The sequence below is a fragment of the Nyctereutes procyonoides genome, unplaced genomic scaffold, assembly GCF_905146905.1.
Source record: "Nyctereutes procyonoides isolate TBG_1078 unplaced genomic scaffold, NYPRO_anot_genome, whole genome shotgun sequence".
NCBI classification, from domain to species: domain Eukaryota; kingdom Metazoa; phylum Chordata; class Mammalia; order Carnivora; family Canidae; genus Nyctereutes; species Nyctereutes procyonoides.
The window spans coordinates 20,629,703-20,918,060 of NW_026575142.1; the positions used below are offsets into that span (position 1 = coordinate 20,629,703).

The 288,358-nt window shown below is 35.9% G+C and overlaps 2 protein-coding genes across 3 annotated transcripts in view; one reads left to right on the forward strand and one right to left on the reverse strand.

Annotated features, from left to right (window-relative positions):
* Window positions 1-3,256: 3,256 nt before the first annotated feature.
* SCN2A (sodium voltage-gated channel alpha subunit 2) lies at window positions 3,257-138,320 on the reverse strand. The gene is made up of 27 exons (XM_055308147.1): window positions 138,258-138,320; window positions 86,916-87,233; window positions 85,925-86,043; window positions 75,413-75,502; window positions 74,191-74,319; window positions 73,711-73,802; window positions 72,367-72,639; window positions 69,760-69,823; window positions 68,273-68,414; window positions 67,925-68,131; window positions 65,854-66,141; window positions 60,356-60,703; window positions 57,207-57,339; window positions 52,658-52,896; window positions 47,800-47,973; window positions 45,182-45,538; window positions 39,756-40,235; window positions 29,845-29,965; window positions 25,060-25,214; window positions 23,334-23,507; window positions 19,415-19,537; window positions 16,751-17,032; window positions 15,422-15,475; window positions 12,660-12,797; window positions 12,176-12,280; window positions 8,411-8,681; window positions 3,257-6,898 (listed from the first exon to the last, which is right to left on the reverse strand). Exons 2-27 carry the CDS (start codon window positions 87,180-87,182, stop codon window positions 5,703-5,705), a joined length of 6,021 nt encoding a protein of 2,006 aa, XP_055164122.1. The 5' UTR covers window positions 87,183-87,233; window positions 138,258-138,320; the 3' UTR covers window positions 3,257-5,702.
* Window positions 138,321-199,126: 60,806 nt separating this feature from the next.
* LOC129498651 (sodium channel protein type 3 subunit alpha) overlaps window positions 199,127-288,358 on the forward strand; it is a 104,596-nt gene continuing 15,364 nt past the window's right edge. Inside the window, exons 1-21 of one of the 2 annotated variants that reach the window (XM_055308149.1) lie at window positions 199,127-199,299; window positions 216,205-216,395; window positions 226,513-226,823; window positions 232,056-232,174; window positions 235,155-235,244; window positions 239,654-239,782; window positions 240,486-240,577; window positions 241,419-241,691; window positions 241,899-241,962; window positions 246,779-246,920; window positions 248,031-248,237; window positions 255,258-255,548; window positions 261,392-261,739; window positions 262,770-262,902; window positions 264,052-264,290; window positions 271,303-271,476; window positions 272,701-273,057; window positions 274,560-275,030; window positions 285,820-285,940; window positions 287,344-287,498; window positions 288,265-288,358. The exon at window positions 288,265-288,358 is cut by the window's right edge and continues 80 nt beyond it. In XM_055308149.1, the coding sequence (XP_055164124.1) occupies window positions 226,563-226,823; window positions 232,056-232,174; window positions 235,155-235,244; window positions 239,654-239,782; window positions 240,486-240,577; window positions 241,419-241,691; window positions 241,899-241,962; window positions 246,779-246,920; window positions 248,031-248,237; window positions 255,258-255,548; window positions 261,392-261,739; window positions 262,770-262,902; window positions 264,052-264,290; window positions 271,303-271,476; window positions 272,701-273,057; window positions 274,560-275,030; window positions 285,820-285,940; window positions 287,344-287,498; window positions 288,265-288,358 (3,760 nt within the window). In that variant the 5' untranslated portion in view covers window positions 199,127-199,299; window positions 216,205-216,395; window positions 226,513-226,562. Of the gene's footprint in view, window positions 199,300-216,204; window positions 216,396-226,512; window positions 226,824-232,055; window positions 232,175-235,154; window positions 235,245-239,653; window positions 239,783-240,303; window positions 240,396-240,485; window positions 240,578-241,418; window positions 241,692-241,898; window positions 241,963-246,778; window positions 246,921-248,030; window positions 248,238-255,257; window positions 255,549-261,391; window positions 261,740-262,769; window positions 262,903-264,051; window positions 264,291-271,302; window positions 271,477-272,700; window positions 273,058-274,559; window positions 275,031-285,819; window positions 285,941-287,343; window positions 287,499-288,264 lie in introns of those variants that run through there. The other variant, XM_055308148.1, reaches the window with a different exon arrangement.

Genomic DNA, 288,358 nt, shown 5'->3' on the forward strand with positions numbered 1-288,358 from the left:
ATTAAAATTTAATTTTAATTAAAGTAAAGAAAGAAACAGTAAAACACATGAGAGAAAGATTCAGAAATTTCAACACATAACCCTCAGGAATTCTAGATGGAGAAAATAGAAGAATATAGGATGAGGAAATACTTGTTTGCTGAAAGCTGAGAGCTTTCTTGAAATTTTCTTAATTACAGATATTAATAAATATGTCAATCCTCCAATTACATTAGCATACATTCTGAGGCTGATTAATAAAAGCAATTTCATAACTAGTCTCAAAAAAATTGAAAAACACCAGAATAATTATAATCTAAAGTATTCCGTTAAAAATACAGCTGCAGCCACCTGGATGGTTCGGTAAATTAACGTCAGACTCAGATTTTGGCTCAGATCATGGTCTCAGGGTCATGATCATCAGGCTCTGCACTCAGTGGGGAATCTGCTTGGGATTCTCTCCCTCTGCCCCTCCCCCCACACTGTCTCTCTTTTTCACTCTCTAAAATAAATAAATCTTTTTTAAAAATATGGTTGAAATAAAGCCATCTTCAGAAAGAGAGGAGTAGAGTCAGTTTGCTACCCACAGACTCTCCTAATAGAATTCCTCATATATTTCAAGAAGGAAATAAGGGAGCCCTTGGGTGCTGCAGTCCGTTAAGCGACCTACTCTTGGTTTCAGCTCAGTTCTGATCTCAGGGTCGTGAGACTAAGCCCCACATTGGCCTCTGCACTCAGGCTGGGGTCTGCTTTCAACTCTCTCTCTCTTCCTGTGCCCCACCCCCTCTTAAATAAATAAATCTTTTTTAAAAAGAAAAGGAAATAGAACACAAAATGAAGAAGTAGACAGAAGAAACATATTTTAGATTAATTAACACGTGAGTAGGTCTAAGCACTGACTATACAAATGCACAAGAATACTATTTTTAAATTCTACTCTGTTTGACATCCAATGAATTAAGTAATATTAGACAAAAATCACATAAAAGTTGGCAGTAATATGTGTCAAATCTAGGAACTTCATTGTTCCAGATAAGAGTACAACTGCTGATTTTATTTCACTAATTAAGAATGTATGTTAAAATTTAAAAGCAATCACTTATTGAAAAAAAGAGAAAAGGAAGGGAAGAAGGGAGGAAGATGTGTAGCTTCTGTACCAGTACAGATGTGGAAGAGTGGAAAAAACATGACAAAATTAATTTGAAAGAGGACACAAAAGGGAAGGAAGAAAAGAGAAAAACTTGACAAATAAAAAGCACAGAATAGATAATAAAAATAAAATCAAATATATCTCTGTATAAAATAAATACAAGTAGATTAGCATAGGCTATTAACAGAAATTTTAGATTGGTCTTTTCATCTATGTATATTCTTTTTAAAAATATATACCAAAAGATAAGAACACAGACATCTTTAGAATAAAGAGATGGGGAAACAAGGTCTCTGTGAAATACCAGCAAAAAAAAAAAAAAAATATATATATATATATATATATATATATATATATATATATGTCAGTGTAGTCCTCTTACTATTAAATTAAATAGGGACAGATGTATCTAAGTTCACTGCCATTCTACTGCTTAGGAGCAATCAATCATTCCTCATTGCCAACAGAATAAATCTCAGGCTGTTTAGCATGACATACAAGGTTCTTCACCTCTGGCTATAACCTTCTTTTGGACAGCTAATTTCATCTTTGATGTCTCAGAGCCTATCACAAAGTTAATGTGTAGTAGACACTTAAATATTTATTTAGTTCAGATGACACAAAAAATAAAACCATTATCGATGCAATCATTGTAACATTTACTTGCATGATGTCCTCTTCACCTTTCTCATAGGTATTTTTTCTTAAAAAGAAAAGAAGAGAGGAGAAACATATCTAACATATTGACAACTAAGCAAAATTTCTTTTCTTATGCCTTTTCCTTCCCCCTCCCTTCACTCTTGCTGTAGATATTAACAGCAAGACCTTTTTTCAGAGGATGGTTTATAAAACATTCCATTTTTATACTCCCCTCCCTTCCTCTGCTTCCTCCAGTTGTTCTTCCCTCTCTTTCCTTCCCCCTTTGCCTTTTCATCCCCCCATCATAATCTCTCCCCACTGCTCTGTGTAAATTGATCTGTATTACACAGAACTCGGGAGAACGTGATTATGAGAGGTGCCCCAGAACAGAGAAGTAGAGAATGGAAGCCTCTCTGGTTTAGATTTGTGACTTGATAATGACAACTTGAATGTGTGTTTTATGTGGAACATCTCCCATTGGTCCAGATTAATGGTTTTGACCCAACAGGACATGTAGGATTCAACTGAGTTATTTTATGAATCCATACTGTGTCCTAAATCACCTACATCTTCATCTCACCCAGTATGTACTAGGAGTAATCAGGGTGCCATGTTGTGTGGGTTTATAACTTGAAAAAGTTCTCAAAAACAATACTGATAGAATTCTCTTTCACCAACTGCAGTCTTAAAACCCGTTATATAAACAAATCAATCTCATTTCCTTTCACTACAAGATAAACACCTCAAAAGCCATCATATTGGAAGCCTTACTTTATATGCAATGCATTATATAATGAAACTCTGAAATGGGAAAGGGGTATTCTCTCGTCTCTGTAGGCTATTTTTTCCCATTGGGTGAAGAGACCCTAATGCAATGACTTTCAACCCTTAGTATGAATCAGCATCAACGGTAAGCCTTTAAAAAGAAATTATATGCTTAAGTCTCATCCCCAGAGTGATGAGTTCAATTGGTCTGGTCTTGGTCCATGCACTGGCATTTTTAATAAAGCTTCTCAGGTAATTCTAAAATGCAATCAGAATTGAGAAACATTTCACAAACTACTCATAATTAAGTAGAAAAACCAGATCTTTCTCATTTGGGAATTTTGGTAATATGGTACGAAGAGTTGAAATCTAAGCTCACTTAGAATTTTTGCCAAGGAAATTGTAGGAATGAATATAGTGATACTCTATGGATTTTTTTATAGTGATAGCAAATTATTAGGGGTTTAAGTGCACAGAGCCATTGTCTACAGAACGTAATTAACAAGAGATTGGGTGAACAGAAAAGAAACAAGAAAATTATCTTGAATGAAAAGCAAGAGCCCAAGGAAGGAATGGAAAAGTATATAGAAAAGTAGATCAAAGATACATAGGGAAGAAACTGAAGCGAAAAGAAGAACAAAACAGTAGGTAGACGAGAAGGAGAAAGGATGCACAACTTAAAATGTTAGTCAATTTTTTTATTAATTTTTGTAACTTTCCAGTACTCTACCCAATACCATATCTAGATTTTTGGCCAATATTAAAACTAGATATCCAATACACTCTTCTTGATTGATTTCCATTCCATGAAAAAATTTAAAGATGAATTATTATATTTAATGTGTATTCTTTACATTTATATTTGTTCTGATAGATCATTTTTACATGATAGAAATTTACCTCTAAGTGGCAATTCAAAGATAGAAACAAAGACAGAACAATTAAATACAAAACAAAAGCAAAACCTTTATTCTTTTGGCTTGATTGTAATGTGGCTTACCGTTCTTTATGGTAATAGCATTTTCCTGCATGCATTTCACCAACACACTACAAGTCAATAGCTTTAGTATAAAGAATCTACATTTAATGTTGCTTGTGAAAGAAAAACAAAATGTTTTGCTGTAACTGGTAATATAATTTCACTACCTGGCTTTGTGATAGAGAAAAAAAAAACACAACAACTTGGGTCCCCTAACATAACTGATACAGTTCTAATGCCGTATGGGTCAGTAAGAGTAAGATCTATCTGGGTAAACAAACACTGGAAAAGACTGACGATTTACTGAATCAAAAGACTAGGTGGAAACATCTGATCCAAGCAATGCCAAGAATATCAACTGATCTTTCCTTAAGCCTCTCTCGATGATAAGGCATTACTATTTGAAAGCAAATAACGCTGGACTCAGTCTGAGATTTGTTTTCACATTGAGATGTGTGCAAAGGTTACAGTACTAATAAAAAAGCAGAAACCTACACTGCATCTTAGTCTTTGTTTCTTATTTTGTGAAGTGCTGTAATTTAAAAGTGCTAGGAACAGAAACTAACAATAGTGACTGTGACATCAACCTGAAGATACTTTTTAATTTCTCATTTTATGTACAAAAGGCTGAAAAATAAAATAAAATGAACTTTTTACAGTATTTATATTTTCTTAGAAAACTCTAACCATATAGTTTCAACAGATTTAAGCAGCTTGCAACATGTTCGTACAGTCGGGCTTTTTACCACAGAGCGTTCAGTTAAGATTGGAAGAATAAAAAGCAAGAAGCTCTTCATTGTTTGCTGCAACCTATTGCTTAATGACACGAAGAATGAGGTCTTGGTCGAACAATTTGCTTCACTTTACCACTGACATATGGCTTCCCATGTTCGACTTCTGAACAGTGGAAGGAATAAGATACAGCAGCATAGGCAAGATAAACATGCAGCAGTGACAGCTTCAAACTATAATGGAACCAATTACATCATATTACCTGTTGAAAGCTTGCAAACTATACTTACTGTGGTACATATTTGATGCAATAAATACTGTGCTTAAGTCATCATTTTTGTTTGCTCAAACATGCACCACTGGGTAAAATTACTATTTACAAAGCAGACTTTTATTGTTTAAATTGACATATACTATGTCAACCTTACCAAGAGCAGAAGATGGCTAAACAATACTGCAGGAAAAAAGCAGAATCAACTTTATAAAGTGGTGGGGGGTGCTTTTTGGTCAATTCAGGTTCTTAAAAGGATCGATAGGATATTTTTAGTTTATGCCAAAGGACACTTATCAAAAATGGTATAGTCATGCTGCCAGGACTCGAGTGACTATGTGATGGCGTGTGTGTGTCTCTCTCTGTGTGTATACATATATATGTATATACACGCACATATACATATATACATATGTACATGTACATATAATGGATCATGTAAAAATAAAACAAGTCTTCAACGCTTGTGAATTCCATGGAACATTTACAGGCACATTAAAATTTTTCTGGATGAGATACCTTAAAAACATGAATAGCTATTTAAGCACCTCAAAAATCTAAAAACATCCTGAAACAAGAAGTAAACTTTCCTTTTGTGATGTGATTTTTTTTCACGTGTGAATGAGAAGTGCAGCATGCCTTCATTTAAAATATATCCAGTTATACAATAGAGAAATGTAGAATTCCCTACCTTTAATCCCTCTCCCCAAACATAAACCCATTTACAAAAATAGTCACATATAATAGTAAACAACCTGTGAATTAAAAAAAAAGGTGATAAATTCACAGCATACGTTTTGTAAAAATGTGGCAGGTGTGGCAGTTAAATCATAAACAGTGGTGACAATTACTATCCTCAAGTGTCACGTGTTGAATTTACATAAAAATTTAACTTCCCTCCCCCCTTTAAAGTGGTTCCTATAGTCTGAGTAGCCATTACATCTCTGCTCTTCAGCAGTGTCAGCTGGTTGTGAACACAGAAACCTCCTGTCAATGCTGTTTTTCTGGTTTATTGGGTCCCAGTTGGCTGACCAGAGGTCTCTGTCTTGTTATAGGCACTGACCTTAAGTATACATTTGTAAAAGCAGTTTGGCATAGACCTCCTGTGGGAGTCCTGTTGACACCAATCCATCACCATCACAGGCTGTAAACAATTGATCACAAAATGGAATATTCTTTGTTCCTTTTTACTTTTTACTTTCCCTGATATCTTTCCCTTTGTCTTCCTTTTCTGATTTGTCTTTTTCAAATTTTTCTTTTTCTGGTTTGGTCACACTATCATACGAAGGTGGAGAAGTGGTGGAAGGTGTCACATCGGTTTTCTCTGGCGTCGAATTCTCATTCAGTTTGTCAATGAGGATATCTTCTTTGATAGGTGTTCCATCCCCTTCTTTGCCTTTGTCTTTCTTATAGATACATGAAACCTTTTTAACTTTCTGCTTCAAGAGGTAGCGTCTATAAGCCCTCTGGATAACAATAGCAGACACCTCCTCTTGTTTGCGTTTCAGAGTGGTTGTGATGGGTTCATAGGAGACTTTGGAGGGGTTCGATGCCATGAATCGCTCCTCCATCTGTATTCTAAGGGCATCCATCTCTCCACTCTCACCCAAAACACGCTTTGTAAAGGCAAATAAAATGTCGAGGCAGTGGATCCGGTCCCCACTGACCATGGGCAGGTCCATGGCAATGAGCTGGACTTTGTTTGGTTTTGCTATGAGAAGAGGAGGATCCAGGGCAGCTGCAAAATCAGAGAGCTTGGAGAACTCTATAAACTGGGTGGCATCAGGATCGAACTTCTCCCAGACTTCATAGAACATCTCAAAGTCATCCTCGCTCAGGGGCTCTGCACTCTCCTCAGTAGCAACACTGAAGTTCTCCAGGATGACAGCGATGTACATGTTCACCACAACCAGAAAGGAGATGATGATGTAACTGACAAAAAAGAAAATCCCCACAGATGGGTTCCCACAGTCTCCCTTAACTGAGCTTCCAGGGTGATCTTTTTCAGGATCACAGTCTGGAGGTCCACTATTAAGAATAGGTGCTAGCAATCCGTCCCAGCCAGCCGAGGTGGTAATTTGGAACAAGCAGATCATGCTGTTGCCAAAGGTCTCAAAGTTGAACATGTCATCAATTCCAACTTCCCTCTTGACATAGGCAAAGTTGGACATTCCAAAGATGGCGTAGATGAACATGACCAGGAAGAGCAGGAGGCCGATGTTAAACAAGGCAGGGAGGGACATCATCAGAGCAAAGAGCAGTGTGCGGATCCCCTTCGCCCCTTTGATCAGACGCAAGATTCGACCGATCCTGGCGAGCCGGATCACTCGGAACAGGGTCGGGGACACAAAGTATTTTTCTATCAGCTCAGCCAGAAACATGCCTATGGAAAACCAAGAAACAAAAACAAAAATAGTGTTATATGTAATAGCAGTGAATGAAAATTTACATGGATTAGATGGTAATTAGTTTTACAAAATATGTACATAAGAATTAAGTACACACACACACACACACACACAGTCTGCAGTATTCGTTTAGTAAAATGAAACTGGTATGTTTGGTGTTATAACATTAACCTTGCTACACTAACTGAAGATTTTAATGGTCATTTCTCCTAGTTCAAGACAACCATCCATTGAAAGAAAGAGTCAACCACTGAAGGCTTAAAGATGTCACACAGTATATGGCAGCCAAGCAAAGGAGTGGATTTGTAGTTCCAAAATACTAGATCTAGTATTGGCATAAGAACAAATGGACAAGGTTTGTGATGTTGGATCAGAATATAAGAATTCTTATCCTGAGATGGTTGTGATCCATTTTATTTGGAAGGTGGCATGGCAAGACTGATGGACAGGAGAGAATCCAGGCTTTGGAGACAGACATAGTTGGGACTGAATCCTCTCTCTTTTTTTCACATCCCTAAATGGTGATAGTAACTACGTTTGTCGTCGTTTTTGTTAAACTTAGCACTTACTAAGCCTTTTCTTTGTTGTAGGCATGCTGCTAACTGCACCTACGTACATAATCTCATTTAATTCTTGCAGTAACACTTTACAGAAATATTCCCTGGAAAGCTAGGGATGGGAGAGGTAACTTGGCATAGGTCACAGAACTGGTAAGTAGTGAAAATAGGAAATTTCTGTGTGACTCCCGAGTCTCACCTCTTAATCAGTTTATGGCCACCTCATAGCACTGTTGTGAGGCTCAGACAGAAAGGCTTATGGTCTTAGTGTTCTAGTCCACCAGAGAACGCAGTATAAATAATGGAATACTATTTTTCCTTCTGTGTATGTTCTCTTTTCTCAAATAGGCAGAACTTTGTCTTAAATCTCTTATATTTATTGCCAGCACCTACATCTAACCACTTAATATGTATTAATGATAACAGGTCTATTTTAGTTCTTTGAACAAAATGTCTACTCTTGGAAAAAGAACATTACAAGCCATCTGAATCCAAAGGTAAGATGAAGCTTACATGTGTGTGAATATATGTAAACACACATACAAACTATTCCAACTATCAGTAGCTTACTTATAGACTATTTGATTACTTCTAATATTTTTTATGTGTATGTGTGCGTGAATTATTGATTCAAAGCAGTACTTGTCTACACCACAGGAGTGTGAGTGTAAGAGTATTATGCCAAACTGCAGTTACTGTCTTCTGAAATGAGACAAGATGATAAATGAATGCTGAAAAGTATAAATTCTTTTTTACACAGCATTTCTCGCACAGCATGCAACAAGAAAAATGACAAACTGAAGACTGGACTATTAGACTTTTATCTGAAAATTTGGAATGAAAGAAAAAGATTAGTAAGAAACACTGGCAAAGTTTTAAACAAAGTTTTACTACTATCTTCCTTAACTGAGTAAAAGCACCTCTTCTTACCTACGATAGAGAGAATGACCACCACAAAATCAAAAATATTCCATCCAATGGTGAAATAGTAATAACGAAGGGAGATTAATTTCAGCACACATTCTCCAGTGAACAGAACAATAAACACCAGATTAATCCAGTATAGAATGTTTGTCATCTCCTGACTCTGGTCATCAGTTTCCACCATCATGGTGACCATGTTGAGGCAGATGAGGATCATGATACTGATATCAAAGACTTGTTTGGTTACAAAATCAAAGACCATTCCTTGGAATTTATTCTGGAACAAAGAATATGTAAAATTTACTTAGAAACATTAAAAAAATAAAATTTGACTTATCTGGTTATAACATAGCAATATGAAAATGTAGCTTTTATAAACACACATGTTTATTTTAATACTTGGAAGAACATTTTGTATACTGGCATATGCAACTTTTTAAAAATGAATTTGTATAAACCGTTCACGATATCAGATTTTATAACCTGGCTTTAGGAACCACTTATTGTGTTCCCAGTGCCAATAATATCAGCATATGTATGATGGACAGTCAGCCAATATTTGCCACTATCACAAATCTTTGTTATCCCATGAATTGGAGGTGGGTATCAAAGTAAACTTCGAAGAACTAATAAATACTTCTCCAGCTTTTTCTCTCATGTTTATTTTTTTCCAGTTTCTGCTTTTATAGTCTTTCCCCAAAGGCAGAGCACCTTAAGTTTCATCTGGGAAGATGTTTTAAAAAAAAATGTAGTTCAAGAAAAAGGACATATGTGGAACACCTGATGAAATCCAATTTGGCCCTGTATTTTATTTAAATGCTCTTGTACCAAAGGTTAATTTCCTAGCTTTGATTACTGATCTATGGTGATGCCAGATTTTGAAATAAGGAAGAACTGGGTGAAATTATATGGGTAACTCTTCTCTAAGAATATGATAATCTTTAAAAAAAGTTACAGTCCACAATCAGACTTTCAACCTTTGCCCTATTCAGTTTGGACCTTATTTCCAAGCATTAATAGGCTTAATGCATCATTTATGAAATTAAGTCCTCACCTTACTAGTTCTGCTCATTTGGACCCTGTTTTATATCGTTTTGCTTATACCTGCTTGGTATTTCAGGCTTTCTAGGGCTCAAGGCTTGACTTAACTTCCACTAGAAGTTCTCTACTGTCTTACTATGATCTGTTACCAGTACACTTTATAGCCTGCTTTCCCAGATCCTGACATGTTTATCCATCTGGATTCTCTGTACTAATGTTCTGATCTCTGCCTGTTGAGAGACATCCGTTACTTCCTATGGGAAATCCTTGGACATCAAACACCACTTGTTTATTTTATTTTTCTCTTTTCTCCGAGTAGGTATCTGGCTTGCTGACCTGGACTTCTATTGCTTCAGCTGAGTCTGTCCTTTCAGAGCCCTCTTCAACTTGATAAATGTGTCTAATTCCAGTTCCAAACCCTTCTTTCTTTGTTCTTATTTACTGTGGCTTACCTTTCCAAGTTTGGTTATATTTCTTCTTTTCCCACCCTTCTGATATTTCCTATCCCTCTTAATAAAATTTGCAGATTCTACTATATCATTTTATCTTGTTTCCTTGTACTAAAACAGTGTGTTTAGTCACTCCTTCTCTGGTGACTTTGAATTCAATTTTAAGTTTTAAGCACTCTGTGTCCTCAGAAAACTTTATGCTTATATTTGTCATAAAATTGATGACACCGTATTGCAAATGGTTTGCTCTTATTTATTTGATTTTAGTTTTTTTCTCCTAGTCATTTGGAGGCTCTTCAAGGACAGAGAAGTGTCATTTTTTCCCATAGATATAGCACCTAGAGTGTAGTAGTTTCAAAATTGCTTAAAATTAGACGCTTTTTAAAAAAATATATTATTTGTTTATTCATGAGAGACACAGAGAGAGAGGCAGAGACATAGGCAGAGGGAGAAGTAGGCTCCCTGTGGGGAGCCTGATGTAGGTAGGACTCCATCCCAGGACCCTGAGACCATGACCTGAGCCGAAGGCAGATGCTCAACCACTGAGCAACCCAAGCGCCCCTAAAATCAGAAGCTTTTATCAATAAAAAGCTCTTTAGATTTTCTGCCCATGTAGTTTTCCAATGGGTCACTTTGATGTGTAACTCCAATCCCCAGTCACTAATTGCTATCCAATTTAAATCCCAGGATGTAGTATATGCTGGAGGAAGCTATAAAACCCTAGCAGCCTTGTTCACCAAAGATATTTATGTTCTCTCATTTAATCTTGGCCCTTGATGATGAGGAGGAATCCTTTATCCCACCCTTGCTCCAGGATAGTTCCAAACTTCTCAGCTATATTATATCCTTTTCTCTCTATTCTCTTTTGAGAGCATCAAAATCAGTGTAAAGAAACTCTTCTTCCTTTTGCATTTCATATTATCTTGACTTTTCATACATATCCTTTTATATATTACTCCATCTTCATTAGAGGATTCAGTCCCTCTTACTTCTAAATCTAACCTAGACCATTCTATTCTTGAGCCACATCCTATGTGACTTTATTCTATATTCCTTCTCTTCACATTCTTCTCCAGAACTCCAGCTTTGCTTGACACCTGACCTCTCTTAATCTTAAGAAACTTAATTTTGCTACTTCTAAATATTCATTCTTCCCCTCCTTTTGATTGTCAGATTCTGCAAGCTAGCATCTCCAATTTTTTTCTCCATGCATGTCCCTTCTTCATATCCTGCATGACACTAGTCATCCAGTGTGTGTATGGCAGAAACTCCTAAGTTCTCTTTGTTGGTTCCCATATTCAATTAAGAGACAAACTTTAACCTCACTCCAGTAACAGCTCACAAACCCATATACTTTAATTCATCTCCACGCCACTCTGGTTCAGACTACCTCTCATCTCTGAAATAGCTCCAACACCAGTCTACAAAGCATACACATCACCCCTATCAATACTGGTTGAGTGATTTTTACAAAACTGAAAATGACCAAGTCCCCTTCAGTGGTTTCCCATTGCTCTAAGAATAAAGACAACTTTTGAACATGGTCTACAAAGCTGAGAAAAACCTGGCCCATCCTAACGTCTTCATTCTCAACACATCCCAATGAGTCCCCACTCTCTGTACTCCAGCCTCACTGGCCTTTCTACCTCAGGGCCTTCACATGTGCACTGCCCTTCTCTTAAAGGGTTCTACTCTTCCTGCCAACAATTCCCTGCAGCAACCAAGCAGCTATTGTCAAATATACAACTGAAATAGCCATAAAAATTCATGAAGAGAATGAGGTTATCAGATTTAGAAGCAAAATGCTAGGGGATAATAGGAAATATTTTTAAACCAGAAAAAAAAAAAAAAACCTGTGACTTGTTTCATTAATGATTCCACTTAGTCAGCAGAGCTGGATAGAAAATGGGGCATATCTGAGATGTACCGATTATTCCAACTGGTTCCCACTGCACTCTGTGAACATTCAATATTTCTATACAGTGTATGTATGGGTATGTTTTCTTCTCTACATTATTAGAAGTTCCTCAATGACATCAATCCTATGTAATACTATTGACATATAAGTCTGAAATTTTTTATTTACATATATTTTATATGTTTATATATAATACCTTTAATACATATTTTGTGCATATTATATATATGTGACACATATACTTAGGCTAAGATAAAAATTCTGTTTTGTAGATTCATAAAAATACTAGTATCTGGCCATTTGGACTGTGCAAATGATAAATAACATAGATCTTTCTGGGAATTGAAAGCAGGTTATTCTTACAGCAGGTCGAGGTATGGGTTTTTGTGGTTTCTTTGAACCCAGTTTTTTCATTGCATTGTAGTATTTCTTCTGCTCTTCTGTCATAAAAATGTCTTGACCTCCAAAGTAAAAAAATAAAAGCAAAACTTGTTAAAATTATGTTCTTTTCTAACTAAAAAATCCACCTCAGTATTTGTGTGGAAATTGGCTTCCACGTGCTATTCTAATATTGTCAATATATGTACTTACAGAAATAGATGGATATATTCAATCCATAAATTATTCTTTATTAATAAATCATATTTCTATACTATACTATCCATACATGTTATCTGAATTAGCAATTGCTTAAAAACGTATAATAGATTAAATAAATCAGAATTCTTAAAATAATTCAGAATTTTATATTCCCTTTTTTTGCTGATTACATTTTGGAAACAAAAAGAACCAGTGTGAGATGCTTAGTTCACATTTTAGAATAAAGATAAAGTTTTAGTATACTTATCTTCTTTTTCTGTTGGTTGAAGTTATCGATGATGACACCAATGAAAAGATTCAGGGTAAAGAATGAACCAAAAATAATAAAGATGACAAAATAAAGGTACATGTACAGATTGTCTTCATACTTGGGTTGTAATTCTACCTATAAAATATTAAAGAATGATAACTATTAGAACTACTACTTGTTTTATAAAGAGGACATCAGATAATTTTCAATTCGCAAAGCATGTCTCAATTGCTGGGAATGAAAAAAAGATCAAGCATTAGACAGAGTTTATGAGACATCAAATCTAACATGCTCATTTTAGAGTACTGCAAGACAGTTCACTGACTAAGTGAAACAACTCATAGAAAAGTCTAGATAACGAATTAATTTCACCCAATAAGTCTCCAGATTATGAATGCACTTTCCCTTATAGGCAGTCTCCCAATCTGGCATGAAAGTGAAGATTTCCCCTTCTTGCCAAAGAGATGTTTGAGTTACACTATTTTGTGTTAAAATCTTTAAGATGTATTCTCTCTGATTCAGTTTTTTCATCTGTAAAATGGAAATAAGAGAACCTTAACCTCATAGGGTTGTTGAAAAGGTTAAATATATTGATATAAGAGAAGTGCTTAAAGAAACAATGCCTGACCCATCATAATTGAGTATAAATGTTTGATTTCTATTATACATTTTTTCATAGGCTAGAATTATCATTGTAGGTGTGGATATGGGTACATCTGTAGGATCATGCCTTTCTGAAAACGAATCCACGGATTCATCTTACTCTGGAGGCTTTAGGCACAGTTTCTACAACAATGATGCCCTGTCCTCTCCAGCACACTCTAGGTCAAAAAAAAAAAAAAAAAAAGAGTGATGGTGTGAGCTTTGGCCGTTATGTATAGCTTAGGTCTCACAGGATATTGTTCTAACCAACTCAGTTAACCAGTCACAGGAGATAATGGATACAGGTAATGACCCATTGTGTCATAAAATCGATTTAGAGAGTAATTGCCAACATGATATTTTTTTCTAATGAAACAGCAAAATGGAAAATATTACAAATATTGTAAAAGTACCTACTCTTTGATGAGATTTTTATTTCATTTATGTGTGTGTATAGTGAACAGTGATATAAAATGATATTTTTAAACATTTTAAATTAAATACAATACATACAGAAAAGTGCATAATATATAAGTGTAAAATGTATTCAACTGAAACATTCAATTATTTGTCCATTTCTACAACTTTTAGTTGTTTCCAGTATTTTACTAGTTCAAAAAGTTACGTTCATTCTTGTACATTAGATTCTGCTATGCATGTGCACAAGTTTTTATAGGATATATTGTTAAAAATGAAATTGTAGGGTAAAAGAATATCATGAATTTTATTGAATAATGTGATAATGCCCAACTTTTTAAAAGAAATATTTATTCATATTTTCCTGTCAGCATTGCATAAGTGTTCTTATTGCTTTTTATCCTTGACAATACTTAGTATTGTCACGCTTTTTAATATTGCCAAAGAGACAAATGTATAGTTAATATCACATTTTGGTTTAAATTTGCACTTCTCTGATAATTACTGAGAGTAAGAGCAAGCATTACTTTTTGTAATTTTTAGTGTCTACTTGTATTTCATCATTTGTAAAGTGCTTGAACACTGGGGAGTCACATAACAGACTACTGTCCACTAAGTTACTAAGGAGGACACTGAAAGAAAGTTGCATATCAGGTTGTTGCTAAGGAAAGTAGGAAGAATTCTAAATGAATTCATCAAAACAGGTAGGAAACTATTACAGAAGAAAGTGGTTATGAGCCCATTGCTTGTGATGAGTTCAAAAATGGGTACTACCACTTAACACATTGATCCTCTTTGCTTCAGTAGTGAAATGCAGTTAATATCAACTACACAATAACACTGTTATTTAAGGTTAAGTGGGATATAATAAGAAAGCCCTTTGCAGAGTGAGTAGTAATATGTAGAAAGTTATTATTATTGCTCAAAAAAGCATATAACTGGGATTCCTGATAGTACTCATAAGAGATACAGTGCAGGGCTTTTAGTTTTCATGCTCTCTCTTTATTTAACAAAGTAAAAACAAACAACAACAACTCAGGAATTTTTTCTCAGTTACCACCCAGTTATTGGTGCTAGGAAAACAATAATTTAAATTTAATTACTATGCTCTGGCAAATTACCAGAAGCCAATCTCTTTTTTACCAAAATGTGATTTCCTCCCCCATTGTTAAATATTAGTGAAAATTGTACAAAATTTTCAAAAGTGCTGAGGTGTGTAAGGCAGACTGTGAAGGCCCCCTCCTTCTATCACAAAATCTCACTCTCAGAGAGAAACACTGTAAAGTTTTTGTTTGTTTTCTGTTTGTTTTTCTGTCATTAGTCAGATTCTTACTATTAAAGGGAAGATAAAAAGATGGAAGAAATCTGTGACAGATGAAGAAAGTGCATGTTGAGGGCTTGTAACACACAAATGGCCAAAACTATCAGAGCCAAAAATAAAATGCTTCATTTTGCAAAATCAACAATTTTTTAAGTGGCAGGTGCCATGCTAGATACCAGAAAAGTTGTGTTAGAAGATTTACAGTGAGTAGAGAAAAATACTCAAATCAAATTTTGGAAGAAATAATGCAAGGTAGAGTATTTTATTTTGGTAATATGGATGTTTTCTATAAATTGGCCCATTGTTTTATTTATTAGTAAATTACAACACTGTGGAAATAGTCATTGGATCAAATCAATCTTCCCTCTAAACAACTTACATTTCGTGAATCAACAGCTGCATACATGATGTCCATCCATCCCTTAAATGTGGCCTGTAAAAAAGGCATACCATTTAATTTTTCCCCCACAAATTATAATCTTAGAAAAGACATTAAGTATCAGATGACCAATTCAATCATTCAAAAACACGTATATAAAAGTTTGGAGTTAGTATTTAAAGTCTGGGCAAAGTTTTAAGATGCATGGAAAATAGTTCAATTTTATATTCTTCTATAAATCTATAATTAAATTATGATAGATTATAACAATATGCTATGATAAAAACAGTTATCAACAATTTTTGACTGATATACCCATAGGAATATAACATGAAATTTGATAAAATAGCTCCATGTATATAGTACTAGCATCAGCCAAATTGAAAAATATGCTGCATTGTTTGATTTTAATGCTTTCCATTCTACTTATTCTTTTTAAATGGTATTATCACCAATCACTAATCATGATGATTTGTTCTTGAAAAATCTCCATATTGTTGATTATACTATTTTGAGGCAACTATTCCATAAGATGAAGTAGTTGCATAATCTGAAAACAAACATATTCAACTGCAACTTACTCTTAAATATTTGTGGTTTTTATGCAGACACAGCACACCTAAAAACAAGTTTTACACATTTGTTTTCAGTTCCTTAGGGCCACAGGATCTTTCCCCCCTATATTCATACAGAATTGGGTATCATGTAGGTGGATCATCTCAGGGAGTGGTTAGTTGAGAAGTTGAATCGATTTTTATGAATTTTTAACAGACATAATAGACTTGATAGAAGATTTTTATTTCCAGGAGAGCAATCTCCCTATCTGAAGGGGTCAAGCAGTTGGCAGGAATGGCGGGAATCAGAATAAGTGTCTGTGCAACAGATGTAAAGGTGGAGAGTTTGGTTATGGTGGTGGTGAAAGTTGGGTGGATGAAGATTTGATGAGGGTTCGATGCTCTCTGGTAGCTGAGGAGTGCAGAAATTGACTCCTCCTCCTCCTACCCACACACTTCTCCAACCCCACCCTAGCGTCAGTGCCTCTATGTTGTTCAGAATAGGGATGGGGTAAGAGAGTGGGAATCTATACAGGAATCTCGGTAACAAAGGACTGGTGCTGGGGTAGCTAATGCATAGTGTGAAGAACCATGAACTTTGGAGACCTGTCCAGTTACCGGCATGATGCAGAAAAGGCAGTCCAGCAATGATGAGAAAGAGAGAAAGAGTCTAGGCAGGTGGACTTGAGGAAGTATGTACTTGAAAATACTAAGAGAGAAGATTTCAGATTCATGTTAATAATACATCACAGAGAATAATTAAGTGGTTACTTACTACTTGAAGCAGAGAAAGATATCCGAGTCCTACATTATCAAAGTTTACTTTCACATTTTTCCACCTGGCAGTTTGATTGCTCTCTATGAGGGCTTTACATTCGCTGTAGTTGTTGACCACACTTACGTCAAACATTTCTCCAGTGGTGTAGTTAATACAATGGTAAAACTTGCCAGCGAAAAGATTTACTCCCATGATGCTGAATATTAGCCAAAAGATAAGACAAACCAGGAGCACATTCATTATGGATGGAATGGCTCCTAGAAGAGCATTGACAACAACCTGGCATAGAAGTGAGAAGGGAAAATAAGGGAAAAAGAACAACAGTCAAACAATAGAAATATATCAGTCCCTAAAGTTAAATAGTGGGCAGAAGCTAGTATCTGGTAGCTCCAATAAAAAAATTTTACAGTTACAAGTTCAGAATGGTATAAAATATATTTTATATTGTAGAACACTTTCTCAAGAAGTAAGAACATACACAGCACATTTTCATCAAAGAATGGAACTAATTATAAATGCACGTCGTGACATGGCAATAGAAGCAGTGTCAGCATGTGAATATCACAGTTTCTAAGAATTTGCAAACCATTAAAATTTATTATTCAAAACCTGAAGGTAAAAGAGAACAATACTTCAGGGTCAATTTCCAGGGCAAAAGAGAACACTATTAATAATTATTCTGAGAAAGCAAGTATCAGCCAGGACCATCCTAAGCAGTGTGGTCTAGGGTCACCTTATGCATGATAAGTCGGGAGCAGAGAGATCGGAGCATGGAATTTGAACATGTAACAAGGAGAGAATGGCTTGGAAGTCAGGAACTCCATGTTCCAGTTTCCATCACAAATTAGCTGTGCGCCTTTGGGCAAGTTATTTCATTCTTCCGATCCTCCTTTGGGGAATCCCTTTCAGAAGAAAATTTTCATAAAGCATTGCAATTTGAGCCCAAAGTTTTGACTTAATGGATTTGTTACTTGCAGCTTTCTCAATTGACTAGGGCTTTCAGAAAACATTTTTCAGCACTTTTTAAAATTACCCCTCAGAGAAATACTTAGTTAAAAATCTTGTTCTGTGCAAGTGCACCTAACCTACAATCAGAGATAAACTATCAATGAACAGGCATGTAAAATATAAGAAATACATGCATCAATCTTCCTCAAATTCTTTATGGGATAAAAAGTACATACAAACACATACGTACATACACACATATAAACATATGAGTAACGATATCTTACAACAACAATACCAAAGGGTACTAGGCAAAAGGCACAACTCATTTACAAATTGGCACCTGGAAGATAATATTTTGAAGTATTTTTAAGTGAAAGTAACTTTTAAAGAACTTATTACACTGTTACTATGAGAACTTCAACTCTGATAATTCAGAGGTACTTGTAGACTTGACAGTTTATTTTTAAGTTCCCTACAAAGAATGCTCTGCCAATGAGAGGAGATTCTGGTTAACAGAGTTAAAAAAAAAAACAAACTGGATAGCAAAGAATAAAACATGTGTTTTCTAAGATTGCGAGATGTATGGAAGGAATTCTAGGAATTTAGGTTCCTAGTCCTTATCTATGCAAATTTGATACAGAAAATATGAGAATTATTCTAGTGTGAAAGTTTCATTGCCCTTTTAAAATTAAAACTACTACCGCAAAAACAGCGATTTAAATTGGCAAAGTGAAAAGAATTTAACCGCTAATGATCCCTTTCTATGTAGCCATGAGCACACACACCTACACACATCATTGATTTCTGGTTTCTGTTTGCACCATTCAGAGAAGGTCCCCAAGTAACTATTTTCCAATTATCAGAAAAAGCATAATTTTCTAAAAGTTTCTTTTAGAATAGCTAAATCTACAGAGACAGGATGTCATCATTTTGTCTGTGCTGAGGGTGTGTGGTTTTGTGCCCCAGGGGATGACAAACAGCAGCACAAATTCCTCCTGGTTCCTTTGCACCACCTTCTAAGTGAGTATTAGATTTCCACAGCTGACCTACTTTTTAGCCACCTCAGCCTGTGTTTGAAAGCTAAAGGGCCAGATTCCGGTTTAAAAGTCTCAAACAGGGGCAGCTCCTGTGGCACAGCGGTTCGGCGCCGCCTGCGGCCTGGGGTGTGATCCTGGAGACCCTGGATCGAGTCCCACATCGGGCTCCCTGTATGGAGCCTGCTTCTCCCTCTTCCTGTGTCTCTGCCTCTCTCTGTGTGTCTATGAATAAATAAATAAAATCTTTGAAAAAAATAAAATAAAATAAAAGTCTCAAACACATCATATGGAGCAATGAAGAAATGATGAGGAGTTCTTCAGGGTTTTAAATTACAGTGGGTGGAATTTCCCGCACATTTACAAATGGAATGAACATAACTAATTTTGACTCACATCGGAAGTCTATGCAACATGATAGAGATTTCCCACAGAGTGAAAAATCTACTTAGAAGCAATCTAATTGTTTCTAATTAGAAGCAATCACTTAGGCACTCTATTCTGAGTGTCTCCAACGGTGTGTCACCTTTATGGATGTCTGACAAATATTGATTGATCGGTTAGGTCAGTATGAATGTATAAGATATAAATTCTCCATGGATTTCGAATTTCTGAGGTACAAAATGTCAATCTGTTCTATTCTAATTCCAGTAAATTCTAAGGCATGCAGTCTTACCCTCATTCCTTCAAAACGGGATAGGGCTCTCAATGGCCTCAGAGCTCTGAGTGTCCTGAGGGATTTGATGGCGCCAAGTTCTGAGTAACCCAAGGCGTTTGCAGTCAAGCTAACCAATGAGACCTATACAGGGAAAGCAACACAATTTTCTCATTTACAGACAAAAATGCTTACCCTGTTCAACCTCGCTCTGTGCAATAAACCAGTAGTTCTCAACCTTTAGTGAGTATCAAAATCACCTGGGGGGTTTGTTGAAAACCCAGATTACTGGCAGAGTCTGGTTCAGATTTGGAGCAGGGCCTGAGAATCTGCATTTTGTCAAGTTCCCAGGTAAGGCTAAAGGTACTGGTCTGTGAACCAATTTGAGAACCACTACCATAAACTTAGGAGCTATACATGTTTTCCTTTCAAGATTCTTGACAAGAACAGGTTTGTTTGTTTGTTGTTGTTGTTTTTATAAATTAAATGTAAAACAAGAAAAGGAATGCCATTGGAATGTAATCTTCATCTACAGATCTGTAAACCTTTATCATCTCTCATATTATTTAGCAGACCTGAAAGGGAGATGATTAAAACTTAGTGCACAGGTGAACTAAGCAAACCACTGGCAAATCTGAACACAAGCACATCTAGAAAGATCTAGGCCTCTGACTAGTGGCTTTGTCTTTCTGTCAACTTTAGTATGAGGGCATCAAACCATGAACTAGGTCAAATTAAAAAAACCCCCCACTCCCCCCAAAAAAAGAAAAATTGTGATTTTAGTATGACTAATTAGAAATTGCCAGAACAATGTTTTCAGTCATTTCTACAGAGGACTAATATAGTTAATAGAAGCTCTAAAACTTCAACTGTAAAGGAAAAGAACTGTCATAGGTAGCACAGTAATGTCTGATTTCCTCTGAAAATACATAGAAAACTCTTTAAAACTACATAATCTAAGAAAAAGTATTTTGTCCTTGAGGACATTTGAATTTCAAAAGCAATAAATAGAAGTAGATGTTTAACATAGCTTTTATGAGAATGGTGTTAATGGATATTGAAAAATATTTTTAAGAAAAATAAAGCACAGAAAATTTTTACAACAAAACTTACTCAAACTAATCTTGCACATGTAATGTGAAATAGAAAAAAAAACCCTAAATTTGGCAAAAAAAAAAAATGAGCTACAAAAATTTATCTTAAGTGGTTTATATATTTTTCCTAAAATCTAAACTTTTAATTTTAGGCCTTGTGAGCTCTCTCTTCAATGACAATTGAAAAATAAAGTTCCTGGATTATCATTTGTTGTGAAGATTTTCTGTATATAAGATATGAGGACCTGGGCCCTTTATATTCCCTGAAGACAGAATCAAAAAGAAATAGGCATACATTAAAGGATGAAGGATACAAGTAGGACATAAGAAAAAAAATTCTGAACAGGGCAGTATTTATTGGCTAACTAAAAGAAGTAGCAAAACACCCAATTTTATGTGACTTGAGTAGCTAAATGTGAGAAGGAGATACATTTATGCTTCCTCTTTTTCCTGCAGCCATCACCTAATTGGTCTTTGGTCTCTAAAAAAATCCCCTTTCTATTCCATCATTTACAACTGCACCAAATTTCTCTCCCTAAAAGAGTGAGCTTTTCTTGTCACTTTCCATAGATAATGCTTCAGTGGCTTCTTTAACTAGAATAGAGGCTTACCTCTTTTTGGATGGCATCATGGGTTCTTTAAACTCTTCTCCAACTCATCTTTCTTAGCTTGTCATCCAATCAGAAAACACTTTCACTCGCCCTGTGGCTCTGTTCTTACCTTCTAGGATTATTTGTTTCTTGAACAGGCCCTGCTTGGCATGCATTGGTGTATTCATGCTTTGGTGTCCCTCCCCTGATGTGTACTTACTGACATTCTCATCTCTCAAACTCCAGCTCACTCAGTGCTTCCTCACAGAGCCTTGCCTCCTTCCTTACCGAAGTGAATGGCACTTCTAATACAGATGTCATCTCCTTGTATACATATCTATCCTCACTAGTCTACTGTAAGCTCCCACAAGCCAGGAAAATGACATTCATATTTGTATCTTCCACAACAAAATAGATGATCAAGAATATGTTTGATATAAAGCAAAGTATTGATGAGTTTAATACTGTCATAATAATTTTCTTAAGCCTAAGAAAGTAAATATCAGGAGAGGCTCAGTAATATGAGCATCAGCTACAGGGCAACTAGATTTCTCCTAAGAATTTCTTTATATTCAGGTCATATTGATTTACTAGCCTTTAATTTTACACAGATACATTATACATCAGATATTTTTATTATAAATTTACCACTGTATTATAACCACATATAGAAAGTAAAGAAAATTATCATCCGTAATCCAATTATACAAATAAAAGAATGGGGGCAGCCTCGGTGGCTCAGTGGTTCAGCACCACCTTTGGCCCAGGGTGTGATCCTGGAGTCCCGAGATCGAGTCACACATCGGGCTCCCTGCATGGAGCCTGCTTCCTCCTCTGCCTGTGCCTCTGTCTCTCTCTCTGTGTCTCTCAAGAGTAAATAAATAAATATTTTAAAAAATTATAAAAAAATAAAAGAATGGTTATAGTCTTGGTATATATTTCCATTGTGTAATATCCAATCACGTGCAGTCTTAAGTACTTATTTATTTATTTATTGTCTTCTTTTATTGCCAGAAAACTTTTAATGTAATTCTGCATTGTAGCCTTTATATATTATATTTAATAGTATATTTGCTATAGGCAGATTAGGAAAAAATATAACAAAGATATTATTCTCTCTTAAATTCAGAGAACTCCCTTTTCCTCATAATTTGTTTCTTCGGTTTGGTGATCAGAAAGTTCATATTGGATTAAAAGTTGATATTTTTTCATTTGAAACTGTAAAAAGTAACTTTCTACATGAAAGAGTCCATTTTTTAAAATTTTGCTAGCATGATATGCAAAGTTTACATATCAAAATATTTCAAGTTAAAAGTATGCAATTTCCAAGGAATTACAATCAACAGAATATTATCTTAAAATGCACTACTTAGCACATTGTGCTTTCTTGCAGACTCCAGCATCTTCCCCCTCCTTTGTTGGCTGTGAACATCATCCTGTCACCTGCCCCATGTGCCTGTCCCCTGTACCCACTGGCTTACCTAGTCTTTTCTAGACACATCTTTAAGTTTCTTTTTATTCCATGTCAATGGACTACTAATTTAAAAGGTATTTAAGAAGAAAATCTCCAGAACTAAATGAAGTGATTTTTAATTTTTTTGTTAAGATTTTATATTTGTGAATAAAAGGTGAGATCTTTCTCAAAATTGTCCATCAGAAATCAGAGAGAAATCTTGTATTCCATTTTTTAAAGATTTGCATTCGGGTACTCTATCTTACTTTCTTTTCACCACCAGTACAGTTTAATAAAACCTTTAAATAACTGGCCCAGGACAATCTATTTCAGTCATAGAACCATCATACAATTAAGAAGTGTGTCTCCTGCTTTTTTGACTTTCAAGTTTCTTTTTAATTAGTAACCCATCTGTGGGACAAACACTTCTTAATAGGCTCTGGTGATGACAAAAATACTAATGTCAAAGATAACCGTAACGAATTTAAATATAGTTATTGTGTCAAAGGTAAGGATGAAAACAGTAAAACTTCTACATTAATATATTATTCTATATAATTTGGTATTTAAATATTAATTTGAAATGAAATCAGTAAGTACAGTAAGGCAGCATTTGGTTATTTCACCTATTAAAGTATATGAATTTAAATCAGTAAAAACATTTTGGAGTATCTTGGGAAAATGGGAATCATCATTTATATTTACATGAAGCATTTACTGAGTGCCTACTATGTGCCAGGCACCATTGCTAGAACTATCATCACATGCCAATGGAAGGAAACACAAAAGTGCAGAACACTCACGTCAACAATCAGGAAATCCAGCCAGCACCAGGCATTGGTGAAATACATTTGAAAACCATATGCGACCCACTTGAGAAGCATTTCCAGAATGAATATGTAAGTGAAAACTTTGTCGGCATATTCTAACATGGTCTTAATGGTTTTTCGCTGCTCAATATATATATCTTCAAAGGCCTGTAAGGGAGAAAATTCCATGGAATTTCATTGTTATAAACTATCTCTCACTGATGTCTTAATAGAGGAAACTCGCTGCAAGCCTCTCCTCAGGTGCCTGTGTCTGGAAGGCTTCGTGTTCCCCATGGTGGCATCGTGTTTGTGGTTACCTGCATGCACACTTCAGTCAACCAACACATTCAAATAATGTTTAAATTAGGGTGTCAGGTTATCCCAAAGAGCTTAAAAATCTTGAGAGACTGTCAGGTGCTTCTCTCTACAGCAGGAGGCAGAAAGTCTTGCATGAGTACATCTGCTTTGTTCATTATACTAGAATGTTTTCTCTCAGTAATATAGATGTAAGGCAAAGAGACAACACCCCACCCCCACTTCCCTAGTCTGAGAGGAAAGAGGAACAGAGGATTATCACTTTCTCCTCTTTATTTCTCCCACTCAACCTGGGCACGTGTGTGGTGCATGTCTGGAAGCTCCCTCTGCATCATTTTGCAGAGTTCTTGGGACAGTTTGGGGAATTCATTTTCAGGAGCCTCTGGGTGTTCTGGAATGAAAAGATCATTTCTCTAATTCAGTCCTCTTACAGACAAAAAGTATTAGGATAACTTGGTGGTCTGGATTAAGAACAAAAGAAAAATTTCTTTTTTGGAGAAAAGGAGGATCTGGGCTTGTGATCATGGCACAAGGGCCTCAAGTTTTTTTAGCTTAATTTATAGCTGAAGCTGAAGCTCCTCAGAAGCCAGGCACTGCACCAGCATGTTGATGCACTTTGGTGAGCTTTCACTGGGTAAAACTGAGAAGCAAGAGCTAAGACAACAAAGGCATTAGTTACTGGTGGGACTGCAGAGTTCCCTCTCTGTTGGCATTAAAAACAAAGGGCTGCCTTCTTTGTTCAAGTGTATGGCAAGATGCAGGATTCTTAGTCAAATCAGAGACAGGTTTAGAGGCGTTCAGATGCAAGGCTAGAATCCAAATGAAATCAAGTCACCAAACCCTGTAGTGACTAATTGAAAAACACAAAAGAAATACAGCCATATTTGTATCACCAAACGGGAAAATGGGTCACACTATTTTCATATGTTAATTCATATTTTGACCAAACTGACCCTTCCATTGAATGAAATCGGACATAAGTTTTAATGCTTTCACTTTGCTACTAGTCAGTAATTAAGTCAGTCTACTATTTGCCACTCACTGTGATTGGCATTAGTGAATCAGCATGAACAAGACAAGTGAATTCCCTGCAAAATGAAGCTTATGTTAAGCAGTTTGATATTTAGCTGATAATCTCATGTCTGCATAATGACTCTTAATAAGAACTCCTCTGATGACTCAAAGTCAGAAATATCTTTCTTTCAATATTACAAGAAACCACACTTACCGGAGTTGATTCACCTACTCCATAGCAACAAAAATTGCTATTTACTGAGGCTCACACTGTGCTAAGAATATCACATGTCTCTTACTTCACAAGCACCATATTAAAGAAACATTTAATGAGAGGTTAATTGAGGCAGAAGATAAAGAGTTTCACTAAAGAAGATCATACATCACCTACCAGTGCCCCACTGCTGAGAAGAATCATGAAGACAATGAAAGTTTCAAACCAGTTGTGCTCCACTATCTTATAGCAAGTTTTTCTCAAGTTCCACCAGAGCTTCCCTTTGCCTTCTTCTATGCTTATCTGACAACACTTGAACTTCCGTACACAGTCTACAATAAGTCAAAGTAAATGAAGAAAAAATAATTACTCTTTGATTATATACAGTTGTATTGGTAGGGGACTCATCTACTTATCTGATATATTGCAAATAACTTTTTAAAGATGGCTTCCACTTACGCAAATAGAAATCATCTGTAAGTTTTTTAAATCATTCATTCAACAAATATTTTTTATGTATATGTGATTATTGTAATGGATTATATTACATCAGAAAAACACACAGAAAAACAAAAAGAAAAATAAAATCTCCACAGGTTGATATTTTTATCTTATCCTTGTCCTATGATTCCATTTATATATGGACATTTGAATCTAAATAGTTCACTTAATAGTATAATATATACATTTCCCTTTTACTGTAAGTAAATTGAACTGTGAAAAGTTGCACAATATTTTCTAAATAAGATTACCAGGCTTAACCAGAATTTATATAATTATTCCACTATTATTGAATATGTTGCTTTAATTCTGGCTTTTTTCAACAACAATATCATAAACACCTTTGTGTAATTTGTAGGATTACTAGCCCAAAGGCATATCAACAAATATCTATTGAATATCTGTTGCATTCAAGGAATTGTACTGGACAAATAATAATATTAGAATGAGTAAACATAGTCTTTCTATTAAAAAGTGTGCATTTTAGGGGTGTTTGGCGGGGGGTTCCTGGGTGATTCAGTTGGTTAAGCAGATCTGTCTTTGGTTCAGGTCGTGATCCCAAGGTTCTGGGATCAAGCCCTATGTTGGGCTCCCTCCTCAGCAGGGAGTCTGCTTCTCCCTCTGCCCTTCCCCCTGCTGGTACTCTCTTTCTCTCTCAAATAAATAAATAAAATATTTTTAAAAAGAGGGGGGCGCCTGGGTGGCTCAGTCCGTCAAGCATCTGCCTTCAGCTTAGGTCATGATCCCAGGGCCCTAGGATGAGCCCCCCTGTCAGGTTCCCTGCTCAGTGGGAGTTTGCTTCTCTCTCATTCTCTCTCTGCCTCTTCCTCCTCCCCTTTTGCTCTCTGTAAATAAAATCTTTAAAAAAGGAGTGTGCATTTTAAGTAGGAGAATTTTGCTCACAAATTCTATAGTTATAGAAAGCAAAAAAAAATCATAAATTAAACAGGGTGCTTGAAGAGTTGATTGGTATAGATTAATTTCTGATATTGAGCTTTATAGAAGAAATGAATTTAAGGTTAGGCAGTGAGGGATACGTAAGAACAGGTCTGGAGCTGGAAAGGAATGGAGAAATAATGACATCAGTAAAACTTAATGATAGGTCTAGAAGTTGCATGAGGAGAGAATTAGCGGTCAAGATTAGAAAAAAACAGAGCCAATCTGAAAAAAGGACCTGAGTGAGTCAACTGGAAAATTTAGATTTTATATGCTGTCCAATGAGTAAAACACTGAAGGATTTATTTGAGAGTTGTGGAGATTTACCTGATAAGAACACTGATTTAGAATGATTCCTGCCTATACAAGGCACTGGATGGATAGAAAAAAAAGAAGTAGAAAAGTAAGTTAAGAGTCCATGAGACTCAATCAATTGAACACTAAGAAAGTAAAAACAAGGGTAATAGAGGTGACAGTGGTCAGGAATCAGAAGATACTATAGAGCTGATAGGACCTGGCAGCACACAGAATACGGGGAGGCTGGGGGGTGGGAAAGAGATGAGTCATGAGATAGGGTTTTGATCATGAAGAGGGCTCTGTTCAATGAATGGAAAAATAGAAACCTCATCTTGAAAAGAGTATAGTATTTTACTGTATAAATATTTATCAGGACAGCCCGGGTGGCTCAGTGGTTTGGCGCCGCCTTCAGCCCAGGGCCTGATCCTGGAGACCCGGGATCAAGTCCCACGTCGAGCTCCCTGCATGGAGCCTGCTTCTCCCTCTGCCTGTGTCTCTGCCTCTCTCTCTCTGTGTGTCCCTCATGAGTAAATAAATGAAATCTTTTATAAAAAAAATATTTATCAGATGCTACTTTATAATGCCACTCAGCCAGATCATATCCTTTGTTTCATGAAAATTAATGATGTGTTATAAAATGTTATTAGCTTCTCAACTAATAAATAAATAGCATTGTATTTGTTGTTTCTTTGAGGGCAAGATATTTTTTCATATTCCCAAGAGATCAAGACTTACATGCCCTGAAAATATTCATTGTATTAAATTAAATGGAATAATTTTTTTTTCTCTAAAGAGGATATGAGATGAAAAGAACAGTTTAACAGGAAAAGATCAATTTTAGCAGGAATGATGAATGCCAAATTTGAGGCACTGGTTTATTTCTGAGAAGAAAGGAAGAAAATGAGATAAGGAAGGGGAACAAAATGGGCCTAATCTGTATTTGTTTTATTCTTAAATAAAAAATCTGAAGCAAATACGACAAAAGTATTCAAAGTGTTAAAGTTGGTTGGCAGACATCTATGTATTATTCATTATTATTTTTTACAGTGTTAAATTATTCTATATCCTATATAGAATATATTCTATAGTATTTCATACTTAATTTTTTTAAACTTTACAAATGACAAATGTTGATAATACCATAATTATTATTACATAATTACTTATTATTTCCTTATTATTATAGTATATATGCATATATTATCACCCTAAAAATGAGCTGGTAAAAAATTGTCTGGTAAAAAGTAAAAGATAATACCACAAAAATTATTTTTGTGATATACCATTAGAATGTTTCGTGAAGTCATTTATTCTTTTTTTTAATTTTTATTTATTATTATTATTTTTTTTATTTATGATAGTCACACACACACACACACACAGAGAAGCAGAGACATAGGCAGAGGGAGAAGCAGGCTCCATGCACCGGGAGCCCGACGTGGGATTTGATCCCGGGTCTCCAGAATCACGCCCTGGGCCAAAGGCAGGTGCTAAACCACAGCGCCACCCAGGGATCCCCATTTATTCTCCCATAATCAAGTAACTGCATTGAAATGTATACAGACTTTTTGAAGAAAATAGTAGAGTGACTTCCCTCATTAATTAAGCTGAACAAATAGCTCTCCCTCTGAAATAATTTAAAAATTGACAATTAATATTTAGGTATTTATTTGCATTAAATGTATTAAAGTCCAAAATCAATAGTATATGCAGCATCACCTTCTGTAACAACCTTGAAAGAATCCATTGACATCAACTGTGATCTCTAACATCTGTGCAATTATATATTCTAAAATTTGTTTAAAGTTTAAATTAAAACAGCTTTAGTGTTCTTAATGTAAACATGCATAACCCAAGTGAAACATTTCTAGAATTAGTTGTATTAAAATTGCATTCCTAGTAACAATTTGAGGTGGTCACTATTTTTATTTATTTATTTTAAGATTTATTTATTCATTTTAGAGGTGGGGAGGGGCAGAGGGAGACAGAGAATTCCAAGCAGACTCCATATTGAGTGCGGAGCCTGAAGCAGGGCTTGATCTCACAACCCTGAGATCACGACCTGAACCAAAATCAAGAGTTGGACACTTAACTGACTGAGCCACCCAGGCGTCCCTGAAGCAGTCATTATTTGTAAAATAAACTTGTACTTAAGCAACTGCTATATGGTATTGATTTGAGTCTAAGACATGAAATGCATTATTAAATAGCTGTTAACTAAAAAATGAATTAAATGTGAAGTGATATCCAGAGTTTTAGAGAAATGCTTCTATACCTACAACAGGGATTTATATAAGAAATGAAAAGAATTGCATATCTTGTGCTATTGTACTGAATTTTTCTGCCTCTTCAATCATTAATGGTACATTCCCACACAGTGTGGATTGGCCAAGTGACTTTGCTTTGGTGAACAGGACAGAAGCAACACTGACATAAGAAGAGACTTGGTGGTTAGGTTTCTTCTCTCGCTACTGTGCCTTCACCCCCAAGAACATGCCTGGCCACCGTGATAAGGTGGAGGATAAGAGTGGAGTGGAGCTGAGTCAGCCCAACAGTCCATCCCCAACCTCAGGCTCGGAATAGAGCCTATCCAAGATCAGCAAAACCATCTAACTGGCCATGGACTTGTGAGCAAAAATACATGTTTTTTTTTGCTATATGCTAAGAAGTTTTGGGTTGTTGGATATACAGCATTATTGTTCAAGAGATAACTGATCCATACGTCAAATTACACACTTTTAGCTTTCTTTAGAAAATCCTCGATATTATTGCCCCAATGGCATGGTGTCCCATATTATAAAACAATATCATGTTCTGGCATTTCATTATCTATTATCTACTATCATTCAGAACTAGTAAAAATGTTAATCCTGACAGATACAAGTAACCATTACTCACGGACAGTTTTAAATGTACACTTAACCAATTACTCCCCATTGTAAACTGACAACACAGAAAACAACATATTACTTCTTTAACCTTAAATTTTTTTCTTTTTTTTTTAAGGCTAAAGATAAGTTTGAGTCAGCATTCTCTGATTAGATATTCTAGAAGGCCACCAAAACCCCCATTTAGTTAGCGGCATTTCTTAATTGAACAGGATGCACAAAAATAGGAATGTCTGATTATATAACTTAAATCCTATATTTTACAAGATAATAGATATAGATGATTAGAGGGTGAGGAAAGAGGTAAGAGAGGTCCAGTGAGCTCGATGCATCCACTTACCTTCCGTGAAACAGGCTTCAGGTTCAAGAGATTCCTCGGGTTCTACCTCAGGTTGCTCTCCCTCAGCGGGAGCTCCTATATCAACTGTGCTGCCTTCAGACGAACTAGTTGCATTTAGCTTCTGAAAATCAATTCCACAGAAAAGCTTTTAAAATATTTTCTTTAATCGATAATATAAAAATTCAAAAGGTGTGCCCTCAAGTCTTCCGTACGCATTTCCTTGATCTGTAATTCAAGAATATCTTAAACATAATGCCAGTCCGCTTTAGTAGAGGTGGGGGTCACAAGATTAGATGTAGTGCCACAGCATATATCTTTTTTTCTTTAAAAATATGGTACTAACAACTTAAATAATTTTTGGTTAAGCCCATGTATGGAGATTCTAAATAAAATCCTGAGGAGAGCTTATGTAAGCTGCCAGAGTCACATAGTCATCTGTAATCTTGCTTTTGTAAATAAGCTTACAAACGGTATGGTTTGTTTTATTCTAAAATTGTGACCCAACCAACGAAAGCTGCACAAGTGTATTTTCATGTCAAATGCAGAAAAGATTGATCCAATGCACATAAACAGCAACGATCTAAATTTATCCACTTTTCATTGACATGAAAACATATACCACTAGTTGTTATTAAATGTATTCTATAGTTTTCTAATTCAAAAAAGAGCAGCACATTGTTAGCTTTATAGCAAGAGCTGGTATTTTGCATTCTCTTTGGCCAATGCACTCCTGTGCTTCATTGTGCATTTGGAAACTACTTGTTACTCTGGCACTCTTACCTGTCCTGTTGATACAGGGAGAAATGAATCTTTGGCAGTCGTTTTGGTTTCCTTTAGGCTACACCATATACCACCAAAAGAAAAATGTAATAGAAAGAAGTTGTTTTAAATCTTGACATGCAACAAACTTTAGCCAGGTCAGGGTGTTAAAGGGATCAGCTACTGATAAAGGGGTAACCAGTCTTTAGCCTGGTCTTATAATGCTGCAGGAATGACACAGGGCCAGGTATGAGTGCCACATGGAATCAGAGTAGTTTGGGCCACAGCATTCTCAGACCTGTTACAATGTTATTACCATTAATGCATAACATCAGGAAATGGCTGAGCTGATAAGAGCTACGTTATAAAGGGGGATGAGGTAAGCACATGATAAAATGCACACTGAAGTATGTTGAACTACTACAAGATGGATATTGTAGTCAGTACTAGAGACACTCTACTCATATTTGAGCTAAGAATTATGTGGATCTGCTCCAGGAAGATAGTTCCCTTATTTTATGAAAATCATTTTACTATATACATATGATAAATATGAGCTTGAAGATGCTTTTGTCTTGTGTAATTTAATGTTATTGGTGATAGAAGACTAAATATTAGATATGTCTATCTTCTTAGAACTAGTTTCAGGGCTATTTTTTAATTTTACTGAAAAACAGTTAAATCAAGGATCATACATTATAAAATGCTTGAGGTTTGTTGAATTCTTTTTCTGCTCATCAGGTGTATCACAATAATAGACAGATAATCATGATATCTTTGTCCTTAAAATTTGCATAAATTTTGTTTTAAGATGAAATGTCAAAGTAGGAATATTTATTACCTATGTTTTAATTTTTTACACTTTTAATTTCCTATCCTTTGTCTTTTGGTTAGATCCTTTGATAATATAGCTGTGTTCACGTACATGTAATTGATAAAGAAATGACCAAATTATCCTCAGTCCAATTCATCTGAAACACATAAAATTGTTACATATTAGGGACCTGAAGATACTGATCTTATCTGCAGAATGTTGAAACATGGTAATCGGAATAATTGAAGCTTAGTCATACCTAATCTAACTGCAAACAGTCCACAATAAGAAGTGAAAACATTCCTTTTAGGAAAAAGGATAGCACTGTAAATACAGATTGGGAGAAGACCTGGGTGTGAACCAAGGAAAAAATGATGCTCCATATTCAGAGTACTCCATATGCTCAGGCTGGCATTAGTGAATGACTGTATTACAGCTCATATCAGTGCTGGGCATGTCACAGTTACTCAATAAATATTATTTTAAAGATGAATAAATGAATAGACTTTTCCATAACAAAATGAAGGTTAGCTCTTTACAGTAATTGGAAGGTTATCAGATAACAAATTTCAGTGAATGTTGGTTTGAAATGTTCCAGGAGGATCCCTGTAACGTCAACTATCATACCTTTCATTTAGTACAGTTTCACACTACTAATATAGAAATAATGTCTTTTTATTGAAGTCAAATATTTGTCTATTTAAAGGTCAGGTTACCAGAAACTATTTTGTCTCCAGAAGTCTTAACACCAGACTTAATTTTCTGAAGCAAAGATACTACTTTTGCCATTTCTGTGTGCCTAATACCTATCACCAATGTTTGTGTTTAATAGATGTTTGCTGAGTAAATGAATAAATGACCAGTGCATGGACTCTTTTTTTTTTCCTGCCAGTAACTACCTCTGACACCTCCTATTGGATACTTTCACATTCAAGAGAATACAAATATTTCCACTTAGGTGCAGAGTAACATAAATCCTTTAAGATTCTGAATTGTGGGGATCCCTGGGTGGCGCAGCGATTTAGCGCCTGCCTTTGGCCCAGGGCGCGATCCTGGAGACCCGGGATCGAGTCCCACGTCGGGCTCCCGGTGCATGGAGCCTGCTTCTCCCTCTGCCTGTGTCTCTGCCTCTCTCTCTCACTGTGTGCCTATCATAAATAAATAAAAAAAAAAATTTAAAAAAAAAAAAAAAAAAAGATTCTGAATTGTGTAAATAATGGCCAGTAACTTTTAGAATTAGGAGTGCTGTCTCAATATCAGGCTCTCTCTCTCTCTCTCTTTTCCCCCAACATCAGGCTCTCAATTATTCAGACCTAAAATGAGTCTACAAAGAAAACTGCACTTTAACTCCGGAGTTAATAAACTCTGAATCACTCTGAATATGTGAATATATATACATATATATATATATATATATATATATATATATATATATATAGAATCATTCTGACAAGGTTTTCTTTCTTTTAACTCTTTAAAGGTGAATTTGTAGTCCCCTTGTTGAATGGAATCTTTTTAAGGAGAGGCAGTCTTCTCCATCTTCCCTCTGATATGGAACAGCAACCAATCCAGCCTCTATTTAGAGAAGGAAATGTGGCTTTAATTATCTAGTCATAAGTTATAGTGAGTCAGTAGCTGGACTCTAGATTTTCTGTACCCAATTTAGCAGAATTTCCTAGAGAATTTTTTGATGATTCATAAGTAAAACCAACCTTTATCAATATAAAATATTTAGTAGACGTGATACGTAGTTAAATTCTGTAGGTTCAAGATAGTTCTTGTGATATTATTGGTTCCCATGTTTTGTGACCATGAACTTAGTATTAGTTAATTTATATTCATATTCTTATATGTATTAATGTAAAGTAGAACTAAATATTCATTGGAATAGTAAATGAACAAAGAGTTAACTTTAAACAATACTGAGATGTAGGTAAGAAGCTGACTTATAAAATCTTTCTTGAAAACATCAATTCAGTGGCTTTCTTAAAATTACATAAGAGGCAAATATTATGATATAAAATATGTAGGCTAAAAGTTACAACGTGTAAAGAATCCATAAAAACCAAAGGAATCAAATTAAAACTTTAAAACTCCAGTTTCAGATATGGTCATAATTACAATAAATTATAACTATGGTACAAATTCATCAAATAGAACTGCCAAATATACATCATTATGTGGAACTAGTAAAACTCATGTACTTGAAGAATTTTCAAGTAACAGTTGCTTGCAAATGCTCCAAACCAGGCATCATCCACTGCAAAATGCCACATGAGTAGGAGACCAAAATATGAATTGGCTAGAAATAAAACCAGTTCTATACTTTCATGTTTTACACTTGGCAAGTTTTATATTTCCCTTTGGTAAAATTTAGATGTTTAGTTCTCTTTTTATTTTTTTGTGCTTATTTATCAGGAAATAAATGAGCTAAATGATATTTTTAGAATACCCTTGCCTCGTTAAATTTTAACAAAATATGATGTATTCTAATATTAGGATAGTAAATCAAACAGGAATACTCAATTGTTTCTTGGTATGAATAGCATTGGCAATAATTTACTTTCAAGTGGAAGTATTTACATGAACATTTGTTCATGTTCATTTGAAAACTGCATATTACAGTGCTCTTCCAATGAAAATCTGCTGGATTCCTATAGGAATTAAGCCAGACAGAATAATATTTTGCTAAATGATCTAATAAATAAATATCAAGGCACATAATATTTCATTTTGTATTTTTAAACATTCTATCTCTTTTACTTTCCATATCATTGATATATTACTATTAAACATCGACATGCCAAACTAATAGTCTTTCAAAAAGTAAAAGAATTTTTTAAAATAATTAATCACAGCCGAAAAAGGGAGAGAAAACATCATTTGCTATTTTTTCATAAGCACACTTGTTTCTCATTATAAAATTGAGATATTTTTAAGGAAATATAATTAGTAAAGATTTTATATAATTTAGAAAAAAAGAGGTATATTCTACTCTGATTCAATAAAAGGAATTGGGATTTTAAAGAACGAAATAGCTTCAAATATAGATTAGATCAAATATTTGTATCTAAAGATTCTGACCCCCAAGAATGGCAATCCTTTGTTTCACATGGATTCTAATTCAAATTTATATTTAAGGAGTTCTGGGTTATTTTCTATGAAAAATCTTATCACTAGAACAATGAAAGTTATAATCTTGCTTGCTTTGGGATAAGCTTAAGGCCAAAGTGACACATTAATTGCAGAAAGGGATTGTTGGTGTTGCCATCTTAACAAGGAAGATGGCAAAATCAAAAGTATCATTAGTATTATGCTATATTAACCAGAAATCATTTTTCTCTTATAATGGGTATATTACACAATTTTCTAAGCCATAAATTGGATTCAAAGTATCTTGGTGTGGCAAAAGTAACAGTTATACCATATTGGCCCATCCCGCAGCAGATAGTGCCCCAAAGACACACGTGTTCAGCCCACTTAGTTCTTACATGAAGGGTAGTAAGAGCCTTTTTCTCCCTTGATCACTAACCTACTGGAAAAATTTCCCTTGAGGACAAACATTCTCTGGGATAAAATCATAAGTGCATTCTTATTGAATCCATCCCACTAAACCTTTCCTCACATCTTTTTCCCTCTTCCTACCCTTCCTACCCCTTGTATTGCAATTTAGTATACTCTTTTAGGGACCAGACAATGTTTCCTAAGCAACATATTCAAGGAAATTGAAAACTGTAATAATATGAGAGTTAAGAATAAATGAAGTCAATTTAAACCAGTTTCTGCTTAGTTTGTGTTTCATCACATGTACTCCAGGTAAATCTCCTAAATAAACTGGTAGATAAAATATTTGATTATCACTTTCCTTGTATACCTCTTTATACCAGAACTTGGAAAATGGGATACTCAGAAAATAAGGAAACTAGTCTTCCCTTTGTCAAGGAACCTGGGAAAAACAAGCCGTTATCCTAAGGAGTCAAATCCCAAACTTTAAAAAAAAAAATCCCAAACTTTACTGAAGAATTAATATATTATAGCAAACAAATTCTTTCTAGTCCCTGTGTATATGCATATCTGTGTTTCGTTGTGAACAATTATATATCTAGGGTCCCACTTTATGTCATTCTTGAAAAATATAAAGCATTATCTTTCATGAATCTAGAGTGCCAGAGACTGAATATTTTGTTCCAAAGTATAAAAAAATGCTATGAGAATGACACAATCATTGCTCCTTTCCAGAGAGACCAATATGCTTATGTTAGGGTTGTTTTATAGTTTTAATGGCAAGAAGAAAAGGAAACTGCATCTAAGTGACAAAGTATTTAATTAACATTCCTTAAGAAAATAATTAAATTGCATTGACCAATTTGATTAACATATTTGAGTACAAAACTATGACTTCAACATTAGGAAATGCAAAAGTCCACCAAATGGATCCCAAAGAGGGTTACACTCATTGCCATGGTCACATGACAAGAGAAGTCCTTTCATTTAAAAACACTAAAGGCGCTCACAATGATTCTCTTCCTCCATAGGAGTTTGTAGTGCATGAAATATTTAAATAATATTTTTCAGGAGAAAGTTTCCCAGTGGGTCTGGATGAAACGAGGAAAAACAAAATCACAAAGGACAGAGGAGCAACAGAGTAAAGAAGGTAGATTCCAGATCTATTTTCAGAATGAACATACCATCTAAAAGACCATTCTCTCATTTTTTGGGGGTACAAAAGGCATTTTTCCTTGCAGTTAGAGGTTTTAGGGGTAAATACCAACAGAATTCCCCAGGGAATCATGTTCTAAGTGTAAAATATTTTGGTCAATTGCTAAATGAAGCAATTCCATTTTCTCTATAATGAAGCAGATAAAAATTGTACCCATGCTGCTAGCAGCCAAAACTTAAACATTCCAATTCATTTACATTATTATCACACTAAAATACTCTTTAGGCAGTTTGAACATGAATAAGGAATTGCTTTGTTTTGCAGATTACCCTTCAGAAAAACTTAATATGACACTGAACAAAAAAATTACCAACAAAGTACACCCACTGGAGCTATATTAAAAAAACAAAACAGGGAAGTGAAAGCTTTTCTGCAAGTTTTTCAAAGAGCACCATTTCTCCTTTAAGCCCTTAGCATGTTCAAAATTCTGTAGCATTAAATGGAAATTAAATAATCCATAAAGGCATGCACTTTTATTTTTCAGTGAATATAATTTCTATTAAAATCTATATAAGAAGATTAGCAACTAAATCATTTTTTAAAAAAAGTTAGGGTTGCCAGACTTGCCTGACCATGCTTTATATGACTCAGCATAAGAGCAGCTGTGCATATTTTTATTTTACTGCCAATGGATGGGCAAGGAATGTAGCTGAGTAACATGCAGGCCAGTCAAAATTCATTTAGAAACTGATTATATTTATATATGTACAACTTGCTTGGGTAACCTGGGTAAAAGTGGTGGCACGAGCCTCTGGCTGGTTAAAAAACACCAGAGCGGCACTCTTGATGGCTCCAGCTTGATTTTACCCCTGTGAGAAGTAAGAATGGTAAGCAGTGAAGGTCACCATATTGCACTAGTAAATCTCACTTTGAAAAATAATCATTCAAGCATGGTTTCAACATTATTAAAACTCTAAAAGAGAAATTAATCATTCAAAATTGCAAACTATGAAAGGAATTACATTATATATGTCAAATAACGTTGAGTTAAAGCATACATGATTATAATATGTATACTCTAGAGAATCTACAGAAACACTCAACTTTATCAAAGACAACGAGGATTTAGTTCAAACACCCAAACAACCTCTGAGTCCACTGGGTTAGTCTGTCCTTTTATAAAGGGATTATTTAAAAAATTCCAAAGTTTTCCAAAGTGTCTCATTTTTTCCCTTTAATTAAAAAAATTATTTAGGTTGGAATATCAATAACCTTCATAGCATTTCTTACTACTCTACATGTGATATTTAATGGCACGACCCCATCCCATCAATTTAAAAAAATTAACAAAGTAACTAGAACAAAATAACAAAACTAACTAGAAGACAGAACACTATACAGATGTTTCAGGTAGGAATATTTGTAGGAATATTTGGAATTCTTGGATAATTCTCTCAAATCTCTTTGGTTTTCTAGTATAGAGCTATGAGGTAAAATATCAAAAGATTAAAACCTGCACATTTCTCTTAGACTATTTCTCCAATCTTTTATTAGTTTATGAGTATATATTTAGGGAGTCTGACATTAAGACATAACTTAAACTTTCTCTAAATTGTAAATTTTAACAACCGTAACAATCTATATGGGGGAAAGGAATAAAAAGGAATCTACAGCTAAAGAAATAAGATAATTCTATTTCCAACTGGCAGATCAGTTCTCTGGCTCCAATTCCAAAGTACTGAGTTCACATCTATTATTTTAGAGTACTTAATTCAAATAGAAAACAAATGAAAAAGCTTAATAGTAATTGGAAAAAGAGTTGGATTTTCCTGTCCACTTGACTGGACATTCCTCCTGTGTCAAACACAATGGTTTGAGGTGAGGCAAAAATACGTGTAGTTTTGGAGAAGTCTGTCTGAGGCTTTAAGATTTCTGAAAATTAGGACTGGATGTCAAGTTGACTACACCTCAAAAGATCCTCGAACTCAGCCAAAAGTTTAAATTGACTGATGGCTGTAACATTTAATTCTTCATAATTTATTCTTTGTTTATATAAGACATTCTAAAATTAAACATACATAAAAAGAAAAATTGACTTCCCTTACAGTAAGGGAAACATTTACTATTTGGAATAATGTCAGGATAACAAGAGGGGAATATATAATAACATTTAATGACCCAGTTCTATTTTGTAAATGCTTGCTTCAATTCCTATGCGCAATATGAGCAATAGGCCCTACCCTTTCCTCGGCATAGCTCATCCAACTCTGCTTATCCAAAATTTTATTGACCATATATTAAGATATTATTAAATCTTAAAATAATGGCTTTATTAGCAAACATTTTGAGTTCAACTAGTTACAGCTATTTGTTGCCTCAGGCTATAAAGTTTCATAATTTTCTCCTTGAATCATATCACTTATTTTGTGAAACTAATAGCTATGACCTTGTCACTTACATGTTAATTCTAGTACTTCTATTTGAACTTTCTCTGGATTTCATGTTTAACAAATTAGCAATATCTATCTTAAGACAAGAAAGAATTAAATACAGCATACTCAGTAATTTTACATAATACAGGAATACTGACTGAAATAGCTAGGGTTTCCTTCATAGAAATATATTTTTGTTCAATATTTTATTAACTAATGTCCAGTTTTTGTGACTCTTAGATTACTTAAATTGTATCCTTTAGTGCCTCAAGCTCCCCAGTCATCCATCTTTCTTAGAATGAAAATAGTATTGGAGATCTTTCTCTTCTCTGTCAATCAATTCAAATGACAAGAAAGGATGAATCTTTGTTTTGGCTGTTATTATTTGTTTATGCAAGCTTTAATCACTGAGAATTCTGTTTTCATTTTTTTGTATGGCTAAACAATTAAACACTAAGGGTTTTAAATTCTTTATTCTCTTATACCCAACTCTGTACTTATTTACCTAGAACAAACCGAAAGCATACTCTGGTACTCATACTTTTCTGGTAAATCAAAAAATACTTTAAACTGTCAAGACTCGTACTATAGTTGATAAACTCAGAATTTCACACTCTCTAACATAATATGGATTGTTGTTTGTGTAGACAAACACATGCACGCACTTGGCTCAGTAGGGATAAATATTTTCAGCTTGATTCATCACTACTTTCATTTCCTTAAATTATTTACCTCAGAAACATGAAACTATATGTAAATATCAAGCCAAGATCCCAATCAGATTTTCCATGAATAAAAATGCCTGTGCAAACTAAATAAGATCCCATTTTATGAAATATTTCATAAAAGCCAAGTGAGACTTGGAACTGCCCTCTCACCATGTATTTTTCTAGTACATACGCAAAAAAACCCCACCACTGCAGGAGAATTACAGGGAAGAAATTGCAAGGAATGAACTGAGGCATTTTCACAAATGTCAAGTTATTTTTAAATAATGAGAGAAATTCATATCAATCTGAAGATTAATATTATCAAGAACTCAAAATGGTGAATATTTGAAAAAATGAGTCAGCTTATAATTTGGCTACATTTTAATCTGTCATCAATTTATCTATCACCAATTTTGCCACAGAAAGTGTGTCAACAGATACTTCCTATTTTCTTAATGAGATAAAACATAACTTTAACATAGACTCATAGCTTAAAGTATATATTACGTCAAAATATCTTATTTTAAAATTCCTACCTCTTTGCTTTCCTCCATATCTGACTCGCTGCTAAATTCTTCAGTATTTAAATTTTCAAAGTCAGATTCCCCGACAGCAATTGGTACAGTCACAGTGAGGCTGGGATTGTTTATGAATGACATGTAATCACTTTCATCCACAACATATTTTTCCACACTGCTGCCTATGCCACTCGTAGTTCCATTTCCATCTTTAAGATAATTGAGATCTTTTCCTATTTCTATAGTGGTATGGTTGGAAATACAGCTGTCTTTTTTGTTATTTAGATCTTCAAGAGGTTTAATTTCATCTAAGGCTTTCTGCTTTCTAACAAAGGCTTTCTGAATAAATTCACGTAGTTTTCTTTTAACATAATCGATTCCTTTCTGCATCCTTCCCACAGCAATCTGGAGATTGTTCATTTCATTATCATCGTCAGTGGCTGCAAGGTTGTCAGAACTGAATGAACTCAAGAGCAAGGCCAGAAAGAGATTCAGAACCTAAACACAATAGGAAAAAAGGTGATCAAAACATCGTGTTGTTTCATTGCTCTTAACTATAAATTTTTCAAAACTGTTCTTATATTTAATTTTTTACTAATAGGTATTCCTTTTAGTTTATGATAAACTATCCTGAAAAAAAGTGAATGAAATAAATACCTGGCCAATATTAAGTAATACTATTAACACTATTTCCTTTTTAGTAATTGCAAAATTACTGAAACTACTATTAGTTGCCATTTCTAAGTTAAGTTCAATTCCAAAAGATAAAACTTAGTTATCTAGTAACCATACAATGAATAAAGAAAAAAAAAGTTTTATTTGGGATGCTAAGGATTTTCTCCATATAACCTGGATTTTCCAGGACACTGATAATTTATTATGATTTTATTCCTAAAACCAAGATAATTCTAATGCATTTAAATATCATTTTATTGTTATGTATTGTACCAATTTTTACACCAGATAACTTACCAAATTAGAAAAAAAATACCTATTGCTAGATCAAAAGTCACAGTTTTTGTTTGAGAAAATCATGGTCACGAGATCTATACAGTGCCTGGAAATACTATAAAAAATGGTTATTATACAATAATAATGATGTTAATATTGAGTTAAAGATTGTGGAATCAAGACATTGCCATGGGCAAACATCTACTAATTAGCCTGTATCTTGAGTCTCCAAAAAAATAGGCCCCACAGATATGAGTGAGTGAAAATATTAGTGACTATAAACTCACTGTATATACTCAAAAAATGTAATTTACTAATGAATTGGGTACTCAGATGGGCACAAGACCAAGCTGTATATTTTTTTTCAGGATTTGATTGATAATGTTTATGAGTCTCCAATTATTCAAGCATATAGAATAAGAGAAGGATATAGTAGTAAAGGGAGCCAAAGACAAAATGTAAATAATAAAGAAGAAGAATCCTCAGAAAGACTTAAAGTAGAACTCCAATGAAAAGGATGCTAAAATCTTGCTACATTCCTATCTTTTCAGTAAGTTAATAAGGCCTATAGCTCCTTTATTTAACCAATTACAAAATAGTATAACCAATGGTAATAAGAAATGTAAAAATGTATAAGATTAAGGACTTCACATAATCTGTGAGTCTATACTGACATTTCTCAACCGCTATACCATGGTTGCTGGGATTCATACTAAGGCCTGCTCCTTTACCAATAAATTCATATTTTATTATGATTTGCCTTTAAATTCATTGTTTGGATGAAAAAATAGATGAAAGAAAAAATTAAAAGTTACATTTTGGGTTTATCCATAATGCAACTGAGTTTTGGTGCCATAATGGTTTTCTAGATTTGATTTCTGAAGGTTTATTAATGAACTGTCTTTTTTTCTATCAGGAAATTTTTCTTCATATGTACCAATCGACCCTCCCAGAGTGAGAGCCAACTTCCATTTCCTCCTCAAAGCACTGAGGCAAGTACTCTATTTGTAAGTGTGTCGTATACTGTTAGAGCTGTATGGCTTGCTCCCTTTTCTTGTTAGATTTAAGCATGGGGCAGTTTGTGGCCCCACCTCTGTCCTGCCTATGGACCGCTCGTGGCAGTGATTACTGACACTTCTTGTGTGGGGCACGATAAGAAGTTTACGTGAGTTCAAAGGAGGTTATGCCAGCTTGCCTTTGGAGGACCTTTCTCTCTTCGGTGAGGATGAAAAAGAAGAATTATAGGAGGCAGCGCATCAAGTTCATTCTGCCTTGTTTAAGCAAATGTAATATGAACACATTTCCTTACTGGTGGTAAATGTGATAGACCTTAGCCACTCCAGAAACATATCTGGGTTATAACAAAAGGGGGGACTGTTCTTTATTTCTTTTTTAAAAATTTTATTTAAGTTAAATTTGACAACATATAGTATAACACCCAGTGCTCATTCCATCAAATGCCCCCCTTAGTGGGAACTTTTCAACCTGATAGTCAAAAAGAAAGGAGAGCCTTTATTTTTTTTCCTTAAAGGTGTGGAATTTAAATGTATGCATGTGGGACGCCTGGGTGGCTCAGTGGTTGAGCATCTGTCTTCCACTCAGGGTGTGATCCCAGTTTAGGGATCGAGTCCCACATCAGGATCCTTGTGAGGAGCCTGCTTCTCCCTCTGCCTGTGTCTCTGCCTCTCTATGTCTCTCATGAATAAATAAATCATTTAAAAAAATAAAATAAAGGTATGCATGTAGATGGAAATGATTATTTTACAGACTATATCTCTCTTTTTTTAAGATTTTATTTATTTATTCATGAGAGACACAGAGAGGCAGAGACACAGGCAGAGGGAGAAGCAGGCTCCATGCAGGGAGCCCGACGCAGGAACCATCCCGGGACTCCAGGATCACACCCTGGGGCAAAAGCAAGTGCCAAACAGCTGAGCTACCCAGGGTGCCCACAGACTATATCTCTTTGTTCATATATAGTAATCCAAATTTTTTAAAAGATTTTATTTTATTTATTTATTTGAGGGAAAGAAAAAGAGCACTAGCAGGGAGAGGGGCGGAAATGGAAGGAGAAGCAGCCTCCCCACTGAGCAGGTAGCCTGATGTGGGGCTCAAGCCAGGACACTCGCATCATGACCTGAGCCAAAGACAGACACTTAACTGACTGAGCCACCCAGACGCCCCTATGGTAATTCAAATTTATATTAAATGTCATCCATAGATATAGAGGCTTCTGAAATTCCATTTTCAATTTGAATCTTCTGTACAATTACATATTAGATTTGTCTCATTTCTGTAAATTAGTAGATAATATGGGATACATTGAATTTCTTTCTCTTTAAATCCACTCTGCATTTTCCTGCTACATAAATTGTACCAAAATACCACTTGCTCATTGTTAGTTTCCTAATAAAAAGCCATCTGTAGCTCTGAATTGCCTACAAAAAAAGTCCAATTTTGTTATGCACAATTGGCCTTTTCAGAAATTAAAACTCTACACAGTCTAGCTCTACACTTACTTTCTACCACTCCTACTATGGATTTCCTGCTGCAGTCTGATCTGTTCATTCAGTGTTGCCATAAAGGATTCTGTTCTTTGCCTTTTCTTCTAATATATGCCAAATATATATATGAAATCACACCAAATCTATGATACAAGCCCATGACCTTTTGTTTCTGTTCTATGTAACCCCAGGACTATCTCTCCCTGTTCTATGCAATCCTGTACTTCTCTGGAAGTGAGCAAATTGTATTGGGAATTGCAGTGGTTATAAAATATATCTACAAATTTGCTACTCTTCCATTCAAAAGTTAAAGCCTAATTCCTTCTTAAGCGTGTTTTTCTTAGTGACTAGCTCTGATGAATACAACATTGCAGAAGGGACAGTATAGGATCTCAAGATCAGAATACAAAGAAAGCCTTCTCCTTGCCTTCTCTCTCATGTCACTTGCTCTGGAGAAACCAGCTGCATGTCCTAGAGATAGTCAACGATTCTATCTATGGAGAGATCCATGTGGAGAAGGACTGAGGCCTTGTGCCAACAGCCAACAGGTAACTGGGGCTTCCTGTCAAAAGCTACAATAGTCTGGCTTCTTGGAAGCTGATCTTCCAGCTTCAGTCAAGATAACTGGAGCTCTAGCCAACATCTTGACAACAACCTTATGACAGACCCTGAGCCGGAACTACCCAGTTAAGCTGCTCCTTAATTTATGAGCCACATAAACTAGAGATAATAAATATTTGTTGTTTTAAGTCACCATTCATATTTCTAGATTGCACAGTGTTCATGTTTCTCGTTACTACAAGAATTGGTCTGAATTATCTAAGCTAATATTGAGGAGGCCGAAATCTGAAAATGAACAGTAATAAATGATAACCTTTTGCCTTTTTCTCCTTCCTTTGGGGAATTGGAGGTAACTTTTATGTGAAAGGAAAATAAGTCTATACATTACATACTTTAAAATATGGTTATGTCAGTCCTTGTTCTAGTCCACTGGATTGGAACTCAATCAAGCAACTCAGAATTATTACTTAATGTTTAAAGTATAAGAACCTGATGCCTCTCACTGAGTCTATTGTCTTCTCCTCCCCATCCATTGAGTCCACTCTTGCTTGGTTTGTGACAGTCTACTTTTCTTTCTACCAAGCTAAATCATATATCTTAATTAAAGATAATTCAGGTTCAAACTTCTTGATAAAGCCTGCCTTCATTAACACTGCCATTCTAAAGCAATGTTTCCACTTGTGAACTTGACATTCGGCACTCTGTTTTTACATTTTAGACATGCATTAGCTACTTCTATCTTTATTCCTGTTTGAGTAGGTCATTTCGTAGTGTCATATCGATATCTTCTTATCACCTTTTTTATGCCTCCAGGACTTAGTAATGTTGTATTGGGAATGGTTCATGATATGATATGACATGAAGATAAGTGATTCTTGAGTCAATGTTACTTGCTGATACTCTGGTTTCTAGGTCCTATAACTCATGTGCTTTTAATGGTTTGAGATGATCACTATTTTTTTTTAGCTCCAATTTGCAGGAATTCCAAATCTGAAACATCTTCAAGTGATACTATTGTTGATACTTAAAAATAAAATGAGTGACTATTCTTAGTGACACATCTATGCTTTAATACAAGAAGTCAAAGATAAAAGCCAGAAATAGCCCTCTGTATGGAATAGTAAGAAATATAGTGATGAAGAACAACTTTGGTTCCAGAGGCATTCTTAAGAGTTTTTCTACGCTATACATTATATTATATGTCAATTATGTGAAACTGGAAAAAATGACAATAAATAATAAACAAATATTTAAAATTGAGTTGATGTAGGTCTCAATAGACTAAACTATACCTGGCTCCTGCAATAATGAATAATTTAGCATTGATTTTAAAAAGCCAAAAACATATAAAACATTTCTCAATTGAAGATACTTTTGTTATGGTTACATTTCTTTTACTGAAAATAAGGAAATGTTTTTACTACATACCACTAGGTTTCCAATCACCATGACCATCATGAAGACAGTAAGGCACATGGTTTGGCCAGCGACCTCCATACAGTCCCACATGGTTTCTATCCACTCTCCACACAGCACGCGGAATACAATCAGGAAGGAGTGGAAGAAGTCGTGCATGTGCCACCGTGGGAGCTCACAATCATTGGAGATCTTGCAGACACATTCTTTGTAGCTCTTACCAAAGAGCTGCATGCCGACCACGGCAAAAATGAAGACGATGATGGCCAACACCAAGGTGAGGTTGCCCAGAGCCCCCACTGAGTTGCCGATGATCTTTATCAGCATATTCAGGGTGGGCCAGGATTTTGCCAATTTGAAAACTCGGAGCTGGAAAAAAGAGTATGAAGGTCATTACTGCCCTGACTTCTAAAGAATCTGTACATTTATTTACAGGGAAAAATCCCTAGCACAACTTTTATTAAGAGTATATTGTTGTAATTGTTCTATTTTATTATTGCTTGTTACTGTTAATCTCTTTCTGTGCTTAATTTATAAATTAAATTTTATCACAGGTGCGTATGTATATGGAAAAACAGTATATATAGGGTTTGGTACTATCCAGTTTCAGGCATTCACCGGGAGTCTTGAAACATATCCCTGCAGATAAGGGGACACTACTAGGACTACTGTATTCAAATAGGAAATACTTGGACTTAATATTGTCAATGCTTATGTCTTCAGTGACTTAATCAATCAATTCATTATAGTGTGTAAATGGCTTGTCATCACTGTACTTGATATGTTGGTTGCATTAGCTCATGGAGTCCTCTGAGGTGCCATTTACAGTTCAACTACAGCAGCATTTTATTTCTGATGCTTCAGTAAATGTCAGGCCAACAGTAGTGCATTATTTAATGGCATCTGAGAGACCCAAAGGAATGAATACAAGCACCAAAATGTTTAATTTCTTCCCAGAGAATAATTAATGCAAAGGAGCCCACACACTAAGCAAAACACTAATGATAATTTGTTTCCTATTTCCCCAAACTGCATCATATCATCATAAAGATTTACTAAACTTTTTTTTTTTACAGATTTTATTTATTTGTGTGTGAGAGAGAGTAGGAGCAGAGGGGAGATAGAGAAGTAGGCTCCCCACTGAGCAGGGAGCCTCATGTGGGGATAAATCCCAGGACTTGGGAATCATGACCTGAGCTGAAGGCAGATGCTTAACCGACTGAGTCACCCAGGCACCCCTACTAAACACTTTTTTTAAGTAGTTGCCCATATTATTTGTTATATAATCATTTCTAATTTTTCTCTATTTTTTTTTTTTGCATCTTCCTACCTTCAAATTAGATCCATAGCCATCCATGACAACTAGGGAAGGAAACTACAGCTCCAAGGATCTCACCTCATTCATCTTTGGTGGTGGTAAGGAAAATTCTAAATAAACTTCATAGCAAAGTATTGAATCTAATCACCATTAATATGTTCCCGATAAGAAACTGTCTTTAGTAACTATATGCAACCTCTGTTTTTGAAAATAATTCACAAAAAGAGCAAACTCAAGGTAACAGCATGATAAAATATATCACACTTTAGATGAAAATGTTTCAAGGGATATTCTGTCTCTTAATTTTAAAAGATGCATGAGCTGATGAATATAAAGATCAAATAAAAGACTTTAAAATTGGCAAAACGTAATTTAGACAACTCTTCTCAGAATTTGGGTCTGGTGACCTCCTGGCTGGCTAAAGGGGCAAATGTGTGGGGAGCTCCATCTTTTCCCCTTGTATACTCTACACAGTCTCAAGTCTTGACTTCTATGGGAGCAAAGTGGGCAACTCCATAATTCCTGAGCCTCTGAGAGAAAGGTGAGCGCATCCTAAGTCTCAACCAAGCTTCATGCACAGTTAAACAAACTTCATGTAACTGAAAGATGAATATTGTGTCAATTGTGATTTGGATTTATATATGAATCTTTTTTTCTCCCTATTAGCCATGCCATTCACTTAGTATAGACAGAACTATTGGTTGTTCATCTGAATAAACCTCATCTATCTTTTAAAATTATAATGAAGAGGGGATCCCTGGGTGGTGCAGCGGTTTAGCGCCTGCCTTTGGCCCAGGCGCGATCCTGGAGACCCGGGATCGGAATCCCACTTCGGGCTCCCGGTGCATGGAGCCTGCTTCTCCCTCTCCCTCTGCCTGTGTCTCTGCCTCTCTCTCTCTATGTGTGACTTTCATAAATAAATAAATAAAATTAAAAAAATAAAATTATAATGAAGAATAAATTACCATTTGTTTGTAGAGGAATCTGATTTGTTTTTAAATGTACTAAAAAATATTGTAACTATAGGAAACCTTATAATTCTTCCTAGGTAAGAGTTATAAATTATAAATTATAAATTAAATTAAATTATAAATTATGTAGAGGGGCAGCCCGGGTGACTCAGTGGTTCAGCGTCACCTTCGGCCCAGGGGTGATCCTGCAGTCCTGAGATCAAGTCCCACGTCAGGCTCCCTGCATGGAGCCTGCTTCTCCCTCTGCCTGTGTCTCTGCCTCTCTCTCTCTCTGTGTCTCTCATGAATAAATAAAATCTTAAAGAAAAAAAAAACATTATGGGTACTCTCAGTTAATTTACCAGTCGAAATGATCGGAGAACTGACAATCCTTCCACGTTTGCCAAACCAAGTTCCATTAAACTAAGGCTTACGATTAAACCATCAAAAATATTCCAGCCTTCTTGAAAGTAATAATATGGATCCATGGCTATTATCTTGAGGAACATTTCTGCTGTGAAGATCCCAGTGAAGACCTAAAAGAGAAACGTTATTACATATGTGAATACTCTTGAAAACATAACAATTATTGAACAATTTAATTTACTCCCAACAAATCACAATTAAATTTCAAATTTTAAGAATTGGTTTAGGTCCAGAAAATCAGTAATCTCAAATGGTTTGTACTCAAACTAATATTTAATTGTTTACTATATTTAAGGTTTATTAAGTGATAGGAATATGTGAATTAAGATCATAAAATTAATATTGCAATTTTTATTTTCTTATATTAAATGTTCAGTTAGATCTTTGTGGTCTACTGCTTGGCGGTCTCTAATCTCTCTAGACCTCCAAAACTGACCAAACGATTACATAATAGTTGGTCCCCTCCCATGGCCCTACAGGCAAGGTTGGTGCTAAAAACACTTTATATTAGCTGTAATAAACATAGTCACCACCAGGCCTACAGATGGTAAGAATGCTAAAAATAAAAATCATTTTCCTGGCCAAAAAGAAGCAGTATTCTCCATTCTCCATTTTGTTACTCTGCAACTATTTCAAACTTTCTCTCTCCTTCATATATCTAACCACTTTTCCTTACCTTTCACTCTCAGTACTTCTGTGTCTCAGAGGGAAAAGAAGTCAGTCAACCTGAACTTTCTCAGTGTTCTACCAACCTAACTACTTCCATCCAAACCCACACTTTGCTTTTTTTTCCTTCATGTTAAAAATGAAAAAAAGTGTCCCTGCTTTGCTCTCATTTCTCTACCTGTGTCGCGTGTCCTTTGGCCTTTTCAAAGAATTCACTTTGTCAATTAACCTGTAGTTTCAACCTCTACCTGCTACTGACTGCTTCCAATTTTATAGGGAGCAAGGGACATTCAGTCCTCCTCTACCTTAAAACCACCTTGAAACCACCAGCATCATCAAAGAAACTCTCCTTACATTCCACTTCCCATGTTAGCTACCCCTATCTATTGTCTCTTCACAGCCCAACTTCTTTAAGAGATTGGGTATTTGTCTCTACTCACTAGTTCCTTTTCTTCAACTCACTTTGCAACCTATCAGTCAACACAAACAGCTTTAATCAATTTCATCAACATAGCCAATATCACCATTGCTAAACTCAATTGGAATTTTTGTAGTTCTCTTGCTTACCTCTTTGGGAGTTTTTTCACATTGTTTTTTGTTCCTTGTTCCTGAAAATATTTTGTTTCTGGCTTCAGTGATCCACACCTCCCTGGATACTTCTCAGTTGCTTTCCTTCATCTAACAAATTATTCGGTATTGGATTTCTTCAGAGGTCTCTCTGTCCTGGAACTTCTTACTCTAATTTTCCTTTTACAATAAGTTTACACTTTGAGATTTATTTTTCCATTCAAGCACATCTCTTGAGCTCCAGAACTACACACCTACCTGCCTATTCAACACTTCCATTGGATGGCTATCTCATAGGAATCTCAAATTCAACAAGTCCAAAATTCACCTAAACACTTTCTCTGCACAACCTTTCTTCTCTTTTTGATACTCACTAATTCAGTAAATGAAATCATTTTCAAACATGGTGGCCATCTCAGAAACCTGAGACTCTTACTGACTTTTCCAAATACCTCTTGAATACTCTAGGTTAAAATTCACTAGGTATTACTAGTTTAATCTCCCTTTATTGTTGAGTAGAAATCCATTGTTTGAGTATTATACAGATATTCAGATATTATATAACACTGTTTATTTCCTTTCCAACAAATCTTTGCCACCCGAATCACATGTGCTGATCTTTTAATATATTTTATGCTTACATATGCTATAAACTCTTGTTTTAAACAATCAGTTGTCTTTTAAAGAAATTAAGATAAGGAAAAAAGACAGTCTTCTATTTACCCACATTTATTAATTTTGAATGACTGTCAATCATTCCCAGCTTCACATATCATGCAATTTTTTATGTGATGTGATGTGTTGTAGAGAATTTTGATTCAGTTATTTTCTTCTGAAGAACACTAATTTTTGTTCTAGCAGGCAATTAGGTTATAGGTTGGCCACCTGGAACTTATGGTGGCTATGTTTTACACTTAATTAAGATAGAGCTATTTTGGTTTGTTCTTTGTTTTAGTTGAATTCTGGTTCTTTGACATACTCTTTACTCCCAAATTGTAGCCCATTTGCAGTTTTAAAGAAAAGCTCAAGGTGTTGGTCCAATTTTTCTATCTTGGTTGGCTTCGAATTTTTAACCCTTTTGGGAAGTATCCCTTTCTAATCTATATTTTGGAACTTTTTGTAAAGGATTGGTGTTAATTCTTTAACTATTTGATAAAATTCACCAGTGAAACAATATGGGCAGAGGCTCTCCTTTGTGAGAATATTTTTTGATTACCAATCCAATTTTTACTAGTTTTTTTTTTATTTTCTATTAGTTCTTGACTCAGTGTATTTCAGTGGTTTGTTACTTCTAGGAATTTTTCCATTTCATCTAGCTTATCTAATTTGTTGGTGTACAATTATTGATAGCATTACTTATACTCCTTCTATTTATGTATGATCTATAGTGATGTCCCTTTTTCATTCCTGATTTTCATAATTTGAGTTGTCTCTATTTTTTTAATGGTAAGTCTAGCTAAAGATTTGTCATTTCTGTTTATCCTTTTAAAGAATCATCTTTTGGGTTGATTTTCTCTAACGTTTTCCTGTTCTCTATTTCATTTATTTCCACACAATGTTTTGTTATGTCCTTTCTTCTGCTAGCTAGGTGTTTAGCTTCCCCTTCTTTTTCTAGTTTCTTAAGGGAGAAGGTACTTGAGTTTTTTTGAAACTATAGGCATTTACAACATAAATTTAGCTCTAAGCACTTTGTAGCTGCTGCACTTCATAAGTGTCAATTTAGTGAGTTTTCATTTTCATTGATTTCAAAGTATTTTCTAATCTTCCTTGTAATTTTTTCTTTAATCCATTGTTATTTAGGAGTTTTTAAATTTTCACATATTTGTAAGCTTTCCAAGTTTATTTGTTATTGATTTCTAATTTCATTTCATTTCTGTCCATAAAGTACTTTGTATGATTTCAATCTTTTTAAGTTTATTGAGGTTTGTTTTAATAACCTGACATATAGCTTATCCTTGGAATATTTCATATGCACTTGAGAAGAATGTGCATCCTGTCTGTATATTTTCTACTATTCCATGATTCACTTCAAATGCAAATCTTGTCTTCCTTAACACATTAGACAGGTCTCACTTTCAATTACCTATTTGTTGTTTTTTTTTTTATTTCCAGCATCTATTCTCTCTTCTAGAAATGACAGACCTGATTTTTTTTTCTTTATAATTCCATTTATTTACTCTGTCTCCAGTGATATGAAATGGTTCTGGTTTAGCCAAATAGAGCATTCTAACTTTAGAACCAGAGTAACTGACTGCCTTAGAAATGGTCCTGTAACTCCCACCAGGCCAATAATCTTCAATTCTTAGACCTTTGTTAAAGTAACTAGTTAGGAAGCATAATCCTTTGGCTCAGGGAACTTACATTGGTAAGATAAAAGTTGGTGGAATGTTGCCATCAATAGAATACCCAGCAAGAGACAAAGGAAAAATATTGGGAAGAAGTAGGGTCAGAAAAATGACTCCCAGTGACAGCGCTTGAGAACCGAAATCTAGACAGGTTAAAACCTGGAGCTATGTCCAAATGGATGTTAACTACTTGAGGTAATGAATTCTCTTTACTTTTGCTTAGCCCATTTGAGTTGCTTCTTAATACCAACCTCCATAAAGTTCTCTTTCCCCCCTACTAACTTTTTTAGAGATAATGATGAAGAGGTTCCTATATAGGTGAAAATTTGGAATAGGTGATATTATTCTTTGCTACCCTACAGTTCTATGATTTCTGATCATAGTTTATAATGTCTCTGCAATAGTTTCAGAGTCTCTAATATAGTGTTCAGACTTTCCATTCTTCTGTCAATTTCTTATGGGCAGTTTCCCCAATTGTAAAATACAATCATAGTATCTACTTTAGGACTGAATTTATGGCAACCTAGAGAGAGGGAACTCACATAAATTCCATTTCTCAAGTTGGGAGGTACATGAGAACTTAAGCCTCTTACATTGGTACCAATATATTTTTGTTGCCTGAATTTATTCATTTTGTTTCTCTGTATAAGATCACTTTCCTTTCTATCACTCTATCATATAACCAGTGAATGTCAATATAAATTTTTAAGTGAAAATGTATGCAAAAATTCATTATAAATTACTAAATTTACAGGAGAAATTGAAACAGAAATGATAATCTCAATGTGATGTTTCCTCCCCCAAAGAATCCATCTTCAGTGTTTATAAATGATATTTCAAAATGATCAAAACTGGCAAATTTGATAAAATTGGGATATTTTATAATTTGACAAATGTAGTCATGTCATTAATAATCTATTCTAAACACCTGAGAAATACATCAGAATCTTGGTACCTTAGACTAATATCCTCTATAATTCATAATAATCTTTCTAATCAAATTTAATTCTAAATCAAATTATACATAAAATCTTTCACTCTTTTGCACTGCTTAACTGCAGCGATATATTTTTGTTATTAAAAAAAGGGATGCTAAACTTTTGCTGTCCAGGTACACATGACCAATTAACTCATATTTAACTTGAAGGTGATATAAAATTCATTAAGACAATAGGAACTCTATCAAGGGGGAAGAGGAATCCGCAGTGTGTCTTACCAGGTTCCCAACTGATAGCACACTGCTGAACTGCTCTGTCATAGGATAGTGCTCCATCGCCATAAACAGTGTATTTAAGACAATGCAGATGGTGATGGCCAGGTCAACAAATGGGTCCATTACAACCAGGTTGACGAGATGTTTCACCTTTAACCATGGTTTACAGCAGTCCCAAATCAAACACATGTTAGCAAATTTATACCAACAGGGTGGGCATTTCTGTCTGGATTCTTCAAGTTCTGGAAGAAAAAGGTTAGAATATTCATGAAAACTGCTTACTTTCTATTAAGTAGCATTTGGTTTAAATTGAAAGTGATATTTTTTTTAGAAATCTAAAGTTGTCAAAAGGCATTATTGGGTTAATCTGATGGTAGAACAGGAAAACACCTATTATGGGTTAGCTTTCATGGGAAACATGGACACAGAAAGGCTAGTAAATTTCCCAAACCTATTTTGGCTAAATATAGTTTCCAAGATTCTAACTGCAATATTAAACTGTCTGAAAATTATCTTCAAGAATATCTGAAGCTAATGGGTAGAACTTGGGTTAAGCTCATCTGTGTTCCAGATAGACCAGATGCAAATAAATCATCAAAGAACCCCTTCCCAGGAGATGTCCTTAAACTTTTATCAGTCATGCTGAATCTGTTCTTTGATTAGATATGTGCTTTGAGTCTTTTAACAAGATAGCTGGTCAGTGTCACCAGTTTTAGTCAAAAAGTTTCCAATTAAGGTTTTTTAAATATAGGCTTGTATATTAAACTCAACAAGATTCCTTTCCTCTAAATTTCTTTATTTAGCTAGAGGGCAAAAAAGAAGAGGAAAATATGCACCTTAAGAAACCAGGATACTCACTGTTAGCATAAATCTATGTTTCAATTGAGACTTATGTACTACTGGTAAAATATAAGGGATTTTAGGTGGAGCATATGTAGAATTCATAAATTTTCATGGTAAGAATTTATTTTAATGCATTAAAATGTACATCTATAATACTGAAACTTTGATATAAAATTTCATATCATAATACATTTATTTAAGAAATAAATACAATGATTTCAAGAAGCATTTTAACTAAATAATAGGAGAGAGAAGACATTTGCATAGCTATTTAAGGTGATACTCAAAATCCTGAAACTTGGCAAATACTAGCAAAAATTTTTTAAAAATTAGGAAGTGGGAAATTACTATCGTCTTTGGTAAGATGGTCTTTTAATCAACTCTTGAGTGGGAAAAGAATGCAGAATTGTTTTCTGCCTATATCATTGTTTCACACCTGATTACCTGCCCTGCCAAGTATGAGAACATCACTTCTTAGCACTAGGATAAACAGAAAGATTCTTTTCTTATTCATAGTATATTGGACTCTAGTCAGTTACCTTATTATTACTAATGTAGCAACTGGAATATCTCTCCAAATCTGGTACAGTTCCCTAGAAGCTCAACTTTGTGGGAGAGAAAACAGCATATGGAATGGATAAGCACAAGAAGAGCTAATGATTTTGTGTTTTGCTGGTAAACATTCACTATTAACTAATGCTGTGCGTTCACCACTTCCCTGAAAGAAATCCATTAGAGATAGATTCTTCAATTGTCTCTTTAGATATTAAAATCCTTCAAGTGCACAGTTTCTTTTTCTTTTTTCTTTTTTAATCTCTTTTTCTTTTTTTTAATCTCTTTTTCTTATTATGTAATTTTGTAAATAATAAAGAATAGTTGAAGAGTAAATCAGATGAAAAATATAATATCAATAGTTTTACAGCTCCTAAATTATGTCATGTTTATACTGAAGATAAAAAGATATCACTCACAGTAAAAAATGAAAGAGAAATGAAATAATAACTCTTGGTCTGTGTCCAGTCAGAATGAGTATTTTTAAAAATATGACCTGTCACTCAGCAGATAAAGAGAAGCAAACAGGAATTTAATAGAAAAAAAAAGGAAAGAAAAAACAAACAAAAGTTCAAAAGGGAAAATTCAGCCAGTGTTGCTCATCTTGACACCAGGAAAAAGTGGAGCAAAGTTGTTTTAGTTCTAAAATAAAATCATTCAATTATTCATGCCAGAGAGAGAGAGGAAGAAGAGTCTTACATTTTTAAAACAAAACAAAGCACTCAGGAAAGAACGACAGCCATCTCTCCATTATTCCTGTGTGGATTATCTGCACTGAGATTCACTTACATCGTAGTTTAGACATTTTGCTGGGTCTCCTCAATTCCTCAGGTGTTTGTAACTTACCCTCCCACTATCCTTCCCAAGGATGTGACCAGGAAACATTTCTATATGGTTTTGCATTTAAAACTGGAAAAGCAAACAATTCATTTTTGCTCATCTCCTATAGTTTCATTAAGTAGGAGGTTATTCATTATCCTGGACAATGGAGACTTGACTGTAGTTCAAAAGAAGGAAAACAAAAGATGCCAGCCAGCTGGATCAACAAGCCTGGTTCAAAAAGAAAAAGGGAAGGTAAACTAAACCATGATTAGACTTAGAAGAAAGGATCCTCAAATAAACAAATTATGTCAACCTAAAATCTTTCCACTGTTAGCAGGAACAAAAAAGGGAAGGATTATATTAAAGACAGCTCTAATATGCAAGTGCATGTGAATGAAATATTGCTAACAACCAACCCAGAGGCCACATTCAAAAATTTTATATATAATTGAACAAAGAAAAGTAAGGTTTACATTTCATACAACCAATAAAAAACAGGATGAAAATGTTGCCATTGTCCCTCACAAAAGTATAAAGTCAAAAAGCTCTTCAGGTTTTAAATCAAACACTCAGTCTCCTGCTTCCTAAGTCATACATATTTCTAGGACTCCCTTGAGACACATTTCAATGGAGAGCCAGGTGGGTACACTCATTCTGAACTCCATATCTTAATTAGTGGACAAGTCCAATCTCGTGGTGGATTGATGTTTTACAAGTAATTTCTCATGTTAGCTCAAACTTAATGGTATCATAAGTGCAAAGTAGGACTGTTGATTTAGACTTACCCTGTCTCCTTCTCTACTTCTTGCTTTAGGGAGCAGACATGCTGCTGACATCGGTAGCAGAACCACTGGCAGCTTCCTCTCAGTGGTTTTGCTATGGCAAGGAGCAGAAGACCAGAGAATCTTCAAAAGATTTACCTGGAGGGACAGGGAGGAGCAAGCTACTGGCAGCTGGGGGAGAAGAGGGAGTGCAAGCTAACGCAGGCGAGGTTGGGGAAGAACGTACTGAGTTTAATATTCCATAGAAATCAGGGAAAAGATTTCTGATACTGCATTAGGATATTATGAAAATTGGGTCTTATAATATTGACATGGCTGCAATAAATATTCAGCCATCTCCACTGTGGGTTTTTTCTGGATGTGACTTTTAGGCTTTTGGTACTAGTATTAGTATCAAAGAATCTTTGCATTCAGACGGGAAAAGAATTGTTCCAAGAATCCATCCAATGCTAAGAGAAACTATAACAATAAGAAAGGCATGTGCCCAATGCCTTCTCTTTCATTTGCCATCTTTCTTTTTCCTTTGACACATCTACACACACACACACACACACACACACAACATACACACACACACAACCTGGGAGGGGGCAGAAAGAGGGGGGTTATAAAAGAGAAAAGGAGAGAAGGGAGAAGGAGGGCAAGGGGGGGAGGATAGAATATATTTTATATGAAAGTATTTTCCAAGTAGTTGAAGTTGATAGTTTACATTTATATTCACTTACAGTGTGGAAAGACACAAATGTGAATTAACAAAAACAAAGTAAAATGATAATAATGATAATATTTACTGACTGCCTTCTATGTTCCAGATTCATAAGATGTTTTATATATGATGTCTCAATTCTTACAACAACCTGATGCCTAGACCTCATTAGCATGAAAAAAACCTGAAGTTTAGAGTCATAAATTAACACATTTAACATGTAGCAGAACCAAGAATTAATCACAGATCAAGCTGTCTCCAAAGTCTTTATTTTGGCATTATAAGATCCAGACTGCTAACCAATATGTTAACTACTCAGATATACAATCTGCAACTAAAGAAAAAGCTGATATACTGTAAAACTCTGGTCAAAGAGAGGCAAGAATAGTTCGACAAAATTTTGAGAAATTTGCTTCAAAGAGGTTAATATCAAACCCTAATCCACATTTCCATTTATATTTCTGGTTAAATCAAAGGACTTTATAACTTATGTCTCAGGTAGTTAATACAATTCAAATGGGTTAGCATCATCATGAAAATAAACATTTACATTACACTCCTTTCATTGTCATGCACACAACAAGCTTCAATAGTTTAGAATTTAATCTGTAAAAGCAGTATTCCAAGTATATCTTGAATTTGCAGTAGCTTCCTGGAGCCTAATATAAAAATCTGAATGAGACAGTAGAATCTATGTTTTGTACGTGGATTTTACCTTTATCTGGTAAAAGACATAGTGCTGATGTGATATAAAGTCAGGAAGGATTTTTTTGGAATTTATGAAAGTATTCTTTTCATCATTACCAAAGCACCACCAAGTAGCTCTGCTGTAAGACTTTTGACGTACCTTCCATGGTGTTGGTCAAAATACTGGCTAGACTCATTGCTCTTTGCCTTGTGGTAGGATCTTCCAGCAAATCCATGGAAACATGGTAAGAACTGGACCGTCTCTTTCTTAGTTCTGTTTCAGTAGTCGTGCCCTGAAAATAAAATTTCAGATAAAATAACTATCATTCTTAAGGGTAGCCAAAACCCAAAGTGTTCCTATAACAGGTACTACTTAACTAAATGTCCACCAGATGAGAATAGCTCATTAAGATATTGCTGGAATCAGCATGGAAGTGTTTGAAAGCCCATCAGATTCTCAGCCTTCACTGATGCCTGGGTTTGCAATTAGGATGGACTTCAATTCCTCTATGGTGGAGCTTTTGGCTGGAGGGATCACGTCTACCATTGCATGGATACTCTTTTAGCATTTCAACCAATCCTACCTAGGACCTCAGATTGAAACCCATCATTCCTTGATTTTCTCTCAGGTTGAGTTATTAGATCGTTATAGACACCTATTCATGGTTTCATGTATGGAAAGAATTCTTAAGTTTCCCTAATATGCATTAGTAACAGTTCTCCTAAAATGTGAATTCAACTTGTAAAACGCTTTTGTTCATTACATATAGGTCACATTTCCTAAAATCCTTAATAATAAAAGCAAATATTAGTACTAATTTAAACTGTCTTACATTTACAAACTGACTCCACAAAACATCGACAAAACAAAACATCCTTGGTGCTGAAACTCTAATTTAAGGCAATAATACCGATTTGGGGAACTTTGATTTTTAACCATGATAAAGTGATTTGATAGTTTTCTATTCCAAAATAAACTCACCAAGATTTCAACATGGGCAGAAATTTACTCCTACTTTAGGAGATCAAACAAAGAAATTAATTATCACAGGAAGAAAGGGCAAAACTCAAGCATTTCAAATGCAGATCTGAGTGCTAATAACAAATAGGAAATCACTTTTAGTTCTATGAGGATCCTCCCTATTTCAAAAAGCAATATGAGTCCTGTTCATCTACACAGGACTCATACTACACAGGACACATACTACACAGGACACATTGCCATTAATGGAATATGAAGCACTATGAGTCCTGTTCACCTACACAGGACACATACTACACAGGACACATTGCCATTAATGGAATTAATGGCATTAATGGAATGTGTCATTGACAACCTGCATACTTCTAATGCAGACATATTCAAAAGCAAAGTTTCCACTCAGTTGATATGATTGCCATTAATGGCTAAGTTTCATCACGGGAGGAATTTCCCTGACTTTGTTCTCTTCAGTCTTTTGGTCTAAGTAAGTCTTGCTTGTACTAGAAACCTCATTTTTTAAAACCATTTTATTGAGGAATGACTGACATGTAAAAAGCTGTATATACTTAATGTACACAATTAGTGAGTATACACTCATGAACTATCACCACTATTAAGGCCACAAACATCTCTATCACCTTCCAAAGTTTCCTCCCATCCCCTTTATTTTTGTTGCTGTTATGATTTGTGATGAGAACATTTAACATAAAATCTACCATCTTAGCAAATTTTAAGTATATAATGCAGTATTGTCAGCTATAGGCACTATGCTATACAAATCTCCAGAACCTATTTATCTTGCTTAACAGAAACTTTGTACTCTTTGGCCATCAAACTCACAGAAGCAGAGAGCAGAATGGTGGTCACTAAGGGTTGGGGAGAGGGAAAATTTTTTAAGAAGCATCTCAGGGAATTCTGATGTAAGTAGTCTGAGGGTGAAGTATACTTTGAGAAACACTGGGTTAAAATGAAAATGTTTGCTTCCTTATCCATTTCTTACTCTCCATTTAAGAAAGTTAAAAAAATTCAATGGAAGGCAATATTGCAGTATGCATAGAATGTAGGTTTAATACCCAGCATACTTGTGGTCAAATCTTAGTTCCACCATGCATGGGCCTCAGTTTCTTCCTCTGTAAAATGGGGATAATATCAGTAACTATGATAAAGGGTTGTAGTAAGACTTAATGAACTAACACATGTAAAGTGTTCTGGGCAGGGTCTGGTACGTAGTTAGCTATGGTTATAACAGAGAAGTTGACATTCCCTCACTACAAAGTTATACTTTTTTCACTATTTTATCTGACTCCAGGTACTTGGACATTTCTTTGGGAAAGTGGTGAAGAGAGGCCATGGGAAAAAAGTGATTAATGGTTATTTTTGTAACCTAGGAAAGAGGTAAGAAGCTCCTCTATTAGGTGAGAAAAAGCTGACTCTGTATGATTTTAATGTGGCTGAAAGAGCTTATCCAACTATAATAAATGGGATTGTATTTAAAAAATCATACAAAGAAGATTTCAATATGATTCGGCAGACTATAAAATACAACCAAATGGCACTGCTAGAATGTTTTTATGTTGGCCAATAAAATCTTATTTAATACCAAAGTTTAAAAGAACCTTATGTTTTACAAAGGAAAATATATACCCCTGTAAGTATCTGCTATTTAGTTGAAACTCTTTCTTATATGCTTGATTTAGAGCCTGTTTACAAAAAGAAATCATGACTGTAATATGAAAACTGAAATCTGCTCTAAAAATTGCAATACATGACCCTACCAGGCACTTTGAGTGACTTCTTTACCACACAAACATATGATGGATGGGGTCGTTTGAGTGGGTGCTAAACATGTCACAACACTCTGACCGACAAAGAAAAAGAATGTGGCATTGAAGGATTTAGATGTCTTTAGTAATAGTATGTAACTTCAAGAGGAAGTATCAAATCCTCCTTTTAAAGAAACAGTGGTGATAAGATCCTTAACTTGTGTATTTATATTTCTTGCATTTCATTTGGTTATCTTAATTAAACATTATGTTTGATAAATTGTTGCCGTGCTTTTGGACAGGTTTCATACCCTGAGGCCTTTAAGGATATTTTTTTCTTCTTCCCGTATAATGATTCTAATTAGATTCTATGAGAGCCAACCTAAATTTTTAAATAATTTGTAGAAACATCTAAATAGAACAATTTGACAACGTAAGCTCCTGGACTGAGCCAACCCCAGCAAAAGATTTAACCAAATTCCTGGATATGGAAATCAAAAAAACACCGCCTTCTGTGCCAGCCACAGGTCCCTTCCCAACAGTGACAGTTTTCAATGGCCTCACCTCCGGAAGGAGCTGTCCAGCTGGAGACGTGAGGGCAGAAGGGCCCCCAACCAGCGAGACGACCCCGTTGCAATCCACTGCACTGTGCATCTTTCCATTCACCGGCAGGATGGGGATCACCCTGGAGGCCCGGCTGGCCTGGCTGACATTGCTATGACGCCGCTCTCCATGTCTGTGTGGCACAAACAGAGAGTCTCTCCGGCTGTCATTGTCTTCAAAGGTGCTGTGCTCATCATCAGCAAAGTCATTCTCAGAGCCAATATCCTTTGTTCGGCCTCTGAAACTGAAAAGGCTCGCCCTACTGTTGCGTCTTGGAGAGAAAAGGGAGCCACGGATGCTCAATAAAGACTGAATAATAAGAAAGCAAACAAAACACAGATTAACAGAATTAAGAGCAGTTATCTTGAAAAATATGAGACTTGACTCATTGTTTCAAATTTGTTGACTTACCTAAAGATAAGTCATGGGTCAAGTTGGAACCATGGGTTCTTGGGGCAACTGCTGGCGGTATTCAGGCACTCTCTACCAGCTTCCCCTTTTCTGTTCTGCTTTCCTTTTTTCTCCCTTCCTTCATTTTTTTTTTTTGTAATTTTCTGTCCTTTTCTTACATTTTACACATGCTAGATAGTCACAAGCACCCTTCAACATTATTTTGTCCCAATGTTGGCACCTAGAACAGAATTTTTTGCTAGACACTATTCTAGAAGCTAATCTCATTTAATGTGCCAATGGAAAGCATCTAAACACACACCTACATTTAGATCCTTTGAAGCCAAAAATATACCCAGTAAGAGCTCACTGGTGACCACACCCTAATGCAAATCTTAACACAGAGGACAATAAAATCAATCTTGCTAGTAGGCCTGTTTAATTATAGTACAAGGAGCAGCTTCTCCCCCTTCCCTTTGCATATTTTATAATGTCTTCATGAATAAATTAAATAAATCAAGCTGAGAGAACTGTATGATTCATTCCCTGATTTTCACTTTTTCAGATTTCTTTCAAGAAATCTGAAAAGCACCATATTCACAAAAGTCTGGTTTTCACTAAGTATTTGGTCACAATCATGACACAGATTTCTAAATGGCCACATTGTCACTGCCACCATGTAGTTTTCCTTGAATCTTAAGCACAGCAGCATTGAACACAGTGAATCACTTCCTGTTTATACTGGTTTACTTTTCTATCTTCACTGTAGTAAACACTTTCTTGCTTGTCTGATACCCATTTTTCTTTCATCTTTCAACAGTAACCTGACTATCCTTTACAAATGATCCTCAGTCAAGACTATGACCCAGGCCTAGCCAGTGAGTGCATTCCATACCCTAGGCCATAGAGAATCGTTTAAAGGTGGGAGGGGACCCTGCCTGGTCCATTGGCAGCCACCATTGTCTTTTACAATTGTTGAGAAAGAGGTGCATTTTTAATTGGCATTGCTGAGAATATTGAATATAACTTTGAAGTTGCAGTGGCACCTTGCCACTCCATTGGAGGAACCTGGGCTTGAAATATGGAGAAATACTTGGCCATAATAACATGTTTTGAGCCTTTAAATCCAACCATACCTAAAGCTACTCACAGAGGTTATTTATCTGACCTAATCAGTTCTCTCTCTCTCTTTTTTTTTTTTTTTACATAAGTTGGCTGGAGTTGGATTTCTATGATTATTAATAGAAAGAACAGTAATTTTATCATTTAAATGTTATTAGTTTGATCTTTTTCTTGCCAAAGGATTTAAAGCTAACTAAAATTATTTTGTACTTACATATGTTTTATATTTACTGAACAACAAGTATGCTTTCAATTTTCTTTTCGGCTAAAGAATATTTTTCCTCAATAATTTATATAAACATCTATAAAACATTTGTAAGCTTTAAACATTATCTTATGTTATGGGATCTTATTCATTATTTAAAGAAAGAGGGACATTTAAAGAGACTGATCTGCTCTCCTAAGAGAAGTTCCTTCTTTTCCTGTTCCCATTTTTTTTATCTTATTACCAACTTCACTATTAAGATTCCTTCTTTTCTTTTATTGTTTTCCATATAAGTAATTATTTTTATGTCTCTCTTAGACTACCCAATTTCTTTCATCTCATTGTTCTTCACATGGGACTTTGAATAAGCTATAAAACATAAGAGTTACAAGATTTGTGACTTACTGACTATCATTAGCTCAAAAAGGCAGGCAATAAATGCTTGGTAATAAGAAATAAGGTAAGAAACTATATGTATGCACTACATATAGTGGATACATATAGTTAACTACAAGTACTCCACTTAATTAGAGCCAGTAGAAGGCTTGGAGGGAAATAAATTATAAAACTGCACACAAGGTTTCTCTAGTTCAAAGGTGAATTATACCATACAAGAGCACAGTTTACATGAGACAGCTGATTGTAAAATGATTGTGCCCCATCTGTTAACATCAACTTCTATTGCTTACATTAATTATATAAATCCATAATAATGAAATCCTGCACCATATATAAAAGATGGTCAATAAGAAAAATCTGCCATAACAAATGAATCTCTCTCTAAAAAGCAAAACTCCTGCTTTATTATAAATAGGGAGTGAATTAATAACTTAAGGAGCTTGATTTATAAAGGTTTCAAAATAAAATATCCAGGGACACTTAGATGACTCAGTTAGTTGAATGTCCATCCTTGGTCTTGGCTCAAGTCATGATCTCAGGGTCATGGGATCGAGCCCTGCATCAGGCTCCGCACTCAGCATGGAGTCTGCTTGAGATTCTCTCTCCCTCTACCCCTCCCCTGACCCCTCCCCCTGCTTGCATGTGCTCTTTCTTTCTATCTAAAGTAAATTTAAAAAATCTTCTTAAAAATAAAATATCCAGATTTTCTTGAGACTTGATTAGACTGTGCTCTTGACTTCCTTCTCTCCCATCTCCCACACTAAGAAGTCAAATTGAAGTCTAAGAAATATTTCATACAATCTACCTACTCTACTGAGAAAATTATAATTTTGCAATAAAACTTCCATTATATATATATATATATATATATATATATATATATATATATATATTTAAATAGAAATGGTTACCAACACAATTAATTGCCTTTCCATCATGTCTCCACAAAACAATAGTTTTTAATACTTTGTGGTCTTGGACTTTAAAAAAAAAACCTAATAATGAACCCTTTCATCACTATACCTTAAAAACCTCTACCTTCCTTGATATTTTCCTATAACTTCCAGGGACTTGGAAAGTGGGATTAGTATAAATTTAGGGTTCTCTCCCTCCCCCTCTCCCTCCCTTTCTCTTTCTCTCCCTCTTCCTCTTTCTCTCTCCTCCATCTTCTTAGCAATTTATCTATTTACCAGACAAAAGGAGAGTTTTTCACTTCTTTAAAATATAGATACCACTTAAGAAACTAATATCAATCTGAGCCAGATGTTGCATGCTGTATAAGTCAGTAATCACTTATCAAGCCCCAGTAGCCAGCAAATAAAGTTGCAAAGATGACAGTACTGGGGAAATGTTATATCTGTGAGAAAATTTGCAGAAAGAAGTAGGTCAGAACTTAACCTTTTCAGGCTTCACTATTTCCTCTGGAATTAGTTCTATTGGATTTGATCTGAAGCAAATTGAAGAGACTCTTTGTGGCACCTGGTGATCTGCAGTTTCAAATTTAGGCCATTTTACCTTTAGTAACCTACCTTCCTTCTCCCCCCCCCTTCCACCCCTCCTCCCTTCTTCCTTTCCTTCATTTTCAACATGACCAATGCTGTAAAAAGGGGATTTGATTTTTAAGGAATTCACGTTTATTAAGATTAATGTCTCCACTAATTAAATCATAATGATTGTGACAAAAACGTGAATAAGTATAAAATGTGGAATTAAAAACAAAATTCTATTTTAAATATAAAATCAACCCCACTAATCCTTTAATCTATTGTATCTCATAATGTTATTTGGACTTTGAATGAATCGAATTTACCTATAAAAATTTGACACATATTAAATATAAGATTTTGTGAGATGGTATATACTACAAAATGTATGAAGAGCAAGTACAATCCTAAATATATGTATCTTTTTAGTGAAATTAAATTGTAAGTTGCTTTATCAGTTTTTAAAAATATTCTTTCTAGTTAGGCTGATAAAGAGGAAAGTTCAAGAGTTTCACTGTCATTATCAATTTTGAATACCACTTCAGCCCTTAATAACTATATGACAATAGGGCAGCCTGGGTGGCTCAGCGGGTTAGTGGCACCTTCAGCCCAGGGCCTGATCCTGGAGACCTGGGATCGAGTCCCACGTCAGGCTCCCTGTATGGAGCCTGCTTCTCTCTCTCTCTCTCTCTCTCTCTCTCTCTCTCTCTCTCTCTCCGTGTCTCTCATGAATAAATAAATAAAAATCTTTAAAAAATCTATATGCCATTGGGCAATTAGGTAATTATTCAACCTCACTGGGCCTAATAAATAGCGAAAATAATACTAATGTTAGCATTAATTATGACAGTGTAAAAAAGAATACCAAGGATAAAACAAGCACTTGATAAAGAATACAGCCCTCCCCTTCTCTTCACATCTGTAGACTGGGGGCAACAATTATAGTACCTACTCAGGGCTGTAGTGAGGGGCTTAAATTGAGTTTAGATTGAAAGCTGCAATGTATTAGGTAAATGTTAGCTGTTATCACTGCTATCAATGTTGTTCTAATTGTTATGGTTACTAAATAATACTAAGGTTTCACTACTGGTGAAATTGTCTTTTGAGAAACTCTGTATTTCTGGTAATTCTTTTGGTGATTTCAAAAATTAAGGATTCTAAATTTCAAAGTTTCAACAGCTTGTGTTGGTACAAAAGCCACAGGCACCCAGTGAACATTTACTGCAATATATAATCAGGGTTTTAGTGCAAATCTCACATTAAACATGAGAGAGATAATCAAGTGCAATTGAACACCACTGTTTATTTAGTGTCATAAATATTCCTCAGCACCCCACCTAAGAATTTTGGCTACACTTCTAGAAAAATTTTGCTTCAGTTCTCCTTGAAACAAGGGTTTGAAGAATGATTCTTCCGATGAAGTTTTGTATGTGAATGGGAACAACTACACAGATGGTCTGAAAGAACACATGGTTCATTTCTAGGAACCTGCCACTCAGAAGACCCATAGTCACGGGGTCCAGGCTTAGAAGGGATGGGAACCATCTGCTGATAATTTCTCCTGTGGAAAATTGTCCCAAGATGTTTGAGTCTTCAGCAAAACCTCAAAACCATAAACTTCCCAAGCTCAGTGGGATATACACTCTAAAAATGCTTTCTTGGGATTTTAGAAAGTTGCAAAACTCACAAAGTCTCGGAGGTGACAAACACAACACTTGATCATTACAATTCTGAAAGTACTGCGCCATCCAAGGAGAAGGTGGTTTTATTTCTACCAAACTCTGGCATATCTTAAAAAAAATGGTCTGTTTTGAAAAGGCAATTTCTGCTAATATATCATTGGCTAATGATATATTTACCTGATGTGGAGAAGAGAACCTTTTTTCATATGTCAGCCTGCTTCCTTCTAAGGAAAAACGGAAACCTTTTCTTCTTATACTGTCTTCGGATTCGGATTTGCGAACCCCGTCTTCCTTCTCTTCTTCTCCAGACTGCTCTTTCTGCTTCTTTTTCTTCCTCCTGTTTTTCAGCTCTTTTTCACTCTTGGAGCTCAACTTTGATGCTACTGAAGAACTCTCTGAGAAAACTCCTATCCCACCAGCACCACTGAACTCTCTTGATTCTGCAGATGCGGCTGCAGCTGCTGCCTGGAAGCACATATGTGAAATGGTAGTTGCATACAAACCTTAAAAACTTTATCCCCATTTGCTGCTTAATCTGTCTTCAGTATCATGAATACAATCTTGAAAGACAATTCTCCATTATGGTCCATATTTTGGAAAACCATGCATTGTCATTAGACCAATTAAAGAATTAAACTTTAAAGACACATGGAAGATGATAGTGTGATTTTGAGGGAAACTTTAAAGATCTGGCCTCTTACTATGCCCTCAAATTATTCAATAATATGAGCAAGACATTTAAATATCATAACAATTTTTTATGACTTAACCACTCTATTAAGAAGGAAACAATTTAAGAATGATTTCCTGTTTTAACCTGATCTATCACACTTCCACTGGACAATAACTTTTAGCACCAGTCTAAATCATTGAACTTAATTCAGCCAACTATTTTAATAAGTGATTTGTCTGTCTTTCACATAAGTGGAGCATTTCACTAAGAAATGTACAAGAAAGGGATCCCTGGGTGGCCCGGCAGTTTAGCTAGCGCCTGCCTTTGGCCCAGGGCATGATCCTGGGGTCCTGGGATGGAGTCCCACATCGGGCTCTCTGCATGGAGCCTACTTCTCCCTCTGCCTGTGTCTCTGACTGTCTCTGTGTCTCTCATGAATAAATAAATAAAATCTTTAAAAAAAGAAAAAGAAATGTACAAGAAAAACATATTACAGATTATATATATGTATATATATATATATATATATATATATATATATATATATGAATCTCAGATCAATGGCATCTGACTGAATTTCTAAATTATAATAGTACAGCTTTGGGAAAGACATAGTATTCTAGGTTGTTGCTGTTACCTCAGTATATTTTATCTACCTGACCTTTATTAAATATTTAGGATACTTAGTATTAAAGGGGAACTGTAGTCAAGATCCACAGGAAGCCAAAAATAGGCAATTCGAATAGTTAATCCCATTAAGTCAAAGAAATGCAATTAAAGCAATCTTGCCTCATTTTGAAGTCTTATCAAGCCCAAATTAAATTATTTTAACAGAATAGGAGGCAAAGAATGTAGTCATTTACTATATTTACATACCAGGGTTTTTTTCTTATGCAATCCATAAACTTGCATTTAAACACCCTTCAGGGGCACTTGATGGGATGAGCACTGGGTGTTATTATATATGTTGGCAAATTGAACACCAATAAAAAATAAATTCATTAAAAAAATGCCAAAATAACAAAATAGATTAATAAGTTTTTCTGGGTAAAATAAGTAAATAAAGAGAATTTGTTCATTTTTTCAAAAATAAATAAATAAATAAACACCCTTGAAATAAAAAAAAAATATTATATATGTCTTTGTTTTTCCAGATTCTAGGAAATAATCTCGGTTTGACTCTGTTTTCTGACCTTTCCCATCTCTACTGACACTAACAAACAACTATAACAAATTCATCTTCCCCAGGAAATCAAGAAAATACTTCGATTGAGGGCATGTAGGCCTAAATATTTTGTGAGTCTGAGTAAATGAGGAGTCACAAGGGAGAAAGAAGTGTCATTAAAGCAATTATAGTTCTTGATGTTTTGATGCCATCAGCATTGCCAGTAATCAACATAAAATAATAATCTCCTAAAAATCAAACAGGTTTCTAAAACCAAACACATATGACATGTTTCAAATGCTACTTTTATCCACTGCTGATTTTGTGTAGTAAATGCTACTGACCTCATCAGTGTGGTCAGAGGATTGAAATCAACAAACACAAAAGAGTTCTATGTTTGCTAACTATACCTGAGCTTCTTCTTGTTGTTTTTTTAGCTGTTCGAGCATCTGCTGAAATTCAGCTTCTTTCTGTTCAGCTTCCTCGAGAGTTGCCTGATTCTGTTCCTCGTAGGCCATAGCCACCACAGCCAGGATTAAATTTATAAGGTAGAATGAGCCCAAGAAAATGACCAGCACAAAAAATATCATATATGTTTTCCCAGCAGCACGTAGCGTCTGCAAAAATGTAAGAGATGTTTTATTAAATTTTATATAGATATTAAAAGTTCACACTCCCAAGTAATAAAGTATTTTGTAGCAGTTCCCTTGATCTCAGTATTTCATGCTTCCCAGAGGAATCATTTTATCTGTTCTCACCAGTTGGTAAAGGTTTTCCCAGAAGTCTTGAGTCATGAGACGAAATAATGACAAGAAGGCCCAACTAAAGGTATCAAAGCTTGTATAGCCATAGTTGGGGTTTCTACCAGCCTTCACACAGATGTATCCTTCCGGACACTGGCTGTAATTAGATTAAAAGAAAGAGAAAGTCAGTACTGCAAGTCTGCTGGATGACTTCCCTGTTTTTATAGATGCCATAGTCTATTTTATACGACAGTAGGGAAAACAGATTTCTCTCACCTTACCCAGCACTTAACTCAGCACTATGTGGACTGATTTACATAATAACAGAATGTATTAAGTCTATTTGTGTGTTCCTCTGTGATTCATAATTGTCATTATATTTATCATGTCTCCATATAAAAGCAATCATATCATGATGAATATCTTCTGGGACTTGTAGACATGAACAGAAGAATAGTCTACCCAGAAAAAAAACAATTTTCACTGAAGATATCTAGAGGCAAAGTGTGCATGTAGTGTGGCAATAGGGAAGTGGGATGAAGGAACGATGGATGGGGACACATGGAGATGAGGGAGTGACTCTGCACACTGACAGTTTCCTAGTTATGACCTTAATGATCAAGCCAAACCTGGCCTCAATATTGTGCCTGACATTTCTGGGCTGCATGATCTTGGGTAAGTCTCCCAACTTTGCTAATCCTCAAGTACCTCATATGTAAGAAAGGGCTAATGACAGAACTAATGTCCACAATATCATCTTCCATTGAAGAACATTAGACTTATTCTATGGATCTAAATTCTTACCAAACAGGTAAAGGTAATTGTTTCTCTGAATTTTCCTAGGCTTTAGCTCCAGGTGCAATACTTCTTAATAACAAAGTTCAGATGTCAATCATAATAATCAAAAGCACTTATTGAATGCTGTAATAGCTACATACTCACTAATCCACTTAATCCTCACAGCAACTCTCCTATTATACCCATTTATCACATGAGGAAACTAAGGCCAGGACAGGGGGTATTATTTGTTAGAGTCAGGCTTGAATCTATGCAAACTTTCCAGCCTGCGCTCTTAACCACTTTGCTAAAATATGCTCGACACACACTCACCATGACTCAGATACTGACATTATCTTCAGAGATCTTACATTTGAAGCCATGGAGACCACATTAGCATATATAAAATATCACATTTACAAAAGTACATGCTTATGAATTCCATTAACTTAATCTTCTAATACATATGTACTGCTTTTCTGTTTTCCAATGAACTAATTTGGAAGATTAGCTGTGACCTAGTATGGAAAAATAATTGTCGCATATAAGTGTGTGAAGGAGGTGAGAATCCACACTTATTTCAGCTATTTTGAGAATCAGTGTGAAGTGGAATTTATGGAGGGCTCTGAATGAGGAGCCAGCAAGGGCTGGGTGGGTGGGAGGTGGCAATGGACTTGGGCCGATGGAGCAGTGTGGACTGTAATTCAATACGAAACATCACTTACCCTGCATCTGAGCTGTTGCCACAAAGCAGAGCATCATTTTGCCCTTCCAAAAAATAAAAGTGACCTATTTAAAGAGTAAGGAACAGAAAGAATCATTTAAAAAAAAAGCCCTCAAAACACTTGAGCCATTGTGTTTAGGTAATACACTTCACAAATTTTTTCAACCATAATGAAATGGACAAAATAAAAAGATGTACAGGGCTAAGTGAAAATATTTTAATAATAACTGAATACTAAACAAATACCAAAATATAAAATTTTTAATTAAACAAATGTTTGGAAAATCTTTTTTAAAAAAGAATTTTTAAAAGGAAGGAATAACTATTATAGCATTCTCATGTCAGCATTTATTGCAAATATAAACTCAAATTGCTGGGGATAGTTAAAAAAAAAGAATTGCCAAATTAAGTCTGTTTGGCACAAAAAGTGAGAGAAAGGGAAGCCTTGTTGCTTCAAATTGCTTCCATGCAAGTAAAATTTTACTTTATAAGTACTTTTTTGCCTGGACTCAGAATAGATTCAGACATTTTTTTCCTACCAGTTTTAACTTAATTTCCTGTGAAAAGTGGGGTTCAGTTTTTTTTTTCTCTCTATGATGCTCTAAATAAGTATTGTGTTTGGGATTTTGGCTTGATTACTATCTTTTAAAGAAACAGGATAAACTTGTTTCTTTGAAGATATATAATTTTCTAAGTATATCTAATTTGTATTCTTAAGAAATACCTTATATATAACTTTAATAAGTTGCAAAGATGGTCTCAAAAAATATACACGTACATAAATGTACAAATTCACATACAAAAACACATAAACACTAAAACACATACATATACTCCACAAAAAATTATTATAATTGTTTTTAGGACTACTTAAAGCTTATATTGAAGGAATACCCTAATGTACTATGCAGGGAAATATGGGCCATAGGTTTGCAAAAAGTTTTAGATCCTTACCTCACAATATATACCAAAACATATTTCTAGATTATTAAAAATTGGAGATTTAAAAACAAGTCTATTAATATAATACAAAGAATATGTAAGTGTTTTCTGTATAGAAGCATTTTCTAAACTTAGAGAAAAATGAAAACAAATTTGATGACTGTGTTGCCTAAAAAATAAAATCACTTAAGCATCACAAACAAGCAGTAAGATGAAAAACAAGCTAAATATATTTGCCCAAAAAAGACAAAATGTTAACATGCTTTATAAATTAAAGAATTCATATGAATTTCAACAAAATTTACTACCACTTGATGAAGTAATGGGTAAAAAAATCAACAGATAATTCACATTTTATGAAATATAAAACTTGCTAATGATACTAATAAACATAGTTTAACAGTTCTACTGCAATAATACTTAAGAAACAAGAGGAGCACTTTTCTTTCTACCAAAATATTTTAAAATACAGTAATAGTCAATATTAGGGAGAGTTCAGTAAGATGATCAGTGACATAAGGGGTATATAGTGGTATGATCTCTCTTTAGAGCAATCTGACACTCTATCTCCATAGCCTTAATCTTGTTATATCCTTTGATACCCACTCCCATCAACCAAACTATCAATAGAAATTTATCTGAAGGAAATAATCAGAAATAGAGAGAAGATTAATGTGCAAATATTGTTACTGTGCTGCTATTTTAACATTGATAATTAGGAAACCTCATAAATAATGAAATTTTAAAAAACTATCCGATGAATCTTAATCTCTGTTATAGAAATCTTTATAAGAATACTAACTCTTAAAACAATTTGAAACAGGATGAAACTTCAGATGGTTCTAAAAACTATGAAGGATGCCTTAGAATAAGTATCCCAGTGGAATACTGATAATCAGCAGACCAATGGGAGTTGGTTAGCTAATTGCACATGGAGAAGGAGGGACTTAGACATCCAAATAACAGAGAGGTTGGCTTCAACGATAAAAAATCATACTGATGTATATGGCCTCATAAGTCTATGTCCATTCCTAAATAAAACCAAACTATACTGATAAACAACTCTAATACAATGATTGACATCGAAAAGATAAATTACAATAACAGTTTAAGTTTACACTTTCCCATCATCAATAAGCAAATGGATAATTTGGGACTGCTTAACTTTCTGATAAGTACACAAATGCCTATTTCCATCTTGGTGAATGATTTCTCTATTTCCAGTGCATTTCATATGCACTCAATACATATAATGAGTCAACCAAATAAGGCCAAGTTATTTTTTTCCAGTGTTCCTAACCATGCATTTCAACGTAATACACCATTCAAACTGCTGATTTATTTACTAATGACTGAGAATTCCTTCCTGACCAATGCTTACCAAGTTTTTTGTTTGTTTATACAGCATAAAATGGTATTGCTTTCAATGCTGGTTTAGGAAAAAGATAACGCATTTCCAAATGATAACTTCTATCATACGACTGATAGGTAAGGAAAAAGGAGCAAAATATCATTATCATAAGGATCATTTGATTTCCATATCACATGTATGATCTTAAATTGGTTAAGTCATTTAGTTCACATTAAAATGGAGACAACTTCCTGCTATATGTATTTGTCTAATTAAAGGACTAAACAACTTAATGGTTAAAAAAGTATATCTTACTTTTATCCTCAATATATTCATCCCAGTTAAACATGCTCACTGTCCTATTGAATATGGTACCGTTCCCATCCAATGAATTATTAAAGAAGGAAGTGATGTTTATTTCAAAGGAAGAATTATCTGGGGGCCATTGCAAGCATTTATTCCGCAGGTTGCCCATAAACAGCTGCAGTCCTATGAGTGCAAACACACTCAGACAGAACACAGTCAGAATCATTACATCAGAGAGCTTCTTCACCGACTGGATCAGGGCCCCCACAATGGTCTTCAGGCCTATGAATAAAATCAGAGGGAGGAATGTCAATATACTATTCAACAGCTACTTTGTTGACAAAAACATCATGAGCTTGTCCTGGAAAATAAAGATGTCATGCAGAATGCCAACAATATTAGTTTAATGTTTGTGACTAAATAACATTTTCATGAAAAGCCTGTAGCTGGTGAAAATGAATGAAAGCAGAACTTGTATGTTCGTTAGAAAACCGTGAATGGAAATGAACCCAAAGTGTTCCAAATACCCCTCAGAGCAAAAGAAATGATTTTGTTATTCATGCTTAAACATCAACCTTGTGTAAATATTTTGCTTGTATTTGCAGATGTCTTACTCCCTAACCTCTTATTGATTTTAGAAAAATCTATATGAATAAAGCAGTAAGAAATCTTGAAGTCAATGGATTATGAAGTTAAATACTTGTGAATTCTGCAAGTTTGAATATGGGTTAAAAAAGGAAGACATCTGAAAACTGAGCCCCATGCAGCACTCATGCTATCTCTTGCTCTTTCATCTATCTGCAGATAAGAAAATCACCAGTTTTCAACCTAGATGGTCAAATTTGCATCAGTCTGAACGCCTCACAGTTTAGCTTCTATGCGGAAAGCTTGATGTTACAGGATGCAAACCATGTAGCCTGTTGCTGCAAATGCCTCATGCAAAGACTCGTTAAACTCAAAGGCTGATTTAGAACAGTTTTAAAGAAAGCAAGAAGTAAAAGCAAAGAATCAAATCCATCCAAAATATGATGTCCTGATTCTTGCTTTTTTTTTTTTTTTTACCATATTTCTTTGCAACATGTGACAAGCAAAAGGCTTATGCACAAAAAGCTGAGATTGTAGCACCAATGCAGTAAAGTCAGCCTCGGTGTTTAACCTAGCTCTCACCTGGAATGACTGAAATTGTTTTCAGTGCTCGGAGAACTCTGAATGTTCTCAGCGCTGAGACATTGCCCAGATCCACAAACTCTGTCACGTATCTGTAATAGGGAGTTCACACACAACACAATAACAAAACACAAGAAACAGTTGGAGATATAAGGGGCCTACCACCTTATACCAGTTTCTTCTTACCTGGAATTACAGAAATAGTTTTCAAAGCTCTCAAGACTCTGAAAGTTCGAAGAGCTGAAACATTGCCTAGGTTTACAAATTCTGTTACATACCTGTAGAATTAAATCAGAGTTATTCAGAATTTCGGGAAATCTAAGTCTATGTTGGTCTTTCATCAAGACCTTTTCAACTTCAATGAGTGTTGCCATCAGATTTCCCAATTAAGAGAAAAATGGAATTGTCTTTAATCATTATCTATGTTACTTGGGTACTTTATTTTACAACTTTACAGTCCTAATTGAATCCAAAGTTATACAATTTACTACTAGATTCTTAATTTCTCCAAAGTGCATCATTTGATTAGATGAAAAATATTCTAAGTTCACATGAAAACTAAGAAAAATGCTTGATCTGTCAAGGGAAGCCACCAAGGAGAAATATAGTGTAGGCTCCCGCCAATGATCTATTATTCCAGGATGGAAAATGTATGAAGATACTTACGCAAAAGTAATGACTGTGAAATCCAACCAATTCCATGGATCCCGGAGAAATGTGAAATCTTCTAAACAAAAGCCCCTTGCAAGTATTTTTATAAGTGATTCAAAAGTATAAATTCCTGTAAAGGTGTACCTGAGAGGAAATAGCCAAGCCCACATTAAAGATCTAGTAGGTAATTGACATGTACATGTGTTAAAGGAAATCTAACAAGCAAAAATTAGAAGCTTCCATATGGGTATGTACTATCTTCCTATGATGTAAGCTTAGATAGAGTTTAAAGCAAAAGAAACATCATATTCTACAAGACAATCTCATTGAGTATAAGTAAACAAGTATTGTATTTGCTACATTAACATAGCTTATAATATCTATATGATGATATTACCTGAAATACACTGGCTATTGGTCTGATTTAAGCAAATAGGTATTAACCTCTAAATTAATGAAGCATTGTTTAATAAAATATGTATCATTAAGTGCCAAAAATATATACTAATAAAAGATAGAGAGATGATAGCTGAGACGCTTGGGTGGCTCAGTTGGTTAAAAGTTACACTCTTGATTTCAGCTCAGGTTTGATCTCAAGATTGTGGGATCAAGCCTCTCATCAGGCTCTGCACCCAGTGGGAAGTTTGCTTGAGGATTCTCTCTCCCTCTGCCCCTCCCCCTGGAGGTGCTCTCTTTCGCTCTCTCTTTCTCTGTCTCCCTCTCTCTAAAATAAATAAATCAAAAAAAAATAAAGAAAAGAAGAAAGAAAGAAAGAAAGAAAGAAAGAAAGAAAGAAAGAAAGAAGAAAGAAAGAAAAGAAAGAAGGAAGGAAGGAAGGAAGGAAGAAGAAGAAAGAAGAAAGAAAGAAAGAAAAGAAAAGAAAAGAAAAGAAAGAAAGAAAGAAAGAAAGAAAGAAAGGTGATAGCCATGAGAAAAAGAACAAACTAGGCATAACTGTTATCACTGAAGATATTCAAAAGAATATGAGACTCACAAAGAAGATAAAGGGCTACAAACATTGGCAAACAAGTACAGTAGTTTGAGCTAATGAATGAGCCACTGCAAGCTTTGTCCTATGGAAAATTAGTGGTTGAAATGATCTTGAATCATTGTTTAAACTTGTCTGGTGTAGAGGACCTAGTATGATTTGCTAAAGAAAGTGATGGAGTTTCAAGATAGTAAATTTGAAAAATAAGGGATTACAGTATTGAAAAATATTTTTTTATTTTCTACTTACTCCACATTCTTTGTCCAGTCTGGAGGGTTACTCATGGTCATAAATACACAGTTGGTGAGAATAGTGCACATAATGAGCACATTGAATAAAGTAGAAGAGTATTGTCAAGGAAGACAAAATTCAATGGAAAAATCTTACTTTTTACCCCACCATGCCTTTTACATCATGAAGCTTAGAACTTTTATGCCCTTATTATTTTATTCTTGAGTCCAACTTTTCCATTTCTGTAATTCAACAACCACATATTTAGGCAATGTCAGGCCAAGCCCTCAACTATTTTGAGGCCATTTTTTAGGGGTTTCTTAGTAATTAAAGAGATGGGTTCATTGATAAATAATTTATCAATTTAAGTTTTTTAAATGACAGATTCAACTTTACTAAGCTGCAAGTTCAGTGTGTCTGTAAATCACGACAAAAATTCAACAAAAGAATTTAAGTGATCACTTAAATTCATTATAATTCCATTATAAGGATCATTCTGGTAGGATGTATTTAATATGATCCTTTTTAAGTTGAGTGTATAATACATGGTAATTGCTGATAAAATTTGAAATAGTAAGAAAAGATGGCTGGTATTAGTGATGGCATGTCTTGGTTTTGTAACTGTGGCCAAATTACTTGTAAAGTATCTAAAACTCAGTTCAATTCACTATAAAAGTGAGAAAAAAATTACCATTTCACAGAATTGCTATGAGGATCAAATTCGTTAAAATACACAAAAGCTCCTATGCTTAATGTCCCTGGCAAAGAAAAGATGCTCAATAAATTGCTTTCCTAACTTCCTGAATCATAAAGAACATAACTTTTAACAAACACATGGTTTGTGTCACTGTACCCACTTCACCTTTGCAGACAGAGCTGATGTCCTTCACTTTCCTTTATACTGAAAAATAATGAAAACTCAGAGAAAATATATTCAGCTGTAAGATAATTAAAATAACTTTCAGAGTTAAGAAAAAGCATAAGATTCTGTTGCAATTATGTAAAACCACAGCCTTTATCAACGTAAACTCAAACGCAATAATAAAAATCCCAGAAATTGAATAGATGCTATTTATAATCCTTCTTACTCTTAATTTTTATTATAAATTTTCACATTACTGGCACATAGCAAAATAGTAACATGATTTTAAGTGCAGTAAAATAGGACAGTGAGTATCCAATGATGCATTAATCTACAATGAAAATTTCTTTGCATCTACAACTGCCTTTAGTCAAAGTAATTCATTTTTCATTTTTACTAACAGTGACAGAAGGTACTTGCTTACTTCTCAGCTTGTTCCAATGTGTCCACATAAAAACAGTCCTAAGTGAATGATGTGGATCAGCCACGTGAGGGCACTAGAACCTAGAGAACACTTTGGGAAAAAAAACACCATTTGGAAGAAGAAACATCTACTTTTTCTTAATTGCTAGAAATAAAAGTAAAAAAAATTCAAGATGATTTGCTATTAGTATATAAAACTAGAAGATCTTCTCTGTCTGCTGGCCTGCTAGGTCCTACGGGAGAAAACAACTCCCTTTGGCAGATTGGCACCATCCTAAAAATACATGGTTCTGAACCCCCACAGTCCTCTACACAGTCCTGTATTTCTCCACTTAGCTCCATCTCCTACCCTCTGCAAACACAATTCCAATTCTCTAATCCTCTCTGATCTCCAACCCTTCCCCCAACCCCACCTTCCCACCTGAAGCTGATGTCCTTATTTCCTACTCACTGAAAGAAAAGATAGCATCAGACTGCCAGGTCTCTATTTCCCATCCCCAAGCTAATAAACTTCTCTGGAAGGTTCAGGACCTATTCTTTATTCCCACCTGTTTCAATGGGGAAAGTTTTCAATGCCTCCACTCATACTCTGGACACCGTCTTCCTTTCCAGAATACTTCAGAAATCTCATCACTTTTTTTCTCTTAGGTTCAGTATCTCCCACACTATTGGGAACTTCCTATCAATATAAGCTTGCTTAAGCCTCTCTTATCTTGGGGGAGGGCAGACTTTCTCCCAACATTGAATCTTCTGTAAGTACTTATAGCACTAATTTTCCTCCATTTCACAGCCAAACTTCTTGAAAGAGCCATTTATCTTTTCTCGCCCTCATGTACCCAGTACATCTTCAGTCTACTAGCTTTTCTATCTAAAGATGGTAGTCTTTATATTTTTTCACTAAAGGAAAGGTCAATTTTGAGTTCTTATTTGACTTGCTCTCTCAGCAGTATTTAGCAAGGAAGATTCTTCCCTTTTTCATTATGTTTTCTTCCCTTCCTAATTTATTATTGAAGTCCTAATTCCCTGGTTTCCTCATTCCTCGTGGGCAACAATTTCTTTGCATCCTTTGAAATGTTGCAATTCCCTTTAAAAAAGGAGATATGATATCTCAGCCATTTCCCCCCTCTCCTGCTATATTCATCCTAGCAGAGTTCATCAGCAGAGTCAAGTACCATTTATGTAGCCACCATCTCAACAACTTCTCTCAAGGTTAGACCTCTCTGCTCAACTCTCCACAATCAAGTGTTCAAAAGGCATCTGTACTATATATCTTATTGATACTTTAATCATTTAGAAGAACTTGAGCTCTAAAACTAAGGTAAAAATCTTTTCATCTCATCCTTCCCCCCGAACCTCCATACTGCTCTTTGAATCCCTGTATCTTACAAAATATTCCATGATCCAGCCAGGAACCTAGAAGCAATCCCAGATTTTTCTCTCTCCCTAAACCTCTGCATCCAATTTAGCACCAAAATCTGTCAATTCTATCTGTTATCACTGGATTCAGTGCACTTTTGCATCCTCCTATCACTAAAAAATCCAGTGCCACCAAGTATAACTTAGATTATTGCAGTTTCCTCCAAACTGGTCTTTCTGAATCCATGTTTAGTTCTTTTTGATCCATTCTGCATCCTGTGCCAAAATGAGCCGTGTAAGTGCAATTTGAATAATTTCAATAGCTTTCCACTATTCTGAGGAAGATGATCTAACACAGTCTAGACTGTAGAAGGTGTGACCCCTGCCTACTCCTCTAGTTTTGTATTTTTTACTTGTTTTTTTTTGTATTCTTTACTCTTAATTGCATTCTTCTATGTTACTGTAATTGTTTTACAGCATCTATGAAATATTCACTTTCTCAAATAAGAGTCTTTGCAAATGCCACCTCCTCTCCCTACAAATGCTCTCTACTGCACTATAGCCAACTTATACTTATTTTTTAGTACTCATTTTGAAAAATATTTCTCATAGAAAGTTATTCACCACAGTAAATCACCTGTTTAGGTCTACCAGTTATATACCCCATAGCATCTTGTATATCCTTCCAATGACTAATTTTAATGCTGATATTTTCTTCTACTAGACAGCTTTGTGGGCAGACACCATGTCAATAGTATTCCCCCACTAAATCCTTGCCATTTTGCACAGTTGACTACTGAATGAAATAAAATTTGCAACTCATTTACTACTAAATGGAATGACACTTTTCCTTTTTAATGATTTTTGAGGATTGATTGATATGGGATAAAAATACAGCATGAAATTTGTCTTCATGTATATTGAATACACAAGTTTCTGCACTTCGTTTTTTAAAAGAGAACAGAAGGCAAACATAGGTGGAAATTGATAACTTCATGGGATTTATGTCACATAATGATCTGAGTCATGGTTTTATGGCCCTTAAAAAAGATTTACTCTTTATATTGGTAGAATTTAATAATATATAATGAAGTTAATATATAAATTTCAATATCATTAAGCAATAGAGTGATTATTGTCCTATAAGTTACAATTAATGAAGTATTTATGCTCAAACAGGAATTTTCCATATTGCATGACTATCCTTTTAATAATAAAAATATACTTAAGTTAAAGATCCTGACAAACATTCAGGAAAGGAAAGCAAATAGAACTATTTTGTTTTTAAAAGAAAATAAGTGATAACTACAGTTATCTTTTTTTATAAATAGCTTTTTATTTAATAGGTATCTCTAAATAGGTTGTGTATAAGAATTCATCAACTTTTAAAAATCACTGTGGATTAGTTTTATCAGTCACATACTTTTAAAATTCCTGGAATTTGGTTAATGACTTTTTGTAGACTTTTGTAGGGTTTTAGATAATCATAATAAATATACAGGTACCAAAAAGATGTGGGTATGGATTTTGTATTGGTGATACCACATGTTGAAAAAGCACAGAAACCCCACATCAAGACAGATTTCAAGAGGCAAGAACTAGTAATAAAATATGTAAATCCTACATTATTTTCTAAATATATAGGCCAAGACATTAACAAAGTGTATATATATATATTATATATAAAATTTTTATTTTATTTATTTATGAGAGACACAGATTGAGAAGCAGAGACATAGGCAGAGGGAGAAGCAGGCTCTATGCAGGAAGCCTAATGCAGGACTCCATCCCGGGAATTCCGGGATCACGCCCTGAGTCAAAGGCAGATGCTCAACCGCTGAGCAACCCAGGTGTCCCAACAAAGTCTATTTTTTCAAAATAATGTATCCCAGAACAATATTTCCTTAAGAGCTTGGGTATATAAAATAAAATAGAGGAAAATTAACCTTAAATAATTTCAGGAAAAAAGGCTCTTTTAATCTATTAATTTATTTATGCCAGGTATTAATAAAAATGTGTTAACCTTTGATCGGTACTGTCATTTGGCAAATATAAAATATTTTCTGCATGTATATGATGAAAAAAACTTCCAGTTTATACCAAATATGGTTTATGTAACCTTTGACATGAAACCTGATATTTAAAATATTTTAAAGCACTGAAGGAGGGCACCTGGGTGGCTCAGTCAGTTAAGCGTCTCCTTCCTCTCAGGTCATGATCCCAGCATCCTGGACTGAGCGGGGAGCCTGCTTCTCCCTCTCCTGGCTCATGTTCTCTCTCACTATTTCTGTCTCTCTGTCTCAAATAAATAAATAAAATATTAAAAAAAAACCATCAAGCACTGAAGGACAGGCCAGATGCATCTTTTACCAACTATTTTAGCAAGTTACTTAATTCTAGGATGTTCAGTTTTCTTATGTAAATATAGGACTAATGCTTCCCTTAGAGGATACAGTTCTTTTTATTATCATTAATCATTTGTTTATTGAATATAACATGGAGGGCATTTCTTTATTATTCTTAAAAAAGGGTCAGTCATTGTTTGGGAGTCTGTCCAGGGACTTTGTAATGTTATATAATATCCTGAGGATGTTGCTGAGGTATTCTTTAACTCTAAACTAAAGGGAGAAAGCAATTTAACATTAGAGTTTTGTTTTTGTTAACATAAAAACGGAAAATTCAAAGCAGAGTAGGCTAGACCTGTTTCCACCTATCAGTACATATTTCCAAGCTAGCAGAAATATTAACTAAATGTTATATACACCCTTTTAACTCTTGAGCTGTTTAATTCTATGCCTAACCATCTTCCTAACTGTGTGATATCACGTGATGACTTTTGAGCATTAAGAGCAGGGGAAATGGATATTGTAGGTTGTTCCCTCTCCTCTCCTACAAGCCTACACAGTTCTTTGTAGGGAAAGCCAGAACTTTTTTTATTTCTACATGGACACCATACCATTTTGGAATGACTAAAAAGCCTACTTCTTATTTAATGAGTTAGTAAGTTGAAGCCACTGAAAATAACCTTTGGAATGCATACGGACAGCAATAGTGGCAATGCACCTAGGACATTATACCTGAGAGTTTTCTTCTGTTGGGTGGAAAATGCAAAGAGCACTGGGCTGAGGATGAGAAGACTTGGTCTGAAGTATCAGCTCTGCCACTGACATAAAATGTAGCCTTAGAAAGGGAGTAAACAGGCCTGGGACTCAATTAAATTGTCTGCGAAATGAGAAGGTTGTACAATCACAATGTGTTTTGGTCACTGACAGCTCCAAACCCTGGTGTCATATAAACATTTTTAAAGCAGTGAAAGTAGTGATTTATACAGAATTCTTTGTGGAATTCCTTGGCAATGTGAGAGTTTTCTTTTACAAATCTTACAGCAGTTGCTGTTAAAATTGTCTACTACAACAAACAACAGCTACCATAGCAACAATTTATCAAGTACCTACTAGGTGCTAGTCATGATGCCAGGTACTTATCATACATTTTGTTATTATTAATGTATAAATTTTAATCCAAATTTTATAGATGGATAAACTGAGATTCAAAACAGTTGTAATACCCTGGCCCGAGGTCATGGAGCAACAGGTAAATCTCAGAGGTGGAGTCTGAATCCAGGTTTTCTGACACCAAAAGCCGTTTTTCATTTTCCGATTCTGTGTGAATGACAGGCAGTCTGCACTAGTTGTGTGATTTGGAGTGTCACAGATCTTTGTTATGACTTTAAATGCCATCTAAATACTGATGTCTCCCAAAGTTTTATCTCCAGCCCAACCCTTTCCTGAATTCCAGACTTGCATTTCTGTCGAAGTACTCAGCCCTCCCACTGAATATCTAACAGCCATCTCAAAAACACATTCAAATCTAATCCTATTACTCAGAAAATCTCGTCAGCTCTTCTGCAAAACACATCTAAGTTCCATGCCATTTTGCCACCCTCATTGTTTCTACCATAGTCCAAGCCACCAGCATCCCTCCCCTTCATAATGGCAGAAGGTCCCCAATCAATCTTCTTGCTCTTAACCTTTCCCTCTGTGCAGTCTGTTCTCCTTGCAGCAGCCAGAGCAGTATTTATAAAATGTGAGTTGGGTCATGATATCCTTCTGCTGGAAATCCTTCAACCATCACTCTGCATCTCATTCAGAGTGACTTTGTTGTCCCCATCACGGTCTACAACTGCAGCCCCTGCCCTCCACTCTCACTGACCTCAGATCCTACTATACCCTGCCTTTCCCACTTCACCCCGGGCACTCTGAACTCCTTGCTGAACATACCAGTTGTACTTCTATCTTTATATTTTGCTTTCATATTTGCTATTCTCTTTACACTTACCTTTTCCCTAGATTTCCATGTCTCACTCTCTCCCATCCTTTAGCTCTCTACTCAGATGGCATCTTTTTAGAGAGGACTTCTCTGATCTAAAATAATACCTTGCACCTTCTCTTTTTACAAAGTTTTATTTTTCTTAATAGCTCTTATCACTAGCTGACATATGACTTTTTTTCTCATCTTTCTACTCTCTCACACACACATATACATGAATGTAACTATATGAAAGCAGAAACTTTATTTTGTTCAGTGTTGTATCCCAGTGCTTAGAAGAACACCTACCATATGTTAGGTACTTAATAAATCTTTGCAATGAACAAATGAGTGAGTAACAAATGCAAAATAAGGGGGAATATGCAGGTTAAGCTAAAATAACAAAAATGACATGAAACACATTTAAAACTCTGATAAGGAATGTGGATAATTTTTAAATTGTTTACTATCTAGAAAATATAGCCATATTTTATTTAACTAGCAAAACAAGATATTAGGCATATCAAAAGCATTTTCAGTTTTCAAAACACACCCTGGCACAAATATAGTAAGCATAAGTATAACTTCTCATTCTGCCAAAGTCATGAAACAAAGCTAATTTGATATTCAACAGCTCCTAATGAAGATAACAGCTCTTTAAGAAACGAAACAGGATTTTCTTTGGAAATAGAGACATTAATCTAAGCCTAAAATACAAATTTACTTATTGCAAATAGGAATTTTCTGGTTTATAAATTAATGGTAATAAATGCACAATGACCTCTTAACTGTGGCCAAGCCTGCCATCACCATCTCCAAACATTTTTACCTTACAGCAAAAGGCATGTACTTGAAGTCAGAAAACCAGGATTTGAGCATAGGGCTTGTGTTGGGAAGAATAAAAGACAAAATCACTAGCAGAATCACTTGCAAACCCTACAATATTGAACACATCAAAGTTAACTAGACTTTCCGATTAAGTATGCCATTATCGCCAAAAGTTTGAAGAATTTATCTGACTTTTAGTCCGTGTGCTTTTTCTTTTCTATATCTTTACTCCAAGATGAAATACCTGAAATATAATATTTTAATTCAGGAAATTAGAGATTTTTAAACATCTGCTTTTTCTACATTGGAAGAAATTTTGTGGCTTATCAGCCATTTGTAAGTGTCGTATGGTTCACTTTAGCAAATCTTAATAGGTTAACCTGGCTGCAACTCACATCACTACAGGCCTCCAAACAACTCTGCCCCATGAAGATTTTCTTTCTTCTGGGAAGCAAGTACAAACCCTCAAATTCAAGTTGTGTCTCGATTCTCAGAGAGCCCCACATCATAAACTATGTATGTCCTTAATGCCCAGATCCTCTGATCAAAACTTGTAAAGCTGCCTCTTCCACCGTGAGTCTCCTTTTTTTAAAGGGTATTGAGTTAGGACTCCTGGGTTCCCTAACTCCCTAGGATTTTTTGGAGTGAGATGATGGCTTTCATGACATTTTAAAAAAATACATGATCTCCACATAGAAGGTTTAAAACAAAAATTCTTTAATATTAGGCTGTCTTAATTCTATCCCATCACTCAGACTCAGGACAAAATAGGTTTTTTCTGATCTATTCAAACCTATTTTATTAATTGTTTTGCATCTAATTTTCTAACCTCTGACTCATAAGTCACTTATTTATTCAATACATACTCTCCCAGTATCTACTCTGAACAGAGAATTGCACATATGTTTGAGTTTTCACATAATTCATATAAAAATAATGTTTACACAAAGGGTATACAGTTATCTAAAAACAGAATAAATAATTCATGGAAAGATTTATTTAGTGCAAAGATTACAAATACTCAAAACATAATAACAGACCATAATTTATAATTCAGGAGACTCAAATCTAAATCTCAACTTTATTATTCATTCTAATGCTAACTTAAAGACTTTTACACCTCATACAATTGGGTTCTCTTTCTTAAAAAAGAGAAGTACAGAAATATTATTGTTTTAGATAATTCACAAAAAAATTAATAAATGTTAAAGCATAAAGGAAATAATCCAATTAAAATATGTTGATGTCTATGTAAAGGACATAGGGTAGGAAGTGGAATGAACTAGAATATTAAAGGGAGACTGAATTCTAGAATGCCATGTTTCTGAAAATGTCATTTACCATACTGCCTGGCAAGTCTGGGAACATGATTTACAGCCCCTCCACCCAGAACTGAAATGAGATCCCTGTACCAAGCTTATATATATATATATATATATATATATATATATATATATATATATCTTGAATTCTTCACTTTATTTAATTCAAACGTTTTCTTGAACTTTTGGAGGAAGTGGGCTTTTACACCAAAAGTCTTACCATGTCATGGAATCCCTGGCCTGATCATGTCTCAGAATTCCAGACAATGACTCTTTCTAAGGATGAAACAATGTTAAAAGTTGCCCTGAGACTCTGCTTAGATTTGTTTCCCCTTCAAGAACCTTACCTCTGGTTCCTGATGCATATCAATCCTCATCCAAAGATTTAAGCATTCTTCCTGTAAATGCCCCGGCCTAGCATATCCCGTCTTCTAAATCTTTGCTTCCTTGGTTTTCCCAGGGCTGGCTGTCAGTCAAACTACTGCCCTTCACCTAAAATAAAACCTCTCATTCACAACTACTCTATTTAACTTTTAGGAGTAAATAAAATTACCATCTCCCACTAACACATCATCAACTTCATTTCTAGGAAGTGGCTACTTCAATAAGGAGAATGAAGAATAAAACAAGGATGTATATGGTTTGACAGACAATAAGCCTTTGGAGAGAGTTGTAGCAGAACCTGTGACTTGAATAAAATGCAGGAACAAGTGAGAAAGAAAGAGAGAGAGAAGGAGAAAGGGAGGGAGGAAAGAAGGAAAAGGAAAGGAAAGGAAAGGAAAGAAAAGAAAAAAAAGAAAAGAAAAGAAAAGAAAAGAAAAGAAAAGAAAGAAAAAGAAAATAGAAAATCAGTGGGATGCTGTTGGGGAAAAAATTTGGAGAAATATCTGAAAGGCTAGTATGTATACAATCACAACTGTAAGCATTTACTAATTCAAAGCTTTCAAATTCTGAAATAAAAAGCAGAACTTAGTACAACTCAGATCAAAAAGATATAAAATTGTGCAATTCAGATCATGTACATATTTTCCAAATGTTAAAGCAGTAAGGAAAATTAGCTCATGGATTTCACCCATTGCAAAACATTGTAAAATATGAAGACTTGTAAAAGGAGACCCTGGTAACATGATTAACATGAATGAAGAAGTCTTAGATGTAGCAAGCAATTCAGAAGGAAGCAGAAGAGGACAGAAAAAAGATGCAGTAAGTAAGGAAAAGGAGATTTACTAGAAGATGAGGAAAAGAAGCTCACTTACCTATGATCCCATTTGCAATATGCTAACTGTTGAGTAAGAGGAAAGAAAAAAAAAGAGCACATAACATTGCCAACCACACATACACATATTATATATATAATATATATATTTAAATTCCCAGCTCAATAATTCAAAGAACAAAATCTTAATGAATAACTATTTGAAAAAAGGATATGAATGTACCAAAATCTTAATAGCTAATTTTCTAATAGGGTTGAAGGGAGTTAAAATGTACAGGGCAGGGGTGGCACTGAATCGAGAGATTGCTTTCCCTTTATTCAATACTATAAATGTCTGAAAAAGAAAACACAACACATAAAACAGAATTTAGGATCTTAATATTAAAATTAAGAACATTTTAAGAAAAGGTGGAGATCATCATTTAAAATTTTGCCTTATAAAATACTATAGAAATACATGAATTACCAACATACAACATGATGATAGGTGCTTTTTCTCCCTGTGTGCTATTAACTTTCCTAAATTTGGTAAGTGACGTGAGGGTTTAAAGGAGAAAAAAAAACTTGTAGTCAATAACATATGAATTTGTAGCACCTTTTATCAAGTTTTGATATCAGTATTTAAAACTATATTTATAACTCACAAAAAGCTTTAAAAATGAGGTTTTGATTACTTTTTCATTTTGATAAAAATTTTTCATGAGAACTTCAGAGTTTTCCAGGTGTACTTTGGGATGAGCTTCTTTGGGGTTACTTAAGTCACCTACCATTATTTTCTTCTGCAGAGAGCTGTGGAAAAGGCAAAGTCTATGGTATAAAGGCATAATCCTGCTGCCAATCAAAGTAACATATAGTGCTTGAGATCATAAAAAGGAATTTAAATACAACTCCTGGAAAGAGAATATAACTCTTGTTTTACTTTTTGCTTCATCACACTGTAACGTAAATAGATTGTTGCCCTTACTCCGTTCCTCAACTGCATGATGCCTCTTCAGTTCTTTTTGTCCTGGGAATGTAGGTTCAAATGAGTGCTTCCAAAAGACTTGTAGGATAATTGTTCCATTACATCCTCAAGCCCACCCAGCATCCTAGTGATGCTTCAGACAAATGGGAGGAGGCACATCATTCTTCACCAGACATCCGTGGGTCTAACCCAGAACCAATTAGGAAGTAGGGGAAGAAAAGACAACTTGACTAAAAACTCACTTTCTTATTGATATAGTACGGGTCCAGGTCCTCCAAGGGCTCTGACACCATCTCTGGAGGAATGTCTCCATAAATAAATGGAAGAGATTTCCCTGCTTCCAAGTCACTGTTCGGCTTTGGGCCATTTTCATCATCCTCATCCTTACGCTCCTGTTTGGGTCTCTTAGCTTTCTCTTCTGCAATGCGTTGTTCAATAGCAGCAAGGGATTCCCTGGTAAAGAAGCGGAAGCTGTCAGGTCCTGGTGGTACCAGCACTGACTGTGCCATCTTTTCATCCTGCTCCTTTAATCACTGTTTAGCTCCTTGCATAAGAAAGTGCTATGGAAACAAGAGAAAGAGAGAGGGAGAGAGAGAAAGAGAGAAGCAACAGTCATTAGGATAAAAGGTTAGCTGTGGTAATTACATGATATTGAGATAAAACATATAAACCAAGCTGTCTGCAATATTTTACTAAGGAAGCTGTATTTAGGGAATTCTCATGCATGCATTCATCTGTTTGCATGGAGATCTGTCTTTCACATTCAGTAGATGCCTATGAGGTAATCTGGTCTCCCACTCCCAAAATGTTTTAAGTGAAAATATCCAATTCAGAGCTCGGAAATGGAGGATACTGGTTTGTGCTTGCTGTTTCACTTGTGTGACTATTTTGGCAGCCATCTTTTTCAGCATCCCTTCTGAAAAAATATCAGAGATCCAAAACAAGAGATGAATAATCACCCAAAATTATAGAACCTGGGCTATGCAAGGATCTTGCATGTACTTCTCCATTTTTTTCCCATTCTTTTTGGCCTACTTTTATACCTTTAATAGCTTATTCAAAATCAACGCACCTGGGGAAAGAGCTCTGGAAATCCTGAAATGCCAGGCTCTGGAAACATAGGTAGATACTGCTTGAAAGCAAAGGAGCAGGAAGGAGTGGGGGATGCCCGATTACATTTGGAACTGCTCGGAAGCTGCACAGGGAGGGATCCAGCTCCTGCCAAACTGGGCAGGAAGTCATCCACGTCAGAGGTCTGGATCTTGGACCCCCCTGGCTTAGCAACCTGCTGCTACCTAGTATAATTGCTTCTTAAATTAAAAAATTTGCAGTACTTAGGAAATACTGTAGAAATAGTTCATTTTCTCGAATAGTGCCCATTTCGTAAAAATCTAAATAGCATATTTAGACTTGAAAAAATACCAAGTTTAAGACAGTTTATCTTTTAAACAAACTCTTATTTTGTTGGTCTTTGTCATAATATAAATGGAGGTTCACTGTATTCTAATCATATCTCACTGGACTGGCATATATAACTTAACAGAGCACACCAATCATTCCAAATGTTATCTCTGAACCAGTGGCAAGAGTTTCTATGATTTTTGAAATCATACAACCAAAACCTTAACTCCTGAATGTCATCTGTATTCAATCACTTATCTATTTTCCCTTCTTTTTAAAATATCAATCCACTGTAAGCCTCATTCCTACAGGAATGAGAATTTCCATTTAATTATATGAAGTGCCTTTTTGAAGAGTAAATGCATTAATATCCGGATCATTTCTGTAGCATATGCTAGATCAAACAGGGAAATTTAAAATAACATAAGGTACTCTACCGTTTCTACATTTTTTTTTTAAAGTAGACTAGGACCTTTCAGCCACTAGCAAGCAGACTGCCCTCTCAGTACCACACTGCCTCCAACACATCCCTCATTTACCTCACCCATCCCTAGAGACCCTCATGCCTTGACAGACGTAGGCACGAAGAAGGTCTATGCATACTCCAGGGAGGAAACTGCCATGCCTGGATGCTTTAATAGAAGAGACATGCTAAAACATGCAGCCAGCAGCTTCAAAATGAAAGTGGTCCTCTGCAGATTCCCCCAAGGATTCTACTGTAAAGGTAGAGAAGCATCACAGAGAATAAGCATAATAAGAATATTAAAACATTACCCCTGCAGGATCTTTTACACCCAGAGTTTGGGATTGATAAGCTGGCACCAAGAAGACTGCAGCTAAAATTCCATCATTCTTTTTTTCATTTTTTCTTTTTTTTCTTTTTTTTTTTTTTTTTTTTAAATTCTCCTTCAAAGACCACACCTAACTTCCTGTAAAAGGATTCTGGTAACTGAAGTAAGAACAGGCATTTCCTGTTTGGGGACTACAAAATGGCATTATTATAACTACCACTAGAGGGCGGGGGGCTGTGAAGAGAAACCCTCACAGTGTGTGTACACAGAGCCCTGTGCTTCAGGCAGCCCAAGGCTTTCATTAATGGAACTCTGACTTCTCACAGGCTTTTCTCAGAACAAAATGCTAAGACTCTGCTGATTTCAATCATTAACTTTGCTAACAGATTAAGCTTCTGTTCATGCTCTTTATTTGCTAAACCAGCAATCATTCAATCAATACAGATAATTCAAATTAAAAGTAGAAAAAGGAGAGTAAATACTGAAAGTTAAAAATAAAAATTCATAAAAAAGCAATTATATTAATCAAAGTCTTACATACAGTGGAATTTAACATTAGCCTCAGCCCCAGAGTGTCTGAAATCCAGTAAGTGCTTTGCTAATTCAACAAAGATACGGTCTTTGTGCCACACAAATAAACTTTCTCTAGAAATAAAATTACCCTGATGGGATATCAGTATTTTAACTTAGTGGCTGACAAGGCAACCAGAAGAAAACTGAAAAGCCAGTGAAATCCTGAGTGCCAGTCTTTCGATTAATGACATAGTGATGATCTGAGGACTTACTATGTGCCAGTCACTGACTGAGCTAACATGTCTGTATGCATCATATCGTTTCATCCTCACCACAGTCCTATCAAATAAACACTTTCACGATCCTGATTTGAAAACTGAAGAAAGGAAAAACACAAGCGATAGAGTCGCCTAAGATCATACACACAGGATTCAAACTGAGAGTCTGACACCAAAAATCTGTGAAATGAAAATTAAATAAAAATCAGGCAGTGATACCAATTATAACCAGAAAAAATCCTAAGTATTAAATCATTATATTTTGCATATTTTCTAGTTTCATAATTTTCATTAGAAAATGTATTTGTTAGAATTGAGCATAGAGAAGATAGAGCCAAAAATGATTTTTTAATCACTCTTGCAGGTCTCTTTTTTGTTTGTTTTTTGTTTCTAAAGATTTTATTTATTTATCCATGAGAGACACAGGGAGAGAGAGGCAGAGACACAGGCAGAGGGGGAAGCAGGCTCCATGCAGGGAGCCTGATGTGGGACTCAATCCTGGGACTCCAGGATCACACTCTGAGCCAAAGGCAGACACTTAACCCTTGAGCCACCCAGGCGTCCCATAGCAGGTCTCTTTTGGTTATAAGAGACAAAAGAATGACTCACACTGGCTTGAGAAAGAAAAAAGAAAGAGAGAGAGAAAGGGAGGAGGGGAGGGAGGGAGGAAGGGAGAGAGGAAAGGATGGAAGGAAAAGGAAATTCATTAGTTTAAGGTTTAATGTCTAGAGGTAGCTTTGGGTATGGAATGATTCTGGTGCACAGCTGACATTACCAGCACTTAGTTATGCTGCATCCTTTGGCTTTGACTTTCATGGTGATAGCTTTTCTAGATATTCATCCCTTATTATAGTAAGGTGCTATAGCAGCTCCAGCCTCCCAACCTCCCGGACTTAAGTCCCATAGGAATAAAGACCCAGAAAAACTCTCATTGCATCTCACTGGCTCCAGCTGGGTCACACGCCCGTCCCTGAAGTAATCACTCAGTCCAAGGTAATGTTGTGCTTTATGCTTTGATTGGCCTACCCCAAAGCAAATGCCTTACCCTAGAAACTGTTGTAGAGGTGTAAGATTGTGGTAGTGGTATAAGAATATTTCTCAAAAGTGGAGTTGGAATACTATCACAGGATATGGGGTAGATGGATGCTTATCAACAAAAACAAGTAAGTGTGTACTGTAGTCACATACTGGTCATATCTGCAGTGCTTCAATACTTGGTAATATTATAAATGTCAAAAGATATATATATCTTTATTTCTAATGAAAATGGTAAAGCTAGCAAATATGCTATATATATATACATACTATATATATACATACAATATATTTTCTAGCATAAATATAGCATATTTGCTAACTTTACCATTTTCATTAGGAAAAATATATCTTCTGCGTACACCACCTTAAAGACTTAGAAGCCAGGCAAGAAAGTTAGAAGATTCTTTCCCCAAAATAAGTTGTCCTACTGTAATCATATAGTCCACAAATCTCTGTAATGAGCATTAGCTACCATTATCAAATGAATACATGAGTATTCTGGTCTCACTTTACAAATGTGCTTAATAATAGGCGCTTTTGTGTAACAAGATTCTAATTTAAAAAAATAAATTAAGGGGCAAAATACTTACCAGTGATTTGCCAAATGTATTTTTTGGGGGAGATTAACCATAATAATAACACATACTGCACTATTTTTGTCAGGCACTATCTTAAGAACCATAAAACCATTTAATTCTTATAACAACCTAATGAAATAGATGCTATGATTATCCCTATTTAAAACATGGGGAAACTGATGTAACAAGAGGATAAATAATTCACAGCATGCATAAGTTCTCACAGTTGAAAGTAGTAGTGTCAGAATTTGAACTCATGCTCTGTGGTCACAGAATCCATGTGCCTAACCATTATGCAATGCTTCTCCAGCCTCTTCCAGGAGCCGCTTGCTATCAGGAACACCAAGGTAATGTGCAGTTTATTTGATATTGTGTTACTTGTAGGGTCACTCATTCCTGTCTCATTGATCCTAGCTAGTGAATGTGTCTTAGGATATTTAAAAGGGGGAACACAAAAATAAATAAATAAATAAATAAATAAATAAATAAATAAATAAATAAATGGGGAACACAGGATGTTCTACCAAAAATATCCAAGATATATGATGAGCAACACCTGAAAAGTTTTTCAATTTCAAAAGTACTTCTATGCAATATAGATTTGAAATAAAAATCATAGTCTCTTTTTTCTGATTTCCCAGGATTAAGTTTCAGACAGCTTTCACATTAGTTTTTCTTCCATTTGTTCTTGTTAATACCAAACTGACATTTTATGAGAATGTTAAATGGCATGTTATATGAAGTTTTTGAACTTCACTCAGTTGTATTACTTTGCAGGCAGGTGATTTTATATTACAACTTTTAAGGCCAGACATTATATTTAGAAGAGCCATAAGTAATTGGAAAGGCAAACAATATTATTTTAAGTAGTCAAAAAGGAACGGATATTAAGAATTAGATTTCTAAATTCTGGTTACATTTGTTTGCCTTTCAATGCCTTCTTTTAAAATTTTTTTCTCACTTATAAAAGAGGAACATTAATTTTCTAAAATAAAATATAAAAGAAGACATGTGATTATGCATGTTGACACTTACAAGAATAATAGAGTTATATGAAAGATAGAGTAATAATAAAACAAAGACATGTAGTAAAAATAACATATGACTCTAATTTCTTTCCACTAAGAATCACTTTATAATAATAAGTACTCTCAGGTTCAACTTATACTGAAAAAAAATGGATTACTTAATCTCACAGACAAGAAAATAATTATATAATAATTTATATTATAATTAATTATTGTGGATAAGTGCTCAAAAACTTTAGAGGATTTTTACCCAAGAAAGCTGAGAAAGACTAAAAAATGTCTTTCTGAAAGTTATCTTTTAATCCAATTTTACAACTAAGTTCTGGTCATCTTCAGTACATTAGAATAATGCTGGAAACAAACTAAGAAAAGATTTGCTGACTGTTATCTGAAGATTTATTTTTGGACTTTCTAGTTTCCTTGATCCATATATTTCAATCTATTTTTTCAGGAACTTTTTGATGGTCACTTGCTGTGTTTTTACATATCTTTCTCTCTTTAACCTCAATCCACTCACTCATTTCTGTAACGAACAATTACCATAAAAGGGAAAAAGTTCTGAATAACCAGACTTACGTGTTTTCCACTGTAGATTAGGAACAGAACATAATAGAAAGTGAAAGATCTAGGCTCAGTATGTACTATTCAGATAAACCGTCATTTTTCTTTCAATGCCAGGGTTAGTTCCAATATGAAAAAACTTATTTGCAGTGTTTTATATTCATATATTCATTCACTTTATAAAAGTATAGGCATTCCTTTAAATGACTGTTATATTTTTAAATATTATTTTTTTCCTTAACAGATATGCACACCAATATTATCATGATCATGATAATCCCTGGGAAATAATATTCAGTGTAGAAAATAATCACTTTACATCCAGTTTTCCTGGGGAAAAAATTATATATAACGAGATATGCCTATATTTTTATGCAAGTATTTTTATTCTATTGCAGATAGCCTGGCAACACATTTCTACATCCTTTTTAAATCTTTAGATATGTTAAATGCATGTTAGTAGACATCTATGAACTACCTCAACACTTCCTAAATGATTTGTTAGCTGGAAAGCCACCTCTATGCTGATTACATATTTGTTTATTTTTGATGGCTAGATAATACTAGAATCACAGAATTCAGTTCTGGATTTAATACGTAAGGAAGAAAATTTCCCAAGGAATGGTCCTCCTCATAATGAGACATTTCCATTTGTTCCAAATGCCTGAATATTTCCAGCTTCAGTTTTCATCAGGGACTTCTACCTTATAATTTTCCCCCTCAGCCCTCATCCTCTTCAATGAGGGAGAAAAAAAGCAGCCTCTAAACCCCCAGTGGGGTAGTGGATGTGAATGTCCAGGCATCCTCCCCAGGAGACAACAAGCGGGCAGAGCCAGGAGCAGAAGGTCTTTGAAATGAAAAACAATGTTCAAAACATAGCTACATTCCAAAATGTCCTAGATATAAAATGTGTACGTTCATGTGTGTATGTACATGTGTGTGCCTCAAACAGACAGAGAGAGAACTCACTGTGAGAGAATGAGACCATACGAGACTATGGATTTGTGTCTTCATGTCATGTTGACATGATCTAAATTCTGGCACTCTACTTGGTTCTTGATATTGTTATCTCATTTAATCCTTGTGCTATTTTGTAAAGGAAGTAGTGTTGTTGACACTTTCTAATGTGGTGGTGATCTGGGCTTACAGAGGCTGTAAGTAGGCGTTGCCACACAGAGCCAGCATTTAAATTCACATGTGTCTGATTGCAAATTCTAAATACGCTTCATCATCCCATTTTCTGAGAAATGTACCATTGATTCACCAACTGAGAAGGATAACTTGAAATATGTCTGATTTTATAAGTCACTGGATCTCTATCTACACCTGAGAATACCATAAGCCCACTGCTATTAAACAAACTGGTGACCTACAAGGAATAACTTAGTTTTCCCTTATAATCATGTTATTGTGGGGTTAGCTTGACTTCTGCTGGAATAAGACTTAAACTCTCTGAACTTCGGTTTTCTCATCAGTAGAAATGTAAGCTCAGTAAGTTTTATGAAATAAATTTATAAGAAAAAAAGTAAATACTATGCCCAGGACATAGTAGATGCTAAATAAATGCTTGTCAGAGACACCTTAGTGATGTTCATCAGTAGAACTTTTTATTAAAGTTATCCATGTAAAGCCTATCTTTCCTATTATCTCATCTTTTTTTATCTTCATCCATCTTTCTTTGTGGTTTTTCCGCAATGCTCAGGCTAGTACATCACCTGAGATAAATTGTACAGTAAATCATTAATGAGTTAACAGCTGTAGCCCTATATTATTCAGAAGCTTTCTTGTTCTTTTCACTCAGTACACTTTCTTTTCTCACTAGTTTATAATTTATGGGTCAAGACACCAGCCTAATTCCAGATTTGGGGTTTGTTTCTCTCTTTCAGTTTTACAGGACAGTGTAAGTGACCCTATACATTCATGGCCCCTCCAGTGTTAGAGCTTACTTTACCTTTCTTAAAGTCAGACTACTTAACAAAAGTCAGACAATTCTCTCTGTTGCCTCCCCTCTCCACTACACAAGCACACCTTATGTGCATAAACATGCATACACTTGTTTCTGCCTCTGTAGCTTATTTCAGCAGCCCAGAAAGTTCAACATTCATTTCTTTGCCTTTCCCATATTTCACTTGTTCAGGTGCAATTGCTCTCACAAACTTTAAGAAACATCTCCTTCTGGGCACCTGGGTGGCTCAGTGGGTTCGGCAGCTACCTCCATCTCAGGTCCTAATCTCAAGAGTCCTAGGATGGAGCCCCGCTGCCCCTAGGCTCCTTGCTCAGAGGGGAGCCTGCTTCTCCCTCTGCCTCTCCCCACTGCTCATGCTCTCTCATGCACACTCTCTGTCAAATAAATAAATAAGTAAAATATTTAAAAAAAAACAAAATCTCTTCTTCTGAATTATTTCCATTTTATGTGGTATAGTAGAGACACAGTGCCATTTTTCTTAATGCATCCCTATACATACATTTTTTTTGTTTCAATTCACTCCCCAAACTACTGCTAAGTCAACTTAATGAAAGTATAACTTTATATTCGTCACCTTCATCCAAAAATCTTCAACCATTCTCTATTAACCATTCCTATAAATTCCTATAAATTTCTACAAATTCCGCTCCCTGACTTTTAAAGAATACTCTAAATTTCCTTTCCAGTCTTATTACCTGTCACCTCTTACTAGCACTTTATGGTAAAGAAGAAATAATTTGCTCAAATTTTCCTAAACTTGCACCCTGATCTCTGTGTTTTTACTTCCCAGTTATTGCTTATGTTGCTTTCACAAACTGAAATTCACTACAATTCAACCTGACAAGACAATAGCAGTTTTAAATCTCAAATGTTACATTTCCCATGAATATTTCTACATCCTTTCAGCTAGGTATGGCCTTTCACTAAGTGCTCAATAGCACTAGTTTTTCACACACTATTTGTCATATTTATGTAAATGCCTTGAGGTAAGGCTATGATATACTCCGTTTGTGACTCAACTACATAAAGCAATACCCTGCACAAAATACTCATAAAAAGAACTGGATACAAGACAATTTCAAAGAGACACGGTTTTAAACAAACTGTCATGTTGAACGGTGCCTAGATGTGCGAAAGGCTCTTATGACAGATCAACAATGAATATGAATGCTATAGGAAAAATTTTGTTTGATTTAATATAAATAACAATGTTTGAATTCTTACACTTGCCTTAAACAAAACTATTCATTAATAAGAAATAATTCTCAATTATCTGAGATACTCAGGCAGACACAGTAGAAAGGATGCGTGTCTGGGCTAATAACTGAAATGTATAATAGCAACAGTAGGGGATCCCTGGGTGGCTCAGTGGTTTAGCGCCTGCCTTTGGTGCAGGGCGGGATCCTGGAGTCCCAGGATCGAGTCCCACATTAGGCTCCCAACATGGAGCCTGCTTCTCCCTCCTCCTGTGTCTCTGCCTCTCTCTCTCTCTCTCTCATAAATAAATAAATAAATAAATAAATAAATAAATAAATAAATAAATAAATCTTAAAAAAAAATAGCAACAGTATTTCCCGCCTCTCCCAGGGCATCAGATTATCTTTTGCCAAGAGAAGAAAAACAAAGACAGAATTAAATTAATTATTAAGGTTTTTTAAAATAAATTCTGGAATAGAGATAACTCCACATCCAGAAGATGTTCACAGAACATGTTATTTCCCTGATGAGTGGCTTGGCTCTGGGCCCCATGAGGGCAGGGAGCTTGTCTGGGCTTGCTGACCACCTCCCAGTCTCCAGTGCTCATTGCATCATTGGGTTTTTCCATACATACATGGTACTGATTTAAAATGAGAGCTAACTTGTATCTGTATCACTAGATGAAAAGAGGTCAAAGAGAAGACACATTAAAAAGGGATCATACCGATAAAATCTGGCTTGTTTTAAAAATAGTTAATTATGGTTTCGTGGACTGCAGGAAAAAAAGACACTGAAGAGCAGTTCTTCTTGCCTTTTTAAAATCAAGAAGGAATCTTTGTTAGTTTCACATTGTATGCAATATATTTTCATAAAATATGTCAAAACATGTGTCCAGAAACATGTTTTCCTTTTTTTAAATATTGTATTTATTTATTCATGAGAGACAGAGAGAGAGAGGCAGAGACACAGGCAGCGGGAGAAGCAGGCTCCATGTAGGGAGCCCGATGTGGGACTCGATCCCGGGATCCCGGGATCACACTCTGAGCCGAAGGCAGACGCTTAACCACTGAGCCACCCAGGCGTCCCATTTTTTTTTTTTTTAAGATTTTATTTCATGTTTTCCTTTTTAAGTTTGTTACCTCAGAGGTCAAGGCACTTAAGCCAAGAGTGCTGTTGCTTTCAGTGGTTTTGGATTTCTTTTTGGGGGCATTGTCACTTATCTTTTTAGGGAGCTAATTTACAGTTCTTTTTTTTTTTTAACCAATCAGTTTTGGCACTCAGTTTGTAGTTACATCTGATTAATGCAACATCATCAATTTTGAGGGGCTTTTGTTGACTCACTATTATTTGGTGGGCTTCTGAAGAAAAGACAGTAACTCTGAGGCCAGATGAAACTAGTGTGCATACTTACTCTGCTACTTTCTCCCTGTCTTTCATTAGGCAAAAGGCTTGGTTACAGTGAGAATTAAACAAAGTAAGTAAAATACCCAGTACACATAGCAGATGCTACTTATTCAATTTTTTCCCATATCCTTAAAGCTCTTACACATAGCACTGTACTGAGCTGAATGAATAAGATCAAATATAAAGCTAGAAGCCTACTGTTTCAAAATTCGCAATGCAATTTATCATTTAACAACAAAAAAGACAACTTTTTTAAAGTGCTAAGAGCCAGCATTCTTCCATATGCTTAGAATACAAAGTAACCAAACAGATCTGCCCTCATGAAGCTTATATTTTATATATCCTAATGATACAGATTATGTGCATGTACCGGAATAGAGCAGGTGGTGCTAATTGCTATGGAAAAAGATAATGCAGGACAGGGAAGGAAAAAATATCAGGGTAGAGGGTGGGGAAGAAGAGTGCCTTGTAAATTTAAATAGGGTGCTTAAGAAAGTCTTGCTGAGGAAGTGACACGTAAGCAAAAGCCCCCCAAGTACCCAAGGTAGGCAGCCAAGTCATGAGTCTTCCTGGAAAATGGGGCTCCAAGTAGAAAAAATGCATGAAAAGAACTACAGAAAGGAATTCATATTTGGTGAGGCCTGTAGAAAGGGAAATAGCATTGAACAAATGAAACGACAACGGAAGACAATAACACATCAACAGGAAGAATAAAGTAGAGCAAGTAGCAGGGACAATGAGCACAACAGCAGATGCTGCCAACCTCACTTAGGCCTGCCATCTGGTTTCCCAGCAGTTTCACCGGTGACACCTGTGACAAATGTCAAGATCAGAGCCCAAGCCAGACCCTGAGAAGCCACAGTAATACCAGAAATAAAGGAAAGCTCACTTCCACCCAATGCCCTGAGCCTGAGCACAGAACAGAATGGGGGTGTTGAGAGTGGGATGGCCATTCCCGGCTACTCGGAAAAGTCTAAACCTGGATGGCTATTTGCAGGGTGGACCCAGGAACAGCCTTACAGATAAGAAAAGTACAGCAGCCAAATTTAGCATCTAGAAACAGCTCGATGTCAGAGAAGCAGCAGATGAGGCAAAATGTCGCTTATCCTTAATGCCTAGAAATATTTGTTGAAATTTTAAAAGATTAGAAAAGATAATCTCACTGACCATGGCGCAGTTTTTAAAGTAGACCAATACAAATATAGCACTGATTAAGACATATAGCTACAAAACAAATATTGTTACACAACTTTTTGTTTGCTTTCATCTGTGGAAAGCATTTTGGTAATGCATCTGTCTATTCAACATGTTGGCAGTTACCTTCACTGACACGTTCCCTTACTTCTAATCACTCCTACATTTTAGCAAGAAAAAATAGAAAATTAGCCATTCTGTTCATCAGCTCACTTAATCTCTTGACCTGTAGGGCTTTTCCTCTCTTTTTTTTCCTTCTTGTTTCTTCTCTCTTTAACCTGGTGAAATCCATAATATTGCTGCTGGAGGGAATTCAGATCATTTGAGATAAAATATTTTTTGAACAGCAAAGCATTATGACATTGCTCATTTGTTTTCTTCTTTTTAAAAATATTATTAATATACCAATTTTTGCCTGCAAGAATGAATGAAGAGTATTTAAAATGAAAAGAAATTATCTCTTTCATTCTATATTTGAAAGTTGCTCTAGAAAACTTCATGTATGTGAATTATAAAAGTATGCTTAGAACGCGTAAGATGGTTAGATTCTGAATTGTCTCTATCCATGTACATAATGGATAAACCACATATCTCAGATGTTGTGAATGCCACCCCACCACATTGCTGCACCACTTTCATCTGTAAATGGAAACAGGAGAAATTGCAGGCTTGAGAAAGGGAAAGGGCAAAAAGCTCAGGAAAACATACTGTGTCCCCCAAATTAAGTAATCACTTGCCTTCTACATATTCATTTGCAAACTCATACTCACGAATGACATTTCTCATTTATTTTCTCACTCCCAACCAAACAAAATATACTGAAATAATTAAAAGCAGGGACTGATCTGCAAAAGTAGCTTTGTCACTTGGAAATTATCAAAGGGCAAGACATGACTCACACATTTTTTGAAAAGCTCAATTCATGATTACAAGTTTCAAACTAAATATTCTTTGATTTCTCATAAAAGACACACAGTGAGAGAGAGCAAGAGGGGAAGCAAGAAGAAAGAAGGAGGAGAAGGAGGAGGAAGAGGAATACTTGGAGTTCTATAAAGAAAATATTCTTCCAAATAAAAGAATTTGTAAATTAGAAGTTATGACTGAGATTTAGAATTAAACCCCTACTCTTCTTTATGGCACTGAGCAAATTTTCCCCTTGTGTTGGCACCATAACCAACACTAATTAAAATCATAGGTTTTGTGTTTGGAAGGGAGCCTCCCAGTAGATCATTTAGTCAGACTGGTTATATTCATTAAGGACTGAACTAAAATTAGAGATAGATGGTTTTGTCTCAGATCTCAGAACAAAGATTTCACGACCTTTCTTGGTTATCTATTTAACTTTTTAGTCACTGATTAACTTATTCTTTAGCTATAATCTTTGTCAATATTAACACTATCCAGACTACTTCTCCTACTGTTTTATTGGATGAAAGGAAGCTTCATACATGCCCCTTTGTGGGACTCATCAGGGAAAAATTGCCAAAATATTGATTTAGCATTCTGTTTATTGACACTGAAGGGATATGTGCCTATTAGTTTAACCAATATCCAGTGACTTCATTATAATCACAGTAGAATAAAAACAGTGGCTGATGGTAGGCATGATCCTTATGATTTTCAACCTTCAGTCTGTTCCTCTGCCTATTCCCTCTTGTGTTATTTTGATTGTTAATGTTTATTTGATTAATCAGTTTCTGAGACAAAACAATGATTAAAAGGCACAAACACACAGATTTTTAACATGTTATATATTCTTTTATCATTCAATATGAACATTTTCTAAGTTTATTTAGGATTTCTTCTTTGACCCATGGATTGACTATTTAGAAATGTGTTGTGTCATTTCCAAAATAATTGACTTTTTATCAATACCTATAGTTATTGGTTTCTAATTTAATTCTACTATACTCAAAAACTCTGAAATAAATTCAGGCTTATTTCATGCCCTTGCATTTGGTCTTTGATGAATGTTTCATGTATACTTGAAAATAATCTATATTCTGCAGTTGCATGTATTATCCCACAAATGTCGATTAGGTCTTCATGTTTGATAATTGATAGTATTATCCAAAGTCTACTATTTTTTTCTATTTGTTTTATCAACTACTCAGGGAAGATTTTAAAAATCTCTATCATAATTGTGATTTCTCACTTTATTTCTGTCCATTTTTTCTTCTTTTATTTTGTAACTCTATGATTTTTGTAACACACATTTAAGATTGTTGTGTCCTGTTACAAATCAGCCCTTTTATTCCTACGAAATGACTTTTTTTAAGAGTAGGCTCCATGCCCAATGTGGGGTTTGAACTCACAAGCCTGAGATCAAGGGTTGCATGCTTTACTGAGTCAACCAGGTGCCCCAGAAATGACCATTTTTAAAAAATCTATGTTAATATCCCTTGCCTTGAAGTCTACCTTATATGCTATTAATATAGTCATGTCAGCTTTTTTTTTTGCTTAGTGCTTGCAACTATATATTTTGCTCTTCTTTTATTTTCAACCTATCTGTATTACTATACTTAAAATATGTCTCTTGAAAACAGCATATCTTTGATTCTTGCTTTTAATCCAATCTGTTGACAATCTCAAGAGTAGTGAAAATATGTACCCACAAAAGACCTATGCCAGAATGTTCATAGAAACCTTTTTCATAATTGCTAAAACCCAGAAACAACTCGAATGACCATCAATAGGTGAATGAATAATACATTTATATATAGCCATCCAATGAAGTATTACTCAACAAAATGTTATGATCTACTTATGCATGCAACAAAATGCTTGAATCCCAAAGCGGGTGCTGGGTGAAAGCTAAAAAAAATGGTGCATATTTTATGGTTTCATTTATGTGAAGTTTTTGAGCAAAACTAAGCTATAGTGATAGAAATCAGGAAAGTTGTTGTCTCTGGGAGCAGGAGAGATTGACTGGGAAAAGGCACTGTGGGGGTAGAGATGTTCTCCATCTTGACTAGGGTGGTGGGTAACAGTGGAAGAATACATTTGTCAAAACTCAAATGAATATGCATTTTATTTTATGCAAATTGTACTTCAACTAAAGAAGATGGCATGAGCCCAAGCTATACTGCCTTTCTTTGACTGCTTATTTCCCAGAATGTCTAGTGACGACAAGTCAGATCTGGGTAAGCTGAGACAAATCAGCAATCTTTGTTCCCACCCTTTGTTCAACTCTTTCAGTTGAAGAGTATTCCTGCCAGGTATCTTCAATTCACTGTCTGCAGGTGGCTAGGATGAGAATATAAGCTTCTCTGGTATGAATTTATACTTTAATAGGAGATGCAAGCTCAGTAATGCCTCTAAGATAATTAGTTCTAAGATAATTGGGAGTTTGGATCTTTGATCTTAATAGCATCAATATTCTCTGTCCCCAAAGAATTAAAAACCTAATTAGGTAGTCAAATGTGTAGAAATTTAAATAACTGTACTAAGCCTAGTAACAGCATAAGAGAATAATGTACAAAAACAATACAAGGCAACTAACAAGGCAGTATATTATTTGCTTGTGATAACAATGACAAACTTGAATAGATATTTTAAAGATTCTACAAAATATTTTTACATACATTATTTTATTTTTATTGTTTTTAAATTGAAGTATAATTGAAAATGCCCTAAGCAGGACCTGGCTCTGACTCACAATAGAAAATAAGGCAGGTCAGGGCAACAGTAAGTGAAGAGATCAGTTGGACTGGATTAGATCATGTTGTAGATCTAATCAGGACTAAGTGATACATGCCAAAATGGAGAAGATGTCAGAATAGAACCTCAAAGGTCAATGGCAACTTGCTGAAGCTTTTAATAAGAAAAGTGAACTATCAAGAAGAAAAGTGTATATTACAAAGTATCTTTATTATAAAATGTTAATATGAAAATAATACATACATACTTAAGATTATAGTTTTAGTATACTAGTGCAAGTAGATATGCAATAAGTGAGTTATCAAGAAATAAAGGAATTAGGAACACACACTTGTTTAAGAAATATTAAGTATGGTGAAAAGTCAGAGTAAATGGGTGAAAATATTTAAATTAAGGTTAACCAAAAGACCAAATTCACCTAATCACCTCAATCTTTTTTTTTAATTTTTATTTGTTTATGATAGTCACACACAGAGAGAGAGAGAGATAGAGGCAGAGACATAGGCAGAGGGAGAAGCAGGCTCCATGCATCGGGAGCCCGATGTGGGATTCAATCCCAGGTCTCCAGAATCGCGCCCTGGGCCAAAGGCAGGCGCTAAACCGCTGCGCCACCCAGGGATCCCCTCACCTCAATCTTTTGAGCAAACACTGTGCCAGATATTGCCCCCAAAAAGTTAGGAAACAGTGGAAAGAATAAGACCATTTGAATCATCACTGATTAGAAATGGATTCTGTTGGTTATTTACTGAAAATGGGATATTATAATAATAAAAATATAAACATTGTAAAGATTATTTTTAAAAAATATAAATTTGGGTAATGATTCATACATATATAGGATTTCTCTGTGAGGTCAACTTTGTCTTTTTTTTTTTCAACTTTGTCTTAAACTTAGAAAAATTTTTCTATTGGGATATTCCATAAATGTAACACAATAGAACATCATAATAACTAACATTTTGGTATTGTTAGTCAACAAAAGCTAGTGTTTGTTGAAATCTTACTAAGGCCAAGTACTGTTCTAAATGTTTTACATATACATTGTATTATTTAATTTAATTTCTGGGGTAGCAACAATTATTAACCTTATTTTATACAAGGAGGACCAAAGAGGTATTTTCTTGCCCAAGGACAGATTAGTAAGTAGAAAGCCGAAATGTGGACTTGGGCAACTTGATGTCTGAGTCCACATTCTTGATAGTGACTAAAATCACCTATGTAAATTATAAAATGTTTGTCATGGCTCTACTTCCTGTTCAGTGTTAAGATTTCAAATTTTATATTAGATCTCTTATTACCAGGTCAGATTGTGATTAATGGCATCTCTCTAGGCTTCATATTCAGTAGAACCTCATGTGGAGTATGAAGCCCATGGGTGAGTTGCCTCATGTGCAAGTTAAATAATCTGGATATTATATTAAGGACATGGGGAACACTGGGGAACACTGTTCAGAAAAACAATACAATCAGATATATTTCTTAAATATTACTCTGATAGTCTAGAAGAGGTCTGGAATGTAAAACTCTTTTGGGCCAAAGGTAAGCTGCCCAAAATTAAAAAGCTATTGTAAAAGCCCAGACAAGAGACAATGTACACCAAAATAAGGCAGAGCAATGGGATGAAAAGGAAATGAAAGGTAAAAAATAACCATCTTCCTTTATTTAAATTGTGTTAGTCTGGCTGAACAGGAAAATAGTATTAAGAAAAAAAATCTTAATATTTTAAACTGCCAATGAATATAAAAAGTGAATGGAATTTTTGTTCAAAGGAAAGCTGAATTATAGCTTCACTAAAGAGGCCAATAATGGGGGAGGGGGAAGCCACCAATATTTAAAGATTCAACAAAAGGCAGCTTCATTGGTAAGTAATAGGGTGGAAGAGCATGTTAAAAAGTCCCTGTCATTGATAGCGACAGGCATGAAATACACAAACACAATAGATCAAAATGTCCAGACATTGGTATTTTATGAACTATAGTCTGTATCTTTCCACCATTTCCAGGCAGGACAGACATCTGGATAAAGTACTGGTTGGCTTTAAGGCTTTGTATTGCAACTTTGTTTTCCATTAATTATCTTTTTTTTTTTTTTAAGAGTCCATTCCATTGGAGAGATAACCAAAACACTCAAAAGCTGCTTTTCAATGTATGGATTAAGAAATACCTACAGAGGGACACCTTGGTGGCTCAGCCATTGAGCGCCTGCCTTCGACCCAGGGCGTAATCCTGGAGACCCGGAATCGAGTCCCACAGCGGGCTCCCTGCACGGAGCCTGCTTCTTTCTCTGCCTGTGTCTCTGCCCCTCTCTCTGTGTCTCTCATGAATAAATAAATAAAATATTAAAAAAAAAAACTGGAAAAACAGTAACAGTAACGGTAAATTACCATTTATTACAAATCAACACTTAAGTAAGACTGAAAGAAAATATCTTTTCTCTTTTTCAAATATCAAAACCTACATTCAGAATCATATGCAGGGATGCATCATGACTAGCGTGGTTGAAATGCTCAGGCAAGGTGTATGGAAAGGTAACAGAACTGGAGCAATACTCTCTGCCAGAGACCATCTACTGCAGAAAAGATCCCTATGGTGCATTTCCCAAATCACCCTCATAAGTGCAGCTTTCACTTGAGGTAATATATTTTATTTCTGTAAATAATATATGGTAAACAGGACAGAGAAAGTTAATGGGGTAAAGCCAAAAATAACCCATTGTATAGCACACCGGTTAGCTGGTCTATAATTTATCTGTTTTACTAGTAGCCTAGAACCAGTGTGCTGAGTCACCTCTTGTCTTTTAAACAAGGAATTAACTTAATCTCTTCTTGTTCATCTACTCTATATAAATTTTAAGTGTGAATTCAGCCTAACAATGGTTCCACTAACGTGGACTTGAAGAATTATAGACTGAAGGCACTTCAGAGAAAATGTAGTCTATTACTTTCGTTTTAAGGGTGATAAAATTGAAGCTTATGGAATTTCAGAGTATAGATAGTTAGCATTGGATCTGGGACCAGAGCTCTGTTTTTCTGGCTCTTAGTTCAGTTCTCTTTTCACTGGTAATAATTTTTGTTATCTCTAAAGAAAAGGAAAAGCAAGGAGTTTGTTTTTTTTTTTAAGAAAGATAACATAGAAAACAATTTTTGAGAATTATTTGAGAATTGTTTTCTATTAAGTAAATTAAAATATTTATTAGTGTCAGTGAATATTTCTATTATATCTCTTTACTCATAAATAATCTTAGGATTTGAAGGCATTTAGTTTTGGGTAAAAGTCTGTCAAACACAGACATCTAATCACTTTCCTTCCAACTCACCATCCTCTCATTTGCCAGATGCGAGCAAAAAGAGCATTGCACCCTCTGAAATGAGTTGAGGAAGGAAAACATGGGTCCTTGCTGGAAACCACAAAGAAAGTGTCTTTTTCTAGAATGGTCCACAGAAGCTGACTGAAGGAAAAACAAATATATTCAGGATTGTGGGCATAAGGAAGATCAGTTTAATTAAAAAATAAATGAAAAAATGTGTCCATACAGCATTGTGATCACAACTGGCTCCCACTGCAAGGGTTGGAGCAAGAGTAAATTTTGCAGCAGCAGTAGGGCATTGAGAATATCACCAATACTTCTGAGATGTTTGCCAGATGGCAAAGTGTATGCCCAGCTTACAACAGGTGCAGACAGCAATGCCAGACAAAGAACAGGAATACTGCTCCCCATGAAGGCAACTGAATTCAGGAAATAATGCATCATTTCCCAAGATTAGTCCTGGTTGCCAAATCTACACAGTCCCTGCTATGATTAGCTCCTATTTTCCTTAGGCCCCAGGACCTTTGAACTGGCAAAGTTAAAACAACTAGGAATTTAAAGCTTTCTCTTTTGCCTGAAAGATTTTTAGATATTCATAGAAAACCAATTCTTGATAGAACCATCTCAAATCCCAGTGTTATATAGCATAGAATATCATCTGTAAGGATGAGTCAATAGAAAAAAATAAGATATGTAAAAGGAAGTCACTGTTCAAAATAATGGGCATAATCTTAATAATCTTGCAGATAACTCCTTGTGAAACAGAATTGCTACAAAAAGGAGAAGAGGAAATTTTAATATTGAAATATACTCTGATTAAGATTAAGAGGATACTTTATTTATTTATTTATTTATTTATTTATTCATTCATTCATTCATTCATTCATTCATTTTTAGGCAGGAGGTGCTGAGGGAAAGGCAGAGAGAGAATCTCAGGCAGGCTCCATGCCCAGTACATAAGCCCAGCTCCGGGCTCCATCTCATGACCCTGAGATCATGATCTGAACCAAAACCAAAAGTTGGATGCTTAACTGACTGAACCACCCAGGTGCCCCAAGAGGACATTTTAAATATGAATGTAAATCTAACAGTTAGCAAGAGAGTCCAATTGGACTGCATGGGTAAATTCATAGTACAATATAAACAGTAAACAGCAGATTTGAAATTGTAGAAAATTAAATCAGTTAAATAGAGGAGAAACTCAAGCAGCTTCCACAGATTTAAGAGGAAAAAGAGGGAAAATATAAGAATGACTAATATATACACACACACATATATATATTATATATAGCAAGAGACCAGAAGATGCTAAAATTAAAGATAGCAATTTCAGAAGGAGAAACTAAAGCCAACATAGTTGCAAAAATGTCTAATCTCAAGAAAGAATACAGTCTTTATATCAAGAGTCTGTAAGTCAAAAAGGGCCATTGAATACAAGAAAATTAATGAAAATAACTCCAAATCTAGACATATCCTACTAAGACAGGAAGGTTAAAAGATAAATAAAAATTCAAATCCTTCAAGTTTCAGGTAAGGAAAAATGGTTAGTTTCCAAGGAAGGGGAAAAAAAAAAACAAGCAAAACTGGCTATATATTATCTTCCACCTGAAATTGCCATTCCTATATAATGGCACTTGAGAAATATTCTTATACAGCAAGAGGTTAAGAAATATATTATCAATATATCCTTTATAAAAAGATGATTTTAAAGTATACTTCAGCTACACAGAAGATAATGGAAAAAATGGGGAAATTATAATATAAAACTCTTAGGACATGGAGTTAAACTATAGGGCTAAATTTATTTATTAATTTTTTTATATATTTTTTAAGATCTTATTTATTTATCCATGAGAGACACAGAGAGAGAGAGAGAGGCAGAGACACAGGCAGAGGGAGAAGCAGGCTCCATGCAGGGAGCCTGATGTAGGACTCAATCCTGGAACTCCAGGATCGCACCATTATACCATGGGTGGAAGGCAGATGCTTAACTACTGAGCCACCCAGAGATTCCCCCGCCCCCCCTTTTTAATATTTTATTTATTTATTTATTCATGAGAGATAGAGGGGGGGGGGCAGAGACATAGGCAGAGAGACAAGCTCTATGCCGGGAGCCCAACGTGGGACTGGATCCCGGATCTCCAGGATCACAACCTGGGCCAAAGGCGGAGCTAAACCGCTGAGCCACCTGGGCTCCCCATAGGGCTAAATTTAAATCACTGTTGCAAGCATGGTAACTGAACAATACACTTATAAAAATATTTTTTTAATTATTATGAAATACCAAATAATATTTTTAAAAACTAGGAAATAGTTGGACAGGGAAGGAAAAATTAATATTTGTATCTTACATGGCAAGAGTTAATATAACAGTTTCTTTTATGCTGCTGACAACTTCTTTTAAAATAATGCAGTGAGGGGTGCCTGGGTCGCTCAGTTGGTTAAATGTCTGCCTTCGGCTCAGGTCATGATCCCAGTCCTGGGATCAGGCCCCAGGTTGGGCTCCCTGCTCAGCGTGGAGCCTGCTTCTCCCTCTCGCTCTTCCTGCTGCTTCACTTGCTTGTGCTTTCTCTCTCTCTGTCAAATAACTAAATACAATCTTTTAAAAAATAAATAAATAAAAATAAAATAATGCAATAAAAAACAACAACAACAAGGTTTTCCATGCATTCCAAAAAACTAGGGAAAAAGAAAGGGAAAAAAGGAAAAAAATATAGTTTATGTAGTCCATAAGCAAATCAGGAAAAAGAGAAAAGGATAAAACTAGAAACCACAAAACAAGTTGTCAGAAGAAAGACCAAATATACCTAACATTTATGATAACAAATTGTGAATTGGCGTTTTCACATTAAATAACAAAAAGAACCAAATTAGATCACAAAGCAAAAGTTGAACAGATGCTGTTTATTTAAAAGAAGCATGGAACAAATTGCCAAAATTAAAAATAAAAAATGGGCAAAAATATATCAGGCAAATACAAACAAAAATGTAGAGTTTGCAACGTTATTAGAGACAAAATATATTTCAAGGCAAATATGACTTAAATGGATAAATAAGGTAACTGTATACTTATACAGGTAAATCTTTCAATAAAGTACTAGTCATAAATTTATAAAACTAATAATAGTAAAATATTATATAAAACTATTAGAAGTTCAACATAAATGGAGAAAACAAATTCATTTGTCTCAGTTTTTGAAAAATGAAGTATGAAAACAAAGTAAAAGCATAAAAGATTTGAATAAAATTATTATCACTGTAATTTTAATAATTATATGCCAGACTTTGTTCTGTACAAAGAAAATTTTCTTTTATAATTTATAAAACAAATAAATTGCATAGCAACAAAGCAGCAAGAAAACAAACAAGCAATTAAATTAAAAAAAAAATCCTACCTTGCTAAGTCCTAGAAGGTATAATTTATAGACCTAACCTACATTTTTTTGACCACAATACATTAAACATATAAAACATATTTTGAAATTTATAAATCTTAACAATTCTCTGTGAAATAGTAAACATATGAAAATGAAATTGTCAAAATGGCATAAGAAGAAACTGACCAGTTAAATTATAAGAAAATAAATTGAAAAAATGTAAAACTACTTTATTTAAATGTTTTAAATTTTAATATTTACAACTACTTTAAAATAATAATTTGTTGTTTTATAGATGAGTTATTGATATCTTCTAGAAAAGAAATACTGACATTATCTGGAAATATTTCATTTATGCATTTTAAAAACTGACTCAGCATATTGTATGGATTTGTCCAATTCCTATGTTGTACATCTGAAACTACATCAACTGTATTTCATTTATAATAAAAACTTCGAAAAGACTAATTCAAAGCATAGAAAAATAGAAAGTCACCCAAAGTTTTTTCAGAAAAAATATAAATTTGCTAGTAAAACTTTACCAAAAAGTACTCTACAACCAATGCAATTAATGAATACAAACATAAAAATCTTTCTTTTTTAAGATTTTTATTTATTTATTCATGAGAGATACAGAGAGACGCAGAAACATAGGCAGAGGGAGAAGCAGACTCCCATTGAGAGTGGGACTTGATCCTAGGACCCTGGGATCATGACCTGAGCCAAAGGCAGATGCTCAACTACTGAGCCATCCAGGTGCTTCAACATAAAAACCTTAAATAAAATTCATCAACTACTTATTAAAATAACACACCAAAAAAAAAAACCCACAATAGGAATTATAAAATGATGCAATATTAGAAAATATATTCATGAAATTGTTTATGCCAATGATCAATAAAGAATATGAACTATATCCAGATGTGAAAAAAGCATTTAATAAGTCTTATATTTATTTGCAAATTATTATAAATGTTCTTTCTAGAGAGAAATGAAAGAAACTTCCTCACATAAGAAAGTCTGTCTCAAATAAAATTTACTTTGATAAAATTATATCACTATGGGTATTGATTAAATATATTTTAATAATGAAACATTATAAACATTTATATTGAGGTTAGGAAAAGCTAGACATTTTTCCAAGAAAATCTGCCAAGGTAAATAGGAGAAAACTTTGATTAGAAATAGCTAGAGAAAACCTGATTAACAGAAGTGTTGAAAAACAGGGGAGAGGAAGATGGTGGCATAGTAGAAAGATCCTAGTCTCACTTTGTCTCATGAAAACAACTAGATAAATATCCAGTCATCCTAAATACTCCAGAAATCAACCTGAAGACTGACAGAACAAACTCCACAACTACAGCTAGAAAAGAGGTCACATCGAAGAAGGTGGGAAGTGTGGAGACTCAGCTTGGGAGAGAAATGGATGGTGGCCGATGTAGTAGGAGGGAGCCCTGGCTCAGAAGGGCTAGAGACAGACTAACACACAGGGGGGAGCATAGGGAAAATAAATCTCCAGAGCAGTGGACTTGGAAAGTGAGAGGGCCAGAACATTTATTTGAAGAGATAATAGCTGAAAACTTCCCTAATCTGGGAAAGGAAACAGATATCCAGATCCAGGAGGTGCAGAGAACCCCCAACAAAATCAAGAAAAGCAGATCCATACCAAAACATATTATAAGTAGCAAAATATAGTGATACAGAAAAAAATTTAAAGCAGCAAAATAAAAGAAGATAGTTACATACAAGGGCACCTACAGCCATAAAGCTATCAGGATTTTTCAGCAGAAAATTTCTCAGCCAGAAGCAAGTGCCATGATATATTCAAAGTGCTGAATAGGAAAAATCTGCAGCCAAGAATACTCTATCCAGCGAGGCTATCATTCAGAAAAAGAGAGATAAAAGAGTTTCCCAGACAAACAAAAACTAAAGGAGTTCATTACTGCTAAACCAGCCCTGCAAGAAATAGTAAAGGGGACTCCTGGGGTGGAAAGGAAAGATCAAAAGTGAAGGTAGGAAACCTACCTATGAAAGTAGGAAACAAATGCAGTAAAAATGAATATTTTTGTAAAGTATCAGTGAAGGAATTCACAAAATATGGTCATATGGTCGCTCCTGCAGCTATGCAACTCTGTCCTAGTAGCATGAAAACAGCCATGGACAGACAGTACATAAACAAACATCAGTGCTTCAATAAAACTTTCTAGACACTAAGCTTCAAATTTCCTGTTATTTTTACATGTCACAAAATAGTTTTCCTTGTTTCCCAACTATTTTAAGCAAGAGAGACTACTAAAGCCCATAGGTTGCTGACCCTTACTATACGCTCTAAGTGGCATCTTAGTGATGTTATCACAAATCAATCTGCAAGGTATATTATGCAGATCAAAATGGCAGTGCCAAAGTCTATATTATGTCAGGAAGAATTTCCTAAACTTCAGGAAAGAAAGAGTTTTTACTACTATATAGGGGGGAAGAATGTTTTTAATATAAAGGTTAGGAATGACAGTAGGAGACAATGAGGGGTTTAAAAAATTAGTTGTCATCTTCTCTTCTACTGTCCATAGAAGGAATAACAATAAACTCTGATGTCACTTTTGTCATACTCCTGTGTGAGATCAGCAAAAATTTCTCAGTACATAGTTTTTTCATCTTTTTGTTTTAATTGCGTGATGCTTTTTTTAAATTAAAAAAGCCAATTAAAAAAGACAATGAATGTGGATTTTTCAGGGAGATAATTAATAAGTGAAATGCATTTATTGATTTTACAGTAACAAATCCTTAGAAATTTACTATTTTTATTTTAATTTAATTTATCTGTTTCTGATCACTGACAAATTATCATAAACAGCAAGTAGATTATCTTATTCAATTAACTTATATGACACATTTGTACTAATAAAAGGCTTTTTTTTTATTCTGGGAAAAAATGCTGTCCCTCTAATTTCCATTTTCATAAGAATTATGGGGGATCCCTGGGTGGCGCAGCGGTTTGGCGCCTGCCTTTGGCCCAGGGTGCGATCCTGGAGACCCGGAATCGAATCCCACGTCGGGCTCTCGGTGCATGGAGCCTGCTTCTCCCTCTGCCTGTGTCTCTGCCTCTTTCTCTCTGTGTGTGACTATCATAAATAAATAAAAATTAAAAAAAATAAGAATTATGATACTAAATAACATCCTGAAGCATTCAGATATGAAAAATGCATGTTATAGACCATTTCCAAATCCAGATCTCTTTGTCTTCTTATTTTAATTACCTATGACTAAATTTTCCTGACATGTTTTCATTTATTCTATTTTCTTCTGTACTTAAGTCTTGTCTATGAGATTTATATAGATACTAAAAATACGAGATTATCTTTAAAAGCATATTAACTGGGACATTTGGGTGGCTCAGCGGTTGAGCGTCTGCCTTTCGCCGAGGGCGTGATCCCAGGGTCCCGGGATTGAGTCCTGAATCGGGCTCCCTGCATGGAGCCTGCTTCTCCCTCTGCCTGTGTCTCTGCCTCTTTCTCTGTGTCTCTCATGAATAAATAAAATCTTTTTAAAAAATCATATTAATTAATTTACTACCACATCTAAGATCAGCTCTGCAGTCAAACTCACTGGACTCCATTCTGGATTAGACAGTTCTTAGCTATGTGACCATCAAGTTATTCAAGCTTTATGTTTTTCAGTATTCTCATATTTTAAATTTGGTTAGAATAGTACCCAACTCACAGGGTCATTGTAAAAATCAAATAATCTGATGCATATCAATTGTTTCGCTAGTATTAGAATGATTTTTTTGGTGGAAAATAGATAACAAAAAAGAATTTAATTGAAGAGATGAAATCACACATGCAAAAATACTGTTCACGATGCCTGTTAGGGTTAAGGGAAACCAACAAGGTGCTAGTAAGGTTATACTACCTCAGGGCTAGCAGCAGTAAGAAGCAAGAGGAAGAAATGATTTTTGTAATCAGGAGGGAGTAGGGGTTGTTTGGTAGGAACCGTGGCCTTCACATTCTACCATGGGTATCTGGAAGGGAGCAATGTGAGGAATAAATACACTGAATTCATTCCCTTCCAACTCTCCCGTCACTGCTGGTGCCTATCTTTGGCCATCTCAGCCAGAAGCCACAGGTTAAGGATGCCTCTTGTTATGGATCCAGCAAGGAACATCCCAGGTCTCCGAGTATGGTAGAGCAGAGGAGAACAAATTATATGTATCTAGCCCAGCTACTAAGCAACCATCGTTTCTCAGACCATCTTTTTAGTTTAAAAGTACAACTATAACCTTTCATTATATGCTACTATTTGCTACTATTTGGAGTCTATTTGCAACTCCAAACCACAAATTCCCCAAATATATTTCTTGATAATGATAGGAAATACGAATTTAATATAATTCAACCTATGCTTCAGTTCACCAGGTAAATATTAATAAAGTTGAACATTAGTCTTCTCCATTTGACTTTAAAGTTGACAACAAACTTCTCAAATTAGCTTTTAAAGAACAAATAACAGATGCTCATTGGTAATATTTGATGCAGTTCCTTCCTTTAAATCATCAAAAATTGATTCACATAGAAAAATACAGGTTATTGGCATTAAGGATTCTAATTTGCTGAATGCCCTAGTCATTTCATACTTAATAACCAAGTATGCTAGTTTCCTATAGCTATAACAAATCAACACAAACTTGGTGGCTTAAATAACAAATTTATTCCTTTACAGTTTTGGAGGTCAGAAGTCAGAAATGAGCTTTACTGGGCTGACACCGAAGTGTTAGGAGAGGCTCTAAAGTAAAATATATTTCCGTTTTTTCCTAGCTCCTAGAGGTCACTTACATCCTTTGGTCTGTGAATCCTCCCTTGCATTATTCCAATTGCTTCTGCTATCATGTCTTATGCTTGTTCTGTACTTAAATATCCCTCTGCCTTCCTTAAAAGAGTTCTTGTAATTGTATTTAGTGCCCATCCAGATAACCCAGGATAATCTCCCTATCTCAAGATCCCTAACTTAATCACATTTGTAGCCTCTTTTGCCATACAGAGTAACATCTACAGGGTCCAGGGCATGGACATCTATGGGGCCATTATACAGCCTACTAAAATAGGCCATGAAAGTTCTTAGTTTACAAATTGAAATTACCCTCAAAAATCCATATCTTTAAATTCCCTCCTTCCTTCCCTCCCTCCCTCCTTCTCTCTCTCTCTCTCTCTGTCTGTCTCTCTCTTTCCACATTTTCAATCTGTCCCTTTACTCCCAGGAACCACTAAATGTAAAGTTAATACATATTAATTTACATTATAATTCCAAAAAAATGCAGTAAAAGTTCTTTCTATTCAATCTGACATACTTATCAGTGACTAGTCCAAAGGAATTAAGTCTTCTCTAATCAATTCTCATTTGCTAAACTATCACAGAGAACTTTATGCCATGCAGGTAAAGGAATCACTGCGCTAGAAGATACCTAACATATCAACATATGTAGCACTTTACGTTAAATCCCTGAGATGAAAGTGTTATCATGCTTTCTTTGAAGGTTTAAATGTAAAAATATGCCACCCATTGATTTTTTTCTTTTATTATTATTGTTGTAGCTTGTAGTGTTTGTCTTCTGACACCATCCTTTGGAATCACTAATGTTCTTACCATCTATATATTGGAACATCTGCATATATGTTCTTCCTGATACCATGTCTATGAGCTTCCCTATACCCAGATATCTGTTAAATAACCTTTTCCTTAGTCTGTTTCTGTTACTTGCTGTAAAGAACATTAACTCATTAACTCATGAAATATCACTGCCCTTCATTTGCTAGAAACATTGTCGCAAAAACTAAAATATTATATACTGAAATATAGTTCAAATCAACTCACATTTTAGAATGTTTTGAATTATAGAATGTATTATATTGACTTATTAAATCATATTTTGTTTCATTCATAACTGTTTCTGGTCTTTAATAAATGAGCAGAAGTTTTTTGAAGAGTTAGTCAAGGTCAGGAATCTGAGAGACCAGCAACCCAGGAGAAAATGATACTTTACATGGAATCACAGATTAAATATAACACCTGAGTAAGGTGTTATCTTAAATAATTCTGCAAGTAAGGATTTGAAATATCCTATAAAATACACATTCCCTACCATCATAATGTCAGAAGAGTATTATAATCTATATTTCACTAACTTCTATAGGAGCTAGGTCATTTTATTTACTATGTTGCACATTTGAGGATAAATAATGAGACTGGAAGGAATAGGCTGTGGGTATTTTTGTGTTTATGTGCACATGTGTATGTGACTAATTGGTTGATTAATTATCTTATTAGTTATAAAAATTAACTAGTCATGGAGTAATAGAATTCATTATGAATGAGATTTGGAGATTGAGATTGTGTGAGAGACAGAGACTCCTTCCCACAGTTATATTTATTATTTAAGTTTTCTCTGGAAATTTAATATATGCTTAATCTATACCCTTTTACAAATCACTATGTAGTCTATAAACCACTAAATCTAAAAGCTACTTAAAGTAGTTATAATAAAGAAAATGCAGAAAGCTATTTTAAAAGTCACTTAAAATAGAATATAGTTATGCTGTGAAAGTAAGAAATTTCAAGAAGTATCCCAATTGAAGCTTTAAATGACTAGAGCTTAGCAGACATATTGACCACCTCCTAATAGAAAGCAATATGTGTAGATACTGGGTAGCTCAGTAGAACTATAAGACACAATGTGTGTCTTTATACAGTGCACAATTTCATATGAGAGATGATCCAGGTGTGTGTATATCTGACTAGTCCACATTATGACAAGTAAGAGACAGCTGCAAGATGCAATGTAAGCACAGAAGAAAATGTGACATTGCATATGAAAATATCAGAGACAGCATTACAAAAAAAGTGATATTTGAGTTAAATCTAATTAGGACAAAAGTTCACATATATTTAAAAAAATTTTCACTGAAACCTTGGACTCTATTGAAGACAGAAAAATAATGAAACTATTTTTAGTATATGATCAATTGGAAAGTGATACATTTTCTAATAACTAGCTGGCAGATTTATGTTAGAGGAAACTTTCAATAAATAAAGTAATGAAGACATCTAGGTGTTTAACAAAAACAAATATCTAAGACTTAGATATTAGTCTGAGACTAAGAAGAAGACATCCATGAATACTCTTTAGGACAGGTAAACTAAGTAATTTCAATTATATATCCTAATGGTTTAGTGAAGTGATGTCAATATCATAAGACATACTTCATGTTTCCCTCTCCAACTTCCACAACAAAAATTTGGTATCAATCTTTGAACAAAAGTACTTCCTTGGGAGTTGTGGGATCTAGTACCATATGTTAAGGGACTCAGTCTTGCCAACCTGTGCATCAAGTAATAGGCAGAGAGACTTTAGTAGCACTTGTGGTCCCTGCAAGCTTGTGAACTGGTTCTGGTCACTCTGAGCCATACTCCAGGGTCACGTGAAGAACACGACATAGGCAGTCACCCATGGACAAGAAAACCCACGTGTGAAAGTCCAGATTTCCAGAAGAGAATTTCTAGCACTTCAATGGAGAAGGAAAAAAAAATTGGAATGTACTGGAGTAGATAAGAGGATCACACTAAATTTGCCTGCACCGCCCTTCCCCCAAGGTGGCACAGTTTAGGGCTGAGAAATTCTCAACTATTTCTCCCATGGGGAAAGGGGAAAACTGGTGAGTGTTTGTCTGACTTCCTCAACTGTGTGGGATAGTGCCAAAAAGACTCCTTTCTGTCTTGAAGAATATAGACTACTGAATTTAAAGTTCCATGACTGGGGGAGGGATGAGATTAGGAGTAGCAGAAAAAATTGTCAGAGGTCTTTAAGGTATAGCTCCTGATGGTTACATTGTGGACTCTATCAGGAAGTCACTCATGAGTTGCTGGGAAAGCTTCACCTATGTATGCAACTGGCCTGAATGCCTTACACATATTCCCCTACCCCCTACTCTGCAACTGACTCCCTGTGTGAACTTCCAAGGGCACCAGTAAGAGAGAGCTTCAGTATATGACCAGAGAGTATGTAAAAAAGAATCAAACAGAAATTCTGGAGCTGAAGAATTCAATGAAATAAAATGGAAAATGTAATAAAGGGCATTAACAGCCAACGAGGCCAAACAAAAGAATGAATGTATGAATTAGAAGACAGGAACCTTTAAATTGCCCAGTTAGAGGAGAATAAAGAAAAGAGAATGAGAGAATAAAGAAAGCCTACATGATCTAGGAGATACCATAAAAAGAGACAACATGTGAATTATTGGAGTTCCAAAAGAAGAGAAGTTCTTAAGGGGACAGAAAGTTTATTTAAAAGAATAATGGCTGAGAATTCCTCAACCTGGGGAGAGATTTGGACATCCAAGTCCAAGAATATAATACGTCACCTCATAATTTCAATCTAAAATGATCTCCAAGAAATATCGTAATAAAACTATCAGAATCAGAGACAGGGACAAAATCCTAAAAGCAGAAAGAAAAAAAAAAATATATATATAACTCATAAAAGAACCCCCATTACTCAACCAGCAGATTTTTTAGCAAAAACCTTTTGGCAAAAAGAGAGTGGAAAGATATATTCAAAGTGCTGAAAGAAAAAAAATGTCAACCAAGAATATTCAGCAAAATTATACATTAGTAATAAAGGGGAAATAAAGATGTTCCCAGATAAATAAAAGTGAATAGTTCATTACCACCAGGCCTGCCTTACAAGAAATACTGAAAGGAGTTCTTTAATCTTAAAAGAAAGAATGCTTAATAGTAACATGAAAACATATGAAAATACACAAAACATTGTAAAGGTAAATGTATAGTCAAATTTGGAATACTCTAATACTGTAATGTGGTGATGTGTTAACTACTTTACTATAATATAAAATTTAAAGGACAAGAGTATTAAAATAATGATAGCTACTATAATTTGTTAATGAATACTCATTATAAAAAGAAATAGATTGTGACATTAAAATCATAAAAGGGGGGGGGCAGCCCAGGTGGCTCAGTGGTTTAGCACCAACTTCAGCTCAGGGTGTGATCCTAGAGACCCCAGATCCAGTCCCACGTCGGGTTCCCTGCATGGAGCCTGCTTTTCCCTCTGCCTGTGTCTGTTTCTCTCTCTCTCTCTCTCTCTCTCTCTCTCTCTCTCTCTCTCTCTCTCTGTCTCTGTCTCTCATTAATAAATAAAATCTTTTTAAAAAAATCATAAAAGGGGGGAGGAAAAGGGTAGAGTTTTTGTATGCATTTGAAGTTAAATTGTTATCAGATCAAAATAGACTGTTACAAAGATTATATTTTAGGGAAGCCTCATGGTAACCAAAAAGCAAAAACCTATAGTAGATTCATAAAAGTTAAATGGAAGCACAGCATATCATAGGGAAAATTACCAATTCACAAAGGAAGGCAGCAAGAGAGGAAGAAAGAAACAAGGGAACTACAGAAGAGTCAGGAAACAACTAATGGCATGAGTAGGTCCTACCTACCTATAATTTCTCTAAATGTAAATGAATTAAGTTCCCTAATCAAAAAATGTACAGTGGCTGAATGAATTAAAAAACAAAAATCAGGACCCAACAATATGCTGCCTTCAAGAGACTTACTAAGCTTTAAGGACACACATGGACTCAAAGTGAAGGGATGGAAAATGTTATGCCATGCAAGTAGAAATCAGAAGCAGAGCTAGCACTGAATTTACATCAGACAAAATAGACTTTAATCCAAAATCAGTAACAAGAATCAAAGAAAGTCATTATATAATGATAAAGGGGTCAATTCATTGAGAAGATATAGCGATTATAATATATACACACCCAATATCAGAGCACTTGAACATATTAAACAAATTCTAACAGATCCAAAGGGAGAACTAGGCAATATAATAATTGTAGAAGATTTGAATACCAAACTTCAATGACAGATAGAGCACCCAGACAAAAATCAACAAGAAAATATTGCATTTGAACTATACTTTAGACCAAATGGACCTAACAGACATATAAAACATTCTCTCAAACAGCAATAGAATACACATTCCTCTTAAGTGTACACAAAACATTCTCTAGGATGGATTATATATTAGGCCACAAAACATATCTTAGCAAATTTAAGATTATTGAAGTCATACCAAATATCTTTTTCACCCATATTGGTATGACACTAGAAATCAATAACAGGATAAAAGCTGGAAAATTTTCAAATATGTGGAAATTAACAGACTTTTGAACTGATGAGTCAAAAAATATCTTGAAACAAATTAAAATGGAAACCAAAACTCAGAGAATACAGCAAAAGTAGTCCTAAGAAGGAAGTTTTTACTGATAAATACTGATATTTTTTAAAATCTTGAATAAACAACCTAACTTCATAGATCAAGAAATTAGATTTTTTATTTTATTTTTTTAAATTTTTATTTATTTATGATAGTCACACACACAGAGAGAGAGAGAGAGGCAGAGACACAGGCAGAGGGAGAAGCAGGCTCCATGCACCGGGAGCCCGACGTGGGATTCGATCCGGAGTCTGCAGATCGGGCCCTGGGCCAAAGGCAGGTGCCAAACCGCTGCGCCACCCAGGGATCCCAAGAAATTAGATTTTTTAAAAAGTGTACACTAAGTCCAAAGGTAGCAGAAGGAAGGAAATAACAAAGATGAGAGCAGAAATAAATAAAATAGAAACCAAAAAAGGTAATAGAAAAGGTCAATGAAACTAAGAACTACTTTTTAGAAAAGATAAACAAAATTTGTAAGCCTTTTACTAAACTAAGGATAAGGAGGGAAGACTCAAAAAAATAAAAGATGAAAGAAGAGACATCACAAATGACACTATAGAAATACATAAAATCATAAAAAACTACTATGAAGATGTCAACAAATTAGGTAACCTAGAATAAATTAATAAATTTCCAGAAACATATAACTACTGAGATTCAATCATGAAGAAATAGAAAATCTGAACGTTAATAACAAGTAAGGAGATTGAATCCATAATCAAAGATTTCCCAACAAAGAGAAGCCCAGGCTCAGATGGTTAAAGATGAATTAATGACAATCTTTCTGAAACTTTTCCAAAAAATTGAAGAGGAGATAAAACTCTCAAATTCATTTGGCAAGGCTAGCATTATCCTGACAAAGCCAGAAAGACACTTCAAGAAAACCACAGACCAATATTATTGAAGAATATATATGCAAAAATTCTTAACAAAACATTAGCAAGCTGAATTCAACAGTACACACACAAAAAAGATCATATGCTATGATCAAGCAGGATTTATCTCTGGGAAGCCAGAATGGTTCAGGATATGCAAATCAGTAATGTGATATGCCACATTAATAGAATGAAAAGTGAAAAACATATCACCTCAAAAAAAAAAAAAAGAAAAACATATCACCTCAATAGATGCAGAAAAAGCATTTGGCACAATACAACATTCTTTCATATTAAAATTCTCCACAAATTGTGTCTAGAAGGAACATACTTCAACATAACAAAGGTCATATACAACAAACCCACAGCCAACATGATAGTCAATGGTAACAGATTAAAAAGTTTTTCTCTCATCAGGAGTGAGACAAAGATGCCCATTCTTACCACTCCTATTCAATATAGCACTGGAAGTCCTAGCCAGAGCAATCAGGCAATATATAGAATTTAAAGGCATCTAAATCAAACAGAGAAAGTAACATTGTCTTTGTTTGCAAATTATATGATCTTATATAGAGAAAATCCTAAAGACAACCAAAAAAATGTTGGAAGTAATCTGCAAATTCAGTAAGGTTGGAGAGTACAAAATCAACATACACAAATCAGCTACAATTCTATATTCAAACAATGAACTATCTGACAAAGAGATGAGGAAAACAATCCCATTTACATTAGCATAGAAAACAATAAAATACATAGGAACAAGTTTAACCAAGGAGGCAAAAGATCTGTACACTAAAAACACAAGGTTTGGTGAAAGAAATTGAAGGAGACATAAACAAAAAGAAAGATATTCCATGTTCATGGACTTGATGAATTAATATTCAAAATGTCCATACTACCTAAAGCCATCTACAGATTAAATGCAATTCCCACCAAAACTCCAATGGCATTTTTCACAGAAATAGAGTAAACAATTCTAAAATTTGTATGGAACCACAGAAAACCCCAAATATCCAAAGCAATCCTGAGAAGGAATAACAAAGCTCATGGAATCACATCTCTTGATTTCAAATTATACTATAAAGCTATAGTGATCAAGACAGTATGGCACAGGCATAAAAAGAGACACATAGATCACTGGAACAGAACTGAGAGCCTAGAAATAAGCCTGCATGTATATAGTCAATTAATATTTGATGAGGAAGCCAAGAATACCGAATAAGGGGGAAATAGTCTCTTCAATAAATAGTGTTGAAAAAAACTGGATAATCACACACAGAAGAGTGAAATTAGACCCCTATCTACACCATACACAAAAATTAACTTGAAATGGATTAAAGATTTATACATAAGACCTGAAAGGGTAAAACTCCTAGAAGAAAACATAGGGGAAAATCTTCTTAACATTGGTTTTGGCAAGATATTTTTGGCTATGACACCAAAACCACAAACAAGAAAAGCAAAAATTATTAAATAGAACTACATCAACTGAAAAGCTTCTGTGCAGCAAACGAAGAAATCAACAAAATAAAAAGGGAATATACAGAATGAGAGAAAATATTTGTAAATTATATATTTAATAAGGGGTTAACATTCAAAATATGGAAAGAACTTCTACAACTCAATAACAACATCAGAAAGCAATCTGATCTTAAAATGGGCAAAAACATGAATAGCAACTTTTCCAAAGAAGTCATCCAACTGGACAAGTATATGAAAAAGTGCTCAACCTCACTAATTATCAAAGGAATACAAAGCAAAACAACAGTGAGATATGATCCCACATCTGTTAGAATGGCAATCGTTAAAAAGACAAAGCATAACAAATGCAGGTGAAAATATGGAAAAATATCTTGGATACTAGCCCTTTAACTGATATGTCATTTGCAAATATCTTCCCCCATGACATATCAGATAAAGGGCTAGTATCCAAGATCTATAAAGAACTTATTAAACTCAACAGCAAAGAAACACACAACCCAATCATGAAATGAGCAAAAGACATGAACAGAAATCTCACAGAGGAAGACATACACATGGCCAACAAGCACATGAGAAAATGCTCTGCATCACTTGCCATCGAGGAAATACAAATCAAAACCACAATGAGATACCACCTCACACCAGTGAGAATGGCGAAAATTAACAAGACAGGAAACAACAAATGTTGGAGAGGATGTGGAGAAAGGGGAACCCTCTTACACTGTTGGTGGGAATGTGAACTGGTGCAGCCAATCTGGAAAACTGTGTGGAGGCTCCTCAAAGAGTTAAAAATAGAACTACCATACGACCCAGCAATTCCACTACTGGGGATTTACCCCAAAGATACAGATGCAGTGAAATGCTGGGACATCTGCACCCCAATGTTTATAGTAGCAATGTCCACAATAGCCAAACTGTGGAAGGAGCCTCGGTGTCCATCCAAAGATGAATGGATAAAGAAGATGTGGTCTATATACAGTGAAATTCCACTATATACAGTGGAATATATGAGTGGAATATTACTCAGCCATCAGAAACGACAAATACCCACCATTTGCTTCAACGTGGATGGAATTGGAGGGTATTATGCTGAGTGAAGTAAGTCAGTCGAAGGACAAACATTATATGGTTTCATTCATTTGGGGAATATAAAAAATAATGAAAGGGAATAAAGGGGAAAGGAGAAAAGATGAGTGGGAAATATCAAAGAGGGAGACAGAATATGAGAGACTCCTAACTCTGGGAAACGAACAAGGGGTGGTGGAAAGGGAGGTAGGCAGGGGGTTGGGGTGACTGGATGATGGGCACTGAGGGGGGGCACTTGACGGGATGAGCACTGGATGTTATGCTATTTGTTGGCAAATTGAACTCCAATAAAAAATATACAAATAAAAAAATAAAATAAAGATAAAATAAATAATTTTTTTAAAAAAATAAAATACAGAAAAAGGTAGCCCTTGTGTGCTGTTGGTGGGAATGTGCATTAGTACAGATACTATGAAAAAACATTATGGAAGTTCCTCAAATAATTAAAAAAATAGAACTATCATACAATCTAGCAATTCCACTTCTAGGCATTTAATCCAAAAGACATGAAAAAGAATATTGTAAAGGTATTTATATTCCCTTGCTTATTGTAGCATTATTCACAATATCCAAAACATGGAAACAACCTATGTGTCCATCAATGGATGAATGGAAAAAGAAGATGTGGTACACACACACACACACACACACACACACACAGGAATATTACTCAGTGAAATTATTTAGAGAAAGAAGGGAATCCTGCAATTTGCAACAATATGGATGGTTCAGGGATTATGATAAGTGAAATAAGTCAAACAAGGACAAACATATGACATAACTTACATGTAGAATCTAAAAGAGAAAACTAAAAAATGAAGACTAGACTTGTAGTTATTAGAGCCTGGGGGGTAGGGGAAATGTGGAGATTTTGGTTAAAAGATATGAACTTCCATTTAGAAAATGCATAAGATCTGGGTATCTAATATATAACATTGTGATTTTAGTTAACAATAAAGTATTATATGGTTGGGAGTCATTAAGAGAATAGATTTTCAATGTTCATACTACAAAAAAAATAATGATAATTATGTGACATGATTGAGATGTTAGTTAATACTATAATAGCAATCATTCTGCAATGTATATCAGATCAATACATCATACATCTTAAACTTATACAGTATTATAGGTCAATTATATCTCAATAAAGCTGGACAACAATACTGGCAGTTTATAAAAATTTAGTAAATGATATTTAACAGCTATGGAATTAAAAACACAAAATATAAGATCAAATTTCCCAACTTAACAGCAAAATAAACAGCACACAGTTCCATATTATTCACAAAGCTAAAGATTTGCTTCCAACTATAAACAAAAACAAAACATCCCTCCAGAAACTTGCATTGTAAATATTCCTTCTAGTCATATCTAAACAAGGATGTGTATCTATGATATAATCACTACAGAGTAGACAGTAAGATACTGCAATGGTTGAAATAGAATGGAATCTTGGATCAAACACCAGCCTTATCATACTTGTGAAAATGAGACCTATACTTTCTTCAGGTTCGTTGTAAGAATTAAAGGAATCTACTTAGAGAAAGCTCAAAACACAGGGCATATGCTGGAGTGATATTAAATTTTGCGTATTTTTATTCTATGATTAAACTAGAAACATACAAACTACCAAAACTGAAATAGGAAGAAATAGAAAGCTTGAACAGACTGATTATAAGCAAATAAATTGAATGGGTAATCCAAAAACTCCCAACAAACAAAAAGTCCAGAGCCAGATGGCTTCACAGGTGAATTCTACCAAATGTTTAAAGAAGAGTTAATATCTAGTCTTATCAAACTATTCCAAAAAAAAAAAAAAACAAAGCAAAACAAAACAGAAAAGGAAGGACCACATCCAAACTCATTCTATGAGGCCAGCATTGGACAATATCAAAACCAGGTAAAGCCTCTACTACAAAAGAGAACTATAGGTAAATTAGTAGTCAAAAAAAAAAAAAAAAAAAACATGTGCCCGCATTGGGGTAGATGCTTAAAAGAGAGATATGAAAATCAAGTTCCTGACTTTGAGGGGTTCCCAATCCAGAAAAATGACAAATAAGCAAACAAAGCCCCATGAGAAACATACTAAACTTTATGTAAACTAGAAATAGGCCACTAGCCAGTAATAATTATATGTTTACCCTACTGGAAGACCAGACTTTATAATATTAATACACATTTCACTGTTATTGGCAGAAATACTGAGTGAAAAATCAGGCAGACTTTTCTGGGCATTTGAAAATGTGAATCAGCTCAATAATAGTGAAAAGAGAAAACATGGTACTTCTTAGCATGCTTAAAGGTATATCTTTAAGTTTCTAAGATTCATTCATTTATTAAACAAAGATTATCTTTGTCTTTTTATATGTCAGAAGACATTCTAAGCTCTTGTGATACAGCAGATAATGATTTCTGCCCATTTGTAGGTAAGATTACTGACAGAGGAGATAGAAATTATATAGTATGCTAGAAGGTGCTGAGAGTTATAAGATGGGAGGGAGGGAAGGAAAGGAAATGAAAGAATGAAGAGTAAATAGGAAACAAAAAAGAAAAGAAAGTACAGCACAGTACAGAGGATCAGAAGAAAAAAAACAGGAAAGGGGGGTGAGATTTTAAATAGGATAGTCAGAATGGCATCATTTAGAAGTGACATTTGAGCACAGACTTGAAGCAGGTGAGGGAGTTAGTCATGCAAATATCTGAGGCAAAAGCCTTCCAGGAGGACGAACCATCTTTAAAGATGTAGCATTCTTGGAATATTCAAACAACAGTAAAAGTGAAAACGGGAAAGAGAAACTGGAGATGAGGTCAGGGAACTAATGAAATGGAGACCGGATTCAACAAGGAAATTATAAGATAGTCTTTGCTGTGATAAAATTTAACTTTGAGTATTTCACGCAGAGATCTGCTGTTGAGAATAGATTGAGAGAAGTAGAAGAATTAAAGTCCACTTATGAAATTAAGCTAGAAATCCAGGAGACACTTGATGGCTGAGACCAGCCTAGCAGCAATAGGGGTGGCAGGATATAATCTGATTCTGAATATATCCTGAAGATGAAATAAATAAGAATTCCTGAGGGGTAGGACATGGGGTATAAGAGAAAGAATACTCAAAGATGACCCTAGCAGTTTTTAGCCTGAGGAACAGGAAGACTGTTACTTCCCTAACAAGTAAGATGGGGGAAGGCTAGGGGTGGAGCAGGCTGGCCAGGAAATTAGTTTAAGGCATGTTAAATTTGAGATGTCTACTAAATATCCAAATCAACAAGCTAAATAAGCAGTTGGACACATAATATTTGGCATAGCAGAAAACTTGAGGTAAACATATTTGGAAGTCATCATTATTTGTATGAGATTTAAAGCCTGGAGACTCACTGGGATCACAAAAAAGTGATAAAAATATAGGGACTAAATCAGGGATACTCCCAAATATCGATGTTTGAGAAGACAGAGTAAAAAGTAAAATGACTGTGAAGAAGTGAACAGTGAGACAAAAGAAGAACCAGGATCATGGGCTGTCCTGGAATCCAAGCGAAAGGAGTCTATCAAGGGAATTCAGTGATGCATTATGTCCAATACTGATGAATGATCCAGTAAGACAAAGACTGAGAATGGACCACTGAATTTTATAGTGTGGTGATCATTGGATTCCTACTAAGAACTGTCTTGGGGGATCCCTGGGTGGCGCAGCGGTTTGGCGCCTGCCTTTGGCCCAGGGCGCGATCCTGGAGACCTGGAGACCTGGGATCGAGTCCCACGTCGGGCTCCCTGCGTGGAGCCTGCTTCTCCCTCTGCCTGTGTCTCTGCCTCTCTCTCTCTCTCTCTCTCTCTGTGTGTGTGTGTGTGTATGACTGTCATAAATATATAAAAAAATTAAAAAAAAAAGAACTGTCTTGGTAAGTGGTCGAAATGAAAACCTGACTAACGTGGATTTGAGATGGAATGGAGGAGTAGGGAGAAAAGGGGAGAGAGAATACAGTGACCACTCATGGTAAGTATTTTTGCAAAGAGGAGGAAAGAAATCAGAAGTAGTTGATAAAGGAAAAAATTAGTGTAATATAGAAGCAATAATAAAATGCTTGCATGATGATACACTAAAGAGCTAAAATTGCTAAAGTAGGAGAGAGAGAAAACTGCTAAAGCAATGCCCCTGTGTAAGTAAGAAGAAATAGAGAAATAAGATCTGGCGCGCAGACACAAGGATTATTTTAGGTAGAAGCAGGGATAGTCGATTTAAGGTAATAGGTGGGAAGTCAGATTATGTGGGTGGAGAACTTGGTATGGAGGTACATATTGTGATAAAAATCTTAAGAGAAAAATCTCTTCTGATTGTTTCAATTTTCTTGGTGACGTAAGAAACAAAGTTGTCAACTGAGAGTGCAGATGAGGTAGGAGGTAATGGTGACGTGAAGAGAAAAGAGAGGGTGTGGAATCCAAGTCCAGGAAACTGGATTAATGAGATGTCTAGGGAACTGTGGTCTGATTCCTGGGCAGTATCAAAGGCCCACTTGAGGTTTGTGCTTGTGTCAGCTGCATGGATGCAGGCAGGTATGGAGTAGGGTAGAGCTTGATATGACTAGAATGGAGATTTTGCCAGATAATTTTTAAAAAGGGGTGGGTAATTAAGTGTGCATGTGTGTGTAAGGAGTGATTATTATGGATGGCCATGGAATTTAATCTATTTAATAAAGTAAAGGGAACAATAATAAAGTAAGCAAAGGACAATGAAAATATGGTAATGTCAATGCACAGGAGTTCTGATTGGGCTACAGGATTGTTTGAGTTGGGGTTCAAGATCAAATGAGCTAGAAAGATACATGGTGCAGAATGCACGAACTAGAGATCATGGTCCGGTCACAGTTACTGACAAAGAAGATGTCTAAGATACAACCATGGGAGTGAACACCTGAGGAAGGGTAAATAATACAACCATTGGAGGAAAAGATTTTAAGAAACTTAGCTAAGTTGGTAATGTAGGTTTACATATAGACAGTATGTTGAAAGGCCATCTATATACAAACTGAAATTACCCAGATTTTGGGTAGAGGAAGTCAGGCTGGAGATTGTGAGTTTAAAGCCAACTTCCTATTTTCAAATAACCATATATTTGTGTAAATTCCTAAGAAAATGCATATCCAAATTCACAGATATTCTGAATCAATATTTTATCCTGGTTTTGCTTTTAGGTTTGAATAATTTTGATGATAAAAAAAGAGAGAGAAAGAATAAAGCCCACACAAAATTAGATCCCTGCAGAAAAATTTCATTTAGGCTAAATATTTTCCTTAATTTTATTTATTTATTCATGATAGACACAGACAGAGAGAGGCGAGACACAGGCAGAGGGAGAAGCAGGTTCCATGCAGGGAGCCCGACACAGGACTCGATCCTGGGTCTCCAGGATCATGCCCTGGGCTGAAGGCAGGCACTAAACTACTGAGCCACCCAGGCTGCCCGATTTAAGCTAAACTTATTAAACTATATACAAGCCGCATGGATCTACATTAAAAAATACTTTGATATAAATTATAACATTTAAACTATAAAAAGAAAAATATTATCTGATGGTAAATAATAGATAACATCTTATTTGTATTTTTAGTGTACAGAAGATATGCATGATTACTATTAAAAATGCAAACTGAATAAAGGAAAATAAAGTGAAAATAAATTAAATATCCTACATACCAATCTCCCCATACAAATTCAGAGTTCCAAAATAACCCTTGTTAAAGACTCTGTATATTCCAAAATGTTTCTAAACATATGTAAATACATATCAATATATGTAACTATAACAGCTTTCCTTTCCTTTTTTTCCCCACAAATGAGATAACATCATATATAGTGGCATGAAACCTGCTTTTTTCACTTCACAATGTTTCTTGATCATTTTTCCATATCAACATATAAAGGCCTAAAATTATTTTTAACACACATATAATATCTGTTATAAAGATGCATCACAATTGCTTAAACCTGTCCCCATTATTGGATATTTGAGTCATTCCCAGATGTTTTCCTATTAACAATGTAATGAATGTCATGTGTGAGCATATTTATAAGACCAATTCCTAGAAATGAAATGTTGCATCAAAAGATAAGCATCTTTTAAATGTTGATAGATACCATCAAGTTATCTTCCCAAAAAAATGCATAACATGAACACTAAGAACTTTCTGTTTACTTTTCTCCAAAATTTTAGAATGGGTTTACCTTCTGTAAAAGAAAGCAGATTACAAATATTATAATGTTGGTGGTGGAAATTTGGACGATTGACTAATTATTTGAACTACAGTTAAAAGAGTAAAACTGTCGGGGCATCTGAGTGGCTCAGTCAATTAAGTATCTGACTCTTGGGTTGTGAATTCAAGCTCCACATTGAAGCTCCACCCCCAGTGTGGAGCCTACTTAAAAAAAAAAAAAAGAGTAAAACTGTCAAGTAGGATGTTTGATCTACTATACAACCCTCCTCCCCCCCCCAAAAAAAATACATAAAGATGTTCATGGCAATATTGCTTGTAGCAGTGAAAAACTATCCACATTATGGAATTTAAAATAATTTGTGATATATTTCTATAATGGAAAGTTATACATCAGTAGATATTACTGAACCCTATACCCATATATCAAAACTATCAATTCTCAAAAACATCATATTGAGCGTAAAAAGCAAAATATGAAAAGATGCTTTCAGTATAATACACTTAGAAAATTTTTTGAACATGTAAAACAGCACTTCATATTATATATGTGTGCAAGTTGTATGGACTATAATTTTACACTATGAACGTAAAGACTGTGCATCAAACTCAAAATAGCTGTTACCTGAGAAGGGAGTGATAGGAATGGGATTGAAGCTGTGTATACAGGAGTCATCTGAATCTGAATATGACAAAAGTCAATATGGATTTTTATTTTTTTTTAAGATTTTTATTTATTTATTAATGAGAGAGAGAGAGAGAGAGAGGCAAAGGGAGAAGCAGGCTCCATGCAGGGAGCCCAATATGGGACCCGATCCCAGAACTCCAGGATCACACCCTGGGCCAAAGGCAGGCGCCAAACCGCTGAGCCACCCAGTGATCCCCCAATATGAATTTTTAAAAGAAGCAAATGCATATGTAAAATCTAGTAAGAAACACTTTTCCCAAATTATGACCAGTCTTATTTTGTTTCCTTGAGTGCTTTAGGAAGACTTGGTCAGCCATGAAACCATGTGAGTAGTTTTAAGTAATTTGTCCATTTGGTTCATGTGCCTCCTTCTATTTCTGGCCCTTCTGCTGCTGCTCTTTAGTTGTTCTCTGTTGTCTATGGGGCTCAACTGTTGATACATTCTTATCTTATACCATTGGCTTCCTTTACTGGATCCCAAGTAACATTTCCTAATTTATACATTTTTAAATAATATATATGTTATATATACACATACAAGTTTTAATTATTTATATGTTTTCATTCTTTCTAAAGATTTTTTTTTCTGAAAGACAGAGACAAGTTTCTTTGAAGTCCTGATTCAATAGATTACATTTTCTAATTCTCATTTCAGTGAGAGTACAACTTTTTGATGCTCTACTCAGGGGTTCTCAATTTCAATTCCTATGTTACAAAAGTAACATAGCCTTTCTCAGCCTTATACTTTCTCAGCCTTATACTTGCACAGACTTTAAAACCAAACCCTCTGGCAATTTGGACTTTTTCTAGATATTATGTACCTTCTTCTAATCCACAGATTCATGGCTCAGCTTTCATGTTTATTACTTAGGTTTTTAGTTATCACTCTATTTCTGATTACTGAGGGCTTCTTCTTATTTATTTGGAGTTTACCCATGTATTTTAAGGGCATTTTTAAATCTTGTTTTATCTAGAGTTTCTGGATGTTGGCAAATGAGATCTATGTTCATTCAACCCACCGAGTTGCCAGAATTGAACATTCTCATAGGTTTTATGCAAATTATTACTTTTATTTTAGTAGCTCTCATTTCACCTTGAAATTCCTGGGGATTGAGGCAGCTCTGATTCTGAAGATAAAGGACTTGTGCTGGAAGCCATCGATACAGATCTTTTCCTGAATGCCTGTGAATAAGCCATTTCCAGTGCAGAAGGGTTTCCTATACTCTGCTTCTTTCAGCTGAGTCTAGGTTGGTAATAACAGCATGTACTTCTAACACAGTTGCTCCTAAAACAGTTGACATTCTAGGAAGGCAGGTTCATAAAATTCATAAATTATGAATTTTAAGAATTTACAATTCATAAAATTATGTCATTCCTGGTGATATAACTAAGGATTCAATAAGTGTCATTAGAGATTTCAGTTGGTAGATTTAGCAAGGCCAATAACCAAGCAGCTCATCTTCATGCTCTTTTTTCTAAATTGATTGGTCATTTTACATTTTAACTTTCTGACACCTGAGCACCTAAATCATAGACCATTAATTTAGGTAGACTGATCAAATATAAAACATGGTATAGTACCTTTTTTTTTTTACTTTCCTCTCTTTCAACTGTTAGAAAAGTGATGATCATATTTGTCTGATATAGTCTTGATATACACATGTTGTTCTGAAGAAATTATTAACAAACAACATCCTAGTTTAGATGACACACTATGGTCACCCTGTCTAAATAACCAGGCTCCCTAGTCTTCTGGGACTGTGACACAGAAAATAGCAAGTGTATGTCTGGGTACTTCTCTGGTATTATCCTAGCTGCCTGACAATTTCTGGGCCACAACAGTTCTCAAATCCAGCTGAGACACAAAAGGAGGAAAACATCCCAGCTCATAATGCTGGACTGACAGAGATACTATACAATTGGCCTCTAGCTGGCTTGCTTCATGCCTTACCTATTTCACCTTTTAACATCAGTTATTCAGAGAAGGGAGATAGTGTCAGTCTTCTCTTATCATAATCTTGTCATAAACTCTTTTTTTTTATGATATTCCAAACAATTCACTATTCTTTTTACAAAGCCTAATAGGAACTTTCTTGTTTCATTGTCACTCTCCATACAAATCAACCAACACAAGATGTAACAGGGCATAATTATGCAATCATATAATTGCATACTTATTTGCTAATACCACCAAGACATGCTCATGCTGAAAGCGAATTCTAATCCCAACTGATCCTAGATAACAAGATTTAATCATTACAAACTTTAATAATAATAAGCAATTCAAAGTACTTCTTGAGGATGGCTGCTTCCTAAGATCATTTTACTCCAGTAAAAAAAGTATATTTTAGCAAGCACAAACAGAAAGTTAACTAAAATTATATTTTTACCCTCAAAAAATCTTTTAGCACATTCTAATAAATAAGAGATATTTAAATACCCTTGATTCTTAAACCAGTTCTCCAGAATTTTCACAAATAACAAAAGCTCCTCACATGTTAGAAAAGTTTTGTCATCATTGGTGTAGTTAGTAATGATATTTTCTTCCAAATAAAGGTCTTGACTTAGAAGTTTTATGGAATATTACCGGGAAAAATCTGTATCTTTGATTTACAAAGTCCACTTTTACCTCTGCTTCAAACTACCTCCAATTTCTCTAAACCCAAATGTAATAAGGAAGAGACGACCTTACTATATGAATATTATAGGGAAACAAGTGAATAGCTTTTGAGATTCAGTATAATTTCATTTTATGTTCTTGATGCTGGTCATCTTTTCCTACATAGAAATAATATTTTAATGGGCACTGCTGTATTACTAATGGTATTCATCATTATCATCAAAATATATATAAAATTTAAGTGCTCCTTAAAATCAATATAATATGAAACTACATTTTTATAATTAAAGATCTTATTTGCCTTCATTGGCATTATGGCATTTCTTTTTTGAGACCTAAAGCAAGATCTTTCACCAACATAAGCAAACCATATTTTTCACAAATCTTACTTTTATTATAAACAAAATTAGAAATAATCATATTAAACTTGTATTCTATAAGTAACACACATATGAAGTACTGTTGGAAAAATCCAAACTCACATTATTTTAAAATACAAAATCTATATTAAATCTCTTGAATTTTTTTTCCAAATTGGTTTCCCCTTGATATAAACTTGTTTAGAACTATCAACAGTATTTAAAGAATACTGAATAAGATGCACTGAAAATTTATAAAGCAAAAAGTGATAAAATCAGGGAAAGTAGTGGGGATTTTTTTTTCTGTAATGGCAACATCTTATAGTGGTTTAGAGTTGATACTGAAAATATTTGGTGATCTTTGTTAAAAAAATTTTTAATAGAAATTTTAGAAGACCTTGATGTATACCTTCTAGGATGTTTGCTTAGAGCAGAAATCTGAAAAATATTATTCCAAGACCTGCATTATATTTTGTGTGACCTATTACAAAATTATAACACTATAAAATAAATAACTTTCAAAGGAAATAACATCAAACCCAAATATAGAATCTGTGGAAGTCGGGGTGGCCCCGGGTGGCTCAGTGGTTTAGTGCCGCCTTCAGCCCAGGGTGTGATCCTGGAGACTTGAGATGGAGTCCCATGTCCGGCTCCCTGCATGGGGCCTGCTTCTCCCTCAGCCTGTGTCTCTGCCTCTCTCTCTCTCTCTCTCTCTCTCTCTCTCTCTCTCTCTCTTTCTCTGTCTCTCATGAATAAAGAAAATTAAAAAGAAAGAAAGAAAGAAAGAAAGAAAGAAAGAAAGAAAGAAAGAAAGAAAGAAAGAAAGAAAAAAGAATCCGTGGAAGTGGTCTGAGTTGAGAAGTGATAACCTAGGTTTGCTGTTTGGTTAGCATTGCCCATGACAATCCTTGTGGGTGTACAACAGTTTTTAATGGAATTAAACTTGACTTAAGGTTTCTATTTCAAATCAGCAGCTATCCCATCCATACCCCAAAAAGTGTCTACACTGCTAGTGAAGAAAAGATGGAGAAAATAAATAGTAGGTTCTAAAATGGATAAGGATCAAGAGTTCCACAGTTGTCAATAAAACCCCAATTTCTTAATGACGAGATAAAAATGAAGACAAAGCTAAATTCTCTTAATATTTTAATGCCTGGGAATTGAAGCCAGATAAAGATACAATCATTTATTAAGCTTAGAAGCTGAATGAGGTAGTTATGAGGATATCTAGAGATGATCTCCACAAAAGAAGGCTGGAAGGCAAAAGACCCTGGCAGGTGTTGGGGGGAGACTGCCTTTACAATCTTGCCCAAAGTCAGCCCTGAAGAAAGAGAAGTCATCTATGTTTCTGTATTGCCACCTAAGCACCTGCTTCTGCTCTTCACACTGACCTGCCAGGCTCCCCATACAGTGGGATACAGTCAGGTCTAGAAACAAGAAGGTGATATTTCTGTCCCACCAATTCTAAAGTGAACTACATTAATCTGAACTGAGAAAGCAGCTATTTCAAAGGCTCCTATCTGTGTGAAGGATGAGATTTTTCATCATACCTGTACCTTTTGTTGCCTTTCCATGGCATATAAGTGCAAGGGATTACCTAGAGGAGCTCTAGGAAAGATTCTGGAACTGTCCGTAGAAAGGGAGAAAGAACTTATGGTAGGAAGCTTCATAAAGGAGGTTAGTTTGTCTAAAGGAAGAAACTTAGTAATTAAACTGACTTTCTTTTCTTTCTCTTCACACGTATCCTTGTAAAAACACTAATGACCCAGAGAGGAAAAGGTCTGAGCTTGAATAATTAATTAAGCTACTAGCAAAGCAGCCCATAATAATCAAATTAGAAAAAAGAAGAAGTGAAGTTGGAATCGGAGACCAGAGTGATTTGGTCAAGAGCTGAGGAAAGTGGGCCACTTCTACAAGCTGGAAAAGGCACAGTTAAGTACAGCATGGAGAATATAGTCAGTGATATTATAATAACAATGTATAGTGACAGATGGTGGCTATACTTAATCCTGATGAGCACTGAGTAATGCTTAGAATTGTTGAATCAATATGTTGTATACCTGGAATGAATATTACATTGCATGTTAATTATACCTAAAAAAAAAAACAAATTAGATACGTATAATAGATATGCATTGGCCTAATCCTATGAAAGTTTAAAATAGAACCTGTTTTCAAAAAGGTCATTCTGTGAGAAATAGGTAACTGAAGTATGTACAATAAGCCTAATGTGAAAGAGTGTTATTAGTTTCCAATTCAAGGATTAATGAAACTAAAAAAATACTCTATTGGAAAGTGTTTTGCTGCTGAGAATTCATTATTTCTTCCAGAGAGTCCACATACCACAAATAACCTTTTCTGAAGAACCAACTGATTTAAATAGAAGATATATTTTATCTTACAGACAGGTTTTAATTTCCAAAAACAGAGCACCTAAAGCGAGTTACATCAGCTTTCCTTTTTATCGCCTCCTACCCCTTCTTCCTATCTCGAAGAAAAAAACATTCTTGAATCTTCCCTCTCTCATCTCCTGTAGGACTTCAATTTATTTTTTGTTTCTTCTTTCTTCAATTTCTGTCTACTGACTTCATTCACCCTTATTTTATGAAAGGGCTGAGGTTTTTCTAATCCTGACCAAAATAAAATTTCACTCAACAGTACCTTCCCCTTCAAGATAAAAAAAAAATTATCTATCTTTCTCTTCACTGGTAAATGTCTTAACATTTAAAATTACTCTTTGGCTTTCTCATTTCCCATTTAGTCCTCGGTCTGAGCCCCTTTCTCTGCGAATCTACTAAACTTCTCTTAAAATCCATCCATGATCTAATAATAATGACGAAGTCTATCAGCTCCGACCCCATTCTCTTACTAATCAACCACTTTATGGGTTTACTATTGTTTCTGATCCCTATTTTAGTAGTCCGTTTACTTGCTTTGTTATTCCCCCATCCTTTGATTGTTATTCCCCCAATCTCTTCCATTACTTTCCCTCAATTAATATTCTTTCTAGGCTCTTTTCACTCTACCTAATCTTAAAGTTATACTGAATTCACCTTTATGTCACTTTTATTCCCCACTGATGTTCATTTATGTATGATCTAACGTCAAGCACACCCATATATTCAGCTTTTCTTTCTAATCTAATAACTGGAAATAAAATTGTCACACTTAATAAAATTGTTTTCACCCTCTTACAGAACATCTTTATGTGAGAGTATGTGTTAGTATGTCAAATACATAACATCAAAAGCCAAATTCATCATCTTAACTTTTGCTGCCCTAGAAAAAAACAAAAACAAACAAATGAAAAACAAACCACAACACTCTCAGGCTTCACTCAGATTGAATTATTTACCATTTTCTGTAATTTCCCTGTATAATGTCTTATAGTCTCCATTGTCTTGTATTTGTTTACCTCACCATTTTGTGCCTGGAATGAGAAACTCTATTTATTATTATAACCAACTCACCAATAAAGATCTCATTTAACTATCCTATCCTCTTAAAATTGTTTTCTCTGGGTTCTGAGTTCCTCAAGGACAGAAAAATTGTGATTATTGGCTTATTTTGAATCTCAGGAGGTAACACAGTGCATCTGGTGCTGGTGCTCATATACCTGTTCCATTCACCTTCTCACCCTTCCTCATCCTTATTTTGATGTTCACAATATTTTGAGGTATAGTACTATTTGTACATACACATTTCCATGAGGATAACTCCGTGCCTGTGTTTATGTCTCATGGACAGTTCTTGACAGATGCGTGGTACTCCATAAATATTGTTTGTGTAAGTGACACATTTTATTTAATCCCTTTCCTTTCTCAAGATATAGCAGGAGTAGGGCACTCCCTGTGCCCAGTAAGTGAAAAAACAGAAAGAAAGGCCAGAGCATGGGATGATGTTTTTGTATGGGCCAATAGACTAATCTATGTGTACAGTCTACCCTTATTAGGTAAGAGGAATAGAGATATGGGCTATTATGTGACCATCCATATCATTTATGGGTATAGAATAGAATAATGTACCTCATCAAATAGGAAAAGAGGGTGCTTAGAAACAGAGTCTCCACAGTTGTTGTTTTCGTTTTCTTAGATGCTTTGTCAAGGGCCTTGAGAAAATTGAGCACTGCATACAATATGCCATTTAAATAACATAATGTGTACCTTGAAAGAAATTCTATTTCATAGAATTAACAGAGACACGTGCAACACACACATAGTCAATATCAGCACACCTGGTATATGCCATTTAGATATGTCCAAACTAGAGGTAAATTGTGTTACTGGTATGAAAGACATTGAAAACTGTCAATCAGGGTTCCAGCCTTGCCTCTGATTCTAATTTAGCATGTGGCTATGGGAAACTGAATCTCTCAGCCACAGTTTTTTTTTTTAAATGATGAAATAAATATATGCTAAAAATCTGTGGTTCTAAAAATTGCCATATATATAGAACTATGTGGAACCTAAAACTCCTTATAGGCCTCACATGTCAAAAGAATGAATGTTTTTTCTTTAGTAGTTCAAACCATTCTATAAAATAATTCCCCAGAACCTTCACAACCTCTGACACAGCACAACTACCTTTATAGAAAAATGATGAGTAGATAGAAACATACTGATGCACCCCCATACCTGCCATCTCAACCAACACCATCACACACACACACATACACACACACTGCTCTTCCCAAAGAGTCAGAAAATAGATATTTAAAAACAATCTTACAAAAATAATTTTTAAATACTTTAAAATTTTAGTTTAAATTGATTTAAGTAACAATTATGACTTTTCAATGCAGGATTTCTAGACTTCTTTCTTCCTATTAAGTTGATAACAATAAAGAGAGGATTTAGGGGGAAATCATGAGAAGCAGCAGAGAAAAGCAAGGCTGTTGCATGCAATTTCCAGCTCCTGAGTCATTCCATCTTTTAGCACAGCTAATGTTACATGACCAAAAATGATTTAAAATGTGAATACCTTATATGATATCAACTAGTTTAAATGGCCACAGTCCTATTATCACAAATCCACCAAAATCAAAGAAAAACCCATTTTCTCAGCAATTAATCTGTTTTCAGTTTACTCCTTATATCCATACTAGAAGAGAGAGAGGGTCTGTACTATCATTCCAAGTCTATTAAACAGATTACATAAAGCTTTCATGGGAGAAATGATTTTCATGTTTTTTCTAAAATGGAAAAAAAAAACCATAAATAATCCATACCATCACTGCAGGCAGGAACTGTTCAGAAGGCCTTTGGGCTCAGAACGTTGGTATATCTCTGAGGCATCTATCACAAGGCTCAGCCCTGGGCTTTGGCAAAGCCACTGCCATGTTAATCTGCTTCATTACATCTCTACAATTTGTTCACTGCATTAAGGAGCAGTATTTCCCTTGTGAGAGAAAGACCTATCCTTCACTTTGAAATCTTTACCTTCAAAAGGTACACAAATATAGTCACAAATGGGCACTAAAGGCCAGAAAGCCAAATAAATATTAAAATACAGCAAGTCAGAGTTGAATCTCATTTCAGTGCAGGAAGACTAAAGATCTAGGGCAGCTAGAATTGGAGCTATTCAATCTTTTAGATCTAAATCCAAGCTTAAAAAGCACACATCTTATTTTAATTATCACTAACACAGATAACAATTCAGGGATAGATGAAAGATAGAAGCATATCGCCTTACCTGAAATAAAGGGAATTGTAAATCATAGCACAGAATCCATGTATGTGGTGAATATAATAATCTTCTCTGCAGTTCTTCAGAATATTGACTAAAAGCAGAACGATAAAATTTCACATGTGCTCCATCCTCACTAAAGAAGAAAAAACAAGAAAGGGCGACTGCAGCATCCTCTCTGCTTCTGCTTTAGCTTTCTGTTCTGACGCTCACTCGATGGTACCCACTGTCTGTTAGAAAGCAGCATGCTAAATTGAAAAATAAATAAATAAATAAATGTAAGGCTGCATCTTACATGACAGCTCCATCTCCTGGCCAAAACTGGAACTATTTTCATTCAAGATCCTTTAGCAACGCTGCTCTGAGCAGCAAATCTGATTAAATGGTGTAGAGCACATAATTCCACTGTATGTGAAATCAACTAACTTCATGACTTGTAAGTTAAACATTTAAGAAGCATTAGAGTATAAATTTTTAAAATTTGTAATCCTACTTTTGGATTTTTAATTTATTTATATTATATTTAAATTAAATGCAAGCTTTTCATAGCATTGCAAACTTAATGTTTATCTTCAGATTTACTTAACTGTTTACTACTTGAAAAAGTAACATATATCTCCTATTAAAAAAACTTCAGATGTCAAATTTATTTTTATTGCTATCTCTTCATGGAGAAGTTGTTTACATTTTGTTACTAGAGAAATGCTTTGTTATGTTATTATTTTTGTTATTTGGGGGCAATTTTGACAGATTAAAATTAATGCAGGACAATGAAATTACTAAGAGGCAAATGAAAATCTTTAGCCGACCCAAGTTTTTAAGATAGTTCAAAATACACAAATATAAAATTTCGTGTTATATGAAATTTGATAATTGTAGTAAATGTGTAGTTACACCTTCTTAGTGGAATAAGAAAAAATGAAATTATTATAGAATGCATTTGGTAAATAACATCAGTTACACTGAGCATATTATGTGCTCAATATGTATCTGTTTAACTGATTTTTCTGTCAATTGTGAAGATCTGGTTCATTCTTACGTTTCTAAATAAAAAGACAGCCTTCTTTCCACTTTTTCACAATACCATTCAAGTCTACAGACAGTTATCTGAACTAAAATTCTTCCTGCCAAGGTCTTTTGATATCCCTAAAGCCTTAGTCATTTGAGGCTGTTGCATTAACGCTGTCCGTGGTGCTGAAAAACAATTCCAGAACTCAGGTGACTCTAGGTCTTAAACTGGTGTGAAAGGTTGTCTTTGTAATATTTGACAAAAATTTTATTTTTAAAAGTTTTATATCATCCAGAATAAGTGCTCATATTTAAGATACAAATACCTAGGTAATATTTTTATCCACAGAATATATAGTATGTATGTTGAGGAGAAGCCATAATGCTGATGAATTTATTTAATATAACCATGATTATTAGTCACACATTTTTTATTCTTTATATATAATCTTTCATTTTATTCTTGCAGAGGTCATATTATGTAGACTGTGTCAGCACTAGTGTCAAATTGAATAGATGGAATAGACGAGGATACCCAAACACACTCTTCAGTAACTTGTCCAGAGCTAGCTAATAAGCAAGTCAGAAGAACAAATATGGTTCTCTAAATTTGCTCTTATTTCTACAGTATCGTTAAAATACATTTGTATTGTTTTTAAAACTGCCCTAGGCCTCAATTCATTATTAACATTTCACAAAAAAATAGTGACTTAGTAGGTAACATTCTTTAAATATGTATACTCAACTATTTCATCTCATAAGTTTTCTGTGAAAACATAGGATACTTTATAAATTCTCAGGGCACATAAGTCATGATCATTTTTCTCAGATTTTCCAGCAAAGCACTTCTAATAGCCAAGAAGCTTGAACTCATCATATCAGACCTGAGATGCCACAAACATGAAATATCACTGATGTTTCACTTTATCTTTAAAACCATAGGAATTTTATAATAATTTATATAGCATTTAAATATTTTTCTTAAGATATGAATCATTTTGCCATCCTTTATGGGTAAATTTTACCCTTTAGAAAGATGTGTCTAACTTATCCTGGTATTTTGGGTATCTCAGGCATGTCACCACATAGTCCTAGGGATACACTATCTCAATTTGAGGATCATGAAATTATATGATGTAGAATCAACTTATCTCAACAAACAGGTAATTATCTAAAATATTTTTTGTGTATACCTTTACAGCATATCATTTCAGTTTTCATGAATCACAAAACATAGAGTTCAATATTAATAGGTTATATTTTTTAAAAAATTATAAGGAGTCACCCTTGACTCTCAGGTCATGACACTCATCGGGTTCCTGCTCAATAGGGAGTTACTTCTCCCTGCTTGTTCTCCCTCTCTGTCTTTCTCTCTCTCTCTCTCTCTCTCTCTCTCTCCCCCCCATCTCCCCACCTCTCTGTCTCAAATAAATAAAATCTTTTATTAAAAAGTAAATTTTTTAAAAAATATAAAATATATTTTCATTCTTCATCTTTAGCATGCTCTTGTCAGTGTTACTGTGGTAAACTGTAAACAATGTCACAAATATTTCCTTCCTTCACTATTCATGTTGTTTTCAGTGTCACTACTATTTGGAGATGGAGACTATTTTTCCATCTTTTATCTGAGTTGACCTCATGATTTGGCAAAAGAATATAGTGGAAATGATACTCTTCCAGTTTCAAGTATAGGCTTCAAAATTTCTTAAACATCTTTTTTTTAAGATTTCATTTATTTACTTACTTATTTATTTGTTTATTTATTTATTTGATCGAGAGGGAGAGAAAAAGAGCAGGGGATGAGCAGAGGGAAAGGAACACGCAGACTCTGCACTGAGCACAGAGCCTGACATGGGGCTTGATCCCATGACCCTGAGACCATGACCTGAGCCAAAATCGGGAGTCAGATGCTTAACCATCTGAGCCACCCAGGTGCCACTAGGCCTCAAAATTTCTTGCATGCTTCTGCTTATTTTCTTGGAACCCTCTCTGACTACTACATGAAAAAATCTGGGCTGCCTGAGAAGACATGAAAGTACATGGAGTAGAGACAGTTTTCCTTGGTGTAAACTTCCAAGAACAACTAGCAGCTGATGCAGGTGAATGAAAAATTCCAGCTAAGATCAGTTAAGTCTAACCAGGATCAGCAAAACCAAAAAACCATGAGCTAACTAAATGTTCACTTGAGAATGGTTTGTAATGTGCCAGAACCAATTTCTTCATGCTCAATTCAATGTATATTTTTCAATAATATTTTAAAGCATCTGAAAACTTTGCTTACTTCCTCTTTCTTGAAATACCTCATTTGCCTTTTCTTGGCACCATTCTATAGTCTCCTTCTCCATATGGCTGCTTCTTCTCAGTGCTCTTTGCTGGTTTTCCCCTCCATTTCCTACCTTAAACACTGATATGCCCCCAGAAAACAGTCTTTGACAACTTCCAAATTATTGTTCTAGCCTGGTCCTCTCCTAAACTATAGACTTACAATCAAATGCCATTTAACATATTCACTCTCTATTAATTTAATATGTCTAAAACAAACTTCTGAATCTCTTGTAATATTTATCATGTTAGATAATAGCAATTCCATCTTTTAATGCTGTTGGGCCAAAACTTTAATGTCACCTTTGACTCTTCTCTTACTTTCAGACTCCAGTTTATGAATACTGTTAACTTCTCTTTTGAAGTGTATCCAGAATCAAACTCACAACTTTACTATCTTATTTTGTCATAAACCAGCATCATTTGTATTTTGTATCTTTGCAGTATCTTATTAACTAGTTTCTTTCCCTATTTCTTTCCTTGCCTTTTCTACTAGCTATTCTTAACACAGAAACTGAAGCCATCCTACTAAACTACATCATATAATGTACTCTTCTTTTCAAACTTTCTAGTGTTTTTACATCTATCTCCCTCAGAATAAAGCCAAAGCCTGCACAAATGTTCAGTGTTGTGAGCAATCTGGGCCTCTTTACCTCTCTGATTTATTCTCTAATTACTCTTGACCTCACTCACTCTACTCCAACCATTCTGGTGTGTTTATTAGCTACTTAAACTAACAATGGCAGGAATGCTCCTTCTTTAGGAAGTTTCCATCTTTTGATCTCTTTGCCCGGAGCTCCTCTATAGGTTTCTCTTGGCTCACTTCCTCTGTCATTCTAATCATTACTCAGAATGACCTCTTCAGTAAAGCTAGCCCTGGTCCCTACCACTACACCCTACCTCCTCTGTTTTTATTTTTTTCTTGTATTACTTAGCTGCCATACTATATATTTTGTGTACCTCCACTAAGAGAAATGTAAGTTCCATGAAGGCAGAGATGTTTGTTTTGTTCATTGCTATAAACCTGGTTCATAAAACAGTACCTGGAACATCAAAGCTGCCCAAATAATGAATGAATGTGTTAGACATAGAACATGGATATCATTTTTATTACTACATCATGGAAATGTTATTTATTTGTAAGTGTGGATTTCCATGTTTTCACTAACATCTCTGTCATAGAGTGTGAAATCAATGTGGTAAATAGCATGCCTTTGATTAAACTATCATCCAAGATTTAAACAGAAGGCTGGACTTACAGTGGGTATTCAATAAATAGGTTGGGTTAATTATAAAAATATTGAAAGTAGACTACTATGTTCTGCAATTATTTTCAATGGTGTTTAAAATAATTTTGGTAAAATATCATTGAACAACTTATTTCATGTTAGCATTTTTTTCACTTTGAAAGAGACTTTGAACAAATTCTGAGGAAATTATTAAAACTTTACTTTTATTAAAAATGTTTATTCTAATCTAGAATACACATACATATGAGACAGAATATATATATTCATATATATGTATTCTGAAATCAACTTGACATTCTTTTGGTAGTAACAATAAACCAATAAAACATAATTTCTTAATGATATCTCTCTGGCACTCTTTTAATCATAAAATCTACAGTTTTATTTTGGCAGCTTGATTTTCAAGATTACTTTAACTTTTAGGGATAAAAACCAGTGTAATCGTTAATTTCATGTGTTGATTTTAACTGGTTAAGAGAGCCCAGAGTAAACATTACCTATGGGTGTATCCGTGAGAGTATTTCTGGATGAGATGAGCATTTGAATTGGTGGACTCAGTAAAGCAGATTGCCCTCTCCAGTGTGGGTGGGCGTCATCCAATCTGTTGAGGGCCTAAATAGAACAAAAGGTAAAAGAAGAAAGAATTCATCCTTTTTTCTTCTGTGTTCCTGCTTGAGCTGAAACTTCTTGCTCTTAGACTGGGATTTACATGATTGACTCCATTAGTTCTTAGGCTTTTGGACTCAAACTGAATTACTCCACCAGTTTTCCCGGGTCTCCAGCTGTGTGTGTGTGCATGTGTGTGTATTATAATATATAATATATTTTATATTTATATATTTAAACACACATAAAATTTTTGTATATTATTTGTAATTTATATACACATTTTATACATGTTTATATAATATGGTGCACGTATTATTATTCTATATTTTATGCATTATATATGCTAATGATATTATTACAATTTATTAAATAATATATTATTTTACACATTTATATTATGTTTGATTAAAACTTGATTTTGTCCCATCTTACCACATCTCACTCAACTTTTTTAACACCCGTACTATTCAAAAAATAGAGAAAGACGGTCTATTTTGTACCTAATATTTGTTTACATTTTTCCTGCATCAATTCTTCCCATATAAAATATCTATATTGAAGAAATACAACCAAAGAAACTGTTGAAAAAAAATGATTTAATTTATACAGTTCTAGTCAACTTGAAATATGCCAATCTCTTTTAAATTATTGGTTGCCAACTCCAAGATAGTTTTAAAAAGTTGAACTCCTGTATTTTTCCTGTAGCATTATTATTAGGGCATCACAGACCTTCAAGTTAGAAGAGACAGATTTTTTTTAATAATTTTTTTTTAATTTTTATTTATTTATGATAGTCACAGAGAGAGAGAGAGAGAGGCAGAGACACAGGCAGAGGGAGAAGCAGGCTCCATGCACCGGGAGCCCGATGTGGGATTCGATCCCGGGTCTCCAGTATCGCGCCCTGGGCCAAAGGCAGGTGCCAAACCGCTGCGCCACCCAGGGATCCCGAGACAGATTTTTTTTACACCATGTTCAAAGACTTCCAATACTGATGGGAAAAAAAAGGTAGCTTATCACACTAGTTTCAATTAGTACAAATTGACATTTACTAGTATGTTATCAAATGATGGATCAAGAAATAAAGGGGAAGTACAAATTAGGTCATCAAAAGCATATGATTTTCATAAACAAAATACTACAAACAGAATATTTGCCATAATCTTGAAAATGTAGGTGTTACAAATAGTTTTCGCAGTAGGTAATGTTTGTTGAGTACTTTTTATGTGCCAACCTGTGTGCTAGGCTCTTTGCATAGATTATCTCATTAAATTCCTACAATGGGTATGTGAACTAGGTTTCTTTTTTTTCTTTCCTCATAAAGATGAAGAAAATAAAGCTAAAAATCCTTCAGCTTACTAGTTGTCTAGTGTCTTGGGTCCTGAACTCCAACTTAGATCTCTATTCTCAATGTTCAGGTTCTATTTCAGTTCTATTTCAGACTCAGGAGATAAAAACACTGAAGAAAATATTTTAGTAAGCTTTGGAATTTATGTGCTTTTTGTTCTCAGCTCCAGGTCCTCACCAGTTATGTGAGCCAAAAGGGCAAGATGGAATAGAAGGCTGATCTCTGGACTGCAGTATTTTGGGGGAATGATGGTTTTGCAATTGATGGAAAGACTAATACAGGAAAACAGAAAGGAAGGCAGGAAGAGAAACAGAAGGAACCAGAGTGATTAAAGTAAATAAACTGTCAAGAGATCAATGGGTGGGAGATGAGGGCAGAGTGATGAAGAAGAGAAGCACAGGACTCCTGAAATTCTGTCAGAGACTGTTTTCTTCCCAGAAGATAGTTCTCTGAAAGACAGTGCAGCTTTCCAGGATCCCCTGAACGAGTTCTCATACATGGTAAAAGTCATATGTGATCCTGTTACTAGCACCAGAGATACATGATGAATGCTGACTAGTGGCTCCCTGGTGAGCATAACAAAAGTACAATCAGGTCATCCTGGCATCACAATCAGGAGGGGGGCCTTTGTCCTGAAGCAAAAATTCAACCAGTATGAGGAGCTGCTTAGACACACTGACTGCTCTCTGAACCCTATGACAAAGTATGGTCACTTGGTGTCTGCAAAAATCCTCCTAATTTTATGGATCATAAACTCCAAATCATTTTTTATGGTTCCATGGCAGCCATTTCATAAGGCCTCATTTTCCCAAGCTTATTGTTATTATTATTACCAGGAATGGTAATTCTCAGCTAAAAAATTCATATTAAAAACTGCATTTGGTAAATTCCTAATTTTACTTTCTTACAAATTCATCTCTGTTAGGTAAATAGTAGAAAGTAAAGAACTACAACCACACTTTTTTTCTTTTTAGAGAAAGTGAGAGAGTGCACATGAACAGTGGGGAGAGGGGCAGAGGGCAAAGAAGAGAGAGAATCTTAAGCAGGCTTCACACCCAGCACGAAGCCTAATGCAGGATGGAGAGGTAGAGATGGCTGCATGGGCAATCAGCCCTGCCTACCACCTATATGAAGTATGAAGGCTGAACAAGGTAAGACAGCAAGAGAAGCCTGAAGCACTAGCAATAGCCCCTTCTCTCATTGGATTTATTGCACCATAGCACGTTATAGGGACCTAAGTCACATGAGAACATTATAGCATGGCAAATAAGAAAAATGAACTCACAATAAAACCCTAGAATGATAGGGCCTGAAAGATGCTTATTGTTTTGTAAATGGAGTGGAGAAAGGAAGATAAGATCTAGAGTAATTTCTAAGCACCTCCAGGTTCACCTTACAGTGAGGATAAGTACTCTCTGGTAAGTTTCTGAAGATGAGAGGTGGCACTGCACATCTTTTCCCCTAACCCATGCTCAAATCGACCTGCCAGTTACTTAGTTACCTCTATCATCACACTTAACTGGGAAGGTGCTTTCTTGAGCCAGGCAAACCACTAACTCGTGGATAAAAGATGTTAGGAATGGAGGGAACATCTAGAAAAGAAATACCACAGAATTAATAATTTTGCCATCTGGGCACCAAGTAGTGTTCCTCCAGGATTCACTATCATTGGATGATGCAAATAAACCCAGTAGAGAGTCAGCTTGTAGGTATCTCTTTGTTCTAAAAATTAACTGGAAACAGAGTCCTCCGGATGGACAAACATAGTTTTAGGCATGTAGTCCGTCACTGAGATGTCAAAGCAGAGAGAAGGATTGAAATCAGAGTAGTTGTTTAAATGTTTCCTTTGAATGAGTGATATACCACCAGCAGCATGGTATTATCCAAAATAAATAATGTAAGGACAGTGGTAGGGGAAGCAGAATAGAGGCCCTTGAATAGGCCTGCCAGGTCCTCAAGAGCTGTGTATGTACGTCATAACTGCTCTTGTGATCAGCTAGGGTCAGTTAGTGATACATTCTGAGTTCAAGAAGATAATCTCAAAAGAAAGTGCTCCAGCTTCAAAGGAGATTTCATTAGTGAAATTAGGCAAAATCTTTGCCTTCTTGAAATCAGTAAGTGTGACAAACAGTGGGAATATTAACAGTGACCCATCGTTAGCAACTACAAAACCCTAGAAATGACAAGATACATTGACCAAGCCAGGGTCTCCCAGAGTGAATGCCTCGTTTAGCCTTGTCTATACACCTTGTGGTCATGTACACAAGAGGGTCCTGTTATACTGCCAGAGGAAGCTTGAAATTTCCATTTTGATCTTTACCTTTCCACCAGTTGAGGTCCATAGAGGACCTGGGGGAAAATTTCTATATGTCTGGAGACATTTAACCTATCCCCTTCTTGGATAAAAGGAGAACAGGGACTGAGCAAGGAGAAACTTCCACATGTGGCTCTGGAATAAGAAGGGGCAAAATTGTCAGATATAGCATAGTAAACTATGTAACATATGTTTACTATAAACATATAAACTATGTAACTAAATGTTTATATGTTACATAAACATGTAACATATGTTTATTATTAACATAGTAAACTGTGTTAATAACAGAAATTACAAGAAATTACAAATTCACATTATGAAGAACAGCGTGAGCAGACAAGGATGTAGGTCAAGAATAAAAGACATGAATGTTGGGATACAGAATGAAGCCATACATAAGGATAAAGCTGCCAGAAGATATCAAGTATTTAGCAGTGCCTTTTTATGTTCTCCAGGATTGGTGGGCAGATTTGTTGGAGGTACAGACCAAAAGAGGAACAGACACAGATGAGACGACCAAATGATAAGATAATAGTATTCTAGCAATTGCATAAAATTCTAGCGATTTTATGTTTTCTAAAAAGCTACTGTCCTCATTTATTTTTTTAAGATATGAATCAATAAAAATGCAGTCACTAGCAACTTCAGTAAATATATACCAGACTCACTCTCTGGGAAGACAACCCAACTGACAACCACAGATGTTTGTATAATAACAAAATTGAGGGAAAATACAGACATTTGACATTTGGGCAGATTGAAGAAAGTTCAATCATAAATGAGGATATATCCCCAGACAAAAATATATACATACAAAAGACGCTTCCAGAAAATTAGTCTTTTTGCAAGTATAAAGTATCCTTCCATGTGTTTGCTTTCTTCCTTCAAAACCCCTTACACCCATCTATTCTCACCTATTCCTACCACCATCATCCTTCATTCCTCCTTGCCCAGATTAAAATCAAAGCCCCAACCAGTCTCCCAGAAATCTACTCTATCTTATTCAAACCCTACTCTGATACTGAAGACATAATAATTGTTTAAAAAAGTAATACTAAAAAGCTTAACAGATCAGTCATATCCCTACCTAAAAACCTAGTAATGACATATAGTATTTGAACATTTATGAAGAAGATAGGTGGCATGATTCACTAAAATAGCGCAAAGGACTTGTCAATAGATTCACAGGTAACTCAGGTGAAGAGAAAGCACTAATATCTTGAAGTTCCACCTGCTTTTATCATTATCCTTTGCTCAATAGAAGAAAGAACTTAATAATAGCTATATGACAATGGAAAGAGCTACCCTGTGGAAAGGAATTTCTCTGAGTTCCACCAGAGTTTGAACACCTGTCAGAAGCATTGTCAAATGGATTTTGTACTGAAGATTTCTCACTGATATAGTAATAGCTGGCTCCTATGATTCATTTTGCCTGTTAAATAACAAGATGCTGTGACCAAAGCAAATATCTAAATATCTCTCTTGTTTTACAAATCAGGAAATTGATTTCATATCTCCTTGAATTTATACATCAGAAAAGGTAGGTGGCTTAAGAGAGATATCAGTTGAAGAGAGAGAACTGGAGGCCCTATCACCTTATCCTCCAACCAGTTTTCTTTCCAGTAAAGCAAACAATCTCTCTCATGGAAAGGAAGGATTTACAGTGTCTCATGGAAATTACAGAAAGAGTGGTTTCATTGCTTTGCCTTGTTCCATGCAAAAGCATTTTATGTATTTCTAAAAGAGAACACAATTAGAAAGAGTTGAATTAAGGAAGCAAGTCTCTGACATTTTTCAAACTCAAGGGTAGCAGAGACAATTCCCTATGTTCACCAAACCATTACATTTTCCTCTTCAATACACAACTAAGTTACAAATTCTCAGTTCCCTGGCAGTTTATTGGACTGTGTGACTAATAATCAAGACAATGCAAGCAAGAGTAATAGTCCTATCTTTCAGGATGGCTCTTCAATCTTTCATGTGATTCTTGATAATCTCTTTTATTCCTTATATTCTGGCCAGGTCCAATGGAGGATTCTGAAGAGCCATTAGATAAGATGGAATTGTGTCTTGGGTCATCAATTATAGGAATGCCAACCAGGACATAGAAAATGGTAAGGAAAATCATGGAGCAAAGTCATGCTTCAAAGCATGTAATGCTGACTAACAAATCAGAATTAAAGAACCCTTTGACATAGTCCAGTATTGCCTAAAATGTGTTCCCTAAAAGTTAGTTTTTCAAGATGTTAATGGATATTCTACCCAAAGGGGGAAAGCAGTTTCTAGATCAAAAATAGTTTAAAGAATGTTGAATATAATGAGGCATAAGCTGAGATATTGTAACAAAGTTATATCTTAGCTCAAAAAGGACAGAAAAATATCTCTCTCATAAGAATCTAGAGCATAGAGGTAAGCTCAGACATAGGGCCCATTCTGCTGTTCTGCTGTCTCTTAGGGAATTGTCCTCATCCTCATGGTTGAGGTTGGTTGACTTTCATGTCCACAATCTGGCCCATGGGTAGAAGAAAGAGGTTGGAAAACAAGCAATTTCCTTCTAAATAAATAATGTAGAAGTGGTACATTTACTCAGTTACAATTGATTGTTGAAAACACAATTGCACTGGCATGCCTAATTTCAAGGGAAGATATTGTGTGGCCATGTTCCCAGGTTAATCTCAATGACTATGGGAAAAGGAGAGAACACACTTTGGGGGAAAACTACCAGTCTACTACATTGGACTTAAAATATTAAACCAATTCTTTTTTTTACTGAAGGATTTCTTAAGATATTTAAGTCACTAATGCATGTGTTCTATATTAGAGTGTTCTATAGAACATAGCATCAGGGGATCCCTGGGTGGCTCGGCAGTTTATCGCCTGCCTTTGGCCCAGGGTGTGATCCTGGAGTCCTGGGATTGAGTCCCACATCGGGATCCCTGCATGGAGCCTGCTCCTCCCTCTGCCTGTGTCTCTGCCTCTTTATTTCTCTCTCTCTCTCTCTCTCTCTCTCTCTCTCTCTCTCTCTCTCTCATGAATAAATAAATAAAATCTTTTTTTTAAAGAACATACTATCAGAAACATTAGCCTATCAAGTTCCTCTAGTTATAAAAGTGGGAACCCATCTACCTCACCGGCCACTGAAAAGATAGGAGTGGTCACTGGAGGAGACAACTACTCCAATCCCTCAGCCTCACCTCTAGAGTTCTACCGGAATAAACTAATGATGTAGAACCTAATATAACACTTTCTAACCATAGACTCCAAAAGGGAAACAATAAAAATAACCGTAGAGAACTTATCTCGCTGCTCCCAAATTTGTATATGTGCTTGGAAATAAACATAAAAAGCTTTTTTCAATTGAACTTTTTGAAGGAGAAAAACACTTTACCCACACATTAAAATATTATCCACAGATTACAGTCAGTATTTTTAACATTTGTTAGTTAGGAGTCATACAGCCTTGTAAGTTTAGAACAGAGTACCAGCACAGAAGGCTTAAAATATAAGAGTGGGAGTTTTGCTGTTGGGACAAATTTAATGGCAGTTGTGGTTACAGCAACAAAATTCAGGTTTTCTGCCGTGTGCCAATGATTCTAGGTCTCTCTCTTGGCTCTCTATATCCCTCAGATTGCTCTTTTGTCTTTTTCCTTCTACTATTGTTTCTATATGATCAGATGCAGTATTTTAATTATAAAAAATACTATATTCAGTTTGTTAATGATAATAGGCTCATAGATGCAAATGATTGTTTTTAATTGAAGTATAGTTGACACAAAGTGTTACATTCGTTTCAGGTATACAACATACTGATTCCACAAGTCTCTATGTTATGCTGTGCTTACCACAAGCAGTACCTATCATCCATCACCATACAGCGCTATTACAATACCATTGGCTATATTCTTTATGCTGTACCTTTTTAAATTATTAATTTTTAATATAATTTAAAGTGTATCTGAGATTATCCCTATAATACCATGAGTCCCACTCACTGTCATTCAGAGAGACTTTCTTTGGAAGGGAAGAAATTTATATTTTTCAGCTGGCAGGTTGGTGATAGCAGTCTTGGATAGAACTACGAAACTGGATCTCTAGTGTGAAGAGCATGTAATTTGCAGCAGAAAAATATTACATATCTCTATTTCAATTATGAGCAATTGTGCTTTCTAAAAAACTTCTAGTATGCATAGAATTATGATTCCCTGCTAGAAAACCTTCAATGGCTCACTTGCGTCCAGGGCTGAAGTCTCAGTGCCTTAGGATGGCAAGCAAAATCTTTGTGATGTGATTCCTGTCTGCTTTCCCTTTGCAGGTTTATCTTCACTCCTCTAGCATTTGCAGGTAGCTTTCATATTACTGGATATTCCCAATCACAGCATATATTTTCATGTCTCTGTTACCTCCTTCATATTGTTTTCGCCACTGGGAATCTTCTTTCTTTTCCATCAGCTGCTTGATAATCTACTAAATCTTATAAATCTCAGGATTTGTGCAGACCCCGCCAACTGTCAAAAGCAGATTTATCACTCCCTTCTCCCTTATCTTTGATGCAGTATTATAGCTCCCGCTATCACCCAAATTCACAGGTTGTTACAAAGATCAATCAAATAAAGTTGTGAAGCTATTTCTGAAACAACTGCTACAAAATCATTTTGAAATTATAAGTAGGCAGTGCTGGATAACAATCCCAAGAGAATCTATGAGCTTCTTTGTTTTTCTTTTTTGGTATTGACGTAAGATGCTGTCACCCTGTAATATCATATTTACTTAATTTTTGTCATCGCGTCCCCTCCTTCTTTTAGCCTGTCTCTGGGAACACAAAGAGCAGACTGCTAATCAGAAGAGTCCCAGCTGGAATGAAATTGACAGTGTGGGTGCTGAACAGAGTGTTATTAACACTGTGGGCAGAAGCAAAGGATCAGAGAAATGCTTTCTTCCTAGAAATAGCTCCTGGGCTCTCCTCCACCTCATTTGCACCTCTAGGTGTTAGTCACATGGACTTAAAAAGATAGGACAAAAAAATTCAAGCCTGTCCTGTCTCTTTAAATAAAGGCAATCCCAAACGCCTGAGCATATCCAGACCATTGTGCAGATCCAGTTAACGGGATAAATGTTTATCAGCAGATCCTGTGTTAGGTGTTAGGACCCAAAGATAAACAAAGCAAAATCTCTTCAACAAGTAGTTTACCTTCTACTAGGTAAGGAGGAAAATGAAACCAAGATTAACACAGAGTGAGGTACATTTCATAATGCAGACAAGTATAACGGATGACAGCTAACTAATCTGAGGTTGGTAGCAAGGAGAAAATCAAGAAATGTTTCTCAGGTAAAAAAAAAAAGTATATTAATAGTGTACTGATACAACATTCCACCTAAACCTATTTTGTTTTTTGGTCCAGCCCTTCAGAGCCTATGTTCTATGAATTTATCACTTGGTCAAATTCTTCTAAATTTGGGAATATATTATAATCTACATTTGGAATTATCAGTTCAAGTACTTTCCTCTCTTACCTTCCATTCAGTCTGAATTTTAAATAAATTTGATGTTTATTTAAACATTACCTGAGGTTATTTATAAGCTATTACTCTGCATATTTCTTTTCTGTTACTAATGAATTTTTTATAGTCAAATACTATAAGTTTTATGGCATTAAATGTTACAATCGATTATTTACAAGTTAAATTTCATTTTAAGTTGATTTCAATTTTAAATAACTTCCTATGCCCTTTACTTTCATTTCTGCATTCTTAAAATTATTAACACTTTCTAGTCTTTTGAACAGACCGGAGACCCAGTTATAAACAAAGATGATCATATTAAGTCCCACTAATGTATTCAACAAGGTCATCCCAGAAAAATATTACAAGGTTAAAACCAGAACTAAACCAGTGTCAACTGAGTAAAAGGCTATTTTATGAACAATTTTGACTAGATTTTTAAGCTTCTTATACATTTCAAACAATTGTAAAGTACTCTTCTTCAGAACAGAGTCAATAAAAACAATTTATCTCCACTGAAACACCTTAGTAAATGCAATGGAAATAAACATGCTGCTTATAAGAATTTTTAGAAAATTTGTACAGAATCCAAGTGGGTTGTACAGAACCCAAGTGGGAACTGAATCTCCCTGGAAAAATCCTCAGCAAGATATAAGATGACCCTTATATTGTTGCTTCCATTTAGGTAGTTGCCTTGTGCATATAAGCTTAGCTGACGACAAATTTTATGAGTAATTTCAATATAAAAACCCTGCTTTTGTTTAAGTCTGGTCATCAGTGAAACAAACAAAACCTCTTCTCTAGCAATGCACTGGCCCAGCTTCAACTAGTAGGAAGTATGAAAAAAAGCAGTAGTAAGGCACTGCTTTTAAAGACCAAAGCAATGAGGCTAAAAACAGAAAGAGAGCCAACAATCACAGTGTGTCTCCTAGGGTGAAGAGCTAATTTAATGCTGCTCTTTCACAAGTAAATAGTTTTCATTCATGCTTTAATTAATCAGATTAATGTAAGCACTATTTGGATGGAATAAATGTTTGTCTTTTCCATTCTAGTGTATTATGATTTGCTTATTGGTATCTCAGCTCCATTTCAGATAGCTTAGAGGAATAATTCTGTTTATTCAAGCATGCTGGCAGAGCTGGTTCCAACAAGAAATATCTCTGCACTCAGAGTATGGCTTAAAGGTATCTGCAGAAAAAAAATACCATTTCTATTCAATCAGGCAAGAACATTAGTCCCAGAGTGATGAATCAAAAAGGCAATCTCTTATAAGGCCCAGATGGCATGCTCTAAGAGACTATTTTCTTATACCATGATATTCTTTAGGATAGAACACCTCCACCATCTCTCTTTATTGCCTTGTAAGAGTTGGCTTGAGAGCCACCCTTTTCTGAACCTCTCCTGACTACCATGGTCCAAATTGGCTTTCTTCTCTAAACAATGCATTTTTTTTTTGCATTGATTCTGACAGTAATAGGATGAGTATATGGTCAACATGTTGATATGTGCTTAGGCTAAAAAAGAATGCAGGCTTTAGAGCAAGATAATGCTTGAGTGAAATCTCAGTTCAAATATTTACTAGCTCTGTCACCCTGGACACTTTACTTAACCTTTCTAGTATCACTTAATTGCTCTGTGATAATCCTCTGTAAATATCTTATAAGGTTTTGAGTATTAAGTAAAAAAAAATGTAGCATACCTAGAACACAACAGATATGACATAAATGTCATTATAGTTTCTATACAAATGATGTCATAGACTATGATACAGGTTTATTCATATTAATTATGTATATATGTTCTCACTTAAATTTCAGTTAGATAACATACATTATAATATTAGTTCAGGTGTACAATATAGTGATTCAACACTTTGTCCATACAGCACCTCATCACAACAAGTGCACTACTTAATCATCATCACTTATTTAATCCATTCTCTTACCCCATGTTAATTATATTCTTGATTAGAGAAAGAAATACATTTTTAGATATAATTCAAAAATCTATTCAACTCCCTAAGTCTTCCAGCAAGACTACCTTAAAATATTCCCAAATGGCCCTTCTAAAATATTAACAGATTCAGGATGCCTGGGTGGCTCAGCAGTTGAGTGTCTGCCTTTGGCCCAGGGCGTGATCCCAGTTGGGGGACTGAGTCCCACATCAAGCTCCCTGTGAGGAGCCCGTTTCTCTCTCTGCCTAAGTCTCTGCCTCTCTCTGTGTCTCTCATGAATAAATAAATAAAATCTAATAAAATAAAATATTAACAGATTCATTTACATGTTCCTCGTTTAAAACACTAATATTTGAGCCCTAAAACAAAATATAGGAAAATCAAATTTTCCATATCCTTACTTTTCTTTGATCCATACAATTTCACTATCATATCCCAGCCTCTCTCTTTCCCTTCAATAGGAGCACTTTCCTCATACAGGCACTCAATCCTTTCCTCATCATTTACTTGCTTCCTAAAAAAACAATCAAAAAGATGGTTTCGAAGAACTCAGTCTCACAGTTTGTGATAACTGAAGAACTGCTCTTCAAATGATTTTCTTTTTAAGCATTTAAATCTTTATAGCACAGTCTGTTTCATGAATAAGGAATTTAAACACCACACAAAAAACATGGTGATATTTATAGATGAGATTAAACATCCACATCCACACACACACACACTATACAGATCTAAATGTATACTTTATTAGTTCTCATTGTGCCTTAGTCCTAATTAAGGCTGAGGCAACAGAAAGGAAAGAAGAATACAAAAGAGAGATATTAAAATATATACTGCACATTATTTAAAAAAAAAATAAGACAAGGGTACCAAGAGAATTCACTGATTTTTTTTCAACAAACGGTGCTGGGTCTCTTGACTACCCACATACAAAAGAATGAAGTTGGGCCACTTCCTTACAGTGTGAAGAAAAATTAACTCAAAATATATCATAAACCTAAATTTAAGAACTAAATGATAAAACTCTTAGTAGAAAACACATAAGTAAATTTTCATTACCTTGGGTTAGGCAATGATTTCTTCACTACAACATAAAAGGAATATGTGAAAAAAGGAAAATAAATATATTAGGCTTCATCAAAATTAAAAACCTTTGTTTTTCAAAGAATTCATCAAGAAAATGAAAAGAAGGGATGCCTGGGTGGCTCAGCAGTAGAGCATCTGCCTTTGGCTCAGGGCGTGATCCCGGGGTCCCAGATCGAGTCCCACATCAGGTTCCCTGCGTGGAGCCTGTTTCTCCCTCTGCCTGTGTCTCTGCCCCTCCCCTCCCGTCTCTCATGAATAAATAAATAAAATCTTTTAAAAAAAGAAAATGAAAAGAAAACCCACAGAATGGAAGAAAATGCTCCAAAATCATATATCTGATAAGGAAATTGTATCCATAATATATATGAAGAACTTTAACTTTTTTTGATAATTAAAAGACAACTAAACAACAATAAAAAATACCTCCACTTCCACAATGGGCAATGGGCAGAGGACTTTTATAGGTATTTCTCCAATGAAAATATATAAATGGTCAATAAGTGCAGGAAAAGATGTTCAACATCATTGATTACTAGGGAAATGCAAATCAAAACCACAATGAAATACCACTCCCACTCACTAGGATAGCTACAATAGCAAATTTAAAAAAGAACAAAAAAGACAAGTGTTGGTGAAGATATGGAGAAATTGAAGCCTTCTATGTGCTGATGGTACTGTCAAATGGTTTTGAAAAATAGTTTAGCAGTTCCTCAAAAAGGTCAACATAGAGGTACCAGGTGATCCAGCCATTCCATTCCTAAATAACCAGAGAAAATTTTATACCATTACAAAATCTTGTACATGAATGCTAATTGCAGAATTATTCATAATAGCCAAAAAGTGAAAACAACTTAAAAGTCTATGAACTGATGAATGGATAGTTAAAATGTGGTATATCTCCATAATGGACTATTATATGACAATTAAAGTGAATGAAATACTAGTACATGTTACACAACGAATGAATCTTGAAATCATTATGCTAAGGGAAAGAAGCCAGTCACAAAAGACTATTTAATGTGTGATTACATTTATATGCAACACCCAGAACAGGTTAATTGATAAAGACAGAAAGTAAGTTGGCTATTGCATAGCGCTGAAGAGCAGGGGTCGAGGATTAGGCAAAAAGAAAAGTGACTGTTTCTGAATACAGTTTCTCATTGGGGTGATAAAGGTGTTCTAAAATTGATTGTGATGATAGTTGTACACTTCTTTGAATATACTAAAAAACAATACATTGTACATTTTAAGTGAGAGAATTATATGGTATGCAAATTACTTCTCAATAAAGCTGTTTAAAAATAAATCAAATATGTTGGGAAAGGAATATATATTAAGAATATGTTTAAGCAGCTTCTATTTCTGGCTTGGATAGACCTGACACCAAAAACTACCAAGACACCAAAAACTACCAAGAAGGAGGAAAGTCACTAAGATAAATGTTTTTACCAAAGATAACAAGGAGTAGAATTATACGGAAAAAAGAAGTCAAGAATGCAAAATAAGAGAAATATCAAGTAACATAGGAACAGGACTATGTCCTTACATTTGGTAATTATAAGACAATGGTGACCTCAAGGAAATTGGTTTCTGGGGAGTGGGAGGGCTGAAATCAAATTGTAGTAGTCAAGGATTAAACAAGAACTTGATCAGCTATTTTGTTGTCTCTCCTAGACTGAGTCTCCTAGACTGAGTCTCCTAGACAGGCTAAACAATGTCTAGATGACACTTAATTTTCTTTCCTTCTCACTCAAACTGAATATCTTTGTTCCTCTTCCTCTGCCCCATTGCACCCAGATGTCAAGAAATTAGAGGCCTTTATTTCTATGCTCTTTCCCAATCAATATGCATTCACAATCTTCAACTTAGAGCCAGACTGTAAATCCGGGCTCCAAGAATTCTAGGGAACATGCCACCCAAGTCTAGCTTTGGGGACATGTAGAAGCCCTGAGCAGAAAGGACTATGGCATAAGATGAACAAATCATTGAAGCTTTGTTTTAATCCAAGTCATAGAAAATGAGGTGTTAGAGGGATAGGGAGAGAACACAGAGATTATGAGTTTAATACATGATACACTAGACCTCAAAATATCTCAATATACTTGGAAAATAATTTAAACTTTACAAAAACAAAAGAAAACAGAATGGTTAATAGAGGTAAACATACAGTTTTGGTCTTGGATATAATATAGTATAACTTTAACTTCAGAATGAGATGGATCGGGTTTAATTGTATCTGAAAAAGAAAACTGTAGTGTTCTGGCTACCTAGAACAAATCTTCAAACTAAAACAGTATAGTGATCCTTCTCTTCGGCCCTCTGTATATCACTTTGGTATGTATACAAAGCAAATTTAATTTAGTGAATAAAATAAAAAAAATAAAATAAAGTAATTTAGTGAATAAAATGGAAAACTCCCAGGGGAATATTTCAGATGAAATGACAAATGCAGAAACACCCTAAGAATTGCAATTTCTACATACAACTATGTTTTTACTGTTTTTAATCAGAGATTTAGCAAGACATAGGAAGATATTGCCTAACTGTAATAGAGTTTGGCTAAAAATCTATCTGAATTTGGGCTAGGGAGAGGTACTGTCCACTTATTTGGGAGTTCACCTGCCACAAACATATTCCCTACAAGTCAAACTTTCATAGAATTATTTCCATGAAATGTAATTTTAGTGGCTTTTAGATGTCACCACAGACACCCTATCTTTGCTTTACCATCCTCTTCTGAGACTGAACAGGAGAAAACCCTGTAAGGGAGACTTGCTGTACTTGACATTCTGCACATATCCTCTTGTCTGTATTGTTGTGCCCAAGATTGCGAATCCGAGAAACCACCAAGGAGCCGACACCGATGCAAGCGCACGAGGTTTTATTTACAAGCTCCAGCTTGAGTCCAAGTATACCCGACACAGCGGAGCAGGGACTTGGACCCCCAAGTGGGTTACAGCTGGGTTTTTTATAGGCTGGTCTAGGGGATTTTCAGAAGGGATGGAAGAATTTCTCAAGTTCTGTTTACATTTTGATATGGGGCTTTCAAGGGCATTGAGCTCTATTCTTATTCTAAGATGGGACTTTCTACCACGTGTGTGGGCTCTGTTGTCTTCCTTTAAAAAAAAAAATATTCACAAGAGACACACACACACAGAGAGGCAGAGACACAGGCAGAGGAGGAAGCAGGCTCCATGCAGGGGGCCCGATGTGGGACTCGATCCTGGGACTCCAGGATCATGCCCTGGGCAGGAAGGCAGGCTCTAAACCGCTGAGCCGCCCAGGGATCCCTTCTGTTGTCTTTCTATATGGGATTACCTGCCGAGGACATTGAGGACATTCTGCAGGTTTCCCCGTAAAGTTCAGCTCTTATTCACAGGGACCTAAGATGGCTGTACTTGTGCTAATGCTAAACTTTAGGTGGGATGGCCTTAATTTTTCTCAGCCTCCACAGTATCCCAATTTTTCTGTGGAGATCTTTCTCTTTTTTCTTTTTTCTTTTTTAAGATTTTATTTATTCATGAGAGACAGAGAGAGAGGCAGAGACACAGGCAGAGGGAGAAGCAGGCTCCATGCAGGGAGCCCAATGCAAGACTCGATCCCAGGTCTCCAGGATCAGGCCCTGGGCTGAAGGCACCACCCTGGCTGCCCTGTAGAGGTCTTTCTTGCCCAAACTTTTGGTACTGAAGTCCATGTAATACTGGCAGTCTTTGGCTTCTGGTATGGGTATTGTAATTTAGGGTTTGTCAAGATCCTGTATTCTTCTGGATACCAAACCTGGCTCAAGATCGGAAAGGAATTTCAATCAGAGCCAGTGAACTGAAATATCAAAGTTTTTGGAACTGTTTGAAGAGAGGGACACTTCCTTTTTAAGTGGACTAGAGTTATAAGAATGTAAGCACAGAGCTCCCAAAGGCCATCTTGGCATAAAAGGGGAGACTATAATCTATTAATAAAGCCAATAGTAAAGAAAGAAAAGGAGACAGCTGGAATAGAGATGGGGTCCAGGCAATTCCAGTTGACCCCCTTAAGTCATAGCACCTTTTGGACTTTCCAACTCTCTGAGCCATAAAGTTCTTTTTTTTGCTTAAGCCAATTATGAGTGCTCTATCACTTGAAGTCAAATAATCCTGACTGACTTTTACCTCACTGCTGCTAAAATGGCTGCTTCTTGGTGAGCAAAAGAAAGCTGGACAGTCTTTTTAACAGCCAGCTAAGGACCCTATGTAAAAATAAAGCATAAATTGAAGCTGGCTTACCAAACATCTTTTATTTCCAAATGATATTGATTATTAATGTGATTGACTTACTGTGTAAAACACGTAAATGGAATAGTACAATATTAAAGAAACCTTTTTATTTGCAAGTGCTTAGGGAAAACATTATCAGATATGTGATAGCTCTCAGAAAGTAGTTTTAGTTCTAGCACTTGAAATTCTTGTACTCAATTACAAGTTTGGTTTATTAAATGGCAATCTCATTTTATTTGCTTTTACCAGGCATTGGGCTTTGCTTTTGCTAATGCTTAGGACACACCCTGTGAACTAAGATTTAAGGAAAATGTTCTCTATGCTTCTTTCAATCAACTTCCATATTCAAAATAGAACGAAGATTGTCCAATAGACAGAATGTGTTACCTAAATGCAATGACTTCAACTTGTCAAAGAGACAGGCCAGATAATCTTGCTTTATGATTTATAAAATGATTTATAAAATGAAGTCTTTTAATGCTTTCTTTATTAGCAGTTAGCTTGCTATTGTTTAGTAACACATAGGATTGTAGGACTAAAGTTTCTCAAAGTTATTTAGTATTTCTCTCTAGTTAAAATTGTGTGTGTAATTGGAGCTTGTCTACAACTTGAATTATTGGTCTTTCTCCATGTCACCATCCCATCATAATCAGAATAGACTTTTTTTTCCTGGCAGATCTTTTCTAACTAGCTCATTAGGGGAGACCAAGAACTTAATTGATTTAACTGACCGTGTGCTTATAGTTCTGTCAAACTCTGAGGTTTGGAGGTGGTACTTTTGGAGCTGAGAACTCTGGTTTATGATTTTGGCTATCTCCTGTTGGTGAGTTTGTCAACTTTTTGCCTAATACTCTTTACCACTCAATTACTAAAAACTATCAACTAGTTAAAGAAGTAAAATATACTTCCTTTTATTTATTTGTTTTTAAAAGTTATTACTAGAAGTTTGGGAATTTGTAGGACAAATTTCTAACTAATGAAGAAAAATTTCTTATGCTACTAAATCTTTTAAAAAATGAACTATAGGGGGATTCCTGGGTGGCGCAGTGGTTTAGCGCCTGCCTTTGGCCCAGGGGCAATCCTGGAGACCCAGGATCGAATCCCATGTCGGGCTCCCGGTGCATGGAGCCTGCTTCCCCCTCTGCCTGTGTCTCTGCCTCTCTCTCTCTCTGTATGACTATCATAAATAAAAAATAAAATTTAAAAAAATGAACTACATTTTTGGCAGTTATCACTTATGTCATGCTACTTGTTGATAACATAAATAATACTAGAAGAATTAATTGACAAGGACACTCTGCAAACAGAGGAACACAAGGACAGAATTACTGGAGTGCCTAATCAATTTTGCTAGTGAAAAAATTGATGGATTATGAAGATACTGGAAAATAAGTGAAACAGTGAGACTTTATATAGATGCCAACAGCTCACTACAAAGGATTTGGATATGAAGTGAGTGTGGATTAAACAAAGTAGGTGAACCAAAATGCTTAAGTCAGAAATTAAAACTGAAGAAATAAATGCAATGCTATATTCCAAAGAAGGTTCCAGACATCTATATCTGAATGAAGTCTTAGGACTCTTACAACCTCAAGGAACAAAATTTGGACTGTGGAAATTACAGGGGATTTTTGAAGAAAATTATCTTTGAAACTCCTACTGATTAGTTATCGAAACACCCTCCGGCAAGAAAGAAGGAAGTAGCGCTATCTTCACCTCAAGCATAGTTATAGGCATTTCAACAGAACTAATCGAGGAGCTTGATACCAGTCCCCAGCACTTAATTAGGCATAATACACAGAAAAATCTAAAATGCTGCTTTGCAAATGCTGCTTTTGCAAAGTGTGAGAAATGGTTTCTTTCTTTTTTTTTTTTTTTTTTGAGAAATGGTTTCTGCACTGGAATTGGAGCCTATATGCAGAAACTGTTAGGCAATAAATAAATAAATAAATAAATAAATAAATAAATAAATAAGAGTTTCTACATAGTAGAGACAATTAATGGGGAATCAGTTTTAAACCTTTCAACTGCCCACCTGAAAAGGCAATGAGATATAGACAAATAATCTGCATGAGGCTCCAAATAAGCAGGAGCTGAGGAAGCAGCATTTTCCAGGGGGGAAAGCATGCTTCGTCCTTGTGAAGGGAAGGGTAGTCAAATATTCTCAGATATTCCCTTTAAAGAATCACTCTTAAAAGAAGGAATCACCTTTAAACATTTGGTAATTCCTGAGATGATGAGATGTGAAATCACTTTACACCCTACCAGCCAAGAACTTTCCTTCCACTTTCCATCTCTCCCATCTTTATTACAACAGCGGCATGCTGGAGGAGGAGAGGTAGAATTGTAAGGAGAAAGAGGACTGTATTCCTATTTCCACCAGGGAAGGAGAAAATTTAAGTTTAAATCAAGTTCAAAGTTTCATTTTCTAAGTGGGTCTAGATACGTATAGTTAGTGAATTGAGAATATGTTTATTACAAAATGAGACTACAAGATTTTAAATTACTTAAGAGTGACCAGAAAAATTATTGAGCATATCTGTTGTGCCCAAGTTTGCGAATCCGAGAAACCACCAAGGAGCCGACACTGATGCAAGCACAGGAGGGTTTATTTGCAAGCTCGAGCTTGGGTCCAAGTATACCCAACACAACGGAGCAGGGACTTGGACCCCAAAGTGGGTTACAGCTGGGTTGTTTATGGGCTGGTCTAGGGGATTTTAAGGGGTGGAGGATTTTTTTTTTCCCATTCCAATACGCGGGGAAAGGGTGGGGGAGTTTCTTAAGATTAGATATGGGATTCTCTGCCGAGGGCAATTCTGAGCTCTGTTGTCTTTCTGATAGGGGATTCCCAGCCGAGGACATTCTGCAGTTTTTTCTGTAAAGTTCAGCTCTTATTCACAGGGGCCTAAGATGGCTGTACTTGTGCTTATGCTAAACTTGAGGGGGAATAGCCTTAATTTTTCTCCGCCTCCACAATATCCAAGATTTGAACCATGAACAGAAGACAAAATCCTTCCATTCTGTATCTTTGATGTTTAAACAAATCGATGTTAATTGTTTTAAATCTGAGAAAAATGCTTACCACTTAAAAATACATGGGTCTCTGATTATCTCAATAAAAAATAAAATGTTTAATTAAAAAGAAACCCATGGGGTTTTAGTAGTTGCTTTGCCCAGAAACTATTCTTACTTCTAGTAAGACCTCCGCAATTTCCTACAGATAACTACCCTTCATCTGCTCTCAGTACACCTATTTAGGTGAGCTCACTTTATCCATTGCTCTAAGGTGGCATATGATGCAGGTTCAGCAGTTTGGAGCAATCCATCCTCCTGGATCCCTGTAATTAGAGTTGGGCACTTAACTCAATCAGAACTCATCAGGGCTGATCCTGAGATTTTCACCAGTGTACTCAGTAATGAAGTCTATTCATTCACACTATTTGTGAATCTGGTTGGTTGTAAGCTAGGGCCTGCAGGAGTATACCATGTGCAGACAAGACAGCCTGTCTAAGAAGGAAGGCAGTGTAGAAGAAAACAGACAAAGATGAAGGGAAAGATTCCAGATGCCATCATTTCAGGACATGGAGCCAGATGTGTACAAAGTACCCTTAATTCCTATAATTTTTAGTTCATGACCTTGTTATTGCCCCTTTTGTCTTGAGTTCTTTTAAATAGGGGTTATCTCACAATTCACTTAGCTCTAAAATGCACATGGTGGCAATATAGCCTCATGACTTCCTTTTACTTGGTTTACTTGAACTGCCCATGAATACACTGCACAGAGACCATTCTATGTAGGGTGATTACACTTCAGGACATTTTAAAGTCTGCTCTTCCATTTTTGAAGCCATTTCTATTTAACATAAAAAAAAAGAAGGAATAATTTTTCTCTGAAGAGCAGTTTCAGTCAGATGTCCCCCCTCCATCTTCAGATATGTGTCATGTTAAAATTGCCATGCTGTCAGTCTCCCTCCATTGTCTGCAAGCTCCTTGAGGTCAGGGCCGGGTTTTTTTTTTTTAATTTTTATTTATTTTATGATAGTCACACACACACAGAGAGAGAGAGAGAGAGAGAGAGAGAAAGAGGCAGAGACATAGGCAGAGGGAGAAGCAGGCTCCACGCACCGGGAGCCCGACGTGGGACTCGATCCGGGGTCTCCAGAATCGCGCCCTGGGCCAAAGGCAGGCGCCAAACCGCTGCGCCACCGAGGGATCCCCAGGGCCGGGTTTTATTCTTACTTGTGTTCCATCATCAAGCAGAATGAGTGGCATTATCTTAGGCTTTCGATAAATGCTTATTAAGTAAGCTTCAGTATTTTTAAAACATCAAAATTACTGTTGCAAATAATTCCTTAGCTTTGAAGGTGAGGCTCCCTATTTCAATGTACCCCTTAGCAATGATATTACATATTATATTCTTCACATAAAACACACTGAACATGCCTCTGATCTATTATAATAATCACACAGCACAGATGAATGATGGGATTCTTATCTTGATGTTTCCATCCCTACAAGATGGAGATAATCAGTCTTATTTATGTTTATGAACCTACCCACATCAAATGACCCACAGCCTTGCTTTAAGATACTGCTACTTCTGTTGTGTTCTTAAACCTGCATAAGTAAGTAAGTAAGTAAGTAAATAAATAAATAGGCTAGATGGAGTAAATTAGTAGTATCTACCTGAAGGCTGGGAAACTGACACTCTTAAAACAGAATAAATCAACAACTAATATTTATCCAAGTGCTTACAATTGTCCAGCCGAGGCAGAGCACCTGCCTTGGTGTTAACCAGCATTTAACTACTGTGTGAGCGGCTGCCAAGCCCTACTTACTGCCAGGAATTATTTTAGAATCTAAAGTCTGTGTTTGCATTATCAGTCCTTCTATTTGGCTCCCTCCTGAGCCTCTCAGAGCCTGTGCCCGCCCACCCACTCAGCAAGGCTGCCTGGCACAGGAGTAAAGCACCGTGCTAAGTCCATTTATGTCCCGCAGGACAGCCCACCCTCATCCCACCTGCTTTCCTTGGGGCTGAACAATGGGGTCCAGGTGTGCAGTGACCCATAGCAACAGGGACCAAAGCCAGCACCACCTGTCTTGCTGGTTAACAGAAGGAAAGATTTTTCTAGAAGACTACACATTGCCAATTTGGGTAAAATTAATGTCTCTAGCTTGAGGAACACTTTGCAAAGGAAATAAAGGTACTATTATTTTCCATATAGAAATTAAAAAAAAAAAACAAAAACAAAAAACTAGTGTTGCTAGAGATAACCTATTGCAAGAATGTTAAATATGCAGTTGTCCTCCAAAATATTTTAAAAGATACGTAGTGGTAGCTATCAAGGGGAGATGAGAATTGTTTGGATGTATCCATACAATTGAGTAGATCTATGGTAAATTATAGTTTCTCTCCACAGAACCAAACTTTGTATGCTTAAAGTTACTTCTTTGTCTTTCTGTTCTTCAGGCTTAAACACTATTAACACAAATAACAGTTCCCTACAGGATTTGTACAATTGTGTGATTGCTACCCTTTTCATTGTGGTCAATTTTGAGAAGCATTATACATAAACTCTGTATCCTCCATTTCTAAAATTACTTGTCTCCACACTTAGCAATTAAAAATTTCTGATATGAGCACTCCTGCTGTCTGTGGTTTTTAATTTTACCACTTTTTTCCCCAAGTTCCTTAATTAGGTCTCAGATGAGAAATGCTACAACATTACAAAATGCATTACCTATTTTGTTGTCAAAGAAGTAATCATTTCTTCAGAGATATCTGATTGTGATTTATTTTATGGTCTTGTCCCACTCATTTCCATAATTGCTTAAAATATAAACTGTTGTGTACAGGGGATCGCATTAGAAAATTTAGAGATTACAAGGATAAATTAGATATTTATGCCTACATGAAACTTACAATCTACTAGGTGATTTAGATATTTAACAATTATAATACATGATTACACATAATAAATGCAAATAAGAGAGTAAACCAGTTCTTTCAAATCCCTTACTGTAAAAATCAAAGCTACCTGGATGGCTCGGCAGGTTGTCTGACTCTTGATTTTGCCTGAGGTCATGACCTCAGGATAGTGAAATCCAGCCCTGCTTTGGGCTCTGAGCTGGGCGTAAAGCAAAGTCTGTTTAGGATTCTCTCCTCTCCTCTCCTCCCTCTGCCCTTCCCCTCCCTGCTCATTCTTTATTTCGTTCTCGGAAAAAAAAAATCAAAGTTCAGTAACTGCTGACCTTATCCCAAATTCACCAGCTGTGTAAACTCAGTCAAGTTATTTGATCTCCTGGAGCCTCAATTTCTACATCTCTAAAATTAAAATGAAGGTAACACCAATACTTACCACATAGAGTTATGAGGATTAAATGAAAATAATACATGTGAAGCACTTAACACAGTGCCAGTCACTGTGCCCACTAAAAATTAGCCATTTTACATTTATGGTCATATATTTTTATACCAAAAGTATCAGAGAGGTTAAAGTTCAGGTAGACAAATCAATGAAAACCTAAGGAGCCAAACTGATTAAATAGAAGACTAATGACACTGGGTAAGACCTTGGAGACTTCACTTCTGTGTGATGGGGAAGGGAGACAATAAATCCCAAAAATAACAGTTTGAATTCCCTGTCACTGAAGTGGGATGGGGCACCAACATCAAAATAAAGTATGTTCGTAGGATGTAAGGATATGTGGTATTTCTCGCAGGCCCAGGTTGTGGATACTCAATGCAACTTATTACCTTTGGTCAAGGTTGATGCCACAGAAAGCTGAGCATCAAGCTGGGTTGCATCATCTAGTCACTCAGCAGCAACTCAGGAAAGTAGGGTCTCCTAACTTGAATATTGTGGGGTTTGTTTCAAGGAAACCTGGTCTAGCTAGACATCAAGTAAGGGACTCTGAGAAAGCACACAAGATTTACAGCAAATGCACCCCAAAACTTGTCACAACAACTGAAGCTGGAAAACTAAGTAGAAAATAAAAGTACAGTGTGAAGGAACAAGAAGGAGGCTAGAGTTTGAGGGAATGAAGACAAATTTAGAGAAGCAACTGAAAATGAGAGATTTCAACAGAGATCCCTTGAACTAATGTGTTGATTGAGAGCAGTCAGTATTTGAGAAACAGGAATTTGGGCCCTCTTCTCTAGTAGCAGCCTGGAGAGGGACCCACACTTTAAAGAGGAATGGCTGAATTTTATATCCAGATGTAACCTGGGTTACACCTAGATTTCCAGCTTTGTAAAATATTTTGACAAAATTTTCAGACACGAGACATCGCTTAAATGTTATCATCTTAATAAATCCTTCTATATGATCATCCAATTTAAAATTAAAACCCGCTACCCCATGGATTATTCTAATCCCTTTCCCTACATTTTTATTTTTATTTCTTTACTCAGTACTCATTATCTTCTAATATATTATAGAATTAATTTATTATGATTATTGTCTAAATCTTCTCCACTCCTAAAAACAAACTTTATGAAGGCTAAGATCTTTGTTTTGTTCAACTGACAAGAACCAAAAGCAGTTCCCAACAAACAACAAACACTCAATAATATTTACTCAATAACTGAATAATTGCAAACTATACAAATATATGGCCAAAGATTGAACCCCTCACCTCCACCTCCATGCCTCGGTCCCACAAAAAACTCTGAAATTTGCTATGATGAGTTGAGGTGCCATGGTAATCATTGAAGTTGAAATTATCAGTATTATTTTTCACACACCTGAATATAGATTGAAATTCATATATACAATATAAACTTGGTAATATCATTCAAATCCAAATTCTTTTGTCTATCTCCACTTTCATCAGCTTATGCATACCATTATCCTTCTCAGGTTTACAACAGTAACATCCTATGTTTCTCTCCACCTTTCCTCTTGGCCTCCATTTATTAGATGGAGTGGCTTGCTTCTTTTCTAGCTTTTTCTGCATTAGCATCTCCCAATCTCACCACACATCCCCCATCTTCATACTTTTCTTAACAACCATTCTTCCTGCCCACAGCACATTGGAAAGTTGCACTGGTCTATTTACCTTTATAAACTTATAGTAATTTTCTGAAATATGAATATATAGTTTGAATTGTGATTAAACTGATTAAAAAATAATTTCTTTGATTTCTTTTCTCCACTAATAAAGTGAACATACAAACTATGATGGATTTTTTTGGCTAAATTCCTCTTTTAAAATTTATAATCTAAACAAAAATATATCTTCTATAAAATAAAGTTTTTCAAAGAGTTATACTCTCCAGACTTATTTTGTAAAGCATGGTTTCCCATTTTATTGTGGAACCATTAAAAATGTTAAACATTAAAATTTAATGTAAGGTCAAGTAAATATTTTCAAAAATAAAAGAGAGCACATTAAATTAAAATTTTAATTCTTCCTATATTGACTTAATCATGTAAGATTTGCACATAGTTACTTGCATGCACCAAGTTTTAGAAGACAGAATGCAAGATTGTATAAGTGAATTTTGTGAGTGCTTGCTTATAATTAGTACTAGATGCTAAGAGCTCATGGAAAAAGCAACACTGTATTTTTCCGTTTAGCATAGCTGATCTGATAATCCGACAGTGTGACACTAACAAAGTTTGTAGGGGGAAAAAAAGCCTGTTGCTTAGTCACAAAGCCCGAGTGGAGAGTGTGTGTGCATATGGGTAATTATCCAGTGATCTTTCCTGAGAGAAGCAAAAAAGTGTGCCTCCAATACCTGGCCTTATCAGCTTCATATCTGTCTTTTCCTAATGAAACTCCATGGTAAACAATGGGCACTTGCAAGCATCTAAGAGTAGTTAATCATTTGAATGAATGACACATTGTCACTCCAATGGTTTGTATAATAGTATGAAAGGTAATACTGAAAAGTTATAGTTAAGTCAATAATTTGCACTTAAGTATAGGTTACCAGAGTTGTTACACTATTGGTAAGGTGGAATAAATTTGCCTACTTTTAAAAAGAGTAAAATAAGTAAAATCGTATTCTAACTCTGATATTAGATGACGAGGCTTTCCTCATTACTGGCTCTCTGAAAGGAGAAGGCAATAAGTACACCAAGGTATGCACACTCACAGAATACCATCCTATGCATAACAGATATTTATTGAGCACTTACTATGTGCCAGATTGTATTAATAAAAAAAAGATATAAAAAGGTATAATACTTACTATCAAGGAACCCATAGTCTCGTATGAGTGTTGAAGTTGACTGGAAGCAGATAAGACATTTAAAATGCAATATGAAAAATACTACTATACAATAACAAAATATAACCAAGGAATATAATCCTACCCATATATTCTAAGGAATGCAGATGAAGATGTGTAAATCATTTATAGAGAGAGCAGTAAAAGATATCAGGTTCATTATCTTAACTGAGTCTAAGAAAAAATAGAAGTTGGCCAAGTGCTGTAGTGAAATTGGGATGAGAAGGGCAAGGACAGAAATTTCAAATCTAAAGAATAGCAACTAAAAAGGCATAGTGACCAACATACCTTCTGAAAATTGCAATTACATGGTTATGTAACAATAACATGGAAGGGAATTTATATTGGAAACCACCTGAAAATGGAATATTTTTTACTGTATTATTCTTTTAAAATAAGGATAAAAATATTTTAGTATTATTGAATCAAAGCATACCTTATAGCTAATATTTTGACAGTTATTGTATCTTAGATATTTGAGTCCTTGATATAAAATCACTTTGTCTGCTGAGTAGGCTTTAAATTGACAATTATCTTGTTTTTTAGACTGATTTTTACCACCATGTAATTTTGCTTTTCTGAACCAATTTTTACCACCTTAAAAATGTAGAAAAATATCTATACTTCTCAACTTTTAGAGATGTTATAAAGGAAAAAAGATGTAATGAATGTAAAAGTATTGCATTATCTTTTATCAGAAGACCATTATTCCCTTTTTATAATTTACAACACCTTATATATGAAACACCAGGCAAATATGAGTTAGTATCAGTATTTATAAGCAAGAGATGAAGATCTAAAATGGACTATAGAGGTGTAAAGGTACAGAGAACATAATATGAAGTGTGCTTACCTTTTTTAAAAATTATTCATGAAAAACACAGAGAGAGAAGCAGAGACAGGCAAAGGGAGAACCAGGCTCCCTGCAGGAAGCCAGATGCAGGACTCTATCCCAGGGCCCCAGGATTATGACCTGAGCTGAAGGCAGATGCTGAACCGCTGAGCCACACAGGCATCCCTGAACTGTGCTTACTTAAATTAATAACAATAAAAATAAATGCAAGCACAGCGGTAGGCAGCTTTGCTATGAAGGTGACTAAAGACTAAAGTCAGCATAGGAAGCTGACTATAGGCATGAATGAGGCCTTCTAAAAGAGGTTTCCAGGATCTCTTCAAATAGCAGATGGGATCCATTCTAGACTCAAAGGGGAACAACTGAGAGATAAATAAATGTAAATGGCATGAAAGTACATATTTAATGTCTTTTTAATATCTTAAATGTTTTAAAATTACACGAGTAATGCACACATGTGTACAAGGTTCAAAATGGAATAGAAATATACAGAACAAATCCTGAAATTTTCATACATTTCATTCTTCATTCCCTTCCTCCAATGAAAAGTGACAACTGTTAAATCCTTAATGTTCTTTCCAAAAAAATTCAATATAATATACCATATGCAAAAAAAGTGCCCCAAACATAAATGTTGGACTCAACTAATGATCATGAAGTGAATCCCTATGTTACCTCCAAACATGTGAAGAAATAAGATCATACCAGCTCCCAGATCAGCCCCAATTCAACCAATTCTTGCCAAAGACTACCTTAACTCAAGACAATTCACTATTTTAACTTCTAATATTATAAGTCATTTTACCTGTTTTTAAATTTAATAAGAATAATCACAATGTCTTATTTATATGATTTTGCTTTCTTTCTGTTCAGTGCTATATTTGTGAAATTCAGCATGTTTCAGGGAATGATTTTACTTCCTTCATTTTCATCTGAGTACAATATTATGGCTCAAGAATATATAATAATTCTTGGGGGTGAGGCAAGATGGTGGAGGAATAGGGTCCCTAAGTCACCTGTCCCCACCAACTTACCTAGATAACTTTCAAATCATCCTGAAAACCTATGAATTTGACCTGAGATTTAAAGAGAGAACAGCTGGAACACTACAGAGAGAAGAGTTTGCGCTTCTAACAAGTACAACTCGTTTTTAGCCACTCTGCACTGAGCAAAATGACTACAAAGAAGAACTCACCAAAAAGAAAGAATAAAAAACAGTACTCTCTGCCACAGAGTTACAGAATTTGGATTATAATTTGATGTCAGAAAGCCATTTCAGAAGCACAATTATAAAGCTTCTGGTGGCTCTGGAAAAAAAAACATAAAAGATTCAAGAGACTTCATGACTGCAGAATTTAGATCTAATCAGGCCAAAATTAAAAATCAATTAAATGAGATGGAATCCAAACTGGAGGTCCTAACGATGAGGATTAATGAGGTAGAAGAAAGAGTGAGTGACATAGAAGACAAGTTGATGGCAAGGAAGGAAGCAGAGGAAAAAGATAAAAACAATTAAAAGACCATGAGGAAAGGTTAAGGGAAATAAATAACAGCTCCTGAAGGAAAAATCTATGAATAATATGGGTTCCAGAGGGCGCCGAGATGGGCAGAGGCCAGAAAGCATATTTGAACAAATCATAGCTGAGAACTTCTATAATTTGGGGAGGGAAATGGGCATTCAGATCCAGGAGACAGAGAGTTACACCCCCCCCCCGCCCCAATCAGTAAAAGCCATTCAACACCTCAACATTTAATAGCAAAACTTTCAAATTCCAAAGATAGAGAAAACCCTTAAGGCAGCAAGACAAGAGATCCCTAAATTATATGGGGAGAACTATTAGATTAACAGCCGACCTCTCCACAGAGACCTGGCAGGATATATTCAGGGTCCTAAATGAGAAGAACATGCAGCCAGGAATACTCTATCCAGCAAGGCTCTCATTCAGAAAAGGAAGAGAGAGATAAAGTGCTTCCAAGATAGGCAGAAACTGAAAGAATATGTGACCACCAAACCAGCTCTGCATGAAATATCATGGGGGACACTGTAAAAGAAAGAGGAAGCCCATAGAAATAATCCACAAAAACAGGGACTGAATAGATATTATGATGACACTAAATTCATATCCTTCAATACTTTGAATGTGAAAGGGCTAAGTGATCCCATCAAGAGACACAGGATTTCAGACTGGATAAAAAAGCTAGACCCATCTATTTGCTGTCTACAAGAGACTCATTTTAGACCTGAAAAGGAAAGTTTGGAGAACCATTTACCATACAAATGGTCCTCAAAATAAAGCTGGGGTAGCAATCCTCATATAAGATTAATTAAAGTTTATCCCAAAGACTATAGTAAGAGATGAAGATGGACACTATATCATACTTAAAGGATCTATCCAACAAGAGGACCCAACAGTCATGAATGTTTATGCCCCTAATGTGGGAGCTGCCAAGTATATCAATCAATTAATAACCAAAGTTAAGACATACTTAGATAATAATACACTAATAGTGGGAGACTTCAATACGGCACTTTCTGCAAATGACAGAGCTTCTAAGCACAACATCTCTAAAGGAACAAGAGCTTTAAATGATACACTGGAGCAGATGGATTTCATAGATATTTACAGAACTTTGCATCCAAACGCAACTGAATACACATTTTTCTCAAGTGCACATGGAACTTTCTCCGGAATAGACCACATACCAATTCACAAATCAGGTCTTAACCGATACCAAAAGATTGGGATTGTCCCCTGCATATTTTCAGACCATAATGCTTTGAAAATTGAACTCAACCACAAGAAATTTGGAAGAAACTCAAACACGTGGAGTTTAAAGAGTATCTTGCTAAAAGATGAAAGGGTCAACCAGGAAATTAGAAAAGAATTACAGAGATTCATGGAAACTAATGAAAATGAAGATACAACTGTTCAAAATCTTTGGGATACAAAAAAAGCAGTTCTAAGAGGGAAATACATCACAATACAAACCTCCCTCAAAAAATGGGAAAAAACTCAAATACACAAGCTAACCTCACACCTAAAGGAACTGGAGAAAGAACAGCAAATAAAACCTACACCCAGCAGAAGAAGAGAGTTAATAAAGACTCGAGCAGAACTCAATGAAATAAAGACCAGAAGAACTGTGGAATAGATCAACAAAACCAGGAGCTGGTTCTTTGAAAGAATTAATAAGATAGATAAACCCTTGGCCAGCCTAATTAAAAAGAAAAGAGAAAAGACTCAAATTAATAAAATCACAAATGAAAAAGGAGAGATCACAACCAATACCAAGGAAATATAAATTATTTTAAAAACATATTATGAGGGATCCCTGGGTGGCGCAGCGGTTTGGCGCTTGCCTTTGGCCCAGGGCGCGATCCTGGAGACCCGGGATCGAATCCCACGTCGGGCTCCCGGTGCATGGAGCCTGCTTCTCCCTCAGCCTGTGTCTCTGCCTCTCTCTCTCTCACTGTGTGACTATCATAAATAAAAAAAAAAAAAAAAAATTTAAAAACATATTATGAGTGGCTATATGCACGGAGACAAAGAATCCTAGAGGTTAAACATCGTGCCCACAATTACACGGGTAGGAAGACGGTAGAGTCCAAAACATAGTCTCTCTTCTACACACATTGCCTAAGATGACAAGTTTCAAGTTTTACCTCGAGGTGCACACATTAAAATATCTTGCATGTAGTGAGTTTCATAAATAAAGGTAATTGGGCATATCATTTAATCTTTGCTTAATTTATCTCTCAATTTTTTTTTTTTGCAAATGAGGTCATTCATATTTCTTATTTATATTTCTTCATCGCAGATTTCACATGCCGCAGAATCTGACAAAGAAAAGCCTTCATAGCCCTCAGGAGTGATGACAATAAACCAGTGGTACCCAGAGAGAAATGAATCTCTCTTCTTGATGTCTCCTTCATGTTTCAGTTCCGTATCTAGGGACTTCAGGTGACAATCACCGTAAAATGTGACAGCTTGTGCAAGGAGCAGAGAGGCTTGTAAAAGGCATATAGATAGAATGATAGGTCATAGGCTCAGGGACAACAGGTTTTTGGTATAAATATATGGCAGAAAAAGGAGGCTGTCTAGCAGGCAATCACTCTGTAAAATCAGATTTGACCTCTACAGAGCAAAGTTGTGAGTTCTTCATTACATTCCCATAAAAACATATATATATATATATATATATATATATATATAGAGAGAGAGAGAGAGAGAGAGAGAGAGGAGACAGAGAAATATATATATATTCCTATTTCATATATATATATATATATATTTACTGCTTCAATATCACATATGGTAGCTATTTGATTTAATTGGAGAGAAAACTTTGCATTATACGTGTGCCTCAAGAGCTGATAAAAGCCCAGACACTTTTGATTTATAATTAAATGAATAAAAATTACAAATCTTTGGCATATTAAATATCAGGACTCTTGACCTATTCAGATGCTAATATCTCATTGAAGTCCTCTGTCCTGTCCATTGCCTTGGGAAAATAGAGCTTATGGAAGAGTCATGAATGCCAGCCCCAGGAGGCTGAACTTTAAGAACCGATGCAAACATCCACCAGGAAGACAAGATCTAGTTAAACAGAGAGGATGTGCTGAATGGAAAATATAAACATGCTGCTCTTCCTTCCTCTTCCCTTTCCTCCCACAGTCGTGTCTTTTGGGAAGATTTTTATCCATATCATAATCTAACGGCTACAGACAGGGTCTACTGTTTAACGTTTTGTTTAGGTGTCATTACTTTTACCAAATCAACTTTTCCTAACCTCGTTATGAATGTTACAATACTGTTGGCCCCACTTTTATTAATATAATTGACATAGAGCACTGTGCATGTTGAAGGTAAACAGCATAACGTTTTTACATTCCCATATTGTGACACAATTACCAGAATCAGTTTGGTTAAATACCATCATCTCTTATAGATACAAAAATAAATAAAAAAGATTTTCGTTGTGATGAGAAATCTCAATATTTACTCTCTTGCCACCTCTCAGATACACTATAAAGCAGTATCACTGGAGTTGTCATGTTGTACTGTAAATCGCTATTACTTCTTAACCTTAAAATTCAAAATTTGTACCTTTTCACCTTTCTCTCAACCACCATTCTGGTTACTTCAATCTCATCTCTTTTTCTGAATTAGTTTTTTCTTCTTTCTTATGTTTTAGATTCCACATATTAGGGAATGTATATATATGTATATATGTATTTGCCATTCTCTGTCTCACTCATTTCATTGGCGTATTGCCTTCAAAGTCCAGTACCGTTATCACACATAGCAGGATTTCCTTTCCTATGGCTGACTCCTATTCCTTTCTACAGCTAACACTGCTTTATCCAGTCACCATTGATGGGCATGGAAGTTCTCGTGTCTTGGTTGTTGAAAATAGTGCTTCTCGATCATGGAGGTGCAAGCATTTTCTAGACATATTCTGTTTTCTATGGATATGGTCCCAGAAGTGGAAATGCTCAATACTATGGTAGCTCTATTTTTAAATTTTGAGGAACCACCATATGTTTTGCATAGCAACTGTACCACTGTGCGATCCCAACAACAGTGCCCGAGGGTTCCCTTTTCTCCACATTCTCAGAAGCATCTCTTATCTCTTGTCTTTTCTATGATAGCCCTTGCAATGGATATGATGTGATGTCTCATTGTGTTCTTGGCTTACATTTTTCTGATGGTTAGTCATGTTGTCTACCTGTTTATCATGTGTTCACTTTCTCTAGGAAAATGCCAGAGTGTTGTGCACTGCGTCTGGGTTCCAGGAACAAGACCAGTCTCCATAGGACCTTCAGAATACTCACTTAGATAGGCATGGATGGGTGCAGGGTCACTCTTCTGGCTGAGGCACAGTCCCATATTTGTAAAGATGATACTAATGGAGAGGACAGGAAAGGGATGAAAGGGAGGTTTCTGAGGTCCTTTATTCTGTCCTTGGAGCCCATAGGTCCTGCTCCTTTGCCCCTGTGATTCTGAAAAGACACTGCCTTGATGACACCCAAATAAAACTGTTCTTTTCTTTGGTGGTGTACCTGCCTGGGGCTGTAATGCTAGAGCTGGAGAACACAATGCAGGAGGCCTCCTCTGCAATGGTATCTAGGGACTTCTGCTGGAGGAACTGCAGAGGAAAGACTCCTTGCAGAGGCCATTGTGGTCCTCCTCCTGCCCAGAGCCAACTTGAAACTCTTAGTGGCATTTCTCCCTGCAGTCGAGGTAGTTGAAAGGGGAGGTGGCTTCCAAGAACTTCTCATTGATTCATTCTGTAACTAGGAACTAAGAACTCAGGTACCTTGGTGGGCCCAGGGGTGGAGCGGAAAATTACCACGAGCTCCCTGCCTTTAGGAACTTACAGTCTGGAAATGGACCAAGGCACAAAAACAAAAACACATGAAAGGAAAGAACAAGTGCTGTATGCTACACAAGACTGTATGCTGGGAAGCAAGGCTGGGGAGTCATGGGAGAGAAAGGTAAGAAAGGTCTCAGTGAGGGTGACATTGGTGAGAACAGAATAACAAAAGGGATTTAGATCTGCGCATATCTGGGTGCAGCGTGTTGGGAAGAAAGGACCCCTGCTGAAGATACTAACAGAAGCTGGTTTGGCCAGAGGAGGTGAAAAAAGGCAGCCAGCGTGGCTGAGGGGAAATGCAGAGGGATCTGAAGAGAGAGAAGAGGGCAGGGAGAGATGCTGAGGCCTGGTGGACTGGTAGTAATGTATTGTTCCTCTGCTACTCTATTGCCCCAGGACCTTGCTTCTTACACATTATATATTTAGTTTCTCACCGGTTCTGTGGATGAGGAATCCAGGCACAAATTAGCTTGGTTCCTCCACCTCAAGGTACATCAGAGGCTGTGGCTGTGGCCTCATGGGAGGCTAGCCTGGCAGAGGATTTTCTGCCTTGTGGATTCAGTTCTCTGCCATGTGAGCCTACGTACATGGCAGCTCAAAACATCTCTGGTTGATTTTTGATTCAGGGATAGAGAATAAAATGGGAAAGGGAAAGGGTAAGAAGTGGAACATGAGTTAGTGGGATAGGAGAGGAAACAAATAGGAAGTGAGAGGCTATTTCCAATTGGAACTTAGATGTGACATGCCATCTTGTTGGCTGTACCGTATTGGTCAGAAGCCAGTCACTAAGCACCTCGGGGATACACAGAGATACTTATGCCACAGGTCAGGATCCTGGGAGCCATTGTAAAGGCTGAAGCCCTGAGGCCAAAACGAGGCAACCAGGTCTCATTCTAAATATATCAGAAAATAATTGGACAGTTTGACTACAGAAGATGACCATGTCTGCCTCTTGGAGCATTTCCACCCCATCGTGGTGTCCCCACTGAAATGAGGCCAGAGGGAGCGTGCTATTGTGGTATTACATTGCTGGAACCCAGGCCACTTTCAAGTGGTACTCCATGGCTCATCCCACCCCTTCTGGTCAATCTTCCATCTGTATATTTGTGCCTCAGATACACAGGATACCAGCCCACACGCATTATAAATATCATCCATAGACCCCTGGTGATGTGCCTAGGAAGTAGATTCTAGGCTGATCCCCACAGTGCAGGTTGGGAAACTGTGGACTATTTGAGAGACCCAGTGGGTTAGGTAAGACACTGCATTGGGAAAACACAGAAATAAAGGTCTGAATTCAGCTCCATGTCCTCAAAGGTAGACCTCACTTGCATGTTCAGAGAGTTGTGTCTATGGCATCTTTTGGCTCATGAGGTACAGTTAAGGGGATGGCACGGGGTAAGCAGTCATCTGCCAAGAAGGGGCTCTGGATAGGGCTACCTGAAGGAAGGGGCCCAGGTCCCAGTAGCTTGAAAAAGTGATGTCACTTCCTTGGTGACAGGCCCACAACTGATTTAGAACTCTGGTTACCAGGCACCTGCATTCTACAACTGCTCATTTTACTGGAGACGGTCAAGAGAACAAGATGTCCTCTTGCTGTTGTCCTACTTTGAGGCGCTCTGGGCTCAGGAGAGTCCAGAGCGAGAGATGTTCATGTAGCTGTCGATGTCAGCTTGGCCCTCTTCTCCGAAGCTTCTGGTTATGTGGCGGGAGACCTCAACAGGTACCACAAGGCAACTTGGGGAGGCCATTGGAGAGCAGGCACACTGTGATCTCAGCTGAGCGGGCTCACACCTCCTACACCTCATTGTGTGTGTGTCTGTGTGTTTATGCGTGTGTGAGTGTGTCTGGGTCTGTGTGTGTATGTGTGTGTGCGTGTATAGAGGGGACAGAGGAGAGGAACATGCCCTTCCTGGGCTCAGACCAGCTGCCAGGTGCTGGAAGCCTGACACATCTTTAGTGTTCAGACCCCAGGTCATAGCAGGCAAGATGAGAAGGGGAGTGCTGAGGACCAAGCTCAACTACCAATATGTTAGTCATGAGCCCAAGAGCCTCTTTCATCTGGCTTCCTCCTTGCCAGATGTCTCCACAGCTGCCCCTCTGGCCTGAACAGAACACGATTTCTAATGGGGGTGTCCCCTTGGGGGTGATGTTGAGGGAGGATCCTAATGTCTCTTGGCCCTGTATATATGGGGCACTGTATTTGCAGAGCTGCACCCAGGAGATCTTGGAGGAGATGGTCTGTGGCTTCAACTATTCCAACTCCCTAGACAATGATCGGGTGCACCTGACAAACAGGGATCGGTGCTGTTCTGAGGTGAGAAAGGGAAGAGGGCTCACCACCGAAATATGGCCCCCACACAAACATGGAGAGAAACCTGGGGCCCTCCCACAGTGTTTCCACATGAGTGTCCCACAGGCCCCACTGCAAAGAGATCTGAACCTCAATGCCTAGTCTCCAGCTATGTATGAAGACGCTCGTCACCTGTGTTGGAATGGTGCAGAATATAGTTCATGTTTTTGAGGAGTTGATGAGGGGTTGTTTTGTTTTGTTTTGTTTTCCCCAAAGCCATGAGTATCTTTGCATTTTACTTCTGTTTTTATTATTTCAACTACTCGTCCCAGATATGCTGTGTAGAAGCCAGCTCCACTGTCCCTGCAGACCTTCTCTGAGCCCTTCCAAATCATCACACTAAAGAGGGTGATTTAACACAAAAGGAAAGGTGGGATGAAGCCATCCTATATGTTTTCATACAGAATGTTTATACAGTTTCTCTGTAGATTCTCTCTATATGTTTCTCTATAACATGTCATCTCTCAGAACACATCAGATCATTGTAGGCCCAAAAGCTCTGAGCTGTATCCCTATAGGTCTTCGTAGTCCTCCATCAATGAGGCCATCTGCCACAGGGATTCAGACTTTCAAGGCCCTTGGCACTTGACCTGATGCCATTCTCTTGCCATCTCTGCAGTGCTGCAAGGATCACCTTATGTGTCCCCACAGACTGTTTTGGTTGCTAGATCTGCCATAACCTGGAACCCCAGATTAGGAGGAAGGACTCTGATGCTTCCTGGCACCAGTAGCTGGCTCTTTTTGTAATGATCCACCCAGGAAATCCAGGATGAGTTGCTCCAAGAGTTCAACTCCTCCATTTCCCCTGACAAGCACAGGGGCATCAGGCCACCAACTACATCCATTGAAGGTCTGCGGTGAGAACAGGTCCACATTCATGGTCAAACTCAAGATGCAGAGATGATCAGGGCAAGCCCAGAACCCAGACTAGAAACAACTGACGCCCTTGGGCCCTGCAGGAGAAGGGAGTTTTCCCCTGACCCTTCCTCCCTAGGTCAGGAACAGCCCAAGCCCCATCAGCTTAAGCCACACCAGTCCATGCTCTGGTCTCTTCTCAGCCCAGTGTATGTGATCTTGAGCAGCATTTGAGGGTCTAGGCCTCTGTGTTCTAGTGGCAGTGGGGATGTAACTGAAGACTCCGTGGCATCCTGGTCTTCATAAAAGCTATTAGTTGAGAGGAATGCTGTTGTTGCTCAGATAACAGAATGTGTTGAAGTTACCAATGGTTTACCATGTCTTCCCTAAAGCCAATGCCACTTTGAAGCCTCGAACCTTTTCTGTGTGGGCACTCAAGTCCCTTGTCCTGTACAACTTCCCGAGGGGATGGGAGTCTCTGGTCTGAGCACCAGACCCTGATCTTCCCAGTGGTTCATGGTTTGGAAGCTGACTACAGTGCCCCTCCTTGTGTCTCTGGTGTGAAAAGGAATCAACTGTATCCCTGGGTGAGGCCAAGACCATGCTGATGCTCAGAGAAGGGAGAATGGATGGTTTTCTACAGTCCTTGGTACCATCCTCCCAGGACAGAAGCCTTGCCAACAACCCAGTCATTTCTTGTTTCTACCAATTGTTCACCACAGCCCAACAGGTCCTGGGCCAGCAATTCTCCAGGTAAGTGACCACCCCATACACAGCTGGGGGAGGGGGCTCACCTCTACTACCAGTATGTTTTGGGAATGTCACTGCACCTCTCTGAGCTTCCTTTTGCTCCTCTGGAAAAGTGCTGGGGTAAGAGGATGAACCTCATGGGGCTACTGTGGACAATCCTGGCAGAAAACATGGAACAGACTTCTCTGGTGCCTGGCTCTTTAGAAAGGGCTACTGGGCATCTTCCTGTATAGCAGTTGTCTCTCCCCAGTGAAGAAGCTCTCCTCATCAACACTCATGGGCCTGTTGCACTTCTGGGTTTACAGAAGCACATGCAAAGCAGGCAGTTTTCCTGTTTACAAAGGACTTCTGGGATTCCATCTAACTGGTCCTGATACTTGTCCTTTATGTGGTCAGAGTAGAGGTCACTGGGGGAACGCCGAGCAGCTCAAGGTCCACTCAGTATATGGAAAGTGCTGGTTGGGATTCCTTCATCCCATAATACGTATTAAGCACCGAGTATTGCAGACACATTTCTAGTCACTGAGATAATTGAAGGAATAAAGAAGATACAGTGTCTGGGTCCCAAGACTAATCAGAGTGTCAGACAGTCAATCACTCTGCATGTCGTAGGCACACATGTCCATAGTTTGTTATATGTGACATATTCATGGCTGCCTCAAGGGATGAATGGATATCTGGACCATTATCATGGATGATAAGATCAAGTAAGGGCACTGGGTGGCTCGGTCAGGTAGGCCTCTGCCATCAGGTCAGGTCTTTATCCCAGGGTCCTGTGTTTGAGCCCTACATTGGGCTCCCTGCTCAGTGGGGAGCCTGCTCACCATGCTTATTCTCTCTCTCTCTCTCTCTCTCTCTTTAATTAATAAATATCCTTAAAAAATTTTTGGGAAAGATCAAGTAAAACTTTGATTGATCTCTGGATCCAGAAGGAGAACCTTAATTCCTCCACAGAGCACATTGGGAGACTAAGGGTTTTTGGCTGAGGAGTGACTCTCAGAGCCATGGATCTCATAGATCTCTTGATTTCCATTGGGAGGCCTTCATTTGAGGGCTTCCTGTGAAGAGGCATGTAAGTCAAAGAGAGCTGTAGATGGGGTCCCAAGCCCTCTGGGGAGCGGAGCACAGTCTGGGCCAATTCGGTGCCTCAAACATCCATCCCTTCAACTGTCCCATCTTGCTCCTCCTGCACCGCTCTCTACCACCTCTTCTGACCTCCACCACTGGGGCCAAGAACAGAAGCTTTGGTGAGCAGACCACTCACCAATCTGCCAAACTTAAGCCCTGATACCAGTGTGCATGGAGGATGGAGTAGATGAGGCCCTGGGCCTTTGAGAAAAGAGGATAAGTAGAAAAACCAGACTCATTCAGGTTTTCTGGACGACCAGGTCGTCCGCTGCAAGGACAGCGACGGGGGGGGGGGGGTTGGAAGTCATGCTGGGGACATTCTCGGGGACCCACACAGAAAGAATGGTGCTATGGGAGTACCATGTGGCATGAAAGGTCATGCTCTGATGCTGCTCCGCATATGACTCTCCCCAGCACCCTCTCTCCCATCTTGGGGACCTGGCCTGACCAGAACCTGCAGGACACCTGGCCGTCCCTGCACTGTGCCTACTTCGAAGTACAGGAGTCCTGGGTGCAGGCAAATCTGTATGACCTGTATTGCCATGCCCCCATTATCATGATGCCACGGGAACTTCTGCAGCTCACTGAGGCAGATGCAGAGTCAGAGGGTAAGGTGGATTGCAAGCTGGGCAGACTATCCAGGATGGGGTTCAGGGGCTGGGTGTTTCTTTATCGGCCATGGACTCTGCCCTGTTTTTGGAAGGACATGGGGCAAGTCAGTCCCATGGACAAACCTGTCTCTTTATCCTGTCCCAATTCCAGCTCCACGGCTCCTTCCAGCATCTCCTCCATCAGCTGTTCCAGACCTGGGACAAGAGCTCGTGCCTTCTTCATGTGTGCCAGGTCATGAGCTGCAGTCAGTTCCACCACCAGCCTTACTGGGGATTGTCGCTCCTTCCCTAAGCACAAAGACAGAGCCACCTCCAGCCCCAGAGGAGACCTGTCCCTGGTGCGGAACCCCTGAGCACCAACGGCATGAGGAGCAGCCCGGGCTCATGGCCTTCCCTCCCAAGCTGGTGGCAGAGCAGTTGACCTCCATAGACGTGGTGAGCAGCTGGGCACCCAGGCTGGGGCTGGGGCCAGGGCAGGCTTCTTTCTGCCGTCATCTGCCCAGACCTGCCCTTCCCTGAGGTGGGCTTGTATGGTCAGGGTCCAGACCAACCTGTCCAGTTCCTCAAACCCTTGCTTTCATGGTCCAGCTGTAGACTGTGGAGCTAGACCCTGGGAAGGACTGATGCAGAGCTCCTGTGTCCATTAAATGAGCCAGAACTGATGGGCAAAGGGGCAGGCCCTGGTCCTTGGTTGGGGGAGGGCAACTCACTGTGTGCAGCCGCGCCCACGGCTTACCCATGTACCTGCCGTGGAGGCTGAGCACCCCACACTTTTTAGGCACCTAATGTGTGCTGAAGTACAGGGAAGTAGACAAATCTGTGGCTGCCCCTCCCTCTGTGAGAATGTGCTGCTGAGAGGGGAGGAGGGCCAGAGGTGTGAACAGTGGGAGGGGAAGATGCCCTCCCCCCCCCGAGGAGCCCCCTTGAACTGCCACCTGTAACTTGAAGTTACTGGGGATGATTGGGGTACAAATGCCCTCCTCCCACCCTACGGGCAGTATCTGTTCCTCGTTCATCCTGTACTGGGCTCCCTCAGGGAAGAGGAATGGAGTGCAGTCCAGGGACTCTAACTGGGTTCAGGCCACTTTCTGCACTTGCTGGGCCCCAGCTCTGACAGGGGACCCCTATGTAGGACACGAATCTTGCATGTGCAATGGTTGTGTGAGCAAGTGTCCCCCTATTCTCTAGGATCTGTTCAAGAAGGTGCAGCCCCAACAGTGCCTGGGCTCCATCTGGTCCAAGAGAAATGAGCCGGGATATGAGCACCTGACATGCACAGTCAGTGCCACCATCAGACAGTTCAACAACGTGGCCAACTGTGTCATCACCACCTGCCTTGGCAATGCACGCATGACAGCCCAGGACAGGGCCGTGGTGGTGGAGCACTGGATCAAGGTGGCCAAGGTAAGCCTACGGGAGGCCCAGCTGACCTGCTCTCCTGAGCCTTGGGAACTGCTCTTCCCTTGATCAGTTCTCAAGTTTGAAGTCTCTGGTCTGAGTTCTTCTTTCTGGGGGCATGCTGACCTTTCCTTGCATGGCCCAATGTTGGGATGCTCAGTTCCCCACATGACTCATTCCTTGGAGGGAAGGAAAATGCCCCCTCTCCCCAGCAGGGCTCCTCGCAGGGTCTTCCACGTGCCCTTCTGTAGGTCCCTGGACATCTGTCTCATCCAGGAGAGGAGACTGACACTGAAGAAGAGTGCAGCTCTCCAGCAAATAGGGCTCCTGCTGTCCACCTGACAGCTCATGCTCTTCCTCCCCAGGCCTGCCAAACCTTACGGAACTACTCCTCCATGCACGCCATCCTCTCTGCTCTGCAGAGTGTCTCAATTCACCGCCTGAAGAACACGTGGGCCAAAGTTTCCAGGTGAGGGGTCCTCTTTCCAGAAGGACCATGAAGCATGAGGGATGTCCCATATGCCTGTCCTTCCCGCCCCCCTCAGTCACTCTGGACTTCCTAGGAGGCAGCAAAACCGTGACAACAGGATGTGGGTGGGCAGGCAGGCAGGTTATTTTCTCAGCCTGCCTGGTGAATAGGCCACCATGCCTCCAAATGTCCCCATTTGGGGAGACTGGGCTGAGCTGAATTAAAAGTTTTTGGATGTGAACATTACAGCAACTAGAGTCTCTTCCCAATTGAAACCAAAACTGACCAAAGCAGAGCTGTTCAATTAATAGGGGATTGGATGCACCGGATGACCCACAAGAGAGCTCCCTCCCATGTCCTCCAATGACCTGAGTGCTCAGAGGAACCCAAAGAAAACCCTGATCCAGCAGTTGGACTCTTTTGAGGTCTCAGATCAAAGGGACTTGCCCTCAACCCTACCATAGTGTTCCAACATCCATCCTGCCTTCTTTCTCTCTACTCAGGAAGAAGATTCGAACATTTAAAAAACTGTGCAGCAAAGACAATCCCCAGAGCAGGAACCTGCTTCTCAAGGTAGTATGGAAGGTGTTGGGATAGAAAGAGAGGAGGCGTGGGAGCAACGGTGTCCTTTGTGAGTGAATTAGGGACTGGCCCGGAGCATTCCTTCAGCGAGTGAAGCCTTCGGCATGAACATGGACGCAGCCTGGGGTGAAAATCCACAAGGGGTGGAAAAGCATTGCTGCTCGACCAGAATCCCTAGGCTGGACACACGCGCTCCCTGTCACCAGCTGGTCCAGATCGGGGCCTCTCCCAAACTTGAACGCCCAGAGGACAGGCCTCTGCTCAGTGAGGGGTTTGCATGGGATGAGGGCCACAACAATGATGGTAGGAATAGGACCCTGTGTCCTCGGGAGACCAAGGGAGGGAGCTGGAATTCTCACCTTTCCCAGTGAGGAACCAGGCTCAGGGAGGCCAGGCTGCAAGCTCAAGGTCACACAGGGAGTGAATGTTGGAGCTGAGGTTGTTCTAGAATCACTCATGGCAGGCTTAAGGATAACGTAGCATGCAACCCTCTGCCTTGGGTGGGATGTCCAGGGTCTGAAGTCAAAGATGGTGGGGAGAAACGGCCCGAGGTGATCATGGTCTTGAGGAACTTGTCCTTGGCCCTGCAGGAACGGCCATCTAAACTTGGAACCCTGGGGATAAACGTGCAGAGAGCATGGAAGAGGCGGCAACAGCAGAAGGTGAGCGTGCCCCAGATATGTGGCCTCAAGCCCAGAGGATAGGGGGTCTTCCCTGAAAGCTGGAAGCCCCCAAATCAAGACAGGTGGGGCCTTCCGACTCCAATTCTGCCTCCTGTTGCCACAGCTTCTACAACCCTTCTTTCGAAGTGACCCGGAGGAGGGTCTGTAAAGCTGGAGACAAATGTGTTTGTAGGGGGGCAGGGGCCCAGGGCCACCTACACACCGATGTTCTACAGCACGCCCTTGACATGCTTAGGACTCTGGTGTTCTCGGAGGGTGAGGGAGGGGAACCCAGGGGAGGCCCCCAAACGTCCTGGTCGGCACCAGGTGGGGAGCTGGGGTGGGTGGGGTGGGGGGCTGACCTGTCCCAGGGAGGATCCCTATGGACACGAGAGCAGGGCCTCATCCCACCCCCCACTCCCCAACACAGGGTGTCGTCCCCTTCCTGGGCACCTTCCTCACTGACCTGTTCATGCTGGATACTGCCATGGAGGAGTACCTGGAGGTGCGTGAGCCCAGGGCTGGGATGGAGGTGCTGGAGTCCTGATGTGGGGGAGCACAGGGCCCCTTAACCGAGCCCCGAGCTCTCAGTCCTTGGCAAATCTTCCCCTCATGACAGCTTCCCTGCTGCCCTGGGAGCCAAGGTTCCGGGCCCATGTCTGGGAGGAGTGAAGGGAGGCTGCACCTAGTTCACTGGTCCCGAGATCAAGTCTGTGGCCTGAATACCAAGCAGTACGAGGTCAGGCTGGGTTGGCCTCAGCCTGTCCCTTGAAGTTGCCTGTCGGGGCAGAGTGATGTCAGGATCCCCAGCCTGAGCAGGCACCTAACAAGCCTTGCATCTCCTGCCCACCTGAGGCTTTGGCCTCCCCCTCCTGTGCTCCAGGATGCCAGACCCCCCCCCCCGATCTTCCTTTCCCTGGCACCCAACGCCTGGCCTGGATCGCAGTCCTGTCATCCAGGGAGTCTTGGCCCCTGTGTGCCTGGCCCTAGGGCGGCATAAGAGGGGTGGGTAGCAGCAGCCAGTAGCACCGGAGGCCTCTCGCTGATGGACTGTGCTTGTCTGCTTTCCAGGGCAATGAGGTCAACCACCGGAAGAAGAATAAGGTGAGGCTCTCTATGACCTCCTGCAGGGAAGGGTAGGGCTGTGGCTGTCAGAGGTGTCCCTGGGAGGACCATTCCTGGCCTCCATCCCTTCATTGTCTCATTTTCGGGAATAGTTCCTTAATAAAGGAAAAGTCCCATGCAGTTGGTGAGGACAGAGGCATATGGCCATCAAGGACACCTGGCCAGAGCAGGGGCGGTGTATACTCACCTCTGGGAACAAGTTGGGACTGGATGAGTTTGCAGGATGGGGGGTCGCCACGTGTCAGAGACCCAGCACCAGTCCCCTGTCCCCGTGTGCAGCCCCCGAAGACCTTGCTGCTTCCCCACCCAGGCTCCTCATGCATTCTGTCCTTCTCTCTTGGCCCAGGAGTACAGAGTCATGACCGAGATCCTGCTGCTCCAGGTGGCTGCAGATCGGTACCACATAGAGCCCAAGCATCCATTTAGGGCCTGGTTCCAGTCTGGGAAGTGGCTCAGTGAAGAGGAGAGGTGAGGCCCATCAGAGCTGAGTGAGGGCAGGGGGAGCCTCCTCAGGTGGCCACTCCAGGGATTCTTCTTCTTTGGTTCCCGGGGCAGCCTCCAGCCCTGCTGCTGGGGTACCAGGCTCCAGCTCCTTGGAAAATACCAGGGAAGACTCCTGAACTGAAGCTCCTGCTCAACTCACACGTGTCACTCTGTCCTTAGCTACAGCCTGTCCTGCCAGCTGGAGCCCCGAACCTCCTCACAGACAGGAAGAACTGGCTGCAGTCACCCTCAGGCCTGAGCCGGTGTCCAGGGGCCACAATGGGCACGGGGCCCGTCTGCTCGACACCACTTCCTCCCGCCTCTTCACTTATTGGGAGGACCAATATTTCATTGTCTTAACTAGTAAATGGTAGATTTCAATGTTATAATATTAAAGCCTCTATACAGTCCAGGAGTAGTTTGGGTCTTTTACTTCCTATAGTAATTTAAAAGAATTAAAGAGTCTCATATTCATTTTCTATCTTTTTCCCCTAGATATTCTTTCTTTATTCACGACAGACACAGAGAGAGAGGCGGGCTCTCTGTGGGGGGCCTGTCATGGGCCTCAAACACAGGGCTCCAGGGTCAGGATCTGAGACAAAGGCAGACACCCAAACACTGAGCCACCCAGGCGACCCTCTTATGCTCATTTTAAATGAGAAATCTTACAGAGTCACCAGCTCCTGTATGTGGGAAAAAGTCGAAGATCCAGCCCTCCTCCCCAGCTACTGAAGGGCATCCCCAAGCCCCCCTTCCTCAGAGGACAGTATCAGGAACTTGGGTAGACAGCAGAGACACCCCTTCAGAGCTGCTGAGATTTAGAGGTTGCAGGGACTTCCACAGGAACAGCAACCACCACTGACCTGGGGGTCTTGAAGGGGACCACCAGCCAGAACCAGCTCCTGCCCCAGGACAGGGGCTCCCTTTGTACACTTTAAAGGAAGGAGGACTTTTTCTTGCCACTTTTTCTGATGTGGATTATTTTGGCTTGGGTTTGGGGTTTGGCATTCCCATTATTCTGAGTGTGTAGTCATCTAGCTCAACCTCTGCAATTGCATCAACACTAAAGTGGGGACACATATGTAAAGAGACCCTATGCTGCACATGGAAGGCATGAGGCCAGGGGAAGATAATTAGTGGATGAAATAAGGGCAGGCAGGGCTTTCCATCCTCAGTCTCGCTCTCAGGGTTCCAAGTTAAGCCCTGACCAAGACTGCAATCCTCCTGGGATCCTCGTCGGTGATCTCTGATCTCATTGGTATGCATGAGGGGGAAAGATATTTGTGCACATTGAACGCCACACCTGGGTCAGCTTCCATGAACATCTGTGCTGACTTCTGAGCTAGGATTTCCTGCCTCCCTGTATTTCCCTGGGCAGCTCTCTTGAGGGCAGAAATTCCCTGAAGGCCCTGGCTTCTTGGTCCAGGACATAGTGGCTGCTCTGCCCTGGCTGGGACCTGACAGGTCAGACATTGGTTCTCCCTTGCCAGAATAATGGTTTGGCCAGAGAAACCCCCACACTCTCCTTGCTGGATGAGGTGACTTTTAGGTCTTTTTTTTCTGATGTCCGTGGTCCCAGACATTCACCAGTTTGCACACTTGGTCTCAGTGTACACACCTACACTGTCTTGCCTGAAATTGCTAACTGAGCCTGGCCCCTTAGGTCTTGTACTCCGGTTATGTCATGGGGATGCCTAAACCTTTCCTGTCAGGAGCTGTGAAAGATGACCTGAGGGATCAGATGGCAATAAATATATTCCTATCAATAATCACTATGAATGAGGGAGGGGGCAAGGTGGGGAAGAGGAGGGTCCCCAGGTCACCTGCCTCGCCAACTTACCTAGATAACTTTCACATCATCCTGAAAACCTACGAATTCGGCCTGAGATTTAAAGAGAGAGCAGCTGGAAGGCTGCAGTGAGAAGAGTTCGTGCTTCTATCAAGGTAGGAAGACGGGGAAAAAGTAAAGAAATAAAAAAGCCTCCAAGGGGGAGGGGCCCCAAGGAGCCGGGCTAAGGCCCCAGGCTAGGGTCCCCAGGATAGGAGAGCCCCGCCGGAGGAGCAGGAGCATCACCAACCTTCCCAGATGGAAAGGTGCTCGCAGGGAGTTGGGGCAAGATCCCAGGAGGGTGGGGATGCCCTCAGGCTCCCAGGGGCACTGACAGAGCACCTGCGCCCCAGGGGGAGTCCCCACCCTGCGACGGAGCTCCCTAAAGGGCTGCAGGGCCCGGGAGTGAGATTCCAGCAGCACAGGCCCTGGAGCCCAGGGTGCCGGGGGACACAGCCCAGGACCCGGCCTCCCCCGGGACAGGTGGAGGCCAGAGGGCCCAGGACAGCAAGGAGGCTCCTGCCCTGGGGGCCCTGAGCTGTGCAGGTCAGCGCCCTGTCCCCAGAGCATCCAGGCCCCTGTGGACCAGGAGCTGTGATAGCTACTGTGGGAGCTGACTCCAGGGCTGGGGAGCTGGCCGCTACCACTATGGCTGTTCCTCCTGGTGTCACCTTGTACCTGGGACAGAGCAGGGGCCTCACGGGATGAACAGCTCTCACTGAGGCAGTCCACCAGGCAGGGGCTGAGCAGCTTCCCCAGGTGCTCACACCTGAGAACCAGCACAGCAGGCCCCTCCCCCAGAAGACCCACTAGACCGACAGGGGAAAAGCCAGTTATTGACCAAGCAGCACTGGAAAGTTCCAGAGGAAGTGGAGGAATGTACAGTATACAGAATCAACAAAACCAGGAGCCAGTTCTTTGAAAGAATTAATAAAATAGATAAACCCCTAGCCAGCCTTATTAAAAAGAAAAAAGGCTCAAATTGCTAAAATCACGAATGAAAAAGGAGAGATCACAACCAATACCAAGGAAATACAAACAATTTTAAAACCATATTATGAGAAGAAATGGACGCATTTCTGGAAAACCACAAATTACCAAACCTGGAACAGGAAGAAATAGAAAACCTGAACAGGCCAATAACCAGGGAGTAAACTGAAGCAGTCATCAGAAACCTCCCAAGACACAAAAGTCCAGATGGTTTCCCAGGGGAATTCTATCAAACGTTTAAAGAAGAAACAATATTTATTCTACTAAAGCTGTTCCAAAAGATAGAAAGGGATGGAATACTTCCAAACTCGTTCTATGAGGCCAGCATCACGTTAATTCCAAAAACAGACAAAGACTCCCACCAAAAAAGAGAATTATAGACCAATATCCCTGATGAACACAGGTGAAAAAATTCTAAACAAGATACTAGCCAATAGGGTCCAATAGGACATTAAGAAGATTATTCACCATGACCAAGTAGGATTGATCTCTGGGATACAAGGCTGGTTCAACACTCATAAAGCAACCAACATGATAGTTCATATCAACAAGAGAAAAACTAAGAACCATATGATCCTCTCAATAGATGCAGAGAAAGCATTTGACAAAACACAGCATCCATTCCTGATCAAAACTCTTCAGAGTAAGGGTAGAGGGAACATTCCTCAGCATCTTAAAAGCCAACTACGAAAAGCCCACAGCAGATATCATTCTCAATGGGGAAACACTGGGAGCCTTTCCCCTAAGATCAGGAACAAGACAGGGATGTCCACTCTCACCACTGCTATTCAACGTAGTACTAGAAGTCCTAGCCTCAGCAATCAGGCAACAAAAATAAATAAAAGGTATTTAAATTGGCAAAGAAGAAGCCAAACTCTCCCTCTTCACTGATGACATGATACTCTACATAGAAAACCCAAAGGACTCCACCCCAAGATTGCTAGAACTCCTACAGCAATTCAGCATGTGGCAGGATACAAAATCAATGCCCAGAAATCAGTGGCATTCCCATCCACTAACAATGAGACTGAAGAAAGAGAAATGAAGAAGTCAATCCCATTTACAATTGCACCCAAAAGCATAAGATACATAGGAATAAACCTAACCAAAGAGGTAAAGTATCTATACCCTAAAAACTACACAACTCTTCTGAAAGAAACTGAGGAAGACACAAAGAGCTGGAAAAATATTCCATGCTCATGGATGGAAGAATTAATATTGTGAAAATGTCAATGGCAATTGACAGGGCAATTTACACATTTGTTGCTATCACTATCAAAATACCATGAACTTTCTTCAGAGAGTTGGAACAAATCATCTTAAGATTTGTGTGGAATCAGAAAAGACCCCGAATAGTTAGGGGAATATTGAAAAAGAAAACCATACCTGGCGGCATCACAATGCCAGATTTCAGGTTGTACTACAAAGCTGTGGTCATCAAGACAGTGTGGTACTGGCACAAAAACAGACACATAGATCAATGGAACAGAATAAAGAACCCAGAAATGGGCCTTCAACTTCCTGGTCAACTAATATTCGACAAAGCAGAAAAGACTATCCACTGGAAAAAGGACAGTCTCTTCAATAAATGGTGCTGGGGGGATCCCTGGGTGGCGCAGCAGTTTGGCGCCTGCCTTTGGCCCAGGGCGCGATCCTGGAGACCCGGGATCGAATCCCACATCGGGCTCCTGGTGCATGGAGCCTGCTTCTCCCTCTGCCTGTGTCTCTGCCTCTCTCTCTCTCTCTCTGTGACTATCATAAATAAATAAAAATTTAAAAAAATTAAAAAAAATAAATGGTGCTGGGGAAATTGGACAGCCACGTGAAGAAGAATGAAATTAGACCATTCTCTTACACCACACACAAAGATAAACTCAAAATGGATGAAAGATCTAAATTTGAGACAAGATTCCATCAAAATCCTAGAGGAGAACACAGGCAACACCCTTTTTGAACTTGGCCACAGTCACTTCTTGCAAGATACATCTATGAAGGCAAGGGAAACAAAAGTAAAAATGAATTATTGGGACTTCATCAAGAAGCTTCTGCACAGCAAAAGAAACAGTCAACAAAACTAAAAGACAATCTACAGAATTGGAGAAGACATTTGCACATGACATATCAGATAAAGGGCTAGTATCTAAGATCTATAAAGAACTTATTAAACTCAACAGCAAAGAAACACACAATCCAGTCATGAAATGGGCAAAAGACATGAACAGAAATCTCACAGAGGAAGACATACACATGGACAACAAGCACATGAGAAAATGCTCCGCATCACTGGCCATCAGGGAAATACAAATCAAAACCACAATGAGATCCCACCTCACAGCAGTGAGAACGGGGAAAATTAACAAGACGGGAAACAACAACTGTTGGAGAGGATGTGGAGAAAGGGAACCCTCTTACACTGTTGGTGGGAATGTGAACTGGTGCAGCCACTTGGAAAACTGTGTGGATGTTGCTCAAAGAGTTAAAAATAGAGCTACCCTACGACCCAGCAATTGCACTGCTGGGGATTTACCCCAAAGATACAGATGCAGTGAAACACCGGGACACCTGCACCCCGATGTTTCTAGCAGCAATGTCCACAATAGCCAAACTGTGGAAGGAGCCTCGGTGTCCATCGAAAGATGAATGGATAAAGAAGATGTGGTTTATGTATACAATGGAATATTACTCAGTCATCAGAAATGACAAACACCCACCATTTGCTTCGACGTGGATGGAACTGGAGGGTATTATGCTGAGTGAAGGAATTTGGAGAAGGACAAACATTATATGGTCTCATTCATTTGGGGAACATAAAAATAGTGAAAGGGAATAAAGGGGAAAGGAGAGAAAATGAGTAGGAAATATCAGTGAGGGAGACAGAACATGAGAGGCTCCTAATTCTGGGAAATGAACAAGGGATAAGGGGAAGGGAGGTGGGCAGGGGGTGGGGGTGACTGGGCACTGAGGAGGGCACTTGACGGGATGAGCACTGGGTGTTATGCTATATGTTGGCAATTGAACTCCAGTAAAAATATACCAAAAAAGAATATAACATAATTCTTTTATTTATTCTCCTATTGGTGAATGTATGGATTCTTACTCCCTTGAATGTTCTTAATAATGCTGTACTCTTGTACTATACATTCTATATACACGCACGCATTATTGTCAAGTATATACCTAAGAGTAAAAGAGTAAAAGTCATTGGCTCACAGGCTACATTTAGATTCAGCTTTAGCTGATAATACCAAACTGTTTTTCAAAGTGATTGTACTAATTCACATTCCTATGAGCAGTATATGAGTTTCTGTAGCTTCAGATCTTCACCAATACTTAGAAGAACTAGTCCTTTAAAATCTTATCCACTCTGGTAGTTAAATAATGGTACCCCACTGGTCCAACAGGATAATTCCTTTAAACATTGTTTTGGAATTCACAGTCTAGGAAACAGGAAAATGTGGTCTGGGAATTTTATCATAAAGTTTTTGATGTTATGAAAAAGCATTATTTGGCTATGAAAGCTTATGAAATTGACACAGAGCCACCAGAGTTAGAGCTCTATCCACAAAGTTTTTGAAGATCCTGAGGAACCAGAGGATGAAGGAAGAAAGAGACCAATTTAAAAGTCCTAATCAAAGGTTATTAGCTCTATTCTATTGTGAATTTCTATGATTTATGCAGGATATGTTTAAAAAGTGTTGCCAAATACCACTAATGTTCCAGAGGCCCGATACTTGTAACCAGTAAGATCTGAAAAATCATCTGACATTCCATCTGCAGAAGGAAAGCATAAAAACCACAATGAAGCTAGGATCATATTAAATGATGATTTAATATGGGCACTTCTGGGCACTTCTTTTTCTCCTTTGTATTTAAAATGATGAATTCCACCCACATAAAATGAACTTCTTTAACAACAACAAAAAAAGAGTAAAAATCTCTTTACTGACAATTATTTTTCTTTTTATAAGGTATATTGACACAATATCACTTTTCTTGTCTTGTTTAAACTAGTTATTAAAATGGGGCCTGGATCAGTTCAAAATTTAAAAATGAATTAATGCAGCGTGCCTGGGTGGTTAGGCATCTGACTCTTGGTTTGGCTCAGTCATGATCTCAGGGTTATGAGATAAAGCTCAACATTGGGCTTTGCACTCAGTACGGAGTAAGCTTGAGTTTCTCTCCCTCTCCCTCTTCCTGTCCTGCTCTCTCTCTCAAATAAATTGTTAAAAAACAAAAAAAAACTAAAAATGAATTAAGGCAATCCATCACATCAATAGGCAACAAAAAGGACTTAATCATCCCATTTATGTTTGATACATGTATCAGATTTCCTTTGTGAATATCCTTTGTTTCCATCTTATAATGTGGACTGATTATATTTTCAGCCTCCACAAAAATTCAATTCTGGGATAGGATGTTACTCCTCACTAGAAAGATTCACAAATGAATTTGAATGTCTTCTGGAGGTCATGCCTTTGTCTTCCTTGATTTTCTTTCCTTCTTTCCTTCCTTCCATTTCCTTTCCCTTTTTTTCCAGAGGGAGGGGTGGAGAGTGGGATGGGAAGGCTGGAGTATATGCTCAAATGACTTTTTTTTTTTAAGGTTTTATTTATTTACTCATAGAGACACAGAGAGAGAATGAAAGGCCGAGACACAGGCAGAGGGAGAAGCAGGCTCCCCTCAGAGCCTGACGTGGGACTCGATCCAGGGTCTCCAGGATCATGCACTGGGCTGCAGGCGGCGCTAAACTGCTGCGCCACTGGGGCTGCCCTCAAATGACTTTTTTAAAAAAGGATATAGCGAAGGGACGCCTGGGTGGCTCAGTGGTTGAACATCTGCCTTTGGCTCGGGGCATGATCCCAAGGTCCAAGATTTGAGTCCACATCAGGGCTCCCCACAGGGAGCCTGCTTCTCCCTCTGCCTATGTCTCGGCCTCTCTGTCTCTGTCTCTCATGAATAAATAAATAAAAACTTTTTTAAAAAAAGGATATAGAGAAGCTAAAATTGTAGTGGTTAGATGATCTGAAATATCTTTATTTGGTTCTCATACAAGATTTGATTTTCCAGCTTGGCTGGGAACAAAACTATAATATTCTCTACACTTTTTGACATATTTCATTCTTTGTTTCCTACCATCACTTATTGTTGCTAGTATCACTTATTGTTGCTGATGGTGAGTTGATCCTTGTTTGTTTCTTATCTTTTATGTCCTGAATTTTTTTTAAAGATTTATTTAATTGAGAGAGAGAGTGAGAGAGCACAAGCAGGGGGAGCTGCAGAAGTAGAGAGAGAAGCAGGATGCCTGCTGAACAGAAAGCCTGATGTGGGGCTCAATTCAGGGCTTGATCCCAGGACCCAGAGCCAAAGGCAGATGCTTAATATGCCAAGCCACCCAGGCATCCCACTTTTTGCAATTTTATAATGCATCTCAAGGTGTGTTTCTTTACAACAAGGGAATACTTGGTGAGTCTTTTCAGTTCTGAAAATTTTTCTTGTAATATTTCTCCTTTCTTTTTTCTTTTATTTTGTTCTTTTTTTTTTTACTTTGGAGACTGATACTCTCTCTTTTTTTCTTACTATATTTTCATATCCTTGTGTTTAGTCCAACTTTCTAAAAGATGTCTTTAATTTTTACTTTCTAACTACTGATTTTTCCTCTTCTTTACATATGGCATATATAACTTATGAGCATTTTTTATTTTATTATTCCCCCCAAGATTTCCCATCCCCACTTCACAGATACAATACACTTTTATTTCTTCGGGATATTAGTTATAGTATTTATTTATTTACTTTAGTCCCATACACTGTCTTGATTCTTTATGTTTACATTTCTACTGTTTTTGCATTTGGACTAGACCTACAGGACTGCCATTCCAAATGTAGGGTAAGGATGGAAATGAGAGGGAGCTATCTAGAAAAACTTTAAAGGGAATTCTAAATTAGGTTTGGACATTGGAATAATAATTGTTACTCATTGGCAGATTTAGTGAAGCAATTAAAAATATTAACAATGAATATGTAAATGGAACTAATATTATCTGTGAATTCTATTAAACTAGACATTATTTGTATTTTTAATTTATCTTAATGTTTATTAGAGTTATATGATTCTATTAGATTTACAATAATTCTATTAAATTTTTATAGTTCTATTTGTTATAGAACTCCACTGTTTTTCCTCAAAATTTCATCCTGTGATAATTCCATCTTATTGTCCTTAGAAAACACACACACACACCTTCAAAAATCAGAAAACACTATCAGGAAAACCTTCCTGATAGAGTTATATGATTCTATTAGATTTACAATAATTCTATTAAATTTTTATAGTTCTATTTGTTATAGAACTCCACTGTTTTTCCTCAAAATTTCATCCTGTGATAATTCCATCTTATTGTCCTTAGAAAACACACACACACACCTTCAAAAATCAGAAAACACTATCAGGAAAACCTTCTGAGTATATGGATACGTTCTTTTGAGTATATGCCCCAAATTGGGCATCAGAATTAATATACTTCTAAGTATTATTATTGGTAGAGAAATCAGTATGGAGTGCTAGAGATTGGCACAGTTAATGAACATTTTGTAAAGTAGTAGTGAGCAAGGATAATTTGGCTGTGACTAGAGAAAAAAGGTAAAAGTCCCCAGAAAATACAAATATTTCATGACAGAAAACTTATGTAATACAATAGTAAAATGCCATGAATTTTCATTAATTGTGTGAGTTAGCAGTGGTCTAAATTAATAAAAGCTCATTTCCTCTATGCTTCTCCAAGTCTTGGTGAATACTGGTGTCATCTGTGTGATGATATATGAAGTACTAATCAATGTGATTTTACTCCCTCTATATTTGTTTAATGTGTAAAATGTGTATAATTCTTCTTATTGGTGAGGGTTAAGTGAATATACTCAAAGTGCTTAGAAGAGCATCTGACACATAATACTGAATAAATGTTGGGTTTTGTTATTGTTGTTATTATTCATGAGTTTCTTCACTATTACCTGAAGATCGTCCCCCCACCCACTCCTTCCAAATTCTGGCCATATACCAAAGCTATTATTTCCTAAATGTAATTGTCATGGGAAACAGATAAAAGAATCATCAGATTCTTGCATTTTAAAAGGTTTCAGTCTTAAGTGTTATAAGTTGAATTGTGTCTACCCTCCTCCAAAAAAGGGGTATACTGGAGTCCTAATCCCCAGTGCCTCAGAAAATACCCTTACTTGGAAATAGGATTTTACAGAATAATCAAGTTAACATAAAATCACTAGGGTGGACTCTAATTCAAAATGACTGGTGTCCTTATAAAAAGAGGAAATTTGGACACAGAGACAGAGGTGCACAGAGGAAAGGCATCCAAGAGATGCAGGGAAAACAAGATGGAAAGATGGAAACAGGGACAGTAGTTATGCTGCCACAAGCCCAAGAATGTCTGAGCTACCAGAAGCTGGATAGATAAGGAAGTATCCTTCCTCTATAGGTTTCAGAAAGAGCATGGCTCTGCTGACACCTTGATTTAGGACTTCCAACCTCCAGAATTGTGAGACAATAAATTTCTGTAAGTGTGAGCCACTCTGTGTGGTATTTTGTTACAGTAGCCCTATAAAACTAATATAGTAGGTATAAGATAGAAAGATTTGGGAGGAAAACTTGTGGATCAAGTTTACTACTGGTACAGAAGGAAGAGAGGTTCAAGCAAAACTTTTGGGAGCTGGAAAGGAAGTCTGGGAAGAAGCAGGGGGCCCAACCTAAGGGGGTCTTTGATAGGACCCCCATGTAGCTTGCTCGCCCAGGATTAGCTAGAAAGACAGAGTAGACAGATGAGAAGTTGGAATGGTCCAATGTAGCAGAGATTGTGCCTCACTTGTCTGAAACCCACAGAGAAGCTATGGTCTATGAGATGGAAACAGCAGAACATAGATCTTGGTGTGAAGTGCCTTGGATGTGGGGATTTCATCAGCCAATTATAGCCCAGAGTGACCCTCGAAAGCTGCTAATTGTGTTTCTTCTTTCCTTCCCCAAGGACAGGAACAAAAGTTACCTGAGAGGAAGAGCTGACAAACCTGAGATAACTGAGTTGAGAGGATGCTGCCATAAAAACTAGAGGATAGTGTTTCTGGGACCAAAGAGGAATGCGGACACATTGGTAGATGTCCGTGTGGAGGGATTTTGAGCCTAAGGATCATACAGGATTCTACAGCTCATTGGATGCCCACGTAATAAGACAGGAGCCTGGGAACCAACCATACTCTGCTTTCTCCACATATGTAAGCATTCCTGGACTTAAATCAATCCCTGTATGAGAAGATGGAAGAGAAAAACTGTACATTGGCTTCATCTAAACTTGAAATCATTGGGAAAAGCCTCAAGTGACTCAGTCTACCCCTAACTGACTAGATTCATTTTCTGCCATTAGGCAAAATGGGGGCTAGAATTAAAAACTAAGTAAATAACACTCCTTGAGCACATAGCTTGAAAATATGGTACCTGATATATTTGTCTCTCCTCCTTATACATAAACTCCTTGATGGGGGGTACTGTATGTTTTTCTCTTTGTCTTTTCAAAGCCAATATAGCACTTAGCAAATATTAAGGTGGTCCATCAATATGAATATATATTAGTTAATTAATGATAAACTAATAAAATTATAGTTGTGCTAGAGTAAATATAAAAAGTCTAATAAAATGAATAGCAATTTGATTAGCTGAGAAATATCTTTTAATAAACTGGTAAAAGTCATTTTAATTTTGCTTATATATTGCCTGCTTCAATGTTCTTATAAACAATGTTGTCTCAAGTATTTTAAAGATACAGAGATAATAATACATAACCACTGGTTTGAATTATCTCATGTGAGATGAATTTAACTGTTCCTTTTGTCATATATATATACACCAAAGTAATCCACAGATCTAAATTAGCTAAACCTCACTAAAGTTTAGACTAGTTTTCCATATTCAGATATTGTTTCTTGCAAATGTTTTATCAAAAGCAACACAAAAGACTATCAGGAAATGTGTATTACACTGTTCTTTAAGGAGTTAAATAACTCACTTGGAAAATAATCCATCCCATGAGAAGAAAAAAATTTCAGAAGACCAGCACAGACTACAAGAGACATTTTTTGCAAAACTCTGCATGTAGGATATAAGGTAATCTAAAAACCTAATTTTCAAAATATTTGTAGGTTTTATGTTAATTGTGGTAGGTTATATGTTGATAAACTTTGTAAATTTATGAAATTCAGAAAAATAGGTGAGGTGCAAATAAGTGAGTAGGAAAGGGTCTCTTTTGTACATACTTATAGGCAAGGAGATGTTACATTGTACCTTAGGATAAAGAATAATGAGCATGTTTTTCCTTTCGTTCAATTTGCATGTCTGCCAGTAGATGGCGGTACCATGTTGAGTGCTGTCAGCCTTCCCTCCCACCCCCCCAAAGCTGTTTTCTGATATATGTTGGGTACCATAGAGTGAATCTCAGAACAGGAAGCGGAGGCATAAGCAGAGAGGATTCTGGAAAGGTCTCTTTGTTTTCTTGTCCACAGAGAAAGCAAAGGAAAACCTATTCTAATTAATTTGTAAATCTCTGTGGCCAAAAATCTGAACAACTGCAGAGGAAGCCACCTTATACTCTAACCATCTTGGATGCGGGGCTTTGTTATGCTGTGATCTGTAAAGCTCTGTTTTATCAGGTAAGCTGGCAAAACATTTAATTATCTGCACCATAGAATCTAGCCACTAGATCATTTTTCTTATTTTAAAATCATCTTCATGCTGCTATTTTTAACCTAATGCTGTTTTAATGTAGATTACAGGAACCAAAGTCATCATTTGATGGTAAACTGCTTACTATTCTTTTATCTCTCAAAGGAAACAGAGCCTCTGTCTAGAAATGGTGACTTATGGTTGAAACTAGGCATTAGTGATCTCATGTTTTTGAGACATGTAGATGGTTATGATTCATTGTATTCAAAGAAAATATTTTTTATTGCACAAAGCTAACCTAATGGATTTTGTGGCTGTGGATCATCTATTTAAATGTCCAGTGTGCCCAGAAATTTTTTTAACATAAATGTATGGTGAATTTGGAACTATCATTCTTGTGCTTTAGTCTTTTATTTAACAGCTTTAGAGGGGCCATGTGTATAGGGAATGATAACAATATAGAGGTGTAATAATCTATTTTCATGGAGGGAAGAAGATAACCAATACTAACCAATAAAAAGAGATTTAACCTTTTAACAATAAAATGATCCCTATATGTTCCATATGTGTTATTTCTTTTATATTTTAATATGTTCATTTTTATATTAAAATTTTTTAAATTTATTGACTTAAAATATATTTTCTTGATGAATTATCTCATAAGCTTGATATATTTCTGTTTATTTTTTCTGTGTAGACTTAATAACTGTTATTATTACTAATTACCAGGGGGAGCCACTTGAGCCAAAAAACACTTTATCTATAATATATATTTTCTGTAATTTTCTTTAAAATATTTTATAGCCACAAATGCTGTATTCAGTTAGCAATCATATACTTAGAATAAGAAATTATTGGCAGAAAATCTGTATTAATTGAAAGAAGGGTTTCAAATATCATAAAGTAGGATTTTTAAAAATACAACAGGTGGTGTAATGTAGCAGATGATGACAAAGATAAAGGCATCAGTGCTTGTAGGAATTTGCATGGAAAAATTTCAACACAACCACTCCAAGTAGTGTGTGCCCTATGTGAAATAAAGACCTCTGATTTTAACCTGGGTTTCCAGTCAGTAATGGTCAAAATGACCTAAAAATAGAACTTGAGTATTTAAAAGCAATTGTAATTTCTAATGATATGGCAAAGTATTGATTTCTCACTATTTTACACTGAGTAGCAATAACACTCCCCCTAAAAAAAAAAATAAAATAGTGGTTGCCTCAGAGAAAAGCCCTGAGTCTTGTGTATTTCAGAACTCCTACCATAGGATATGAAGAAAACTGTTTCTTTGATAAGGGTTCTCAGAAATGGATATTAATTGGCTTCAGTGTATTGCATACACTGTGCTTCTCTACAGGGGAGTGAATTTGAGTAACTTTGTTCTCTGTAAACACAAGAGCTGATCTTGAGTGAACTGTTTTACATTTATGAATGGGTGCTTATATTTCAGCCCTCAATATCAACATTTTTTTTCAGTATAGTTGCAATAATCTGTTATTTGTCTATATATGTAGTCACGATGTGAAGAGTGTATGTACATAGAGTTCTTCACAAAATTTGCTCTTTGAAAGTTTTTGGAAATCAAACCTACTTTGATTAAATGATGCGTCAAATAAGTTTGAGTATCTTACTTTTAGGAAGAATCTAATAGTCATTTCATTTGTAAGGTCAAGAAAAACACTATTTTTTTTTAAATAAATCTTTTTTTAAATTTTTTTTATTTATTTATGATAGTCACACACACACAGAGAGAGAGAGAGGCAGAGACACAGGCAGAGGGAGAAGCAGGCTCCATGCACCGGGAGCCTGACGTGGGATTCAATCCCGGGTCTCCAGGATCGCGCCCTGGGCCAAAGTCAGGCGCTAAACCGCTGCGCCAACCAGGGATCCCAAACACCGTAATTTTTTTAAAAGATTTATTTGTTTATTTTAGAGAGAGAGAGAACACAAGTGGGAGGGGCAGAAGGAAAAGGAAAGAGAATCTCAAGCAGACTCTGCTCTGAGCACAAAGCCCAATATGGGGTTCAGTCTCAAGACCCTGAGATCACGACTTGATGCCTAACTGTCTGAGCCACCCAGGCGCCCCAAAAAGTACTGTAATCTAATGGGGATGGCTCAGTCAGTTATGGGTCTGCTTTTGGCAGGAGGCCCCAGGTTGGGCTCCCTGCTTAGCAGAGAGCCTGCTTCTCCCTCTTTCCCTGCTTGTGCTTATTCTCTCTCTCTGTCAAATAAATAAATAAAATCTTTTTAAAAAAATACTGTATTTTAATAGTATAGTAGAGATAGACTGAGCAGTGAGCTGGAAGTCTTAGTTTCTGATTCAAGTTCTGCTACTAATGATCCTGATCACCTCAGAAAAGACACTATGTATTTTTCCTGAAGTACATTTTCCTTGCCAGTATGGTTATTAGAATCAAAAACATATAAGGACACTTCATTTTTCAACTTTTATGATTCTAATTTATCTGGATTTTCACCAACTGATTTCTTAGCTTAACTGTAATATGATACATCTTTAACTCTCACTGAGTTGTATATTAACTACTAATGGTGTACTAAACCTGAAAGCAGAAAAAGATGTTTTAACGATCCTTGATCCTCGGCCAGTTCCTTCTGTGGTGTAAACAACAAGGAAGCAATATGGAGAAATGGAGAAGAGCAGGGTTGGCAGACTGAATCCTAGCTCTACTATTAAATGACAAAGTATTTAAACTTTTAAGACCCTATTACATCATGTATAAAATAGGAATGATAACACCTATGTTGCATAATTGTGTAAATAATGTTTCTTCAGTGTTTTTTATACATCCTGGGACATGACTGAATGCTCTCCCTCCCCTCTTCCTCTATCCCCCATAATTAGTGATAGTGATATAATATCTTCCACCACAACAGGAAGGACAGAATGAAACTGCCAAGAAGTTCTGTAGTTGGGAATGTTCATTCTTGTCCTGAAAGAGGGCACTTGCTGAAACAACAACAACGGTGCTCCCTATAACAATATTGATTAGTGCTAATATCCTTGGCATTTCCTGGGAGTTTAAAGAACTCTCATAATACCTTCCAAAAGACCATTCTTTTGCCCAATGATGATTTTCAAGGACTCTACTTCAAAGGCTTTCTTCTTTTTAACAATTAGGGACAAAGGGCTTCATTTCACTTGTGCCTTAACAGATACTTAACAGACGAAAGACCTCTATGAAGATTCACAAAGAAAATATAGGTTTCACCAATATCATTTAAATATCCCCAAATTTCTACTATGGCCATCAAAGTACAGAGCCTAAATCCCAGAAATGACCGCATGTGTTGGCTATATGATCAGCTCACAAACTCTCTACTGCTTAAATCCTATTAATGACCCTAAAAAGTGGAAAGGCAAATTGTGCTTGATGAAATTGTGGACAGACTGTAAAATCCCTCCTTCTCTCCAAAGGTTTTCTTTATATGCAGTTTTGTGCTCTTGACAGCTCTACGCTACTGGGATCTTTGGGAGCTACAGCTGGGATGGCCATTCAGCATCCCAGGCCTCCTAATCCTGCCCTTCAACCACCCTGGGCCTCTTTACACTGATTCAAGTGCCTGCACTGTCATTTTCATCTTCATGGCAGCCAAGATGACTTAATGGGCTCAGGACCAGACAGATCTGAGAAGGCTGAGAGTTTGGGAGGCTTAAAGATATGAGGGCAAGATCTCTCAATTACACTGTACGCTGCCTGAAATTTGTTGGTTAGTCCATCTTCCTTGATTCTAGGTAACTCTGGCTTTTGTGATTCCTTATTTTTAGGGTTGAAATTAACTGAAAGCACTCATAAATATAAGAATATGAAGACAAATGCCCTTTTTCCCCCCACTAAAGAATGAACATGTGACTAGATAGTGAATTTCTTTGCATGAGTGGCTGTACAGATTACTTTTTCTCGTTATCATTCATGTATAGGAACATTGTGAACTCACTGAAAGTTGGGAATTAGTGTTTTGTTTGTCATCTAAAAATATATTATTCATTCTACCTTAATACTGATGATTGTTTTACAAATTTGCCAAAGCTATGAAGATTAATTACCTGCCTGCCCCTGAAATATAATTTAAGATATTAACAGTACACTTCTTCACTTTTAGGATCTATTTTAAAATTTTGATTAATTTCAATTCTAAATTATCTTTGCTTCCACTTGAATTTTACCCCAGAAACAATTTTAATGGCATTTCAATATAGAATCTGGTATCTGAACTACTACTTTGTGAGGCAGATTGTTGTTTGACGTAGTTATAAAATTTGAGAAGGGCAAAAGCCAATTGTATTGTTACTTGTGTTATAAGGTCACATATTTATGTTTGATTAGGAAGCTACTTTTTAATTCAGTTTTACCTGTTGACATTTTTCACACTGGGGTAAAATCAATATATTCTTTAGGTATATTTTAATGGGACATAATAAGTGTGGATACCTATTTCAGAGCAGAATAGTGTTTATTTTCTTTTACTTGATAATATGATAATAAAGAAAATCTAGTTCTCCTATTATGCAAAGACATGCTTTGTTATATGAACTGCCTGCCAAGTATCAACTCTTTGGGTACCTAAAATTTGAATATACACCCAGACACATAATTAGCCACAGTAAAGAATTCTTTAAAATTTATATGAATGCCTACTGGATACCACAAGTTTTAATGTGCCTTATTTATTGATTGATTTTTTTATACTCTACTTCTTTTCTTCAGAATTTGAAATGATAAAGGACCTTATAGAAAGAATTTTAGAAATGTTTCTTCCCAAGATATATGAGTAGATAACAGCTGCAAAGTAACTTATAAGCAGGTTTACAATATTAAATATATATATATATTACTGACAAATACAGTGCATATAAACATATCCTAGGTGGTGGTCTGCATAAGGAAATTCTCAGGAGTTGTTTCAGTTCAGAGAAACCTTTTAAAAGTCTGGAGTTATTTCTGTAATAACTGAATTAGGTTTTCATCCTTTTGGAAACTGCATATAGGAGCCCTTCATGTGATTAAGCTCTGTGCTGGAGCAAAGTGAAAGAAATGATGGTCTTAAATTATTAAATGGTGGTTGAATATTGTTTTATTCAATGGGTGAATTCAAAGATGGGAAGTCACTCTTTAAATAACTTTGGCCATTTTCTGCCAAGAAGCTCACTTTGGGGAATTTTAATCTCCTAATATTCAGGATATTCTTACTTGGGCTGTACAGAACATCGTGTTCTTTTCCTTTCCCAAGAGCTTGGCCTGCAATAAGTCACTAAATCCCAGTTATTACTGCTAAGTGACATTGTACTTCTGATCTAGAACCCAAAATATTCTTGCATAGAGCTTAACAGGACACATTTTAATGGCTTAAGTCTCTAGTTGAGAATCAGTCATCTGTTTGTTAGTTTCTCTGTCTTCTCGGTGTTTTTGCTTGTAACATTTATTTTTCCCTTTGTAAATTATTTTTGTTGTACCTAAACAAAGTATTGAGCACTTTCTTTTCATGCAGCTTATATCATGGTTGGAAATAACCCCACAAATAGATTCTTGAGGAAATAACCCCAAATTTCTACATGGCCAAAGTAGGTAAGAAAAGAACAAAGCTAGCCAGGTTGAGACTAAAGAAATGGACAGCCATAACCAACCATGCCCTTTCCAAGGAGGAGAAGCTCCATGTTAGTGCTGGGAGACTGATGAATCAAACGATTTCTCCAAAGAAGCTAAAAATCCAAATTTTTATTAGAAATCTCCATCTTGTTAAATGTTGTCATCCATTTCAATTCATTTACAATACTGGATAAATCCAACAAAACATACCTATAGGCAGGACGCAGTCAAGGGGGTTTGGCCAGGTTTTTTCTTTCTTTTTTTTTTTTTCCTTTTGCCAATCCAACCAGTATTTTTACCAGTGAGGAAAAATAAACCTGATGGAGAGGAAATGGCTTGACTGCATTTCAAGGCACAGCCACAATAACATTCACATTTCTTATCTACTACTCCAGGCCTCAGTCAACTGCCTGCGATTTTCCTATTACATTCATTTCAAAACTTTGAATATTCTATGCATTACCTCCCATATTTCTGTTTTTCCTGCTGATATTTAAATCATCAAATTTTAATTATCATCACAGATCCTTTTGTTGCTATCAGTGCTTCTCTTGCTGTTATTATCATGTTACTGATATGATAGTTGATATGGCATGTAATATTCCTACTCCTGCCCTGTTTGGAAACTACTGAAATTAGTCTTTAGATTAAAATTCAAAAACTGACCCTTCAGCTGTGAAATGGTAAAAATATTATTAATAGGATATTTGCATGTCCTTGAGTCCCATATAGCCTCAAAGTTCTAAAATTGTATTAAATTATCTTTAATTGTAGCCAATAATGATTACAGTTCAAGTAAATCCACTCTTAATGTAGGTTTTCAATGATGGTTTTGCGCTTCACTGTCAATCTTATATATTTATACCAAAAATTAAAGTATATTATTATATCAGCACTGGAAGGACAGACAAAAGTATAATTCACAATCATATTGCATTCTCTCTCATTAACATAAAAATCTAGTAGTATTAGATAAGAATACAAACCAGATACATGTGCCTGGAATGAGAACTTCTTGGCCAGTAAGTGGAAAATCAGAAGGAAAAAAAAAAAAAGCAAAACGAGAAATGACAAAAATTAGATTTTTAAAACCTCACTAATGAAAATGATAGAAGAAAAGAATAGTTGAAGGGAAATAGATATGCAAACATTCTGAGAGAAAATAGAAAGACGTACAACATGATAAGCTTTGGCTGCACACTGGATTCACCTGAGAAGCTTAAAAAAGAGCAATGTTGGCTCCACTTTAGTCCAATTCAATTCTATTCTCTGGGGCTGAGCCTGGTATCTGTTTGTTCAAAAGCTCTGCAAGTATAGTTCAAATATGTGGCCAGGTTTGAAAACCAGCTGACTGAAGGAAGGCAGAGAAAAATAAGAGAAGTTAATGAAAGGTTGGTTAATGAAGTAAAAGCTGAGAAACGACTTCCAAAATAATTTCAAAATTTTAGTAAGTGGGCATGTATTAAGTAAAGAGACTATGCCTATACTTATCAAGAAATACATTGGTGTCCATTTTTTCCTTGTTAGAAAGGCTGGTATTTATTCTATATGTTTAAGCAGTTTTATATTTCAAATTGCTAATTTCCTACCCTTACCTCTCTGTTGGAAAGTTGACCCAGCTGCTGGCTACGGTATATTTTGCAAACTAACAATACGAACAATCGTGCATGCTCTCAGAAATCAGCACCCGTGAACTGCAATTTGTACAACCAGAGATTTGCTCTTTTTGTTCTGTACGTCATAAATTGCTCCTTTGAAAATTAAGTCTTAAATAATCAAATAAGAGTTTCTATTGAAAGGTACTCTTTGAATGTCCAGGTCATCCAACTGGAAACAAAGCATTGATTTCTGATTCCTGAAACTGCAACTGTGGCAGATTGAAAGGAAAGGCGGATCTGTAAACCAACAAATTTCTTAAGGCCAAAACGCACTTAAAAGTGGATTTTCAGAAAGTGATATTTATAAAAAGGAAATGAATTAACCTAATAGCTAAGTGGAATTAATAATGAATTGCATTTCTTAAAAGGAATTCCATTACCAAGGTGAGTCAGCTTTTTCAGCTCCTTATGAAGACATCTGCAGAGTTAACACCCCAGTTGCTTTTTTATGTTGGCTTCTTGCAGTCCTTTCCACAGCTGGGAGGAGACTGCGGTAGCCTTTAATAAAACAATCTTCTACGTCCTCCAGGGTTTTTATATCTTAAGGTCTTTTTTCTAGATAAACATCATTTAATATTACTACTTAATGCTGCTTTCTTCACAACCTCTACCATTCTGTCAACCTGGTCAGTAAAATTATCACCATAAAGAAAAGAGCTGTTAAATCTCAAAATGAGAATACCCATATTTTAAGGCAGGAGGCTAGTGCTTCTATGGTAAACAAAAGGAATACAATACCATGTTTGAGGCTGGATTTATGATGCATGTCTGTGAAACAGTGCCTGGGTTCTTAAACTGGGATTGCATCATTTTCTTAAAAATAATTGACGTCCTATGTTTATATACAAAGTACTTGGGTAGTAAACAATGAAAATATAAAAAACAAACCATTGAAATGTTAATGGAAATTAAATCCTGAGGCAGAGAAGAAATGTTTTTTGAAGAAGAGTCATTTAAATTATTCAGTGAGAATAGAAAGTAAAAAATCTATTGTTGATATAAACATTCCCTCCACCAACATGGTGACAACTGTGATAACTAACCTGATTCTTTGGGGGAAAGCATTTCAACTTGTCATTCAAAAGCATTTAGTTGAACTGAAAAGGGAAAGAGTAATGATTAGGAGTAAATAAAAAGTGGCAGAGCACATCCAAATCATGATGCAGATCTTTATGCAAATTAACACAAGAGTTAAGCTATACCACCAAAGCCACAAAAGTGAGCTCTCTCTAATACCATTATTAGATATGTTGTTTACTAGGTGTCTTAAAATCTGAGTCACTGTGAGGCACATTTCTTTTAAACATCCATTAAATGCACATGATGATACATCTCAGACAACACTCTATGAGATCAATTTAATCATAAAGTAATACACATTTTTTTCAACAATCCGTATTGTTGAATCCATATTCCCAAATTTAGGGAATTTTATGTGTGAGAAAATACTTTCTATTTATTCTCTTAAGTTCTTCCTGAATAAAATGTTTCAGAACTAAATATTTAAAGCATTCAAAGGCACACTTAATGTGGGAACTCTTGGTAATTTCCCAGCCAGTTTTTTGGTAAACATACAACTGCGCTAAAAAAAAAAAAAAAAAAAAAGTCTATTAATTTTTTTAAAAAGAGGGTCACTTGAAGAGTTAGTGAATTCAATGCCCAATACTGCAGACACAATTTATCAGAATCTTGAATGCCCCATGTCCTTGCGAAGACAGTTCAGGAGGGCACACCTGGAACACTGCAGGAACACCACATGTTCCAGTTCTGGCTTTCTAGCATCTTCTCCCTTTAGCTTTTACATTTCCCCTCATGATTGTTGCCCTCTCTAGCCAGGGTCTTACTTGCAGTTCTTCTTCCACCCTGGGTAGAACCAGGATAGACAGACTACCAGTCTTGGCTCTCCTTAGCAGTTCGGCTGCTGCAAATCCTTGCCTGGAATACAAGTTTGCATCGTATGTGATTTTCTCTTACCTGTGGCATTCTGGTTGTCTTCAGCCTCAAAAGAATTAATTGAGCATTGAACAGCATCCTTTCTGCTTTTACATGCAGAGACCTTCCACTGTATGTTCCTGCTGCAGTAAGTGGCATCAGTGACACCTAAATCAGGGCAGTGCACTCAGGCCCTCACTCTAATTTTGGTGCCAATGTGCTCAGTGGCTGCAGAAAAAAACATCAACATTTTGGGTCCTGAATTCAGATCCTAGAAAAATATTTTCAGCTTCTCTTTATTTCAAAAGCCCCTATTTTGGTGGTGGTGGGGAATTTAACCAAGTGATTCATCACATTCACTGAAAACTAGACAAAATTTTGTGAATTTTTTTTTAAAAACTGCTATTTGTATAGAATTTCTCCTCTAGGAAGAAATTACATGTATAAGAATTACGTGAAGAAAATACAAGAAGAAATAATGTATACAGAATTGAATATCTAGAATTAAAGGATATGAGAGAGAGTTCTTTTCAGCAATCAACCTTCCAGCTCTGCTGTACTCAAGGCATTCATAGCATTTGTTCATCAAAAAACATGGTTAAATCTGAGCAAGCCCATAGTTCGTGAAAGTGTTCTGAAGCTAAAGATAGCCTCTAATAGGTATAGCACAGCCTAGCTCAGTTACATGATTAGCCCAGTATTCAATAATCTTTGTTCAAAGTATAGGACTATTGTTGTATGCCTCATTCTCTCCCAGAAGTAATGGATGCTGGAGTGTATCTGGTACAGAGTCTCAGAGTCTGAACACTGGAACTAGCGTTTTAGAGACAAAAGAGGCACTACAAATGAGGTAGTCAATTTTCCTCTTCTCCCTCCCTCTCTTTTGTAGGTGTGGACAATGAACACCTAAGATGTTGAGTGTTCAATGTGTCACAGCAAGTGAGGACACACACAAGTCTAGAAATCAGGTTACCTGAATTACAGCTTCCATCCCCCTCCTGTCTTTCTCTCTCCCTTCCTTATCTTTTCATTAAATCTTGTTTCTAAAAAGATGGAGTAGGACAGTCTTTTCCATTATGTTGTACTGTCTTCTGTGGCACCATCTCAGCATGATAGAAGGAGATGGCATTGATAATCATCTATTTGTGGGGTATGCTTAATAGTCACTCAGATGGCTAGGTTCTGACTGGTAAAGAATCACGTGACAGTCAAACCTCAGCCCACCTAAATCAACCTATGCTCCAGTGGAGTTTACCACTAGAAGTGTTCTGAAGACAGTGATTACAACCTCTCTGCTCCACGCTAGATAAATCTCAATCCTCTATATTTTAAACCTCAAAGGAATGCAGGTAACTTGTGGGAAAGCAAGCACCACCATCTTGAATTTACGCAAATCGTACCTCAAGATCCTAGTTCTAAAGTTCCCTCAGGTTGCCAAGTGAAAAAGGCAATCAACTCTTAACACTCAGTTGTGAAAACAGTGTGCTGTCATTTTGATTACAGTCAGTAAACAGTCTGGTTGCCTGGAAAGAAACTGCCTAAAGCACACGGCACCAGCAAGCAGTAGGCGAAACGTGACTGAGGGCAACTCAGAGGGCTCTGTGTTATGGCTGAAACAGCACCGATGTTACACTGATGTTATGGATCAAGGATTTATTATTGGTCTGAGAATGCTGTTTGCATTTTATTTGCCACAATGCCAATTTACTTCAAAATAGAAAGCTTTCTTTCTCTTATATTCAGATTTAAATGTGGTTTCCTTTCCAGAAACACATGTGCTACAGGCACACACCCACACAAAATGTTTGTTTACGAACAAAGTAACTTTCTCTATAGTGTTTCTTGGTCCCAAATCCTATGACTTAAGGATAAAAACAACAATCTGACTAAGTAAAATAGAAAAATTATCCATACATAGAGAGCCCCTCCACACCCTTTCTGAGCATCAAAATAGAGGATTGGCCTGCTTTTTAACTCATGTGTTTGTTTATAGGTTTGATCACTTCAAGGTGACTGAGGGGTAGGAGAAAGGGATATATCAGACCAGTACTATTTAATAAAAAAATAATGAGACCCATATATGTACTTGGAAGTTTTCTGGGTGCTGAAAAAAAGCAAACACAAACAAGTGAAATTAAGGTTATTGATGCTATGTTTTATTTAAGCCAACATTCCCTAAATATCATTTCAAGATTTGGCACTAACCACATTTCAAGTACTCAACTCTTGTATCTGGCCAGTGGCTACCACATTTGGACAGGCCACATGTAAAATTTGTAACTTCTTGCTTATTGTAGTAACTAGTCCATAATATCCTTATTCTCCAGGAATTTAACATTCAATGTAGAAGCAGTAAGGCACATCCTTAAGAACAACAGAAGATAGACTATTATAATTATTATATGAATTTTAAAGACAATATGTGTGTGCTATGGGAGTTCAGAGGAATGCAAAAATCACTTCTGACTTCGGAGTGTAGGGAAGATTTTAACAGGCTATGACTGACGGTGAATGATATTTCAGGCAGAAAGAATGTTTTTCAAAGCCTGAGGCCAGAGACTGGGAACTTTCAGGGAATGGCAAATAGATCAGTTTGACTAGAGAAGAGCATATATGTAGGAAAGTATGTAAGATAAAACTGCAAAAACATGGGATCCCTGGGTGGCGCAGCAGTTTAGCGCCTGCCTTTGGCCCAGGGCGCGATCCTGGAGACCCGGGATCGAATCCCACATCGGGCTCCCGGTGCATGGAGCCTGCTTCTCCCTCTGCCTGTGTCTCTGCCTCTCTCTCTCTCTCTCTGTGTGACTATCATAAATAAATAAAAATTAAAAAAAAAAAAACTGCAAAAACAGATGGTAAAATATTTTTAGAGAGAGGGAGACTTTGATTATTTTTTCTAAAGAAAAATAACACTGGATTTGGTAGCCTTGTAATCTTAGCCAAGTTACTTACTCTCTCTGGACCTTATAGTTCCTTATCTCCAAAACAAGGACAATAATCACATTTATCTCATCAGGTTATTGTGAAGATTAAATGAGCTAATCAGTGCCTACTGCATAGCAAGTGCTTAGTGTCCTTATTATCATTATTATTACTTCTCAAAGATACTTTGAGAATGGGAAATTTGAGTAAAGCATTCAGTCTTCATTTTGCTTTGTTCTAAGAGTTTAGTAAACTTAGCCTATTTATACAATTACCTTTGAGATAAACAAGATTTCAATGCATGCATTTTGATCTAAATTAAATAGGACTGCATAATTAGGAAATATAGTATCCATAGAGAATTTGGCTTCCATGGCTTTTTTTTCTGGTTTTATCACATTAATGACCATGTGATACAAAACTAAGTTACTTTATTTACTAAACCAATCCCGTTGGTGGATATTTGTTTTTTCTAGATTTTATTATTATAAAATGTGCTGCCATAAATAGAATACAAGCCTTTCTAAAGAGTACTTGTAAGTTGAATTTCTATATAGTAAGTAAGTTGAAATAAAAATTACTAAATTTGGGGGGGGAAACCAAAATTAAAAATCCATTTATTCAAAAAATGTCTGCTGAGCACCTACAATGTGTCATGCACTGTTCTAAGCACTTGGGATTCATTGATGAAAAAAATAGACCAAAAAGGCAAATATTCTGGCCCCTGCAAGGCTTGTGTTCTACTCAGGGGAGACAAAAAATGAATAATAAGCATTACAAATAAGTAAGCTATGTAGTATATAAAAAGGTCATAGTGCTTTAGAAATAGGATGCAGTTAAAGGCTGGAAGGGGAGGCACTGCAGGTCTCCTTTTGAGAAGGTAAACATTTGGCTAAGACCTGAAAGAGATGAGTGAGGGAGGGATTCAACTACCTAGAGAAGTACATTCCTGAGAGAGGCAACAGTATATATGTGCCTGGCAGGTGCAGAGGACAGACAGAAGCCAATCTGGCTGAAAAGCAGTGAGGGAAGCTGAGAGCAGGATGAGATGAGTTCAGCTAGTAACTGCAAGGCCATATCATAAGGCCTTATAGGCAACTGTAAGGAGTTAGGCCTTTTCTCTGGGTAACTCCTACAGGCTTCAGGTCAGAGGAATGACATGATTTGAATTCCATTTTTCCCAAATCTCTCTGACTGCTGGTGAAAATAGGCTGGGAGCAGGGAGACAGGAAGCTACTGCAGGCTTTTGTGAAATATTGTCATAAATCATTCCAGGGTTCTGGGTTCAGAGGAATTTTACCACAAGACATTAATGAACGACAAATGAGCCTGAAGAAGCTATGACTGTCATCTTTGAGAGATCCTAAAAATGAGAGCAATGTTAATGGCACATATGTCTCTAACTTCAAAAAAAAAATTAATACAATTATGGTGTCTGTTAGCCACTCATTGCCAAAGTGGGCCAGAAGCACCAGCATCACCTGCGTACTTGTTAGAAATGCAGAAATTGGGGCCTCACCCATATCTATAGAATCAGCTACTCTGGGATGAGGCCTGGCAAGTTGTGTTTTAACAAAAAGCCTTCTAGATGACTCTGAAGCTAAATATGAAGAACCACTACTATAAACTTAAATGGTGAAAATAGATGGGCTGAGAGATCTTTTTCAATTTTAGGATACTGGGTTTCCAAGTTCAATTTTTAGCATTTATTTTCATAATAAAAGTATATGCCTTGAGAAAATCAATTTATTCATAAGAAGCATGGATTCATGCTTATGAACAAATAAATCTTTTAAATCATGTAGAAAAATTTGACATCATATCCCATCTCCTTATAAAAATATAACAGCAGTATATTATTTTTTAAATCCATGTGCAATAGAAAGTTGAAGATAAAGAAAATGGACAAAATGGAGGCGATAAACCTGTGAAGATTGTGGGTTAATGAAGTTACTCTTTTGGAATATACATTTAGCTCTGAGCCTCCTGGGCTCAACATTTTTAGAGTGAAGGCAGGAATAAATTTTATACAACTCAGAGAAACAAATCTCAGATTTTAGGTTAATGTGAATAACCATGAAGCCTTCTGATGGTCAGATCTGATCCAGGAGAAACTCTGGAGCACCAAGGGGAGTGGAGATATGGTTTACTTTCCAGACAAACTTTCTGTGTTTTATGTCATAATATCTTGGTGATTTGGCCATTTGGAAATGTCCCCTTGATGAGGGCCTCAAGTCTTAAAAACCAAATGAGCAGCTGGTAGGGTAGGATGATTACAGACATTGGAGAGCCAACCAGCTTTCCCACCCAGATGGAAGGCTGCCCCTTCCCTGTGGGGAAATGCTGCCAGAGACCGGCTGGCAAAGTCTGTTAGTTCCCCAGTAAGAGGTTTTGGATCTGCTTCAGCCTTTGCACAAAGAGCTAACTAAGTCCCCAGAGTTTTACAGCTAATGCATGACAGAGATGGTATTGATCTGGAAAATTCTAAAGCAGGTACATCATATTGTGAGTATATAGGAAGACAGGCTTTCCCAAAAGAAATGAAAATAGCATAAATGGCCAAAAGCAGTGATAAGATAAACTAACGTGGAGAAATTATGGCTAAAAGCAATCAACTCGGAATAAGACAAAGATTCTTTAAAAACACTGAGACTCAGTGTTAAAGAATAAATAGTCAGGATAAACTAAAATACCATAGAAAGGAATACAAACAATTAAACTTAGCTCTATAAAATTCAATTGTTGGCATTAGTCTTACAATTAATAATATTAATATAAATGGATTAAGAAAATTAAAATTAAAGCAACTTTGTCTAAGGTTCCTCAGCTGGAGACACCCACCCTTTTCAGAGTAAAGCCTTATCATATTCTCTGAGCTACCACTTCCTCATTTGTGTCATGAAGACCTTCCCCTTAATTTCCAAAATGCTGAAATTATATGAAAGTCATTTCAAAATTTGTGTTTGTGTGTATGTGGGGGTGGGGGGATCTCCAGGTCCAATACTTGTAGTAGATAATCTGAGAATAAAGTTTCTTAAGCATCTTATTTCATCACCTTCCTAACGGAATTCGCTGAGTTTAACTAATTTTAGCCATAAATAGAAGACTTACTTGATTTAATCTGGTATGGGTCTTTTGTGTAATTACATTCAGGACTTCCAGTAAGCACGTTACCTAGTGTCCTTTATGTTATGTCCTAAGCAAAATTTATTTTCTGGCTTAGTTCTCAGAAAAAGTTGTCTTTTTATGCACAATTGTGTATTTGCTTTTTCCTAAATTGAATGTGCTTCCACTTTTTCTTATCTATTGCGAACATTAGAGCCGAATTCCAGCCTTGAATGTGTGAAGTACCCATCTCAAATTTCTAGTAACCTCTATTCATTTCCTTCTCAAATTGTAATCCATGTGTTACCTGCACCAAATTCATTTAGGGAACTTGTTTAAAATGCAGATCTCTGGGCCATGTCCCAAACCAATTTTTTCTGCATTTCCAGAGATGGAACCCAGAAATCTGTATTTTTGGCAAGTAGTCCAAATGATTCCTATGCCACTGAAGTTCAGAACTACTTTAAAGAATCCTCATTCTCTAAATAACTCAATTAGGCCAATAACTCAATATAAGGCCAGCTCTTATATGAGTGACTTACAGGGGTATGTGTGTGTGTGTGTGTGTGCGTGTATGAAATATATATCTAATTTCATTCTAACAAGAGCCCTGTTTCTCTAGGGATTGTAATCCCCATAATGTGATGAGAAACTAAAAATTGGATTGGTTAGGTAACATGTTCAATGTGACGTAGCTAGTGAATGACAGAGATAGATCTGTGCTATTACCAAATGAAGGTAAGGGAGGAGAGGCAGGGGGAAGGTCATAAAGGTGCCTGCATATTTTGCTAATGTAACTATAAGTCATTGAAGGTCATTGACAATTTTTAATAAGGGCAGGATATGTGCTTTAGAAAGAATCACTTCAATGACAGTTAAGAGAATGTTGATGGCTTAGGAGTGAGTTTTCATCTGGAGAAAAAGATTTTAAAATGTATAAAATAGAAAGGTGAGATTTAATGGTTTTGTCACAGTAAATTGAAAAGGGAGATTTATTGGTGAGGATCAATTACCAGTTTGGTTTATGAGCACTGAATAAGTGAACTGATGTAAGCATTGTTTTAAATATCAATTGCTGATTTTAAAATTACATTTATTGCCCTTTAAAATAATTACTGGTTTATCTGGGCTAAGTTATTGCTAACAGTTATAGCTGAAAGGAATAGGACATCAGATTGTCATACTTAGGTTAATATTATGCCTTCATTTAGCATGCTAGTTTTTCATCTCCGCTTGTCTAAAATTTAGTCTTAGAAGCCACTGAATAAGGCTTATTGGTCTTATCTTAGCCAATCATATGGGGTTTTAGGTGGAGAGGAAAAGGAGCTAAAAATGAACTAGAATAATGACCCACAAGAACAATGCAGACCACATGCTCCACTGATCTACTTCTTTGGTCTTTTGAAGAGACCAAAAGAGAAGAGAAGACACAAAGGGGGAGTAAAGTGCAGAGAAGGAGGAAAGGAAGTAGGAGGTGAAGAACAAGAAGATGCTCTGGAGCTCTGGCTGCCGAAGAAAGAAATGTCCCACCCCAGGATACTAGCAGTGGTTTTTTTGCCCCATCCTCCTTGGAGCACATCAGGGCACCCAGACCCAGACCCAGAGCACCCATTTCAATCCAAATGCCAAAGATGCTGAACTAACTTCACCTGTTTCCCTCTCTACACAGATTATGGAGCAAGAAAGCTGACACCAAGCCACATCAGAGTTCATCAGGGATGAGATATCTGTCAAGGATTTGTGGCAGAGTGGCTTACGGGAATAAAAATACAGAATCTCTTCTAGGGATAGTATAAGAACAAATGAGATAATTCCCAGAAGTGGCCTGAAGCTTTTCCAGAAACAGGTGCTGTAACTAAGGTATCTGAACTACCAGGGGGTATAAATTTGTGTTTGTGGAAGGTAAACTAAATTCTCTATTAGCTAACAAGGGCAGCTGTTATTAGGTCAAAAAAGAAAAGGGGGGCAGCACAAGGGTGATTAACTCCCTCCTTGCTAGTTGGTCCCTCCAAAGAGGCAAACACTTGAGACATGGCAGAGATTACCTCAGGGAGTGGAATGATGCCAAAGGTATTGATGTAAGAAAGAGAAACTAACCCAGCTTTTCATTTATTTTTTTTAAAAGACATTCATCCTGTGTGTTTAGTAAACCACCCAGAATTGTGTTTACTTGCATTTTATTGTATTTATTTGGTAATTGGCTGCATAGCTCACCTGTTTGCATGGGGTAAAGGACATCCAATTATGTGGCATTTGGTTGTAAGTTGGCTTCTGAACTGGCCAAGTTTTTGAACCGGCTGAGGAGTATTTACTTGTTTGGTGTATCAGCTGCAACTAACTAGAAATACTGTCTAAAACTGTCTTAGCCAAGAAAGATGTTTATTGACTATAACAAGCAGTGCAGAGGTTGTTTGGGTCCAAGAGCTGAGCGATCCATCAAGAGCCCAGGGGTAGATCTGTCCCTGTGATCTTCCACCTCTGTCTGTCAGCTTTGCCCTCAGAATGGCATCTTGCTGGTTGTAAGTCGACTGAAGTAGTGCCATGTATCAGACCCGAAGGCAATAAGGTCCAAGGGACAGAGAAGTCTGTCTCCTCCTTGGTCTCTTTCTTCGGAGTGAGAAAACCTTTTATAGACACTCACTTGGCAGGCTTCCCCCCCCCACCTTCTGTTGGCCAGAACTGGACTGCAAGCCTACTCCTGAACCAATGATCAGCACGGGGCTTGGAGAAGGTGTCTGGAATAGAATGGATGTTGGGAGGGACACCTGGTGGCTCAGCGGTTAAGCGTCTGCCTTTGGCTCAGGGCGTGATCGTGGGGTCCTGGGATTGAGTCCCACATCAGGCTCCTAGCAAGGAGCTGGTTACTCCCTCTTCCTATGTCTCTGCATCTCTCTCTCTCTGTGTCTCTCATTTCTAAGTAAATAAAATCTTAAAAAAAAAAAAAAGAATGGACGTTGGGAATTGACCACACAATTATCTTCAGTTTTCAAACATACAGTAGAAAAATTCAGGAGCTAATAAAACCAACACTTTGTCTATTACAATGTTGGCTTAATTGTTATTAGTTAGCAGTTGTCTCTCTGAGCTTATAGCTATCTGATAAGAACAAAATCACTGGGACTCCTAGAAACTAATTATTATCCATGAAAAAAATTGTTCTGATGACAGAAATGAGCTCATGCTTTCATACTCAGTTATTCTTTTTCCAGAAGAATGCCACTGAGTCCAGGTAGAGAAAGGCAGAAATAGATTCTCTTATTATCCTCTTATTAAAGTTCGCAAATCAATATATAACATTTATGTGTGGACAATCATGAGTTTAGCTAGTGGGAAGGGAACAGTGATAAAGAAAGTCTATGTTTCATTTGTATTTGGCCATATCATAGTGATATCCTTGCTATAGAGTTACTTTCTTGATAGGTTAATTCAGACCAATAGTATTCCATAATCCCTTAACACTACAACGAAAACAAGAGATAATCATGTATAAGAAGCTAGCCTGGGCTTTTAATTTATCTTCAAATATCTCTAAAGTTCTTAAAATACATGTCAATATATTTCCATCAGATGTGGGTTGTAAATCTGTTATTAATTCATTCCTATTTACCTTCTACATTAAAAACAAAGGTGAGGACCATATTGTTCCATTTCTTAGACTGCACCACTCCATTCTTAACATGGGGCTAAATACATAGTAACCTCCCTGGGAGATTCCATTTCTGAACACATGACCTAAAAATCTCATTTCATAGGCTTGGAGCTATGAAATTAATAGCTATTCCTGAACTACATGGGTTTAAATCCTGTCTTCTTCACATACTACTTTTGTAACCTGGACCAGTTATCCAATCTACCTGTACCTAGGTTTTTTTTATCTCTAAAATGGAAATAATGAAGTTAAATAAGATTAAATGATTAAACCTCTTAAGATTAAGTGAGTTAATGTATATAAGTTACTTGACAGAGTATCTAAGACAAAGCAACAATTTAACAGAGGTTTATCTATTACTATTTAATTCTCAAAGCCATCTAGTTAGGTAAGCACACCAATCAGATGTTATTTCAAAAATCTTCTGAAATAATGAAAATAATATTTAATCCTGCCTTGGAGAGTGTCCAGTAGTTATCACTATAATGTACCAAATGCTCTGTATATGCCTTTAATAAATTATTATTCTCTTTGTCACATATGCTACCTGAAAATATAGTAAATGCCAGATAATCATTAGCCCAAAATAAAAACCCCTTTAGAAAATGTTAGTAACTTTATTCAAAGGAAGGGTAGTTAGTCCATTTTGTCTTTTAGATTATGCACTTCCTATAATAGTCTTTCATTGATACCAAGAAAACACAGCATTGGACCCAGTCTTTCCCCAACAAATTGCTCTCTCATTATCAAGGACATGAAAATATTGTGGGTTTTTTTTTTCTGATCTCTCAAGTTGTATGACACAGAACAGCTTTCCACCCTTGAAGATGACAAATTTACAGCCTCTGACATAATTTTGTCTCCATGGGAACAGACCAGAATTCATTGATTTTTGGTTGTAACATAATCATAAAGATTCCTACAAAGGGAGAGAGAAACTATTGATATTAACAGGTTGTAGAACAATGCGATTTTCCAAACTGTCTGCTATTTTCGAAATTAGGCAAGATGAGAACTCACAGGCCATATAAGTAATGGGGAAAAATACTTTGTCCTTGCCTCACTGATGCCTTGGCATATCCCAAATATTTACCATGCCCTTTTTTTTTTCAGATTCTGGTTCATTAACAAATATTAGCTTTGTATTCATATCTGCTGGTTTCATATAGTTTTAAAAGCTTATGTTAATATCATAGCATACAGATAATGTGAGCCTGGAAAACAGAATTGAACTATATATACCTATTTTCTGTAGTTATTTATCTACAGCTTAGATCTTTAAAATCAAATCACATAATAGTAAGATTCAAGATAAAAATGTCAACTGTAATAGGAAAAGTCAGTCAAGAATAGAATGTGTGGAAAATGTTTTGCCTCAGAGCAACAATTTGTGTTGTCAGGAGACGTCTCAGTGAAGGTTACTTAGCTTCTCTGTGCCTGTTCTTCATTTATTTTAAATGCAGGGAGTTGACTAATTGTCAAATCCAATATATGCCTTTTAATTAGCATCTTCAAAATCCCTCTTTTCGCATCTATGTAACTGTTCTGACTTCATTGTCTAATTTTCCTCTCCTTAAAAACTGGTAGTCACAGGAGTCCTGTCTTTGTATCTTTTCATTTTTTCCTAGACAGTGTAATGCACATTCTTATCTTCAGTTTCAACCAGTGACTCTTTAATCAACATTTTCCCAGCCCAGACGGCTTTCCTGATTCTCAGACTCATATTTTAATTACATACCCAGCTGTCTCACAGGCATCTCAAACTAAATAAATCCCAAACAGAATTTATTATCATGCCCTACAAACCCTCCACTTCTCTGTTGGGTTAATAACAACCTGCGGTTTAAGCCAATCTGGGATTGAGCTTGACCTCATATGTCTTCATCAAGCCACATATCAGGATCGTAAAATCTCATTGATTTTCTCTCTCCTAATTTTGCATTGAATACAATCCTCTGTGTTTTTTTTTTTTTCCTCTGAATTATTCACAGCCTACTATCTTCCAGGCACTATGCTCACCTTCTAGGAGGATGTTCTCATTTAATGTCACATTAACTCTGTGAAGTATGTGCTACCACTGCTGTCATTATCTTTATCATGCAGATAGGGAAACTGAAGATTATGAAAGACTGAAAAAAATGCTCAAGGTCACACTACTAGAAAGTAGCAGAGCTAGGGCTTGAATATGGTTCTGATTGTCATGTCTAGGCTCTTAAATAGTACAGCTCTAGTCACATTCACTTGCCCTCTGCTTTAGACTCCTGCTGTCCATCTTGTTTCCTTCTAGGGCAGTTCTCAAAGGGTGGTTTGTGGACAACTGGAGGTTCCTGAGTCCCTTTCGGGTGGGATGCAATGAGGTCTAACCTATTTTCTTCATACTAATACCAAGATGACCTTTGCCTTTTTTTACTGATAGTGCAAAAGTCATGGAGTGAAACTGCTAATGCCTTAGCAGGAAGCAAGGCAGCAACATCAAACTGTAGAAGGGATCCTTGTTTTCTTCACCTCACCCCTTCAGTAAGAAAAAAGTTCATATGAGAATATCTTTAATGAAGAAGTAAATATTATTAATTGTATTCAATCTTGACCTAAGGAATATGTGTTTTTAATATCATGTGCAATGAAATTGGAAAAATACATTAAGCATTTGTGCTGCATCTTGCAGTTCCATGGCTATTCTCAAGGAAAAGCACTTGTGTGATTGTGTCAGTCAGGAGTTGAATAAGCCACTTTTTCTTTTTTCATGGAACACCATTTTCACTTGAAAAAAGAACTGACAAACTATGGTTATTCAGACTCAGATATTTAGCAGATATTTTCTAAAAAATGAACAAAGGAAAAGCCTGTCACTTCAGGAAAAGCAAATGACAGCATTCGTTGTCAATGTTAAAATTTGAGCTTTCAAGTGGAAATTGGAATTTTGGAAAACTTTTACCTGCTGCTGCGAACTAGACAGCCTCCGAATATTTTGTGACTTCCTCAGGAGAATAATGGTGATATTAACAAATGTGATTTTTGAATGTTAATGAAATTTGTTAAATTTGGGGAAATCTGCCTAACACTGTGCCAATATTTTCCAAATGATCCATGCATGAAGGTGCAAAATCCATCCAAAAAGTAAAATCAGTAAAAAGGTCGTGATACAGTTTCAGATTCCACATTGAAACTAATTCAAGAAACTCATTTGTAGAAAGTTTTGGTGTGTATCAAAGAAGAATATTCACAAGTGCCTGAAAAGAGAGGTAAAATACTTCTTTCTTTTCCAGCTACATATATATATATATATATATATATATATATATATATAGAGAGAGAGAGAGAGAGAGAGAGAGAGAGAGGATTTTCTTCATGTACTTCAATCAAAACAACATATCTCAACAGACTGAACTTGGAAGCAGATAAGAGACTCTGGCTGTATTCCACAAGCCAGACAGTAATAAGATTTGCCCAAATTTAAAATAAATTCCTGTTTCTTACATCATTTTTTAAATTTATGATAATATAGTTATTTTTGTTAAAAACACGCTTTTGATGTAAACATACCAGGGCTTATTATTAACTATATAAAATTTATAAAATCTTTTAATTTTAATATGGTAGATATGAATAGATAAGTCCCCTATAAACAAAAGCTCTTTGACACTGTCAATAACTTTAGGAGTATAAAAGTATCCTGAAACCAAAATATTTGAAAACCATTGCTCTAGGATCACCCCAGCTATCTACCCTTCATACTGCCACCATTTTTTCTAAACTCCAAATTGATCCCGCACTCCCCGTCCATGGCTTACTAATCGTGCTGTACAAGATCTTTGGTGATCTATATTCTATCAGTGTTTCAGTCCTTGCTTTTACCACTCCCTTTTGAGCAGTTTGGTCTCAACCCATAATGAACTTCTTAGCCCCTTCCAAGCTCTCCCTGCCCTTTCTTATTTTGGGCCCATGCATATACTGTCTTCCAGCCTAGCATGTCTCTACTGTTATGTCTTCCTACCAACTTTCTCCCAACTGCCACCAACCCACTAGTTGGTCAAATCCCAACTAGTCTATAAAACTTCCTCAGGGAAACTTCCCTCATCTTCCCTCCCCATCTTTACATGGGAAGAATAAATTGCTCCCATTTATCGAGCTCAGACAACAATCAGTTTTATATAATTATATTATAATTATTTGTATAAACTTCTCACACCAGATTGTCAGCTCCTTAGTGGCAGGGACCATGGATGCCTAGTCCAAATAGTGTTGATACACAGTAGTCCCTCAATAAATATATCTTGAATAAACGATCCTAATCCTTCCAGGTTTAAAACTATGTGGTCCATCCCTACTATAGGATTAATCGAACTATACTATTTTTATTGATTAACAGAGGGATGCACTTCCTTTACTCACACACATGCACACACACACTTTGGTTTTTAATCAAAGAGATCATCTCCTGAGATCTTTTTTTTAAATCTTTTTTTTGTCCTTGTAAGGACAGCTCTGGAAAAAATTTGGCATATTAAATTTGATGTATTTTAATAAATTATAATGCACATAGATTCATTAATAATATATATCCCACACCAAGGCATCAGTAGGAATTAATTTTTAAAAGTCTCCTCTAATAGGAATAAAATTATGTAAGAGGTCTATATAACAGGCTCACAAAGAACAAGAAAGAAGAGGAAAACATTAAAATAGGACTGCCATGGAACTATGAGATGTTTCTAAACAGCAAAGCTGCAGGAGAAGCCATGAGACACTCCCCTTACTGTGATTTTTAATGTCTTAGCCTATCCAAATATTGGGCAAATCTTAGTTCACCTTAGAGGAAAGGCCAAGTGAATGGAACTGGCCTATCTTCTCAGGATTTAGAGACAACCATATGCAGTTTCAAAAAGACTTCTTTACTTCTTTTTGACCAAGACTCAAATTCTTTGTTCTAGTCCTTGATAAGTGAACAGAAAGGTATAAAATTATTTGTTTAAATATATTTTTGTGATTCTGTGATGGTACCTTGTTCCATGTCATCTTAGACAAATCAAAGTAATCTATACAGATTATTAAAATATCTCCACATTATTTTTAACCTAATTTCATTTTAAAACTTAGGAACCAGGGAACTCCAATTAAATGAGTATAATTGGTTATTTCTTTGTGGCAAAGTGTTGCTACATATATGGTAAGGTATTTCATTTCAATGACACTAAGGTTGAGGAAAGTTAAATGTCCAAACCGTTAGTGACAGGCTCAGTATGAACCCAAAACTCAGATTCTGATTGCTGCATGTTTTTCATCCCATTTTAAATAAAGAAACAAAAATTAGTTAAATTAAATGCTCAAATATAAAAGTAACATTTCTTGTCCCCTAAGAAACCAACAGTGTTTCATAGAAATGTCTTAAGATATCTTCATCATGCTATTTAATTTTCATTTAGCATTTAGTAAGAACCTTACCCATTCAGTTCATGAAAGGTGATAAGAGACGGGTGGATTACACATCTCTCTGGGTATTTAAGGCTTGCAGTTAATGTGCAAACTCCTTCCACATTCAAAAGATAATGTGATTATTCCATACATCCTAGCACTGCACTATATGGACATCAAAATGGACATAAAATAGCTAAAAACTTTAATTCTACTTTGCACCATTTGCCATGAATTTAAAAGGCACCAAATAGTTGAATTAGAAGGTTTGAGAACAGTTATTGTTTTTTTTTTAAATTGTATTTATTTATTCATGAGAGACACAGGCAGAGGGAGAAGCAGGCTCCCTGCAGGGAGCCCGACGCGGGACTCGATCCTGGGACTCCAGGATCACACCCCGAACCAAAGGCAGATGCTTAACCGCTGAGCCACCCAGGTGTCCCTAGTTATTCTATTTTAATAAAAAATTAATCAACTATTTATTTTGTGCCTTCTAAGTTCCCTTGATGGAGTACAAACACACACACACACACACACACACACACACACATACAAAACAAAAAGCCCCATCCCACGACAAATCAGTTCTTTTTCAGAACTAGTGCAAGAAATGGCACAGCTTTTTGACATCTGTTATTTTATCTTACTTAGAATATACCTTCATAGTAGCAGAAAATATAACAATGTCATATTTTAAATACTAATTCAATGAAAAGACACAGCTGTTATAAACACTTTAGTCATCAGAACAGACCAGGGAACAAGTGATTCAGATATAAACTCAAAGCATCTATAATGATCTATAATCATTTTTGATCTATTATCATTTTTATGTTGCCATAAGATCTAAAGTCTCTTATTGTTTGCAAGCTTAGTATAACCAAGAAATAAACAGCACAGAATTAGCAGGCCATTTAGAGATAAACTATTATGGAGACCAGAATAAGTGTGGGGGCAGAGATGGGAGTGGGTAGTTAGGATAGGCAAAATGTCACAGATGACTTTGATGATGTCATGGTTGTAGATTGTTCTATAAGATGACTGATGTATTCACTGTATTTTGTTGTTATTATTTCTATTTCCTACCTTGATTTTTTAAATGTGATTTTTGGCACAATGCAAAATAAAATCACTGTTAACTTGTTTTGAAATTTATGCAGCCAGCTTCTTGTATGTTTTTCACTTTTGTCATATTTCTAGCACAATTTTTTTTTTTTTACCTTTCCTGGAGAATTGAGCAGGGCCACTGCATGTGTCTGCCTTCTCTCCTTTCTAATCTCAGACAGTTGCTTGTCATGTGTGATTATGCCCCTGTACTAGCCCACTCCTGGATCTCCAAGGTCAGCTGTGGTTCCACTAATTCAGGACCTTACTTAAAGGAAAGTGACTTGAATTGTGAGGATGCTTGAAACCACAATAGAGGAAACAGCTGAAGGAATGAAGGATAATTAGATTATGATAGCTGACACCAAGACAGTGCTTACCAATTCCAGAATTATTTTAGACACTTAGTGTAAATAAATTCATTTATTCCTTATGATAATCCAGGAGGTCAGTTCTCATAGGATCCCCATTTTATAAGTGGAGATGAAAGCACTGAGGGGTTACATTTTGCAAAGTCATACAGCTCATAAATTACAGAGCCAGGGTTAAGAACAGAGAGCACCTAGCTCCTAGTCCATGCTTCTAACCACTACACCAAATGGAAGATTCAGAAAGAATAAGAAAAGTGTCTTAGAATAGTTGAAGAACAGCATACTGGAAAAGGAAATATATTCCACATTGCATCAGAAGGATCCAAGGTGAAAAGCTGAAAAGAAAGGACGGACACCTGTATGGTTCAGTTGGTTAAGTGTCTACCTTTGGCTCAGGTCATGATCCCAGCATCCTGGGAGCCAGTCCTTCAAGGACCTGCATTGGGATCCTTGCTCAGCAGGGAGACTGCTTCTCCCTCTGCCTGCCACTCCCCCTGCTTGTGTGCGCTCGCTTTCTCTCTCTCTCTCTCTAACAAATAAAATCTTTAAAAAAAAAAGCTGAAAGAGAATAGTTTTGACATCTCTGTTGCTGCTGATGGTCAGATTTTGTTTGATGAACCAATGGTCAATGATGATGATGATGACAACCAGAAACGTGGTTGGATTAGGCAAAACTACTTTTCCTATCCTGAGATTTTATGAGTCAGACATATGCCACTGTATTTCTTTATTTGTAGAGCTAGTAACACGTGATAAAAGGAGCAGGGGTGGGGGCAGGGAGCAAGGGGAGAAATGATGGGTCCTTAAGTAATTTCACTGACAAGCGTAACTGCCAGTACTCTTTTTCCAAAAGTACACTAATATGTTTTGGCTCAAAAGTCTCAGACTAGACTTTGATAGACTTATAAAATTGGTTTATTGGAAATGTGACTGGATAATGATCCTTCAGTTTAAAATATGTAGTGCAGCACTAAAGCGTTTATACTTTTAAAAACTTTCTAGAGGGGCACCTGGGTGGCTCAGGCAGTTAAATGCCTGCCTTTGGTTCAGGTTGTGATCTCTAGATCCTGAGATCGAGCCCTATATCGGGCTTCTTGCTCAGCAAGGAGTCAACTTCTATCTCTCCCTCTCTCCCTCTGCCCCTCTTCACTACGTGTTCTCTCTTTCCCTCTCTCTCAAATAAATAAAATCTTAAAAAAAAATTAGGTTACTAAAAGAGTCCCCAAAGGAACATTGTAAAATGTTTATACCGTACAGTGAGAAAGAAAAGTCCATGTATTGAAGAAAAGAATCTTTCACCACAAATAAAGTAACAGTCATTTATTAATATACTAGCAAAGAAAATTACTAGAAGAAATATTAAATAACATCTTGGTTGATTCTCTTAATACCTCTCACTCACTTGCTTTCCTAACTCTAATGCATTTTTTCTCTTTGGTAGGCAATTCGTATGCAAGGAGCTAAACGTACTTAAATGTGCAGGATGAAAAGATGGCACAGGCACTGCTGCTACCCCCGGGCCCTGACAGCTTCCGCCTTTTTACTAGAGAATCTCTTGCTGCTATCGAAAAACGTGCTGCAGAAGAGAAAGCCAAAAAGCCCAAGAGAGAACAAGAGGATGACGAGAACACACCAAAGCCAAACAGTGACTTGGAAGCTGGAAAGAACCTTCCATTTATTTATGGAGACATCCCTCCAGAGATGGTGTCAGAGCCACTGGAGGACCTGGACCCGTACTATATTAGTAAGAAAGTGAGTACTGATTCTATACTTTCAAAAGTTAAGTTATAATTCCAAATGTCAGTCTTTAATTAAACACTAACTTTAATAGACTTTCCTCTGGCTTATATGTATACTACATCATAGGTTTTCTACTGTTAAAGATTTTATACTTTTTATTTCCATTTGCTTTGTAAGTACAGTATGAGCAGCAACAACACTGATAAGAAGTGAAGTCAAGATTTGGCTATAGTGAAGAGATATGAGACATGAACAATTTCTACAATTCCACAGTACCTGAAATAGTCAAAATTAAAATTGACACCAACAAAGCAAAATATCTCTTATCACTGACATTTTTAAGCACGAGATAGACAACAGAAGAACAGCATGCAAAAGAACAGTTATGGGCATGTGTACTTCTTATTGTTTAGTTCTTAATTGGCTTGAGGTTTCCCCACAATAGCTTTGTCTTCTAGAAGGTAATAATCTTACTTAGCAACCTCCAATAGGAAGACAATACATTGACAAGCGCAGTCACACCTACTTTTTGTTAAAACATCACTCTGCGGGGGGGAAAAAAAGATAAAAACCCCTCAATTTTCTCTATCTACATATGATCTGAATCTAGTTATGACTATTGTCTTCCTAATGCTATAATAACCACATAATTCTGTCAGAATTAACTAGTTTTTAAAGTTTAACCAACTGTGCAGAGTTTTATAGTAAACATTTTTTTAAATGGATGATATTCATTTCATCATCTAATTGATATTTTGGCATTTTACAACCACAATTTATATTTCACATTCAAAAGCATAAAAACAAGTCTTTGTCGAAACTAAAGATAAATAAAATATCACCACGAATTGATGGTTTGTGGTTTAAAGAAGATACTGAATACCTTTATTAATCAGAACCAATCCTTTTAAAAGCAATTTAATCTTATAACATCAGTGATAAGGTTAAAAAAAAAATCCTGATAGTTAACCATCCAGATGTGGAAATAACCCTGTTGCCCAAAAAGAGGGCTTCTCAAACTTGCATGTGTAAACACATCATCTGAGGATCTTGTTAAGATACAGATTCAGATTCCGGAGGTCTGGGTGAGGCCAGAGAATCCTGCATCTCTAACAAGTCCTTGAGTGAGATTCCTGCTGTTATAATTCACAGGCCACACTTGGAATAGCAAGCTTTAAAATGCTTTCTATGAATCACAAAACAAATTCAAATAAACAGGCCCTTTCTTTTTCCTTTGAAATTAGTTTCATGAAAAGTGGCATTTAATATAGATTCACGTATTTTTAAAACTAATTTATTCCAGTACTTTACTATAGAAGTGATAAGGAAAAGTTTGAAATTTAGGTACGTTATTATTGCACATGATGATGACAGTGAGACATTCCCCTGAGAAACTAGAACAAAATTTTCCTTAGAATTACTGATTGAAGTATATATTTGCAAAGATATCTTTAAGACACAAGGGTATGCTCACTCTGACATGCTTAGAAGTATTAGCTACTTAAGGAAGGGAAGTGCCCTTAAGACAGGAAATCAGTAAGATTAAGGAGTGGGAGAGTAACAGAGATGAACACTGGCATTTTCCACGGGAGACAGATCTTTAGTAGTAGCCCTGAAAGCATCCCCCCCCCCCCCGCCAAATCAAGACTATTTTCATTGTAGATGGACTACACAGGGCTACCTAACAGAGGTGTCATTAAACATTCTGCGGCATTTGATTAAGTCGGCTTGGTGTGGACTCCACCCTCAGCAAAGACCTTATAATTTGTCTTCCCACAGATCTGCTTGAAAGGAAAGAATATGCTGGTTGTGCCATTGCGATTATTTCAGTCCATGTGACAGTGAAACATCTTGTTTTAGTAAATAAATAGATTGGCATTCTGATTGTGTATGTCAGCCTTTCAAGCTTGGTTAATGTGAGTCTGCTGCTAAGAAACAGAATTGTCCTCTGTGTGCTAACAAAGTCAGTTTTTATTTCCTCCCTGAAAACCAGACTTGGACTTTGATTTATTCCTCATGGCCATGGTCCATCTTGGGAGGCAGCTATATTATTTACTTTTTACTGTTGGTACACTGCTTTTCTTTATGAAGTACCTATAAAAATGAAGACTGAGGTGCTATTGAAGAAAAAGGTAGTTTGTGATTGTGAGCTAACATAGGAAGCTAATGGAAAATTTCTGGAATTCAAAAACATGGTATGAAGTTTATGTTAATTATATGAATAATGGAAGTAAAAGGCATTTTAAAACTATAAAGCATTATTTAACAGGTTGCTACCATTAAATCTGATATAGCCTATATACATAATTTAATCAGATAACCAGATGAAGCACATCACAACATATTTTAATGGTATTTAAGTTGACCAGGTAATAACTGAAGAATAGTGACAGTGATCATCATAATAGCTAACATTTGTCATGCTCCTCCTTTGTCAGGCACTGTGTCAATGCGTTAAATGGCATAATTCATTTAATATTCAAATAACCTGTCAAGCAGATACGATGTTAGCCTCATCTCACACATGGGCAATGTCAAGTCCAGAGAGGAAGTAAGTTGCCCAAGTCACATTCGATAAGCAGTGAATTCAGAGACTGAACCTAAGCAGTAAGAGCTCTTCAACATTAAGCAAAACTTATATGGCATTTATTAATAAAATGAAAGAAAGTGTTAAAAAATTGGTTGCATACTGTTTTGGGTTCTCTGATCGATCTGGTCTTATTCAGAGATGTAAAACTTACTCTTACCTCAAGTAATAAAAATTTTAGTGAACCTGTAAGAAGTGTATTTATCTGGGGACAAGCAAGCAGTATTCCAGAGAGAACAGCAACTAATTTGACATGCTTTTAGCTATAACATTCATCACCTTAGTACCAAGATGTAGTCATTTTTTAAAGCCACATCAGTATTTACCATTAGTTGGTGATCAGATTTTGGAGTTGATACTATTTATCCCCCCTCCAATATCTGTTATTCTCTATAATAACTTTCAGTTATTTCAATAACCTCAGAATCCCAAAGTTCAAATGTCTTCCTTGTGATTCTTTCACTATATGGAGTATTAGCATTTTATTCCTCATTTCTCAGAATTCAAGGTTTTGTGTTAGGTGTAGTTCCCCAGAAATAAACTGAAATTGTCTTCTTAAGGCTTCCTCTGTTCCAGAACCTGTAAATTCAATGAAGATGCCCTTGGCATGTCATTTTTAATCCCATTAGTTCCACAAAGGCTAATCTTTTGGGAGAGCAGAGGATTTCATGTTTAAAGGGACAGTTCATTCCTGTCACTCTGTTTTTGGAGATTTTTAAAAATTAATTCATCTCCTAATGTTACTAGTGGTAACTGTTCTTTTCAGAGAAATTGCTTCACAAAAGCATGAACAAATGCACTTTAGATTATGGTGAACTTTACATCATTGAATACCTTAAATGGATCTAGACTGTTTGAAATATTAAATGATCTAATCCTGTGGATTCAAGAAAATCCTTTAATGTATTTGTGCTTCGGGGGTAGTTTTTCCAATATCCACTGTCCCTTATGGATGATTTCCATGCTAGTAAAGAAGTTTACTTGCCCTCTTTCTAGAGTCGTTCAAATTTATAGATTGCAATACATGGAAAATGGTTGGTTCAGTATTGCTTGGCTCCATGGTCTTGAATACAAAAGGGCAATGTATGGAAAAATTATTTTCTCTGTCCCTTATACTCACAATATAAATATTTCTGTCTACTTATTCAAACACTACCATGTTGTCAGTGAACATGATTGTATGGGATACAGCCCTTAGTTTAAGAGTAAGAACATATTATTAAACAAATGGATATATTGAAGTCTTAAAGGTAAATGGCATCTTAGAGGTAAGCCTGCACTTAATTAAAACAAGTATTTATGTACAAACCACACTATTAAATACTGTGGAAAAAAATGGAGAAAAAGTAGATTACAGGCTTTTTATGCTCAATAGTTTATAACAACTTCTAACCTAGTCTTCAGTGCAATGAACCCTACATGTAAATTGCTACTTGACTGTAATTACTAGCAACATGCCAATGTGTACAAATTAATATACTAAGACTTACTGGTAAAGGGAAACAATTAGGGAGTGATGAGAAGGCAATGATTTATCTGGAAAGACATGATGCAGGAGGTGATTTTAATAGCTGAAGACATTTTCTGAGAGTAGGGTTTTTCAACCCTGGCTGCATATTAGAATTACCTGAGGAAATTTTTAGAATAATATCCATGTCTGTGCCCATCCTCCAGAAATTGATTCAGTTGGTTATGAGTGGGACCCAAATACTGGCGATTTTAAAATCACCTCAAGAGATTCTAATTTGCAGATAAGACTAAGAACCTTTGATATAAGTCAGTGGGACCTCATTGTCAGGCCTGCTATGGACCTGAAATGGGGGGAGTTTATATTAGATAACCTCTCAGGTACCTCCTTCCTCTAGGATTTTATGACACATTTTCAGAATCAAAGGGGAGAGCTGACAGGGTTGTGAGTGGAACTGCCAAGTGGACTATATTGGTTGGAGCAGAGATGTCTTAGAGATGTCTACAGTGGGAAAAACTAAAAGATGATCCTAGAGAGATGTGGTGGGTAATCACCACGTAGCATAGCTTAAATGTTAAATTGATGATTATAGGTTTCAGGTCATAGGATTTTAGCTACAGAATGCCCTTGGAAATGATGTATTTAAGCTTAATTCTCAATGCAGCTGTCCCTTTTCAGTATTACCAGCAGATCTACAGAATCAGCTAAACCAGGTTATTCAGTGTGTTTGAACATTTTAAAGTAGGACAACTACCATAGGAGAAATAGAGAGGCTTCACAAACTTTAGAGTTCAAAGACTTGAAATAATTGAAATAAAAAAGATTATTTTAGTAGCAATATGTACCAAATAATCTGAAAAAGTTACCAAAGCTGGAGACAGATGGTAAGCTTTAAATAAAATTGGAGTCTTTAAAGTTACAATTTGATAAATAATTTTCTGTAGGATCATCAGTTTGTATCAGAAAATTAGAACCTTAGAGACAAATTAGATAATGTAAATAATATGTTTATTCATAGCTATATGTTATTTTAGGGGAGAAATATCAAACATGTTGTATTTATGATATACCAACTTGTTTAAACAAGTTTGAACAAACAAATCAGGTAAAAAGTTCTTCATGTGTTTAAGCTCTTCAAGTAAGCCATTTGTGTAATCTAGTAATTTTTTTCTAATATTTTCTTTTTCAGACTTTTATAGTATTGAATAAAGGGAAGGCAATTTTCCGATTCAGTGCCACCTCTGCCTTGTATATTTTAACTCCGCTAAACCCTGTTAGGAAAATTGCTATTAAGATTCTGGTACACTCATATCCTTTTCATGTGACTGAGTACTGGTGCTTAATTTTATAGAAAACGTCATTCTTTTAATATATATTTTTAATATACATTTATATTTTACATATATTGTTTTATATATTATATATAATTTATTTGAGATTGATGGTGACATTGTTATTCAATCTGTTTTTCTCATTGATTTTCTGCCATTCATAAAAAGATTAGTATAGAATGACTATTATGATTTTAGATGTAAAAATGAACTATGTTAGTGAATGTGTAAATGAAGCATACTCTGTAGAAGGAACAACAGCAAATCTACTTGACACTTTTATTATCCTCAAGTAGATCATACATAATTATTGCTAAAGAAATGTAGCCTATTGTGGTTACTATTATTATCTATATTACCAAATATTCACACTTTTATGCCTTAATTGGTTCTGTATCTTCAGCATCTGAGTCTGTTCATCTTCCTTCCTTTACTAAATATTTATTAAACTACTATATGCCTATGTATTTAATAATATGTACTTAAAAATCACTGAACTTAAGATTACTTACAATGATAATCAAAAACCATACAAACAAGGACAGAATAGGTGTGGATTTCAAGAAAATTCTCAAATAGGTAATGATAAAATAGAAAGGTATTCAGAAGCTGTGTTTAAGAATGGACATTTTTAAAATTTTTTTAAAGTTTTTATTGAAATTCCTGTTAGTTAACATACAGTATAATATTAGTATCTGGTGATTCAACAGTTCCATACAACACTGCTCATCACAAGTGCCCTCCTGAATCTCCATCATCTATTTAAACCATCCCCACCCACCTCCCCTCTGGTAACCATCAGTTTGTTCTCTGTAGGTAAGAGTCTATTTCTTGGTTTGCATCTTTTCCTCCTATGATCATTTGTTTTGTCTCTTAAATTCCACATATTCATGAAACATATGGTATTTGTCTTTCTCTGACTTATTTCGGTTAGCATAATACACTCTAGCTCCATCCACATCATTGAAAATGGCATGGTTTCTTCCTTTTTTGATGGCTGAATAATATTTCAGTGTGTGTGTGTGTGTGTGTACCCCACATCTTCCTTATACATTCATCAGTTCATGAACATGTGGGCTCTTTCCATAATTGGTTATTGTTGATAATGCTGCTATAAACATCAGGTTGCATGTGCCCCTTTGAATCAGTATTGTTGTATCCTTTGGGTAAATACCTAGTAGTGCAGTTACTGGTCATAGGGTAGTTCTATTTTTAACTTTTTGAGGAACCTCCATACTGTTTTCCAGGGTGGCTGCACCAGTTTGCATTTTCACCAAGAGTGCAAGAAGGTTCCCCTTCCCCCACATCCTCGCCATCAATTGTTGTTTCCTGTGTTCTTAATTTTAGGTATTCTGACAGGTTTGAGGTGATATTTCATTGTAGTTTTGATTTGTATTTCCTTGATGATGAATGATGTTGAGCATCTTTTCATATGCCTGTTGGCCATCTGTATGTCTTCTTTGGAAAAATGTCTATTCATATCTTTTGTCCATTTTTTAATTGGATTATTTGGTTTTGGGGTGTTGAGTTTTACAAGTTCTTTATATATTTTGGATACTAATCCTTTTTTTTTGGATACTAATCCTTTATCAGATATGTCATTTACAAATAATCTCCCATTCTGTAGATTGCTTTTTAGTTTTGTTAATTGTTTCCTTTGCTGTGCAGAAGCTTTTTATTTTGATGAAGTCCCAGTAGTTTATTATTGCTTTTGTTTCCCTTTTCCCTTGCCTCAGGTCATATATCTAGTAGGAAGTTGCCATGGCCGATGTCAAGGAAATTATTGCCTGTATTCTCCTCTAGGATTTTAATGGTTTCCTGTGTCACATTTAGATTTTTAATCAAAAATGTGAATTTTATATAGATTCAAAATAGCCTTATAAAAACTAAAAGAGAGACAAAAGATTGGTTAACCTAGAAATAGGGCAAATAAGACTTAACTTTTTGAGATTCATTTGAACTCTTTTCATTCTATGGTTTGATATCAGTAAGTATTTGTATTTTTAAATAAAATATTTACCTCCAAAATAATCATAATCTTCCTTAGAGTGAAGTCTGATTGAGATCCTAAGAGAAATTAGTTACAGCTAATTCTCAGGAAGTTTTCAAAATAGTGTTTATCTGTATGGTGTGGTATCTAGATGGCCCATTTAGTTCCCCCACAGTCTAAAGTGAAAATAAAAAGTTAGAAAACAATAGTAACTTATCAGCAAAAAATTCTCTCTCCCTTTATTCTTATGCTATAAACACTAAAAGAATGAGTCTCATCACAATAAGACTATTAAAAATAGCTAATTACAGTAGAATTCTCAATCAGTGTAATCTTTGAAAATACTGGGGTAGACATTCTCAGAGTTTTTATATTGCATTCGTTAATCTTTTGTCAGTCAGTGGTGATTTTAAATTATATCTAAGTACAACCACATATAATTACATTCATATTTTTTATAATTTTACACTTATATTGTGAAGTTACTAAAGAATGGTCATTTCCAGGGCACCTGAGTGGCTCAGTGGTTGAGGGTCTGTCTTTGGCTCATGTCGTGATCCTGAATCAGGCTCCCCACACAGTGCCTACTTCTCCCTCTGCCTGTGTCTCTGCTTCTCTCTCTGTGTGTGTCTCTCATGAATAAATAAATAAAATCTTTTTTTAAAAAAGGAATATTATTTCCCCTTGCAGTGCTACTTTACATAACTGATTAGAATACAAAATTCCCATTGCTTCAAATAGAGATCTCTTTCCATTAAATTCAGTTCCGTGAAATTTTACATTTCATGGAAAATGAAAATGAGTAGACCAAGAATGTATGACAGGCTTTGAAGTTTCTTATTACTTTTGCCATTGTTTTAAAACAAATAAGTAAGACAGATTTCACAGAAAACTTTATTGATGATTTTTTTGTATGGATTGTAAATGGCCATGATAATATACTATTTATTCCTTAACTATAGCCTACTTTATTCAGCATGCTTATCATGTGCACTATTTTGACCAACTGCGTATTTATGACTTTGAGTAACCCTCCAGACTGGACGAAGAATGTAGAGTAAGTAAGAATGACTTCTTCTAATGAGAAATGCACACTCAAATTTTCTAGCAATTGCCTTATGGTTATGGTCTAACTTAAGTTTTCCACTGTTTGGAGGCAGGCTAAAAACTTCTAAGAAAAAGTTATTTCCATAAAATGAAAGAAGATTAGGGAAGTTCTTAGGGGGGAGTTTTTCTTCTATGGGGTAAGTATTCTTTCCAACAAATTCATGATAGTATACACCAGCTGGTAAACTAAGTCAAACATTTAGCATAAAAGTTAAAATTCAATCATAGTTATGCATGTTAGATAAAACACAATGACCATCTGGGGCACCTGAGTGGCTCAGTTGGTTAAGCATCTGGCTCTAGGTTTCGGCTCAGGTCATGATCTCACAGTCTGGGGATCAAGCCCCACATTATCAAACTCCACACGCAGCAGGGAATCTGCTTAGATTCTCTCTCCCAAATAGATAAATAAATCTTTTTTTAAAAAATGACCATTTGAGTAATGTGATGAATAAAATATTTTTTGTAGTATACTACTATTATTGGTATAGTCTCATAAAACAGATTTAAGTGTTTAGCACAATATTATTATATTAGGTATTTTGGTTATATATCATTACATTTAGAAAAATACATTTAGGTGTTTAAGTAACTTAGATATTTAGTTATATTTAGATATGTAGTTTATTTAGATACAGCATGTGTGCTAAAACACCCTAAATGTGTACCATAAAAGAAATAAAAGGTCTCTACAAAATCATAGCTAAAAAAATAACAGGACTTAAGGGGAAAACATGATTAAGAGAAGGTCACTCAAAACTTAAGAAACTTTGTAATTAGAACACTAATAAACACAGGAACAATCCCAAGAAAAAGATATTGGCTCAATTAAAGCTCTATACCTAAAATCGCAGCCAGTCTCAGACTCCAGGCCTTGTCCTTTCTCCCCTGAAGATGAAGACCCTGGGGATATTTCTATCATGTCAATAAAATAAAACATTTGATTTATTATTTTAATATAAAGAGAAAGATCTAAGCACAATAGTTCTTTGGCACGTTAAACCAGCCTCTACTTGTACTAAAGAAGGCTCTTCAATGTCAACTTTCTGCATTAGTACTAAGATTTTCCTTTAATGCTAAGGATGTTCTATTTAAGTGTGAGGAAAAGGATGCCACTAATTGATCCAAAGCATCAATGTGCTGGGGGAAATTTTTGCATTAACTAACATAATTTCGCATTATAACATTTTCCCCTAAGTTATCAGTCACGTGTGAGATTATTCATGACAAAGAAATATATAATTCAGTGAAATAGAAGGTATTTACATTATGTAGGCTATTTTTGTGTAATAGAATATAATGATAAGGTTTAGTGAAAAAAGTTTCTAGCATGTTCTTTTTATTGTCATATTTTTAAAAAGTAATATCCAATAGGAGATAAATTATTATGACAAATAGTGCCACTTCTATTTCTGTTTTTATAGCTTCGATGAGGATTTAATACACTATTTTAAGCCATCATTTGTCAGTGATTTAACATATTAGAGATTTTTTATAGTAACTTAGAAATGCTTCTTAGAAATCATTTTAGTAGAGAATCCAGTTCTTATGCTGAAGCAAGCAATTTAACAGAATTCTTAGTTATCATTTATGATTTGTAGATTAACAAATGGTCATACTTATATAAAACTATTCTGTATGCACTTTTCCTAGAAGAAATTACTGAAGCATTTAAACATGTACAAGTCTCATTTATTTGTATAACATTATTAAAATATAGGTAAAGAAGACATTTGAATATTATTCCTTGAATTTTCAGGTCTCTCTCTTTTCATTTTTAGACAGAGACAGAACAGGGAGGGAGGGAAGAGGGACAGGTGGAGGGGGAGGGAGGGAATCTTAAGCAGGCTCCACATCCATCCTCAACATAGAGCCCAACGTGGAGCTTAATCTCACTATCCTGAGATCATGATCTGAACTGAAATCAGAAGTCAGACGCTTAACCTACTGAGCCATCCAAGTGCCTCAGCAGGGCTCTCTTTTTAAAGTCAGTTTTAGAGATTACTATATCCATTATGAAAGTAGTCTTATCCCTACAAAAGGTTTTGACTTCATCATTCAGTGGGAGAACTTTGCACAGGTTTCCTGATCATTTATCTCTAGTCACTTGACAGCAAAGTACCAGGAAAACAAGCAAAATTAGTGGTTACAGCCAACAATCCAAACTGAACAAACAAGGGTGCAAAGAAAAGAGAACTCAGTTCTGACATGAAAACAGATCATTGATAGCATAAACAGTCCCTGTACAAAGAGGTGACACACAGAAAAGGCTGAGGACCATACGGTATAGTGAGGGTCATGAAAAGCAGGCAGATCGTAATTACAGGAAAAAACCTGGTGACATGGACAGAATCAACAGTATGATTAGGAGCCTAGTGGGACAGAGCTAAGAAAGAGCAAGGTCCCCTTGATTCTCACTTACCTGTTCAATCTAGTTTGCTAATAGGCACTTCTGAACACCTGTTCTGGGCAAAGCTCTGTCTCAGATGTTAAGCTCCAGGACACTCCTCCTTGGATAGCTATCAACAAAAACAGGGACAGAAGTAGGAACTTTAATATTACTCCTAGGAAATCTGTAGATAACCTAGAATTTCCAAAGCATAGACCATAGGGCATTAACCATTAATATGATATATAAAACGTACACTGGGCTGTCTCTTAAAGCTTTTTACAAGGCAGCTATCTCTAAACAGAAATGTCATGGTGATTATGTGTAACGTGCAAAGGTCCAAACTAAAACCCAAGTAAATATAAGTCTGGCATTGTAAATTGTATATTTTCTGAATGAGGTCAGCTACTTCATAAGTAAAGATAGCAATTATATTTATTTCTCAAAATATTAACTTATTTATTTTTAAAAGGAGGAGGAATGTTCTTAGGAAAATTGGATGTGAAGTTCTCCACATAGATTTTCCTCTTATTTCTTTGTCCCCTCATCTTAAAAAAATTACTGCAAGAAACAATGCAAAAATAAGTCTCCTAACTTTATTCACATATAAAATACTAGTAGGCTGGAAAATATAATTAATTTTAATAAGAGTAAATCAAAACTTTATGGCTTGAGTGAGGTAATTTGAAGGATAATATTAAATTGCAATTTTTAAAAGACACAGTGTTGAAAAACAAGTACTCTTTCCTCAACTATTTCTGGAAGAAACAGAAATAACAATATTGTCAACACTCAAAGGAAAGAGGGCTAAAAATGCACTATGTATCAAACAGTAAATGGAAATCCTTTCACCATTTTGGAGGCGGAAATTTGAATGTGAGCATGTTTGAACGATTTGGCTCAATTGTATAGAAATAGTAGCTAATGCAAGGTAAAAATCAGAAATTTGGTTTCTCTCTGAATTTTGGTAATTATGTAAATGGACACACATAAAATACTAATAAATTATAATTTTTCTTGTGTAAATATATGAGAGAAGCAATTTTAAAATATATACGAGAAATAGTGCAGCCACAGTGGCGCAGCGGTTTAGCACTGCCTGCAGCCCAGGGTGTGATCCTGGAGACCCAGGATCAAGTCAGACGTCAGGCCCCGCATGGAGCTTCCTTCTCCCTCTGCTTGTGTCTTTGCCTCTCTCTCTCTCTCTCTCTCTCTCTCTCTGTCTCTCATGAATAAATAAAATCTTTTAAAAATAATAAAATAATAAAATATAAAATAAAATAAAACAAAATATATACGAGAAATATATATGAGAGAAGCAGTTTTAAAACTATGACTGACTCTTAAATATAAAAAGGGGAAGCATATTTTCTAGATTAGACATGTAAAATATCCCTAAAAATAACTGTAATCATTAATAGATTTGAATGGAATATATTATTATAAATAAATCCAAGAAATTTTACCTCTAGAGCTGTATTGTCTAATGAGGGAGACACCAGCCACATGTGAAACTTGAAATTTGGCTAGTCTTAATTGTTGAAATAATAATATTTTAGTTACATTGGTTTAAATAAAATATAATATTAAAATTAAATTCATTTGTTTTTCCTTATATTTTTATTTGGCTACTGAAAATGTAAAAACTATATATGTAGCTTATATATTTTAATCAAACAGCATTGCTCTAGAGGGTCAAGTTTGATCATTACCCATAAAACACATGAAACTATTATTCTAAAATCTAAATAGTTAAAATAAATCAGATTCTTTGGGGAAGATACTATCTCTTCAGCTTAACCCTTTACTTGGGCTTATAAGATTAATTAGACTAGTCAAGTCTTTGTAAATGGAAATAAGAAATAAGATTTTAGCAAATTAAAAAAAAACACACAAAAGTATAAGATTTGCCATATTTGAAAACATGTATATGAACAGCATAAATGAAATTGTTTGGATGCTTTTCCTAGGTACACATTCACTGGAATCTACACCTTTGAGTCACTTATAAAAATCTTGGCAAGAGGATTTTGCTTAGAAGATTTTACGTTCCTTCGTGATCCATGGAACTGGCTGGATTTCAGTGTCATTGTGATGGCGTAAGTATTTTTGAAAAGTTGTTAAGCTCAAAGGAATGAAAATAGTTTTAGCACACAAACCAGGTTGTTTTGACATATTTTAAATGTAGAGTTTGCTTATTAGCCAAATTAACTATATGCCTCATATATTTTAAGAATACACTTTAGATTTAAAAAAAGGAATACACTTTACAATACATATTAGCAAGGTAAATCTATCTGGTAAGTGAGCAATAAACAATTACTTTCATGTCATATAGTCTTCTACTTCATCAAAAGGAAGTTATTCATTGAGCATAATACCTCGAACTGTACTTTGATCAGTTTTACAAACAAACTTGTTCATATTAGTGAAAATTACATTGAAATAAGAACAAAATTTTATTGCTTAAAAGCAGCTTTCAGCATATGGCACCTTGAGGTCTGTAGCGATTCCGTTTGTTAAACTCAAGGGTCTGGCTCCATATGTCAAACTCAACTTTCATTCTTTATGTAGGATAAACTTTGCCAAAACTATCAGTAACTCTGATTTAATTCTACAGGTATGTAACAGAATTTGTAAGCCTAGGCAATGTTTCAGCTCTTCGAACTTTCAGAGTCTTGAGAGCTCTGAAAACTATTTCTGTAATTCCAGGTAAGAAGAAACTGGTGTAAGATGATAGGCCCCTTATATCTCCAACTTTTCTTGTGTATTATTGTGTTGTGTGTAAACTCCCTATTACAGATACGTGACAGAGTTTGTGGATCTGGGCAATGTCTCAGCGCTGAGAACATTCAGAGTTCTCCGAGCACTGAAAACAATTTCAGTCATTCCAGGTGAGAGCTAGGTTAAACACCGAGGCTGACTTTAAATACACTATAATAATATTTAGGTTGAAATCACACTTAGATCATTAGGCTTGTTGCTTATTATTCTTGTTTGTCAACTTTAAGAATGCCAAGTGATGTCTCAATGCAGTTCAGTAACTAAAATTTTAGAAATTACATGCTTATTTATATAGTCAGCCTTTGAGTTTAACAAAATTGCATGAGTCGTCTATAAAAATACTAGTTTTGTGCATGTGTGTGTTCTCTCTCTCTCTCTCTCTCTCTACATTTATGATGTAAAGCTTTCTCTTTTATGTTCTGTAAAAAGCTTTGCCACCATACCTTTGCTAACTTATTTCTGTTTTACCATTCACTGCAGATCTATTCTGAAAATAGGTCTCCTTTAATAAAGGAGAAAAGATTATTCTTGAACAGCATGTACGTAGCATAGGACTTTTGATACTCTAAAATTCTTTTCCCCTCTGAATTATTGCTACTTGGAGGCTGGTGTAAAGAATGGGTTGGAAGGAGATGCCTAGTGAAACACAAAATCTGAAATAAAAAATAACTGCAAGTTCTTTGATGTTCATGGCAACACGTAAAACCACACGCAAAAGAAAAAAGCTTCCTGCCTAAATATTTATTTACACTTTCATTTTAAGTCTCCAGAAAGCATACTGTTCACAAATAAAAATCGGGTCTTCATCTACTTCCCAAACCATCTGAATATCCACAAAGCTTTGGTGTCTAAATAGCCGAGCAACCGTTTATGGGAAAAGAGATGTGTGTGACTAAGACACTGTGGCTTAGGAAACTCTTCCTTGGATGACCGACTGCTTTTTCTCTTCAGGTTTAAAGACCATTGTGGGGGCCCTGATCCAGTCTGTGAAGAAGCTCTCTGACGTCATGATCTTGACTGTGTTCTGTCTGAGTGTGTTTGCTCTAATTGGTCTGCAGCTGTTCATGGGCAACCTGCGGAATAAATGCTTGCAATGGCCCCCAAGCGATTCTGCTTTTGAAACCAACACCACATCCTACTTTAATGGCACAATGGATTCAAACGGGATATTTGTTAATATAACAATGAGTACATTTAACTGGAAGGATTACATTGAAGATGACAGTAAGAAATATTGCTACATTGTTAACCTTAGTGTTGCTGAATGCCTTTTCGACTATAAATAGTTTTGAGACTGTGGCTTGAAACCATCTTTGTGAATAGACCTCATTGTGTCCACTTTGGAAATAACTGAGATAGTCCAACTCTCATTTATTCCTAATGTCAGTAGGATAGATATGAAACGAAATGGTTTGTTCTTTATATTAACAGGTCACTTTTATGTCTTGGATGGACAAAAGGACCCTCTACTCTGTGGAAATGGTTCAGATGCAGGGTAAGAAACACAATTTTTAAAAATGTAGAACACTTTAACAAAAAACAGGAAAAAATACAAAGGTATTCTTACATGTATATAATAAAGAGTGATGCTACCTACCTAGGAAGTACCTTCTCTGTGTTAGAAGACTCGCTATCAGCTCTAAATTCATGGTCACTAAGATTACCCCTCTGGGTAAAGACCTTTTCTCCAGAATTCCATAGTTAAGATGTATGTACCTGACTATTACTCCAAAGTGTGAAGAAGACTCATAGTCTATCTTTTTTGTAAGCCCATCAGAGCTGTTTAATAAATACAGGGAACATTTTGATTGATGTAGGTATACGTTGATGTGATGAGTTTTGCTGTGGCTGGAAAAGACCTAGACTATAATATGATCTTTACACTGCAAGCTCAGATGGGAAACTGCTTTGAGAGAGTTAGGTATTTTTGAAATAGCATGAAAATCCCATGTGCAAAAAAAGCCAAGGGACAGATACATGTCAAAGCCATGTCTAGCTCTGAGTCTGCATACCTAACAGTTCTTTTTGGTCACATTCTACAATAAAAGACACTTTAATATCTTAGTCATCAGGTTGCTCTCTCATACTTATTTTCCCAAGAGTATTATAAATTGATTTTAGGTCAAGGTGTAATTTTTTTAGAAGCCAAGTATAGCAATAGTTAGTGACTCTTAAACCACAGAATTTACACAGAAGTATTTTGTGTCATCCTAGAAAATGGGAAACTCGTATTGCCATAAAGATCTAAGAGTATTATTGAAAATGTATATTAGTCTTAGAGATGGTGTTTTCGGGGCTGAGGGGGAAGGGAGGGGGATTGTTTTCCTGATCTTTTTCCTAACCTTTGTTAGGATAATATAGTGAATAAGACCATGAATTCTAGGGTTCATCTATATCTGGATTCAAACCTTAATTCCACCATTTACAAATTCTGACTTTGGAAAAGTATTCTAAGTTCTCTGTATCTGAGTTTATTTATTTCTAAAATGCAGAGAGTAATATTGTCTCTTAGGGTTGTTGTGGTGATTAGTTACTTAATACACATAAAGCACTTGGTTTAGCACCTGATCTATCACATGTGTTTATTGCATTTTAGGTATTATTTTTTTATTATTATGATTAATGTAAAAGTCTAGATAAAATTTTGGATAAGGTTGGATGATGCATACTCTATAGTTATTAAACCATAATAATCACTTCTCTTTATTGAGTACTTAATATGGGTTAGGTGATTTACTGGTAAAATTGATACCCACTCTTGTTAAATGTCAAATAAAATTCCAAAGAAATTTCTAATTTCAAGATTTTCTGTAAGGCTATCAAGACAGCATTGTACTGGAAAAAGAATAGGTATATATGTCAATGAAAAACAACAGACACCTCTCTCCCAAAAAATAGACCTACATAAATACAGTCAACTAATTTTTGACAGATGAAAATGCAATTCAAAGGAAACAGGAAAGTTTTTTCAACAAATAGTGCTGGAGCAACTGGAAGTCCATATGAAAAGAAATGAACCTAGATATAAATCTCACTTCTTACACAAGAACTAACTCAAAATCAACCACAGACCTATGTGTAAAATACATAGAAACCGTAAACTCCTTTAAGAAAGCATAGAATTAGGGCACCTAGGTGGCTCACTGGCTGAGCATCTACCTTTGGCTCTTGTCGTGATCCTGGGATCCTGGGATTGAGTCCCATATCAGGCTCCCTGCAGCCTGCTTCTCCCTCTGCCTATGTCTCTGTCTCTCTGTGTGTGAATAAATAAATAAAATATTTAAAAAAGCATAGAATAAAACCTACATGACTTCATATTTTGTGATAAGTTTTAAACGCCAATATATAACCCATGAAAGAAATAATTGATAAGTTGGACTTAATTAAAATTAAAAACTTATGCTCTGTAGAGACACTATAAAGGGAATGGGAAAAAAGCCATAATTGCAAGAAATTGTTTACAAAACATATATCTGAAAAAAGACATATGCAAAATACACAAAGCACTCTTAAAACTCAATGAAAAGAAAACAAATAACTCAACTTAAAAATAGGCAAAAATCTGGACATTCTGAAAGAATATATACAGATGGTTAATAAAGATATATAAAGATACTAAGCATCATTTGTCATTGGGGTATTGAAAATTAAAACAACAGTAAGTTACTACTATATACCTATTTAGAATAGCTAAAATAAAAAAAGTACTGGTAATAAATTGCTAGTGAGGATGCAGAACAACAGAAATTCTCATTCATTGCTGATGGGAATGCAAAATACTACAACCATTTTGGAGAACAATTTGGCAGTTTCTTACAAAATAAACACAGTCTAACCATATGATCCAGCAATTTCCCTACTAGATATTTAGCCAATTAACTTGAACATGCATGAGTATTTATAACAGTTGTATTCATAATCACAAGAAACTTGAAGCAATCAAGATGTCCTTCAACAGGTGAATGGATAACTGTGATGTATTCATCCAGTGAAATATTATTCATTGATAAAAAGAAAATAAGCTATCAAGCCACAAAAAGACATTGATGAACGTTAAATACATATTAAGACATGAAAAAAACCTATCTGAGAAAGCTATATTCATCTGATTCAAATTACATGACATTTTTAAAAAGATGAACAATAGAATGATAAAAAGATCAGTGTTTTTCAAGGGTTCAGGGTAGGGAATTGACTGGGTGATACATGGGATTCTTTAGAATGAAGAAACTTCTGTATGATTCTGTAATGGTGAGCATTAAGCCTTTGTCAAAACTCATAGAACTTTATAGCACAAAGAGTTAAAAGTGTATGCAAATAAAATAATTTTTAAGGTTGGGGTATCCCAGGTTGAAATACAGAATGTAACAGAGATATAAATATATTTATAATGTGTAAAATAACCTCACTGAAGGACTAGGAGAATAAGAACTGTTCTAAACAACTTTGGAAATGAATGGAGTCTATAAGACAAAGGCAAAAAAAAAAAAAAAACCTATTCTAGTTGATAAAGTTGTTCCCACGCTAGTGTGGATTAACAATCCTAAAACAACTATGCATGTATACTACTGTTGTACAATTAAGCATATAGATAGTAGATGATAGAAGCCAGCCCGTTTTGGAGGGAGAAGTTACACGTAAGCAAAGGTAGGAGTCTAGAAAGATATCCCGTGGTAATGAAGCAGGGTTGGAGACAGTATGACCTCCTATTTAGCTTAATTGAGGTACAGATGGTTACACATGTATACACATTTACATACACATGTTATTAGAAACCAGGTCTGAGTGCTATGTTTATTGCTAATGCAATGTCATTACTCTTCTAGGCCCTCAGTTGACAAAGCAAGAGATATATGTGTATACACACGCATACACATTTATCCTCGTTTCTAATACTATTCTCCAATAAAAGAACAAGGATTTCTTGGAGAGATGGCTGATTCTAGAGCAGGAAATATAAAAGATGAGTCTAAAGCATCTTGTAGTGCCTCAAAGCAAGAAAATTTTAAAAAATAAACAAAAAAATAAAGAAAAATAAAATAAAATAAAATAAACAAACAAAAAAACACATAGAATCATGGGGTTATGTCAAATAGATACAGGAGTCAATGGAAAAGCTTCCAATGGTCAAAACTAGAACAATTTAGATAACAAAATAAATAAAACCATTAAATTAGAATTCAAAGTACAAAATGAACACCATGACTAACTACTCATATAAAGAAATGATTGACTAAGTAAATAAATAAATGAGGAATAATAGACAAATCCCCCATGCAAAAGAATTCAAAATAATTTGTGTACATGCTCTACTTTAAGAAGGTGGATCTTAACTCCCTGTTTCTAATGTGTGGGCTGCACATAGTGACTTTATTCCAAAGAGCACACTATAGAAAAAAAGAAACATTAAATTTACAGTGGAGAAACCTAACAAACATTAGTATCAACAGTGATAAGTCACACTGATCATATGTACCCTTGATATGATGTGACAATAATGATATTTTACCTCCCCAAAAATCCATAACCCCAATATAATCATAAGAAAAATGTCAGACAAATCCCAGATTAAAGACTTTCTCCAAAATACGTGAAAGTATTCCTTGAAACTATCAAGGTAATCAAAAAAAAGGAAACTGAGAAACTTTACCAGGAGGAGCCTAAAGTGACATGGTCACTAAATGTATTATAGCATCCTGAATGGGATCTTTAAACGCCAAAAGAATATTAGGGAAAACCTGAGGAAATCTGAATGAAGTATAGACTTTGGTCTATAATAATGTATCAGTATTGATTGAAATGTACCATACTAACATTGATACTAACAACAGAGGAAACTGGGCATGGAAATTGGGCATATATTCTGTTCCCTCTTTATAATTTTTCTGCAAATGTCAAATTATTCTAAAATATAAGCTTTATTTGGTAAAGTTCTACAGAAGTGCCTGCTAAAGTAGCTCATTCCCTACCCTTTGTTTTCTGGCCTTTCATTTTTTTAATCATTTATTTTTGCCACTTTGTAAAGAGCAGGACACTGATGATGTCAGAGGCAAAAGTATGTAGTTGCTATCTCTTTGCCATACTAAATGTCTGCAAATCTGACTCTTTGCATCCCAGTTTTCTATTGGTTTTCCTAATAAATTTCATCTAATAACAGTATCACTGTAAGCAATAACCTAAAGTGCTCTGGAAATGAAGGCAAGAAAATCCATCATAGACAGCAACCCTGAGTTTTGACAATTCCTATAAATCAAATTGATAGAAATAGCTACAAATGCCAACCTGACCCTAGCACCATCTCTCTCTTATAGACAGTGTCCAGAAGGATACATCTGTGTGAAGGCTGGTCGAAACCCCAACTATGGATACACAAGCTTTGATACCTTTAGTTGGGCTTTCTTGTCTCTATTTCGACTCATGACTCAAGACTACTGGGAGAACCTTTACCAGTTGGTAAGTGTCTTAGTCCATTAGGGCATCTACAACAATATACCACAGACTGGATAGCTTATCAGTAACAGAAATGTATTGCTTACAGTTCTGGAGGCTGGGAAGTTTACCATCAAGATGCCAGCATGGCTCCATTCTGGCAAAAGCCCTTTTTTGGTTCATAAACTGACATCTTCTTGTTATCACCTGCATATAAGGGGCAAGAGGCTCTCTCTGGAGGCTCTTTTTATAAGGCACTAATCCCATTCATGACAGCTCCACCTTCACAATCTAATCACTTCCCAAAGGTCCCACCTTCTAATACTATCACATTGGGCATTAAGATTTCAACTTAGGAATTTGGGGGGGGGCACATTCAGACCATAGCAGTATAGCAGTAAGGTTCAAATTAACGTGTGGGAGATCTAATTTTATGAACAAATGTGACCTGACAAGTATCAATACTTGTTAATAACACTCTACAATACAGAGAAGGGTCCAGTACAAAGCAAGTGTGCCTAGAATGCCAATTGTTCATTCAGTCAGTACATGTTCAGTAATAACTTTTTATATGAAGGACATTCTGCTAGAACTATGGAAGATGCAAAGAGTGTTCATGGCTTTGAGTTTATAATCTAGTTGTATATATAAAAGAACGTGAAAATATTTAGAAATCAACTATATAAAAATTTCAAATTAAGCCTACAGTTAGTTAATCAGGGCTGGAAAAGGAAGGAAGAAAGATGTTATCTCTATATGGTGTAGAGAGTAGGCTTCCATGGAAGTAGGATTCCACTAAAAGGAATTAAAGATAGGGTTCTTATTTCTTAATAGTGCCCTCCATAATGGACTCTAAGAAAAGATTTTAGTGGGGTTTCATATATATACTCAATATATATTAATTTGAAATGTGTGTGTTTATATCAAATGACACTATAGTCAAGCCTTAGATAATTGTGTGTGTGCACGTGTGCATTCACGTACACATGTGCTCAGTTTAATACCAAACAAATATTGGTCAAAATACATTGGATGCTATAAAATATTCATCTCCTCACTATAATTATGGAAATCAAATCTTTATTCGGAGACATTATATACTATACTGGTGAAATTATCCTTTGCTTCCTCTAGACGCTACGTGCTGCTGGAAAAACATACATGATATTTTTTGTCCTGGTGATTTTCTTGGGATCTTTCTATTTGGTGAATTTGATCCTGGCTGTGGTGGCCATGGCCTACGAGGAACAGAATCAGGCCACCTTGGAGGAGGCAGAACAGAAAGAGGCTGAATTTCAGCAAATGCTGGAACAACTTAAAAAGCAACAGGAAGAAGCTCAGGTATGGAGTGACAATAAGCAAAGTTTTATTATTACTATTGTTGTTATTATTATTATTGTGAGTATTAAGTAGGAATATTGTTAAGCATAGAGGTCAAATTGAAACCAGCTTTTCATTTGGTATACAGTCATTGCCATTAGAAAAGATAAAGTTATTCAAGTCTAAAATTGTTTCTAAAGTTGTAATCAAAGGAACTTTTGGACATAATATGTAAATAAAACACATTCAGGATAAGGTTTTGAAAACGTCTCATGAAACCTGAGGGGAGAATCTGACATTCAGTTTAATATGAAAAGATACATAACTGATATTTCCAATTATTCGTTTCACCACTAATTATAACATTTAAGGTTTTATTCCTTGATGATGTATATTCTTTGCAAATATTTTCTCCTAGCCTGTAACTTGTCTTTTCATTCTCCTAATAGTATTTTTGGATAAAAAATGTGTTCTATTTATTCATTTATTTATTTAAATTTATTAAATTTATTAATTAATAATTATAAATTTATTTATTGAATTCATTTAAATTCAATTAGCCAATTTATAGTACATCATTAGTTTCAGATGTAGTGTTCAATGATTTATCAGTTGTGTATAACACCTAGTGCTTATCGCATCATGTGCTCTCCTTAAGGCCCATCATTCAATTACCCCAACCCCCCAACCACTTCCTCTCCAGCAAGCATCAGTTTCCTATTGGTTAAAAATTAAATTTGGATGAAGTATACTTTATCAAGATTTTGTTTCTTTGGTAATGCTTTCAGTGTAGTTTCTAACATATTTTTGCCAAATCAGCATCATAAAGATTTCCTATTTTTATTCCTAGAAGCTTTATAGTTTCATGTTTTATATTTACATCAATGACCCATCTTAATGTTAATTTTTGTGTAAGGTCTGATTTATATGTTGAGATTTTTTTCTTTTGCGTATGGCTATCTAATTTCCATTTGTTGAACAAAATATCCTTTCTCCACTAAATTGCCTTTGAACCTTGCCAAAAATCAGTTGTCCAGATGTGGATGGGTCTATTTCTAGATTCTGTTCTGTTCAACTTACACCAATACACATTCTCTTTATTACTGTAGCTATTTAATGTCTTGAAATCAGAGAGTTGTAGCTCTCCAATTTTTTCTTTTCCAAAACTATTGTAACACTCTAAGTCCTTTGCAGCTTCATAGGAATTTTAGAATCACCTTGTCAATTTCAGTTCCATTCATTTCTTTTGCTATGTTTTCATGTTTATCATCTTTTCTTCTGTAGTGTCTGCTATACTATTAATCCTATCCATGGCATTTTTTTTTATCTCAGTTTTTGTAGTTTTCATCCCTCAAACCTTGATATGCATCTCTTTTATACTTCCCATGTCTTTAACATTTTGAACATACACAATATCATTATAGTAACTGTTTAAAGTCCTTAAAGTCAGGGTGCCTGGGTGGTTCAGTCAGGTAAGCGTCTGACTTTGGCTCAGATCATGATCCCAGGATCCTGGGACTGAGCCCCACATTGGGCTCTCTGTTCAGTGGAGAGTCTGCTTCTCCCTCTCCTGTAGCTTGTTCTCTCTCTCTCTCTCTCTCTCCCCAAAATAAATAAAATCTTTTTTTAAAAAAAAAGTCCTTTTCTGCTAATTCTAATGCCTATGTCAGATCTTGATCAGTTTTAACTTATTTTTTTCTTCATTAATAGTCATATATTCCTGAATTTTTTTTTTGGCATTCTTAGCAATTTTCAATTTAATTCCAGACATTTAATTTTACCTTTTTTTTGTTGTTCTGGATATGTTTGTAGTCCTATAAAAATTCTTGAACCTTATTTGGGGATATTAGTTACATGAGTTATAAATAGCTTAATCCTTTTCCATCGTGAAACCTTTAAAGACTTTTTAAGTAGAACTAGTTGGGGATCCCTGGGTGGCGCAGCGGTTTAGCGCCTGCCTTTGGCCCAGGGCGCGATCCTGGAGACCCGGGATCGAATCCCACATCGGGCTCCTGGTGCATGGAGCCTGCTTCTCCCTCTGCCTATGTCTCTGTCTCAATCTCTTTCTCTCTCTGTGACTATCATAAAAAAAAAAAAAAAAAAAAAAAAAAAAAAATAAGTAGAACTAGTTGGAGCATCTAATTTAACTATTCTCTACCACTGAGTGAAGATCCTTTTGAACAGTCCACTCAATGCCCTATTAATGCAGTGTTACTGTATTTTGTCTGTTTTAGTGGTTTTTTTTTTCAGGAGGAAGAGTAAATCACTATTAACTATATCTTAACCAGAAGCAGTAGTCCAAATAAGTTTTGTACATAATGACTTTTTTGATACATAGTGATTATTTTTAGATTGACGGTTCCAGATTTTTAAAGCATTATTTGAATGACAAGAGATGTACGGATTCAATGGGTAGGGTCAAATTTTAAGTTTTTAATAATTCTGAGTTACTTTGAGGATGTACAACATATAATTAAGAGCTTTTTTTGAGGCATTTTTTTTTTTTTGGTGAGACTGGGATTTGACAATGAATTGTTTTGTTTTTGTTTTTTTTTATTTTTTTTTATTTTTATTTATGATAGTTACACACACACACAGAGAGAGAGAGAGAGGCAGAGACATAGGCAGAGGGAGAAGCAGGCTCCATGCACCAGGAGCCCGATGTGGGATTCGATCCTGGGTCTCCAGGATCGCGCCCTGGGCCAAAGGCAGGCGCCAAACCGCTGCGCCACCCAGGGATCCCGACAATGAATTGTTTAGCTGGTTACACAGCCCAACCATATTCTTAGCATTTGTTGATCATGATTGCTTTGCTATTTCATCTTACCACTGGATACATCTTACCACTGGTAATATCATGGTTATATTTTAGTGATTTTATAAGGAAAGCTATAAATAAGTTTGGTGATACTTAAAAATCTTATAAAATATACTTCATGCTTGGTAGATCTGCTACATTTCAAGTACTTAAGAATTTATTTTGGATCACTACAAAAAGCACATTTGTAAAATAATGAAATACATTAGCTATTTACAGGGCAAATTATTTATTTCAAAATTTTAAATATTATAGGAAGTAATATTTATAGATTGTATAAAAATGTATTTATTTTATTTTATTTTTATTTATTTATTCACACAGAGAGAGACAGAGAGAGGCAGAGACACAGGCAGAGGGAGAAGCAGGCTCCATGCAGGGACTTGATCCCGGGTCTCCAGGATCATGCCCTCGGCTGAAGGCAGTGCTAAACTTCTGAGCCACCAGGCTCCCCTATAAATGTATTTTAAAGCTTCAGATTATTCTATTTATCATTTACAAAAACAGACAAAGCAATGTGCTTGAAAATACTACACAGATCCATAGTACAGAAGTAAGAACACATTCTGAAATTCAGCCACTTTAGGGTAAAATATAGCATCAATTAGAAGAGTACAATCTTTTAAATTTAGAAGTAAAAGTTCACAGTACCTATTAGAAGTTTAAAGAATCTAATTATCTACATCCTAATTAGGTCAACTAAAAAATGTGCATTCTTTTCACTTAAAAACGTATTGGATTCCAGTGATCAAATCATGATTTGGCTCACCTTTAGCTTCATACGTACACAAATTTAAACTGACCTTAGGATAACTGATCCCAGTGTTTTAACATGGACTGGGATGGCACAGTACCAATGCAATCTTATCCCCTTGATGAGAACACAGGTATCAATGCCCAGTAAATAGCCAATATTTAAAAAGAGGAAGGTGCTCGAGGCAGGCAGAGAGGGAGACATAGTCTACCCATGAGATCATCGGTGCTCCACTGTAACCTATGTCTTGCTAATCGCCTATCACTCTTCAGATGTACCATTTAGCCAATGATTTCATGAAGCCTAGCATCACTTCTATTTTCATTTAATCTGTTAAAGGACCTCCTAATGCTAGTCATTGTTTAGACATGAAAAAATAACAAAGCTCAGTGAACTCACAAATCAAGTGTAACTTTAAAGGATGATGGAAGACAAAACTCAACCAAAAAAAAAAAAAAGTTTTATGTTGAATCATCATGACTGTTTCTTTAAAAGCCTAATGGTACCCAACACAACATATCCCATAGCAGTGTATATAGGTCAGATAGGAAAAATTTAATAGTAAGCTTTGGGACAAAATTTAAAATATTGTCATTTAGGAGAGCCGATATAATTAGAGGTAAGATTGAAACATGTTTAGTTAAGGTCTTGTAATTTTGAGTGGGTTTTTTAAACTGGATTTTATGTTTAAAGTGAAATATAATTACAAGTAAACACATGGCTTTATTTCTTAAGGACACACAGATACAGTGAGTTATAGAGCTCATGGTGAATCACAGAGAAATGTTATAAGAAGAGCTAAATGTTACTCCTTGAGTAAATATTAAGCATATATATGTTATTTGTAGAGGAGGAATTCATCAAGCCAGTGAAAGCAATACTCTAAGTAAGCAGGACATTGGCCTTGTCACAGAGATGGGTAGAAACAGGTACACAGACATGTGAGGTGACAGGAAACATCTGCCTTTGAGAGAATCAGCAAATCACTGGCAGTGGAACAAGTGACAGATTTGAGTTGATGAGTGACACAGAAAATGTGTTGTGTCGGAAGGTTACCATTGTTGCCTTAGAAATGCTTTAGTTTTGAGTTATTTGAACTGTTATCCAGAATAGGTAGGGAAATCATGTTTTATGCAAAACAAATTCCGGAAGTATTTAAATGAACAGGAGTTTCAGGATTATTGCAAAGGAATGTTACCACAACTTCCTTTGTTTCTAACTACAGACAAATCAATAAATGATTAACGCTGTGTGTTGCACTGTGTTACCGTGTATACAAAGTGGAAAAGAAAATTAAAGGCTTTATTTGGATAAAAATAAATGTATGTATATTCATTCTTTCAATGAGTGCTGTATACTATGTATCTCCTATATATCAAGTACTAAGTGACTAGATTTAACTTGCTACAAATAAGTGCCTCATTTTGTATATATTTACATTAGCCTCATTCATATTTACAAGAGGCCCTTAATATTTCTCATCTTCCATTACTGATGACACTAGAAGTGATACTAGCAATCAAAAACTCAGGAGCGTCTGGGTGGCTCAGTTGGTTAAGTGTCTGCCTTTGGCTCAGGTCATGATCTCAGGGTCCTGGCGTGGAGCCCTACATCAGAGCTCCCATGGGGAGGCTGCTTCTCCCCCTCCCCCGCTGGTGCCCTCTATCTGTCTCTCTCTCTCTCACACTTACTCTGCCTCTTCAAATGAAAAAAAAAAATTAATAAAAAAAATCAAGAATTCAATAAAAAAATCTGGCTATATGACTCTATGTAATAACATAAATACCCAAATTCTGAATAATTGTTCCATTTAATTGTAGGTAATGTCTTACACTGAGTCTTAAATTGAATATAGTATTCAATATAAATAAATATCTGTTTTACAATTAATGTATACTTTGCATTGCTTAGCCCAACACACATATTTAATACTATATGTAGTACTATGGTTCCAATCCCTGGGATCATGGGTTCCAATCCTAGATAATTTTGTATTTATAGCACCTTTAGTTTTAAACTTTTTTTTTCTTTGTAATTGTAGTTGAGATGAGATTCGGAAATGGAAGCTATTGTGGAGGGTTTGCTTCTCCTTAGGAAGAAAAAACCAAAAAGCACCTGTTGTTGAACTCATTATAGTTTTATCTTCTTTCCTAAAATGTTTGTTATACAGACCATTCTGAAACATTCTTTTATGAGATCTTGAAAATTCAAGTTTATATATCTTATTCTTTCTTCACTCCTACCCCAGTGACTCAGACAATTGACGGCATAATGCCTTTTTCATCTTTACTCACCAAACATTTACTAGACACTTATGTCAGGTGGCATACTAAGCAATGTGTACAAATGCATTTGGCAAAATTCTTTTCTACCATATATCTAGTGGAGAAAATAAAACAAAATGGGCAGGTACATTAGAGTTGTTTGTATTTAGTAATGACATATATAAAGAGTTGAACCAGTATTCTCATAATTTAATCATTTCCACTTCCATGATTATACTTAAAAACAGGAATATACTTAATGAGAACTCAGCTTTGATAGGAACTATATCACTGCTTCATATCCTCTAATCATGGTTAGATCATTTCCAGTCTAAAAATACTATTCATTACAAAACAATTTGCTGTGCTTCACCTTAGAGCTGGTTGTTTCTTTAGTATATACAGAAATTCAAAATGATTAAGTATACTTAGTGCTGAAACATAAATAGAAAATATTTGAAGAAGATCTCATAATCCCTTGAATGATTATTTCAGGTACTTATTGATTGACATGTTAATCATTTATTATTATTTATAATAATCATAGGTAATTTATAAATACTAAAAACTTTAAAACTAAAAGTGCTATGTAATAAATTAATCATGTTAATCTCTGAGATTAACATAACCTCCTGGATGTGAACTATAGTACTGAATGTAAATCAAATGAAGAGGTCAACTAGCCACTCTACTCCCACTACTTCTATTTAGTAGTAAAACAGTGGACACTTTAAATGCTTTGAGTTCACAAAAAAGAAAAAAGAAAAAATCTTAGACCTAGATTTAGAAGGAAAAAATACCACTCAGTTGTTCACATCACACATGGGAAGAACAAGCCTGTGGAAGGAACTGGAATAGTAATCAGACCAACAAACCACCACTAAGAGAACATTTGCTTTTAAAATGTAGGACATATTTTTAAGAGAGCAATTTTCCTTGAAAATAAAGCAATCTCAAAAGAGTTGTGGTTTTTTTTTTTTTAGATTCTCCAAGAGATGTGCCAAATCAGACTTTTTTCTTGCCTTAATACATAGGTTAGCATATTGCTTTATACTGTTTTACTGTCATTATTAAATAAACTTCTAAGACACAATGAAATGACCAGAAGACACAATGTTTACATATAGTTAATAGTTTTAATGGCAACATTTGTACAATCATTTCCAAAACTTCTTGTACACAGTGCTTGGCTTTGTCTTCAACAGGCGGTTGCAGCTGCATCAGCTGCTTCAAGAGATTTCAGTGGAATAGGTGGGCTCGGAGAGCTCCTGGAAAGTTCTTCAGAAGCGTCAAAGTTAAGTTCCAAAAGTGCTAAGGAGTGGAGGAATCGAAGAAAGAAAAGAAGACAGAGAGAGCATCTTGAAGGAAGCAACAAAGGAGAGGGAGACAGGTTTCCCAAATCTGAATCTGAGGACAGTGTCAAAAGAAGAAGCTTCCTTTTCTCCATGGATGGAAATCGACTTACTAGTGACAAGAAATTCTACTCCCCACATCAGGTATGGTCTTCTACGAAGTGCTCCATTTGTTTTGTCATTGCTATTGCTTTGCAATTATGTATTTGGCATTGGTATATTTTTATAATATCTGATATAAATGAGTGACAGATAGGTAACATTTAATATGATTATCACAAGCTGTTTTTAAAGGAGACTTTTATTAAACCATTAAAACTTTTAAGGCAATCAGCTTTAAACATACACTATTTTGAGACCATGTTCTTCATCTTCTATTTTGGGGGGGTCAGTAAAACTAACCTATCAGACTTCTCTCTTCAGTGAGAGTTTTGCAATATCTTGCTTACCTTTTTCATTTTGAGACCTCAAATGAACTTATCTTTCCATATAGGTATCTGCCTTTATTACTGAGGCTATCATTACAACATACGTATTAATTTTGAAAAAAAAAAGTGTCTCTGGATTTTGCCTTGCTCTTTTGATATGAGAATCATGCTGTCATAAGTCTTGATTATGCTGGCATGGTGTCATGCCATGAGACATTAGAATGAAATGAGGACCGAAATGCTCTTGGAAGAGACCTAAATTGAAGACAGTCTATTTTTGCTCTAACTTAATGTCAACTACACAGTTCTTCAGCATATTTTCAAGTCAAAGAGGGAAAGTAGTTTTAACTCTCTTTGTTAATACATTTTTATAGGTTGCATAATGTAAAGAGTAAATAATTATGAAATCTGTGATAAGTACAGCTATGACTTTGAACACCATTTGGTTCCACTAGGATTTTATGTGCCACAAATTATTAACTCTTCTAATAATATGGGTCTTCATATTAATCTGGGTCAGAATTATACCCTAAAAATAATGCTTTGAGGGACTCTATATAATTAGCATAAAGAAAAAACTAAACATCAACCAAGAGGTATGATATCCTTCCTATAAAGAACAAAAACTTTTTTAAAAACTTGGAATAATAAGCACAAATTCAGCATAGTGTTTGGCTTTGGGGATGAAAGAATATATGTAAGTTATCAATGGGTATTTATTTTATCATTTGTACTGAATATTTAAATAAAATTAAAAAAATAAACTCCATGTTAATAACTTGAATTCTCACAGTTGTGAGAATTCTTGTGCACACACAAGAAGTTAAAAGATAAAAACCAATTTCCTCCAGATAATGCCAATATCAAGAGATCCAATTATTATCTTGCATAATACAAATATAAAGTATGGTTTAAATAAGTACAACATATTTGAGATTAACTGGAAGCTCCATTGGGCAAGTTAGTTTCTCTAACCATATTTTTTTTGGTTAAACTGTCACCTTGATGCTTTAGCATTATCATGACCATTAGGAGTCATTAAGATAAGGAGCATTTGACATAGAATCTTGTGTTCATATCTCAACTCCCAAGTGAGTTCTGTGACCCTAGTCAAGTCACTTGTATTTTTGTAAGATTTCTGTAAAATCAGGTAATAATGTCTACCTTAAAGAGTTGGGAGAGATTAAGCAATATATAGAAACCTTATGTGACAAATAATAAAGCTCTTAAGTTAAAATTGGTGAATGATTCCAAATGAAGGAAAGTAAGAACTTTTAAGTAGTTGTATTATCACAAATACTGTGTATGCACAGTAGCAATATTTACATGAGCATATTTATATGTTTTTGAAAATAGTATTGTTTCCATCATTGTTTCATTACTGTGCTCAAATAGAAGCTGGATTAGTTCATTCAGGCAATTAACGAATATTTATTGGCCACCTACTATGTGAAAGAAATAGTTCTAGAAAATTAAAACATTTCAGTGAACTAAAGAAAAACACAATTCACTGACCTCGTGGAAATTTATACTAAAGAAGAAAATAAATACTAAACAAGATAAATAAGCAACAAACTATGTTAGAAGGTGACAAGTGCTCTGAGGGGAAAAAAAAGCAAATCACAAAAAGGGTTTAGGAGCATTATAAATTTTTTTTAAAGATTTTATTTATTGGGATCCCTGGGTGGCACAGCGGTTTAGCGCCTGCCTTTGGCCCAGGGCGTGATCCTGGAGACCCGGGATCGAATCCCACGTCGGGCTCCTGGTGCATGGAGCCTGCTTCTCCCTCTGCCTCTCTCTCTCTCTCTCTCTCTCTCTCTCTCTCTCTCTCTCTCTCTCTCTGTGACTATCATAAATAAATAAAAATTTAAAAAAAAGATTTTATTTATTTATTCATAGAGACACAGAGAGAGAGAGGCAGAGACACAGGCAGAGGGAGAAGCAGGCTCCATGCAGAGAGCCGGACGTGGGACTCCATCCCAGGTCTCCAGGATCACACCCCGGGCTGCAGGTGGCACTAAACTGCTGTGCTACTGGGGCTGCCCAGATTAGGAGCATTAAATGGATGTAAAAAATTTAAATAAGGTGGTTTGGGAAGTCCTCACTGTAAAGGAGACATTTAAGCAAAGATTTTAAGGAGGCAAAGGAAGAAACTATCTCATTGAAGAGCATCCCAGACTCATGGAAGAGCCAAGTGTAAGGCCCTGGCACAGCAGTATGCCTGGAATGCTCAATGAGCAGCTGGGAGGCCGGTGAACCACAGAGAAGCAAGAACAGAGAGAAGTTAGGCGTCAGCCAGAGTTTTAATACTAAGAAAACAGAATCAGTACATACATATGTTATATGTAGTTCATTTTATAGTATTTGTAGATAGATAGTAGGTAGGTAGATAATAGGTAGATAGAAAAATGTATATACAGATGGGAGATATTTCAAAAGTAAAAGAAAGATCCTACTAATACTAATATTTACAAATCCCAGTAAAGGCAGACAGGGAACATTAACACAACTCAAGCAAAAATTACCAGAAGCAGTTTACAATTTCTTGTATAAGCAAAGCAAGGCTCTGTGATAGTAAAGAGAATCAGTGAAGGTAGTGGGAATAGGAAGCATAAGATGGACATGGCATGTGTTCAAAACAAATTTATCTTCTGAAAATGTCAAGGCAGAGAAGCCACATATTATGGGTACTCTGTCCTCTACCAACATATATGTTTAAATGTTATTTTACATTTATTACATTATTTTATTTTCAAATAGATTAATCATGTTCATAGTACATGAAAAGCTACTTAAGGGTGTTCAATGGAAAGTGAATCCTCTCCAAGATTTTAGCTATGTTGTTTGGACACACCAAGACAATTTGTTTTAAACCAGAAAGTTTTTAGCTAGTACCAAGTAAAGTTGCTGATTTATTGAAAACACTGATAGGTACATACAGTTAACTTAAAACGCAGCACTCACTTTACATGTTTCTACTAGAACATCTTTAAATTCTCTGCATCATCTTCCTCTTGACTTTTCCCAACTGACTTGAAGTTCAATCCCTACACGCAGGATTGTGTTTTACAGAACTAAGTTCTTCTATTTTTCCCTTTTGCTAATGAATATTATAAGGGAAAAAGTTCATATTTACCCTTTTGGAACAAAAAAAATAGATACCTGGGATTCATGTTTTGCCATGCCTAAGGCAAAGAAAAATGGTCTTTTGGTCCTTAAAGCTTAAAAGCTTGTTTTCCTAAGAAGGAAGGCCTTCCACAGCTGTGGGTATTCCCTCTACTTTGCTACATCTTCTAGTGTGTTATTTTTGGTTTATTTTCTCTGAATACTATTTTTGTTATCTTCTTTTTCAGTCTCTGTTGCCTTGAAAGCTGTGCTCACACCCATTATTATACTTTCCAAAGCGTGAATACAAGTTTCAAATAAACTAAATATTCTGGAACGCCTTTGAAAACACCCCAACATAAAAATATGCAAATTAAAGGCATGTACCAGATACATTACAAACATGCACTCATACAATATACTCTCAACCAGTATCGTACAGGCTAATTTTCAGTTTCCAAAGACAGTTGCTGAACATAGGTATATTAAGATGATTACAAGGAACTATCCTAGGTATTAATGTAAGACAAAATTAGTATTCTCCTAATACTTGCATTAGAATCACCTGGAATGTGTGCTGAATATCCAGATTCCAGAGCCCTATCCCCTACGTACTGAATCCCAAGTCAAAAAAATTGGGACCTAAAAATACACACTAAACTTTTTTTTCACACTAAACTTTTGAAACACAAGTCTGATAATAATCAGTATTATATTGATAATTAAAATTGAGTCTAAGGATATTAAAACCCTAGCATTCTTTATTACTGGGGGGCTGAGTTTAAGTCTTCATGATACCTGATTTCTTGATCACTTATATTAACTAGAAAATCAGTCTAACTACTGTCTGATTGTCATAAAGGCACAGTCTCAGGTTGGACAAGCTGGGTAACCAGAAATAGTTCCTGTGGGCATTCTATCTAAATCCAAAGCAAGAGTACATTTCTTAATGAATAATATCTTTCCAGAACATCACTATGACAGAGGGCAACAACGATTATTCTGGTGCTTTGCAGTCTGGGAAAAGACATAAAAATAAAGCTAAAAATGGGGCCTAAGAAAATCAGCATGACCTAATTAGGCAGAGGATCCAAAAATAAATTTGATGGAGTCTGCCTTTCCTACGTTTTTTCCCACTAAAATTATTTTTATTTGGCTTTATACTGAAGTTTGGAGGAAGAATGAGAAGGTCTAAGAATGTTTGCTATGGCCATTTGGATATGTATGCATAGGTGTGTGCGTCTGTGCCTGTGTGTGCACATATATACACACATATAGGTATATATACCTATCTACGTACACTTATACATATATATATAAAACCCTGGCTATTAAGATAGGTAACAGAGGTCACGAAAGTCCAAGCAGGGGGAGCAATGGGGAATGTCACTGTTAATGATGAGGAGAGTAAACAAAGATTCTGCAGACTGAATAGAGATGTTTTTGAAATCTATCACCAAGGCTAGAATAAAGATATTTGGTGCTGCTAGTTTAAAATTTATTCAAAAGATGAAAGAATGGATTTCATGTTAAATCTTCATTTTCTACTACCAGAAACCATTTACTCAGTTTATTTGTAAACATCCTTAATTAAAATGTTTTGAATCATCCAATTCCTTTCAATAAAATGAAAGTGAGATCAGAAGGATATCTTCTACATCACCTCTTTGGTAAAGTCGTGTATATATGCCTTGCTTTTTTTTAAGCTAATGTTTAATTTAAGTAATAATAGAAATTTAGATGGCAGCTTAGGAATTCTGTTGTGTTTATTATGACATATATTCTCTTAAGGGGAATCACTAGTACCTATTTGGGAAACTAATAGCAAATTTGGAAGACAGCGTCATAGGTAAGTTTTGTGACTTTTATTCCCAGATCCAGAAACAGAGTAAACTCATTTCCTTTTAATATTCGAAAGAAGAGAACAGAGAGATAATAGTTCTGTTTTTAAATCTTTATCTAAAAGTAACATATTTGGTCCAGATATTTTAAATTTGAGCCAACAATCGCTCTTGAGCCATAACTTACTTTCCAAATTGCATGCCCTTCAGATCATAGCATTTCAGAGTAAAAGTCATCTACAATTTGTTTAATCACCACTTCTTCCAAAATGAAGTATTTCTCCTTTCCAGCATCAGGTTCCATACCTATGACATTACCATAACAAAATCCACCTCATAGTATTAGAGTTAAGATCAAATGAAATGGTTGTGCACTTACCAAACTGCAAATTAGGATTCTTAATCAGAAAAAAACTCTTTATACTTAAATTTGCATTGTGGTCCTTAATAAAAATATCAAAATGTATGTGTTCTCCATAAACTCGATAGCCTGTGTTTAAGAGCAAGACTATTCTAATCTATTGCAAATAGATTCTGCAATATTAAGACTTTTGTTAAGTAACTGTGTATCCCCACCCTTGCCCCATTCCCTTCTTCCTTGTTCTCTCCTCAGTCTCTGTTAAGTATCCGTGGCTCCCTGTTTTCCCCACGACGCAATAGCAAAACAAGCATTTTCAGCTTCAGAGGTCGAGCAAAGGATGTCGGTTCTGAAAATGACTTTGCTGATGATGAGCACAGTACATTTGAAGACAGCGAGAGCAGGAGAGACTCACTATTTGTGCCGCACAGACATGGAGAGCGACGCAACAGTAACGTTAGTCAGGCCAGTATGTCATCCAGGATGGTGCCAGGGCTTCCAGCAAATGGGAAGATGCACAGCACTGTGGATTGCAATGGTGTGGTTTCCTTGGTGGGTGGACCGTCAGCTCTAACCTCACCTACTGGACAACTTCCGCCAGAGGTGATAATAGATAAGTTAGCTATTACTGACATTACACACCAACTGAAATAATCAAAGCCTGGGCGGTTTAGCCTGTTATACCATTCTGCTTCCCCAAAATGAAATGCCTTGAAAATAATATGATTTATTGAATGAAAAACAATAAATCTTTAGAACCAGTTGATTTGTATGGGACCATTAGATTTCAAATGTTTTAGAGTTCTTACAGTCTGAGTGAAACTATATCCACAAATTCAAGAGACCTACCAACACAAAATAATGGGCACTGTGACAACCAAATTGTTATTACAAATGTAATCTCACACAGAATTATGTAATTATTTATTCATGTTCTGGAAATGAAATATTATCATGACCTATAGGTAAATGACCTGCCTAATGATAATAGGCAGTTTCTATACAAATATCAATATTATAGGGATGCTAAAGTGTTTTGATGCTAAAATGTTTTGATGTGTATTAAATGGCTCTAAAATGCTTTGATTTCTTATAGGATGATTGTAGAAATAATCAAAGGAAATAAATAATCTCAGGAAAGCACACACATTTCATTGTACATCTGTGTTTGTGCAGGAAAAAAATTGGCCCATATATGTCAATACTATCAATATGGCTTCAGAGAAAACAATTCAGCCTTGCAACACTATGATCCTATTATTTTGGGGGGAGAAGACTGATCCAATTATTAATCATTGAGATAAGCTAGAAATAATCACATTTGAAATGAAACAATGTATGATTTTAGTATGCTTATGAAATTTCTCTGAAAATTCCAAAAGGTTAATTAAAACACTCCTGTAACAAAATTGCCCTATACAATTGCATCCAACTGGTACATTCTTGTTAAACTCTACCATCGTGATAATTTTTAAAAAGTGTTTAGAACTTAATAATAAACTCAGTATTTTATTATTACTTGAAAATTATTACCTGGAAAAATTGCATGTAGCATGATTTTCCAAAGAAATGCTATGTAGTGCTGTATTATTCATTGAAAGGGTGGTTTGAACCATCAGTATTTGGTTTGCAGGGCACCACTACTGAAACGGAAGTCAGAAAGAGAAGGCTAAGTTCTTATCAGATTTCAATGGAGATGCTAGAGGATTCCTCTGGAAGGCAAAGAGCCATGAGTATAGCCAGCATCCTGACTAACACAATGGAAGGTAAGAAGCAAGCCATGAGACAGTCAGCTTGACATGATTATATGCTTTGTGCAACTATTTCTTCTCCTCATAGAATTACCAAAGTCAATTACCCAAAATCATTAACTGCATAACAAACCTAAGTAGATGATATATAAAACACATTATTAACATGCTGGTTACAAAAGCTAATACTGTCCCTTTTTTGTAACTCCTGATCTTGTCAACTAAGTGATATTTCCCCACTCCATATTATGTCAGTGAGTTATCATTGTTATATTCTCCTTAAATAATTAGAATATACCTTCTTACATTACATTAGTCCTGCAATTTCATAAGTCTTTTATTTAAGAAGTATTTAACATATGTTCTTTAGAAAATATGAGTTACATTTTATATCTTGTCCTATTGGTATATATGATATCTGAATGGTCACATAATAATTATAACAGGTTTACCCATTAAATTACTAGCAACTCTCTTAAATATATTAGGCTAAAATTCTAAAAGATATGAGTATATTTGCATAACATAAGTAGATATAGGTTTGAATCTATACTAAAAAGGACATACTACATCTCATTGTGTGCAAAATTAATGCTGATGTGGAAACAATCAGAAGAGACTTGGTTGCACACATTAATAAGGATCACAGCTTTAGACACTTTCAAACGAAATAGTGTTTGATACATTTAATATTTCTGTAAAGCTTATTTAAAAATTGTTTTGGGGTGCCTGGGTGGCTCAGTTGGTTAAGCTCAGCAGGGAGTCTGCTTCTCCCTCTCTCTGCTCATGCTCTCTCTCTCTCTCTGTCCTTCTCAAATAAATAAAATCTTTAAAAAAATAAGATAAAATTCCTTTGATAAAAATAATATAGCAATATTATCAATAATTACCTAGCTATTAGCTAATAAAGTTAATTTGAAGTAAAGTATTAAATTGAAGGTGTTTTCTGTATTTAATTAAAGGCAAAAGACATTTATATGAAATTTTTAATGAATATTTTGTGAAGATATTTAAAGGGATTGCCTTCTCAAGTTTGTTAAGCTAAGTAATATGAACTTCGATACCCAGGTAGAAGCACTTATTTTATAAATAATGTTTAATCTATTGTAACAATAATTCATTTTTATTGTTATTTACTACTCTTCCTCTTTATTGTTCCCCCAGAACTTGAAGAATCTAGACAGAAATGTCCACCATGCTGGTACAGATTTGCCAATGTATTTTTGATCTGGGACTGCTGCGATGCATGGTTAAAAGTAAAGCATCTTGTGAATTTAATTGTTATGGATCCATTTGTTGATCTTGCCATCACTATTTGCATTGTCTTAAATACTCTCTTTATGGCCATGGAACACTACCCAATGACCGGTCAATTCAGTAGTGTATTGACTGTAGGAAACTTGGTAAGTTCATTTAAAGTTTACTTACTTCCTTTGGCAGGGGTGGAGGATATAGGCCAAAGAAAAAAATCCATTCATGCTGTGTAGGGAATCTCAGCAGTAAGATCTAAAATTCAACTGGTATGAATGCTGATTGCTCAGACCAATGTCCATGCTAATTGACCACAGTGTCTGGTAAGCTGTAAGCTCATTAAAATTTTTACTGTCATTCTTGTTAAAATATAGGTCCAAAAAAAAAAAAAACCCCACAAAGTATCTAATTCTGGCTCCCCAAAAATGCAGTTTTACTATACACAGCCTCTGAAGAAATCATGTCCATTGAAGGAAATATATAAAGATTGATTTCTGTACAAAAGAGGACATAGTTGTTTAAATTGAATTACCTAATAAAATGTTTCAGTAGTATTCACACAAAAGAAAAAACAGTGGGTGAAAATGCATTTGTAATGTAGCCATACTTTTGGTTCAAATCACTTGAATAGGCATCTGCATATGTGTATGCTGATATGTACATTTCCTCCTTTATATGAGAAAACTGAAATGGGTAAACAAGTAAGAAAAGGATTAATCGAGAGCTTCCTTTTTGGCACAAGACAGAAATAGACTCAAACTAGTGTAAGAGGAAAAAAAAAAACTGACTCCTAGAATGAAAAGAAAAAAATGAACTACCAAACCATATAAAGGCTAACTTTGTAGTTGGGCTTCAGGAAATGCTTTAACCAAGGGCTTGGATGTTGCTCAAATGTTCATTTCATCTTTTGTCTCTGGGTCAGGAAACCTCTCAGCCATACCTCTCTGGTTTTACATCTTGTAACCTCTGCACTGGAAAAAAAGCTGTATCTCTTTTTCAGTTCTAGTTCAAAGCCTCTCACGATAGGACTCTTGTTTGGCAGAGCCTAGGTTAGATGCTCACCTCTGGTTTAATCGGAGGCAGAGGGTGGATCCATGTGAAAACATGACAGACTCGAGGAATCACAAAGATGGAGAAGCAATTCCCAACAGAAGTTGAAAAGGAAATACTGGGCAGACAATTACATAAATGTCTACCCAGTAAGTGACCTCAGCTTTATTCCATGGTTTGACTTTGTAGCACCCACCAGATTCTTGAGATTTTCTTCATCGTTGGCACTTGTGAATTTTTTTTTTTAAGTGATTGTTCCTTGATCTTTCCAATCACCTCATGTCTGCTTCTTTTCTGGACTTCTGTCTAGTAAGGCTGTTTTCCACTCAATGTTTTTATTATTCAACAACTGTTGGAATTATCTGCTCTTGTGGCGTAAGCTATGCCCTCCTCCTGTATTTCCAACTATTACATAATGTTGTTCAAGGATAACTTTGAACACAATATGTGACTGAAAGTGCTATCTCAGTCCAGTCTTATGTTACCTCTAGTAGTAGCCTCCCAGCTTCAAAGAGCCTTCCAATTCAAAGATAGAAATCTGATAGCCATTTTTACTTACTTTTCCTGCATTTGTTATATATAAGTTGATAAGACCCATTATTTCTTCTTTAAAGGTATCTCTTTTTAATCCTATAACTATGATTAAAATAATACTTTTAGGACTCTGCACTCAGTATGTTTGCACTTTGCTAAAGTATCTATTATCTGTACTTAGGGTTCAACAGCTTTATCTGATTTTCAAGACTCCTCATCTGATCCCATCCTTTCTATACCTTCCTATAGTCCATTGTTTCCTAACCAGCCACTACTGGCCCATCAGAACAGCCAAGTCACACCAACATCACCCATGTTTATATATTTACATTTACCTCATTTCAGTTCTTCATATTCTTCAAGGTTATGTCCCATTTTTCCTTTGTATCTCCTATAATGTTTACATGCTTGTAGCTCAATAAATAATGAACTGGTTGTTTTCTACCCAAACGGGCTGCTTAGAGTAGAATGTTTTCATGAAAGAATATAGGCTTTGGAGTTGGGTGGAACTGGGTTTGGCTTCACTGCCAATACTTACTAATGATGTAGCATCTGGACAAGTCTGATAAAAAATCTGAGTCCTTGTTTTCTATTTTGAAATGGATATAATGATACTCATCTCCCGGAGTTGTTGTGAAGGCCAAATGAGGTAAGATGAAAACAATACTGAGCCTGGCATCTAGCATGTGCTCAATAAACAATTTCCTTCCTCTAATATATGCTATTTACCTTTCTTTGAAATACTGATGGAAAAAAAAAAAAAAGAAATACTGATGGAAAACAGTTCTGCTCTAGCTCCTGTATTTTTCCCAAGATACTGAACAGTTAGGGAAGTTGAACAATCAGGAAGAAATTTTGGAAATTTGCCAGAGCAAAACAGGAAATTGAAGTTTTATAGAATTCCAAAGTTAAAGCACTAGAGTTTGGAAGCACAGGATAAGAGAGGTTGGATTATAAGGATGATCAAATGGAAAAGCACTAGAAAAAAAGCACCAAATCTGGGTTCAAGTCCAACAGTCCATGCTAAATAACTGTGGTGCTCTTGAAAAAGTAATTTAGATCTTGGGGTCTGTTTTCTAGAGAGTAGAATGTACTGAACTAGATGATTTTTCATGTTTTCTCCAGTTCCAAAATTCTGTAACCTAATGTGTAGCAACAAAGATAAGGAGGTACAGAAGTAGGGTGGAAGACTGATGACTGATAGATTGTGGTAAAACCATTAAAGCTGAGATTAGCATCAGGGAAACAAGGCTCAGCAAGATAAAGAGTGTATAAGATAGAAAACAGACCTGAGTTAACTATTTCTAACCGTAAGAGATGGAACAATAAACTGTTTCTATTAGCTGAAAGCTCCTGTTATTATTAATAATATCATACATGTAAGGCATTTCATAGTTTCTCAGATATTTTGTACCCATGACAACCCTTATAATAAGTATTTCTGTATAAAAATTATATATGTTTAATTATATGTAAATAATATGTAAAAATCTATAGAGACAGACACAGAGAGAGAAAGAGAAAAAGAAAAAGAGGAGGAGGGAGGAAGGAGTGGAGAGGAAGAGGATATACTCCTTATACCATGGGTACTCAGCTGACTTTGGACTCTATTATACACTATGGATGGTTGCATTGCATATTTTGTGGAATTTATAGTTTGCTCATTTAAATAACTTTAGTTTCTATGGAGTAGTTGTTACTCAGATTTTCACATAATATCTTACAAATAAGGATATCTAGGTTTTATTTGAATTGTTAACAAAGGAATGTCCTGTAAAAGATTTGTGGAACTTTCAGGTTTACTTAGATCAATGTGCCCCATTTGTACCCTGTTTCTGGAGCATATAAAAATTACATCACTTCTCTACTAATTGGATTGATTGATCAAATTTGAGTATCAGGAGACCTCAAACATCTGTTGAGTTTCTCTAAGATGCTCTATTTTGTTTTTGTCTTGACTATTATAAAACCCATGCACCCATCTTAGAGACTTTATAAGCAAGAAATCATCCATCAATCATAATAGGTTACACAACCTCTTTATCATACAAACATTCCCAACTAACCTATAAGTCTTTCTTCAGGGAATACAGATAGAGGTTTGTAGCTCCTACATTGACTACTTTTCTTACTATAACTCTCATTATAACCAGTGATTAAGAGTCCACGATATCCCTTTATCCTGCTAGACCCTGAAGGGAACTCAGAACATGATACCTGTACTAAGGATCATACATGTCATTTGCAAATAAAAACCTAAAGAAACATGATTAGTAAAGTTATTTCAATTAAATGGTGTGGTAGAGGATATGAATTTAAAATCTCAGAAAAGGGACATGATAACTTTTTGAAGGAGAAAAAATAACTCATTTATTAAAAGATAAAACACTTGGGAGCTGAATCCTAAAATTCACCTGGAGGCATCTTGTATCAATGAAAGAGTGCTATCTGGCCATCTAACTCCTTTCCTAGTACAGTATAAAGCTATCTTGTCTCCAAACTAACAACTTATAATGAGGTTCTAGTATAAAAATTGTGTATACAATTTTTGAATACAATTTGGTAAACAATACAATGCTGACAGAAATCCAAGAATTTTAGACGCAGACCTTATGAGTTACCTCATTGAATAGCCTCATATGACAGATGAGAGAAAAGAACACCATAAATGCTAAATAATTTCTCATCATTTTTCTTTAAGTATATTTTGATTTCACCTTCCCCACCCAATCAACAACAACAACAACATTTTAAAATGTTTGCATTTAAATACCCAAAAGCCATGGGAGTAATAAAACTAAAGGCATTAAAAAAAAGCTAATAATAATAATACAGCAAATATAAACTCCAGTTACATCAAATTCACTACAAAAAGAAAACATGGAACATCAGTCTGGACAAATAGAGGTTTTGTAGAGCAAACTGACCAATAGCCTTTAGAATGAACATTTCTCCTTTTAATGTACAACAACAGAACTTCCCTAAGTAAATACTCAATAGGAAAACCTTCCCTTTCCTGAAATGAGACTTTATTCCCCAACATTTTATCATTTTCAGTGTTGTGCACCCCAAACCATCTCAAAATGCTCCAAATTTCTTTACTCTTGGTCCAGACTTCCAGGGTGATTTCTCATCTCCATCCTTAGCACTTATGCATTTACTGTATTTATCATGTGTACAATAGATTAGGACCTTTTCACTGAACTTAACTCCTCACTAAAGAAGCTGGCTTAGGAAGCCTAAAATTCATTGTTCATAAGAAATTTATCAGCCTAAATGAACTAGGTTTATGCAGTCTGTCCACAGAAAATTTATCAGTCTAAATGAACTAGGTTTATGCAGTCTAGGTTTGTATATCTTAATTACTACTATATTTTAAAAGACCAGCAAAATGTCTTCCATTTAGGTGTGCAGCAGTTTTTTTTTTCTGAGTGAATGAGTGGCTACAAAAGCATTTACCCAAAGTTTCAAAAGATAAAAAGCTTCTACATAAAACAAGATACATTTTGGCCAAGTTCAAACAATAAACATTGGACGTTTTTTATTAATTGCCTTGAGTCCTAAAAATTCTTTGTGATATAGAAAACTCAAAGGCAACTGAATGTTTGTTTATAAACCATATATGGGCATTATTTACATAATCTGATACATATCCAGAGGTTGCCAATTCTTTCTGTTCTTAGAATTTTTTGATGGAATTTAAAAATTATGTAAACAAAAAAAAATTAAAAAAAATTATGTAAACAGGCTAATATTAAATCAGTATGCTGGATTGATTTTTGTTAGAATGAGAAGGAATTTTTAAAAACTCTTAAATACTGACAATGCAGTTTAGACTAAAATGTGCCAAGAAACATATCAATGATTTTAGGATCTAAATGGAAAACACTTAAGGATATAAATAAATATAGTTTTAAATTGCAAATTATAATTAAAATGTTATTTCTAAAATGGAATTTTATGTTGGGATTACATTTTAGATGAAAGGATGTACATTTAAGGTATAGGTTTTTATAACGCAGGAGATCTAGTCATTTCAGAAGAGCTGAAAAGATCATCCTATGATATTTCTGTAGGAAGAAATATTTATAGATGGTTTACTGGATAGTTTCTACCTCAGTTTAATGTATTTCTATGATCAGGCTGCTAATTCAAACAGCTGCTTCTGAGACTTTGTATAAGAAATAATATTTCTTTAAATCAGAATTTATTTTAAATTCACCAGGGAAAAAAATCCTATGGTGTCATTCCATAAAATAAAACAGAAATAATTTTCAGTGTGCATTCCACTATATATCCAGATTTTCATGCAATAAAATTATTTGGAAAACATTTTATTTCTACTTGAGTGAACGAATGAAGAACTGAATTTAAGCTATTTTTTTCTGGAATAGGTTATTTCCCCTAAAGTCTTTCTATGTTTAGGAAAATAATATGTTAGCTGCATTTTTTTTTTAAGAGAGAGAGAGAGCACACCCACAGGAGCAACCAGGAAGGGAAGGGGCTGAGGGAGGGAGATCCTCAAGCAGCTTCCCTGCTGAGTGTATAGCCCGAGGCAGACCACTGCCTGTCCCAGGACCCTAAGATCATGACCTGAGCTGAAATCAAGAATTGAGTGCTTAACCAACTGAACCACCCTGGTGTCCCTATGTTAGCTGCACTTTTTTTTAAGAGTGGATACTGATTTCTTTTAATTAACTGATGTTTAGGAAATTCAAATAATTTTGATGCTGATATTTTGAGAGTCCTTCAGGGTAAAGGCTGATTTACCTTGTAAATGGTAAGCTTGACTTTATAGTTATAAAATGCAGCTTTTACCTATTCTTAAGGTCATTGTTTTTTAAGATTTTTTACAAGAGTAATTTCATAACTCTTCATTGGGTCCCTTGGCCTGTGGTTTTGAGTTAAAAAACAAATTTTGAGTTCATTTCAGTTGTTTCTATTGTCAACCAGACATTTATCCAACCACTCAAATAATTTATTAATTTTAATTATGCGTGCATGCATACTGACAATGTTCACCTGCTGCTTTCAATTAAATCTGCAGTTCCCTGCTCTATTAATCCATTAACCTTAATTCTGAGCCATGCATCCAGAGAATATTATTATGAAACACTTGTGGGAAACTCACTCTTATTTCAGAAACATTCTTAAAATTACAGAAATAAGATGATGTCTCTTTAAAAACCCACAAAAATCAAGAATAAAATATGGTTCTTACCAAATTTAAAATAAAATTAGAGTAACTTCAATTAATATATAGATTTGTTCCTAAGGTAATAATACTAAAAACAATATTCATTGTGATTATGCTAGAAGTCTGGTGTACCAAAAAGGGCAGTAATTCTGTAGTTACTATTCAGTATCAGAATCACAATGTGAATGAGGAAATGTTTTAAAATCAGCATTTTCTTGGATATCACTTAAAATATTCCCTTGGAAAAAAATGCTAAATTTATATTTGTTACATTTCTCCATTTTAAATTTTAAATGTTTTTACTCAGGACTATTTAATATTCTTTACAGATTCTTACAGTGTCAAAAGTTTTTTCAGTGTCTGTGATCTCTATTTTACTTTAGGTCTTCACTGGGATCTTCACAGCAGAAATGGTTCTCAAGATCATTGCCATGGATCCATATTATTATTTCCAAGAAGGCTGGAACATATTTGATGGAATTATTGTCAGCCTTAGTTTGATGGAGCTTGGCCTGGCAAATGTGGAGGGATTGTCTGTACTGAGATCATTCAGACTGGTATCAATTTAGACTACGTTTTTATTGTATCACTGGCATAAAATTTATTTTAAAAATAAATCAATGTGATCTTACACTTATTTTTTTTATCTTACACTTATTTTTAATAATATTTTAAATCTACACCAACACATGATACTCTAATATATATAAACATTCTCTTTAAAACAAAGTGTGACTATTTTCTGAGAATGATAAAAATGGCTGAACCACTTCATAATGATTAGCTATATGGGCACATTTAAAAATGCAGATGTGCCTCAAATTATGTTTTAAATTCACTTAATTTTTTTTTTTGCTTCAACTCCGTAAAGAAATGCAAATAACAATTTGAGGCCTCAGTTAACCTTAGTTTTTTATCAACCTTAAACTTATATTAGTAGGAACTACTTTAAAGGAACATGTATAAAAAAATTAAAAAAAAGGAACATGTATGAAAACATTTGATATCATTAGCATTTTAAACAATGGTATAACAAACTTTTTAAAAATTGGCAAAATTTATTTTAAAAATATAAAATTTTGGGATCCCTGGGTGGCGCAGCAGTTTAGCGCCTGCCTTTGGCCCAGGGCGCGATCCTGGAGACCCGGGATCGAATCCCACGTCGGGCTCCCGGTGCATGGAGCCTGCTTCTCCCTCTGCCTATGTCTCTGCCTCTCTCTCTCTCTTTCTGTGTGACTATCATAAATTTAAAAAAAAAAATTTCAAATATATAAAATTTTATTGGAAATTAAGTAAAATGTGCAGTTTTTCACATTGAAAGGAAGACTTTATGTAAGTTATTTTTATCAATTTAGTTTTATTTTATAAATACCCATTAAAATATATAACTCATACTTTTAGTATTTCTTTTTACTCTATAGTCTGAGGGTGACATTAGTTTGCTAAAATCAATCCAATTTAAATGTCTCCAATCAAAATATTAATTTGTTTTCAAGGATATATCTGTTGATGAACCAGAAAGGGATATAACTGTTGATGAATTAGAAATTTTCTATTTATCCTAACATATTTTATATTTTTTATTTTTGCATTTAATGATTTGATTAATAATTCCAGTATTATAAGCTATTTTTTCTGGGTTTGAATTTTAGTATGGTTTGAGATTTTTTATCCCTCAGAGGTAGGTCTACAATATGGTATAATAATAAAATACAATGTCTAACTAACTTCCAAAATTATATTGTGATTACTACTGAGAATATCTTTTCACTTAATTACAGCTTCGAGTTTTCAAGTTGGCAAAATCTTGGCCCACGCTGAATATGCTGATAAAGATCATTGGCAATTCTGTGGGGGCTTTAGGTAATCTCACCTTGGTGTTGGCCATCATCGTCTTCATTTTTGCCGTGGTCGGCATGCAGCTCTTTGGTAAGAGCTACAAAGAATGTGTCTGCAAGATCTCCAGCGACTGCCAACTCCCACGCTGGCACATGAATGACTTCTTCCACTCCTTCCTGATTGTGTTCCGCGTGCTGTGTGGAGAGTGGATAGAAACCATGTGGGACTGTATGGAGGTCGCTGGCCAAACCATGTGCCTTATCGTTTTCATGTTGGTCATGGTCATTGGAAACCTGGTGGTATGTATATATTATAAATGCTCATAATTAAGGACAAGATCAGAGAGTAGATAGGAAGGTGGCCTGATGCAATAGATAGCTCTGGTTTTATCACCAACAACCTAGACTCAAATCCCAGGACTAGCACTCTGAGCTTGGGCAAGTTACTTAACTTCTCTGAGCCTCAAGTTCCCCAACTATGAAAGTTGAATAACAACGCTGAAATTTTATGGTTGGTGTGGGGATTAACTGAAGTGTATCTGTGAAAGTTTAGAAGCAAAAATATTAGGGTTTTTTTGTTTGTTTTTAGAGAAAATTTTTCATGAAGACTTATTTTTTATCCCTTTATTACCATTATGGACTGAATTATTTTTTATCCTATTATTACTTTTATAAAGAAATGACCTCCAGTAAATCTAAAAATATGGCTGTCTACCCTATCTTCAAATTACCCTTTACAAATTCATAGCTCATACGGTCGGCCTGCCAAATACGGCTCAAATATGGCCTGCCAAAAAATATGAGTACTGCCTACTCAGAGGCAGTAAGTTGCATTTTACCAAATTTTGAAGATACATTTCAATGAAATAGGGTATTAGATTGTAGCTATGTAATTTAACTATTCAACTTGGAAAGGGACTAAATGTATCCTTCCCTGAATTTGCTTTATTAAAAGAATATAAATTATTGCCATTTAAGTTATTCACACTTAAATCTGAGCAGAATTAAAAAACTTACTTTTAGTTCTTAGTGTAAAAGCGTAATTTGTATATTTACATGTTTTAATGCTTACATTTCTCAATTATGTGTGTACATAATATTCTTCATGCCATCATACTTAACCTTTGCTTTGAGAGGTACATTTTTAAGTGAGACTGCTTGAAAGAATATTTGTGGGTAACTGTAGACATGAAATTTTTTTCAGAAGAGTAAATCAGGAAGCTCTAGATTCTGAACAAAATCTGATGCAGAAATAAGGAAACAAACTAGAGTTCTTGCTTTGATGGGAGATGTGTTAATCTTATATATTTTGCATTTGGAAATTTCTGCTTTTCTGAATTTGTGGCCACTGGACAAAGGAATTTATATTAAAAGTATACTGTTTTAACACATATCACCAAGCTCTCAAAAAGAAAATCCTTATTTGTATACATGAAGCTACACATTCTCAGACAAACTGATAACATGAAGTAAAATGACTAAAATGATGTTTTTTTCTCATTGGCCAAAACCATCAAAATGGGATTTTTGTCTCTTCACTGGCAACTCTGAGTACACAATTTAAGTCTCAGAAGTCCTGGTTTCCTATTGTCCTTCTTGGTACGAAGGAAAAGGCACTTGTTTTATCATATTGCCCCTATAGCAGATAGTAGCTGTCAGGTCCTTTAAATAGTGTAAGATTCAGTCACGTGTGTGAAATACAGTAAGCATTCAAGAAGCATTTGTTAAATTAACTTTAGCAAAGATCTATGCTAATATGCATACTTCGTATTAATGTAGCAAATTTTCTTTTATTCTTTCAGGTTCTGAACCTCTTTCTGGCCTTATTGTTGAGTTCATTTAGCTCAGACAATCTTGCTGCTACTGATGATGATAATGAAATGAACAATCTCCAGATTGCAGTAGGAAGGATGCAAAAGGGAATTGATTATGTGAAAAATAAGATACGGGAGTGTTTCAGAAAAACCTTTTTTAGAAAACCAAAAGTTATAGAGATCCATGAAGGCAACAAAATAGATAGCTGCATATCCAATAATACTGGAATAGAAATAAGCAAAGAACTTAATTATCTTAAAGATGGAAACGGAACCACCAGTGGTGTAGGTACTGGAAGCAGTGTTGAAAAATACGTAATCGATGAAAATGATTACATGTCATTCATAAACAACCCCAGCCTCACTGTAACAGTGCCAATTGCTGTTGGAGAGTCTGATTTTGAAAACCTAAATACTGAAGAGTTTAGCAGTGAGTCAGAACTAGAAGAAAGCAAAGAGGTAAGAATGCTTTCAAAGTTTTTGTTGCATTTCCTATAATAACCATGCATTATGGTTATTCAGTATTTTTCTGTGTTCACATGCATTACTAAAAAGTAAATTGAAAGGCAATATATACATATGGCAGTGTTGGAAAATTATGAGATATTTTTAATTGGGAAATTCATCCATAGAAATTCCAACTTTCCAAAGGAGATCATCATTCTGAATAATTTGCATATTCATCTTCTTGATTGTTTGAATATCTGGCTAAAAATATGGCCTGCCAAAAAATAAGCCACATTTACTGCTTTCTATTCTATACACTATATTATGCTCTTTAGACATATCAATGAATAATATTTTATCAATCGTTGTGAAAGTGTCATCTTACTTTCTGGATTAAGTTTTGCTATGATTTTTTAATGTGAAAATTTTATGTGGTTTTTGTTCACCTCCAAAAGCTTTACTGTGATATTTATTTATGAAAGTGTTACATATATTTGGAAAGTGCAAGTAGCATTATTTTGCCCAGTCAAGGACAAGCAAGTCCAAGTGTTCCAGATTAACTTGAAAATGCTAAGACCTACTTAGAAAAGCTACACTGGAGGATTACAGTTAAGAAGTAAAAGTTGAAAAGCTGCTCTTACTTATATTAGTTGTTCAAAATAAAACAAAGAAGAAAGGGAACTGTTCTTACTGTATGATCAGAATTCACAGAATCCCATAAAAGCAGCTTAATGGTATTAATTCTGCAATTCTGTATCACAGAGAAGAGAATTAAAATTTTTTACTATTACCTATTTTTGGACTTCTGATATACCAGTGGGAAGTAAGTCTAGCACAGACTTATAAAAGACAGATTTTAGCTTGAGGGTAGGATATTAGCACCACAGGAAACAGATCATTGACATCTGATTTTTTGAGCATATTTGGAAAACTTCTCTTTTTAAGAATAGTATCAACAGAATTCATATAAGTAATATAATAAGTAGTTGACAATGTCATAACTCATAGCTCTCGATCCTTCCTTTTAGACATTTCAGCACTGCTGAGATATATTATAATAGTAAATTTGAAAATATTTTTTAAAGGTAAAACCATATACAAAATGGGGTATAATATTCTTGGAATTCCACTCAAAGTCTGCTTAGTGAGCTCAATTCTAATTTACATATTGTTTATTCTGATAAAATAATAACTCAATTCTAATTTTATTTTTCATCACCTAACAGATTTTTTTAAGAAAAAAATCAATTAATTAATGAGCAATTATTGAGCATTTTTTCAAACTCAGCACTTTGCTGGATACTGAGACTAAGGAAGAGTTAAAGGAGAGAGCTCTATAATACAACTGCCTTTGGGGAATCTCAACATCTTCAAGGAGGCCAACACTAATTCTCAAAATTATTAAAGATCTATTAAAAAGTTTCATCCTTCAGGACCGAATATAAAAATTATAGGTATTGAGAACAGCAAGAACATAGCAAGTTACTAAATGGAAGAGATAAAATTGAAATAGGCCTCTAAATCTGAGTCAAATATATGATCAAAAAGCCAAAGCAAAATCCTACCAAAGGAAAGACACAGTTGAGAATGAGCTTGGTATTAAGGTGCAGCAGTGAAACAATCAGCATGAATAACCTACTGGTTGAGAAGATAGTAGAAAATTTGGGTGAATAAGGTATTTCCAGATTGTAAAGTCTTAGAAATAGAAAAATTTAGAATTGCTAGCATAACCAATACAGAGCTATTTGTTCTGAAGCAGGGGAAAGGCAAAAGGAAAGTGATGTTTTAGGAAAGTTTATTTGGTATCAATGAGTAAGATGGTTTCAAGTGAAGGATATGTGGTAACAATCATTTGATAGCAATCAGGTGATGAAATTCTGGGCTGAGGTAAAGTAATAAGTGTGGTCACTGAGACCTAGCAATTTGACAAACTAGTGAGACTGGGAAATTGGAAAAAAAATATAGTAATTGCACTCTCTGAAAGGGTCTTTTTAGGAAGGTTACCAGGTTTAAGTGGGAAGAGGGAAGAATTCAACTGGAATATACTAAATTAGAAGTAACAGTGTTAGGGTGAGGGCTGGGTGAAAAATCAGGGATTTAAAAAAGATTTGTTAATTATCAGATTCCTTAACAATAGAGGAGCTTATTACCAAGTAATAAGGGAAGATTAGAAACAAGACTAGCCTGGGGTCAAGAAGAGGTAGAAAAATCAAAGAGGTTAGAGAAACTTTTGTTACAGTAGTATCATAGGTTTTATCACATTGGACTTATGGAAATTTAATATCTTAATTATTTTCTACCAAAAAGTTGGCTTCTAGAATATTTCAAAAATTCTATAATGCCCACAGATATTTCAAATGACTGCTTCGAAAAATACCACCTCACTGTCATGTCTTTTTAACGGCTAGGAAATCATAAATCTGGTACATGGAGACACTATGTCTGGAAAATATTTTATCATCTAAACAAAAATTCATTTTTGGGTGACTCTTTATAACCATTCTATCCTCTTCCAAGCTAAATTTTGGATACATGGAAATCAATTATAGAGTGTAATGAAATTGTTTAAAGATGTACAGATATATTAGTGTGAAAATTTATCAAACTAAATATAAAAGTAAGTACTTTATAAAACAAGGATAAAATTTCAAATTATTTCACATGGTAGGAATAAATTCAACAATAAATTTTTTACGGGTAATTTTTAAAATTAGTACAAAAAAAAAAAACCCACCCCACCCTGAAAAGTAACAAGGCAATTCTCATACGTGTTCAAAGATTAGAAGTACAATGTTTTTAAAAATAAAAAGCAAAAAATCTGCATATTCTAATATTATACAGTTGTTTTAGATAAATTCCAGGAAAGTTCAGTTTTAACCTGGAATTTCTGAAAACTGCTGGCACTGAACACAGGTCACGTTTCAGATGCCTATTTACATAGGCTGGTTATTCTTTATTAGTAACTATTGCACACACACATACACACACAAATGAAAAATAACATATCCATAAAGTGACATTTTGGTTCATGCTTCTTAGTTTGACTGTAAGTAGAACACTGAGTTATGCTTTGAAAATACAGAATATCGTTTCTTTTTGCTGACACACTAAGAAATCATACAAACTAAACCAACAGAGTGATACAATACTCACTTAAAAAAGTAATAAATTTTAAAACCTTGCAATACATTCTGCTTTAAGAGGCAGTAATTAATATTAACTTAGATGGTATTTGAAAACTCTAGGCATCTAACTCTCTGCATTCATTTTCAGGATACTGTATATCTAGCTATAGTGCAATTGGGGAAAAATGATCCCTAAAAGTTGTTAGAGATGAAGATATGAATTGCTGTTATTATATTTTTAATATATGTATTTATATATCCAAATATATGGATTGCTAACATAAACAGGCTGGTATGAAACAAATACAAAGCTCTGCATGAAAAAATGTAAGAGAATTAAAGGTATGGATTGCAAAATAGTGTTCTTATTTATCCTGGAAAAACTGGGAATTACACAAATCTTGTGACAAAATATAAAGTAGAATTGTTTGTTTTTATATATTTAAAATTCATGTAATCATGATTTCTTAGAATATTTATAGAACTATGAATTTTTAGTTTAGTTTTTAAAAAGGTTTTGTTGTCTTCCTGAGTGAGAATATAGAATAAATGTTCTTAAGAATCCTATCTGAAGTTGAATTCCAAAGCACAATCTAGCAATATCATACTGTGACCTTCACCGCTTACCGTTCTTACTTCTCACAGGGGTAAAATCAAGCTGGAGCCATCAAGAGTGCAGCTCTGGTGTTTTTTAACCAGCCAGAGGCTCGTGCCACCACTTTTACCCAGGTTACCCAAGCAAGTTGTACATGTACAATCACTTTCTAAGTGAATTTTGACTGGCCTGCATGCTACTCAGCTGTTCCTTCCCCTGCCATGGCAAGGAAGAGCTAGATGTGCCCAGCCGCTCTCTGCTGAATTGTGTGACACATCATAGCATGGTCAGGCGAAATGGGCAGTCCCACATCATATATGATTCTGCTGATGAGTTTTCCAGTTTAGTCTTTAAAAATTTTAAAAGCAATAATTGCATGCTCTATAGGATTTATAATTATTTTAAAATATGATAGGAATGTTTAAAGTTCAATATCAAGAAGTTAAGAGAGCATGCATTTTTTTTTATTTCTCTGCTTTTATTTCATTAAAATAAGACCAAAACTCGTTGTTGTTGCTGATTCAGCCCTTATAAGTAAACTGTATGACCAAAATGAGCCTCATGGGACTTTTTTGATAGTGCCATTTTCAGATCATTATATTCAGATTCATGAATATAATTTTCAACATTTGTAATTCATTTGGTCCAGATGGAAATGTATGCTTTCGTGGTTTTTTTTTTTGAAAGGCTCTCTAAAAGACAAAAACAGGTGATCATAAGTTTTTGGATATGAAGGGCCATAGTCTGTATGTATTTGGGCACCACATATCTTGGATTCTCATGTAGTTTAAGAAAGTTCTTAAGTCATATGTCTGTAAAACTCTAAGTGTTCATTGCAAAGTAATCAAAAGAAGGAAAGCATCATGATATGGGATACTTCATTACATCTTGATCATTAAGTAACTGGTCCAGTGTACCCATTTTTTTAATTTCCCTAATCTACATTAATCTTCCCTAAATTTTCTACCTAAAACTGATCAGGTAAAAAAGAGACATAGAAAATGTCCTATTTTTTAGTATTACTATAGTTTTATGGGGAGTAAAGGGCATCTCCCAAGATCAGTGTTAAGTTTGTGGATTAACTAAGAGTTATTCTCTTAACTCAACCTTCTCTTGTTGATATCCATGCTTACTGGAATCTCAGCCAGAATGGGGGTTCTGGGAGGGAAATTATAAAACAAAAATGGAAAAAAGCTCTCAAATATTGGCAATTTCAATACTTTTGGTGAAGAATAATATCTAACCAGAGTTTGGGGTTGTCTCTAGGTTTAATTCATACCTATTCACTTTTTCCTTAGGGATAACTAAGAATTAGCTGGAGAATGCAACAAATTCAGAAATATTATTATTAATGAAACATAGAAAAAATATATGTCCCTGATTTATGCAATTTTTACTTAGCAATTACTTTTAACTTTGGGGTATCAACCAACATTGGCCAGTGGGGGGAAAAATCTGACTTATTCTTTCTTCCCAAGCAGAACAGAATTAAATGGTACTGGAAAATTATGTTTGTAACAGTATTCCCTCCTTTTCAAGGCCTTCATGGAAACTGAAAATAGATACTTGATTAAGATCCCAAGCATGTGCCCTTTTGGAAAAGGCACTGTGTTCTGTTTTCAGAATCTGGAGAGCAATGGAAGTACCTCTGGGCTTTCTCTATCTTGCTCTCAGTGTCTTCCAAACACTTTGTGTGAAATTGAATGTGAGGCAACTCTTCCAGAGGCACAGATGAGTATGTGAATACCATTTTAAACCCATCTTGACCTTCAGAGAACTGTTGTGGTGCTTTAGTGTACTTCTGTTGAAATAAAACCTAATTAAGGCTAGCTTAGATAGAAATTTTTATATATCTTCTCAAGATAAACCAGCTATTTCTTTTGGCTTCCTGATGCCCTTTTACCTTACTCTTCAACTACCACATAATTCTTCTATCATGTTCTTATCAAGGTCATTTTAAAATTAAAGAAGCACCAGGGCTGTTGCACATTTAAAACATGTTGAGGCAAAACCATATATGAGTGGTTTGTATTTTTAAAAATTCAATAAGTCGTCCAGAAAAGAGAGCTATTGGTTTTAATCTTGTAAAAACAAGACTGGACAAGCAGCCTAATGGCCTCCTGGTGTGTCTACCTACCTATTCTTTAAGTGAAACATCATAAGTCAAGATATGGATATGCATATCCAAAAGATCAGACTAAGGCCCTGATAGTATGTGTGACCAAAAGATTTTCCTCTTCTACTTGTAAGACAAAACTCAGAAGTTGTGAGAGAAATGGCTAGATTTTAAAGGCAATCTGTAATGGCTGAATCTTTTATTTTTGCCTCTTGAATCATACAGCAGTTTGTGAGACTCAAACATTTGGTAGCTGATTGAAAATAAATGAAATGTAAGCGCATTTCAGTGGAAGTAGGCCAGTTGCTAACATTCTCTTCTATCTCTGAAAGTTAAATTTCATTATTTAATTGGATAAAAACCCAGAGCAATATTCATCATAAGGGGGATTTCTATATAAGTTCATGTTATTAGAGGGGAAAATGGTCTCATGGCCTTTTTGGGTACTGATTTTGTCATTTCTTACGAATGGTTATTTGCAGTTAATCTTCTTGAAAACTTCATATTCAGGGACCATGTCTTTGAGAACATGGTTCTTGGATCAGTGTGCGGCTTCCACAGTATTGCGCCAGGCTTCTGCTATAGCCAGGCATGTTTTCTGTGGCTGAATTAGGCCTGGAGAATGTTGCATCTTAAAACCTGCTTTCCAGTGTGCATTTGTAGAGCATAAGCCATCATCCCTCTGTAGACTCAGTACTTTCTACAAGGGATGGAAGAATCAAACCTTAAGTGCCATAAAATATCGGAGGGGTAAGGAGCAAATAGTACAAGAACACAAGTTTGAACTTGTACTATATGGTTTTATATGGAAGCTTTCTATAGTTATGCCTATATAACTAACTATGTTTTTCTAACTACTTTTAAACAAGTATTATAATTTAGTTATTTAGTATAGTATTGAGTTCCTTAATATGGAAAATTTCATTTCAGGTTTCTTTGCTTTTTTTTTTATACCATTGTAGTATCACAGCTATGGCAATATAAAGAAAGTAAGTTATCCTTTGTATTTATCATCAGTCACTTGCTTTTAAATCAGTTACATGTTTTTAATAAATTTGGAAGTCATTTCAGTGTGGCTATGATAAAATATATAACAAAACTATACGAGAGTATGAGTGCCAAAGTACTGAAATGAATTCGAAAATGTTTAGATTATATAAATGGTATTATATCAACACAATAGGATTTTAAATGCTTAAGTAGTTTCTAGGGAAGAAATTAATTATTTAAAGATTCTTTATGTATACAGTGACTAAAGCATATCAAGCAGTATATCATAAATGGTAAATTGTTGTAGCTTAATAAGAACACACTCTAAGCTTTATTTTATAAAAATCTAAGTAAATTCATGACTTTTGAAATTTTACATAGTTGACACAAGATTTCTCTAATTTTGTAGAATAAAATATATGTACTTTCCTGTGACAAAAAAAATGTGCCCTATGAAGTTTACAACAGGAATAAGCCTGATTCTCAAAGTTAATAAGAATTAACTTTGTCAACCTCCATAGGGAAAGGAGCCCCCCACAAAACACTTCTTACTGAAATGAATCCTAGCCTGCTATCTCTCAAGCTTTGGTGCATGAGGGTCTATAAGACTCCGAATATTCCTTAAGAAGTTTTCCAGAGTATAAGTTTTAAAGGGTTATCCTTATAATCAGAAAAGTTCCTGAGTAACAGTGAAGCAATTCTCCACATAAAATGGGTTCTGCTTGGGGCACCCGAGTGGCTCAGTGGTTGAGCATCTGCCTTCAGCTCAGGTCATAATCTGAGATCCTGGGATCAAGTCCCACATCAGGCTCCCCATAGGGAGCCTACTTCTCCCTCTGCCTGTGTCTCTGCCTCTCTCTGTGTGTCTTTCATGAATAAATAAATACAATCTTAAAAAAAAATAATAAAAAATATAAATAAATCAATTTGACAGTATACCTGGCCACATCATTTTTAAAAAACAAAAAATGGGTTCTGCTCATTTGAAAGAGTGGAATACACAGAGCTTTGGCAGAGGATGGGAGGTGTCTGTTTTACAACACATGATTTCTCTTTTTTTCTTTTTTTTCTTTTTTTTATAATAAATTTATTTTTTATTGGTGTTCAATTTACCAACATACAGAATAACACCCAGTGCTCATCCCGTCAAGTGCCCCCCTCAGTGCCCGTCACCCATTCACCCCCACCCCCTCCCTCCTCCCCTTCCACCACCCCTAGTTCGTTTCCCAGAGTTAGGAGTCTTTATGTTCTGTCTCCCTTTCTGATATTTCCCACACATTTCTTCAACACATTATTTCTCATAATACCATGCAGATAGAGGCAAACTAACTCACTACTGACCCTCTACTTTACAGTCTTTATAATATATACATGTATAACCTCCATAGCTATTTAGAAAATTGAAAGTATTTATATCCAAATATGTTAACCACATTTATAAAGACAGTACTAATAACAAAAATACATCCAGAGGTCAGTACTTGGCAAAGAGCAGACTCAGTTGTCATTGAGATTAGTGGCTACATATTATTTGTGCCATTTGGGTTTGTTTTAAGTATTTGTATCTACACCTGTAGATTATATGGCAGACAATTATAATGCAAAAAAATGAACAGTTCACATTATACTAATAGTGGTAAAATGAGAGTAGTATGTTTTCTAGAGTTTTTGAATAGAAAAGTATACATATATTTGTGTGTATATACACATATACTGATTACTTTCTTCCCTCAGATTCCCTTATTGAATGTCTGCCAATATTTTAGAAAAACATTTTGGAAATATCATGTATTTTTATTGCTAAAGTATTATTAACTAAATAATTCCTATTCATTAAAAATGTATTATCTAATACAATTAAATAGACTTCTGTCAAGGCCATTATTGAGTTACATAACAAAGCAGAGAGATGAAATTATCTAACCACTATAATTCTTTCTATACGAGTAATACAAAAATGCAATCAATCATTCATTTATTGTCTCTCCATAAATTTGATACAACTATTTGGTGTTTATTCTATGCTTGGGTCTTTTGGTATATATATGTGTCTGTATATTTTTGGTATATATGTTCGTGTACATAAATATATAATTTGTACCTATGTATAATTTTTGTACATATATAATTTATCTATAATCATAAGAATATTTGATGAAACAAAACAAGTATACATTCAATAAAATTTAGCATGGAGAAATCATGCAAGAAAGAAAGGCTTCATGGAGGAGGTGGACCATGACTAGGCTCAGAAGAAATTATCCAACTTGGTTTGACGAACAGGAAGAAGAAACATGAAACTTTTATAACTAACCTAAAAATAATTTGGTTTCTCACTGGTTTTACTTATGCAGTGGATATTACTGCTCCCACTTGTCAAATGTCATGGTATTCAAGGGAAGAGTTAGTTGCCGAGCTCAACCATCTTCTTCATTATATCAGGAGCTGTTTCAGTTCTATCCAGCAGTAGCTTTCCTGGGATTTTCTTAAAATATGAAGATATTCTGGCTATAAAAGGCAGAAAAATCCTGGGGGAAGAAAATATGTCCTGGCCTTTCTCATCTCTCTAGAAAGTGGAGGAATTTAATGGTACAAATTCCTGTATTGCAATGATCCTAAAAACCAATGGCCAAAAATGATGTCCTACCTTCTCTCTTTAGCTCCAGACTAGGAGGTATTTTATTATAGAATTATATTTTGATATAAACTATTTTTTCATAATATATTTAATTTTCATAATATATTTAGTTGGACATGATTAACCTTACCTTCAAAGTAACATCACAGAAAACATCTGGATAGTACTTTTCAATAGTTCAAATCATAAAATATTAGACTACATTTGTATTATGATTTCAGTAAATCAGGAATCTTGAGCCAAATTTTCTCCAATATGACCAATGTTTAGGGAATCATTTGGGGATTTTTCAGTAATATGCTAACTCGTTCAGAAGGCTAGGACAAAGTGACCCCTACCACTTAGCTACTAAAGTTAATGGGGGTTAAGAAACCATTATCATGTCCATGTGCTATTTTTTCATCCTAAAAGCTTTACATTGGCTAGGTTTTGTTGTGTGTTATGTCTTTGCATCCATTTCATAAAACACTGCAAATCCATAATGTCTTCCCAAGTGATCTCAAAGTACTTATATATTTATTCTTGTAACATTAAAGTGGCTCTTCCTAGCCATGTGGCATGTCACAGTGATTTATTTAAGGGAAAAATTCACAGCCTGATAACATGTTGAATTCAAAATGTGCTCCTAATAAAAGTCTATATAGATTCTGTCCAATGCCATTTATGAGGAAATTTCCATTTCATTTAGAATTCTTTGTCAAGTATTGAATTCATTTAAGCAGTTCAGAAAGAGAGAGAGATCCATCATTTTTCTGCTAGTAAAGAAGATTATGTAAGCCAGAGGAAAAATATAGCTCAAAGTTGAAATATAATGACTGTGACTAATGTTAATGTGCTGCTCTTCTTTTCTAAAATTACAGAAAACATGGACAGTAGTTAGAGATGACTGGTAATGTTCTTTGCTCCCAAAATTCCATCATAGGAGGTGGACATTTTAATTTGATGCATTTTAATTAATATAATCAGTAATGAACATCGGCCCACCAAACTTTCATCAAACTATTTTTGATTTGGCATGAGTATTAATGTATTAAACTATTTCATATGGCATCCGTATACAATTAGAAATAATAAAATAATCAGTACAACCCATTCTTTCCAAATCACTCACACTGAATGCTGTGTAACCTTTTTCTGTCTGAATCAGGTCAGTAGTTACACATTGTTTTAAATATTAGGACTTTAATTCTGTTAAATTATTAGTACATAATCTATCAACAATGTTAATAGAGTCAAATGTGATCACTATCATTTTTTCACACTATGACAAAAAATTTCCAAATTAGATGAATAAAAGGGGAGAAAAATCACAATTTGCAATGGGGTTTTGTTTCTAGAAATTAAATGCAACCAGCTCATCTGAAGGAAGCACAGTTGATGTTGCTCCGCCCCGGGAAGGTGAACAGGCTGAAATTGAACCTGAGGAAGACCTTAAACCGGAAGCTTGTTTTACTGAAGGTAAACAAGCTCAATATGATTAAAATGCAGTCTCCCCGCTTTTCTTACAGCAACTGATAATACCTCACTTGAGGGCATATTTCAAAGAAATGGTAAAGGCATGTTTTTCTTTGTTTTTATCTTTTCTTCTGAAAAGCTAATTTATCTATATTTCCAGATTATATTATAGCAGTGACTGTGCCTGAACAATTAAAGATGATCTGATGTGGTTTTTTGTTGTTTTTATCCTCCAGAATGTGGAGAAGCTAACCCCATGAGATAAATGGCATTCTAGAATGTCATCTCATTGATACTGACTGCAGTCCCTTCAGACCTCATTGGCGATGCTGTGATTTGATTTATAGATGTTGCAGTAATTACACTCCATCCTTCACAGTTTCAAATGTGGTTAATTTGTGCTGTGATCAGAGCTGTTTGGGGATGCAGATGTACTGTAAAGCCTTGACAGGCAGTCAGTACAGGGCTGACTTGTGATCAGTACAGTGTCTTGTACACAAATCAATAAAGATCTGCTGATTCGATGTGATTGGATTTAATCCAATAAGTAGTAGCTCAGAGAGTTAGAGCAGAAGAATGGATGGAAATGAGAAATAATATGAAAACTAGGAGGGGGGATGACAAAGGAACAGCAATACTGACTAACAAGATGAGTCATACGTGTAACTAAGAAAAGCACTGAGGCTGAAAATAAATTACCTTTGGAAAACTGACAGTGGCTGATACCTAGGAAGACGGGGGCTTTTCTGTACATGAAAAGAAGGAAGTGAAATATTCAGGATCATGTCAAAAAATTAATAAACAATTTGAACATGCAGTTTTTCTCCAAACCTAGAGGTGTTCTTGGACCCTATTTCAATCAATGGTCTTGAGGCAAAGAGAGATCCTACCTAGTATTAAAAAGGAAACTATACTCATGCAACTCTTGATAAAGTAATTCCTTGAATTTTAGGTGTTTTGCCTGAATATATTTGTCTGAGAATGATTCATTGTATCGGAAGGATGCTGAAGATAACTAAGAAATGAAGTAGCCAGTTACCCTATAAATGATGATCTGAGACTGGTATGGGGAGAAAACAACAAAGCTTATTTTTTCCTATCTAAGATTAAAATATATTTTCTAGAAAAGGTGGAGGTGGATGGGAAAGCAAAGAAGGTAGGTAGGGAGATGGGCAAAATAGATAAAAGGGATTTACAGGTACAAACTTCTAGTTATAAAATAAGTCATGGAGATGAAAAGTCTATAGCAAAGAGAATACAGTCAGTAATACTGTAATGACCTTGTATGTGAGGGATGGTGCCTACACTCATTGTGGTGAGCACTCTGTGTGGATGAGACTACCGAATCCATATGTTGTACAGAATTTACCTTTGTCTAATTTCTTATATTTAATGTTATCTTTTAGGATGTATTAAAAAGTTTCCATTCTGTCAAGTAAGTATAGAAGAGGGCAAAGGCAAAGTCTGGTGGAATCTTCGGAAAACCTGCTACAGCATCGTTGAACACAACTGGTTTGAGACTTTCATTGTCTTCATGATTCTTCTCAGCAGTGGTGCTTTGGTAAGTGAAATGCAAAGTGGTAAGAACCATGTTCTCATGAAACAGCTTATTTTCTGAAAATACCACAAACAGACATGGAGTTTAAGAAGCAAGAGAGGAAGGTATATCCATGGCTGGCAGAGCATGGCACCCAGGGTTTAACTATGCAAAATTCAGTACAGAATAAATCAGAACTATGAATAAGCAGATGGAATTTCTCATCTGGTGTTTATCTAATAGATGTTTTCCTCACTGAGACAACCATTCACAGAGACATTCTGTAACTATGTTAACTTCCATGTCAAATACCATCCAGTTCGCCCTAATAATTATATTAACATTTATGGACTAAAAGTGTATTTTGTTTTCTTTATGTATAATCAATTTATTCTTCAAAATAAGCCAGATCATTCAGGGAATCGTTGAAAATAATGTTGGAATAGGCCAAGTCCATTTCTCATTAAAGAACTTCTAGTTATATCCTGAGTTCATATTACTTCTCTAAAAACATATCATTACAGCAGCAATGGAGATAGAGATGTTGAGGTGAGAGGCAAGAAAGAAAGAATATACTAAATCAGAGAAGATGTTGACATTCCCCCTGCCAACATTTTCTGTTAGTTTTAGTCTTCAGATTTTGTCCGATGTTTGTCAGATATTAGCTAATATTTAGTAGTAATTTCAAATTACTATTTTGCGTCCAATATTACACTAAGCAATTTTATCAAGTATTTGGGGGAGACAAGTCATTCAATTCAAGTAAAATAAAAGCATTCTTGATTCACAGGCTTTTGAAGATATATACATTGAACAGCGAAAGACTATCAAAACCATGCTAGAATATGCTGACAAGGTCTTCACTTACATATTTATTCTGGAAA

Coding starts and splice junctions, on each gene's coding strand:
- SCN2A (XM_055308147.1), bottom strand. CDS start 87,182: ATGGCACAGTCAGTGCTGGTACCACCAGGACCTGACAGCTTCCGCTTC. Junction 60,704..65,853: donor GGTTCTCTTCTCCACATCAG/GTAAATATATCA, acceptor CTTATTATTCAG/TCTTTATTGAGCATCCGTGG. Junction 40,236..45,181: donor TGGTGATTGGAAACCTAGTG/GTATGTAGTAAA, acceptor TATTGTGTTTAG/GTTCTGAATCTCTTTCTGGC.